The sequence below is a fragment of the Hesperophylax consimilis genome, chromosome 4, assembly GCF_061612785.1.
Source record: "Hesperophylax consimilis isolate HC1 chromosome 4, BYU_Hcon_1.0, whole genome shotgun sequence".
Lineage (NCBI taxonomy): Eukaryota > Metazoa > Arthropoda > Insecta > Trichoptera > Limnephilidae > Hesperophylax > Hesperophylax consimilis.
The window spans coordinates 16826805-17115162 of NC_142839.1; positions in this window are offsets into that span (position 1 = coordinate 16826805).

Sequence of the window (288358 nt, forward strand, 5' to 3'; positions counted from 1 at the left end):
ATTTCGTAGTTATTTATTAATAAAAAGAATACCGAACATTACTACAGTGGTGACTCCGACGAACACACGTAACATCGCCTTCATCATCAACAAAATAAACCGAAAATAGAAAATATGCAGTAGCCCAAACAAGGTGCAAACGCGGCTGACAAAATAAACAAAGTGGCGGTGAGGATCCCGCCGTTCTGCCCAGATGACTGTTGTTCTGCATGGCAGAGGGGAGTTTTAAAGCATCAGGCATCATCGCAGACCAGACCAGATTTGGCTACATCCTGGGAGCCTTGGAGCCAAGATACGCTGCCGAGGTACGAGAGATCATACTCAAACCGCCCGCGCAACCGGTGCTTATCTCTTGCTGAAGACTGAATTGACCCGCCTGTTAAGTTCAACTTAGGAACAGAAGACGCGCCGGCTCCTGGGGAGAACTGACTTTTCGAATTTCCTTACTTGTCTTTCGGACTTCGGAACGCCGCACAAACATTCCAACGTTTTATCGATGAAGTTTTAAAAGGACTAGAATTCTACTATGCTTATATTTACCACATACTTATTGCATTTCCTTCGGAAGAAGAACATCTGCAGTACCTAAAAATCCTTTTCTGCCGCTTACAGGATTATGGAGTAGTTGTCAACGCTGCAAAATGTAACTTTGGAGAATCAAGTGTCAAATTCCTTGAATAATCGGTTTCCAGCGAAGGTACGCGATCGCTACCCGACAAAGAAGAGGCAATGTGACAATACACACGACCTGACCTGAGACGTTTCTTGGGTATATTGAACTTCTACAGACGGTTCATGCCTAAAGCCGCAGAGTCTCAAGCGCCCCTCGACGAATTTCTAAAATGAAATGCCAAGGACAAGACACCAGTGCCCTGGACAATTGAAACAATCAAGGTTTTCGAAGAATGCCGAGAAACTTTGGCGCGAGCAACACTACTGGCACACCGAAGAGCAATGCCCAAATAGCCATCATAAGTGATGCCTCCGATACCACCGCCGGGACAGCACTGCAACAGCTAGTTAATGGCCAATGGGAGCCCTTAGCATTCTTTTCGAAAAAACTGAGCCCAGCAGAGAGAAAGTACGGAACGTATGACCGAGAACTACTCGCTATTTATCTAACGGTCAAGTACTTCCGCCATATGGTTGAAGCAAGGACATTCACGATATACACAGACCACAAACCAATCACGTATGTTTTCGCGCAAAACGCAGAAAAATGCAGTCCACGGCAGTTCCGACACCTTGTAATATTTCGCCTTTTCTCCAATTCTTTTATTTGTTTAAAACAATATAAAATTTTCTTCTCTCTTGGCTATGACCGATATTTAATTTTTTTTTTCTAAGGCTTTGCATATGTGTTCGCAGGGTTGGAAAATTCCTCCCCTACAACACATAAGCCTCCATGAAAATTGGACCCCTTTCTTTGATATCTACAGAAAGCTACTTAAAGCTCTCTTGTACTATATATCTTTATAGACATATGTACTTAACTAATTAATACGTTATTTACGAACTTGAACGCAAATATTTCCGTATTTATATTGTAATTAAATTCCATCAAACGTTGTGTAATTTTTTTGATTTATGATATAGGATTTTAATTACCTTCATTTTTGTGGTAACCCCCTTGGTTCTGATCGAGGTGTTGAGTTTCACAATTTAATTGGTCTTTCCATTGCAAACCTAGACTTAAATGACTTCCCTGAATGAGCTAACTTTCCTAATGTAATTATTCTGATTCCCTGCACCCTAACAAAATCGTAGTTAAACGCTGATAAAAGATATTATACATGTTTATTTGGACAGGTAATTTGATATAACTCAAATGGTTAATTGTTAGTAAATTTGATTTTGGTAAACTCTTGTGTCAGTTTGGCGCCACTCCTTTATGATTCTGCTGCTATAAGGTACATGTAAAGATTGATTTAGTAGGTTAATGTAATTAGTTAATTGCATATTTGACGAACTCGGAATAGCCCATTTGCTGGCATAATTTGGCTCCAAATCCTCCTGCAAGTAAACGAGATGATCGTGAGTCAACAAGAAATTTGCACAATCCTTTGACACGGCTCTTTGATTGATACCTAAGTTATCGCGTCCCAAAAAGCCTTCCACGTCATCATGTACTGCCTTCAAGTCTCCCCTCGAGTCCCGATACCCCCAAATTCCGACTCCTCCTTGGACTACAATTTACTTAGGGCGAACCGGTTTCGTCCTATATACAATCATATACTCACGGTTGGTGTGGACTTACGGGTCGTGAATCCTCATTCCACGTTTAAAAGAAAATGCGAGAGTGGTCTATAAGACCTAAAATGCAAGCTGTATGCAGGTCCGCATTCTCCAGTAAACAGTACATACGAATAAATATATGTATACATACAGTTTGGGAAAGGTTTATAACTCGCAATACGAGGCTATCTACCTCGCATTCCGAGCTCGGATCTCGCACGAAGAGTTCTGCGAAACTCTAGGATTGGTAACCGAATATATACGTAAGAATAAGGTTATACTAATAAATACTAGTAGAATAAGATCTTATTTGATAGTTTGTTTTGGAGAGCTATCGAACTCCAGGCTTTTGTTTGTTTGATTTTGACGTTTTTATTTAAGAGAATCGCCATCTCTATTTGATTTGGTTAATGGTCTTGTTATAGGAGCGACCACTGCCTCCTATTGATGAACTGTATTTGTTTTAAATTTTTCCTCCAGGGTTCAACATTAATTTTTGTTCATCCTATCCCGTGATTTTCCAATTGTTTCAAGTAGTTGGTTGCCACATTAGAGAGTACTCGACTCTCAAATGTCTCAGGCAACTGATGGGGTTCTGTATGAGCACCCAATCAATAATATTCAAATGTTTCGTATAATTATTCGATATAATCCTTACTAACCCGTGATTTTTCAATTGTCGATTGTGATTGATAGGTATTTGTAAGCACGCATCTTCCAGCTGTTTCAAGTAACTAATAAAAACTGTGCGATTATCTAATCAATGGTATTTAAATGTTTCATGTAATTTTTTGATATAAATCTGGCTAACCCGTGATTTTTCAATTGTCGTTTGTGATTGATAAGTATTTGAGAACACGCATCTTCCAGCTGTTTCGGGTAATTAATAAAATCCTTTGTGACTAACTAATTATGGCCAAGGTCGTTTTCAAACTATGCGGTTGACCCAATTCTCCAGTGATCCCTTGTTTTATCAACAAATTGAACAGGGTAAACATCTCATCTGACCCACTAACCCAGATGTGAGATTGTTTATTTTAAAATATCTCGCGCTCTCCTTGTGATTCAGTTATGATACCGTTTACTGTGCATAGATAATTTAAATATTTTTAATTCCTTTATTGAAGTTAAACTATTTTTCATTTTCCGAATTTAGTAAATTTACTAGGTTAAATGAAGAATAAATATAAATATATATTTAAGTACACATATCTCTATTGTCAAAATATGTTAAATAAGAGTACATATATTAATAAATAAATATAAAATATATGATTCTACATAGTCTGGAATATTAATAAATACATATTTTCTTTTTTTTTTTTTTTTTTTTTTTTTTTTTTTTTTTTTTTTTTTTTTAATATATACAATAATATTATTATTGGGTTTATAAAAACAGTTTATTTTTAAACAAGTTCTGCTGTGTAATTATTATTACGCGTGACAGCTGTTTCGCCCTCTGAAGGCATTATCAAACTGTGGGTAGCCCACTTACAGACGATAAATTTATATTATTTCTAGGTAGGTATTTTAATTTCATTTACTGATTTCTTAATTGATTTCTAAGTCAAAAATTATTAATGGTTATTACCCCAGCAAAGTTTCCCCAATTAGTGTAATGTTTAAATTTGACTGAATGTCTTTATGTTAGTTATTCCCAAACGATGACTCATAGGGTTATTTTAATAGCATAATTAAGTACTTCATAGTGCACTCATATTTGCATTAGGTTTGAAGATATCTAGTAGGGGTGAACGAATTATATTTGTTTGTTCATTAATTAGAATAGCTTTTGGATTATTAGAGTTTTTGTTAATTTCTAACTGCTCTAAAAGATTCAGTTTACGGCCTTTATTTTGTATGTGTAACGGAGTTGGTTTATTATTATCATTAAGTGAGTGATTTTCATCTAGGAGATGTTTGGCAAATTGAGATTGTATTTTATTATTATTTTTAAAAGATCTTATATGTTCTTTAAACCTAGTGTTAAAGGACCGGCCCGTTTGTCCAACATAAACAGCGTTGCATTCGTCACACTGGAGTTTATAAATGCCACTATTTTGTAATTTGAGTACCTTACTTTTTGAGTTTTTAAGAGATGATCCTAAGTTGTTATTTGTGCGGAAGGCAATATCTAAACCACACTTTTTGAGGACTTTGGCAATTTTATTAGATGTCTGTCCGATGAATTCTAAACACCCGAATTTATTATTCGTCTTATTATTAGTCGTTGGGTAAATTAATTTAAGGTTATTTTTGTGTTTGTTATTATTAATTATTTTTTCAATGTCTCTACCCTTGAAGCCATTATTTTTAGCAATAGTTAGGATTGTATTTTTTTCCTTCTCGTATGCTTTCTTGTCAAGTGGGATATTAGTAAGCCTATGTACCATTGAGTGGTAGGCAGATAATTTATGTGACCATGGGTGTAAAGATTTATAATTAATGGTCGTATCTGTAAACGTAGGCTTACGGAAAATTTCAAACGTATGTTTATTATTTTCTCTACCGATAGTTAGGTCTAAAAAATTAATTTTATTATTACACTCTCTTTCAACCGTAAAGCAGATTTTACGGTTGATGGAGTTAGCAAATGTGACAAAAAGATCTAATTGTCTGTTGGTACCTTTCCAACAGACCAAAATGTCGTCAACATAACGAACATAGTATATTATGTGTTTGCTAAAGATTGAATTTAAAATTTGTTTTTCAATGTAATCCATGAATATTTCTGCAAGAAGTGGACTGAGGGGCGATCCCATTGGTAATCCGTCGTTTTGTTGATAGAATTTATCATTAAACTCAAAGTAGTTAGTTTCAACACAAATTTTAAATAGATCGAATAAGTCTTTTTTAGTAACTGGGTTTATATTAGATTCGTCTAAAATATCTTCAATGATTTTAAGGCATTCTTGAATAGGGATATTGCTAAAGAGACTGACCACGTCTAAAGATATGAACTGGCAATTGTGCGGTAGATTAATGTTTTTTATTTTATTTACAAGTTCGAGAGAATTTTTAACGCTATGTTTTGGGTAGAATTTAGTATGTTGTTTGAAAAGAAAGTTAAGTTTTTTGGCGATTAAAATTAAAACATCGGAAAATAGTGCAAAACCTTTGGTTTAACCAAGAGTGTTTGAAGTTAAACGTGATCCCCAAGTACGTGCATATTTCTACCAAAAGCAAATCCTCGGCAGCCATAAAAACTGTGCATCGAGCGCAGAGGATATGGTTGAAGGAGGAGACTAAGGAATGTTGTCGGAAAAGGGACACAATACTTCACTACATCAAGGTATTGCATTCGGAATTAACTTTTAAACTGCATCCATGGGAATTTGATACCCTGGATTACGATACTCGTGAACACATCGGCGGAATTATATCTGATAAATTCAAAACTCAGGAAAATAAACTTAAAAAACTTGTCGAATCTAAAAATAAAAATGTAAAAGTCAATGAATATCAAAGTAATACAAACACGGAGTTTTATATAAAAACTATTAACCTATCAGGTGAAACTTTTGAAGAAGATGAAATAAATTTACTAGATAAAGGCTTCAAATATAAAATAAATTCAGATATCACTAAAAAACAAATTGAATGTTTGGCAATCGACACAGAAATTTCTCTGTCTAAAATAAAAAATAACGGCTTACCTAAACAAATAACGGCGGATATATTGAGAAAAACTTTGAAATCAACCAGTAAAAATAAAAATAAATTCAATATAAAAGAAACGGAAATTTTAAATGATATTAAAGCCAAAATTAAAAATAGCGACCTCACAATTACTAAAGCGGATAAGGGAAATTCCGTCGTTATATTAAACAAAATTGATTACTTAAATAAAGTAGAAGCATTCCTAAAACCAGAAGACTTTGAAATCTTAAAAAAGGACCCAACGGACAAAATTTCAGTAAACGTGCGCAACCTAATAAATAATTGCCAATCAATATTCCCAAATAAATTCGCTAGAAGAAGTGCAATGGTGATGAATCCAAGGGCTCCTGCATTATACGGACAACCTAAAATTCACAAGGATAATATCCCCATACGTCCCGTGGTTTCTTTTATAAACGCCCCAACGACAATACTCGCCAAAAAACTTAACTTTCTTTTCAAACAACATACTAAATTCTACCCAAAACATAGCGTTAAAAATTCTCTCGAACTTGTAAATAAAATAAAAAACATTAATCTACCGCACAATTGCCAGTTCATATCTTTAGACGTGGTCAGTCTCTTTAGCAATATCCCTATTCAAGAATGCCTTAAAATCATTGAAGATATTTTAGACGAATCTAATATAAACCCAGTTACTAAAAAAGACTTATTCGATCTATTTAAAATTTGTGTTGAAACTAACTACTTTGAGTTTAATGATAAATTCTATCAACAAAACGACGGATTACCAATGGGATCGCCCCTCAGTCCACTTCTTGCAGAAATATTCATGGATTACATTGAAAAACAAATTTTAAATTCAATCTTTAGCAAACACATAATATACTATGTTCGTTATGTTGACGACATTTTGGTCTGTTGGAAAGGTACCAACAGACAATTAGATCTTTTTGTCACATTTGCTAACTCCATCAACCGTAAAATCTGCTTTACGGTTGAAAGAGAGTGTAATAATAAAATTAATTTTTTAGACCTAACTATCGGTAGAGAAAATAATAAACATACGTTTGAAATTTTCCGTAAGCCTACGTTTACAGATACGACCATTAATTATAAATCTTTACACCCATGGTCACATAAATTATCTGCCTACCACTCAATGGTACATAGGCTTACTAATATCCCACTTGACAAGAAAGCATACGAGAAGGAAAAAAATACAATCCTAACTATTGCTAAAAATAATGGCTTCAAGGGTAGAGACATTGAAAAAATAATTAATAATAACAAACACAAAAATAACCTTAAATTAATTTACCCAACGACTAATAATAAGACGAATAATAAATTCGGGTGTTTAGAATTCATCGGACAGACATCTAATAAAATTGCCAAAGTCCTCAAAAAGTGTGGTTTAGATATTGCCTTCCGCACAAATAACAACTTAGGATCATCTCTTAAAAACTCAAAAAGTAAGGTACTCAAATTACAAAATAGTGGCATTTATAAACTCCAGTGTGACGAATGCAACGCTGTTTATGTTGGACAAACGGGCCGGTCCTTTAACACTAGGTTTAAAGAACATATAAGATCTTTTAAAAATAATAATAAAATACAATCTCAATTTGCCAAACATCTCCTAGATGAAAATCACTCACTTAATGATAATAATAAACCAACTCCGTTACACATACAAAATAAAGGCCGTAAACTGAATCTTTTAGAGCAGTTAGAAATTAACAAAAACTCTAATAATCCAAAAGCTATTCTAATTAATGAACAAACAAATATAATTCGTTCACCCCTACTAGATATCTTCAAACCTAATGCAAATATGAGTGCACTATGAAGTACTTAATTATGCTATTAAAATAACCCTATGAGTCATCGTTTGGGAATAACTAACATAAAGACATTCAGTCAAATTTAAACATTACACTAATTGGGGAAACTTTGCTGGGGTAATAACCATTAATAATTTTTGACTTAGAAATCAATTAAGAAATCAGTAAATGAAATTAAAATACCTACCTAGAAATAATATAAATTTATCGTCTGTAAGTGGGCTACCCACAGTTTGATAATGCCTTCAGAGGGCGAAACAGCTGTCACGCGTAATAATAATTACACAGCAGAACTTGTTTAAAAATAAACTGTTTTTATAAACCCAATAATAATATTATTGTATATATAAAAAATAAAAAAATAAAATGGAGTTCTACAAATTAAACTTAATAACAATAAACATATTTTCTTTTTCAATAATATAGATATGTCCTCGGGTAGGTATTAAAAATCGCTACCATTTCGATGCTTCGATTAATAAATAAAATACATATATATAATTACATTACTCATATATATTCTTTATATACAATATTTTACTTTACTTTTATATAGATAAATACACAATATATATATATATATATATATATATCAATGTGAAATTCCTTTTTGTTGTTTTTACTTTAATATTCAATTGGCATACTTCCACTTCACAGCCCTTCTGTGTCTCCTGGGACCTGAAAATTATTTATAAAAGGAAAACTCACCCCAATCAAGGTATTTCCGGTTGGGTGTACACAACAACCTTGATGAAGAAAAACTACCTAATTAATTGTATTTTTCAACTAATTTCAAAATAAATCTTTTCGACTATTTATTCCTATATAATATTTTATTCTCGCTTGAATCATATAAATTAGCTGATATTTAATTTTTCTTCCGAACGAAATCCTAATCCAGAAAACCCGTTGATTTAATAACACCTTTCTAGTTTAGGCTTTTGAATGATAGCTGTTTCAAATTCTTTTTCGAAATGATAGACTGATGATTAAAATTCCGGTTAAAACGACAAACACTTTTAACACTGTCGCTATACGCACGATGGATTTTAATTGAACAATTTATTAATTCTAAATTTCTTTTTATATAAATTGATAAGAAAATTTATTCCGAATTGTGCAAACTTTTAATTAACTCGACTCTTAATAAATTAAATTTTTTCTCTTACTATTAATTTTAGAACAAAGGTTTAAACGTTTATTATTATCGAATCCTTTTTTTGTTTTTGTGTTTCTTTTAACCTAAGATGAAGTATTTACTATTAATAATTTTAAACAAAATTATAATCTATTTTTAAATATCAATTCACGAGCACATCCACTTTAATTTAACGATAATAAACTCTTAAATTTAATTTGAATGTTTTCACTTTGAATGAAATAATTATTTTTAAATTTTAATTAAATTCTTAATTCCGTAATCACTTTCTGCACTTCACTTAACACTTTTAAGCACTGAGTTTAAATTATATTTATTTTCACTGTTTAACCAAATTAAACTGATTTAACAAAACTTCACTGGTGGGGTTTTCAAAGGAATTTAGAAACTGAATTTAAGACTTTTTACAAAACTTTCTAAGTCCAGGGACTTGTTCAGAATTTAACACTTAGATTATTTCACTAGAATTTTACCAATAGACGTAGTACTGCCACGTAACAACTTTTCAAATCCTCGGCGCGACTGTCTGAAAACTGGTCTGTACCGTCATTTTATACCCTTCTCAGATTCCAAAAGACGTATCTGAATTTCCTCTGATGATCGATTCCATCTTTTACCAACTCGCAAATCCGAACATCCCTCCCATAAATATCGATTGTGCTTCCATAAGATGTTCTGCTTTCCGGCTCTAGGCGGTGGTCAGTTTCCATCTCACAAATCTAAATCGATAGGGTCCGAATCGGGTAAGTCTGTGTTAATCGCCCAAGCTCCCTTTGTCCTCTGCTCATACAAAATGTAGTTAAAATCTCATGATTTTGCGTTCCTTTTTTTCTCAATTCGCGATAGGTCCGTCCTCAATAACATATATGCAGATCTCAATTTTTTGCATCTCGTGCAAAAATTGTTTAAATCCATGTCGAAATCTTTACTACGCATTTTTGAATTTCGATTTGTTTAAATTCTACTTAATTTTATTGTCGCTTATATGAGCTTTTCCATTTCCACCCGTACTTTCCATCTTTATGTCGCAGATTTGAGTTTTTCCTTATCTTTTGGATTTTCTTTTATCCGCGACGTCTTCTTGCACAATTTTCTTCTTTATTTTTTTTTTATTTCTCATAACTCTATAACTAATTATTTTCCAAGTCGTATTTATTTATTTCACGGATAAATTTGAATTGTATCACTTTTCTCCACTTGGATTATTCTTTATCTCCGTTCTTTACCCTTCCTTTTATCTTCCTCTCACTTTTCCCGATGTGTGTGGTCTCCAGGAAAATTTCATACTTCATTTATTATTAATTAATATATAGTTTTCCACACTTCTATGGAAGATATACCTAATTTGACTCTGGGATATCTGTCACTTTTATTGCCTGATCCAATCTCCGCCCATTCTCCATCCCTCACTTACAAGATTTTACATAAATTATACGTCTGGACATATGTTTACGCCTCAGATTTTATGTACTATGGTCGTAAATTTTATTTAATTTCAAACCTATTAATTTTAATCTCTTTTGCCTAATCTAAATATTCCATAAGGTCCACGTTAAAGTTAATCGTCTCTCCAATCGTTTATTACCTTAACGTAAATAAAAATCATGTTCAAATTTCGATTGTTTATCCTTCAAAATATACATGAGACCGCCAACCTTTTATCTTGTTTCGATCCCTCTGTAATATTGTGTAACTCTAATATATATCTAACCTAATAATTATGTAAAATGTCTACTTTTCCTGAATCTAATCTATCGCTATATGTTTAGTTTTACTGTCTTCTTCTGATACTCAGTTTTCATGTCCCTAGGACCTTTGTAACAGCTAAAATCTCTGTATTATCCTTCCATTCGATCGCCGCACTTTTCTAAAATGTGTATTTTTTTTTGCGAGATTTTTCATTCAAAATTGATTTACCAATATGTCCGTTTCATCTTAAATTGATAACGATTAATTTCCATTGTTTCCAACACTCACTCCTCTCTTTAGTACGATTTTTATCGAACATGACACCCTCCTTCTATCATAAATAATTGCACTACAGTTGAAATTCCGCCAGTAACTTTCCTTCGCTTTTCCCGTCCTTTTTTTATACTATCACGTTTATAATTTTTTTCATTGCATTTTTGTGTGTGCGCTTTACAACTTGTAAAACTTCCAAGCACCCGATTTCAATGGTTCGATACCCCATAAATGTCTCAGTTATTGTAAACATTCCCAGGAGTTTGTCACCTTGAAAGTCGATGTTGACCCTAAAGTGCGTTCACCTCTAATTTCTGTGAGAATCGAAATGTCGTTAATTATCTTTTTTATTGCCCGATCCAAAGTTTATTCCTTTGTCTGTAGTAGATGCACGCCTCTCCCTTCACTGATTGGTTATTCAAAATTTTTATAGCTCTTTGTTCAGATCTATTGGTTGACAAAATTCAATATTTATTTTTAGGCCTAGGAAAGGGGAAGTACCAGTCGTCCTAGACGATTTTACGACCTCTCTGCTTTCGTCCCGGAATCTTTTTTTTATTTTATTTTTTTTTGTTTTTTTTTTTATTTATTATTATTTTTTTTTTTTTTCTTGATTTAATTCCAACTATTACAGGTGTCTACTGCAAGCAAGCTGGATCAATTCTTTCTCCGCCAGATGTCGTTAGCATGTCCGTTTTCATAAATAATTTGCATATTTTCTTGCAGCTATGGTTTATCTGTTTTTTCTTTCACTGTGATTTAAAACCTTTCATCACAACCTAGACTTTATAGGCCAGTTCACAACGGATATACAACATGTATCCGGCAAGGACAACATAGTTGCTGACGCATTATCCAGAATTGACGACATCGAGACAACTATAAACCTTGCCGAGTTGGTAAAAGATCAAGAAACCGACCAAGAGATGAAAAATTATCTTCAGAAAGGATCGTATCTACAACTTAAAAAGGTCATACTACCTGACATGAACACATCTATATACTGTGACGTGTCAACTGGGAAATCAAGACCATTTATTACGACAAAATTCCAAAGAGCCGCTTTTGACACGATACATCACCTTTCTCACCCGGGAATAAAAGCCACTACCAAACTGATAACACAGCGATATGTCTGGCCTTTCATTAAAGCAGATTGTAAGAGATGGGCAAGAAGCTGTCTACCATGTCAGCTTCACAAAGTAACGCGACACGTAAATGCTCCACATGGCAATTTCAAACTAAATTCGGCAAGATTCGAACACGTCCATATCGATATCATTATTTTGCCAATGTCAGAAGGACATAGGTATTGCTTGACTTGCGTGGACTGATTCACAAGATGGCTTTCCCTATCAAAGGTCAAGAGGCGGAAACGGTCGTCCGCACATTTTACGAGGGGTGGATTACCCGTTTTGGCGCACCAATCCGTATAACTACCGACCAAGGAAAACAATTTGAATCTTAATTATTCAAACAACTCCACCACTTGGCAGGAACGAAACAAATCCACACGACGGCCTATCACCCTTTGGCAAACGGCATGGTTGAGAGGCTACACCGCCAGCTCAAGGCAGCGATCAAATGACATAAAATCGACCACTAGACGGAGGTGCTTCCCACCGTTTAAATAGGAATTAGGGCAGCCCGCAGAGACGACCTTGGTGCCACTTCGGCCGAAATAGTGTACGGCGAGCCACTCCGTTTACCTGGAGAATTGGCACGGCCAGCAACCTATGATTACACCAACAACTTCCTCAAGGAACTACGGCAGCATTTAAATAATTTTAGTCCGGTTGAAGGTACCCGACACGGCAAAAGGAAATACTTCATCTCGAAAGACCTTCCAAAAGCTACCTACGTTTTTTTGAGGGACGACTCTGTCAAAAGCCCGCTACAGCAACCCTACAGTGGCCCTTACCAGGTCGTCCGCCGGAATGAACGGACGTTCACCATTCTACGTAAAAGAAAGGAGGTAACTGTGAGCATTGACCGCCTCAAACCTGCCTACATTGCCCAAGAAACCAAAGGAACTACGACGAAAACACGACCAACCCTTTTATGTCTAACACCAACCCGGATCGCGCTCACTATTGACAAACAATTCGTTATTGTGCCGCTGTATAAAAAGGGCCCTAAACAACAAATCTCAAACTATAGGCCAATATCATTATTAAATTTTTTTCTAAAATATTTGAAAGAGCCATGTACAATCGCATTTATAATTTCCTCGAAAAATTCGAGATAATTTGTCCACAAAAATTTGGATTTCGTAAAGGTCGTTCAACAACACAGGCAGTCTTAAACATCATAAACAAAATTTTGGATAGTATTAAGTAATAATATTAGTAAAAAACCATAGGTATTTTTTTCAACCTATCAAAAGCATTTGATAATGTTGACCATAAGCTTTTTTCTAATTAAACTTGAACACATTGGTATAAGGGGCTTAGCCTTAAAATGGTTTGAATCGTACCTAAACAATCGTAAGCAAATAGTTCAAATTTCAAATATTGACGAAAAATGATGCAACACATGGTAGAATCACAATGGAGAACCATAAACAAGAGCGTGCCACAAGGAAGCATTCTTGGGCCTCTCCTCTTCCTCGTGTACATAAACGAACTTCCAATAATTGCTGGCACAGAATGTTCAATATTTGCTGATGACACTGCTCTGTATTTGAATGTACTGGAGACGTTGACGAGTTTAATAAATATGTTAACGAGGCTTAAACTTTAATCAATAGCAAACTGGCTTTTATCACAAAATCTTTCGCTTAACACAAACAAAACTGAACTTCTAAAATTTTGTCCAGTACAAGCTTCGCCTTTAAACATAAATGTTAACTTTAATAACAATCATATAAAACCTTCCTAAACTTTTTCACGGCTGGGAATACAACTAGATGCAAATATAAACTGGAAAGAACATGTATCTAAAATTGTAGCAAAAATCAGTAGCTTTTCTTTTGTTCTAGGCACCCTTAAAAATATCTTAAACATCGATTCAGTAATCACCGGATACTATGGATACGTATACTCAATGATAAAATACGGAGTAGTTTTTCGGGGAAACTCAGTAAACGCCAAAGATGTTTTTGTCATCCAAAAGAGGTGCCTACGAAAAATTACAAACTCTGATCACCAATTTTTAAAAATCTCAAACTTCTGACAGTGACATAGGTATATAAAATGTAGCTGTGCCTGTTAGTTCGATAATCTACATCAATCCCACAAAAAAACTCAACACATAAATACGCTACAAGGTTCATAGAAAACTTATTAATCCCAAAAGCAAACAAAACTATATTTCACAAAAGACCACACTACATGGCCATTAAAGTATATAAAAACCTTCCACGTAGCATCAAACAAATAACCGACATACTTAAATTTAAATCATCACTAAAAACATTTATTCTAACCAAATCTCACTACACCTTAAATGAATACCTTACATAAATTAAATACCTATGTTTTTTTATTTATTGTTTACATACATTTGTTAACATGTAATTGTTGGGTTATGTAATATAATTTGTATTTGTTGGGTTAGCTGGAAGAAATGGGATGTAACCTTTAATCTATACCCCTTGTATTCTGTATTTATGTGCAATAAATATTTTTTTAGTTCAGAATTTTTTAATTTATAATGTGTTATGTACTCACACAAGGGTATTTTTCTTTTATGCTTTTCTACGTTTTAGTCGATTTGAATCAATTGACGCAAATTGACGATTCGACAATTTAGATTCTTCATAAACAAAATTGAATTCCGGTTTAGAAAAACCATAATTACGTATAGTAACCATTCGTAAACCCGATTAAAACGGGTCAGTTGAACAAGAAAGACAGTGTAAAATTAAATAAATAAATACGCAAACAGTCGGTTGTAATCAATTTCGATGAACAATAACTTCCCTGAAACGAACCCAAACATTAAAATCCTTAGCTGAAACGATTATTGGTTTGTTTATATTTCAACGTTGTGGATTTGGATACACAAAAAACTGTCGAGTTTAAAAACGAGTCCAAGCACAGTTGTTACAAATGTTTTCAGAACTAAGCTCTCTCCAAAAATGTTTCAATTGTTCAGGTGGTCATACATTCAAATGAATATTTCAGTCCTGTATGTAATAAAAAATAAATATTTTACTTACTCTCGAAAAGCCCATTTATTGGAAAAGCTTTATTTTTAAAAGTCAGATCGAGTACAACGTTTGCTTTAAAGACAAAATTTTTGTTTTTACTGTAAAATATTTTCTTTACCTAATGGTAGTTGTGAAAATTACAATTTCATTATAGGAACTAATAACTTGCTTTAAAACAGGATTTAACATTAACTCCAAACATATATTAACATAAAAAATAGTTGATGCTTAAAGTGTAAGTAACAACCGATCCGGGATCAATTGATTTGAGTTTTCTCCGCACACTTTCTTGGTACCATTGAAGTGATTATTACAATAATATGTAAGTTGAAAATTCTTTTAAAAGAAGTAGGTAAGCAAAAAGTATAGATATTGATTTCCATACTTCTGTTTTGTTTTTCATACTATCAGTTTTGAATTAGCGGTTAAGCAGAACAAAAAGAGGAAAAAGGTTTCCTTTTGCTAAAGCATGAATGATTTGGATTTGTATATATATCTCAATTCTACCGCCTACCCATCTTGGCATTTTTAGGATTTCTTGGCACACTAGAAAAAGCACAAACATACACAAAAAATAATTTTAGAGTCAACGCTAAGACACAGGTAAACAAGCCTCTCCCGCTGTGTAAGCAATGTGTAATTTTCAACGTACTCTATACGGCTGACATATATAGTCTGTATAAAGTTTATTGGTTAGTTTTTTTAAATATATAAATAGATGTTTACGAATTATTTAAATTTTAAAGTGTGTTTAAAAGTTAAGAAATTTTAATGTTATAAATAAAAGACATATTTTGAAATGCATTCATGTTATATGAAACGTTTGTAATAATTAATTTATTTTTTTAATAACAAACTCATCAGGGTGAGAGCGAATACCGAAATTAAATATCGAGCAGGCTTTAAATTAAAGTCAATACCATTTTAGTGTTAAATATCTTCTATTGCATTATTTATATGAAAATTAGTTTTTAAATTACAATTTTAAAAGAAAATTAAAATATATGCAATAAAATTTTATAACTCTCTTTTAGAAAATCACCCAAACATAGCTCAACCAACTTCTAGTGGGAATTTATATTTTGCTACTTTGAACATAAAACGAGCTAGAAATAACGTTTTTTTTTAAACATTGTGCAATCATGAAAATGGTTACTTCCGAATTAGAATTATCTTTTCATGATCTTAATGTGTGCAGGGTAGAAATGGTTTGAGTTTATCCCCAGCGGAAAGTAAGGCGGTGATTCTTACGAAAAAAAGAAGCCTACTAAATTCAGAGGTTAAATACGTTAATCATCCTATTAAGATTAATTAATTTTGTTAGATTTTTTTGGGCTAGAAATAATATCCTGCTAGTTTTTGGTAGTTCGAGCACGGTGATGATTTGATGATCCAAACATTTAAAAAAAAAACACAGAATTTTATTTAAATTAAGCTATCGGAGCTTCAGGTGTTGACATAAATTTTTTTTAACGTGTCAATGAATAATAAATACCCAATCAATCAATGGATTGATTGGGTATTTATTATTGATCTCAATGGAGAATGAGTTTAATTTATCTAAAACACAAATAAATGTCAAATACGCACGAGGGTTCTTCAAGAAGAGCTTAAAGCTCCAGTAAATGTTCTCGTAGTGTCCAAACTTCTTACTTAAATAATTATTTATGCTCTTATGTCTTTTGTCAAATAGACTGTATTAAAATAATTCATGATTCTGCCCATTTTAATGTGAGAGGAATAATTATTGCCTGCTTAATGCAAAGTTTTACACATATTCAGATGTTGGCATAAGAAATTCATTCTGCAAAATACAATGAGTGTCGAAAGATACGAAAAAATACAAGAATCGAATTTTTTGCTTGGATACAACCTGAAGACAAATAGCTATGTGGCAGCTTTGCAGAAGCACCTTTTTACAAAACCAGTATTTTTTGTCATGTATTAAAATAAAAATAAAATATTAAAATCACAAAAAACACAAAGAAAATACGGGTAACACTCAGGAGAGCAGTATTTCATAATACTTGTAATAAGACTAATAAAGGTACACACAAACTCACTCTTCCCTTTAATTTGAAAAACAACAACTAATTTTATTTCGGTACCATCGGTAAGGTAATTAACAAAATATTATTATTTTCATTTTGTTTATTTATTTTATTTTAAATGAACATTAACAGTAATTATTAATAAAACTAACAGTAAACATACATTTTACATAGTTTAATTATAATACGATTATTAAATGTAGCATTTGAAAGATATGTATATCAGGTGACAAGGTATTTAATAGTAGAATCATTTTTCCGAGCGGCATTTCAGTTATTGCATTTAAGTTAATTCTGCATCTCGAAACAACAAAACCTGTGTCAAAGTGCTCTTATAAAATTGTCTCGGGAACGTAAATTTTTTTTTTGTGTTAACACAGGAATACAGATATGTCCGATCAGCAGATTATTTGCTGATCTCAGCAATGCAGCTTTATTTGCATTGGTTATTAATACCTTGATACGCTGATTGATATAACCAGGAATAAAACCCGAAGTCTCTAAGATATTATTATTTCAGAAACTTACTTATGGTTTACTTAGGTTAAGTCATACTACTCGGCTTCATTTACAAATATGACAGCAACAATAAGTGTTTCATTATTTAAACACAGGGAATTTGAAAATACGCTGTTAGTTGAAAAATTGTGATAACCTAAAATTAACAGACATGAAATTGCGCCAGAGCTTATCGTTGGAGACTTTTGACAATGAACTGCGTCACAATAACACATTTGGTTTGTGACGTAAATATAATATTTTTCGTAACAATTTGACCTAATATAATCTTTTTATATTAAGTATTAAACTACCTTATTTTACTGAAAAGGTGGGTAGGAGAGCAACTCAACTCGATTGTGTTGATTCTCTTCTATCAAGAACTCTACAAAGTTTTGACAATTCGTAATTGAAACTATAAGCCAGCTATCTGTAAACAAAAGCTGGGTTTACCGCAATACAAAAAACAACATGTTTTCAATCAAAAGGATCGTCAAACCTTTAATGCGCAAAGGAATAAAGACCGGTGTAGAATTATACGCTGGCCTAAGGTATTTAATATAAGCAAAACCCAGGATATAAAATGGTTTATAGTGATCATACAAATAAAGTTTAAGGGTTGAAAGTTAAAACAGAGTAAAGGTTCATGTTTAGGTTTAGCTAGGCAACCATGTTTTATGGACAAAGTCGCGACGCGGAAAGTTTCGTCAGCCACCCAGAGGGAACGTGCTCTACGCATCTCTTTATGACTTCCGCTACAACTATTATCCTAAGCCTCTTCACAATACGGAAAACTATGACTAGAAGAAATTCAAGGAAAAGGGATTCGTTACACAGCCGAGAAAAACCATATTTCATTTGCCAAAGAATTATTTCCAATTATCTCAGATTATAAATTATTTTCTCACGAAAATTTCGTTTTGAATATTAAAATTAACGCTAGTGATTTTAACAAGTAAAACAAAGATTTTTTTGTAAAAATGTGAAAGACAAATAAAATTTATATTGTTTTGTTAAAAACTCTTTTCATTTTGGGATAAAACGATTCAAAAAGTTCTGGATCCTTTTATAAAATATTTTCGTCACACTTTCAATATCTTAACAGAACTAGTCCAACAATTTGCTGTGTCAGAAATTTTGCCGAATGTGCTTTTTTACTTTGATGGAATAAATAATAGAACAAAAGAGTATCACGTGATATACGAGTATGACAATTGGTATTTTACCATACGAGTAGTAGGTTTCTAAGTCTGTATATCTCAGAGACATAAAATCTTTTTTTAAACTTATTTTTACATAGCCTGATTCTCTAGATTGTATATGTATTTCGTTTAATTAAACCTTTCATAAAATATAATTTTAAAGAATCTACGAAGGATTGAAATTCCTGTTGAAATAATAGAATTAAAATATTTCGTAGCGCTGAAGGGAAAACAAATAATACGTCCCAGCTATCTTTCTTTAGAAAAGTTTCCGAGTTTACATAGAACATATTGAATTAAACAGGATTCAAAAGTAACCAAAACGGACAACTCGCTACATTGGTATCTAGGCAACTTTGTTCCTGTGTTTTTATATGCAATATGTATTTAAAGTTTTCGAGATAATGCTTGTGTTCCGTTTGCAAAATAAACTTCAGACTCGTGGAAGATTTACGACAAACGGAGTGATATTGTTTTTGCAAAATAAATAAAGAACAATTTACTTTCAGTTACGGGTTTCTACTTCAATAAAACAATTACTCGTATAATGGTGGGATGTGGATTGGGAATCAAGAACAATGCTCAGTAATAAGAATTCGTGAGCTTTTTATCCGGCAATACTTTTTTACTAGTAACTTGAGTTGAATAGCATTCTGAATGTTTCTCTAAAGAAAAATTTCTTACCACAATAACTACACATTATTTTCGCAACATAAACTAACCCTCCATTTTGAAGCAAATAACAAAAAAATAGAGCCCGGTTTTGAAAGTGACATATTAATGCTAATGTTATTATTATTTGGGCTATCGCATCCAGAATACTTATTTACGATGTTTGGCTATTCAATGCACTGCCGTATACTTCCAGGAATAATAGGTCCGCAACATATTGAGGGAGGTTTTCTAGAGAAACCTAACAGTGATTCACAACCTATTAAATCACTTTTATTGTATGAACCGCCGAAACTCAAGCCGCTGAGGGAAAAACACAAATGAAAATATCTTTCTTGAGGAAATCCTAGTGACGGCGGCGCAAGCAGTTTGGTCTATTCGGCTGCCGGTTGGGGCCAAATGAACAAAATATTTTATAATGGCCCTTATGGCTGCTTTTTATTCTTTGCTCACTCCGAGTGCAATTCGTGTCTGCGTTTGAAACAATTAAGAAAATGGTTGGCGGTATTTACTCAGGCGCCATTTGCCGTTTCCATTAGTGTTTCGTTCTATGCCGAGTGCCATTCCACGGCTGCTATCCGAGATGAAACTCTGAATCAAATTTTCCATTCGTTTAAATAGTTATGATTTAGCGAGCATATTTCCAATGTAATTAAATGCTAGAATAATAAGAAAAGACTTTAAATATTTGTCCCGTATATGCCTGTTGCCAAAGGAAAATTGAAGTGAGTTAATAACACAATCACTTCACCCCCATTACTTTACTTGTTATGTTTTGCCAATTTTATGTCAGAGCTCATTGCGAAAACTTTCTTGCTTAGGTACCTACACATTATTGTATTTCCTTAAGACCTAGCTACTTATTTATTCTCTTTTACCATTTCACAAACGAAAAAGGTTTTGGTATTTCTTGAAATGTCTCTATGTCTATAGTAATAACATAATCTCTGTACAGTAATTGAGTTCTGTGATTTTGACGACTTTCAAAAGGGAAGTTATATAACATATATCCTTTGGCGTGTATTTTAATCTTACTTTTTAATAGCTTTTATATATTTTAGTTGCTTTTTTTTATTTTTTTATTATGGTTTATATATTTTTTTATCGTTTTATTACATTACGACATATATTCAACTACCATGTTATGGACATGAGTCTATTATGGTAGTCGAGAGAATACAAATAAATTTTAATACGTAAAATGTACGTAAAAATTAAAATACAATTGAAAAAAAGCCAGTTTTTATTGATAATGATATAACCGTTCAATGGTAAAACCACATTATTTAACCCTTAATTTTTGAACGCTACATGAATCTTGGTTTACTCACCTATGATTTCAGGCGTCTTAGTACCTTTCTCCAGTGACGTTACGAACTTGGAATAGTGAGGACGCGTGGAAAAGAACGCGTGTGCGTGTAGTTACAGTAACAGCTATACATAGTAGCCAATGACAACTTTCTTTAGAATTTTCGATATGTGTGCATGAAACAGCTTTTTTTATTCATCAAAGCCAAAGAGATAACTGTCCGGCGTGGAAGATAATCTCAGTGTCGCCCAGATGTAAGACCACCATTCAATATTGAAACTTTGCTTGAAATGGCGTTGGCCGTGTTCCAGATCTGGTGTCTAAAACGTGATCTGGTGGTCTGGATTATGGTGACCAGATCTGCATAGCCAGGTACCTCCCACCTTATTCTTCTCCATCTCTTTTCACTCCCACCTTCCTCTTACCTACATCTTTCCCCTCACAACAAACCCCAATTAGGAATGCCGTAGACTCACTGGTTCCAGACACATATATATATATATATATATATATATATATATATTTATATATATATATATTCCTTTTTTAAAAGATGCCTAAAAGCTATCTCGTCTTCAATATCTGAAAGGTTTGGCTGAACAACTCAACGAGTTCAATATTAAAACGCGATTATACAAAACAAAACTGTCCCGTCAATTTCGCTCAATTATATGAGAGATAACAAAAGTAGCCATTCCTGGGGAAGCGATCGATGTTCGCGATGAGAAATTCCAAGACATCTTAGGAAATAATGCCATTCGTGAAAATTAAGACAGTTTACATTTTTGTCATTTGAAGCCAGTACTTTTGAGTTGTTCGGAAAGGAAACGATGAACTAACAATGATCTGGAATAACCTTTGCAGATTTCGTTTTTTTTATATGAAGATATGTTAGAGAACCTCCACTATTATAATTTCTTGATAGAAATACCTTCGCTTCATCAGCTTGTTGCGCAGTAAGTAGCTCGTCGCACGTTGTCAAGTAGCGTGTGGTCGGTTCAGTTGTTCAAGTGGCTGTAGAAGGTGATGCAACTTCCAGTTGAGAATCAGAGACGGCATGCCGAGTTTTAGAAAATGATCGCGTTTGTAGGGTGCTTTCCTTATGAGTTGTAAATATTGAATAACGTAATTTTTTTGTTAGCGGTTAATATATAGTACATCTGCAGGTGATCGTGTGGTGACTTCATCGTCAGCTTGCAAAAACATGTTGTTTTTTTTCAATGACGTTGTTCATTTTAGGTGGCAACAATCTTACTTTGGTTGTAAATAATTGTCAATTCACCTCTCATTGTATCGCTTAGTAATAGTTGTTTGGGTGCATTTCATATATCTCGAGCATTCTTTAACTTTGTCAATATTATGATTTTGTTTTGGAAAAATGAGTCATCGAACTCGCAGGTGTTCACCGTAGCCCGACGACCAGTGATTAGCAGCAAGGTTTTATCTATCCTAGCATTTTAAATTGTGCATTTTATAGAATGTATAACATCAGGCTTTCACGTTCGATATACTTTCGAATGAAAAAATCTGTTTTTTTATATTTGTTTTTATAAAGAAAAATAAATATTAAAAGTTGTCCACAGGACTCCATCTGGTAAACTGTGTTAATCTCACTCCAGTGGAATAAACAAGGGTTAATATTATGCTTCGTTTCTGCGTTATATTACTAAAAAATGTTAAGGATAGAGCAAATTTTGTTTCTGTCTTAATAATTTATAGATACGTTTTCTTATTTCCAACCTGATAATTTTGTTGGTTTAATCTTTGAGATGTATCCCATACCTAAGAATACTCAAGGAACGGATAATTCCTACTGCATTGACTACTTATGCGAACTTATTATATAATGAGCCTAAATAGATTATCTTTGTAAAGCGAATAAAAGGAAAAGAACTGAAAGAACAAAGAGAATTGTAGTAAGGAAAATACTTGTAATAAAATGGCAATAATATTTTACTTCTTTGTATTGGTGGGTACAAAAATTTTATCGCCAATATTTTGAGTGACAGCTTAGATGATTAAAAAAGCAGGAAGTTGATTCTCATAGTTTGTCACTTATAAAAATCGTGCCGATTCATCAAAATTTAATGCCGTAATTTTGCTGAAATAATGAACTTTCTAGTTCATAAAAATAGGAAACTGACTGTTCCGGCAAACTGCTGAGCAAGTAAGTGCCTTAGAAAACTGAAACCGTAATATTAAGGCTCCATTTATTAAAAGTAATGGATTTTAAAATACCTCAATGATTAAATTTCAAATAAAATGCTATCAGAGCTTTAATATTTAGAGTGGTTTTCAAACATTTATAATGTGTAATTTATAAATTATGTTTTAAATATCTGTAAAATTTAACAAATTATATTTTTTACTAAGGTATATATTGTTTTTAAATTGCCTGAACCATTTTGATAATAATTATAATTTGCCAACACAATAATTTGCTTTAATGGTCTTGTAACCTTGGAAAGGTTCTCTTGTTTTCAATTTAAATAGGGGCTTCATATTCTCAGTACATATTATGTTTTTTAGGTTAATTAATTAATTAAACAACTTTTGAAATACAATGTAAAAGTGTTTGTTTATTGAAATTTAACTGGAATATTTTGTCAGAAGTAATGGGATGGAATTTTATGCCAGGACAAAGAAAAAAAAAATATACGAGTAAAAAACATAGATATTTTTTAATGTAATGTCAAAGAGATTTTTCCACAAAATGCTGAAACTATGTACAGGAGTAAAATAATAATACTATCTTTGGATTCTTATGTTTGGGGATAATAACGTGGGATCTGGAAAAGAAATAAACATGGCCGTCGCAGTAAGCTTAATCCTCAGACAAAACTAGCTTTTCACTGAAGAATCAACCAATACTTATGTCATATTACAGTATATTATTTTCTAAAAAAAACGTTAAGCCTCTCTAAACCTCGGCATACAGTCTGTTTTAAGCGGATGTTAGGCTTATTATTATTTTTACTGTACGTGTTTATGTTTAGTAATATTATTATTTTTTAAGCATATGTTCATGAACTAGTTCTGCTATGTAATTATCAATAAAAATATAAAGCATTTGATTTTAATTACTAGACATCGTATCGATATAATATCGAAGTACATAATATAAATAGATCTTTTGTAAACGGCTTCACCAAGGTATTGTGATGAACTTGCCCTGGGATACATTTTTTTTCGTTTATTGTAGGAATTAATTAATTCTGGTTTCTCCAATCAAAACGTGGTCAAGGGTGACATCTAGTTAAAAATGCTGAGAACTACAGGGAACCGGGGCGTGTCGTTTTTTTTTTAATCTATACCAAAAGTTAAGATGCAGCCAATCAGAGAAGCCTAATTAAAGTTCGAAATAAACAGGCTACACCTACCTTATTGATTAATTATCGTGAGAAGGAATTTTTCAGTTGATCTCACGAAATACTGACTTACCAGATGTTGACGTTAAAGTTATTTTAAAAACAAGTGCTTGAATTTATGATGATAGCAAAAAAATAGGAACATGCACTGCATCGTCAGAGACTTCCGTGATGGTACTTTGAATTCTCAGACTTATTCCAGTGCAGTAACAATGAATTTGGCAGGTTGGGGCGGGTAGAAAAAAACCCTAACAAGATCAATAAGAAATAATTCAACTCCGTTAAGCAATGCTACTAAGTGACTTTCTAAGTAGGAAATATGCCGTTAAATATAGTTACGTAATTTTTGTAAGGATTTAGACGAATTATAATTGTGACTGGTGAGGTAAATCACATTTTAACAGGACGAGTTTGGGTGTTGCTTAATTAAATTAAAATCCTGCAAGAAGAATTAAAAATAAAACTATTACATCATAATAATTTACTACATCCTAGACAGTGTTGATAATTGTAAGCCGAGCTAAAATGCTGGTGGGCCGACACGCCACTGGACTGAGAGGAGTCGGGTTTCATTCCTTGGCAAAGAATTTGACAGGTTATTTAAGAAGCAACAATTTATTGGTTTTGAAACGACCGAAATTAATGTGACGGATTCTAGTGCTTATAATCTATGTGATCGTTTTAGAGCGATTCTGTCCTAAAAGTTTCAGATTTCGAATAACATAAATTAGATATCGCATATGGCGAAAGGCGGAGTTGATTTGGGGGAGGAGACGAGGGGGTGGGGGAGATAGTCTAGATTTGGTAGCGAAAGAGGACGTTTGGGGGAGTCTTGATTTGAAAGCGCGGGGAGACGGTCAAATAGAATCAAGATAGTCGGGTTTTTTTAAGCGTTGGGAAACGGTAAAAAAAAGTCAAGATAGTCAGGGTTTGAAAGCGTTGGAAGACAGGCAAAGAGATTCAGATAGTGAAGATCAGAAGGAATTCAAATTCAGTCGAGCATAGCCAGGATCGGTCAGCGTTGTAATATAGTCAAGGCGATTAAAAGCTAGGAGACGCGTTAACAAAGAAGTTATGATTTTATGACACGAACGCGGCTAAAATCATTTAGTGTAGAAAATGTGAATTTTCTAACAGCATGGGTATTTTACTGCATGTGACTGTGATTGTTTCTTGTAATTATTTGGAATACACTAAGATGACAAATTGGTAAGTCCTATTATAAACTAATTATTAACCCTTACTTCTTGTGAATTTCTTAGAGAAGTAAATGCGTTCCAATAAATAGAATAATACAATTGTATTTTGAAGTAAGGGTATTTAACTTGAATATTATAGTTAATTATGTTAAAATCTTGAACGGAAGTGAACGTGACAAAGAGTCCGGACCCTTTAGCAAAAGAGGTCATAAATTATAAGACATTTCAAAACAAAAAAAAGGACGACCAGTGGCTACTCTAAAAACAAGTTTAGATTATTGAACAATAGGCATTATTTACGAGTTATGTATCTTTCGTAATTTAACATGATTTAAAATAATTCTCCAGTAGTTATATTTAGCGTCAAAAATTTATAAAATATAAACCATTGTATTTATGCGATGTTTTTATAATCCGGCGAACGGTTATTAGTCGAAACAATCAGATACCTATAGGCGGAATAGTAACGGATAGAACGGTTAATTATATGCTTCAATACCTGTTATTTAACAATAAGTTATCGTATTCTCCTTGGACATTCAATAAATTTGGTATTACCAAAGTATTCGCGGAATTAACACAGCGGATTGAAGGTAGCCGCCGAGAAAACACATCTGTCTAGCTTCCCTATTCTGTCAAGTGAGATTTTCATTCACATAAGTTTGGTTTGGGACGAAGTGTACGAATTTTCCGTAGGCTGTCCTATCATATCAAATCGACAAAAGCGAAGGAATCGAAATTGGTAATTGGTTTGCCTAATAGAGACTTTTTTTGTGTTAGCAAAATCGGAACCCTGAATACCGAGGTAGCGCCTATTCCAGTAGAGCAGCGCCGGCCTTTCCCGTGCTCTTGATGTGGTTGAGTTATTTCCGTAAAAGCATCGGTTTCTGTCAAAGGTGTTGGAGTACCAGCCTAAGATGGTTACCCTGGATAGACCCCTGTTTAGAGTATTTTCAGCTGGTGAGAGGACGCTTTCACGGAGTTCCAATCGAAGGGAGCGAAGATTACCAATGGGCTTTCCTACTTGAGTTAGCTTGGTAAACGAAGGAACAAAGCGGATAATGGCTATGCTATCCTTTTCTGACGTATGGGGGAGATTTTTTCGTTGACAGAGCGAAGAAATCGTGACAAATATGAAGTTGTTTTGACGATTTCTGACATCCTTCCTGTCACATCCAATAATTATTTACCCCGCTAAAGGAGGAGAAGTCATCTAGAATTAGGTTGGGAATTGACTCTGACTGAAACCGTTTGAGGTGACGGAGATCGGATGATTTCAGATTCACGACCTGATGATTCTAGTATCCCTGATCCTTAGCGCTGGAAGTCGAGGATATCATTTTCTACCATTCTTTGATATTTGAAGCAGACGGAAGGTAACAAACGATATAGCGAGTGACCATGACTTTAAAGTGGAGTAAGATCTCCCGTCCCGGAAACATTCGTTATGTCGGATGGATGCCCTCATTCAAATTAAATATTGATATGACTATTTTGAGTGTGGACGAAAGACTTGAAGTATGTTCTGTATTGCACATATGATAAACATGTGTCATTACCTCTACTGGAACGAGAAGCTGTATAGGCTGGAGCCAGGAGCTATTTGGAGTAACGTGACTGCAGAGGCAAAGGCGAACAAACTGGAGCTGAATTCAACTTATTCTTGCTAGCGTAAACCAGAGGGGTGTTCACGGGACTCCCGAACTCCTGACGTTGCTGATGCAAACCACTTCAGTATATGTTTATGTTTGAGGTTAGTAGAGTGGACTCCTAACTTTCGGCATGCTGGCGGAGCTTAACTCATCATCGATTTGGGGGAGGTTGACGCGACCTAAACCTCGCGCCACCCACGTAACCTCAAGTGGTTCCTGACATCAGGCTATCATGCCACCGGACCGGAGCAGCTCCTTGTACCTAACGGTATAAGATGACTCTTCATCAATCATCATTTACCAACAAGGACCCACATATCAGAATTCAAAGGAATCCTACCTTCATCACCCTCCGGTAGGAGGCAAAACATGTCATTATTTCATCTGTCGCTGAGCGATATTCAATTAATTTCTGGAGGTGTTGGGATTGGACCATCAATTTGGCTGCTCTCGAGCTGGTCACGTTGATGGATGGAATTTGGACGGAGACCAATCGAAAGCAACACATGTTTTGTCTCTAGCCATCCGTAAAAATACCTACTCGTAGAAATAACTCACAAAACTAACAATCCATAGCCAAATCATGAACCTAGAATCTTGTGCATGTTGAATTGAATTTGTCTATAGAGAATTTCATGTACTTGCATTTAATTGTTCCATTGTATTAGCACATCATCGACTGCAGCAACCTGAAACGTTTGGGCGAGCAAACAAGGTAGGAAAAGGTAGTTAAAATCAGGGTAGTCGGTCATTGTCTTATTTTCAAACCATACAGAATGTAACACGCCTCATCTAAAAAGAACCAAAGTTACCACAACCAATTAAAAGGATCCTTCAATGAATTAATCACTGTCGAAACAAAAAATTGACACAACGTGACATATTAATTCGATAAAATTGAAGGGTTGATGTAAGCTAGTGGACCTGATGGAATACCTGCCCTGGTATTGCAGAGGTGTGCTGCGGAAATAGTTCCAGTTTTGACAAAGCTCTTCAAAATGTCCCTGAAGTGTGGCACTGTGCCATCTGGTTGGAAAAAAGCGGTAATTCACCCTATTCCCAAGAAAGGTGACCGCTCCAACCCGGCCAACTACCGCCCCATAGCGATCACATCAGTTCTGTCCAAAGTGATGGAACGTGTGATCAACGACAAACTGCTCACATACCTCGAGAAGAACAAAATTATCAACGACCGTCAATACGGATTCCGGCGGAACCGCTCGTGCGGTGATCTTCTCGCGTATGTGACGCATGTTTGGGGGCGGTGCCTGGAACGTCACGGTGAGACCCAAACGGTCGCACTAGACATATCCAAGGCCTTTGACCGGGTCTGGCACCGAGGACTTGTCAACAAATTGCATTCTTACGGACTTCCCGCATCCCTGTGTACGTGGATTGCTGACTTTTTAAGGGATAGGTCAATTCAGGCGGTTGCTGACGGTTTCACCTCTTCCTCGCACTCCATAAATGCTGGCGTCCCACAGGGATCGGTTCTGTCTCCGACTTTGTTTTTGTTGCACATCAATGACCTTTTGACATGTGCACCGATTCATTTTTACGCGGATGACAGTACAGTTCATGATAGTTTTTTGTTTGACAAGCCCCCAAAGGGCACACAAACTCCAACGGCTCGGAGGGCTTTGAAACAGAGAATGGACGGTTATCTCGAGAGTATTTCCTCCTGGGGTAAAAATAATCTCGTCGAATTTAATGTTTCAAAGACCCAATCCTGTCTGATTACGTCTAAAAGGGATCCAAATGATAATCTAGTCTCCTTCAACGGAAGCAATCTTCCGAACAGGCCTTCCATTGATATGCTTGGTGTAACTATAAGTGACCAGCTCAGGTACGGGGGCTCCATCGAAGCCAGAGTAAAGTTGGCCTCTCAGAAGCTGGGCGTACTGTACAGGGCCCGCAGATACTTTAATAGTACACAACTGCTCACCCTGTACAAATCGCAAGTGCGCCCTACTGTCGAATTTGGCAGCCATCTCTGGTCTGGAGCCCCAAAATACCTGAAAAAAACCCTTGACTCTGTGCAGAAACGGGCGGTCCGTTTGATAGATTCCCCAATCTTAACAAACGGACTGCAATCTTTAGAGCACAGGCGTCAGGTAGGTATGCTGTCCTTGTTCTATCGGTATTACAATGGAAGATGCTCTGAGGAACTAGCGTCATTGATCCCTTCGGCACCGGTGCGTAGTCGGGATACACGCCAAACGCGCGCCCAACATTTGTACACAGTTGACACTTGTCACATGAGAACGGGTCGCTTCTACGATTCGTTCTTAAGTTTAACAGCTCGGCTGTGGAACGAACTGCCGGCCTCTGTGTTTCCTCCCTCCTACAACATGGGACTCTTCAAGACCCATGTTCACTCCTTCCTCTCCAAAAAAAGACCCTCCACACAGCATCCCCAAAGATGACATAGGCCCCGAGGGAAATTATTTTCTTCTGGGCCTCCTGTGTGGAGTAAATATAAAAAAAAAAAAAAAAAAAAACCTCGAGAAGTTGCAAATCAGACGGGAGAAATCATTACTTTTCACGAAGTGAAAAGGTGGAATCAGCAATTCGTTTTGCGCGGGAGAGGGGTAGTTACCAAAATACATACCCGAGTAAAACATTGAATTCTTTTCAGTGGCTGCCGTGGCCGGGAACCTACAGAAGAAATATACTGTTAGATAAATATAGTAGAGAAACGTTAAAAACATTACAGTATGATAAAGCCTTTGGTAGGCAAAATAGCTGTCGCGCGTAAAATAATTACACAGCAGAACTTGTTTACAAATACACTTCTTTTTTATAAATTAAATAATAATAAACCTAAAACTAAAATGGATTATATTTGTTAAACTTGTTATATTTGTCATAGCAACAATGACTCCAGACACCAATCCAAAAAATACTTATAGTGTATTTAACAAATATTATTATAACCCCTTTCATTTCTGATTTGTGAAACTGTCAAATAAGTTTTATTGGATTAAAAAAAAAAACAAAAATTTTCCGAATAAGTTTTAGTTAGCCGTTCAAAAACAAAATTTAAACAGATCATTCGTTTTTGTTCAATGTTGACGTCGTTATCATTTACAAAGGAAATTTTCTCAGGAGTGAGAAAATTCTAAGTTGAAAGACACTCCAAGGAAATACGTAATGTGACAGCTGTTGAATTTTTTACTCTTCTGAACTCATCTCACAAAAAAGAAAAGAAAATGTATTTTGTTGGGGAAATATTTTGAACAACTTTTATTCGTACCTAAGTCATCGAGCGAGTAATAAAATGATAATCCAAATTGTTATACTTATATTTAAAAATAATCAAAAGGTTGGGTACACTTAATTTTGTAATAGGAAATGGCATAAGATGAAAAGAAAAAATATATATAATTTTATGTATCGTATCCTTTAACACATAACAATATGCAACAATTTAATAGAATCATTACCAGCACAAACTAGGTATTTTGATTATCCTGTTGATGACATTGTGACATAAAATTGGTCACGAGAGGAGATATTTCAAGTCAATTCCCGTCGCTATGAGAGGTTATTCGAAAGCTTTGTTAGGTTGCCTGTGGTAAATATCACCTCTATCATCTTTGTTGAATCTGAAGTGTCTAGTTACATATTTTCTCACCATTACTAATAAAAAAATCCCTCCACAACAGTTACACGATGCTTCTGCTACACATTGTACAAAAACTGTGCAATAAATATTTTAAAGAATTACTAATAAAAGACATTCCATTTTGACAGACTGGCGCATGCGTAGACTGGTGAATTTTCTAGGCAATATGAGTAATATGACAGTCTTGATTTGTAGTTTGAGATGTGTGATTCAAAGCATGTTTTCGTTCATAATTTCGAGTCTGATGACCAAATTCACGATTGTATTAGCATAATGTTCAGAAGGAGCCAGAAACTGATTTTTATGAGTTACAGATTGTTTTTAAGAAAAAATTAAAAATACGCTTTTTACATACATATTTCATCTCACTACAAAGCGTATGTTAGATATTTAAAAAAAAATTAGTAAATCTTAAAAATAAGTTTTTAGCTCCTCCTGAACAATTACATTTCTCTCACATTGGAGGTACTTTCGCATTAACGACGATATTTAACAATATTTTTTGCAAGCTTTAATCTATTAATAATGTAATTTTATGAATTTAGTTGCAAGTTATCGGAAAAAACTTGGTTATTTCGGACATTATTTAATATATTTTTTTTAATTGATCCTTACCGCGTGAATTTTATAAGAATTTCTTGAACGTGATGTTTGTTAATAACATATATGCCTTATGTATGTGCAGTTAAATAAAATACCAAGAAATCAACGTTTATATTGTGCGAAAATAAAACTAAAATTTTAGATATTTTTGGTTTTTATAACGAAGTAAAAAGTGAACTAACAGTTTTCTTGTAAATTTCCTTAAAATAATTATGAGATATTCATATCTCCGTTACTGTGCAAAATCTACTCAAAATAAGGTCTGTGTTTTTTAAAATTTTAAACTCTGATAAATTTTTTATGCAACAGAAAATCTACCTCATTTGGATGAATTAGCAATGTATATATCTCTTCGTGAACTATTTTGGGTCAGTTTCTATTTAAAGTTTCAATTAGTAATGTTTTCACATACACAGCCATTTATTTGGTAAATTTTTGGTTATTGGGTAAATTTTTCAACACGTTTCTTAAAACGCTATATATTGTGAAAAAAATCACCATTGCCTTTTACGTTATGATATTAATATATAAATGCGTGTCAGGAATTCACTGTATAAATAAAAAAATGTAATACCGCATAAGAGTCCCAACTGTTTGGAGCCAGTGGGACTATGGTATGCCCAATTAAGGTTTGTCGTGAGACTGGAGGGAAATGGAAAGAGAAGGAGTTGGGAAAGAGGAATATTGAGAAGTAGCTAACTATTCAGATTTGGTTAGTACATACGATTAAAGCCATTTCAAACAACTTTTCGATTTTCAATGGTAATCTTTCACCAGGAAGAGATTTAAATTTTCAACGACTATTTAGCCAATGGATTATGTACAAAGTAAATATCAGTAATTCTAATATCGGAATCTGACTTGTTCATCAGAAAATAGTATTTTATTGGATTTGCCTTGGAGAAGATCGTTGGATAAAACAATAATATTGCATCTTTCAGGACCACCAGTTCTATCACGACATAAAAGTAAACAATAAAAATGTTAACCTGTTTTAACTAAAATGAACAACTTAGCGATTATAACGTTTTAACTTCGTGAGAAACACAAGGTGGCGGTTATTATGCGAATGCGTGTTTGAATTCAATCCACTGATGCAGAACCTTTCAACCTTTTACAACCTGTTTTCTGAGGCATTAAAAGCCGCGGTTAATAAAATAAATTAAAATTATTAACGCACCCCACAGTATTCTAGGCCCACCAAGAGAGTTATCGCATCGCCCTTGATACACCCTATGATCACACTTTTACGAAATAAATTTCTGAATTTTATTTGACATTTACAAAAATTCAAATGAGTCCAATTTACATGAAAAATTATGCACGACCTTTTTACGGCACCTTCATTAACCCTTTTCCTGAAATCGTATAATGTGTCACCCGACGAAAAGCAAAGCCTTAATAATTTCACGAAATCGGGGTAAATACTTAAAACGTAAGATGTTCCATCATAGTTCAAGTTTTAAAATTTAATAAAATTGAAGAATTTATGATTTAATATGATAAATATGAAAATTATATTTTTATCGCAAATTATATTTCAATATAATACGAGTATATATTTGACATTAAGTATGATTATAAGGAGAACTTAATATTAGATTAATGTTTGTACAATATAATAATATTGTGGGAATCATTTAAAAAATACCAATAATACACATTATTAGCTAATTTTCAACTTGCGTCTTTGTTGAACTAGTACCATTATGATTTTATGCAAATTGAATAATATCTGTACAGATTTTTTTTTACCCTCAAACCGGAACCGAGAGATTGATTTATGTGAATACCGCAAAAGAGTCCCAACTACTCAAAACCATCTGGAGCCAGTGAAGCTATGGCATCCCCAATTGGTGTATGTTGTAAGACTGACGGTTGTGAGGAGGGGAAAGATGTGATGAAAATAAAGGTGGGGGAGTACTTGGATATTCAGATCTGGTTACGAAACACGGCTAAAGCCATTTCAAGCAACGTTTCAATTCTGAATGGTGGTCTTACACCAGGACGATAATGAGAGTATCTTCCACTCTGAAACGTGCCGCAAGTGTACTATATATTATTTTCAATTAATAAATTCTGAAATAACACAAATTAATCAAATTAAATTTACTTGCGCACGCCGGGATTTGAACCCGCCACCTTTGGCTTGGAGGAGACCTAACCTAGGACAGAGACGACCATTGGTATTGTTATGGTAACGTGACACGCATGCGCCCGTTATATTATTGGGTATTACTATAAGCACGCTGTAATTTCTGGTTGAATACACAGATGGCATATTTGATGTGATTTTTCGTTAGCTCTTGTGTCAAGAAGGTGAGGTTTATTAGGATGTTTGACATTTTTGAATATATCTATCGATGTGTTGACAGGTAGATTATTACAAGAAAAATACAGAAAAGGCCGTAAAAATGTGTGATTTGTTTGAGTTACTATATGCTGTGTGTTGTGTTAATGATGGAAATAGTGTAAATTTTTATTATACCAGCTATTGTGTCGAGAATAAGCGGTTTATTAGGATTTCTTGCTTTTATATTTTTGGAAAATGTCATTATACAATAGACATGCTGGAGAAAAAATGCTTGAAAATTTTGATGTTGAATTGATAAGACGTATTGTAGTAATGTTGTTAATAACTCATCATTCGATTTTCTAAATTTAGCTCTTGTGTCAAGAATATGAGGTTTAGCAGTGTGGTTGACTTTTCTAAATATTACTGTTGTATTAAATTGAATCAAACAATAATTATTTTATTATAAAATTCTATATTTTTGTGTTAGTTTGAATAAAAATAGTATCTGTTATGGTAATGCTATTAATTATTGAAAACTTATCACTATGCACGTATATTATAATGTGTATCTGCGACACAAGCAACATTTTCCGCTTACTGAGGTGCTAGTAGAAAATTTCCATTATTGTCAGTATTTGGTTTTGAAATGACAGTATGCATAGTTCTTACTGGAATGTTATTTGTTCAGTTCCTACCTATCTCCAACGACCACCTTGCTGGAAAAGGGATTTGAAATATAGAACAATGACAAGAATACTTGTTAAATTTAGAAGTGCATTTGTTTGGAAAAGACAGAAGAAGTTGTTCTGGAAGTACTGGAAGCAAGTTGATTATAGTTATCGTGTACATAATCTTTTTACAGAAGAAAGTATTGAAAGTGCAGAAGGGTACGTGTACATTTTCGAATCTAAACGCAAGCCGAGCCCCGAATTGCGGGAAAGGAAAGAAGCAACTTCTAGCGGCGTTTCGCGCCATTTGCTGTTGCTTCATTCCTTTCTCATAAGTTGAGGATTAGTTCGGCAGTTCTGCTCGCGTATCTATACGTAGCATAGTCAAGTTAAATAATTAATTCATTGTATTGTGGCTACATTACCTCTAGTTTTTGCGGTGGAAATAAATTTCTGATAAATTATATTGTGTCGTGTGCTGCTTGGTGGTAAGTGATTGATCTCATTTTTTTCCTTTCATACCTTGTTTCATCTCTACATATATGATCATCCAATTCTAACAAACATCATTTATTTAATTTAGTTTTTAAATTAGTTTACAGTTCATTATTGATGTACATACCTACATCTGAAGCTGTAATTCGAAAGCAGTTTCGGATGCAACAGTCAGGTTATTCGTAACCCTGGAATATTTTTCACTCTTCAAAAGAATTTAAAAAACATCATTATCTATGCTTCATTTTCCGATATATATATATTTCAGTTTATAAAGCTACACTAGATCACCCCCACACTAAGGGACTAGCGCATTTCCCAAGTTTTAGTCTAAAATTTCGTGGAAGTGGGCTTAATAAGCGATTTCGTGTAAGGTCGGGTTTAATGTTATATCTTTTGATCTGCAAAAGATACAGAAAACTTTGCTCTTATTTATTTGTGGATTTTATGTCTCTAAAATTTTATTACTTACGACTTATTTATGAGCTAAAAATTGAATTAAAATTACACCTTATAGAATAAAATACCTGTTTATATCGTAATCAAGTTTATTTTGTGGAACTTCATTGTATGCTTGTTTTTTTATAAATTAAATTATTTTTTCAATATATTTTTTTAAAACAGTTTATTTATCTGTAAGTTATGCTGTGCATTTATTATTTCACGTGACAGCTGGTTCGCCTTCTGTTTGATAATGCATTAAGAAGGCCATATCGTTTGGAGTTGTGACGTGCAATAATAATTATACAGCAGAACTTGTTACTAAATTAACTGTTTATATAAAATTGAATTATAACTATTAAATTTTCTAAAAAAACCAAAAAAATAACAACGAGAACCAAAAAAATAAATACCTGAATTCTTAAGGATTGTATTCGATGATTTTGTTTTAATAGGTTTAAAATTATTATTTTCGTATTTTTTCAATAAATCTTTCTAATGTTATATGATCCTTTAATGACATTATTTTTACAGCCTAAAAGTATCATAATATGGAAAGAAAGTAAAATTAATCTCTGTTGGGGTCAACAAGTGACAGGTCTTCTGACGAAGGCTTCAATGAACTGAATTAACAATACGAAAAAAATCTTAAATTTGTCCATGTTTATCTTTAATTCTTGGAAAAAATAATGTTATCAACAAAAAACCGCAGCTAGTGTATTAGGGAATTTTCCATACACTCAATTTGCAGTTGATGAACGTTAAACACAATTTTAAAATATTAACTTTTAGAATTCATAATATCGCACCGCAATCAAAATTTAATTGCGTAAAAATATCAATAAAAAATACATAAAATCTTTATTTAACTCATAAAACTGATTACACGTGAAAATATTTAAAAAATGTGTAAATTCATCATTAAGTATAAATGGAAGATCGTCATTGTTTTATAAATTAATCGTTTTAGATTTATAAATACAGTCAAATAATATATTTATTTAATTAGGTACTTTTGGAATGAATTTGAATTTTTAGAATGTGTTAAATATATGATTGGTCGAAAGAATAAATCAGAGTAGAAAATATTAAAAAAAAAACTTAAAAAGACCAAAGAAAAAATATTTCCGCGAATTCTCAAACAATAAATAATACAGTTTATTTTACGATCGTGGTAGCGAAATTGTACGCTCCTGCCGACTGTGTACTAGGTACTAAGTACTAGGTACTACCGGATAGGAAATCATTAAGCAGGCCTTGTTTAACTCCCGCCCGCCATTGGTGCGGCTTTTCCACTTCACGGGTGTCAAGAAAAATTTCAACGTTTACACAATGGCGTTTTGTTGCGAGTGTTTTTTTATTCTTTTATTTCGGACGCTATTTATTCGGTGATTTCCCGGGGACTGGTTGCGGCGGGTGCTGGCGCACGTCCCCTTTGTGACCATACACCCTACAGCCTACACCCGTACAGAATACAGAGTCCATACCATATATCCTACACACTTCCCCGTATAGCATACCGACTCTATACCATACAATAAATAAAGCATTCAGTTGAGGACAGAATTAATAATGGCCGCTCCACGTGTGAGTGGGTTTTTGCATCAATTCTGGATTTTTAAATTACCACGAAGAATGGAAATTTGTGTTTATTTTTTTAACATTTTCTTTCATCTATTGGAGGTTAGGTGTGGAATATTATAGCTGTGTGATGTACGGAAATGTTTTAGTGGCTTTGCGTTATTTGGCAAGATATGCATAAAAGGATTCACAGGAAAACATTTTATTTTTATGTAAATTATTTCACCCTGATAAAAATTCTGAAAGAATGTCTAATTCAGTTTTTTTCTTATTTTTAATGCCTCGGGATGAAGTATATAATTGGAATGTTGTTTTTGTGGTGCCTTTGTCTATGTCGGTGTATATTTCATTTTATGTGGTGGGTTACTGTTTACATCACATTTTTTAAATGTGACTATGCATTTAAATCCGTTGAAAAATATATTTTCTACTGCGGATTCCATAACTAATAACTGACAACTGATGATAAGTACGAAATCTAGAGGTAAAAAAAAAATATTATCATGCCCATCAAAACGCAAGTGTTAAATATTCAACATTTCATGGGAAGAGAGGCAAGCACTAACATACGTTATATTAATTTGTCTTGCATAATAAAATTATTTAAATGTTCTTCAATATTGAATTTTAATCCAACAGATTATTTTGATTCTCGAAAAATATTTATTTTTAAAACGGATGCATTTATTTTTTTCAGTACAATCTAAAAACATCTATACATTTAAAAAATGTTTTGACTGTCGTGAAATGTTGACGGTTTAGGGCAGGCAAAATTTAGATAAATTAGCATATCATTTTTTACACTAAAATATTAAAGAAGGGGAATTAACTAAAATTTAAATCAAAGTTAGTTTTTTATATAAGGCAAGGTTTTATGCATAGCACAAAGAATAAGCTATAATTAGTCGCCTGAAATATCAATACAGCATTTATTTTTACTCGGGAGATATTCTCAACTTGTAATTCAGGCGACTAATTACTGCTTATAATAATTTGTTATTCAAAGTCATTTGTTGTTCGTTTACCATATTTATTAAAATTGTGAAAAAAGAGATACATAAACTTTAATAAACATAAAGATTGGTAACTGTTTGTTCACTGAATATTGTAGTCCGTTATACATAATTTGAAAGTATGTATAATTATAGAACTTATATATATAAAATTTTACATCAAGTATTTAACATATAAGTTAACTCCCGTTTGAGCATACTTATTAAAATAAACATTTACCATAATCAAGAATTAAAAGTGCAACAGATAAGAACATATGGGTAACTGGTATTAATTTAGAATTTTTTTGGTTTGTTCATTTGCTTTTGTTTTGTTTTGCTTTTTTTTCATTTTTTCAATATTGATTTAGATTTTAATTTTGATGATTTTGTTTTTTTTTTGTTGTTGTTAATAAATTGTTTTTTTTGTCGTTTGTATGGAATTTTTGTATTCAGTAGAATTTTTCCTGATAAAACATAATAATGTAAAGCTAATACAATTACGTAAATACAACCTTTGCAACCCAGATTTTGTTTTTGATTCGGGGAGATCACTCTCCTTTCTCCCTAATTGATGAAACCAAGAAGTGGTTTATTTACAAAAAACCTGTTTTCCTTTTTCCAAGCATCGGGTATGAGGTTGTATAGTTTTGGCCCTAAGAATAACAAGGGTTTTTGAGCGAAGGATGTTTTGGTTGTGAGTGATACAATTGGATTTCTTCGTGAGTGTTGGGTGAGAGTAATCCAGTTATATAACTACTCGTAACAACATGTACCCACTCGCATATTGCCTACTAACACTGTTTGCCTGAACATTGAGTCTAGAGTCGTTTTCATAAAAAGTAGCTTCCTCTATAAATAAGAAAATTGAGTCTTTTCGTGTACGGTGAAGGAGGAAACCAGAATTATAAGGTTGCTTGAAATGGGTTTCGTCGTGTTTAGTGAACAGATCTTAAAAGTCAGGTACTTTCTCAACTTTCCGCACTATCTTCAGCTACAACATACCCCAATTAGGGATGCTATAGTCCTACAGGCTATACGCGGTTGAGAGAAATTGTGCGGTACTCAAGTAAAAAAAAAATAAAAGTACTCGACAGGATTGAATTATTTTTCTCTCACTTCACCTAATATTGCCAACATATTAATATTTTATAAAAAACAAAAAGCCAAACGCGTATTCGAACGCTTGAAGAAACAAAATGGGAGTAAAAAGTAAAAATAATTATAGATTCACGAAAACAGATTATACATCTAGAAAATTCGATTTAAATCCTTTACAAATAAATAATTAATCAGTGAATCAGGATGAAGCGTATCATATTAATAATATCGACAGATCGCCAGACAAAGGCAATGAAATCAAAAGCCCGAAGTTCCACATTCGCATGGCACAAGCCGATGAACCATTTGCAGCAATAAACGAACGAGTCCCCGAGAAGCAATTCAATCTTCGGGAGATGTGAACCAGACGCAGAATCCAGTGACTTGGGAGACTATATTCCCCCCTAAAGCTCAACAATCAATCATGCTAGATTCAGATATCCGTGGAATAAAATGGAATAAAGTGGAATGCTGCTTCAATGTGGTTGGAAGGCCGCGCTGGGGAATCCAGCCGAGGTACTTTACTTTTATGTATTGGGCACAGTTTTGTACTCTATCTAAATCATCGATTTTCTTAAAAGCTTTCTTGTATAATCACAATTTGATATCTTAGGTACCGTATTCTCAAAATTAATCACTTAATGATTAATTAACAAAATGGGCAAACTATATGAAACCAATATTTTTATTATTATTTTTGAAACAAACAGTACCTTATTTAAATCAGTGGAAAATAAGATAGAACATTAAACGTATATTGGTTCAGAGCTCTTGAGGTGATTTTCCACAAAAATTGCAGAATAAAAATTATCCAAGTATTATTATTAGGAAGGTGATTTTCACCTTCTGAATTGAAAATATAACATTGAAGAATTCGATTTTATAATATTTTTTAAGCGAATTTATTAAAACATTCCGATTTTTGACAATAGTAACACTATTCATGATCATGCGCCATGTTCATTTATCCAATTCTTTACAAAGTTCTTTAAATTTATTATTAGTTGATAATTCACAAATCGTGAAAAATAATAGTTCATACTGACTAAAGGATCTTTTTGTTTTTGATTGAAAGTATGAAAGTTCAGATGTTTGAATGTGATATAGCAAAAGTTGGCTCAATAAAAATATACGAGCAATCATTGGATGTGAAAAACATTGAACTTCGATGGTTCTATCTCTTTGCCAAGACTATATCAAATAACATAAAATAAAACTGTTCTTGAAAATTTCAAAAATAGTGAAATTAAAGCAAAATTTCTTTGTCAGAAATAACTTGTATTGTACATAGATCTTTTCATACAGAAATGGTGTAATATTTTTGTAAACTAAATTGGAAATATAATATATGCGGGTCTTTACGAAACATCTAGAAAAAATGCCCACAACAAATTATTATTTATGGAATTCAATATCTGAAAAAAATATATTTATGTCTATTTGTCAATATTTCGAAAGTTTCATTAAGGGCGTAAATAGCAATAATAACAATGCTGTTGAACTTTTATGACTGACTTTTCTCTACATTATTCATTGATGTTATTCATAACTTAGACAGCGTTTATTTTAAATCGCTGATTAGTTATTCGGCATGGAAAGTTGTGAAAATGGGGTGCAAATTATTATAACATAACTTTTCTCGACGAGTACCAATCTAATGAAACATGATTTTTTTATTAATATCATGCTTCAAAGTTTTTTTAATATTTAATCACTTAACTTATGAATAGACAGATTTATAAAAATAAGATATAAATAAGGATCAGGATTAAGGATTACCTTTGACAAATAGAAATCAATCATTCCTATCGTGCATAAAATTCTCTGAAAACATTGAAGATCGTTAAAAGGTTTAATTACATATGAAAAAAATAATAAATTTACTCAGGAGAGATTGTTTATTTTTCAAAATTACGCATTATAAACCTTAAACTTCTTATCAGAATACTAACGAGTTAGTTTCAATTTGCCACAGCTGGATTTATAGAAAGTGCGTTTGATATTTGCGAGGTTGCCAATCAGATATTCTACTTTGAAAATCCGTGAAAAGTGAAAACGATATCATATTTGTACAGCATAATTACATGTGTTTTAAATTTATCATCCGATAATAACTTAAACATTGATTAATTACGATACAGTAATGTTCCGAGAAAGAGGCCCTTAATTTACCCACAAAGATTACATTATCAAACAAATTCAAATTTTGTTCTTGAAATGTAATAAGATCTATGAGACTTTTGTACATAAATATTAATTTGTTCATCGACTTGCTGGCGTAGGAATGGATAGATATAATGTGGAACGAACATCTTCTCGTAACTTGTAAAATGTACCATCATTTTATTACAATACATTAATACACTTTATGAATTGCATACGAGAGAACGGAGAAAAATCAGCATTGCTAATTTAGTAAGAATTTCTTTTTAATTATTGGTAATCTAGTTAAAAACGGGATTGCCGGCCTGAACAAATAACTGACTGAACTAACTGGTTTCTTGATAAACTTTTAGTAAATTACGAATATGTTATCACCATGTCGCAACACGTATTCATAAACATCCGAAAATTATTAATATATTTCGTCGTTTATTAAGGCAAATGCACGTGTTCTGATATCGGAAACCAATAGTTTTAATCGGATTACCAATAATTTGAAGAGATTCTTAATAAATTAGCAATATTTGTTTTTCCGTGTATAGCTACACAATTAAAAGCAAAAAGTATATAAGTTTAAGTTGATTTAGTCAACTTTATACCTAATTCTGGTGGAGAAGTTAAAAATGTCAAATCTCCAGATGAGATAGCTCGAAAAATGTAATACAATATAAAATAATACAAATAATAAATATTTATAACAACAATGAAACATAACGCTGTTTAATTTGATTTCACCCGCCTTACAACGCTGCCAACCGGGTGGTAACATACTCGTAGGTACCTTGCCTTTACACTGTACAGATTGGGGCACTCTTGTGAGGTATCACATAAAATATTAAAAATAAATTTTACTGAACATTTAAAAAAAAGGTTTTAATGATTAATTGCAATGTTAAAATAATCCAAAATACTAAACGAGAATCGTAAAATTTGTTCATTAACGTTGGTATTAAGCACATGATATCTTATCATAAAGACAAAATAATGTTTTTCCATTGAAAATATTTATCTGACGTTTGAATTGTTTGAAGAAGTCTATTTTGCATATAAGGTTTCAAACTTCTTTTCATTTTGTAACATATTATTATCTTTGGCCTAGTTAGGTAAAAAATATAATACGGAAGGAATATTTTACATTATTTTTTTAGAAATGATTATTAGTCTGAAACAAACATATACATTTTAAAAAAAGCTTCCGAGAAAAAATACATGCCGCTGACAGGAATTGAACCCGCAGCCTTCTGATTTCCGGTCAGGCACTTAACCTTTATGCTCTGCTATTATGGCTTAAAAAATAGTATGTTATCCTTCGTACTATAAATAAACATTAGTTTATCATTAAAAATGAGAATATTTTATATTCTTATTTACATAGTGTAACATGCCTACAGTATCTCACAGGCAGGGAATAATAAATAACTTAGAAATTTTAATATTAGCTGCTTGAAATGACTATGTTATATACCTATCATACTGAAGTTTCCTCTTTTTCTCCCAATTCTTTCTCAGACTAGCAACATTAGCTATTTGGGATTGCCATTATTCCAGCATCTCTGCTATCACGCTAAAGAAAACTCAAATAATATGAGCATTTTATCCAAACAATTCAAATGGGACAGTGCAAACTCGACTGATGGTTTATTTCAAGCAAACAATTTAAAGCCATAAAATGCACATCGGAATTAAGTTACTAAACTGCACCCAACAATTTATTTACTAAGCTAAATGCACGCCTGGATTAACTGAACCGGACTGAACATAAAATGCGCTAGTATTGTCGACGGCGTTAAATGCATATCTGATTTATCATTATTTTCCATAGTTTCAGAATGGTTATGGAACTTTAGAAAAGCTTGGACGGTGTGAAATTTCACAGTGCTCTAACTTTGTGAAAGCGCGTATTCTACATGGAAAGTATTACATTTAGCCACGCTGTAGAAACCCTCTCGTGCTGTGGAAATATTATATTACTCGAACATCGGGATTTCAGTGAACATGGACTTACGCGCATGAGTACTAGGGATTTGTAAAGTTATTTGTGTTTGGAATTTTCTTGTAGAGGCTTGCGGCAACCGCAATTATACAAGAGGGCACAAGCCTATAGAACTGAGCTATATTTAAATTATTGATGTAATTTAAATGAGAGTGATTTTTATTTGAACACATTACAGATCTTGTGTTCATATAAGATTATAGCCGGGGAGGTTTTTAAATTTAAATATATCGTATAAAATACGTAAAATTGTAAAAAATTAGAGAACGTAATAGGTCGAAGACTAAAAGAATTCCCGTTCAATAGAAGGTTTACTACGGCTAGACAAAATAACAATGGAGCACTTTCAAGACTGACGATTTTCGGTGTTTTCATCCACAATTAATAATATTATAAGATTAGGGCAAGGTTAACAAGTAATAAGAGGCCATATGCTTTAATTAAAAATTAATCAACATTGTAAATTTGCAATATTTGTTAGCTGGAAATCTAATCAACTTTGAAGATGCTGCGCGTGGGGTCTTTTTAACTATAGTGCGCAGGGGCATTTGATCCCAAAATCCATGGTGTAGCCTGGAGGAATGACGGTGGTGGACAAATGTTTGCAATGTCACACAACTGGGCTCCACTGCCGAGGGGATCAAAGACGCGAATTTCATATTGAAATACCGTTAAAACAATCACAGCTTTCTCAGGTGTCTAGTCTCTAGCGATATATGAAAATATACCTCTTCGTTTAGACTAGTAGAATAGTTTATATAGAATAATAGTAAAAATACATTCGCAATTCAATGCAAACAAACATGTATGCAGATGAATCACGAAACATAAATATATTATTTGTTAACTTACGTACCTTTGTACTGTACCCTGTACCCTTATATAGATCGTATGAAATAACATAATGTACTCTGTTATTACCTTCTAATTTTCTTAATGTTAACCCTCTGTCTGCTGTACACTTACTGATGATCTTACTTCTATCAATATGTTTTATTTCTTATCACTCTGTTAATTGTTGCGAGTATATGAATACTCTAGAAAAGAATAATAATAAAAAAGGAATCATAACCAGGTCCATTAATCCATTCGATTCCTTATTACATTTTGTATTTCAACGGTGAAGTTTTTTTACGATACACAGTTTTACTTGGCATTTGAAGGTGGGTTTATGTATCGAAGATACATCCACTTGTTTTATTTTTATTCCTGGAACGTGAACAGGCTTAAGTCTGCCAAGAAAGAAGAAGGCAAGCCCATATCCACTTACGATGCAATTCTTAAAAATGAAATTTCAATGCTTCAGTTAAGAATTTAAAATGAAATTTCTAAGTGATGTGGTATATTATTTAATATTTAATTGCGACGGTTTTTTCCAAGTTAATAGATACTCAATTTTAGCAAGCCATTTTGGATGTATTTCTGTTTTATACATTAGAAAGTTAATAGATACTCAAGTTTAGCAAGCCATTTTGGATGTATTTCTGTTTTATACATTAGAAAGTTCGAAGTCATACGAGAATACAAATTATTTCATGATATACTCATACATGTTTGGAGGATGGTAATGAGACGAATAAAATATGTTGGTAATTCGATCAAAACGGGATTGCAGGCCTTAACGAATGTATTACCAGGTTTCTCGATAAACTTTTTAGTCAATTACGAATATATTATCATGACGTTGGAACACTTTATACCTCGCTTCTTAAAAAAACTATTTTTTCCCCTTTTTTAATTAAAATTACTGATAACGAAAAAAAATAAAAGCAAACACTAATTTCATCATACAAATGTATTATAAATGTTTATGTTACCTTCCTTTTTGTTGTCTCATGTAAAAATAATTAATGAAAAATTCGCAAGGCTTCACAATTTTTTCTCAAATTGAGGACGGAAACTTTGGTTTCATAGAGATGTACATTATTATTCTTCCGTGGTAAACATTAAGATTTGAATATAAAGCGCGGTGTTTTATTTTTATTACACCGTTTATAAATGATTTAAAACCATGTTACTAAGGGAGACATAACTATTTCTATGAAACAAAAGCGAACAAATAGGGCTAATAATAAAATGTTTCAACATTTCGGTAAGTAGATAAAAACCTACCCACTTCGAAAGCATTTTTCATATTAAATAACCACTTTTTTGTTCCTATATCATCATCCCTTTTATTCAATAACGTTTACTAATAAATTAATGTGAAAATTGATAAACAACTGTGAATATGAAAACCTTACCATAAAATGTAGAAACTGACATTAAGTAGTTCATGGAAAAATACACATGAATTCCATTAGCCTTTTCGACACTTCCCTCTGCTGGAGTTGCAATTAACATTGCGGTTACCGTTTTCAAGGGAGTTTCCAAAACAAATATTTTTTTGATCAGTCAAAGGGGTAAAGTAAAGTTGAGAAATCATTTGTGACTACAATTATTTTTTTGGGCCATTCCGTTGATGTTCAACTATTTCTTGATGTTTGCTCGCATTTTCATTCTACGCATGCCTCTCGGATTGTGGCAGCAGCTGTTGACTCAATACTGCTTTACAATACTTAACTATAGCGACAACCTTCAGACTGGCCGTATTATGCTAATACTTTTTTCTTTCTTTATTCATTATATAAATTTATGTACATAGTTTTTTAAAAGGATTTCTGACAATCATACTAATAATCATAGGCAAATACCTTAATTATGGTAGTCGGATTTGTAATTATTTTTATACTAGATACATATCAATATTTCATTTCTAGTATCGTTTCAAGTTTTATCGGCAAAAGACCGCTACTTTTGTGTGTTTAGTGTTAAAAAACCAACCCGTATAGAAAAAAGTTTATTTTAATGTATTATTAACTGAGGATTGAACCTTCCTCCCCAGGGACAGTAACTAAACTTTAAAAAATTTATATTGCTTTTACTGAGGATTAAATCTTGTTACCCAGGGACAACCTAAGCCGCGCTAACAACTGAGCCTAATCTCGATTGGGTAGAACCGTTATTTATTTCTTATATTGACTGCTAAAATGTCATCCAGTTTCGGTGAAATGCGTAGATGTCTACATGTTTAGGCGTGATTGTTACCAAAAGTTGATAAATTGCATTGTCATCGACCACGTGAAATTCTAATAGATGTACTTAAAACTATATTGTTTAACAATTATTTAACAACAAATATAAAATTATTTATACCACCTGTTCAAAAAACTATTACAGAAACACGCCAAACCAAAGATACCTTTGGAAAATGTGCCGCTACCGTTAAACATTGTCACTATCGTATAATACCTTGCAAGCGCGATAAATAAATTTTCACAAAAAGATAACATTCAGCAACAATTAGTAAATAGGTCATTATAACTATTTATTTCACAAACTGTATACCTTAAAGTCTTCACTAATGACTGTCAGATAATCAGACACAAAGAGAAATGCAATATGTGTTTTTACCTGTCAGTTACACTTTTTTATACTTCATTCGAGTATGTCAGATTAAAAATATATTTTACATGACCCCTTGACATGATATTTTATAAAAATTGCGCTGGTCAAAATAGTCATATCGTAATTAATCAATTTAACCCTTCAGGCTTTTTTGTTCGCTTTTTGGAAAAACTCATATGATCTCATAGAATCATTGTATCTCTTTTACTGTCATGGTGAGAAATATGTTTGAAACGTTGTTGGAAAGAAAAAATACCCCACTTTAAATTGAAATCTAGTAGTTAATAACAGAATAATTAAATTGTACACCTTTATGAAACGAAATGATCCAAACGCAATTTGAAAAAAAAATTAAGCTTCGCGGATTATTTTCTTATTTAATTATATTTAAATGAAACAACAAAAAAGTGAAGTGACAGTAACGTTTTTAATATAATTGTTTATTTAATTGTTTCGTTATCAGTAATTAAAGTTACCGAAAACGTAAGTTGAGCCATTTTAATTTTATTTTGTTTTCGTTACCTTTCAAGAGCAGTGTTTAGTTTTCGTATATGTTCCGATATATTTTACTTATTTTAGAATGTATTGCAAAGCGGATATACTCCGTCCTTATGTAAAAGTATGGCCTTTAAAATTTCTTACAATCAATTGAACATGTAAGTTTAGTAAGACCTATGTAAAAACCGGAATAAAAATAAATTATCTATTATAGATAATAGTAAAAAAAATGCGCAAAACGATAAACAAAAAGATTTAGACAGCCTTATAGGCAGAAAGTTTAAGAAGCAATCCTTGGTATTTATTTATTTAATAGTTGTAAACATCCAATAAACACATCTGGTATCATAAAAATTACTAGGATATAAATAGATAAAATAATAATAATAAATGATATAAAAATTATAGGATTGCTAGGAGGCTAGGTTTAGAAAAAGGCAAAACTCATATGATGAAATTGAACTAACTCTAAACCTCTCTCCTTTGGAAGTCCGTCGGGAAAGAAATGACCTCATTTGCTTCTTCAAAATTATAAATGGTATTATTGATTCACCTACTCTACTGCAACTCATTCCCTTCAATATCCCCTCGCAAAGACTCAGAAATAATGAACTGCTCTTCCTCAACCATCATTCGACAAATTATGGATATTATTCACCATTGTCCAGAATGTGTAACTGGTCAACTCAAGTCAAAACCTTAACTTTTTTGGGATAAGTCTAAATGATTTTTGCCAGTCGCTAAACAAGTGACGGAATATTATAAAGTGTCCTGTGGTCCTGACCCACGGCGTATTCTTGACTTGATTCGACTTGTCACTTTATTTTCTTATATTATATCTACCATATGTCTTTGCTTTCATGTACCTTTGTCTACTTCTATATTTTTCATTTTACTTTATTCGTGTTGTTATTTTATAATTTGGACGATATCCGTTAATAAATAAATAAATACATAGAATTCACCCAACGGTTAATTGAATTTATTAGTTCTCATTAATATTCATTTTTGTGGTTTTGTTTGCACACGAACCACGTGCAAAACCGATTAAAATACTATTTGCCTAGTGATGAGAGCAAAATTACTAAAGTAAATTGGAAAGCTTTCATACCGAATTAGTTCTTTTGTATCGGTTGAACGGCGTTTTGTCAGATTTTCGAGAATTTTTGATTTCAATTATTTTTTGCTGGGTAAAAGCATTGGAAATTACTGCACCTATATATATTTTCACGCGCTTCTGTTAAATCTGGTAAATTAATTTTAAAAAGTTTAATATTTTCCATATCTGTTGAGGGAACTGATTTATTATGAGAAAAAAAACATTTGTTTTCTTAATTTTTCTGTTTTATAAGAAATACAATTATTTCTAGATTACGAATAAATGGATTAAGTATTACATTACTTGAGTTATTAAAAAAATATAATAAACAATATTAAGTCATCTTTGTGGGTACACATACACAAACAGCAGATAAGAATCGACAGACTTATCAGGAAATAGCACAAGTGGGTAAAAGATGTCAGGGACCATCCTGGAAGACATTATAATAATTCCTCTCTCTGGTCACCTTTGTAATAAAATTGAAAGAATACAGCACACTTTTTTTTTTTTTTTGTTATTTGTTTTTGGGGTGTTATGCCGTGTTGCGCTAACTCCTTCTTTAGCCAACGTTTCGGACAGCATTGCAGTGTCCATCATCAGGGCATATGTGTTATTTTAATAGAAGGAGTTAGACGTTAAACGGCCGGTATAGTCCAGTGGTAACGCATTGGACTGCCATTCCGAAGGTCGCGGGTTCGAACCCGGCGTGCGCAAATAAATTTTATTTGATTAATTTGTGTTATTTCACAATTAATTAATTAAAATAATATATATTATATTTGCGGCACGTTCCAGAGTGGAAGATACTACCAGTATCGCCCTGGTGTAAGACCACCATTCAGAATGGAAACGTTGCTCCAAATGGCTTTAGCCGTGTTTAGTGACTAGATCTGAATAGCCAGGTACTTCCCCACCTTCCTCTTTCCCTTCCCCACTTACCTTCAGCCTCACAACATCCCCCAATTGGGGATGCCATAGTCTCACTGGCTCCAGACGGGAGCAGTTGGGACTCTTGTGAGGTATTCACTATATAAAAAAAAAAGCCCAACACGGCATAACACCCCAAAAACAAATAACAAAAATACTTTTGGCCGTGAAAACCTTAAATCATATTTAATACAGCACACATTTTTAATGCTAAAAATTATGTAGAATTAATACTTTATAACAAAATATATGCGTGAACTAATAATTCATTTTTAACCCGTGCACTACTCAATAAAGCAGATATCCACCGTAAGCATTTTTAAGATTTTTCGTTTATCGTTTAAACATTTGACATGACTGTGTGGGACTTTCTAAAATTACATATTTATGCGTCAGCCGTGGTTAAAATGTAATAAGAAAAGCGTGAACGCATAATATAAGAAACCAAATTTAAAATAAATTTACTTTATGACTAAGATTATTTGTGATAGTTTCCTTTGATTAATTTTTATTTTTCTCACTAATTATTCACTAAATAAATTTAGAAAAACAAATTTTTGCTCTTAAATCCAATTTGTCCAATTCAAACTCGGCTTACCAAGCATTGACATAAATACAAAGACGAGTTATGTTCATACTAATCAAATAAAAAATATAGCATATTCCATTTTCTAGATGCAAAGCGAAATAACGAAAATAATAACCAAGCAATAACTAATACGTGAATAGACGAAATCTACATATAACAGCCTGCCTACATGCAACGCCTTATAAAAGGAAAGCCATTCAAAGAATTTGTGTGTGCGGGTGAAACAGCTATATTATTATGAACGCCCGCCGTTCTTTGCGGCGGCTCACTGACAGGCGAGCATGAAACAAAAAAATCATATGAATAATTGTATTTATTGAAATGTTAAGTTAATTTTGAGCATATACGAATGGTAAAGATTTGGCTTTTGCTCGAGTTTATTATCAATTATTTGTACACCGCTCAAAAGAACAGGAAGGCATGTTTTTCACGAAAAGAGCCCAGAGTGACGTGTTTGTAGCAACTGGTGACTGCTTGTCTAAACAACAAACTTATGTGCAATACTAAATACTGTAAATCTCAAGTATGTCCACTGGACCTAGTTCAGTGAAATCATGCGCGTTGTATATTAGTAACCTATCCTCTCTAAGTGGATAAGCATTTTCTTGCATAATGTTGTAGAATGGATACTAAGAATATATATTTAATTTGTTTGGCTCGTATTTCTCTCTTAAGAGGAATATGAAAGCCAAAAGTTTTTTTTTTCTTATCCCTTCCATAATAATAATAAGCACGCAACTCGTATCGCGCAGATTATTTGCTTTGTCTGCGCGAGGCAAGGAATTGTAAAATAATAGAGTTGCCGTGTAATAGGTAGGAAGCGCACGGAAGGATCTTCTTCCGTTGATGCTTCCGCACGCTTACTAAAACCCTTTTCAACTGGTGGACGCATACTACCGGAGTTTTTCTGACAACAGCAGTCCTAAAAGCACTGGATTTCAGCAGCCAAAAATTCACCAACCTTAGGGATTACTGATTAATATAATTTCACAGAATTGTTTTTTAAAAGCTGTAATTAAATTTTTTTTGTAGATATGTTTTTATGCATTTATAATCATAAAAAATAACAAAAGCATTATTAACACGTAATATATATACGAGGATATACTATACACAAGCACAAGGTTTAAATTAAATGAAATGGATTTTGTTTTAAACAGCTATATTTTAAAATAATAGATTATTATGTTTTAAACAGCTATCTTTGAAAATAATACATATATTTACAGAGATTTTCTACATAGTTGTCACTACACTAACTAACTTAAATATTATCAACATGTTATCTGAAAATAAATCCTACTTTTGTAGTACGACTCCATAAACTGAAGATTAAGTCAACGCTTTTCCATTTAGTGATGTTTTATTTGTAAAAATGTACGTATTTTACTATTTTTTTTTCCAAAACAAACAACCACATCTGCGGAGCGACAAGTGGAAGGATGTGTTACCCATTTTACGCGTTTATATACAGTTTCCTTTTGATAAAATATTCTTCCACACAAAAGAGAAGAAGTTGAAGAGCTCGTTAAAATTCTTTAAATACATATACATATAGTTTGTAAGTTGGAACCCTTACAAAGAGATTGTTATAAAGTATTTGTATAAAATTATCGGGCAGCAATGCATATCTCGCCATTCAAATAGAATCGGCGTAAGAGGTATAACTACCCTTCCCGCCGGAAGTGTTAGTAATAATAATACAAACATTCCCGAATTACAAATAACCCGATTTTTGAAAATCTCCTACTACCATTACAAGTAGTATTTTGAGATTTAAAAAATCAAACTATGAAAAACAAAAGAAGTTTTTTTTCGCTATAATACATCTGTTTGTATTAATAATTGTGTTTAAATTTTTTTTTACTTAGGACTAAACCTTCTTCCTCCGGGGACTGGAGCCAACCGCGCTGACAACTGAGCCAAATCCCAATTTGGAAGGACCGACATTTATTGCTTATTTTAACTGTTGTAATGTCATACAATGTCAGATAAATGCGTATATGTCTACGTGTGCTTATTGCCACTAAAATGCATTATCATCGATAACGAGTCAAACTGCCGAGTTTCAGCTCGATTGGATGTCGGGTAGTGTTTTAGTGTTCACTTCATTCATTCGTTCATTCAAGAAAACGAAAGTTAATTTCAAATAGCTCTTTTTAAAAAGTATAATATTTTGGTCACTAAAAATAAAAAAAAAAACAGAAAAAAACACAAGCTTACCTTCACGGTTTCAGAACTAAAAATGCTACCAGCCAAAGTTATGTCAATAGGGAAAAAACCGTTAAAATAACTGGCACAGATCTGACGTCTGTTCGTTGCCACTCTCCGCGGGCTTCTGTAGAAATACAATAATTCAATACAATGTTTCAGTCAATTGAATTGAATTTTTGTTATTTATAACCTATATCGATTCTGAGTAAGGATTAATCTAAATAATGATTTCATTTATAGCTTCACCTTAAGATATACATAGTAGGAATAAATGATTTATGATTCACAAAACTAATCTACCAAATTAACATTAAACAATACTAAACATGTCATTATCACCAAGTATTATGATTTAGATAGGCTACACATTACGCTATACGCATCATGGAATGGTTTATTTAAGCACATATGAGAATAATAAAGGAACAATGGTAATGTAAGGCGAGCAAAATGCTGAAATAGGCCAAGCAACGAAAATATAGGGCACTTATCGCGTGGTCTGTCACAAGATTTGAAATTTAGTCATGTGATCTTCATGAAAATGCTAGTTGAACTTCCGGACACTTATAAAAACCCTATGTAAATAAATAATCTTGAAAATGTGAGAGTCGGGGAAATTTTAATTATATTTATTTAAGTAGGCTTGTGGATTTTTTTCGATGATTGAAGCGATCTATTTTTATTACATTTATTTACAAAGTTTTAAAAGAAAATCTATGTACCTACATTTCATAAAGTACTTTAAAATAAAATTGACTTGAAAAATAATTAAGTTAGTAGACGGCCTGAGGTCGCAGGTTCAAATCCAGGCGTGCGCAAGTAAATTTTATTTGATTAATTTGTGTTGTTTCACAATTTACTCAATTATAATAATATTTACCACATTTGTGACACGTTACAGGGTGGAAGATACTGTCAGTATAGTACTGGTGAAAGTCCACCATTCAGAATTGAAACGTTGCTTGAAATGGCTTTGGCCGTGTTTGGTGACTAGATCTGCATATCCAGGAACTTCATCACCTTTTTTTTCCCCATATCCTTCAATTCCCATTACTAACATACCCCAATTGGGGATGCCATAGTCTCACTGGCTCCAGAGGTTGGGAACAGTTGTGGTATTATTATGAGTTGCCCATATCTTCCATAACTCAATCATCTCCATGACCACAAATTGTAAAGTATTCAACACCACATCTATCACGCGCGATACACACAAAACCGTTTAAAAATCATGCGTAGGGCACGTCCAAACGAAAGTATTGCCTTATATAGTGCTATCGACAAGACATCAAGAACGGACGGTAGCGGACCGAATTCTAGAAGAGAAAATAACAAGGGGAACTGCAAAAGGGACATGGGAAGCAACGAAGCGACCGGGCACTTATGTTCCAGGGTTCAACAAAATAGCTGGGTATTGCGGAAGTCCACGGTCTAGCGCCACGCTATTACCAAACGCTACTTATGCCAGGTTGCCCGAATCCGAGATTTCATGGGTTGATTAACTCTAGACGACCAGGCATTAACCCGCTACAAATACCCTGCAACAGCAGCCCACGTAAGCTACATATCGTCCATTTAAAAAAATAAACATAGTTCCGAGCATTTAAATTCGAGTCATCCTATTCAAGCAATGTTTTAAGAATTAGAGTAAATTCAAGTATGTTCCAAAATGGCGGCAGAACGCGTTCGGGAGAGATGAGTGTGTTAAAAAGACGATTATTGCAAAAAAATGTAAAGTACAAATCCCCCTTTTTCATACGCATTATAGGTTTCACTTAAAAATATATATATGAATCGATACGTTATTCCGTGAAATACTCCCTATTGTCTATTATGAGTGCCTTGTCTTTTTAATGTTTTCTTTGATTTGGTCGAGCTTGCAGTATTTACTCAACTGTTGTTTGCATCTGTGCCAGATTCTTTTGATCTCTGATTTTTGAACGATTCGTATTTTCCCCTGCTAATGAAGTATTGACAAAATGATTTACAATTCCTCGCTTCTATCCACTTGGTCTCAGCCCCATTTTCTTATACATTGAATTATTATTTCTTGGAAAGAATCCGGTCCCGTCTAACCAACAGAATGATAATAATATATGAATCCGGAAGTAATTGGCTTTTAAGAACTTCAGTGATAGTTCTTTAAGCAGGCATATTGAATAGTAGTGACATAAGTAGACATTGGAGTGCTTGCGTAACTTCCAATAAAATATTGATACTTTAGATGGTAAGTAGGGAATTAACAGTGACTTTATTGAAGTCGGGAACATTTCGGGAACTGAATTACATGGCACAAATACTTCAGGCGGGTCATATCCAATAATACTAGACAAATATGTATGCATGTGAATGGAGTTAGTAGTGTCGACTATATATATATAGATATTGACATCTTTGTTTCTCTTTGATTATGTTATATTAATTCACATGATAGTGAATATATGTAAAGTAAATTTTATTTCATGGTCCTCCTCACTAGGTTGACCTCTGCTTTTTTCATTCAGCCAGATTTTTGTTTTTGATTTGTAATCTTTCGTTTTTTTTAATAATTATGACTAATTAATCACTGTTTCTTTTAATATCTTTTCTGTAGATACTCATTTGTCTATTCTTGTTTGTTATTTTAATTTAATATTTTTCATTACATTTCATTTTCATTAATTTTGAAATATGTCGATCCTTTTTGATTTAGTTGTGGTCAGAGATGTGCAAAATGGGTACCCAAAACCATTTGAAATGAAAAATGGAAATGGGTCAAAACTTTTCCATTTGAAAATTCAAAATGCAAAATGGTTTTTAGAAAAGCATTTCAAATGCAAAATGCAAAATACCTATTTTCAAAATGCATTGAAAATGCAAAATGGTTTCTCAGATCAAACCATTAAAATAATTATAGAATTTTTAAACAATTTTGTCATTTAATAATGGACATCAATGTAGAACAAACATATTACATGATGGTAAATCCAAAAACACCACGACTACACATTATGAAACCACAAAAAATTTGCGCGGGACTAATGTTGCCAACGTAAAAACATAGAAACTGCTATCTAACATTTAATATTACAGCGTCACACAGTGGGCTGAAAATCGCCTTTCATAGTTAATTTTCAAGGGTATTTTTTTGTCTAGAAATGGATTCTGCTGATCATTACTATGCTTTAAAATTTCGTACGAAGCAATTGCGTGTACAAATGAAGGAGTTATCATTTTTTTAAGAAAAAATTGTATGGCACTGACATTAAAAATGAGGCTTTCTCTGGAATCACAAGGTTGGCCATTCTATCCTTACACACAGATATACTACTATGTATTTGTATTTTTTGACATACTTCGTATTGTGGCGCAACTTGCGATTTTTTTTTTAAATCCTCAAATTTGAAAAAAAAAAAATTTTATGTTGATAATTCATTTTAATGCTTAAATGCTTTACATATTAGTATGCTTTGTCTAGTTTACAATATTTTATTTACACTGCAAGCCTACTTAACATTGATGTATTTAGTCTATGCTACTTAAGCATTTTCAGCTCACTGTGCGTCATGGCCCCATGTTCAGTATTTGAATCAGTATTTTTTGTAATGGTATCACTCAATTGCCAGGGCTCCTACCAGGGAGCAACTTGACAAATGTAAATTATCTCTCATAGCGAGGTTGAGGACCGACTGATATTTGGAGCTTATGAAAAAAATATGAATGGAGATAGTAGGAAGAATGTTGCAAAAAAGCATTTAAAATGGAAAATGCATTGAGAAAAGCATTTAAAATGCAAAATGCAAAATGGTTTTTAGAAAAGCATTTAAAATGCAAAATGGAAAATACCCATTTTGCATTTTGCATTTCCATTTGAAATGGATTTATTTGAAATAAAGCACATCTCTGGTAGTGGTCTATACAAAGTTAAATATTTTATATAAATTTAAATGACGCCACAAAGTTATTTTGCAATTATAGAAGATATTTAATAAATAAATTAAACTATGTATCCTTGTTTAACGATATATTTATGTTTTATAAACGCCGATCGGTTTTGGAACAACCGTTCCTTCCTCAGGGAAAATTAAATACTAACATATTTTATTAGATTATATACTAAAAAACAATGCGCATATTACTTGAAGTGGGGTTATGGAAGTTATTAAGAGTTAGTGAAGAGTGGGTCGGGAGAGAGGGAGGAGTAGATGAGTAGAATGGTAAAAGGGAACATGTCATGGAACTGTAAGATAATATTTTTTTTCATTGATAATGGACTCATTATTATGAAGGGATTTATTTATTTCTAAAGCTTCTAAGTAATCTAATCGTTTCCTTTATTAATAATATGAAGAGTATTTATATCTGTATTTTTTTAAACTATTATCATTAGCGAAATAATTATTAAGACACCTTAAGTGTTTTTTGATTCTATTATCGAACTAACGATTTGCTTTCTCGTTTTAAAATGAGGAACAGTCACAATAACATTTTAGTGTATGTATATCGGAGTAAGTCAATTTACGGTTATTATTTTTAAAAAAGTTACCGGTATTATTTCTTGTATAAAAAACTGGTTTAATATTAGAAGAGAAATTTTCGCAAAATATTACTTATCATTTATTATATAATATTTTACGCCACTCTTCATCGTTATTATTATTAGAATTGCATATGTAAAAAATAAATATTTTTTTTTAAACTTTTTTTTTATTTATTTAAGATGTTATCAATTTAATTTGGCCCACATCCGTGATTTACAGCAAATTAATTATGGAAATTTTAGAAAGGAATTTATTATTGAGAATTAGGATATTTACTAGGTCTTGTGGAATGTTTCTGTGAGAAGGGGTGATTGGAGGTCTTATAGGAATCCGGTCGGCGTTTATAAATATCAAGTCGTTTTATCAAATTTAGATTGTTTTATAGCTACTTTCAAAACTATTAAATTTAAACAGTTCATTTGAATACAATTATTAAGTTTAGTACATTATATTATGGGGCAATTATTAAAGCAAAAAATTGCTTCTAAGTGATATAGTTTAGATATGATGATGACAGATATCTTACCAATTAAAATCAATAATACGAAATATAAATATAAATATAATACGAAAGTATAGATTTGAAAAGGACATTCTTTTAAAACAGCAAAAAATATAAATTCACTCTAATAAAAAAACGTTTTTTTTGTTGTAAAGTAAGCATAGCGATTTGTTACACATGAGAAGCAGTTTGCAAAATATAAATCATTGGATAATCCTAATAGCCTCTATTCTATTCTGTCATATCGTAAAACCACATAGCGACGTTTCGCAAATGACGTTTCTAAAGGAAACGGTGGATTTATTAAATGTTTGTGTTGAATATTTCTTGATGTGTGTATATGATTTGTATATACCTACGAGTTAGCGTTGTAGATTCCTTAAACTTTAATGTATTACCCACCTACCTACAATATACATCAAAATGTCAACTCATTTCTACTTTTTACAATTAAGAGGCGGATTCAAAGTCATTGATTATACCTCCACGAACTTAAAAAAATACCCATTGTTCACCATTGGAAGGTATTTCACTAGGAAAACATTTATATTACTTCCCTGATTTTTTTTTATTTTTCCCTGAAATTTGTATGAACTTTTGAACGAATAAAATTTAAATTGACCTACTGGGGATACCACAATAAAAATGCGCCATGTTCTCGACCTCATGGTGGTGTGGAAATGAGTTAGCAAAATTATTATAATTATGTAATGAATAACCAGAAAAAATTACAAAGTTGGGAATTTTATCATTTTTTAGAAAAATATTCACATTTCCGCCACTGCAACTCGTTACCTATTAGACTTACAAAAAAAACTTTCTACAAAAAATGTAGGTAATTTAGTTGTCTTTAAGTTTGCGTTGAACAATTTGGTTGTAAAAACGACCACTTCACAATTATTTTGAAAAAAACAAATGTTGCACCTTCAATCCAAGATGGCGGGTCGAGCTCGACCCCCCCAAGGTCGAAAACTTTTTTTTTTCTTTAGAGTCCCAATCTTAACAACATATGTGAAAATTGCTACTACCTTACCTTTTGCAAGGTGGAGCCCTTTTTTATCCCCCACTGACTGGACTATTAATTAAAGCATCTGAAACATTTCTAGGCCACCAAATTTTCAAACAAAAAACACACGATTTTGCATTACTACGTATGGAATCGCCTTACAGAGTAATATGCTAAAAAAACAATTAATTTATTTTCACGTAGTGTGGATTGATTGGTTCGAATTTGACATATCTTAATCATTCCTTCCGAAATCTACATTCCAACTGTATGAGTGAGCTGATAATAAAACACTTTTAAATATATCAAATCAAATAAATAACCAATATTACAAAAGTAAGCAAAATATGTTTAAAATATAAAAATTTCATACTCTCACTTCTGTTTGTTTGACATATCTCGTGTCTATCTTAAGGTAAGAGACGACAAAAAAATAAGTTTGGCCCTCGACCTTGTTCTTGCACTTACTCCTAGAAGTCTAAATGTCTGATTGTAAATAATAATAAAACATCACAAAATTTTCATTGTTGTGACAATTTGGGTAGTTTAAGTAATTACACTAACTCGTTTTAATTTTTCTTGTCAATTGGAATCTAAACTTAAAGCTTAAATTTTTCCAAAGCATATTTATTGGTATTCATGATTTAAACCGATTCGTACAAAAGATTATTCGAAAATAATGTTTTCACTGATAGGTTCTCCTGAGAAAGCGGTATTTTATGAATTTGTTATAATGCTAAAAAATATTCTTTCTCACTTTAAAAAAATGTGTAAATTTTTCAAAGATTACTAAAATACTAACTAAAAATACTTTGTAAAAGCCCTCGAGGCATTACAACAACCGATAAATTACAGAATAAGAAACAAAAAAATCAATGTCTCACTGATATTTAATGCATTTTTAAACTAAAAGAACCATACGATCTGGAGTATCCTAGTTTCTCTCGCTCTTGACTTTCCCAACATATTTGACCGGGAATGTCACTAAGGACTTGTCAGCAAGTTCCTTTTTAAGGATTTATGGCATCACATCGTTGCGTACCTTCGTGGATTCCTAACATTCAATGAAAAACTGCTGGCTTCCGAAAGGGATCGGTTCTCCCTTCAGAAGAATATGTTGTGCACTTCAATGACTTTTTGTTATTTGCACTAATACCAACACATTTCTACACGGGTGAAAGTACATCATGTACGGTCCACTCTTTTCTTAACGGTTGGTGATTAAAGAATAACTCTTTATTTTATGTACCAACCAAATTAATACATATACACCTTATTATGTCCTGGTCTAAACTGCTAATATATATTTTTTAAATAAGGTAGAAAACCACAATCGTTCATATAAAAATTTTGAATATGAGATTGAGATGAAATTTTTTTATCAAGGTTAATAATCTAACGGGAAAGAATTGGAAAAAACATGCATTGCAGTATTTTAGAATAATCGAATACCGAATTTATAATCTTAAGTAGTTATTTAAATTAGTAAGAATATTCAAATTTCGTTTATCTCTTAGCGTGTGAATTCAATTGTCTAAGTAATTGAAAATGCTTTGTGTCTTCAATTGGAATGAGAAGTTTGTGATTTTATGAATCGCAATCGTAGTATTTTGCTGTAAATTTTATCGTGGGTAAACCATGAAATTCCAGTTGATCGCAATCGTTCAGAAAATACAAGTTAATCTAAGAAATCTTTTAATATAACAAACTTGGTGCATTTGAAATCCGTAGAACGTTTATATTATATGGGATGGGATAAAATATTTGCAATAAATAGTTGATTTGCGGAATACTCCGCATTCACCGTGTATTAATTGTTCTTTGATACACCTTCACAGTATTATGATTTCACTGTGAGAACTATTTTTCAATCAAATCACAAGTTAACTAACTAGAAGAAATATGTACTGCTAATGTTACGGGTAACCTGACAATATTTTGGGAATGGTAGTTTTACCTTTTACACCGGTTCTAGTCGCGGAAAAGGAATTGCTGTCCGATTTTTTATTTTCATATTTTATATCAATTTCTTTGTAAGGGTCTCAAATATATCTATATGTTTTTAAAAATGTTCAGCAAGTTTTCCACATCTTCAAATTCTTGTATTTTTTGTGGAAGAATATTTTATAAAAATGAAACTATTTTTACACCATAGAATAAGTATTTTCCTTACACTTATCGCACCGTAGATTCAGAAAATTTTTGTATTTGTTTGTATTATAATAAAATAAGTACATTTCAAAAAATAAAATATCACTAAATGGCCCAACACTGACTTCAACTTCAGTTTTATAGAGTCATGTTACAAAAGTAAGCTTTAATTTCGGACAATGGTTATATAGTTGAAGTGTGTTAAGTAACCGACCAGTCAAAGTTTATCTAAGGTATCCTGCATTTGTACCTGGACATTTAATTGCTAAGTGTGCTACCTTTGAATTCGTGTGAGTTCTTAGATGAGTGTCCTCGCTTTGTCAGTCTGTTTGTAAATTCGTAGAGGCTAAGATATTTATCGTACATCCCATATTCTGTTTAAGATAGTGCAGAGGCTAGAGTCATAAATGATTTTAATGCAGTTGTTTGGGGTGACTCGTGACTCTCGAGAGTGGGTAGTTAATGTGTTACTCGCGGCGGGAATATCGTATGTGGTAAGAATGAGCTGAGCATGTAGTACAGCAAGAGTTTGTGTTATAGAGGAAGTGGGATATATCACTAGATGAAAAGTACGAAGGTCTGGATCTCAAGTTATGGGCTCTCGATCATTTTTTTTGAGTTTTCATGGTGAGTCATTTGCATTTTACTTCCATTTTCAATTCTGATTATTTTAGTGTCTTCTCATTTTAAGCATTTTTATTCATTGATAAACGACCGTGTATCTGAAAAACTTTCCAATTGAAACATCAAATTGAAACTGACGTAAAACAGCTTATGGAAAAATACAAGAAATAAACATTGCTTATCCAGACAAAAAGGGATGTTTATCTGTTGTATACACTGCTAACATATGGTTAAACCGGGAATCGAACCTGGTTATTAAATTGGCTAAGCTCAGATAAAATGGTAGAGCAGGCGACTCGTGTACTATCAGGGGCGGGCAGCTTCTTTGGTCATCAGGCTCGTCCATCGGTTAGGAGGTCAAAGGGTAGGTTTATCACATAATAATAACACATGGGTAGTAAGGCACAAGGTATATTAAATGTCTCGAGAAATACAGGTTGACATAGATCTCCCTACTAACTCTCTCTACTAATTTATGACGACCGGATCAAGCGTGGATTCTACATGAATTTACGAGAATTGAACACAAGAAAAGGGGATAGGTTGAAAGCTTACGATTCGTCTTGAGGAGTGGTATGGGGCATCATGTTGAGCCAGACGTTCCCGCGCTCACAGGCGGCGGGACAGTTGAGGCAGAGATATGCACTCGGGGTTTTACACGGAACGGGACTCCATTGAGTTAGCTCGAGCCGTAATAGTAAACATGATTGTAAGTCGATTAGCGAAATGCCTCTAGTTTGGAAACTGTTACGAGATCGCGTTCGTTATTGCGTAATTTATGCAAGTCATTGGCGGGTAGATCGTTTCCGCGAGCGACCATGCGGTCAAGGCCGAGGTCAGAGCTGGACTGTCGGAGCGCGGCGAGGCGATTAGCTTGTGGCCGCGGCGCTGCGTGTGGTCTGTGCCGGTCACGTATTTTGACCATCTGGTGGCGTGTTTGACACGCGCGGTGAGGGGAAGTTGGGGCAACCATGCCCTATTTAACAATAGGGAGACTGTATTACGTAACACATTCCCCCTCCGCCAGTAAAAGGCGACGTGGTAATGAAGCTTTAGGCGCTAAAAATCCTCTTCATCTTGTCGTGAGGTGAGTAGAGAGAGAAAAAAAGTTGATTTACAAAAAAACAAAGAAGACTGTCGGAGCGCGGCGAGGCGATTAGCTTGTGGCCGCGGCGCTGCGTGTGGTCTGTGCCGGTCACGTATTTTGACCATCTGGCGGCGTGTTCGACACGCGCGGTGAGGGGAAGTTGGGGCAACCATGCCCTATTTAACAATAGGGAGACTGTATTACGTAACACATTCCCCCTCCGCCAGTAAAAGGCGACGTGGTAATGAAGCTTTAGGCGCTAAAAATCCTCTTCATCTTGTCGTGAGGTGAGTAGAGAGAGAAAAAAAGTTGATTTACAAAAAAACAAAGAAGAAAGAGTACATGGTTATGCAATGATGAAAAGACAACATACAAGGTTATGCAGTGATGAAAAGACAAACATACAAGGTTATGCAGTGATGAAAAGACAAACATACAAGGTTATGCAGTGATGAAAAGACAAACATACAAGGTTATGCAGTGATGAAAAGACAACAACCTGACTCTAAAATTTCATTGGTCTGTAAGCTAAGTTTGAAGAGCGTAGTGTTCGTTGAGTACCAAGTAGACGTAATTTCACTGAAGTTATTTAAGTTACACTTTCACTGTAACTTGACCCATTTGAGATTGCACTCAAGTATCACTAGGGCCATAGAAATTGAACTGTGCTTCTTGGTTGTGGTTGAGAGATGGTGATGCTGAGGGCCGGAAGTGTCCGGGTTCTGATGTTGTACCAGCGTGAATTCCATTATGCTGATGTGGTGGGGCAGTGGTTGTCAAGGTGAAATGAAGTTGGTAAAGACATGGAGTAATACCAGTAAGTTGATTGATGATTGATGCGTGTGATGGCTATTATGTTGAGTTTGCGCATCGGCAAGTGGTTGATTTGTACAATGGCCCGTAGTTGATTGTACGACGGCAAGTAGTTGATCTGTACAAATGGCAAGTAGTTGATTTGTACAAACGGTAGGTAGTTGATTGCACAATGGCAAGTGGTTGATTGCACAACGGCAAATGGTTGATTTGTACAAACGGCAGGTAGTTGATTGCAGGAACATAACTAACCTTGAGCTGGCATGCTCTGAGGTTGGTTCTTTTGAATGTGGTTTGAATGATGAGACAACTTGATTTGCTACTGCACGCACGACTCACACCTAATTTGGGTGCGGTCGGGTGTTTTTTGGTACGCAGAGATTGGAGAGAAGTGAGTGATGGAAGTGAAGGCGGCAAAGAAGTGAAGCTCAGCTTGCAGGTGATGAGGAGGGCTGCTGGTCTTCTTTTTAATCCGGGGACAGGTTATTATTATAATCAAAATTCTTGAAGTTTACCTACCTGGTAGACCAATGATGAAAAAACGTTTGGAGAGAAACAAATTGTGTTCAAGAGAAAAGACAAAAAGACAAAAAACGTTGTTGGTTAGAGAGGAGAGAGTAGAGAGAGATCTATTATGCTGACTATACCATGAGTATCCCGAGATTGGGGAGACAAAAAACTATCACGACTGGCGTGAGGTTACCTATTTGATTTACAAGGTATAGGTAGGTGGTTGTACCGTAGTAACACCAAGTTTCTGAAAGAAGTTGGCCTTCCATGGCCGGTGTTAGCGCTTGAGCGATAACAACTTACGACTTTCAAAATTACAAGAAATGTGTTGATTACCTAGGAATGGGGTGAAGAGGAAGTTTTTGAAGCAGATTTCATGGATAACGATTGTCTTAAAGACAGACGATACGCTATGTGCGTAGGGTACACCTTCCAGATTCATGAAATTAACCTCAAGAATAATGAGGGATGAGGAAAAAATGGCGTTGAGCGAGAAGGTCTGCTGGTGATGGAGCTGATTCTCCGTTCGATCTTTTTCAGAGAACGAAATGTGGTCAACCAGCAGATTTCTTAGCTCTTTACAAATATACATGAGTTTGATGGAAGGGTGAAGGATGGAGGGTTTGAGCAGCGAAAATTGATAGTGACTGAGCTAATTCTCAATTCGATCTCCATGTGAGGACGAAATATATCAACCAGCAAATTTCCTAACTCTTTACACATATACATGAATTTGATGAAAAGGTGAAGGAGAATACACAGTAATAACAATCTAATTTTTCACGTGTATTTGGTGAAAGATTAGGGGTCGTTTTTAATCTTTTACAGTTTGTGAGAACATGACAGACCCTTGCTCAAGCTTCACAAACCTGGGAGTTTTTCTTATTCGTCTCCCAGACAACGAGTTAGGTGGTTTTGTGTCACTGTCTCAATTAACTCCCACGACACGATACCTCATAACCAACAGTGAAGCTGATGGCTAGTCCATGGTCAATGGATAGTGGATGGTTCTTGGGTCCGCTTGACAAGAAGTCCACAGGTATCAGTTAGCGTAAAAAAATTGCTGAATGCACAGCTTCATGTTTGTTTGAAGAGAACAAAAAAATTCTCGCTACAGTGAAGGACATTTCCCTCAGTGTCATGAGTAATACAAAAGGGTCCCAATTAAGGGCGACAAGTCAGGGTAAAATGATCTACGTCTGGTAGAACAAGTACATAGTGTCAACTTATTTAAAGAAAACAACAACAAGATATTGTATCGTTCGCACGAATCATGGTAAATATTATAACGTTTCCACGTCTCATGTAGAAATTGAACGAATTACGAAAGAACCCTAGTATTGAAAGGACGTTACAACATAGATATTTATAACCAATTATGGAACAAATTATCTCTTTGGCCACAGTGTATGTGAGCCAGTAAAAAAGTAATTATAACGAACTTCTCGTATCACGGTAGATATTATAACATTCTCATGTATAGCGTTAGATTTTATAACGATCCCTCGTCTCATGGTGGATATTGTAACATTCTCATGTATCATGAAAATAACATATCAACGTTCAATAATAAAAAAGTACCATTTCAATACCGGAAAAAAAGATACATACACAATGTCAAAAACAATCAAGTAGTGGCTATTGGTATTATCAAAAAGACGATGGCATAACCTTTGGTTGGGTTTATGCGTTTAGTTGGCAATAATACAAGACATATGCCTAAAGATGTCTTACGCGAGACACACAGTATAGCAGAAGAGACCTATTTGGTTTTACTAACTCTTTGCTTACAAAATGTTGTGATGGCATAACCTTTGGTTGGGTTTATGCTTTAAGTTGGCAATAATACAAGACATATGCCTAAAGATGTCTTACGCGAGACACACAGTATAGCAGAAGAGACCTATTTGGTTTTACTAACTCTTTGCTTACAAAATGTTGTGATGGCATAACCTTTGGTTGGGTTTATGCTTTAAGTTGGCAATAATACAAAACATATGCCTATAAGGATGTCTTAGACAAGACATACATATAGCAAAAGAGACCTACTCGGTTTTACTTACTCTTTGCTTATAAAAAGGTTTGTAGTGGTTTATTTAAGACCTTTTAGGGTTTTACTTACTTAAAATGACCAAACAAAAAAACGGGGAACACACTTGGTGTTGCCAAAATTGCCACAAACACGAATGTTGTGAACTTTATGATACAAATTGATACAAGTGGCACCTAGAGACAGGATGACTTAATATAAGTGACCTGGCTCGGTGTATTTGACAAGGCAAATTAATGCTAATTAAGTCAAAATATAGTACATAATATAACAAATTGGGGTCAGAAAGTTGAGATCTTAAGATTTTACATAATCAATGTGACCGAAAGGTGTTATTGTTATTGATGAGGAGGACAAAACGGCGTTTGTTCTCCTTTACAACAACCTTTTTCAGAATTGATGTGTCAATATCAAATTCTGAAAAAAACAACAAATTAGAGCAAATGGGAATATTGAGCGCCATTCAATTTTTTAGACAAAACTGAAAAACTTTAAACAAAGGTAATTGTAACTTTTATTTGTTACACCTATGAAAACTTGAATCAAATGACGATACCAAACTGGAATTTACACACGCATTATGATTACAAGTTACAGGGGTAGAAAAATTCACCTCAATTGGGTGTATGTTGCAAAGGGTCATTGTTATATGTACGATGGAACCCATTGGAACAAATGTGACGAACAAATGTGAAAGAACAATGTGAAAAACAATGTGAAAAAACAATGTGAATAACAGAGAACATGAGAGAGTTAAAAAAACATTTACATACAATGTTGTACGTGACTTTTGTGGTAGTTATGACAAAAAATAGTTATGTATTTAGTGTCGTAAGTGTCAGAATGGTGACGACTGACAACTGATGTCCAGGGTCATGACTCCGGGAGCATCATTGGTACGGCCAACGGAGTCACGAGTTAAGACGCACACAGTTTCGTCGCGCGTATTTTGTTAACGAATAATAATAATAAATATGTCTAATAAGCAAAGCATCGCAGTACTGGATGATTGCTACACGCAACTATCGTCAATGAAAACTAAAAATCTCGAACAGGAGCGAATAATTCGGCAATTATCGAATGAAATAATCACTCAAAATAATATCATTTCGCGGCTCGTTACGAGTATTGAAGTCTTTCGGAGTACCTACAGTGCGAATGACAAGGTGATTACAACGCGATCGAAAACAAAAATCAACCAAAATTCAAACTCAGGTGAGAATATTGATACCATCTCTCTCACACCTGCAGTCAGCCAGCCTCGTTTGGCAAACAGCAGTGAACCAGTTACCGTTTCCCCTGCGCCCGCCCCCGCCTCCGAGTCGGTTACACCGGCTGAGAGCAGCGGCGTTAACGTCAAGCAAACCCCCCGCACCGAGCCGCCCTCCTGCCCATTGTTATCATACAGTGCCGCCTTACGCAATAAAAACAAAATTTTAGTCGTAGGAACCAATGACTCGAGTAAGATTAAAGTAATACCCAAACAAAAATTTATTATCGTTTCACGCTTAGATCCCGACACGACGACGGAGGAAGTCATTTCCCATGTCAAAACGAATACAGCTCTCAGCTGTAATGCTGAAAAGTTTATGGCGTTTTCTAAAGAATACTCATCCTTTAAAATAGGAGTCGACGAGCAGAACATAGATTTACTACTAAAAGAAGAACTATGGCCCCGAGGAGTGGTTGTCCGTCATTTTAGATATTATAATAAACGCATTTCAGGTCAAGAAAACGCGAAAAAGCCGACCGAATCAAAATGACTGCTACTATACCAGAACGTGCGAGGACTTAGATCTAAGATGAATCAATTTCTAGAAAATGTTCTTAACCAAGAACATAAATTCATCGTGATTACGGAGTCTTGGCTAAACGATTCGATATTTAACGCGCAAATTTTCGACAGCAGATACACAGTTTTCCGAAAAGACAGAAGCACTCAACAAACACGAGGTGGTGGACTACTGCTCGCCTTACTAAACGAAGAAAACATGCGAGCCGAACGACTTTCCCATCTGGAAACGGGAGACGAAAATTTATGGGTCAAAGTCACAATTCAAGGCTTATGTTTATTTATTTGTTCTGTTTATATCCCACCCAGTTCAAAAACGCATATTTACACGACTTTTTTCGAAACTTTAATTAGTAACTTAACTTACCTTGTTGATAAAAAAAATCTTAGTGATTGGTGATTTTAACATTAATTCTTCACAAAATCCACGTGCAGTGAACACTGAGCTTTTATATGTTATGGAACTTTTTCAATTGAAGCAGTTTAATACAGTACTTAACTCATGTAATCGTACTTTGGATCTAGTATTAAGTAACTTTAGTATGTTTACAAAAAAATCCGATTTCTGTCTTGTTCAAGAAGATAATTATCACCCGACACTTGTGTCAGAAATTAGTCTTGATCATGACAGACCGTTGAAAAGTCGTTGTTTACATTCAGAAAATAACTTTCGTGGTTGGAATTTCCGCAAAGGAGACTTTGAGAAGCTGTACAGCCAATTGCGTGACCACAATTGGCTGGCTATCTTGGAGATCTCCGATGTTGACGAAGCAGTTAAGTACTTCTACGATACCCCATACGCGTATTTTGACAAATGTTTTCTAAGAAAAAAAGCGCCGCGAAATGAAAACTATCCTAGATGGTTTTCGCGTGAGATTATCGGGGACATAAAGACGAAGCTTGTATACCATCGACGGTGGAAACGATCAGGTTTGGATAGTGAACACGAGTTATTCAAATCCTATCGTACAAAAATTAAACATAGCATTTCAATAGCACACAAAAAATATATTGTGGAGGTAGAGAATAATGTTAAACACGATCCAAAGTCGTTTTGGAAATATGTTTCTGACAAAAAAAATGACAGAGGCCTCTTAAATCATATTATTCTGAATGATTGTACTTACAAAGGAACTGACGTACCGGAAGCTTTCGCAAAATATTTCCAATCTGTCTATAATCCAGAAAAAGCTGATTTTGATTCTTACGTACCAGGACAGATTGGATTGACAAAAGCTCAAAACATATCTATAGAAAACGTTAATAACATGGATTTCAGTTTAGCAATAAGAAAATTGAAACCAAAAACATCATTTGGCCCTGATTTCATTCCACCCTTCGTCATTAAGGGTTGTTCTGAACCACTGTCTAATCCACTTCTACATATATTTAATCTTACGATTAAAAACGGAATTTTTCCTAAACTGTGGAAGCTGTCAAAAGTTACCCCTCTACATAAAGATGGTGACAAGTGTCAGGCAACCAATTACCGTCCTATAGCAATTCTTTCCGCACCTGCCAAGTTATTCGAAATAATTATTCATAAATATGTATATGCCAAGGTTGAACCATTCTTGATCGAACAACAACACGGATTTCGACGTGGCCGATCAACCACTACAAACTTGATGGCATATACTGATTACGTGGCGAGAGCGCTCGATAATAATGAGCAAGTTGACACGTCATACCATGACTTTGCGAAAGCTTTCGATAAGGTTGATCACTTAGTGCTCTTAAGTAGGCTTGAAGAAATTGGTTTTTCAGAAAACTTAATTAAACTCTTTGCTAACTATTTAAAAGAAAGGGAACAATTCGTTTCCTATGGTGGTTTTAACTCTAACGCGTATCCTACAAACTCTGGTGTGCCGCAGGGTTCCAATTTAGGACCCTTATTGTTTCTAATTTTTATAAATAATATTCGGGGAAAAATCAAATTCGTCCGTTTTTTACTTTTTGCAGATGATATTAAACTGTTCTTAACTCTTAAACCCTACCACTCTGGGAATGTAATTATTCCTACCACGGGGTACTGAAGTACCCCGCGCAAAAAAATTGAATAAAATAAAATTCTTTGATATTTTTTTAAATATTATTTTATTATGACAAAGTAATAAGAAAAAACATTAAAATTTATTAATAAAAAGTAATAGACATTTTTGTCGTTACATTAAGGACAGATTTTTGTATTGATGGTCACCACAAATATGGCGGCGACAAGTGTTACAGACAGATCGAGATTTTCTGTCCTTTGTGCGCGGAAAAAAGCAGCAGCGACCAGGTTTGGGATTATCAGGAACCGGCCTATGATCTTCACTATGAATATTCAAGACTGCACGTATAGTTTCTCTGATATCCCGGGGTAAACTTGGTCATTGTAATTTTGCTCTCATATGCGGCTTTATGAGTGCCATTGACAAACTCTTAATAAATTCAAGCCGGTTGGTTATTTTCTCTTTATAAATGTTAGTTGACAGCTTGAATAAGACCCAAGAGTTGACATCAACGGCATTTAGCAACCCGTAGAAGAGACACATGGGCCACCTTTTGGTCTTCCTGGACGAAGAGTACTTCTTACAAAGTTGGTCAAACACATCCACCCCGCATTTGGTTTTATTATAGAAATGTATTATTTCTGGAAGGTACACTTCATTATCCTTATCAGGGCTGTCATGCATGGTGGACAGCATGGTTACAACTTTCTTCGTAGGTGACTTCAGAGGACAAAACCACAAAAGTGTGATGTGCATCTCTCTCTATTTTTATTGTCATGAAAACAGGAGGAATTTGTCGATTATTCTTCTTTACAGTTCCAACTAATGTTATATCTTTTTCCAATAACTTCATGGCTGTGGGTATAGACGTGAACCAATTGTCACATGTCAGGTTTCTGTTAAGACGTTACCAGGTGGGTGCAACAAAATATTGCGGCGAGGCATTTTTGAGCGAGAAGACTTAACACCAGTCCACTTACGTCGATTATTATGACTTTTTCAGTACAGAACTAATAGAGAATCTAGCACACGAACCAAGCGCCTACCTAAATACTCTTCATCTCCTTTCACACTATCTTGATCACCGTCTTCGTGAGATGCGACTTCAGAATGGTCCCGGAAATCCTCGATTTCACACTAACACTATTCCTACCACGGGGTACTGGGGTACCCCGGAACACCTGTGGACGCGACTGCACTTGCCGGGCGGTCACGGCTTACTGATAAACTTACGCGCCAACTATCGAGAGTAGATTAGCTAGAGCAATTTTTGCAACAGTGCAATATTGTTAAAATTGTTGATATTTTAAACACCAGTGGGGTACTCCAGTACCCCAGGTAGGGTTTAAGAGTTAAGAATAAGATCATTAGAAGACTGTAAAAAGCTCCAGGAAGATATAAATGCAATTATTGACTGGAGTATTGACAGCAAACTCGGTTTCAACTTCCAAAAATGCTCAGTTATGTGTTTTACGAGGTCACAAAAGATCGTATATTTTAATTACAAAATGAAAGATACATCACTAAAGCATACGGTGACTTATAAGGACTTAGGAATTGTGTATGACGCTCGCTTAACATTTCACGCTCACATTGAAAAGATCTGTAAATCAGCTACAAGAATGTTAGGTTTTGTCATACACAATTCAAAGGAACTGACAAACCTTGCAGTCATTAGGCTGCTTTACTTTAGCTTAGTGCGTAGCATTCTCGAGAGTGGATCTCAGGTATGGGGGCCAGAGGACACTGTCTATGTACTAATGGTCGAGAAAATTCAAAAGAAATTTTTACGATACCTCTATATGAGAGAGTTTGGTTTTTACCCATGGCTGTTTCCAACAGCATTTATCTCGGGAATGCTGAATATCTGCAGCCTTAGTTCCAGACGGGACGTCGCATTATTGATGATGGCTTACAAGCTTCTGAATGGTTTAGTATCAATTCCAGACATTCTGTCAAAAATAGGACTTTATGTCCCGGATAATTTCACGAGAGGCCGCCAACACAGGCTTTTAATTCTTCCCAGGTCCAGAACTAACTTACCAATGGTGATGCCCCTGGGAAGACTCACTAGGTTAATTAACTCCCTTCCAGCTAACTTGGATATTTTCCATATGTCCTACAACGACTTTAAGCGCGAAATATTGTATTTGTTTTAACTGTATACTTATGTATAATTTTTTTTCCATATTTTGTTTACCGCTTTTGCATATGTTTTAACTGTATACTTATGTATAAAATTTTCTTCAATAATTTGTTTACCGCTTTTGCAATGTATTGGTTTTTGTACTGTTTTTGCAAATAAATAAAATAAATAAAAAAAATAAATAAATCAATCGTTTTGGAGGTGGAAAAAGTCTCTTGACTGGAATGATCAGTTCCAGAGAAGAATATGTACAAAATATGAGTACAATTTATATACATTACACGGTGAGGTGTGACAAAGAAACAAAAATAACAAAAGGTTTATACAAAAGAGCATAGTAGTACATGTATGGGTGAGAAATGATTAAAAGCCACAGTTGACACTTCTGTGTTTTTAGAAAAAATGAGAAGGTTACCTTGCAGAGGTCGAAATGCGAGTTTTTATATGAAACTAACGCGATAAGACATGCTGTTTGTCTGTACGAGGGCCAAATCTCGTGGGACAAAGGTAGAGCCAAAAGTTTGTTAGCTATGTGTGTGTGACCTAGTGAAGGTGATGTCCAATGTGTCCACGCTTCCTAGTTTGACAATATCTTTCACGTGGTAGTTACCGATGTGTTTACCAGAGGCGTCTGATAGGGTATACACTACATCTGAGATTTTTCTCAGCACTTTTGCTTTAACAAAGCGAGGAGCCAGTTTTGCAGAGAAGTACAAAGCACCTTGTGAGAGTGTGTTGTTGCGTCTCCAAACTGTGTCGTTTTCCTTAAAGGTAACATGTTTCCTGCGTAGATTGTGTCTGTTTGTGTCAGCAATTGTTGTGCTGCCGGGTTGAAATTGCAGTCTCCTAATATATTTCCTGTTGTAGAATGTTGCGTACTTAATCAGGACGTTTTTGGTTTTGTTGAAAGGAGAAATATTCCTGTCTTTTAATTCCTTTTCTAAACTTTGAGTACTTTGAGAGCAGATGTTGGCTATTATGCCTAAGGTGTTGTTTCGAGGATTCATTTTGTGGAAGTTGATTTAGACTTTGTGAGAAGAAAAAGAATTGTCTGAGTGTGTGGCTGGTTGTTTTTCAAAAAAAAATACCAGGGGTTTGCTTGTGATGGTTGGTGGAGAATTTTGTGAAATTTTTCAAAGTCCCAGTATGGAAAAAAATGGTCAGCGGTTTCCTTGTGTTTTTGATGGAAAAGTCCCTGAGATTGTGCGTTTTTGAAAAATTTCCGAAAAATTTCCAAAGTTCCAATTATGGGAAAAAAAATGGCCAGCGGTTTCCTTGTGTTTTTGATGGAAAAGTCCCTGAGATTGTGCGTTTTGAAAAAAAATTTCCGAAAAATTTCAAAGTCCTTGATGAGTGAAGAAAATTTTTGAAAAAAAAATTTCCAAGTCTTTGATTTGTGAAAACAAAACGGCCAGGGGTTTCCTTGCAATTTTAGTGGAAAAGTCCCTGAGATTGTGCGTTTTGAAAAAAATTTCCGAAAAATTTCAAAGTCCTAGATGAGTGAAGAAAATTTTTGAAAAAAATTTCCAAGTCTTTGATTTGTGAAAACAAAACGGCCAGGGGTTTCCTTGCAATTTTAGTGGAAAAGTCCCTGAGATTGTGCGTTTTGAAAAAAATTTCCGAAAAAAATTCAAAGTCCTAGTGAAGAAAATTTTTGAAAAAAATTTCTTCCGAAAAAAACAAAAATTCAAAGTGCAGATGTCGAGAGAGTATTGTTTGTTTTTTCAACAATTATTGGAGGGTTTGTTTGTGATTCGTGACAAATTGTCTGAATTTAAGCAGAACCAGTGTTTGGTTATTTACTCGTAAAATTCCCTTTCCCTTGGACAATCGACAGGCCATTGCGGAGAAGCGCCGAGTGTCCGGGTTTACGTCAATCGCGAATCTCAATTATATGTAAAGGGTAAGTCGGCTTTCAAGACTTTTCTTTCAAAAAGGATACTCTACCCACCCTTATTACATATAAAGCGGAATTATCAAATGACAGAAGGGCGTTAGTTTTCCTTGTCTATGTATTTTGCAGAAAGATGCTGGCTTATGGCTCCACTAACAAGGAATTTATTTTGTATCATGAACAAGATTTGAAACTGTTGAATTGTATTTTTATTGTGGCTCATTCTCTCTAATAGTTGCACTTGGAAAGTAAACCATTGTGGTTTTGGATCACTATGTGATGTTTGAGATGTCCGAAAAGAAGTAAACGTCGATTGCGCACTTTGTGATAGAATACCGGTACTTAAAATTTGTCGAGTGACGATTCGTAAAACTTGTAATTTAACACCGAATGGCTTTAATGTGACACAGTTGTTTTAGATTTGACGCTATGGTTTGTAGAACAGCTATGATTTATTGGAAGAAAACATTGTTATTCAAAGGTTAATACAAAACAAGGCATGAAAACAGAGTGAAGGAGTACAAGATTATTTCCAATTTGACCTCCCGATGGACGATTAATTACCAAAAAAAACCCACGTTGCGCCAGTGCTAACATATGGTTAAACCGGGAATCGAACCTGGATATTAAATTGGCTAAGCTCAGATAAAATGGCAGAGCAGGCGACTCGTGTACTATCAGGGGCGGGCAGCTTCTTTGGTCATCAGGCTCGTCCATCGGTTAGAAGGTCAAAGGGTAGGTTTATCACGTAATAATAACACATGGGTAGTAAGGCACAAGGTATATTAAATGTCTCGAGAAATACAGGTTGACATAGATCTCCCTACTAACTCTCTCTACTAATTTATGACGACCGGATCAAGCGTGGATTCTACATGAATTTACGAGAATTGAACACAAGAAAAGGGGATAGGTTGAAAGCTTACGATTCGTCTTGAGGAGTGGTATGGGGCATCATGTTGAGCCAGACGTTCCCGCGCTCACAGGCGGCGGGACAGTTGAGGCAGAGATATGCACTCGGGGTTTTACACGGTAACGGGACTCCATTGAGTTAGCTCGAGCCGTAATAGTAAACATGATTGTAAGTCGATTAGCGAAATGCCTCTAGTTTGGAAACTGTTACGAGATCGCGTTCGTTATTGCGTAATTTATGCAAGTCATTGGCGGGTAGATCGTTTCCGCGAGCGACCATGCGGTCAAGGCCGAGGTCGGAGCTGGACTGTCGGAGCGCGGCGAGGCGATTAGCTTGTGGCCGCGGCGCTGCGTGTGGTCTGTGCCGGTCACGTATTTTGACCATCTGGCGGCGTGTTCGACACGCGCGGTGAGGGGAAGTTGGGGCAACCATGCCCTATTTAACAATAGGGAGACTGTATTACGTAACAACACTTGAAATAATAATAATTTTTCTTTGAATTTTGGGATTTTTTAAGGTATTTTAAATTTTATATTTATTTTTTTCATTTAGAAGATGTCGTGAAAACAAAACACATTTTGTAAACTAGATGAAGTTTTCTTTTAGATTCTTTGGTAAGCGTAGGCAATAAAATGCATTCAATGGGTACAAGTTCGTTCAGTTGTTTTTGTTATAGAATTTTTAACCAAAAACCAATATTAAGTGTACCCTTTACATTTATTTACATTAACGAAGTAAAATTTTAGATTTCAATAAGTACTGTGCCTGTGTCTACCCTGTGTTATGTTCACCTTTGAGTGCCGTTTTTAGATCTTAGAGTAACAATATATTGTTAGCTCGGGACACACTGGACCTTTTTTGTTTAGTCTTTCAAAATAAATCACCTGACAATAGAACTGTTATCTCGTTGTTCTTTCGGTTCATCTGGTTACGTTTGTGTGATTTTGTCAACTTCCAACTATTTGAAAATATTTTAAATATTAAAAAAATCAAACATAACTCAACAACGGAAAGAGGTAAAATTAAATTGCAAAGTAAAACAAATTGTTATTAATTGTAACGCGTGCATGCACCTATTACTTTCCAAGGAAATCGGTTCAAGAAAACACGGGATAATTTAGAAAGAAACGAGAACCTCTTTATAGTCCCACTTTGACACGCGCACACGTGCAAGTTTATAGTAAGATACAAAAATACTTATAATTATTAACTGTGATTATTATTTTGGAAACCCCTTTGAATAAGTAACTAGAGAATTCAAATTAATATTACCTTATATTAAAACTTCACACTCCTACTTCTATCACGTTCGGTAGGCTATACAATATCCATCAATACCGGTGAAATGCATGGAATTGCAATGGTTCATGGTGAAATGGCCAAGTGGACCAATTAGCGTATTAAGCCATCTGTCAGCAGCGGGTCGGGTAGCTGGGGAGCTCGGGGCAAGCTCTTTCATAAAATTTCCGAAGCACGTATTTTAAATCTGCACTCTTCTACTAGGCTCTCCCCTACCCTCTTTTTACAACGGCTTGACCCAATTAGGTGAAAGCTAAATGCTATGCGTTAGTGGAGCGGTACTCTCATTATAAGGTAACGAGAAATATTTAATAGAACCTTTTCATCTCACTACTACTACTACAACTAGCATTCATTTCTGGCATTGCTCGAGTTAGAGTAATGAATTTCTAGTAAGCTGCAGTTAATTATAATGCGTTCACATAAGCTTTTTCTTAGAATGTATCTTGTTGCAATACGTTTATTGTGTTGCTGTTGACGGGTCGTGGCCTAACCATAGTTTGAAAATGGCCTTTAACGTCAAAATAAATGTTGCGATAGTGAACACTAGAATAATTGCAGAACTTAATAATAACATTATTAAATTTGATTCACATTATTACACTTAAAAAAAACGAAAAAGGATATGTACATGATGAAACATTTTACAAATATTTATGTAAAACAAAAATAAATGGTAAACGAATTAACCATTTCCATTTGACGGTATAAATTATTGAGCTGTTTCACCATAAGCTGTAGTGAGTATCGGCAAAAATACCAAATAACCAACGTCCCACCAATATATAAAAAAAAACTATAAATTTGAAAAGAAATATAGATGGCCAAAACGTGGTTGCTACATACCTAGGTACTAATATGTTATTTCACGCCAACAGGACCAGAGGAGGCTCGAGATTTTTGCATGTGATAGAGTGATATGTTTGAAAAATTCGACATTATTGTTGTTTTTTAGACCAAAACGATTTTATTTAGAAATTCTGATTTTTTGGATTAAAATTTTAGTTTGACGAAATTGCAATTTCATATAACAACATCCATAATGGAACTTTTTAATATTACCACTCTAGTACAACCAAAAGTCATGAACCATAGAAAATTACTGCAAAGGTTTTCTCAAGATATTAAGCTTAAAATAAGTGTCAATAATATGAAGGTAATTTCGTCATTTGCTACTTACAAACTGGCCGCACAATGCACGTGCACCACTCTCTAACAACGAAGTAAGTTAATAAAAACAACACTGATGAGAACGCCCGAATTCGCTATTTTAGTAACAGTTGATTTCATGCTTATTTTATCCATTTGACTGCATAATTGTTTCTTTGTCAGTTAGGAGCGGTTCACTTGCGTTGTGCGGTCCTATCGTGAAAGTATAAAAATCCAATTATACGACAGAACATGTTTTTTTAATTATATTTTTTACAGCTAACGAACTCAAGTACGTTAGTGAGTATTTACAATTATAAAGGCAGGATTAAGTCGCCTTTGTGAAAAACTCTCACTTTTTAATTAAATACACAATTCAAAATTATCTTTGTGCAGACTGTATTATGTAAAAACACACAAATAATATCATTTTATGTACATAGTAAAAGAACACCGTATATGTATATTGGAACTTTGAGAAAGAAACCTTTTCCGTATGAGTGGGGAGATAGTATTATTATACCACACGATTCTGTCCCAGGATATCCAGTTTACCTTAATATTCCTGATATTCTTAAATCACCAAAGTCAATTACCCATTTATGCTTTCCTTTTCTTCTCGTTCTTAATAGCCCTATTTCAACTGCATTCGTTCTTTCATCTTTCATTTATCCTCTGTCAGATTCATGCCTCACTGCTATAGGTAGGTCATGGTTGCCATCACTACCTATTCCATTAAGAATCGCTAACCTGCATTCATAGCTCTTTGATATTTATTTTTAATTAGTGACTACAGCACTTATTTTTCCATTAAATTAATTACCTGCATTAACCTTTCTGACAGTGTTCACGTCGAACCGTCTTTGCGGTCGGCAATATAATTTTATGGAACTTCATTTCTAATTTTTCTTATTTTTTGTTTATTTTCATATTGTAATAGCAAATAAGTGCTGTAATCATCTTTATTCTCGTAAAAATACTATTTAAATGTATACACTTGGCAACCTGTCCATTTTTGAATACGAAAATCATACATTTTGGCCCCTTTTTCACGAAATCTGTCAAAAAGCGTCACTAATAACTGAAAATATTATGTTCCAAAATTTTTTTGGAACAATTTTTTTGTTCGAATTTCAAATTATTTTTAAGATTTCTTTGAATAATATTGTATTAAACGAGAATTTCTGTACACAGGGGAGGCAAACCGGCTAATATCCTGAGATTGCTTTTCCACAACTAGTTTCGCTTAAATTTTTACTCGATGGCAAACAAGTTATTATGTAAATTTATAAGATAATTTTTATAATTACCGATTTTAAAATCGATTGAAGAAAAAAAGAAAAGTTTTTTTCAGTTTTCGGGCTTCTTCTGAAATATATTCAATGCATTGAGCGAAGTTTAGATTTTTTTCGGGTTTATGGGTCAATAAGATCCGTGAAACATCATGCTCAAGGTTTTTTAAAGCATAAGGCAAAGAGATCCATCTTTCGTTTTTTTGTAGGAAGATAAATGGAAACAAAATGTAATTAAAATTGTTGCTGAAAAACGTTTCTATGAAATGAATAAAAGCTATTATGAAACGGAAAAAAGTCATGACATTTCAATACTTAGTAAGTTTTTGTAAGCGGTTTTGTAATAATAAATAATAATCTGTTTCGCATAGAGGATTATTTGCCTAGATTTTATAGTTGGTTGAATAAATTCATCTTTGCCTTCAGGCCTAACAGTTATTACTGTGCATTTTTTTCTAATTTGATGCATTTCAATTATTAAGGGTGGCAGAAAATCTAGGAAATTCAATATAGTACCCTTTTTTACTACCTTTATTACAACAATATGCCGTAGGTTGACACAACGTCATTGACGTCAAATTTGGTGGAGATTTCGCCTCACATTCCTGCCACATAATATATTACGAAAATTCCCTTTAAAGATATCTCTAACACCAGGTACTTTTATCTATTCTATGTTATTTGCATCATACCAATATTCCTATAAAGACGTCATCATCCATTGCCATTATTACCATGCAAATGAGCAGATATTCGTCAAACCAATCGCAATGCCGTGAATCACCGGGTTAGTAGTATAAACAGTTATTTTTTTTCTTTTTATCAGTTATCCTAATTTTCAGATAGATGTATTGATTAAAATATTATATTAAAAGGCTTTATTTTAAACGGTTGCCTCCACACCGTATGCATATACCTGTGGGGGTCTCTATAACGTACTCACAAAGTATTTTCATGGAATAATATATTTTTATTTTTTATTTTAAATACATAAACGGCTATACTGCCTTTTATAAATAAACATATAACAGAGTACAAAAGTAAAAAAAAATAATATCATTACATAATAATAGTTTTAAACTTAAAAATAACATACAATTATTTTGTGTATCACAACCAAAAATAACAAAAAAAGAACAATGAGAAATATCATCATTTCATTTCAACATGTCCATATTGCGTATATAAAGTTACATTCTGGAAAAATAATTTTTGAGTGCATGTTTATATTGCGCTAATTTTAAGAAATAAATGTCGCCGATGTAAGCATGTTCATTTCCCAAAATGTGTAATCGACTGATTGGTGAGTAATAATGTGATAATGTGTGTGTGTTATTATAGTAGAACGGTAGAGTCAGTCTATTGTTAGCGCGACCAGGGCAATGAAATCGTATTAGCTCTATTAAATCAGGGGTATCCAGGACCGAGTGAATTATTTTATATAATATTAATAGATCACAGATTTTTCTGCGATTTGATAAATTTACGAGATTAGTCCAGTTTAATAACAAATTATAGTCCACGGATTCTCTTGGAATACATAATTTAAAATTAATATACCTAAGGAATCTATGCTGGACTTTTTCAATCGCTTTAATCTGGATATTGTAATGTGGAGCCCAAATCGTAGAGTTATATTCCAAAATGCTTCTCACTAGTGTTATGTATAAAATGCGAATAGTATCAATGTTACAAAATTGTTTGGTTATTCTAATAATAAATCCTAAAATCTTCATAGCTCTATTAATAATATTAGTTATATGGCTAATAAATGTAAATTTTGAGTTAAAAATAATACCTAGATCATTTGTTGTTTCTACTGAGTTTAATATAATTTTGTCAAGATTGTATTCATAAATTGAAATATATGAAAAATATATGTACTTTATAGAGTTTGTCGCCGTTGACGATCTTGGGTTACCAACACAGACATACTAATATTCATATGTCTATGGTTACCAACCATGTACAATTTATTTGCTTAATATGTCATAACATTGGATCATACTGATTCTGGTAATGATACATAACATAACAGCGGGAATCGCCTCGTCGTAGAAAAGGATGCGAAAAATACTGGCTAAAACCACATGAACTACCTAGTCGTTCCGTTACAAAAATTAAAGACAAGTTCTCGTTATTTTGTTGCAGGTTTCGTGCAATTTACCTTTGAAGATACAAGAGACATGAGAAATTTCGTAATAATTAATTTGTAGATGACGTTTGCCATGTTATTATGAAACGATAAACCTTTCTTCAACCATTATTTTTCTTGAAGTTCTTTGGACTCAACGAAAAGATTATTCTTTGGAGATTGGACCATTTTTTTCAAAGCCACATTGTTGAATTTTTAGCAAATTCGAAGCAATGTTTCATTCTGAAAAACGCTCATTTAGCTGTAAAATATAATAAAATAAAAATATATTTCCTAGATCTTCATTTAACCATATATTTTTTTTGAATATTTCACTGAATAAAGTAGCTATCCTGAGGAAAAAAACATCGGATGGACGTAAGCAAATTTTGTAAATATAATAATAAGTTAGAAGGTACAATTTGCAAAACCCTAATTTGATAAAAAAAACATTGAGTTATTACGAATATAGTGTTAGTCCGCGCATGGAAAGATTATTGGATTTTTTGCTGGCTAATAATGTTTCCTCAACAGATACGGTTGTCTTTATGCCCAGGTTCTGCATTTATTTAAATGTGGATTATACCGTTCTAATTGCTATTTTATGTTCTTATATTTTTTTTTAATAACATACTAATAAACTATTTCGTATAAATGACGTAATAAGCTAAGAATAGTGGCATTGTCTTTAAAAAAAAATGTACACATGTCGCGTCGTAACTAAAATCTCGCTGTTCGGGGAGTTTTTCTACTTCACCCTTTTAATAAATCATTATTAATAAGGGTTTTTTCTGATTCACAGTTTATAATTATTATTTATGTAATTTCGAAAGAAATCAATTACCCGGTGTTGTTTGTGACTGAAAAAAAAAAAAAAAATTCTATCATTTGTGTATCCTACTCCTTTCTTCTTTCACAATTAAAACCTGTTTGCAGTAAGTAAACGTGATTATGTTATAAAAAGTTTCTAGGAATATAAAAAAAAGTAATGTTTAAAATTTTTTTTATAAATATCATTCAACGAAAACCTAATAAATTACTAACCCGCACGAAGAAAATTTATTAAAAAAACTGGTGAAAGACATTAGTCTTTCTCGGGCGCTTCCGACTTCCCACCATTCACAACTGCATATCACAATGCTACTGTTAAAAACAACATGGACTTTAATTCTTCTGCGTATCTCATTTCAGTGATACAGATATATTGCTTTAGGTATTCTTCCACCCTCTAAACACTCCTGGTACTAATAACAACAAACTTTGAAATTTTCAACGCTATCTGTCGACTACTTTTCGAGTTTTGCGAGCAATAACATACGCAGCCTGAATTTTTATATATTGAGATATCAAATGTAAACTTCAGAGGTCACGTTGTACGTACCAATAAAATATAAATATGTGTCAAAATGATGTCAAATGTTCTCATTGTAATAATTTATACGTTTTATTTACTATTTTTACGGGACGTAATACACAAAAATGGACCATTGGTATAATTTATTTATGTGTCGGTGATCCACGACAGGCGTTAGACCATTTAAGTGAAATATATACATTTGGCATTCAGACCCATTTTCACATAAATGCCCCTCATAAACAAAACGTAAAAAATGTTCGTCCGATATGGTGTTGTCACTCATATAGTTGAACATTTACGCTGCGGCCTGAAATACATAACATTCTTGCTGAAATATATCTTCTCATTTTATTATCCCGTAAACGTGTCACAAGATACAAAGAACCATTTCCAGATGTCACCATTTTCCCTTCGCTCTTTTTTCTGAGAGATCCAGAAAAATGCAAATGGGATTTTTCATTTTATCTTCTGACATTTGATATAAAATCCAACTCGCACTTACTTGCGCTTGAATGAAATCTTATTTACGAACGTCCGTGATTAGCCTGATTCTATTTTTTTAATGCAAATAATATTCGTCTCTAATTTTACTTCGACCCTTTGAATAATATAATCCGTTTTGAGGGTAAAAGTGGGAAGCATCTGAAATGTTGAGAAAACGAATGGAGAACGTTCTCATGTAAAGCTAATATCCGTGGCCCTGCGTATTTTTCTTTCAATTTCTTGAATTAAAAAAAATGGAATGAATTGAAAATTTTAGATTTAAAGCACGACAAGAACTTTTAATGAAATAACTGATAGATTAAAAATGTAAAAAATTAACTATTTCACATACAGCGCCAAAAACGTGATTTTAAATAACTACCGTTTCCAAACTTATAAATTTTTTTGCCAAGACCAACCCTGGAGATACAGGTCGGTGCATTAGAGATTTAATACACCAACATTTGTGAAATAGCTGTTCTGGCAATAAATTTTTTACACCTTTGTTGCATCATGATGAATGACAAATACAAGATTACCTACCAGAAAATCCATGCTTATATTGATGGGAGACATAGTTGGAAAAAAAACATCCACTTCTGGCATAGAAACCTACGAGAATAAGACGAATGCAATTCTGTGGTGCAGAAAATAGTTCGGAATGTCGCCTGCAGGCTGAAGATTCTTCTGAAAATAGTCAACCATCGATAGGAAAAGGCTTCAGAAGAAGTATATAATTATTATCGTTATCACGATATACCTATTATGTTTGAACAATTTCTTATGAATTATTCATGATGGATTAGAGGATTCTTGGTAAAGGAATACACAAGTAAAACACGATCTTAGTGTTCCTACAAAATGTGGGTTAATATCAAGTCCTCGTATGTTGTAACTAGTTCAGAAGGATTACACTGTCCAAGCAGATGGTAAGGACTGCTTACTAAAGCGGCAGATCGAGTGTGTTTAAGCCGGCCTTAGAGATCAACTAGTAGACTTTGGTTCAATTTACGAACTGTTTGCTTAAGAGATTTCTCTCAGCGATTGTGATTTCTTGATTTATTATGCAAGTTCGATGATGCGGGGGTTTGTTATCATAGGATTAGTATTTGATTACAGGCTTCATATCTTTTAAACTTAATATTCAAATAAATTAATGCATTTTTATCATAACAAATATTACATAAGTCATTTTTGACGCACAGGTTAACTAACTAAACAATCATTATGCCATTTTACCGCATGGAGCAAGTCACAGGGTCCTTTAAATTTAATCCATCTTTCATTCACATTTAAAGCGATCATATATGGAGTCACGCGATCGCATTCTTACTCTTGACAAGATCCTAATCAAGTTGTTGATACATGATGCTTTTTTAAATCAAGTTTTTCATCGTGCGATGTCTTATAATGGAAGTTGCCACGCGACTTCACCAAAAATCAAACTTTTGATCGTGCAATGTCTTGTTATGGAAGTTGCAACACGACTTCACCAAAAATCAAACTTTTGATCGTGCAATGTCTTGTTATGGAAGTTGCAACACGACTTCACCAAAAATCAAACTTTTGATCGTGCAATGTCTTGTTATGGAAGTTGCAACACGACTCTACAAAAAAATCAAACTTTTGATCGTGCAATGTCTTGTTATGGAAGTTGCAACAGGACTTCACCAAAAATCAAGTTTTTGATAGTGTGATGTCTTATTATGGAAGTCACCACACGACTTCACCCAAAATCAAACTTTCGATCAAGCGATGTCTTATTATGGAAGTCACCACAAGACTTCATCCAAATTCAAACTTTCAATCAAGCGATGTCTTATTATGGAAGTTGCCACACGACTTCACCCAAAATTAAACTTTTGATCGTGCGATATCTTATAATCGTAGTTGCCACACTACTTCACCAACAAAAAAAAGAACAAATCTTTTAGAACTTTACAAAAATTGAAAAATATGGTGCTTACAAGTTGACAAAGTTTCGTGTTTTAGCCTGTTTAATGAATATTTTAATTAAGTTACATTACCAAATAACTATCACGTCCTTTATCCGGGTACGCACATTAAACATATATACCACCACACAATCCTGTAGCTTGCACTACTTACTTCAAAAACATTCATGGATTGTCTACTACGTATTTTTTTGTTCTTGGTCTTTGGACATGACCCGACTCAAGTTTTTGTTTTACTTGGTCATTTTGTGTCTTAGTTTCACATCTCCTGGTATGGTGGATATAACGTTTTGAGCTGATAATAATGTATTTATTTACTAACACCCTTTTTAGGAGTTTTTACATATGAATACATACTAAAATTTATACAATATTGATATCAAGTTATAAATTGATAATCGAAGATGACCATTTAGTCTGATTAATTATTTTACTCCATCAGTAATCTTGGCAGTGAGAAACACAAATAGTAGTTAGTCCCAGAATTTTTGAACTAAAATAATTCCCGGTTTCTAGTATTAAGTAGTGGAATCCAAAAGCTTATCAATTCAAGCAATACTTGACTATCAAATGCATTGTTTAGAATTTTACATGGAAATACTAAGTCAGTGAAAATCCTTCTGTCCGATAATTAAAACATATTTTTCATATCATCATCAATTGCGGTAAATTTGAAATTCAAGACCGAAAAATGTATGCAAACAAACAATTTTTTCATTTTATAATGAAGATTACAAAAACTAACACACAATTAGGTATTTTTGTCACAACTTCTAGGTCATTTTACACACTTATGCTGTGTATAACACAGGAGATTACAAGTTGACAGGTTCAAAGGTACCCCACTGCACTTCCACTTGGCCACTAACTTAATCCAATTGTCTCTCGGGAATATGTTTCCAACGTGATATAGGTAATTTGATACGGTGGCTGTTTTGAGATGCTACACAACGGAGATTATAAACCCCGGACTTTATACCTCCGGTAGGGCATAAACATAAAAATTTATTATTTTTCTTTACAAAGTACGGCCGCCCTGTAAGGTCACGAGAACTGGAAAAGTTAAAAAGATTTTTGTACACATTTTTTTATCTAGCAAAACACGGATGATCAATTGGTGGTTTATCTCGCTTAGTTCAAAATTCAGTTTTTCAATCAACAATCATAACATTTACTTAATAAATTGACAGGCAATGTACTATGTTCTGGTGACGTTACGTTCTGATTTTTGTTATCAAGGTATCAAACTAAAACTTGGTAAAACATTAATTTTTATTTATAATTTTTCATAAATTAATGTCGATTTTAATCTAATTATTAATATTATTAATATCCTTAATAAAGAAAAAGCATTTTAAATTGCGATGAATTCTTTTTATCCAAAAGTAATCACGTAAATTTCAAATGACAGTCGCTATGCGCATTCGGGTGTTTTCAATTGTGACAGGGAGCCGGAACTGTGGAGTGAAGACAGTTGAAATCTACGACGCACGGTGTGTTGAAAAGGATCTTTGGGGCAATATCAAGTTGAATATTAAATTGAAATCTTGTTACATAATATAATATATCTAGTATTATTTTAGTACATTACCTTTAATTTTAAATTATGGAATAAAATGTAGGAAAAATACTGTAAAATAAATTTAATTCGTGTCCCAAGTAAAGAACTAATGTACAGCAACCATCTTTCATCGCTCGAGACCATGTAATTTTGACTTGTAATTATTATGTTTGACCTGTAGCCGAATAGCCGTATATAAAATACCGTGGCCGTACCATTTGAATCCAGCTTCAATTAGAGGCGCTTTCAAACTACGGTAAGGAAGGATAATAAGTGAGATGTTGTATAAAAAGTTGGATAAAAAACCCACTATTATTTGTAATACATAATCTAAATCAAAAATGCTAATAAATCTAAGTATTATAAAAATAGTTTTACCATTAGGAAAATGCTACATAGTTCTACATATAATGCAGTTATTTCAACCATTAGGAAAATGCTAAATATATCCACATATAATATAGTTAGTATTACCATTAGGAAAATAGTTAGTTCAACAATTAGGCAAATGCTAGATATATCAACATATTATATACTACCATTAGGAAAATTCTAGATAGATCTACATATTATATAGTTATATCATGAGGAATGTGTAGTTGGCTCTACCATTAGGAAAATGCTAGAAATATTTGCATATTATATAGTTAGTTATACCATTAAAAAATGTTCATTTTATTACCATAAATGTCTAAAGAAAAAATCTAAAAGTATCTTCACAAAAGCAAAGAAAATTCCCAAAAAATCACAGTCCTAGATGTGACCGTATCCTTTTCTGATTTTTCTGTTTCAAATTTTCGTTTAGAAATCGCTAATATTGTCTTCAATAATTAAATATTACAATTTGAGGTTTTACTCAATAAAGTTATTCCGAAAAATAAATGGTATTATTGGTTGGGGAGGAACATATAATAAAATTTTGAACCCACTTAAAGTAGTTCAAAGATTGATTATCAAAGTAATTTTGAAAAAACCGTCAAAATTTTCTACCGAAATTCTTTTTACAAATTTCAAAGTACCTACAGTAGACAAAATGTATCAAAAATATTCAATACTTCAAATTTACAAAGAAATACAGTCAAATACTCATAACTTGCAATTCAATACATCAGCAAGATAGAAGAAAACTATTAAAATCCCAAAATTTAACACTAAGCTCATTCAAAATACCTATCTTTATCTAGGCATAATTTATTTTAATAACCTTCCATTAAATTTAAAAAATATCGAAAACATTCAGGAATTTCACCTTTAATTAAAAAATTACCTTAAACTATTATAAGTCCAAAATACGTTCACTACTTACATCTAGAAGTAATATTGTTTAAATCTTGTGTTGTTTCTTAATAATTTATTTACCTTAATACTAACATGTACATAATGAAACTAGAATTCCCTCACCAAACACAAGAACATTGTCTCCTTATGGTGAGGAAAGGCTACTTTAATTTCTATTTTTTTATATCTTGTTAATATCTTGTATTTATCTATGTAAAAATTTATTTTTTTTCAAATATAAAATAAAAAAAAATAAAAATAAATGTGTGCCGGTGCTTATTATTTACAGTCTTTACTTGTGCCGGCAAACACGTCTCGTACAGCATTCAAATAAAAGTTTTTTATACTTACATAAATGTCATAATTAAAAAGTAATAATAAATTCATCACCATTTATTATATTTATTGGTTTAAAGGTAGAAACGTACTTATTTATCTACTTTTCCTATTTTTAAATTAATTCATTTTTATTATATTATCTTTACCTTGGTGAAGAAACCAATGATTTCGAAACATGTCGATCGTTTTTAATTAAATAGTGGTATATGCAGTATTTTATTATCATATAATATAGTGACACTCTATTCGAATATCTTTATTTATGTCTTATATTACATATAAATCGAACTTCATCTGTTGGTGAGATAATTTAAAAGATTTAAATTCCGTTCAGTCATCTCATTATTTCGAGAAATAATATACCTTCATTGGTTGCAATGTTTTCATCAAACGATCTCATTTGAGTAAATTTATTGAAGAAATTTAATTATATATATAATATAAATAAAACATTCACCAATATTATTGTTTTGTTGAAAAAGAGATTGGGAAAAGATCTTATTAACATTGTTTTCCGTGAGTTCATTTTAATAAAATGTATGTTTTTCCTACACCTCATCCATAATAATCTTCATATAACAAATCAAGCAAAAGCCATAATAAAAACTAGGTCCTCAACAAATAAAACACTGAAAATTCCGATAACACACACCACACACAGACAAAGGCACTTTCAATACTACGCAACCAAACTTTTTAACAGTATGCCCATTACTTTGAAACAATTATTGACTACAAACACATCTACAAACTTTCTCAAAAAACATATCGTAGCCTGGATAAAAAATCAAAATATTCACTTTATTCAAAAGATTATAATTCCAAACCAAACATAACCAAAATATATTAGTTAAATTAAATATTATACACGTTCTTCAAGAATTATCCACAAATACATACACTCACATATAAAAGTGTGTTTTCATGTTTAAATATTGGTCTGTGAAAAAAAAAAAAATAATAACTTTCTACCACAACACATAAATACCTGTCACCCTTAATCACAAACACGTTTAACACCTCAGCACAGGTTCTCCTAGTAAGGTGCTCACGTTACATATAATATCACACACACACAGTTTTACCTAAATCAACCTATTTTCTTCATTTTTTATACCTTTTTTCTGTACTTTTTTCTCTGTGCTGCAATATAAACCACTGTAATAATTTGTAAAACGTGTATTCAAGAATAGACATAAATAAATAAAAAAATATATATATTGGCGTACGATACGATTATATTACAATAACCAGAAGCACTCAACCTGTCTGGTGCGATTGCTAGGGGTATTGTTAGGACTTGGAACATTAAAAATTTTTTAGTTTAAGTTGTTAAAGCTTCCTCTTTGCTTTGGCTTTAGCTTTATTAAAAAAAAATTAATTACTTTTACTCAAACTTTATTTTTATTTGTACACTTTTTTTTAAAAAATTGTTATAAAAATATTATAATGTGTAAACATAAAACATAAGCAATTAATGGGAACCCAGTAAAGCGATTCTTGAGCACACTTATGACCCTTTGGTAAATACACTTTTAGATTTTATACATTTCAGGGATCCTGTATACAATCAATCAATATGACATCAAAGCCTTTTTTTCATGGTCTCAATAAAATATTTGTAAACCAATATATATTTCAGAGATTGCAAATATTGAAAAAATGAGAATGGTAACAAAAAAATATACTATTACAACAAGAATATTAAAAACAAGTATCTAGTAGTAATGAAAAAAATGTAGAAGAAGGTACAAATTGAAGATTTAAAGCAATACTAAAGGCAACGATATCAAATAAATACGCAAGGGGTGACATTTTTGTGTTATATTACCTTAGTACGATAAGAAATAGAGCAAATTAGAAATATAAAAAAAGGTTCGACCCATCAATGGCTGAGTTGGCATCACGTTTGGGTCCCATCCAGGCGTAGTGTGTTCAATTCCTCGGCATCAAAACAACATTTTCCGCTTATTGTGGTAGTATTGTCAGGTTATTCGTAACCCGGGAAACTGTGTTTTTTAAACAACTAATATATATGTATATATAAAGGTAATGAGGGCAGTTTTACTATGTCGTGACATGCGTCAAAATGTAGTTGCTAAACTGTCAGTAGCGATGTTTTAAAAATTTCAATACAGCATTGTTACGAGGAAGCCACAAGTCAGAAAAGTATATATTCTTAGTATACTTTATATCGCCTAAAATATAGGTAATAAGATTAAAAGTCGCTTGGCAAATGGAATTTGAGAACACTCGATTTCAAGGGTGAATGCGGTTTTTTTTAATTTGGTTTGTAGGAAAAACGTTAATCAAGTGAAACTGTCTTATATAATCATAGCCATAGAATTGTATTTTTATGTTGTTTCTTATATGCGTGCATATATTTATATAGAAAAAATACATTTTACTGTAATTTATGTTTGCATTTTTAATTAAATAATTAAGAATTTTGTTTAAATTCCACTGAAAGGAAATTATTGGAAAAGCTTCAATTTATCCAAAGCTTGCTTTATGGTATTCGTAATAAAACTGATTCGCAGTAAAGATTAATCGATAATCGTGATTTAGAATTAAGGTTCGCCTTAATCAGTTGAGTCACTATTGATTGGCGCATTCTGAAAGGCAGAAATGAACATCCAAACATGTTCTTAGACAATATCTACATCGCAGGTTCTTTTAAACCATAGTTTTAACTTCTCAAGTTATTTCATATACAGAATATAATGAAAATATTTTCTTTCCATAGAATTTTCTGAATAATATATGTTAAATCGAATGTACGTCACCAAATGCTGATTTGCTTTGTGTTAATAAAAAAAGATTTTTTTTTACTATCACGGCAAACAATATTACAGTCAAGTCTGTACTATCTTGCACAAGAAACTGAAACCAGTTGTGCTTAGGTATGTCGCTTTTACAAAAAAACCTTTTCGTAGGCGTAGTGCATACATGGACGTATTTATTCTCAAAAATTTTCAATCTGTGCCAAATTTAGTGTCAAATAAAAACATAAACATAATTTTACCGGTGCATCTTCATCGTAACAAAATATAGGGGTAGAACGGAGCTCTCAGTAATAGGAATGTATGTCCGTAAACGTCCCATTACATTATATATAGATATCTAACATTACAAAATATTTTAGTTACATTATAATGGTCAATAAGGGGTGAGGACATCGAATCCAATAAGAATTTTAATTAGATCCCGAACGGACTAACATATTCTAAAGCCATATAGACGTGTCTGTTTCGTCCGACAATGGACTGGAAATGGACATGAAGGGCTTTGACAGATCGGATTACAGATCACGATGGATCAAATTTTAAATGAATTATGTGAGGCACCTACATTCGACCTCTGTATACTCAACATCCCTATAAATGTTTTACGGCTTTGTTGTGCGTTTCCTTTTATATCCGTCAACTACAATGCTCACCATAAACAGTGGTTTTATTGCACCCGAAATGTTGAGGAGTGTTTTGCGGTTGAGGGAATAAGAGAGGAAAGGGGAAAGTTTGAGCTGTCTATTGGTTCAGATCTAGTCACTTAAACACAATAGTTTTGTGAGGTTATTTTACAAAAAAAAAACATTTACATATCTTCTGTTTCCGGTTCAAGATGGTGGCCATTTTAATGGTTCAATAATAATGATTTTGCCAAATGTGAAATCGTATTTTTTATTTGGATTTCCTTAATCGCATGTTTTCAATATTGTGGTACCCTACCTGCTTAAAGAAAGTATTAAAAAGACTAATTGATAATTAGTAATTGAAATGGTGAAGTTCCATCGGAATCATGTATAGGAACTTTCCGAAATGTGGATTAAATTCGGTAATTCTTTGTAATATGTGGTACGACATTAATTTAAAACCTAAAGTTTTGTGATCTTATCAAATATGTTTTGAAATTACCTAGACATAATACGTTTAAAAGAGATTTTTGAGCAATGCAAACACTGAATACAAATAAAAACTCAAGAAATGAAAAGATGCAAAATATAATAATTTAGAGTTGGATGAAAGTTTTTTTTTTCTATTTCACGTTCGACAGGCACAAGGCGCCATTCTTTTTTATTAATTCTTTCATGATATATAAAACTCCAACTATTGAGTAATATAAGATATAAGCAATCAAGTTTCCCAAGTTGTGTATGTAGTTGTCTCTTTTGATATTTTCTTTATGCGCACATTACTGTAGGTTAAATAATTGTATGCAGCTAAATTTAGAAGCATCTTTACCATGTCCAAACGTGTCAAAAGTTAAATTAGGTAGCTGCATCGATGAATGAAGAGTGATATTTGCTAATAAAAAAAATATCCTTGTAAATGATTGACACATTATTAGCAATACCACTGTAATTACTTAAAAAAATTAAATCCTTATCGAAAATTAAAAAAAGGTTATTATAATCTAAATAACATTCATTCACAACATTCGAAACTACTGAAAAAATCGTTACAACTACTGCCACTATTAAAAATAATAAACACACAACTGACTAACCATCACGCCGTCACCCCGCAGGAGTAGGCAGAGAGGACAAATTGCCAAACTGCTCGGTCTTGGCACACACTCCTTCCTTCATTCACCTTCATACAATAAATATCATCAATACTCTTCTGTTATTCTGACTCTTGACGTAACCCGACTCAAGTATATGGTTCACTTGATCGTACCATATCTTCCTCGGGCGTCGCCGACTTATATTCTTTTCTTTGTTCATTCGCTCTACATGCCCAAACCATCTAAGCGTCCCTATCTTAATCTTACTCATTACTCTTACAAGAACACAATATTATCTCATCTCATCCTCTCCCCTCATCCTATTCGGTTCTCCTTCGCCTCCGCCCTGCCTCTCCTCGCACAATGTCTGGAGTCACTTCTCCCAACTTTGTCTAAAAGTGGACACTAAAAGTCTAATGCTAATATAACAAGGAATTCCAGTTAAAAACCATAATTTTCATTATCAATGTTCTCCTTCTAACTTAAATGCAAGTATGTTTTTCCAGTTGTCGATTGTTATAGTTAAAATAATTGTACAAGTTGCATTTTTCAAAGCCTGCTAAAACGATCGAAATCTGACGGGGTATGCGTGACCTCATACGTACCTTGGTTTTGTCGGTTAACAGTAAGGTCAATCTCACTCGGGTCGGTATGAAAACAAAAGAAGTTTTTTTTATTTTGCAAGATTTCTAAACCGGAATTTTTAAAACCGCAGTAGCGACCCATATGCGAATATACGCAGTGCAACATGACACAACACAAGGCACGCGGTCGGCAACCCATGTGGTTGTTTGTGGCAAAACCCGCCGACCTATGACAGGGCGTTTGGGTATCTTACGATTTTAGTCGGTTTTAAATGACGATTTATTAATTCTACGTGTAATTATACATACCAAATCTTAAATATTCTGAATCAGCATTTTGTTTACCTACAATCTACATGAATATATGTTTTTAAGCCCTAATATTTTTCACTAGACTTCCTTATTATTGTTTTGTTTATAACACAGTAGCTAAAAGTTTATTGTTTCGTCTAAAACATGGGAATTTGTCGGGAATATTTAAACTTACAAAATTTTGTTTTATTTTTCATTCTAAAAATAATATAGGTATTTACCTTTTATTTGAGAAGCAAATAACGTGAAACAAACAAGAAATGGAAACATCTCGTTTTCAATATCAAGAATATTGAGTTCCAATATTCATCTTTATTATGTCTTATTTATTTTCCTTTGTGAAGAATAATAAGAAGGTACAGTCGTTATAATATAAACTCTGGAAATCTGTTGTCTGTTAAACATAGGAGCTGATAATGCAAAATAGTGTCTAGAAATATGGGCGGGGGTGCACGTCAAATGATTCTCGGTAATCGATTTTTTTTTTTTTTTAAAACAATAATTTTTTTTACGACAAATTTTCTCATAAACTATTATAATAAACATTAATATAAAATGGAAACATTATTGTTTACTTCCTAACTAACATAAGATAATTTTAATTTTGATTACTAATCTTAAGAGCATACAGTATTGTTTTTTTTAAATATATTCATTATATTTACTGTTGTCAAACTATCGGTAAAGAGATTGTAAGTGTGCACACCCTCATGGCCCATGTTTCCTTTCCCACTTTCAGTCTTTACTGAATTTGTGTGCAGTTTATTATTTTGTCTTGTGAAGTGTTCATGTGCTTGTGATGTTTTCATAAACGTTACGTTCATGCGTTTAAATCCATTTTATCTAGAATTAAATTAAAAAATTCTAAAATAAGCATTAATATTTTTCGATTATTTAATTAATGCTTTATTTGTAACTCAAACAGAAAGCATTTCATTTATAAAATTTGAAAATAAACATTTCAATTTTGTATCTACAATATCTTCCCATGGTTAAAAAATCGTATTTTGAATACCTACTCTTAAATTTAAAAAATGTCAACAAAATATTTACTTCGAGATTGGAACAAAACACTGGATTTTCCTTAAGAAAATGGTTATAAAAATTGTGAAATGGCAATGGAGTCGCACAAAGTTAACATAATTTTAAAAGTCCCGGGAATTGAATCACGGGTCTTTATTTGAAAACAAGTGCAACATTATTATTTCAAGAGCATTTTGTTATCCTTTGGATCAAACAAAATATTTTAATGTAAGAACTTGCATTTGCAACAAAGCATTTGGAAATAAAAATATAATGCTTAGAGAGAGAGAACTTTTACTTAAAGTGCTACGATCGCACGTGATTTGGATTCTTGTAAATATTTATTACATATTTTATATATTTTTCGGTTTTTTTTTTAAAGATGAAATGTAAAACGATAAAACACATCAAATTATCATCGTCTCAATAACATACGTCGACTTCCTTTTCCATTTTTTTTTATTATTACTAAAAGTTGTTTTAACAAACAGACAGTGAACGGTTTTACAATGCTCAATGACTATAATAAGCTCATTGTAGAAATAAAGATGAAAGTTGTTCAAGGAAAAAGTGGTGCAACTTGACAACAGATTTTGTTGTACTAGACTCTGGCTATTTACGACCTTTTTGCTACTTCATACAATACAATTTCTGCTGTATATATAACGTATGTAGTTGATGGGAATTATTTATTGCGTCAAAAAATTATTGTTGAATTTATTGGCTGCCTTTTGAAAACGGTTGGAATATATTAAAATGATACTAAATCATATAAAATTTTACTATGCTGTTTGCTGTTTGTTGTCTGTTGTTTCGTGTCGATTATATATTTTACGTTTATGGGGAAACTAGTACCCTGGTCGTAAAGTCACATAGGCCTGGACTGCTGGTTGTCCCATGATTTATACGGGCAATGAAAATAAAAGTGTCGTTTTAGTGGTTCATCCGTGGCTTCTTTTTTATATCGCCAAAACAGTGGAATGTGTGTGACAATTCTAGCATCAACGATATATTGCCAGACCTTCTCTATATGCCGGTACTAAATATTACGGACCGCCTTGGCACTTGTATGCTAAACTAGTTAAATTAACTTGGGTCTATTTATGTGTGATGTCACTAACTAACTAAACCTAACTAACCATTACATTGTTCCTCACCGGGATGGGCAAGGGAATACTATATCTATCTATTGGCATATATATCTATGTACATATACGGATATGTATCCAACGTATCATTCAAGTCGTACTACTTGCAGTGGAGTGCATCGCACTATGGTAAAATGTTTGTTTAATTATTAATTTGTTAAGAGACGTACCTAACTTACTTTAACTAGTTATTCCTGAAGTTATTTAGATATAGTAACCTATGGCAATATACAGGGTCGTAAGAGACTTACCCGACTTACTTTAAACAGTGATTCCTGATATTATTTAGATATAGAAACCTATGGCAATATACAGGGTATTAAGAAACGTACCCGACTTACTTTAACCAGTGATTACTGAGTTTATTTAGAAATATACCAATTACAAAAAATTGTAAATTCACTATGGAGTAAAAACTGCTAGGTATACTCAAAACAATGATATGTCTATAATAAGGGTCCTGGGTTCGAGTCCTAGATGTGACCGTATCCTTTTCTGATTTTTCTGTTTCAGATTTTCGTTTAGAAATCGCTAATATTGTCTTCAATAATTTAATAATATGTCTACTTGTAACATTGGCTAAAGGGATAGGAAAAGGTAGAAGCCTTTTACCCCAAAAATTCATCATAATTATTGCTCTTTTGGGTTTCAATAACCCAATGTATATTTTGTATTTGTGGCTACCAGGTCCCTAGTTAAGAATATAACCTCTTTGTAAAGTAAAGCGTACTATATACATATAACAATAATTGCAGGAGTTGTGAAGTTGAAAGAAGTTTTAAAAAATATTTGCCACAGGATCATCGCCAATGAAAAAGAAAATCAGAGACAATCAGAAATTTAACATTCGAATGAACGCCGTATAGCTTCATAATCATTATTCAGATTTAGATCTGTCAAAGATTTAGATTTTTATACATTTTAAATATAGAATTATTATTATTAATTATTAAAATTAAATATTCATACATACATTACCGCTTGCCTGATATGATTTTATACTAATCAGTTTCATTTTTAAAATTAAAAGTTGATTAAACTATATCTAAATATCTTTACGTCTGATATGACGCATTATAATAATATATATATTATCCTTCAAATCCCGCAAGCATCCATATGCAATTAGTATGTTTAATTATTAACTATTGACTGTCAACTCAAATGGACTTATCACATAGAAAAAACTGTCAATAAACTGAGGCACCTAATTTACATATTCAAACGCATGAGCAATATCGTTAACATAAGAACTATGAGGCTTGTTTATGATGCATTGGTACTTTCATCCATTTCCTACGGAATAATCGCCTGGGGAGGAACATTCAATAACCATGTGAAACCTCTAGAAATTATTCAGAAGTCTATCATTAAGATAATGCACCAGAAGACCAAGACATATCCCACCGATAAATTGTTTAAGGAAACTGACATAATGGAACTAAGGCAGATCTACTGTGTCCAATGTCTTAAATTTGTTTACACTCGTCCTTATAATTTCTGTAAAAATCCAAATCGTTCTAGCCAGAGACACAACATATGCATGTACACAGTGCCTCACTGCAAAACTAGGCTAGCCCAAAGACACATTAACTATATTGGCCCAAAATTGTTTAATTCCTTGCCGAGTTCCATCAAGATGTGCCAAAACCTAAACTCGTATAAAATAAATGTCAAAAACTGGGTAAAAAGTATCTGGAAGTGAGAGAATTTTTTCTATAAGTTATACGAATATGATACCTATATATGATAATATGTTACCATCTAAATTAAAAAAAAAAAAAAAATTTAACTTCTTTTAAACTGTTTTTTTTTTATTAAAATAACCAAATGTACTATATGATTTTTTTTTCTTTCTTCATATCACTTTTTTCATTAAAACCATAGATAATATATCCACCACTGTTTTGATTTTCACCTTATAATGCCCACGCACAGGCTTCGCCTTTGTGGGATTTTTTTGTTACTCTTTATATTTTGTATAATTATATATATACCTGTATGTATCAAAAAAATTGACAATAAATAAATAAAATAAAAAAATATAATGAACGTGAATCAGATGCTGGTTACCTATTTTGCTGGGAGACTCTGATAATAGATAAAGCTTAATAATTATAAAATAGATCGACAGTAAGTTTTGGTGACGATATCTTATTCCAGTGTTTTTGAAGCTGAAATCTAAACAGAGATTCACTGTGACGGCTACTATCCTATGTAAGTATATATTATTCAGTTTATGACTCCTCCCACCTTCTCAATTCTTGCAAAGTCTCAACTTTACTTATCCCTAAATACTTACCCCTCCAAGAACATGGATGAAGCACTACTAAGTCGAGTGTTCCCCAATATGGTGCAGTAGACGTCGTTGTATTGCACTTTAAGTGATTCCACTGCTCCTCTCTTTCTGAAGTTTCCCCAGAACATGCACGTATAACAAAGGCATGGTCCTGCACTGAAAAGTGCGTTGTAAACTTTATTTCTCTCACGTGTGTCGTTTATGAGAAAATAATAGGTCGCAACGAATATAATATCTGCAGTATGCCTATAGCAGAGTACTAAATGAAGAGGATCGTTTTGACATTTGGACCACATGGCCGAAATCTTTCACTCGATAAAATCAGCATTACTTTGATGTTAGGGAAGTATACTTTTTTTTTCACCAAATATCCGGGAGAATGTTCTGTCGTCAGTGCCCGTATCTTATCACCATTATTTTCGTAAGTACCGGTGTCATTGTATCAATATTTTACATTTGCCTACACAATTAAGCCGCATTGTTCGTTTAAAAAAAACAATAAATCGTTTAAAAAAACGCACAGACAATCTAGTAAAATACATCTTAAAGTGGTCTAAAATGCATGTTCCCTGTGTCTATTATCGAGGGAAAATACAAAATATTAAAATTTGTACACGAATAAAAAGAACTGTGATACAATAATATGCACAGCGGAGTTAAAATTCAAAGCAAAGATAAAGTAGATGACAAATAAGCTATTGTTGGAGTTTTCTCATTAAAACTTTGTCCCTCTTTTGTACAATGTTTGAGAGACGTAAACAAGCATTGATCCGGTATACTAACCAAACTAAACCGCACAACCTTGAGAAGATTGTACATAGACATTATAACGAAATATGATTTTTGATTATCAAGTTTTTGCGCATGTGTTCGATTGTTGTGTTATCAAAGAATAATATTTGCTTAAAATTTACAATTTTAAATGTATGCATAAAATTTGCTTTTTGCTCGATTGAACGGAAGAGAACCAAAAATTAATGCCTAAAGCTTTTACAAACATTGCTTTAAATGGGAATGAAGTCACTTTATGATTTCAGTGGGGTTAGCAACGTACTTATTACTTAGCAGTTTGATAAAAAAATTTAGTGGAAAAGTTAACCTTTACAACATCAATGAAGCGTTCAAATAATTTATTTTATTTACAAGGCGTTAGTATGAGAGTTAGTTTCAGTTAGTATAGATTCTTTGTTGTGTTTATATTTTGAAACTTTCGTGAATATCAATTTATGTTCTAACTAACTCCGAGAAAAGAAACTCGAATAAAAATAATTTTTCGAAAATAAGTTAAAGTTCTATCAGATAATAAGGGAGTTAAAAGTGCCGTTAAGTATTGATTTTGTCTTGTTAGCGAAGAATTCTCACATCACACAGCATAAATTGTACCAATTTGTACACAAGTACCTACAGAAAGTAAAAAAATTTCCTTTGGAAAATGGAACTGTGCATTTTATTTTATTCCTTTACAGTTGATTTCATGTGTTCTTGTTCATACATTAATCCTCTGCACTGTTCATTGAATAATCTTCATCCACCCCTCTTTCAAGTGATTGTAGCTTCTATACAATTTGTGGTACAAGCTTAGCTAATTTGGAACACGATCCTCATTACTTTCATGTTGCTTAATTGAACTACATTGTTAAGAGCGAAATTCCGCACGCTGCGCAAAACAGCTGTCTTTGATGCAAAGTTTGGATAGTTCTATCTTTCTTATCACAAAATAAAAATAGATTTTAAATAAATTGTAAGTATTCTCCTCGGGAGATGAAAATAAGTTACAGTACCTCTAAAAATGGCTCATAGATCAATAATATTCTGTGATTATAAATATAGTAGAAATATAAAAATATTATTCGTATCAACATCAACGACGTCCAAGCCCTCTAATATTTTAAAAGGCACACAATATTCTCTAAATAAATGAAAACAGTATTTTAATGTAAATAAAGATTCACGATTAATTTACTGACATTTGGTGAGTGATTTTCGAGCCGAACGGACGTCAGTTTTTTCACCAACGGTTAGTCGTTTCGTTATCATCACATGTTGTTTTTTTTACAACATCCACCAAGTCGCCGAATGAAAGCCTTACAACCAGCGGTGTAAAATATTATAGAGTTCGCTTTCATCGGAATCATGTTTTGCACGATACGTTTTTTTACGTCCTTTCATACTTTTTCGGTATGCAAAATAGGACGTGTTCTATTTTTGATCTTCCGAATTTTATTCAGTTTGGGCCCAATATTTGATAGGTATCATTTTTTTACGTATTATGTGGAAATTTAGTTTGATTATTTCAGAATACATAATAATAATAATGTTAAGATTTATGATTTGGGTTAACAAGACTTGGTTTTGTAGTACTGATTTGAACGTGTGTTTCTGTTCGATACTAAGATTTCGCGTAATTTTTTGATTTTTTAAAGGTGTCACTATTTTTATTAGCATAGTTTATTATTTCCTCTTTGATGGCAACTACATGTGCAAATCTGTATAAAATCGTAGGAATTAAAATGATGCTGGTGTAAAGTAATGATTTTCCCCAGGGATTGGTATGGAAATAAGTCTGAATGTCGGTATGGAATAAAATTTACTGAAAGTGTCACATTTAACCCCGTTATACATTTTTAAGTCAAGTACTTTTTACATTCAGATTATTTTGGATAGCCACACGTGTTTGGTGTGAGCGGGTAGGGGTAGCGAACTATATAGCTTCGTCTCATTTTGCCTCACTAATGAAAAAATTAAGATATGCATGCTGACTGTATAGTGCTGTGAATTTTCGTCAAATAACAAGCACAAATCGAGTTGCATAAAATTAATAATATTTGCAATATTAATGATTTAATTTTTTGCACTTACACGATAATGATAAAATAATTTTCACAAAATAAAGCCTTAGTTATATGATAACGCTATATTATACACGCATAATTTGGGCGTGACATCTGCGTATTATGTGTTGAGATGACTATAATCTATGCTATAATCTTCCTCAACAGAGGGGGTCAGATCAATTGGTGGACTGCCGCGGAATATCATTTCTTTGTATGGGATCTGTCACTTTGACAGATGACAGCCGCGTAATAGAGGCGCTCCATGAATTGTTGCATAACTTTCAAATAAAGCTTCGCTAGCAGATCACGGCGCACATCATATTTTTAGGTGTGACATGTATGTATAGGATTGTATGACGAGCAATATGAATTTATGTAATACACTTTGAATTTATAGCGTAATCTGTCACCCCTTAAAAGTATTTTAGGTTATCAATTTGGTAAGGTGCATTTGAGATAATTTCAAGTTACAGTTGAAAATATCTATATCTCGTAAGGCATATAAAGTATGGTTAATCAGATTTGGTGTTGTATTCGGGGCAACGAAAAATCTTTTCTTAGAGATATGATGAATCAAGAATACAGTTCACAATTTTGAATAAAAAGGAGACCTCAGAGCTATCAGCTGATGATCGCTAAAACGATACTTGCGGTTGTTTATAAACTTATTATCAATCTTTTCAATACCATCCATGTATGTAAACGATTTTGAGGATTCCAAATGACTAAGGCAAACTCGAGATGTGACCTTACATATGACATACATAGCAGAATTAGCAACTGGAGCTTATTTGGCCACGTTTTGGCCTAGGTGCAAAACCCACGAGCTTTAGCTTAATGTGATCAATTTGAAGAGATATAAAAAAAAAAAAACAGATTTTTAAAATTAACTGCGATGTTCCCTGAGCTAACTGTTTTACACAGTAAATGGTTTCTCCATTGTTCAATAAATGTCTCCCATATTTATACAGTACTCTAATAAAAACAAAAAAAATCAGTTCGAGATGTTGTTTTCATGTCGTTTCGTCGTAGGGCTAAAAATTCCCGTGAATGTTTATTTCACACCAATTCTATTAAATATTGTATTTCAATGTATTTGTTATTGAATTCTTTGCTAATGTAAAGGTTTTTAAAGTCCTAAAACTAAAAGCGAGACGTGAAAGTGAATTTCAATTTTCACCACAATTTGGTAATGGTTTTGAATGCCGAAATAGGTTCGGCTAGGTTTTTATATATAACTAGCTAGCCCTGTGGCTTAGTTTGTCTGTGCAGATAAAGAAACAATAGCGCGTGTTGCTTTTACGTCCAACAGAATTTTGAGTTTTTCAAAAAATATGTTTTCACCTCTCACCTGTGATATCTATATAATATAGAGTACAATATAATACAGTATATAAAAACACACGCGTCTTCGAATGCAACGTTGCGTTGTGTCAAAATTTCAAAGTAATCTGTGAAGAACTTAAGGAAATTTATGATTTTGAATAAATGAACATTTACATTTTTACGTAATTGTAAAAAGCATTCACTTTGTGGCTCATCATAATTTATAATAAAAACACATAAATTTGTTTTTGACCACGATAGTTTTATTTTCACTCTACCGGTTTCGGAAGATCCCTTCCTTCGTCAGGAGAATATTTAAAACTGATCTACTATACAAAATATTGACACATAAATACAAAAATGTTAAAATGTTTCTGGATTTAACACTAACTTCAATAAATAATACAATTAAATTTAACATCTATCGTAAACCGACATTCACGGATATAACTATACATAACACGTCAAACCACCCGATATCACACAAACATTCTGCCTATCATTCAATGGTACACCGCTTAGTAAAAATCCCACTATCAGCTGTTAATTTCGTAATTGAACTGTCAAAAATAAAACAAATTGCTCTAAATAATGGTTACTCGACACACTTAATTGATAAAATCCTGAATAAGAAACATAAACTCATTTCGACGAATACATTTTTATTTGGTACACCTGAAACTAATAATAAAATCATAAATCCCTTTCAATGGCGTAAAATCTTATACATTTCCAATTTTTCTTCACTTAGTACAGCCAACTATGTTGCAATGATTTTCCATCGTTCTACATAGGTAAGACAACTAGAATTATAAATATTAGAATCACGGAACATTTAAGATGTTTAAATAACAATAATTTTTCGGAGTTTGCCAATCATCTCATTTTCATCGATCATACTTTTAGTAAAGATACGGGGGTTAAAGTTCTACATAGGTAAGACAACTAGAAATATAAATATTAGAATCACGGAACATTTAAGATGTTTAAATAACAATAATTTTTCGGAGTTTGCCAATCATCTCATTTCCATCGATCATACTTTTAGTAAAGATACGGGGGTTAAAGTTCTACATAGGTAAGACAACTAGAAATATAAATATTAGAATCACGGAACATTTAAGATGTTTAAATAACAATAATTTTTCGGAGTTTGCCAATCATCTCATTTCCACCGATCATACTTTTAGTAAAGATACAGGGGTTAAAATTCTTCACCGTAGTAATAAAGGCAAAAAATTAGATAATTTAGAAGCACTTGAAATCAGAAAATCCCTCAATAATAACTCCAGTATAATAAATAACCAAATTAATCTGTCTTATAGTCCTATTCTTGACATATTTCCAGTTAACCGCTCTGTTTTTCCTGGAATTCCCGTAATTACCCCTTCCACTTTGTCCACATCTCCCACAAACACTTAACATTTTTGTATTTATGTGTCAATATTATGTGTAGTAGATCAGTTTTAAATATTCTCCTGACGAAAGAAGGGATCTTCCGAAACCGGTAGAGTAATAATAAAACTATCGTGGTCAAAAACATTTTATATTTTTTAAACTTCCGATTTAGTTGTCCGGGTTAAGTCTTCCCCAAAGGAAAAACTTAACCCTTCCACTCACTTTTCCACAAATGATCAGCTAGTCAATCAACACTATGTAAGTGCATTATATAAGTAAAATAAATACAAAACAATACAAGAACAACAACACGTCAAATCACCAGATATCAAATGGGAAAAAAAATTCACCGTCTCCAGATATTTTCATATCAGAGGGTTCGGCTCGGTAGAACTTCTAACAGGGCCTATAAATCCTACTGATCCCTCAACATAAATATTTAAAAAATCTTTTGTTATCCTACATGTATTCAAAATGACCGACTTTTGCATCTTTATATATAAATTTTTTGATAGATCTAATACGCCTAAATTTTTAATTAGAGAGCTAGGTATAATGCCAGTAGCCGAAATAACGAATGGTAATATTTTTATAGTCTGAGAATGCCAAATTATTTTTATTTCATTTCCTAAATCTGTGTATTTTCTTATTTTTTCACTAACAGGTTTTTGAATATTACAGGAATTTGGAATAGCAACATCAATGATATAAGTTATTTTTTTAATTTTGTCATGTAAAACTATATCGGGTCTATTATGACTAATCGCTCGGTCTGTTAGTATAGTTTTATCATAATATATTTTATAAAATTCGTTTTCTAAAAATGAATTTGGTTCGTATTCATAATATGGTACTACATTACGGCAGTCAATCAAGTTATGTTTAATTACCAAATTTTGGTGAATTATTTTTAAAACTTGATTGTGCCTAAATGTATACTCGGACGGTGCTAATATAGAACATCCCGATATAATATGTTCTATAGTTTCCGGAAAAGCCAAACATTTTCTACACAAATCATCAATTTGATTTGTATCTTTGATTATATGCTTTCTATAATTTTTAGTATTAATGACTCTATCCTGAATTGCAAGCATAAATCCTTCTATTTCTGCGCTCAACTCTCCAATACTCAACCATTTGTTTGACTTAATTTTGTCAACATACGTTTGGTTGAGATAATTGAAGTGTTTTGCGTGTAAAATTTTATTTGACCAGGAATCTAATAATTCCTGATTGGGATTTATAAAAATGTTGGCATTCTCATCGTATAAATTTAAAGGTGTAATATTTCTATCTGCCTTGCAAATTATTTCGTGCATTTCTGAGCTATGAGCTTTCCTATGGAAAAAAGTTCTTAGCATTTCTACCTGATTATGTTTCAAAGAAGTTATTTTGACTATACCTCTACCTCCTAAATTTCTAGGTAAATTAACTCGTTCTATAGCTGAATTTGGATGATGGCAATTAAACTTTGTTAGCGTAGTTCTAATTAATCTTTCTAAGTTATCTAAATCTGTATTAGACCATTTAATTATGCCAAATGAGTACGTTAATAGAGGTATTGCCCAAGTATTTATTGCTTTTACTAAATTTTTAGCAGATAGATTGCATTTTAAAATTTTCCTTATCCTAGTTTGAAATTTAATCCTAATATCATTTTTAATACTACTATGGTCTAATCTATTTGATTGTGGGTATCCTAAATACTTATAAACCTCATCCCTTTTCATACTAGTAATTTGGAAATTTCTAAATATACTCTCGTCCCCATCTACAATTTTGCCTTTCTCTATATGGATCGTTCTACATTTATCTAAACCAAATGTCATTTTGATATCATCTGAAAAGTTTTTAACTACCTCGATCATTTTCGCTAAATTTTGTTCAGAATTCGAAAATAATTTTATATCATCCATAAATAATAAATGCGAAATTGTACTACTCTCCCTTGTATTACCCTTAACTTTTATTCCAAACTTGCTTTTAATTAACATTTTAGATAGAGGATTCAATGCTAAGCAAAACCAAAGAGGACTCAATGAGTCTCCTTGAAAAATCCCTCTTTTAATTGAAATGCCCGGTATTACTATTTTATGTGTTTTTATTATAAATTTACATTTTTATTTATACCTATAGAATGTTTAGTCTAGGCTATTTTATAGCTGCCTCTTTAATAAAATCTAAGGTACTAACCTAACCACCACAGCTATTATCAAACAGCTTTGAATCCCGAAGGAGCTGCTATGAACTACTAAAAACTCTAATTGTTAACTGCTGTAATGTTGTCTAATTTCAGAGAAATGCATAGTGTGTATGCGTGATTGCCACCAAAACAATGCATTGGTCATCGGGAAATGGGCAATTTCCACTTCCAAGATTGCAATTCATTCATTCATTCATTCAAGAAAACAAATCGAAATTTAAATAGATGGATTTAAAAGTAAACAATTTATGAGAATAAAGCACAGCAAACCAACAAAAACATCTTTTTCTTTAAGGATCAATTTAGTAATCACAGCTACCTACATAGTTTCAGATATAACCGAGAGCATTATTCAGAGCAAACATCAACTGACAATATAACTGGATTGCATACAGAAAATAATAATGTAATAGAACAAAAATGCAAGCAGTAGATGTTAGATGTATATTGTAATACATAAACATAATATTCATCCAAGATATATGTTTAATAACTAGTGACCTATGAATTTATAAATAAAATATACTCAATTGTTTGCCATCATTTTTCGTTTTTTTTTACCTGAAAAATATAATATTCTGAAAGCTCTGTCGAAATGTCGGAAACGAATTAGTTCCAAAATATTGTTTCAGTAATGCGTTTAAAGTTGTGTTGTTACATGCAAGTTATATTTTTAAATAATATTATACCAAAAAGTTAGCAAAAAAAAAAAAAAATAAAAACTAGTTTGGTTCTGATTTTGCAAAAAGGGTAAAAAACATTTGCTTTATACGTGTGAGTTAATGGTTCAGTCTTTTCCGTTTGATAATGTTAGTTGAACCTATTAACCCAAGAAACGTCTATTGTCCGACTGTTTTATATTGATGATAACCGGATTTGCGACGACCATAAACAAATATATTTTATAGGGTCTAGGCCCTATCAGCCTAATCTAATCCCCACGAATTAAGTTGGACCTCACTTTTCTCGTATAATACAAAGGCCAAAAAAGCTTTTTATTATTTTTATGCGAGCAATTTTTAAGAAAGCCCCCTAACTTTTCACTGCGTGCCTGGAAAGTGAAGTGGCAATCCGAAAATCTGGGGCTAAACTAAGCCAAGGGAGCGATTAGGTCCAACGAGTCAGGAATAAAATAGACAAAAAAACAAACATTGTTGTCACCTCGTTTACTCCTTCCAAGATACTGCCAACTGATACAAATACGGCGACATTAAACGTCTGACAAAGGCCTAAAAGATAAAATAAAAGCTCGATAGCGCGAGCGCACTTTGTTGTGAAGAGTTTCAGGACACAACAAAAAGTTTAGCTCAATCTTTAAGGTAAGGACATAATGCTGCGCATACAAGTGAGAAAAAAGCGCTAACCGGACCACGAATTATAAAAAAAGGAACGAAGCAACCGCAGGCGGCGTTTTGAGCCGTAGGCATTAAGACGCCTGGACAACTTATCCATACATTTTCTATAAAAAACAAATGCTTTAGAAACACGCTTCCAATACCAATCTCCGCATTTTAGATCAGGATGGCACGTGTGAAAGTAAAATGGCGGTTGTGTCAGTTTCACCCGAAATAAAAATCCCATTTCTTTTAATTATGCTCTTAGCGAATTTGTGAATAGTGTTAAAACTGAAATTACTTTTTGACCGCCAAATCGAATTCATTGTTGCAAAAGCTTCCGAAGTACTTGACTTTGTACTCAGAACCTGCAAAGATAAAAAAAATGAAAATGCTGTAATATGCGTATTTACGCAGTTTTTTTGGAGTGCACCTTTCAAATCAAAAATCCTAGGTACATATCACATATAGAGTGGATCGAGAAAGTCTAATATCGTTTTCTACGATACCTTTATTTTCAGGGCTATCGTTCTCACCTGAGTCATGAGAAGTCAGTTTTTCAGAGAAATAAAGTTGTAGATATTCCGCAGACGTACAATTTTAACAAAAAATATCTACATAAGAATGCCCGGAACAACTTTAAAGAATTCAATTGAGAGTGCCCATTACACAAACTAGACAAAAACACACATTAAACATCTCTTAATGCAACACCATCCCAAAACAAAGCACAGTCATTCACCGCACTTCGTGAATTTTAAGCTCTCCATGCAATAATTTGGACTTATTTAACACATCACCTCACATTTTCAAATCTAAAATCAATAAATTATATTCACACGATACATATTACTCAATGCAGACTAGATTCATCCCCTTTCCCACCCTCCCACTGTCCCATTACCATATGCCAATATAAATCTTTTCTCTTTTGTAAAATTAAGAGACAACAGTGAAAATCTATTGTTGGTTGAATAAAATTGTACATTTTGTAGTATTCATTATAAAATATTATAACTTTTGGTTTTCGAAAATAAAATAAGAATTAGTTAATTGCATAAGACACGTCGGTCTGGGAACGTAATATTGTATACGTTGCGTGTGTGGGCCCGGTGTAACTTTATTTTAGCGTGTCTGGTGTTTGTGATGGATAACGCAATAATCAATCTATTAAACGTACAAAGGACTTTAAATATTATTCAGACAATCGCCATTAAGTTTGATGTATTAGTATTCTTTTGTGTAAAAATATTAACCAGTTAAAAATGGCACTGACAAATGTTGATGTTTTTTCAGCATAGAAGATGAAACAACGTACGTCAGGATGCGACTATTATGTTAAGTGTTCAAGTCCGTCGGCAGTAAATTAAAAACATGTAAATAATGTGAAAATAAAGGCCTCTCTCTGTTAAATTGATATTTCACTTAGGGATTAAGGAAAGCTATTGAATCTTGGAGCGGTTCCCCAGACTGTGTCGAGTTAGCTAGGAGAGAGCGGCCGCCAACCGCGCCTGTCGGGCCTACATCATTCCTCCAACTCATTATTCATCGGGGATTGTAGGTCCATAGGAATCTGATTACTGACTACACTATTGATCTTCTTATTCGTGTAATCTCCCTGCTGGAGTACCAGGCTTCACGCTTGTCAGCGTCTGACTTACACTAATTTGGGGAGCTTTCAACGTATCAGCACGCGTATTCATGCGATACGCGCTATTTGCGCATTCTTGCGTAAGGCGCCAAACCTGACTCACTACGTTTAAAAATCATTTCCATTAACTTCTTGTTTACTGAATATTAGTACCAAAACATTTTTTTCATTTACCTACTTAATTATAATCAATAATGGAAAAATCCGATCTGATTTAATGAACTCAAATTTGCTTTGAATTTCAGTTATATTTTTACAATTAGAACTGACGTGTGAAGAATTCAAACGAGCGATAAAGTTGGTACCTACTTATCAAACACACTTATAAAATAATATTTTAACAGAAAATTATATTAATTATCGATTTCGAAATTGGAATTATAATGTCCCGTAATTTTTCACGGGACTGCGAAAGTAAAAATGCTATTTTCGGTTGTATCTGTGACTCTGGTTCAATTAACTCTAGAACTCGGATTTGCTTTGAATTTAAGTGCCATTTTAAAAATTGGAATTTTTTTTTATCCAAGCATCTTTAAATCATATAGCTCATAAAAAACAGAAAATTATTGTGTGTAAGTGATTTTTCCGGTTCTGCGCTATAATACCAACTAAATATTGACGTATTTTGATATCATATTAATCCAAATTCAAAACCATAAAATACCTCTATTTTCATGGCAGTGAGCATAATCAAACACTGTGGCTTCATTTTAATATTTGTACACTTTTGTCTATCCATTTCCTATTCAATGGCTTGTAAAATAAACTGGGCCGCAAACCAATCAATTTTTTTCAGCTTCGATTTTTGGCTTGCTTAGTATATATTTGCTGAACTATGTTTATTTTGCTCAGTTGTTGCATTGGCTGAACATAGGAGTGTTTGGATTGCCATACCAAAATAACTACTGTACTTTTTAATGGAATATTTGTTTCAAAGTTTACCTCTAAAACACTAATTTTATTAAAATATTGAATGGTTTAGTAGTAAAAGCAAAAATATAATGTGGTGTTGTTTTAAATTTTATTTTTTTATGTTTCTTTATTCATTGAATAGTTTGTTACATGCATTGAGGATTTTTCGACCACCATGCTAGGCGTGTTATGGTGGTCGATTTTATATACATTAACATAAAGAATGTGAGAGAATATAAAATAATATATTATTAAAGAATATTTAAGAACATAAAATAATGTTAATGACTATATAGCAATATAAGGAAGTATGGAAGAATACAGTAGAATTAACAGTGCTCTTTTCTTAAGATTGCACGGAAAGGTTATTAACATTTAAGAAAAATAAGAAATAAATATTTTTCACGTCATGAAACACGATACCTAACTATTTTTAAAAATTCAAACAGCTTTAGTAAAAAAGATCACTTCAAAACCGTTAAACTGTGTTTTTATTACACCTTGTATAAATACTATACAATTTTAGATTCGAGTTGCTACCAATAATAAATATTTTTCAGTGGGCTCCGAAAGAACTGGCAACGACGCATTTCAGCAGACTGAAATAAGAAATTCCCGAACTGAAAAATGTGATTATTTCAGACGTAGTATCTTTTAATTGACTGTTACCGCGTGAATTTGACAAGAATTGTATTAGAGTCATGTTTTTTTAATAAAATAAATGTTTTATGTATGTGAATGTAAATATAAATCGTAAAATCAACATTTATATTGCGCTGACAGTAAATTGGGTTTTCAAAATTTCGTATTCCATACAAATTTTCGACATTTGATTTTTTAACAAGTTTGTTTTTTTTCACGTTTAAAATAAAATCACCTATTTAATGTTTGAAATTAAAATACTCCAACTTATTGATACCAAAGTATATTCAAAACACAAAAATCTAAGCGGTTTATCTGGTTTTTAAAAAATGGTATTTAATTTCACGACATTTTTAAAAAGTAGAAATATATAGCACATTTAAAATACCTTTGAAATATTCCGAAATTCGATGAGAAATTTAATGTTAATACCACAGACGAACAACCTTCTTTGGCTGTGTAAACACTGTATATGTTACAGCCAAAGTAATAAATCCGGATATTATATATATACTATCCAGCCAATATTTATCACGTCTACCCAATTTAGACAAAGTGATAATTGAAACAGAATTAATCACATTAACTAGCAATTTTATATAATATCTTCGAAGACTTGGATAAAATAATAAAACAAGTAGGTAATATAATAAAATTATGTTTCAATTTGCATTAAATTAATAAAGTAAATTTATACTAGGTTGGGTTATTATAGTTTAGGTTAGGTTAGGATAGGTTAGGTTAGGTTGGGTTATTATAGGTTAGGTTAGGAAAGGGGGTAACAAGAAAGTTGGACCGTATTTATTACTTTTGCTAACTTTGACCCGATATTATGAATAATATCCGGATAAAGTGATCAATATATCACATTGTATAAACAATTTTGTTATTATATATAATGAGCAGTCATTATGTATAAAAGCTATTTAATCACTATGACTGTAATATATACATCTTTCCGTGAACTATTTTCTGTCAGTTTTTACATAAGTAATGTTTTCAGATACACAGTCGTTTATCAATTGAATAAATTTTCATTATTGAAGACAATATTAGCAATTCTCAAACGAAAATATGAAAAAAAAAATTCGGGCGCATATGGGACTTGAACCCGGGACCTTCGCATTCCTGAAGCGCTGCTCTATCAACTGCGCTTATCCGTCCAACAAAAAAAATTATCAACATTAACTTCATTTTCTTAACGCATATTGTATTCAAATTTGAAGTTTTACTTATTAATTTGTTTATTAGTAAGGCTGTTAGTCTTTAATAGAATTTACATATTTGTAAGCAGTTTACAGGTAAATAAAAAGATGATAAGTGAAAATCTGTGAAACGAGCCATACCAATATATTTTAATATATTTCCTTTACTATTTTCATGCATATTATGTGTATTACTATTAAAAAAACATATTTTACACCGTCTAATCAATATATGAATATTATTCGCTGAAACGAAAATGTTCTTGGGCGAAAATTTACATTTTAAGATGAAACTCTTTAGCAAAAAAGCACTTTTTCTAATACAATCATTTTCATTAGACCTTCTAGGATTTCTATAACATGTCAACTTACATTATTAGAACGTATTTTTTTAATTATATTATTTATAAAATACGTGGTTTTTAATTGACATTTATCAAGACATTAATACATTTTATCCCATACTAGGCATAAACTGCCTGTTTCATGGTGTCCAATTCACTGTAGTTGTTTTGAATAAAATGTATTCATTTTTGTAAGATTTATAGCATTACTGATTTACCTATTTCAAACTCTACACAACAATAACCAACCATAGTGTAAGGTAAATGTTTTTTCTTAGAAGCACAAAATCTGAAATACACCCATTTAGTTAGGGGGTAAAAACACAAACATTATGAATAAATGTAGTTTTTAATCAACGTTTTAACTGTTCATAAAAACGCCTTTGTTCAAAATTACAAAGGTAAAATATATTTATTTTTTTATTAAAACACAAATAACTTTGTTTACATCACTTTATTTCGATACAAAATCTCAACATGTTTCATGAACCAAGTTCACTTCATCAGGAGCACAAGTATACTAAAGTTATAATTAAAATTAGGTCTAGAAAGAAGAGGTAGAAGGAGCGGGGAGGGGTAAGGGTAAGGGCGGGGGGGGGGGTTATTCAAAGTAGGAATTAAAATGTCACTAGACCGGAATGACCGGGTAATTGGGAAAATATTTAAAATGGGGTTTATAAAATTTTTTTGTTTATTAATAATATCTGCTTTCATATTCACATGAGAAAAGGGATCTATTTTATTACCTATTATTGTTAAATTTAAATCTAAGAAATTTAAACTCTTATCTTTACCTATTTCTAATGTAAATTGAATATTTTTATGTATTTTATTTAAAAAGTTTAAGAACATGTTCAATTGTCTTTCTGTTCCTAACCAAATGCAAAAAATGTCGTCCACATATCTAAGATATATGATACACATTGTGAGGGACGCTGGTGTGAGGGGGCGCAATTCCCCACGGGGCCCGTCGTAGAAAGGGTGCCTTGGAACAAATCGGCGTTAGCTCAGGTGGTAGAGATTGAGTTCCATGACATCAGGGATTAGGTCAGCCAATTGGGCTTTTACACGAGGGACTGAAGGCCGAACAACCACTCCATATTTGTCAAAGGAAACGCAATGAATGGGATATGAAAGTATATTCACAAAGCACATTTATATAACAGAATACACACATGAAAAGAGTAATAAACATCCTAACATTTCTAGCTTTTCGTTGGGTCAATCTCTATCGGTATTTTAGGTACTGGCTGGCAAGCTTGTAGGTGAGCATGATTCAACATAAAAGGCACATACAGGGGAATTATAGTTATCAGCTTACATGGGTTTTGCAGGATGAATCTCGTACTTGTTGAACCACAATTAGCGGTCATCGGCTGTACTGTACGCGCTATTGCGCGCACGGTTCTTCATCGTGATTTGGCACAGAATTGATATAGGTTTTATAAAGTACTTGTGCGAGAAAACAGTCGTTAATTTAGGCGCGCTTATGTTTGCGTCTCTGTTGGCGGTAACGCTCACATGTTATCAAGGCCGAGGCCAGATTGCGAGTGGGGGCGGCCGTTGGTGATTGCCCGCGTGTGTCGTTGTGCAGTTTACCAACCTCACGGTGCACGCATGCGCACCGCGAACAATGGTTACAACTGATAGGTACTAATTTGAATTTGCGGGAGTTTTGAACGTGTCAATTCGTTACGTGACACATCCCCGCCCGCCCGAGAAAAAGCGACGTGGCAATGAAGCAACAGGCTTAAAGAATCCTCTTTTACTTAAAACATGCCACTGGCTTCTCAGAGAGATGGCTTGCGAGAGAGAGAGATTGAGAGAGATTGACTGGGTGTGCTAGCTAATTGATGACAAACATAGAACACATAGTGACACAATAAGACAGTGCATAGTAACATATGACATGACAAGACAAGACAAAACATAGTAACATATGACATGACAAGACAAGACAAAACATAGTAACATATGACATGACAAGACAAGACAAAACATAGTAACATATGACATGACAAGACAAGACAAAACATAGTAACATATGACATGACAAGACAAGACAAAACACAGTAACATATGACATGGCAAGACAAGACAAAACACAGTAACATGTGACATGACATTATGGAAAAAAAGACTCTAAGTTTATCATTGGTCCGGGAAGCTTAAGATTTGCGCAGCGTAGTTTGTTGTGTTTGCGTAGTGGTCGGAGTTTGCTTTGCACTTGTTATTTTCACTAACACATGACCCATTGAGATTACACTCAAATGAACACTAGGGTCTGAGAAAAGAACACGGAGTGGAACTTGTTGTTGCGGAGGGGTTCTACTATCACAGAGGTCAAAAATAGGTGCTTCAAGTTTGTAGAAATGCCAGAGTGGATCCATGCTGGCAGTAAGCAAGGTTGTATTGGTTATTAAAGCGTGCAGGGCTGCGAATAACATGGGTTGGTGCTAAGTGGAGATCGGTGGTGAGTATGCACAAACGGCATTTGGTGAGTCTGCACGAACGGCGACTGGTTGGTCTGCGTGTTTTAGTATTTGCAGGACAGTGCTTGTGTCAGTGCTTGATGGAGCAAAAGACAGCAGTTGATTGGCAGGAACGGACAACTAACCTGGAGCTGACATGCTCGGAGGTTGTTGTTTGGAAAGTGTCATTATATTGTGAGACGACTTTGTTCGCAACTGCACAAACGGCTCACACTTAATTGAGTTGGGTGTGGTCGGGTGCTTTTTGTATGACGAGGCTGAAGAGAGGGGACCTCCGTGACGGTAGTGAAGGCGGCAATGAAGAGGGCTCATCTGGTGGTGAGGGAGGCTGCTGGGCTTCTTTTTAGTCCAGGGGTAAATTATTATTAGAACAAAATTCTTGAAGTTTACCTGCCTGGTAGACCAATGATGAAATAAAGGTTGGAGAGAAACAAATGTGCCTTGGAGAGAAGAAAGAGATTTGCTTGCCAGAAACCAGAGAGAGAGAAAGATAGAGATGTTCCTAACTAATTGAGATTTTACAAATGTGAAAAAAAAATATGTTTTCGTATCAAGAGGTGACTCTGTATAGTCCATTCAGTGCAATAGTACTGAATACAAATCCACTGATACAAGAACATGTTTGTGCAATGTGACAGAAAATAACTTTTTTGAAAACAATTGACCTTTCATGGTCAATGTTATCGCTGAAGCGGTAACAACGTAAGGTTTTCAAAGAAGAGAACATAGTGAATATATTTCATTGAAGGGTGAAAGGATGATGGGAGAAGGGGTGAGAAAAAAAGGATTCGTGGATGAGGTTTGTCCTATTTGACAGACGATAAGCCAATGCTTATCTTACTATTTCCAAATCCGCGAATAATTTTCTACAATATGTACATGGTGAAAGTGATGACGAAAAGAAACGGTTGAGTATAGAAATCTGCTGAAAACAGGCTAGAGTCCAGATTCGATCTTCAGGAGAGAGCGAAATATATTTGACAGCAGGTTTCCTGACTCATTACATTTACAAGAAAGTGTGATGAAACATAACATACAACATTATACAATTCTAGTCTTTCATGTTTATTGGATGAAAGACTAGGGGTCGATTTAATCTTCTACAAATTTGTGAGAAAATGACAGACCCTTGTTCAAATTTCACAAACCTGGGAGTTTTCTTATTTGTTTCCCAGCCGACGAGTTAGGTGTTTTTGTGTCATGTCCCGATTGACCTCCTACGACACGATACCTCATAATCGAAAGTGAAGCCGATGATTAGTCCATGGTCAATGGATAGTAGATAGTTCTTGGGTTTAGTTACAAGAAGTCCACAGGCATCAATTCGACCAAAATTTGCTGAATGCACAGCTTCAATGTTATTTTTTAAATTTCTCTTTCAAGAGGGAAATTTCCTGCTGTTTGGCAAGTTTAACAAAGGTGTCAAATGTTTTTAATGACAAGACATATCCGGGTAAAATGATCTACGTCAGGTAGTTCAAGTATAAACAGGTGGCAATCTTATTTAAGAAAAACCAATTGATATTATATCGTTCACACGAATCACGGTAAGTATTATGACGTCTTCACGTATCATGTAAAAATTGAACGATTTGAAAAAAGACGAGCCCAGTATTGAAAGGGTGTAAGACGGTAGGTATTTATAACAAAACATTGAGACAAATTACCTATTCGCTGCGTTGGCGAAAAAATAAGTGATTATGACGAACTTCTCGTATAGCATTGGATTTTATAACGTTCGCACGTATCATGGTGGATTTTATAACGATCTCTCGTATCATGGTGGAAGACAAGTTTACGTTCAAGTTGATGAAGAAGTTTCCATTTCAATACAAACGGAATATACACAAAATACACAATAAACATATACGGTGATGTCGATAGTTATTGGTACTAGCATAATACAAAAAGTAACATGACAAGCAGATACAATTGTACAAGACATGTGATGTGATAGTAGTATTACTTACACAGTGCACAAATATAGCGAAAGAGACCTATTGGTTTTACTTACTCTTTGCTTACAATATACTGTGATGACACAACCCTAAGTTGAGTTTACACGGTATGTGATGACACAAACATAAGTTGAGTTTACACGTTGTGTGATGACACTAACTTATGCTGAGTTTACACGGATGGTTGGCAATAATACAAGACATATGTCAACAAGGATGTTTTATACAAGACAAAAAAGTTGTGAATATAGCGAAAGAGACCTATTTGGTTTTACTTACTCTTTGCTTACAATAGAAAGGTTTGTAGTGGTTTATTTAAGACCTGATTGGGTTTTACCTACTTAAAATGACCACACAAAATGAGCAAGGAAACACACTTGGTGTTACCACAATTGCCACAAACACGAATGTTGTGAACTATACATGTTATACATTTTTATATACAAAAGGGGCACCTTGAGACACAGGATAACTTAATATGAGTGACCTGGCTTGGTGTATTTCAACAAAGCAAATTAATGTCATTCAAGACAAAATAAAGTGCGACAATATAACAGGTTTAGGTCAGTAAGTTGAGATCCTATGATTTTACATACTCAATGTGACCGAAAGGTGTTATGCATGGTACAATGTTATTGATGAGGAAGACAAATTGCAATTTGTCTTTCTTTACAACAACTATTTTCAGAAATGACGTGTTAATATCAAATTCTGAAAAAAGACAAGAGCAAATGGGATAGTTGAGCGCCATTCAATTTTGGTAAAACTGAAAAAACTTTAACATGGTAATTGTAACTTGTATTTGTTACACCTGTGTAACTTGAATCAAATGACGATACCGAACTGGAATTACACACGCATTTTGATTACAAATTACAGGGGTTGAACATTCACCTCAATTGGGTGCATGTTGCAAAGGGTCATTGTTTTATATACGATGAAACCCATTAGAACAAATATGAAGGACAATTGCGAGAACATGGGCAAAAAGAAACAATAATATAAAATGATATGACAAGAGAACTTGGTGTGTTGGGAACAGGGAATGGAGAACATTTTTGAGCATCGCGCGTGCCAAAAAATACAAACCGACATTGAGGAGGTGTCTCTTTTCTGAAATGATCAGTTTCAAAAAAGGTGTATACATGAGAAAAGGTGAAATGTGAGAAAAGAATAGGAACAAAAGTTTATATACAATGAAATAGTGTGCCGAGGTCAAGGTTACAATTGACACTTATTGTACCTTGTCGTGTAAGATTTACTTACGACAAACCATAATGGATGATTAATTTATGAAAATCAAGAACATTATGGTCAAAAGGCTAATGATTTCGACAAAAAACGAATAGCACTTTGGTAGACGGCTTGTGAAATCAATAGTACAAGTCATAAATAGTTGTTTATGCAAAGTTTGTAGTGTATGACAGTGGTTGTTTCTGCCAATGAGGTACAAACGTAGGGACAGGAGTGATGGTTTCTATTGTTTCCATTTTTCCAGCCTTGACAATGTCCTTTATGTGGTAGTTGCCTATGTGTTTACCAGAAATGTCGGACAGGGTGTACACCAAATCTGAGATTTTTCTCAGTACTTTAGCCTTGATAAAGCGGGGTGCCAATTTGGCAGAGAAGTACATGGCACCTTGTGACAATGTGTTATTTCTTCTCCAGACAATATTTTCTCTATTAAAAGTGACATGTTTCCTGCGTAAGTTGTATCTGTCCGCACTTTTTTGGTGGGCCAGTAATAAAGCGTCTGTTACTTCGCTGTAGATAGCAGAGAGTTCTTCTAAACGGTGGGCATATGTTTCTACAGGGTCTTCAGATGAGGGGACCGATGATGGAAAATCAATATTCCGATGTAGAGAGCCGTGAACAATTTGTTCCATGCCGTGTTTGAGGAAGAATGGGGTGTAACCGGTTGTAAGATTTACCGTGTTGTTCATAGCTGCTTGAATTTTTTCCAAGTTTTTACACCAAGTGCGTTGGTCTTTATCAACTAGGATAGCCAGGGCAGTGTTGATGTTTTGGTTATAACGCTCTACAGTGTTGTTCTGTGGTGTGTAGAGAGTGTTATAAAAGATGTCCTTAATGCCGTATTTGGACAGGAACTCCTTAAATTCAGTTGCGATGAACTGTTTTCCGTTATCCACAATAATTGTACGGGGGGTTCCGTAAGGTATAAATATGTGTTTTTCCAAAAGGCTTACGACTGCAGATGCGGTGGCTCTTTTTAAAGGAAAAATCCAACAATATTTGGTGAAAATGTCCACTACACTGAGTATATGCATGTGTCCAGCATAACTTCTGGGGAAAGGTCCAATAAGATCCATTGACAGAGATTGCAGTGGTCTATCGGCGCGTTTGGGTTTACCCATAAGACCAGCAGGGGGTGCGGTGCTGTGTTTATAAGCTTTGCAAGTGTCGCATTTAGAAATATAATTTAGCACTTGTTTGAAAAGACCAGGCCAATAATATTTCAAGGATATTTTCTTATATGTCTTGAAGGTTCCGGGGTGTATGGATTCCGGGGCACTGTGGTTGTTGAATATTATTTGTTCTCTTTCTTCAGGAGGAACAACCAGTTTCCAAGCATGGTCTTCGAGGATAGACAAAGGAGGTTTGCAATTACGGTACAATTGTCCTTCTTTTATGATGAAATTGGGAAACTGTTGAGGAGAGTTAATGCAACCGTTGAATATCTTTAGATACCAGGTGTCCTTAGTAGAAGAGATGGGGGCAGTTGGTTCGGTGTTTAGGAGAGCAAGCTCGATTCTTGAGAGTGCGTCAGGTACAATGTTGTCGGCGCCTTTGCGGTGTATGACATCGAAAGTGTATTGAGACAAACGTGATGACCAACGAGCGAGTCTACCGGATGGATTGTTCAAGGAGATTAGCCATTTTAGGCTACTGTGGTCAGTAATTACAGTGAATTTGCTACCGTCTATGTATCCTCGAAAGTGGTGAATAGAATCCATTACTGCCAGTAATTCTTTTTCCGTTATTCCGTAGTTCTTTTCGTGTTTGTTTAAGCTACGGGAAAAGTAAGCTACAGGGTGTTCGCCATCGGAAAATTCCTGTGTTAGTACTCCGCCGATTCCAACATTAGAAGCGTCTGTAGGGAGCGTGAAAGGAAGCGTAAAATCAGGACAATTCAGCACGGGTGCTGTTTGTAGAGCAGATTTCAAAGTGATGAAGGCTTTTTCGGTTTCAGGGGACCATAGGAAATTACTGATGCCTTTGCGTGTACCAGTGATTTTGTTGAGGGGTGCTGCGATGTTGTAGAAGTCTTTGATGAACCTTCTATAATAACCGGCAAGTCCTAGAAAACCTTTGACTTCTTTTGCGTTTTTGGGTCTGGGGAAATTTGCCATGGCTTCGACTTTAGCTGGGTCTGTTCTCAGACCTTTTTCGTCGACAATAAAGCCTAAATAACGCAAGCGAGACTTGCAGAATTCTGATTTCTTCAAATTGATGGTAAGACCGGCGAGTTTGAGTTGTTGGAAGACTTTTTCCAGCATTTCAATGTGTTTTTCGAAAGTGTCAGTTATGATGATGAGGTCGTCTAGGTAACAAAATAAGTTGTTATCCGATTCTGGGCCGAATAGTTTGTCCATTAACCTTTGTAGTTCGGCAGGGCTGTTTTTGAGGCCGAATGGTAACCTTTTAAAGTGGAACATACCTCTACCTGGTATGACGAATGCAGTTTTTTCACAAGATGCAGCGTCTAATGGTATTTGCCAAAAAGCTTTGCTTAGATCAATTGAAGATATAAACTTGGCGTTTCGTAGTTTGTCGAGGATGGCGTGAACAAATGGAAGTGGATAGGCGTCGGCCTCAGTGCAAGCATTAAGTCTTCTACTGTCGATGCAGAATCGTGCAGAGCCGTCCTTTTTTGACACAAGTAGAGTATGGTTTGTCCAGGCGCTTCTGCTACGCCTAAACTCAACATTTCGTCTAACTCTTTTTCCAATTGTTTAAGTTTCTGGGGAGCTAGGTTATAGTACCTTTGTTTGATGGGTGGCCCAGTGGTTTTGATGTGGTATTCGACCAGGTTAGTTAGTCCTAAGCCGCATTTTTCGAAAGATATTGATTCGAATTTGCTGATCATTTCTTTTAATTTTTGTGATTGAGCAGAACTTAGATTTTCGTAAGGTATTACTGTACGAATCTCACTGACTTGTGTGGAGTGAGAGGTGTTGTTGCAAGTGTTAAATACCTGGGGGGCGACATTAAAGGCCTTCCAGAAGTCTACACCGAGGATGAAGTTCTGGGATATCGAAGGAATTACTAAGAAGTTGATCGTGATTGTTTTGTTTCCGCAACTGTCAGGTAGTGCTAGAGAACCTGTGACAGTTTGAGCTGTGTTGTCTGCGGTTGTAACGTGTGTAGAATGCATTTTGATTCTAAATCCGCAATTGACGAAAGGTATGTGTGCATTATTGCCGAGGCAACTAATAGATGCGCCACTATCCATAAGTCCCGAAAAGGTGACATTATTGACGGAGAATTGAGCGTAGGGTCTTCCGTCTTGAGCTTCTTTGCAACTAACAGTTGAAAGATGTAAGGCCTGGTTGAAGTATTTTACGTGTCTCAACCACTCTATCCATTCCTTAGGCCTTGGAGTGAAATGGATTCCCGAGAGGTTGGGTATTAGTTTTTTTGTTTCTTGTTTACCCAATTTGGAGGGGGTTTCGAAAAGTCCGGTGGAGGTTTGACAACTTTATTGGGAGCGTGTAATCTCTCGTGGTTGTGTCTCGATTTTTTGAAAATTTCTCGTAGATTGTCGCGAGGTGGAGAGCGGTTTTGGGAAGAATGTCTCTTAGGTGCTCTGGTGTCCCGGGGTTCTTGGAGGTTAGCTTGCCTAAAACAAGTAGTTTGAGAATGACCGGTTTTTTTGCAGAATGAGCAGATTTTTCTTTCATTATATTCCGGTTTGATACCAGAGGATCTGCTTGGTTTGATGATTTCGTTTGCATCGTTAGAGTCCTCTCTTCTGTTTTGGTATGTTTCCAATAGAAGGCAAACGTCGTTAAGTTGGTTAATGCTGAGGATTTTTTGTGATGTAATGATGTTCTCATATTTATGGAGGAGACCATCAATTATAACCGGCAAAAGTTCGTCGTCCGAAACAGGTGAAGAGAGCCTGGCGTTTGTGAATTCAGCTCTTTGTATGAAGTTGGCAACTGATTCGTTCGAAAGTTGCTTGATTGCAAACAGCGACAGTTTTATTTTGTGCTGTGCTTCCTTTTTTCCAAAATTGTTGATGAGGGCTGATTTTAGTTTGGGCCAAGAATCTGGCCTTTTTTTGTGTAATTTGTGCCACGAGAGTAATTCGGGAGCAATGAGGTCGATAAAGTTGCGATGTAGGATTTCTATGGGAATTCCTCTGACTTGGGCAGTTTCTTCTATTCTGTCAATAAAATTTTCCACATCGGAGCGACCGTTGAACTTAATTTTCCAGGAAGTTAGGTCGTAACTTTTATTTTGTGGAATGACTGGTGTTGGTATGTTTTTAGACTCAGGTGGTACTGGTGTAATTATTTTTGCTTCCACTGGTTCGGGGCAATTGAAACGTAAATTCCTGATGTATTTCTTGTTGAAGTACAAGGCGTAATTTATGAGTGACTTCTTTGATTTGTTAGTTGGCGACAGGTCCCTTTTACGAAGAGCTTGGAGTAATATTTCTCTTTTTGATTGGAAAATGTTGGTGATTACACCAAATGTAATTCCTGTAGGTGCAGTGGGTGGATCCATTTTGATGGTTTGCTTGATGTTTGTTAAGAAAGAAGACGATTGTGTTCCGGAATTTTTGAAGTGTTTTGAATTTTTGAAAATTTGGCCAGGACTTTGCTTTGTAAAACTGTGTTTTTTAGTTTCACTAATCACTTTCACTTGTTGAGAAAAAAAATTGGCCAGGACTTTGCTTTGTAATTGAGAATTTTGAAGAAAAGGAATGAATTTAATTTCACTTTTTCACGTCACTTGCTGTAAGGATAACACTTGTCGAAGGCACTTGGAGGGTTAACACTCGTCGAAGGCACTTGGAGGGTTATCACTTGTATTTGCACACTAGAGGAAAAAGCAGTTGTACCTATAATTTATTAGGAATAAATGTGTAATTAGTGTTGAGACAAACCCGTGCTTTTATTTAAACTCGTTGGAGGAAGGTGATTTGTCTGTAGGTAATGTTTACTATGCGAGGGACATTACGATCCTGAAGTGAGCTTGGAAAAAAATAAACAAACACGAATTCGTGATGTTTATGCTTGCTGAGAAACAAAAACAACTCTGTTGTATTTGTTTGTGGTTGTCGTGTCTGTTTTCGTGACGCGGCAAGGTGTGAACACGAAGGACCGCCATTTTGTGAAGCGAGTTTTGCGAGCGCGCCAAAAAAAACGGTTTTTTGGGACAGTTTGTGGACATTTGCTGAGAAGGAAATCACATGTTGTTACAAGAATAATGTACATAGAGAGGATTTCAATTGACGAACATGAGGTAGTCTGTTGTTGGCTTGAAGGGATGACAAAAAAAAAATTGCCCCATGTTAGGCGACAGTGTGAGGGACGCCGGTGTGAGGGGGCGCAATTCCCCACGGGGCCCGTCGTAGAAAGGGTGCCTTGGAACAAATCGGCGTTAGCTCAGGTGGTAGAGATTGAGTTCCATGACATCAGGGATTAGGTCAGCCAATTTTTTTCGGCTTTTACACGAGGGACTGAAGGCCGAACAACCACTCCATATTCGTCAAAGGAAACGCAATGAATGGGATATGAAAGTATATTCACAAAGCACATTTATATAACAGAATACACACATGAAAAGAGTAATAAACATCCTAACATTTCTAGCTTTTCGTTGGGTCAATCTCTATCGGTATTTTAGGTACTGGCTGGCAAGCTTGTAGGTGAGCATGATTCAACATAAAAGGCACATACAGGGGAATTATAGTTATCAGCTTACATGGGTTTTGCAGGATGAATCTCGTACTTGTTGAACCACAATAAGCGGTCATCGGCTGTACTGTACGCGCTATTGCGCGCACGGTTCTTCATCGTGATTTGGCACAGAATTGATATAGGTTTTATAAAGTACTTGTGCGAGAAAACAGTCGTTAATTTAGGCGCGCTTATGTTTGCGTCTCTGTTGGCGGTAACGCTCACATGTTATCAAGGCCGAGGCCAGATTGCGAGTGGGGGCGGCCGTTGGTGATTGCCCGCGTGTGTCGTTGTGCAGTTTACCAACCTCACGGTGCACGCATGCGCACCGCGAACAATGGTTACAACTGATAGGTACTAATTTGAATTCGCGGGAGTTTTGAACGTGTCAATTCGTTACGTGACAACATCTAAGATATGTGGACGACATAGGTAATAAAATAGTTTTCAATATTTTCCGTAAAGATACGTACACTGATATTGTCATACATAATTCATCAAATCATCCCTTTTCTCAAAAAGTCGCAGCTTTCCATTATATGCTTAATAGATTAATTTCGATTCCTTTGTCGGATCCTAATTATATCTCAAAATTAAATATCATAAAACAAATAGCATCTAATAACGGTTATCCTAATAAATTGATAGATGAAATACTAAATAAAAAATTAAACATAAATTCTTTAAACATTATATTTATCCTATAAATAAAGATACAAACAAACAATGGCGTAGAATTCTATTTGTAGATAATGATACTTCCAAAATTATAAATAAAAACATCCCCTTCACTATTCAACCGGCGTTTTATACGAATAACAAATTAAAAAAATATATTCTTAATAATAAAGATATTGATAGTCAAACTAAAAAATCAGGTGTTTATAAACTCAACTGTAATGATTGTAATTCCTTTTATATAGGAAAAACTAATAGAAACTTTGAGATCAGAATTAAAGAACATCTTAGGGCTTTAAAGGGAAACTGTGAATCAGAATTTGCGGATCATTTATTAAATAACGACCATACTTTCGATATTAATTCAGGTTTTAAAATACTACATTCTGGTTACAAGGTATCTCAAATCAATAATTTTGAAATCTTGGAAATAAGAAAACACGTGAATATGAAAGCAGATATTATTAATAAACAAAAAAATTTTATAAACCCCATTTTAAATATTTTCCCAATTACCCGGTCTTTCCCGTCTAATGACATTTTAATTCCTACTTTACACCCTTACCCCTCCCCGCTCCTTCTACCTCATCTTTCTAGACCTAATTTTAATTATAACTTTAGTATACTTGTGCTCCTGATGAAGTGAACTTGGTTCATGAAACATGTTGAGATTTTGTATCAAAATAAAGTGATGTAAACAAAGTTATTTGTGTTTTAATAAAAAATAAATAATGCCATCACAAAGTGAAAAGCAGTTAGAAGAAGTTTTCTTCGAAAAATTAGTAAAATATATTTTTACAACATGTATTTGTTCTCTTCTTTCTTAGGATTATGAAGCTAAAAAATGATTACTTAAGTACAATTTAACATGATCATATAAAGGTAATAGACGAATGTGATAAATAGGTAAGTAATCATACTGGAAAGAGATAAATGCAACATTTATGGATTAGTTGGCTTAGCTGCTTTCAAAATGAATTTTTATGTCATTTTTAGATCACATAAATTCAATACCAGTTTTCTGGTTGAATAAAAGTTTTTTTATGTAGACTAATAACATTCATGAAAATCAATGTTTCAAGTGAATATTATGGAGCACAAGTGAATATTATTAATCACTTAGGATTATATATGCATGTCTTATATATGCATTTACAATATTATTTAATTAAAACCAATCCTCAAAATATTAATATGGAAACATATGAATCTGCTTACCCATATTTTTAGGTTTTATAAATATGGCATGTTATTACAAGCGATCGCTCAAAACATTTTTGCAAACTTGGCACAAATGCCAAATATCGCTCAACTGGATAAATAACTGATATTAAAACAAAAACTTATCACACCAATGTACATAACTACTCTAGACATATTTTATTATTACAGAAATTCCTTTTTACAACGACAAAAGTACATAAATAATGTGTGTTTTTAAAATGATAAGATGATGACAAAATTCAAAAAGTTGGAAACGTAAAACGTAGGTTGTAACACAATCAGACCAATTTAATCGTAAATCTTCTTTCACAAACAGATTTTTTTCATATTTCGACATTATGTAATATTATTTTATTTGACGTTCTGTGAACTGTTCACAGGATTTTTTGCTTGAAATGAAAATTTTATTATTTGATTTATCATAAAACTTCTTGTGTTTTTTTTGCTTTTCGCCTACACTTTTATGTCAATGGCGTACAGTCTGTAACGAATTCCTAATTCATCTGTTCTTGACTTGTATTGGTTGGAAAATGGAATATCTAAAAATGACTTTGAAAATATTTTTTTGTATTAAATAATAATAACTAAACACAAGAAAAAAAGTAAATAGAAAAACTGATATTTCAAAATAATTTTCCGCTAAGTAGATACATAATTTATGAGTATAATTTATTAAATATTGTTATATATGTATGTAAAAGCCTTAATAGGCGTAAATAAATAAGAGTGATTCCTACATAGTACCACTTTTATTATATGATAAAGGATACTTTAATATTTTAAAGGGATAATTATTAAAAGTGGGATTTGAATATGAGTGAAACATTATCATGTATTTTATATAACATCCACAAATCCACCTCTTTTACTCTAAAATCATAAAAAAATATCTACATAATATATTCGAGAGGGTACCCAAAAGAAACCGGACTGATGTTGCGGAAGGATTAGTTTTTGTCGTACCGTGTTTCGGTATAACTATGTACACCTACCTTTCCTTGTCAATATGCTAGGCACTGCGCTGGAGATATACATAGTATATATTTTTAAGATTTCATTTACTCAATTTATAAAACAAAATGTTTGACGTATGATGAAAATCTGGTGTATAATTATTATTATTCTGAAGTCATTATCACACTAATAATCACGCAATCGAGTGTCCAACATTTATAAGTAAACTGTTGTTATGAAAAGAATTTGTTATTAAATAATCTTTTTTTACAATATTCAATAATTTATTTATTGAAGTGAAACTTCTTTACGCGCGTTATGCATTTTCGAAGACCGGAGTAAAACCGACTCATGACCGTCACGAAAAACCGTGATCATTTCGCTATAGGAGCCTAGCTAATATTATATATCTAGTTTAGGTCACTCTCCAAACTCAGCTTCGCGGTCTAGAGGCAGAGCGCCCGACTGTCGTCGTGAAGAACCGAGGTTCGATCCCCGCTTTAACTTTTTCTTTTTGTGATTTTTTTAAAAAGAGGAAAAGTGATAAAATGCTCTCGTGCTGCGACTTTGTCAGGCATACATATAAGAAGATATCTACATGATTTGTAATAATGTAGTAAAAAATCACATAAATTTGTTAATTTTAACCGAGAGTCTCCCGAAATGTCTAAATCCATTTATTGAGACTCTAGACCGGCAGGTGTTTAATCGAGTAATTGGCTAAAAGTAACGGTCGGTACCTATATGATATTTTGGTCGAAATATAGCTTACAAATCGAGCCGGTAGAGTCGCTCGGTATTTTGATTAATTATTTTTATTTTGAATCATTAAAATTACTAATCAAGGCCGATAACGCGACTAATTACCCTCGCAGACGTGCGTGACAAGTTTTTTTAGTAAAAAACACAGCCAGTAAGTGAGTTTTTCAAAATTTAGAAATGTTTTTCAAATTCAGACTCCATACGGGTATGAGACTGTTAAAACACGATAGATCTTTTCCAAAACGAACAAATATACGGAAATATATTGAAAAACGACAGATATGACTTCACACTGCCGATATATCTTCGATTCGGCCCTATATAAAGCGTTAACGAGACGTTATGTGATATTATTCATTTGCCGTGTTTGAAAACGAAAATTTGCGCGGAACAAGTAAATTGAGGAGTACACGTTGTATACGCGGTTCTCGTCGCGCGAGATACCTCTCCTCGCGGTCTAGAGGCAGAGCGTTCGACACTCGTTATGCAGGACCCGAGTTCGAATCCCATATTTTTATAACTTTTTTTTTTTATCACATGCTACTTATAAATATGTCAATATTAGGAATCTAGTTAAACGTTCATTTGTTAACAACACGCCTATAAATAAATTTATGCTTTTTAAAACTATAATGTACAGCATTCTGAATAATAATAATATGAAATGAAAAGAGAGAGAGAAGAATACTTGTGGGTTCAAGAACCGTCAGCCAGCCTAAAATAATATTTTAATACGGAAACACTGTTTCACGGATGGCAACCCAAAAACAGAGCTCGCTGCCAATTCATTACCGACCAAACATTCCTGTTTCTCCGATCTACCTTGGCGGTCGACATTTCTTGATTCCTACTAAATCCTTCTGATATTCAAATCGTGTAATAGTGTAACGTGTTTGCAATAAACTTAAATTATCAACTACATCTTTTCACTTTATCACAACCTACACTATACACATTTATTGGCCGTTATAAAGGTAAGTATAACACCACTAGCCAAATTGGTGACCCCGACTATAACACTAGCCAAAAAAGTTTCACTTCCGTCGTGCGTAGGCTTGCCACACACTGTATTTTTTTCATATTATTTAATAAATAATAAAAAAACTTAAGAAATGGAGTTCTACAAATTAAACTTAATAACAATAAACAAAATATTTGTGTCTTAATTTAGGACGGGTTGTTTCGGAGAATTTGAACAATTCATCAAATTTCAACGTTCATTTTCATGTTCTGTGAAAGATTTTTTCAAGTTCTGTTTTTATTTCAGTTTTGTCAAGTAACTAGCCTACAATGATATAATAACAGAACTTGAATAAATTGTTCACAGAACCCGAAAATGAACGTTGAAATTTGATGAATTGTTCAAATTCTCCGAAACAACCCGTCCTTAATCTTGTATTTCGGATTTTTTCTAATATCTTTCTATTTCTGGAATCTTTGCTATATTTACGTGATATTATTTGTATACCCTGCTGAAGGCTAAATAATATAGTACCTATCTTATGGCAATACCAAAATTGGGAGTATACGCACGCCCCTGATATTTATAAAGAGCGCGAAATCCAAGTAGCATTAAAGAATTAGTTTATTCATTCCGGAAAGAGCTTTTCTATTGAGTATGTACCTATCATCGTAAGCAAAAAGCGTTTTTTTATTTATCGAAATGCGAATCTGAGAATAACGCAACAGTCGGCAGAGAAGGAAAAATGAAACTTTTTTTCTATGAAAAGAGAAAACTCAATACGATGGATCAATAAGTTTTGCAAATTGCCTGTGAGGTTATATTTATAAGGAAGAATAAAATATGCCACTAGCTAATACACAGTTATTGCGAATAATAAAAAAATGACCTGGTTCGCGTAGTATACACATCTCCGCCTGTCTCCGACCCAATTGTTCAAGTTTAGCTCAACTCTCTGAAGGCAATTTCCGTATCGTGTTATTTATAATACATTCTTTATATTACTTAGTTCACTTCGCAAGAAACACAATTCTTTATTATCTCGGTACAAGCTTTATGGATACAGCGCCCGACGAACAACAAAGATAAACTCAACATTCTGATATCTATTCTAAATATGTAGCGTTATTTTAACAGTATGTTGTTCAACACAAGAGCCACTAATAAATAAGAATGTAAACTAATAAAGTAATTTGAAAGCTTTTTACCATCGATAAAACTACCCACTTAATAAAAACTTTTACATACAACTCATTGCCCATTATAATAAAGTGTTTTGCTCTCTAACATGGTTTTATTATTTTATTTTTTTTAACGGAGGAAGCATTATTTATTTCATAAACCTACGTGGCAAAGGTAGTGTTAAGCTCTATGGCTCCTGAGCCAAGGTTTGTAGCAGAAATGTGACTACCGCACAAGAGTCCCAACTGTTCCCAACCGTTTAGAGCCAGTGGGGTATGTTGTGAGGCTGAAAGTAGTGAAATATAGTATCAAAGGAGGTGGGGAAGAGGAATGTGAGGAAGTACCTGGCTATTCAGATCTGATAACCAAATACAACTGAAGCCGATTCAAACAATGTTTCAATTCTGAATGGTCTTTCGCCAGGGTGATACTGAAAGAATCTACCACTCTGGAATGTGCCGCAAATGGACTATTTTTATATTTCTTTGAAATTAATACATTGTGCAACAACAAAAAATAATCAAATAAAATTTACTTGCGGACACCGCTATTTCACCTTCCAGATTGCTAATCAAGAACCTTACTCCTCGACCATGGAGGGCATCATATTAAAAAAATTTATTATTTAATTAATTGCAATTTTTGGTTTTCATGTTATTCATTTTACTATTGTATTTAAAATGCGATTTCACTCTCATAGTTGTTGAAGCTCAGAACCAAATTGTTAGGTGGTCAAATTGTTAGTTACACTAGAGTTTTTAAAACACATGTTCTACTTAATATTAAGAGATTTTTTCTAAACATTTCGCTATGTACTATTTGTTTAAAATACATTTATTTAAATTGTATATGTTTAATTGTAAAAGAAATACCTAATATATATATGAAAAAGTATGATTTCCCATAACGTATTTTAAAATTTTATACATCTTCAAATTGAAAATGATGTAATTTGCGCACGTGTAACTAATAATTTTGCCACCCACATTACCTTAAATTCAACAGCCATTAAGCGAGAATGCAGATAATGTACATTTTCTATGGTTTTATCATCTATCAAGTTTAAATACTCTTGACGTTTTTTTTTTTTTTTTTTTTTTTTTTTTTTTTTTTTTTTTTTTTTTTTTTTTTTTTTTTTTTATATATACAATAATATTATTATTGGGTTTATAAAAACAGTTTATTTTTAAACAAGTTCTGCTGTGTAATTATTATTACGCGTGACAGCTGTTTCGCCCTCTGAAGGCATTATCAAACTGTGGGTAGCCCACTTACAGACGATAAATTTATATTATTTCTAGGTAGGTATTTTAATTTCATTTACTGATTTCTTAATTGATTTCTAAGTAAAATATCAAAAATTATTAATGGTTATTACCCCAGCAAAGTTTCCCCAATTAGTGTAATGTTTAAATTTGACTGAATGTCTTTATGTTAGTTATTCCCAAACGATGACTCATAGGGTTATTTTAATAGCATAATTAAGTACTTCATAGTGCACTCATATTTGCATTAGGTTTGAAGATATCTAGTAGGGGTGAACGAATTATATTTGTTTGTTCATTAATTAGAATAGCTTTTGGATTATTAGAGTTTTTGTTAATTTCTAACTGCTCTAAAAGATTCAGTTTACGGCCTTTATTTTGTATGTGTAACGGAGTTGGTTTATTATTATCATTAAGTGAGTGATTTTCATCTAGGAGATGTTTGGCAAATTGAGATTGTATTTTATTATTATTTTTAAAAGATCTTATATGTTCTTTAAACCTAGTGTTAAAGGACCGGCCCGTTTGTCCAACATAAACAGCGTTGCATTCGTCACACTGGAGTTTATAAATGCCACTATTTTGTAATTTAATGTATTTTGTAAACTCAAAAAGTAAGGTACTCAAATTACAAAATAGTGGCATTTATAAACTCCAGTGTGACGAATGCAACGCTGTTTATGTTGGACAAACGGGCCGGTCCTTTAACACTAGGTTTAAAGAACATATAAGATCTTTTAAAAATAATAATAAAATACAATCTCAATTTGCCAAACATCTCCTAGATGAAAATCACTCACTTAATGATAATAATAAACCAACTCCGTTACACATACAAAATAAAGGCCGTAAACTGAATCTTTTAGAGCAGTTAGAAATTAACAAAAACTCTAATAATCCAAAAGCTATTCTAATTAATGAACAAACAAATATAATTCGTTCACCCCTACTAGATATCTTCAAACCTAATGCAAATATGAGTGCACTATGAAGTACTTAATTATGCTATTAAAATAACCCTATGAGTCATCGTTTGGGAATAACTAACATAAAGACATTCAGTCAAATTTAAACATTACACTAATTGGGGAAACTTTGCTGGGGTAATAACCATTAATAATTTTTGATATTTTACTTAGAAATCAATTAAGAAATCAGTAAATGAAATTAAAATACCTACCTAGAAATAATATAAATTTATCGTCTGTAAGTGGGCTACCCACAGTTTGATAATGCCTTCAGAGGGCGAAACAGCTGTCACGCGTAATAATAATTACACAGCAGAACTTGTTTAAAAATAAACTGTTTTTATAAACCCAATAATAATATTATTGTATATATAAAAAATAAAAAAATAAAATGGAGTTCTACAAATTAAACTTAATAACAATAAATTAATAAACTCTTGACGTTGTTCTTTTTATTGTTCCTTTTATTGTATATTAAAATGTATGTATTTTATGGAATGTATGGGATTGCACAAAACTCCCCACATTCCAGACTAAAAAAATAAAAACACCAAAGCAAATTTAATTATTTCTCACTTATTTTCCTTCTATTCCTTCTAATAGTAAATAATCTGCCTTTGCTTGTATCGCACTGAATATTAAGTCCTTACATTTAAACTTTTATATATGAATGTGTGGGATTGCACTCACCTCCCCATTCTGGAATAAACAATTATTATTATTATTATATTCAGAGAATTTAACCCAAGTTTAACACATTATAATCATAATTATGTTATTTGTGTATGTAAAAAACGTCTTAAAGTCCTCTTCCTGGCGGGAGACCAACATACGAAATCAGAACGTTGCGTCACGTCGTATGAATTTCTGTTAGCTTACCAACCTCCCTCTACATTATCACCTTCCCTTACATTCCCACTGGCTTCGGAAGATCGGTACTTTTGCGAGAAATTCTCACAAAAAACTATTTAATTATCTAGCTCAAAATAGCCATGTAATTTTGACATTTCTCATTCATTTCAAATTCGAGTATCTGCGCTATACGAGTATAACAAAAAGCTTCGACCACCAGCAATATACCTATACGCATATTAATTAAGTATTATTCTAGTATATTTACATAAAGTTACGTATATTTTATACCTTCCTGGAAATTTTAATCACATTTCAAAGAATTTGAGAAGTAACAAATCCAAATCACGCTTTCACGGGATCGATCCTTCACAACGGTGTATTTTTAACCAAAACTTTTGAGGCACAAGTTAAATTTGATTTCTCCTCAAGATAAGAGAAAAAATCCTTTCCATTTTGAAATAATATTCAGGCAATCCAAATTTATTGTTGAAATTCCTTATTCTTTTTGTAGAAAATTTGAGGATTGTATTGCTAAGAATGTAGTGGAAGGTGAAGTAATGAAGCAATTTGACCCATCAACAAAAAATCTACACAGTAAGCTTTTTTTATTTTTATAGTGAATACCTCACAAGAGTCCCAACTGCTCCCGTCTGGAGCCAGTGAGACTATGGCATCCTCGATTTGGGGATGTTGTGAGGCTGAAGGTAATTGGGGAAGGGAAAGAGGAAGGTGGGGAAGTACCTGGCTATTCAGATCTAGTCACTAAACACGGCTAAAGCCATTTGGAGCAACGTTTCAATTCTGAATGGTGGTCTTACACCAGGGCGATACTGGTAGTATCTTCCACTCTGGAACGTGCCGCAAATATACTATATATTATTTTAATTAATTAATTGTGAAATAACACAAATTAATCAAATAAAATTTATTTGCGCACGCCGGGTTCGAACCCGAGACCTTCGGAATGGCAGTCCAATGCGTTACCACTGGACTATGACGGCCGGCATAGTCCAGTGGTAACGCATAGCTACTCGTAAGATTCAAGACTCTGCTACTCGTAAGATTTAAGACTCAAGCTACTCGTAGATAAGTGCTTAGTTTGTAGAATTAACAAGTAATGAACCTGCTTTGACCCATCAACAAAGAGTCTACAAACTAAGCTAGATCAGTGCTTAGTTTGTAGAATTAACAAGTAATGAACCTGCTTTGACCCATCAACAAAGAGTCTACAAACTAAGCTAGATCAGTGCTTAGTTTGTAGAATTAACAAGTAATGAACCTGCTTTGACGCATCAACTAAACTTCTACAAACTAATCTAGATCAGTGCTTAGTTTGTAGAATTAACAAGTAGTGAAACCACTTTGACCCATGAAAAAAAAATCTACTAAGCAAGATATACAACGGTCAGTGGCTGAGTTGGCATCGCGGTGGTCCCACCCAGGCGTCGTGTGCTCAATCCTCGACTGGCTAAGTACTCCATCACAACACAAGCAACATTTTACGCTTACTGTGATGGTAATAGGAGATTTCCAAATATGATCCGGATATTTATAACCCGGGAATGTTTGTTTCAAATATTTAAGGCTTACCTAATAAATTATTATGAACTTTTCAATTACTGGGAGTATATTATGTGATTTTACAAAATTAAAGTTTTCTCAAATATATAGGTAGAGTTAAAAAAGGGTTAAAAAAATCACAAGAAAAAAACAATCCAAATCGGGGAAAACTATAATTCAACACTGTTTTGTTTGAAAGTGAAAATATTAAAGTGTAGAATTTTTTTAGTTTTATTGTATTATTATTATTATTTTTATTCATATTACTCATTATGTTCCAGTGAGGTCTTTATGCAAAAAACGATCAATCTGAATGTATTATTTATTTGATGACTTCAAAGTGATGCAAGGTTTCATAAGTCATTTTACATTTACGAGGATTTTAATAAATTATACATTTACAAACTTTAAAAGAGGAATAAAAAAGAAACACCAAAGTTTCTAAAACGGATATTTATTTTGTCTTATTAATTGGCAGAACTCGACGCTTTCTTCCTTCCTCGAAGCATAATATTTGTGATTTTATGGCAAGTTCATACCTTTTCGAGTGTTTTTTTTCTCATGCTTGGGAAGTAAATAAATTTGAAACTTTTAAGCGTTTTGGATTTTTTCTTACCTCCACGGATCCTTCGGAAAAATTCGAAACTTATTATCCACGATTCTCAAACGAACGCTTTTGAATATAAAATGTAAGGTATTATTCGTTTATCATAGAAAAAAATTAAGTCAGGGACATAAAATTGTTTGGTGAAATTACTCTTAGAAGTGGCATTATTGTTTTATCGGAATTCAAGTATGAGAGACGTAATCTAATGTTATTATGTATCGATTAATGTGTATTATTAATCTTTCCAAAATACACAATTCTGGATGTCTTGACAAAGCAAGATAACATAACATAATAACAGAGGTAATTGACATTATGGAAATTGTGTGGCCGATTGAATGTAGAAAATTCAGAAAAAGCTGCTTGAGCTCACAGAATCTTCAGCTCTGCTTTATAATAATAATAATAATAATGATTTATTGTCTTCTTTTCTTAGTAACATATAGAGATAATGAGATCCTCACTGGAATCTCCCGTGCTGAGGATTTCATTTACATATTAAAATTTAATTAAATAAATTAATATTCCAACAAAGCAACATATGAATTTCATTATAAACATATATATCATGTAATATAATGTTTTTTTTTAAATAATTTTAAAATAAGTAAGATAGTGTTTTTTTTGTATAGTTCAGTTTAGTAGATACGGTTTTAGTCTGTGTTTGATATCAGTATATTTTCTATTTCAGATCTCCCTATATTAAGTATCCAGCTTTTTATTTGAGATTTAAATGTTATAAAGTTTAGGTTTTTGAGTGTGAGTGGTATTTTACTGTAGAGTTTAATACTATGATATAAGAAGCTTTTTTGCCCAAAAGTTGTGTTAGTAGTTATTTGCTGGATAAGTTTTTGACCATGAGAACTAGTGTTTCTATTGTACGTGTTTGTTGTTATTTCTTGGGATAGCGGAGAAGAGCTTAATTTTCTAATTCGATTTGTACCATACAATAATAAATATATTATTTTATACATATATTACGTATATGTATACATTTTTGTTTATGTTATATCAAACAAATAATGTTTTAAGACCCGAATTACGCTGTGAATTTAACATTTTAGAATTTACACTTATCGCCTATTAAAAGCATTTGCTTGTGGAGGGAAAGGGAGTTTAGGTACCTACATTAAATAATGATCATAATCATAATTGTATTATGATATGGTAAATGCTTTATTATGTTTAATAGAAACAAATACATGCATATTATGGTAAATGTGGGATAGAGAGATATATTTATATTTAGTAAAAGTTGGAAACTAAAACAATGAAATTAAACGATATAGGTACATATTTTATGTATTCAGAAGAAAAAAAAGGAAGACAGGAATAACAGAATATTTCATGATGAATTTAAGTGTAAATAATGGAAATAGTTTTTTTTTGTTAGTTTAATGTTCCTAAAAATATTTGTTGACAGAGTTTAATATTAGGAGTTTATCATTGATGCATCTGATTATTTTGATATAATATAGAATATTCAAGGAACGGCTGGTAAATTCTAAATTGTCATACAAATTCATGCCTGTTGAGAGATGTTGTTATTAAAAACACTTGTGTTTTAATACATTGATTTATTGCGTTTTAATTCAGATGAATTGTTTAATTCAGAAGTAGTTGCTGCGTGGGTGATGCCATTTGCGCTCGGACGCATTCTCCAACTACACCCTGGCGCAAATGGCATCACCCGCGCAGCAACTGTCTCAACCGGTACATCCACGGTGACGAGAGCTGCCAACCGTCTTTGTGTCTTTCCTATCGACGAACATTCTGAGCATTATTAATAACATTCATCCAGTGACATTCAACCAGTGAAATTCATCCAGTGACATTCATCCAGTGACATCCACCACAGTGACATTCTTTCCAGTGACATTCGAACCTATGTAAACGTGATCAATTTCCATTCTGTTTTGTTAACAAACTTTTTTTGTCAAGGCCGGGACTATGTTGAGTGTTGTGTTGTCTGATTCAATATTTCACTTCATGTTTACTTATTTACATTTCAAAATTAGCTTCATTTTTCTAATCTCGATGTGTAGAATCCTTAGAATTAAATTCGCGTATGTGTGTCACCTTTCTTTTCATCTTTTCTATGTATTGTAATTAGATATATTCTGAATGACAAATATTTTATCAGGACGGTAGCATGCTATCACTTTTTTAACAGTTTCATTTTTCTTCGTGTAGTAAACAAATGTAATAAATACATTTAAAAAATATTCGATCGATACGTGTTACAGTATTCTTTTATTACCCAAAGACCCGGAAAAAATCAACATTCATAAAGTTTTTAGGTTGTCATTCGAAACAAAAAGTAAAACAATTCGATTACTTAAGTTAGAAACTAAGTTGTTTTAATTCTTGCTTTCTATAAATTCTTTTAAAAAAAATTTAACTTAGGCTTCCCTATTTTTTATTACTTATATTTCAATGAATTTAACAATAAATAGGTAAGTAGGTACGAAGAATCTTCGGTAGCGAACCTATATTATGTACCTTGAAAATTTAATTTTTCTGGGTATTTTTTTATTTGTTTTTACGCCCAGCCGGGATTTTAGAGAATTAACGTTAAACTGATAAACTAAATAAGAAACAATATTGGTAAAACTTGTAACAGAAACATAAAATAATGTATAAATAAGAACAATGCTACATATTAAATAAATCACTAAAAGTACATTACCAACGCTCCTATAATTCATAGGATTCAACAAAGTGCTGGTAAAGATGACACTTCATTCTATAAATGGTGTCAGTATATATAGCAATAGTACCCCCAAACTTTTTGCCAGATAATGCATCGTATTGGTTAGTGTGTGTGTTTTGATAGTTAGTTGTGTACATTTGCAGAAGAATGTTACATTTTGTCTTGTGTTTCTAGTCGGCATATGGAATTTAATATTGGAAACGATGGCAGGGCTGTCAATTAGGTAATTAATGACTCATCAGCAACTGACATAATTAATCTATTCAATTGGAATTTTGAGATTAAAATTGACGTACCTAAGAAATTTGTGCTGCACTCTTTCCATATTGTTAGAGTGAACTTTGTAGAAAGGGGACTAATAAGGTGAATCATATTCCATTTGACTTCTAACTAATGAACTTTTGAGGGTTCTCATACAATCTAAGGACTTAAAATCAGTTAAAGTTCTGCAAAGGGTGCCAAGCACCTTTAACTCATTATTAGTTATATCGTTAATTTGTGCAATAAAATTATGTCAAGTTTTTGTCGAATATTGCACCCAAGTCACAAATTTGGGACACTTGTAATTATTTATTGTATATTCATGTAAGATATTATTATGGGTTTCGGACAATCGTATTGCTTGACATGTTTTAATGTTAACAAATAAAGCTTTTTTTTCACACTATTGATGAAGTTGATCCAAGTTAGTCTGTAAAATTTTACTATCGTACACATTTTTATATATCTTCTTCCACATATAAAAATATATAAGTATATAAAATACATATATAAGTACTTCAACAATGTCATTGATGAATAATTAGAAAAATATTTGGCGGAGATCTAGATATACTCGTAATTTAGTGTCTGTAAAGGATTTTAGGCGGAAGACCATTATTTATTTATTTATTTTATTTGGTACAGTATTTTTTACATTTTAAATAATAATAATAATAATACACCCTTCCTTTTGCGAAATATGGCATCCCCAATTTTTGGGATATGTTGTCAAATTTAGCGAAGCGGGGAGTGGAAGGAAGTGGAAAGAAGAAATTTGGGAATCACCTTTTTATAAAACAAAATGTTGGCACCGAATTTTATCTTTTTAGGAAACATGGAAGAGTGTGTATACATGTGATTATCGGCTTGCAACGTTCAAGCAGGAAACTGAGGATCCAACTTCACATAGAAAACCCAAAAAATATATTTTCCTTTTAAAAGTTTTTTTTTTCAAAAAATTTTTTGTTAAAAAAGTATTAACGTTAAAAAACTATTGGAACTGGATCTACCTAACTAAAGTTTTTGTTTTTCAATATATTTAATAATTACTAGAATTTTACGTAGCCGCTCTTTTCATGTACACTGAAACCTAAACATTTTGTTTTTTCTTTCCAGGTAGAAACTGTTCACTGTTCAACTGAAGAAATAAAGAAAATATTAAAAAAAACTTTGAATGTAGCAACAAGTGAATCATGACATTATAGATGACTATAAATGTTTAATCTCAAAGTGAAAAAGTTATGATTTTGACATCGATATTGGTAGAATATTATTGGGTTAGTGATTGTGGAAAGATTTCGTGACACCATGGGGCACTCTCCGGATCTCAGTCTCCTGGCCGCTAGCCTTGTTAGACTTATTATTGGTAAGTTTGATTATTTATTATTCTCTATTTCTTTTCTTTTTGTACGCAAAACTTCTACTTCTTTTCTCAATTTATTTTGGAAATTGCAAATTGGTGCTGGACACTCTGAAATTGGAATTCAGATTGAAGTTACAACAGGTTCATCTTTCCGAGACCGGAAGTTTTAGGACAACAACAGTGTGACGTTGCATCACCAATTGGGGTAAGTCGTAAGGCTCGTCAGTTGTGAGAAGTGAGAGTAGATGGTAAAAGAGAAGGTGGAAAGGTACTCGACTATTCAGGTATGTGGAACAAATACTGCTGCAGCCATTTCAAGCAACGTTAAGATTCTGATTGTTATGTTCTACCAGGAAAATACTGAGAATATCTTCAACCACACCAAGATCCATAGTTTTGGTACAAAATAAAAATAAAAATGTGTCAGTCTAACAGTTTGAAATCCGAAAGTCTTTTGAAGTAGAAAATTGACAGGATTTGCCAATTTCTTATTTTTTATATAAAAAAAAAAAAAAAAAAACACGTGGGCTCAATACAACGAATAATAATAAGCTGATATTGAGAAAATCCAATGAATGGTTACATGTTCAAAACTCTTTTTGAATAACTCTATAAAAAAAAATACCGCAGATGAAAAATAAGAAAGTGCAGAGCAGTAATGTTTAGAGTGTCGCTTGGAATCAATATAAAGTTTTGGTGAAAAAATTCAAATTAACGGAATTCTAATAAAAGTTCGTGATATGATATTATTGAAAATTATCAAACCCTATCAGAAAAATGTTTAAAAAGTAAAATATCGGTCTCTAGATACGTACGTGTATTGTTATTATTAAATTTAAAAAAATATATATATTTTCATCCCATATTATACATATCCATATTATCCATATCCATATCATACGTCCATATGAAATTACGTGATTCTAAAATTTCATATGGACGCTCCGGTTCGTCCATATCCGAGGCCATATTATTTACATATTGGAAAAATGCATTTTCTTTTTTATTCTATTCTGTTGTCGCTGTCTATCGTCTAGCCAATATTTTTCCCTTAATCTAGGGAACCGAGAATTTAATCGCCGTTCAATGTTCAATATCGAAAGATACATCGTAATTTCTTCAAGACACAATTATCAATTATTTACATCACTTTATTGAATAACCAACTCCTCAGCCGTAGGTCACCCCAAGTGATGATTTAGCAGGGGTGCCCGGGTTTATGGGGTAAGGTGTATTCAGGATGCACTTGTCTAACAGCTGCGTGGCGTGCCAGATCGGGAGAGCCTGGTTTGGGCAGACCCTTTGACCTCTGCAACTGGTCTCATATTAATAAGTCAGTCACTCCTGGAGACACTGATCCCTAGAATCCTACCCCCCCTCATATCTTTAACTTCCTCTACTTCCTCTCCTTAAAAAGACCTCCACAAAGTATCCCCAAAGATGACATACGCCCTTAAGGTAATTATTTTTTTTAGGGGTTATTTCTCTATGGGGGTTATTGTAAAAAGTTCGTAAGTATGAGAACTTTTTATCAAGCATAACTTTGAAGGATCTTTAAGCAAGTTATCTGGTAATTTGTAGGCCTTGTTCAGATTACTGTTATCATTCATAGCCAATATTTTAAGAAAAAATAAACTGTTTTAGAAAAATGTTCGTTGTTAAAATATGTTGGTCGAAAAATTCAAGCAAATAATACAGCAAAACACAAATATATATGTATTATAAAGATGCCAAGTGTTTCGCTAAGTTTGGTAACTTAGCAAACATGAGCTCCAGGGTTCTTTGGAGGTGACGTTCCTCAAGGTCACCGACTCCTTGACGGATGGGATCCGTAGAAACTGGTTGAGGGAGAAATTTTGACATCTTCAAAAGGACTATGTCGACCAATCGTCTAGCGCCACAGTGGGACGACAGATTCACTAGATAATCGGTAAACAAGATTCACGGACAACCATCACTACTGGACACATTTATCCACTAATTCCTACTCACACTTCATACCTTTTTTCTTCTCAGAATTTCCTCGCTTTTCTTTCTTTAAAAATACCCTCCACAAAGCATCCCCAAAGATGTCTAGGCTCTGAGGGAAATTACTTTCCTCGGGGCCTCCTGTGTGGAACTAATGTAAAATTGGAGGCCTAATTTTCTACATGTGATAAAGTTAATAATAACGAGGATACCTGTGGATATGTAATGTGACACCCTATTAAAATCCCAACTACGTTGATACTGTAGAACTATTGCTTCCCTATTGTAAATCAATTTTTTTATAAACTATTTATAAATGACCAAAAAGCACGCGTCGTTCATGGTATGTATAACTTAAAGTAAACTCTTTTATATCCGTGGCTAAAAGCAATTTCTAATACGAGTTATTAAAATAACTGCTGCACCCGATATAACGTTGTCATAAAAATAAACGACATGCACTAAAAACTCTTGCGTCATTTTTAATTTATAAAATTATTGTTTTCAAGTCATATTGACCCCGAGGCAAATTTACGTATTCCATGGCTCATTTTATAATACTACTTCTAGATACATTTTATTACAATCCGACAACTTAAAACTCTTCACACATTACATTTAAGCGTTTATTAACGCCGAAAGCCGAAAAAACGGACGGTTTATTTTTTCTTTTAATTAATCAGGATAAATATGAATAATTACAAAAATAGAGGAATAGTTTTACACTTTGTAAGTATTTACAGATGAGAGAGAATAGGCTTCTGCTTCGCCTTGTAATAAAATTTAAATGTATTTATAAATCTCCTATGATACGAGTAAATATCCATATAACCATCAAAAGTTTACGAACTTTTCATCCCAAAAGGTTGAACCTTACCGATCGGTAAGCACTAAAGTAAATAAATATTGGTAGACCGTAATTGATTTCTTGGGGAAAAACTACCTTATTTTGTGGAACTGAAAATTTACCCTGTTAGTTAAAGAGAAGCGAATATAAAATATTGAAAGTGTTTTCAAAACGTAAATTGCGGATCATTATTCATTCAAGGTGGTTTTTAATAAACGCAAAAGATGACAAGAATCGGATTGGTGGATTGATTTTAAAAATAAATTTCATTGCTCATATATCGAATAGTATTCAAACGTAGGTATAGTAAATGATATCATTTTGGTATGATGTGAGCACGTTTATGACTTTCTAATATTAAAAAACATCATTTTTATCATTTTCACTACTTTAATGAATTTAGGCCGACGTTCATACTATAGTTGGTAAGGTTGGTCATGATAGTTGCCTTCCATGCAGTTGATCATGGTTCAATTTTCAGCTTTGGCAATTAAAAAATAAATTTAACGTAGGTCGAAGACTGTGGAATATTAGTGAACGTATATCTCTGAGGAATGTACGACGCAAACGAAATTATAAAAGGCCTGTACGCGTGAAAATGCGAGTCGTTTAAATTTCCAATATCGCGGTTGAGCAAACATTTACGAAGGTTATTATTTACTTTTCAACATGTTAGTGTTTTAACCAACCTCCATGAATTTTTATAGATTGGAATCATCTTTATAAATCGATAGTTTAGTCTTTAAGGAGATCCCAAAATCTTATCAGAACGTCTAGAAAATTGATGCCCAAACGCAACGCTTGGAAGTAACCCCCCCTGAGGTAAATTTATGGGTAAAATGCATTCAACTATATGAAATGCGATGACAAAATTTACCGGAATAATATTTTTTTTACGTTAATTAATTAAAATTACACTTACATGATGGAAAGTATAAATACCAACAAAAATTGAAATTCTAAAAATCATTAACAATTGAGGAAGATTTTCCAAATCTGGTCAAATTATTTTCTAGGTAATACTGTTGGAATCAGTCAGTCAGGAGTGAGGTTACAAGCCCCACAAAGATCAACCATTGATTTTTTTGCATAGGTTACAACCAGTGGCGTAGCTAGGTAACCAAGGGCCCTGGGGCAAATTAAAAAATTGGGCCCCACTGCTATGTAAACTGATTAGGTTTTATCAAATAAAAATATGAAATATACAAACACTTTAAAAATGCTAAGCTACTTAAGCTCTTTTTCGTGCACTGCAGACTGCAGGGCAGGTAATAAAAATATTAAACAGTAACAACATAAATTACAATTAATACTTGGTGTAGGTTTGGCTAATAAAGCGAAATAGAGAAGATTCAAGGGTTTATTATATAAAGGTCGGGCCTATCAACTGACTAAATAACAATTATATTTACATTTTTTTCCTAGCTTTAGTTTTCGCAAAAGTATCAATGAATTCGTTTAAATCCAGGCTTGATGCGGTTTTGTTTTCAATTGCTATTAGCGATAAATGTCGGCGACGAGTTTGGCCCATCTTATTTCTTAAATATTTTTTTATTATTTTTAATTTGCTAAATGATAGGAATCGTAAAGAATAATAACATTGCTGTAAATACTTCCGTTAAGTCGCATTCTAGCACTCCATATTTACTCATTATTTCCTTACATAATTGGTGAACAGTCCATGCTTGAGTTAGTTGAGGTAAAACTGGATGGTAAATATTAATAAATTGAAGTGAAAAACTAGGGCCTATTATATCTGAATATTTTCTTTGGAATTCGTCACACTTTTGTAATAAAGTTGCTTCATCAACATGTAATAAAAATGTTGGTGTTAGAAAATCGAATATATAACAGACTGCACTCATACCAATAAAACGTGTATCTAATTGAGATATTACTGTGTCTAGTACATTATTGAAAATCTCAATTTTAAATATTTTTTCTCGGTTTGGAAATCGGTGATCAGCAGCTAATTCATCAAATTGTTTTTTTAACTTTTCTTTTCCTTTTTTCTTGAAAATGGGTATCAATACCATATTTTTTGCAGTTTCACTGGCTTTGCACTTGAATAATTCGAAATCTTTTCTATAAATTTTCAACTTTGCTTTGGTCTCTGCTAAAATTTTACTCGCCTCGCCCAAATTGATGTCGCATTTTTGTAAAGTTTTGGATGCATAATTGATGTCGTTCAATACACTGTGCATGAATTCGTAAAGCAACACGAACTCGAAATTTAGCATTTTTGTTTTAATACTCTCTGCTTCACTACGCTCATCTTTATTAGGACTCTTTAGAACTATTTCTGATAATGCTTTAATAATAGCAAAATAACGAAGTTTTATTGCAGATATCGTATTCACCCTACTGGACCATCTAGTCGGATTTAGTTTTTTTAGAGTGGTGTCCGATTCGCCAGTGAATTTTGACAATAGATCCCAACGTTTGATTGCGTTTAATGCTGTTTCCTGAATTTAGCTGAATTTAGGGGAATTCCCTAGGCATAACTTTTGAATTTCTCTCAACTGAGTTGTCATGATTAAAGTGGGGTTGCAAGTTGCAACCTGTCATATTTATTTTGAAAATGGGAGAAATTTCCAAAAGTTCAGTTCGATGGAGATTTCTGGTAAGGATTCGAGGGCCCCCTGAGCTTGAGGGCCCCGGAGCACTGCCCCCCGTAGCCCCTAGGTAGCTACGCCGCTGGTTACAACCAAGACTAGATTTTCAACGACATGACAAACGAAATTTTTGCGTTAGATTCATGCGATTTCCATCTTCTGCAGTATGGCCTTCTTCATGTTCCTTCTGCGATTCTTCGATTTCAATATTGACTGATTCGGAAAAGATAATAAAATAGTACGGACAATGTGTTACATCTGGTATCCCCACTTATGATCATACTTCTTCAAGAAGTACTGAAACAAGAGCTTTGCTGAGGCAACACACAAATAAAGGGCAGTGCCACTCTTGAACCTAAGGTGACACGAATATTTCTAATTCCGTTGCCAAGAAGGACAACACCACCCATACCCTCATTATAATTTAGCATCGGTGCCGGGCAAACGTTTTCTTTTTCGTGTTTCCCCTAAAACTTGGCTTACTGGTTCCTTTCAATCATAGTTCGAGGCCACTATTACCTCGGTTATACTTTCAACGGCTTACGAGTATTTTGTTTTCCATGTTTACCACTGCATCTAATTCACCAGTCATTACAAGGACGGAGAGAGTTACATAGTGGTGATGAAAGCCACACCAAAAAAAAACTATATTTATAAAAAATGTAACCTTTCGAAAAATGCTCTCGTGTCTTCAACTTGCTCGAAGCTTCAAGATAAAGGAATCTAACTAGTTTACAAATTAGTACTAAGCTTGGTACCAGAAGCTCATATTTTCCTATCCCCGAGGATCATCAAATGAAGGGATGTGAATAAATTCTACACTACAAATCACGCGAGGAATTCTACATATTCCATCATCGACAATACAACGGATGATTTCTGATCTAATTCAGCATAATGTAGGTATCACGTGCGTCGGGATAAATATCCTTCGGCGGAAGCAAAACACCAAATCTCGTTGCCGATTTTTATTTGCATATTCCTAATGAACATTTTGCAAGAATATCGACCGAAATTGATCACCTCTGGCTTGTCGATGGAAAGTTTGTGAGCAAAATTATCGAATTTAAGATATTTTTTGTTGAAAATATTAAACACTGGATGAACCTACAGAGGTCAATATGCTCTTCATCCAACTTTTCGTTGACGTTTCGTGGAGAATTCACAACAGCAGCACGCACATTGTCAACATATTTTTCAGATCACTCCAATTCTGTCATTACTTTATCGTGGTTCAACAGTTTTATAATAAAATGACAAATTACAGACGGAGAAGTAGGTATTTTCGACATTTGATAACTGTGTGAAAACCGCAGACAAACTACCAATTTGAATAAAAATGACTCACAATAACATATCACAACCACTTTGTTTGAGAGTAGGTACTACGCTACGCTAGCTAATATCATACAGAAACTTTTGTCACAGCTAACCTCCAAACGTTGCGCGCAAGCATCACCTACTTTAAGTGACACCTGGCGGACCTATTTTGTGCATGTACCTAGTACCATTTTAAAACAGTTTTGCCGACCATTTGGTCTTTGCTAACTTTATGTTATTTATATTTAAAAGAAAATCGGTTTATTTTCAGAGTTTTCACAAATAATTTATTAAAAATAGAATAATTAATAAAATTAATCCCATCACGTTATTTATTGATAGCTAAAATATCAATCTTGAAATGCTGCGTACATAAACATCTTAGCCGGGTTCAGTTTTCTTCATGGTGAAAAAAATCGTAATTTTCATTTATTTGAAAGATGCCTTTGTACATCGTCATTGACATAATGGGTTATAGGGTTAAATCTATGTAATTCACGCGTAAAACACGTTGCAATAGATAAATTTATGCTTGACCTAGTATTGTAAAGAAAAACTTCAAATAATATGTATGCATCGAGGAAACGCAAAAAATAGGCAAATAAAGCTTTGGTGAAAAATTCTTTTATATACATTAAAATTTTTGTTAACATTACATATTATTATAATGATATACTTTATCAAAACCTTCGATTTCTTAACATTATCTGTTTTGTGTTGGGTTATTCTCATCTTTCGTTTTCCGTTATTAAAATTTTGAAAATGCCTCATCTTTACAATAATAATTTTAATAGTTTATGAATTATTCATGTAACGAGGCTCATTCGGAAATGTATTCCAAACACGGGCGCCTCGGGCGCTTGGAGTAGAGGGGGGTACCTGTGTGAAAATAAAGAGCGCAAAATCGGGCGTTACTTTGTGCTTAAATAAAAAGGATTCGCCCTAGTTTTATCTATTCGGGCCTTTTCCGACACTTCTTTTATAAGCGAGATACCCAAATTGTGGCGCGCGTGTCTAAAGATTTGCTAATTTGAATACACGGCAGTCAGCGGGATGAATAATATGGTGGAGGCTGCGGCTAATTTTTACAATTTTCATGTTATGTTTTCGCGGAAAATGAAAACTTTGTGGTGTAACACTGTACATAGAATACGGAAACTTTGCTTTGACATCACCATTTATTATTTTGTATGGTTTTTTGAATGCAGCTCTGACGAAGTTTTGGTGTAGTGAAGAGAAACCAGGTGTTCATGTAAAATATTAACGATTAATTTACGAACTTAGTGTATTTCATTTAATTAACTAATTATCTAATCATTACGCCATTTTTCTGCAACGGAATTCATTTGGAAGGCATGAAAACACCGATAAATACGATTTCTTGTAACATATTTACTTCTTGATTCCGTGTGCTATTTCGACATGACCCTACATAATTATTATGTCGTTCACTTGAATATGTTATGCCTGCTAGTGGCATCACCGAATTATTCCACCCACTTCCTATCCATATACACATTGTTTAACATCCTTCCTTCGTCTATTCGCCGAACACATCCACATCTAAGAATTTCTTCTCAAAAAAATCTTTTTAGCTGTAGCACTAATTATACTGTATCACATTGTATGGTACCAATGATGTTATGATATATATAGACGCGCCGTAGAAATCTCGAGTGGCAAACTAAAAATACGTCAGTTGGAGTGCTTTCGAGCTCGTACCAAACTGTCACATGTCGCGTAAGGTTGTGTGCTCTCTCTAAATTGCCTTTTCAAAATTTCCAAAATGTCGTCGAGAAAACCAAGGAATAACAATAACATTATGCTTGCGGTAAAATAACATACAAATCAGATTCCGTTTCAGCATCGAGAAACATAAGATAATAGTTATGACTATATTGACTTTGAACCAATAAACATCCTTTTTAGTGACAAAAAGTACATGCAAACTATTAGTATTGTTTTGCTTTTTCGTAGACGTCTAACGTTTTAATGTCAATTTATAGAGAGATACGCCAGTGTTGACAGCGAATATAAATTTATTGCGGTATCTCCATCAGTCTAGATCGCCTTTCTATCCGGTAGGTATAGTAAAATTATTGATTTCACTGTGCTGGATAGCAGGTAGGATTAACGACTCAATCAGTGAGTAAAAAGTATCGAAACTGAGACTTTTCGACATGACAGTTGGCGCTCGGCTATTCGCGCAAGAATTTTGCCCCGTTTGTCAATTCGACGTTTACATTTTGAGTATACGCGAGGCTTACGTTTTTATAGTGGATTTTTTGAACAGGCGAGGAGTGTCAACATGATCGAATCCCACATTCCTTCACTTCATAACGAGATAAAATAAACCAATGTACAAATACAAATCTTGAATGAAAATGTAGTGGCGAATTGGGTTTATCTAAGAGGGTTTCATTTAATCGTATTATCTAATTAGAAAAAATCGTGCTACCAAATCGCAAGGTCAAAACTTCCACGTGAACACCACGACATTGAGTCGTGAAAATGTGATATTGTAATATATGTTACACTAAGATGATATTTTGGAATGCTTATGTTGGTCAAAAATCAAGAGTAAAATCTTAAATACAAAAAAAAATTGAAAAAGGTTTAATCATAATAACCTTAATAAAAGCAATGCAAAATTAAGTTAAGTTTTGGTTATCTATTTTTATGTTTCTGTTATTAAAATGTCAAATATGTTAGGTATTTTTTAATAAAAATCTGATCAGTACCAAAATCATTATAAGGTCCGAAAAATTATCTGTAACTTTTTTGTACTCATTATGAAAGATGTTCAATGGTTGTAAGTTCTAAATTTTCAAGGTAATCAATACACCATATTAAATCGGATGGAAAATTGCATTGCTATAAAAAAATCTTTTTCATAATGATAATGTGGCTTATGTTTTTTTTCACAAAGCTTGCGAATTAGTTTCGCAGTATATCATCCTAGGGCAGACGGAACGGCCTACGAGATACATTAATATTTGTAATGTGCTTCGCATTTTCGCTACTTCGGGCGATGATGGTGCTAAGTACCACTCATTGTAAATTGTGTTAACTACCCACACTATATGAAGTGGTGTGTTTTTTAGGTTCAATGGTGACGGCCAAGAAAACGGTGTTGTGCTGTGTGGTGTTTTATTACGCCTTACTGGGGCATTCTCGTGGGACTAGAAAACATTCAAATACCTACATATTCTCTTACATAGCCGGAATAAAATCACATTAGCCTTGTGCCAATATTAACAACATCCCTTAGGCTTTTTGGTATTTTTGCCCATTTTACAAAGTTTTTTTGATGTGTGATGTTTTACGTACATCTTATTTTTTAATGTTTCGTAAAAACAAATACTTTTTTAGAGACATAATTATTTATTTCAGTTGGATGGATTTAAAATGATTATTACTTTTTATAAAAAAAAACACATTTTTATTACAAACGTGGAAACAGTTGACAGTGACATAATTCGACATTTCGAAAACATGATCTTTTTGATAACCGAATTAGAAAAACAATTATGGTAACTTCACTTTAAATCTCGTTCATACTATAAAAAAATATTATTTAATAATTATGAAATATTCGCTTTGAATATTTTAAAGATTTTATTCATGACATCCACAAAAAGGAGTTAACTTTAATAAACAAAATAATTAATTCATTATTTTAGACGTTGAGCTCCAAGAAACCGGTAGTAATTTTTTTTTATATGAAATCGAACAAGAGTCTCAACTGCTCCCAACTGTATAGAGCCAGTGAAATAATGGCATCCCCAAATTGGGGTGTGTAATGAAGCTGAAGGTAGTGTGGAGAGGAAGGAGATCACCAAACATAGCCAAAGCCATTTCAAGCAATGTTTCAATTATGAATGGTGGTCGAACCAGGGCAAAGAGAATTTCCTACTCTGGAACGTGCCACAAATATACAATACATTATTTTAAATGTTTTGGTTGTGAAAGAACACAAAGCAGTCAAATAAAATTTTTGCGCACGTCGGGATGAAGGTACTGTTTTGTACTGCATGACAGCTGTTTCGCCCTCTGAATTAATTATCAAACTTTCCAAGATAGTTCACACAAATCGCAAGTGCATGACAGATGTTTCGCCCTCTAAAAGCATCATCAAACTCTCTTTCACAGTTTTATAATGCCTTCACAAATCGCTCTGAAGGCATTATTTTTTTTGTAAATTATAAAATTATATTCCTATTGAATTCATAAAAGAAAGCCCGTGTTTATCACTTTCATACATAATATGACAAATAATACAATACTAGAAGTGCCTTCCATACAAACTTAAATGGAAATAAATGTTCATGACCGCTCACAGTTCCGTCTCACTTACACTCGCCCGAAATCGTAGATCTCCATCCCATTTGAATTTCGATAACACAGTTTTATAAGGAAATATAGGCCCGAATCGGGCAAATATTCAGATCACAAAACGCGCCCATGTGGCACTTCCCATGTAATTCTATATTATATGCCTTTATAAGATTTTTATCCTCTTTAGAAGTTATTATTTGTAACAGTGTTTTTTGAAACGGGGCGGCCAAAAGATTTGTTCATTCACCGTTCAGAGCTCTTTGGTGGTTAAAAAAGTTGGTTGGTGGAAAAAGGTTCAAGTAATAAAGTTTCGGTATTCTAGACTCCAAGATCGACAGCTTCGAGCATCTTTTGTAACGCATTTATATACAGCTGGGACCATTCCCGAAAAGTTCAGTTTCATCTGCCACAAATGGAGATGAATCGAGATAATTCATCGTAAGGGGGGGACCTTTTTGAGTATCAGATTCCTTAACATATAGTTCCACATGGTCATGTCCTATGAATGAGACTAAATCACAGTTAACGGTAGAAGTATTAGGCTAACATGATGCCTTTTTAGAAACACAATACCGCAATGATTCGCGCTTATAAAATGTGCAAATTCGTAAGGACGTTTTAATTAATTTTTTTGTATATTTTTATTTAGTTATATTTTTTTAAAATTAACTAACAACATGTTACAATGTCATTGAATCAAGTTTTACACTTCATCTAAAACTTATTCTTTATGGCATTTAGGCATAAACCACGAAAAGCAGCAAGGTTTTTAGCTTCTTTAAGCCTAAGTATACCCAATTTCTACCGATTTATAACAAGTTTCTCGTTAACTCTTTAAGTTCTAAACAAAAAGTTATTTTTTAAGATAATATCTAAAAATTTATTATGCAGAAACGTCAATTATATGAAGTTCCCTCGATAAAAAAAATATCAAAATAATCTCCGAAAATTATTTAAAACAACGTTTTGTTCTGTTATTTAATATGTTATAAACATATAAAAATTCACAGTGTATTTTGAAATGCAACTAAAGGATTTGTTAGGAGATTTTTGCTCTATTTCAAATGAGTCATGTTTTATTAAATATTTTCATCATTTTGGCTTAATTATTATTGTTTTTTTTAACACTAGCGCGCTCCCTATAACATTCGTATTTACATATCTCCCTTTAAAATCATCTTTGAACGTTTACTACGGAACATTGACATCCGTCGGTAGTTAATTGAATATCTTGAAACCTTTAAAATAGAGATTATTTTGAGTTCCCGACAAATTTGTTTTCGTAAGTATAAAATCTCTACAGCTTATCGTGGGGTAGTCATGTATTTTGAAAATAAAATTTACATTCTTAAACATGTATTTAGGGAGCACCCTATTTTGAAGCTTAAATACGAATATTGAAGTATTGTAATTTATACGCCGTATCACAATAAACATACATAGTTTTTTCTTCATATTAACTATCATAGAATATCTACTCTAACTCAAAACTTCCCACATGCCTCTATGTTAAATAATTTGTATTTTTTTATCTTTGTTTGATTGCACATGAAAAGAGACACTAGAGAAGTAATTTAAATGAGATGCTACTATTCTTTTATAAACTATTTTACATTTTATTTATTTCTTATTCTTCTTTACAAAATAACCTTTCTGCCATTTTCTTAGCTTAAAATTCAAAGTTAGAGTTAAATTTGAGTTGATTGTCTGTTATAATATTTTGAGCGGCATTACCTATCCAATTCCAGTGTGCGTTTTGATAAAATTATTTAATTAATAAACTTAGATGACGCGTGGAATTTATGCATTATTTTGATATATTCAGCAAACAACATACAGAATATTAGTAAACACAGTAACTTACAGCTTAAGAGAAAGGAACTTTGGTTGTTAAAGTCCTATGTAAGTCCTATGTACACACGGCATACGAAACAGATATCTTATGAGTATCTCTACCTACAATAGGTTTCTGTTTGAAATAGCCTTAGATTTGTTTAGTGACTGGATCTGAAGATCTCGGCATTTCCCAAAAATCATATTTCCCTTTTCATTTAATTGTATTATTTCAAATTTTGTGTTTGTCGATAGCTCTAGTTGGTGGTAAACTTTGTTAGCAGTTGGATACATACATCCGACGGCTAGTTAAATTTACACATTTTCATACGTTTTTCTTTAATATTATCATTGATTATAAATTTTGATATTGGAAGATTGTTTAATTTAATGTCACCTGTTAATTTTTTATTATAATTAAATTAAAAATAATTGCGAAAAAAGGTTTCTTTTTAACGAAACTGTCCAACGAGAAATTATTTCTCGTGTTTCGATTGGGGAGTGGCGTCATTGTGGTTTATTAAATAGTTTCAAACAAAAAATGATGAAATTTTAATAACAGAATATGATGTTAACTATTCTGTACAAAACATAGTAGAAATATTATATACTTCGGTGAAAGAGATAATACAAATATCAGCACCAAACAGAAAAATAATTAAAAAACCTTAAATAAATAACATAATACAAATATCATTAAAATAAGAAAGATAATTGAATACTTAAAAAAATATATATAACTTAAATAATAATAATATAAAAGTTATTAAACGTAGAAAATAAAAATAAATGTACCTATTAGGTAGGTAATAATAAATGGTAGGTACAGTGTTTTTTTTAAGTGTTGAATTTCAAAAACGTTTATGTAACCTGTATTTTTTACTCTTATTCCCAATGTTACGTATATTTTTTCAAAGCAATATTTCAAATGAGATGTACTGAATTGTACGTAAAAAACCATCGCGCGTTTAAATGAAATAAATATCACAAAGTGTTCGTGTACTTTGAATAAAACAATACGATTTGGTACTAAAAAAGCGTTTTGTATTGCGTACATGCGAGTAGCTAAGCTAACCTTAACTTTGCTGACGAAACACAAAATATTCGATGGTATATTTCATTGATGGACGAGGATTTTAAACTTTCACGACAGAAAACAGTACTTATTTAGTTTTTTCCTGAAATCATCATAAATTTTCCAACAGTATTATGGGAAAATGGTCTCCATAGAACCAACTGACAGTTTATGAAGTAATGCGCTACAAAAGAAGCAGCAAAGCATACCCTACTTTGCGCATTGCACCCTGGTACATTTCAATTCAAAACACGAACTTTTTGTTTGTACTCACAAGACATGAAGGTAAATCACAACGTATATTATAATTTTCACAGTCAATAAATTGTTACAAACCCCATGCAACAGATGGGATGTACATTTATTAATATATTTCTTTCTTGCACAGTGATAACTATGTAATGTTAAGTTTCAGTGAGGTTTTAGTCGTGGGCTACAAAACCAAAGCAAAAATTATAAATAAATTTAATTACATCTTTTCAATACTGCTAAATGATTTCCAAAGAACTAACTGCTTTAGCTGTGAACACAGCTTTATTGGGAACTGTTGAGAAAAAAAACAACCAAAATTCATCAACAAGGTTGTGTAAGAAAAAATTTTTTTTTTAATCTATTAACCCAAAAATAATGTTTGAGGTTTGTGCAACCACTCCAATGCTTCAAAGTTTTATTTTCTAACGGTCTTAAATAAAAAACGTGGTGAAAAATTTATTGAACTTATAAACGACCGTGTACCCATGTAAAAAAACTTACTAATTTAAACAAAAAATTATATACTTTTATAAATTTGATATAATAATTATTTCTAGTCAAATTTCTGAATTTTTTCAAGTTATTTTAAATGTTCCATATTTTCATTTATTTTGCTTTAGATGTCGTAAAAATAAATACCATTTAGAAACTAGATAAAATTACGTTTTAGTTTTTTGCATTTGAAATATACTTTCATATTTAAAAAATGCAATATTTTAATTTCAAACATGAGAAAACTTGTAAAATAGCTTGTCATAAATATTTTTGATCAAAATGTAGAAAAATTCACAAAATTAAAAATTAAAAATAAAAATTAGTCCTATTTTAAGTATTTTCAAGATAATTGTCAATTAACTTTCACATTTATCCGTTCACATAATTAAAAATTATAATAATAATTCCCAGAGAATAACCAAAAAAATCATACTTTTGGCACAATACAAACGTTGATTTTTTGAAAAACATTACATTTGTGGAGTTTTATTAAATTCACGCGGCAAAAATCAATTAAAAAATAACCATTCTTTTCCGGTAGAATGAAAACTGTCCAATGTGAAATGTCCACAATGTGAAATTATTAATCTATTAAAACTGATGAAAAATAACACAAATAATAGTAAATATATTGAATTTTAATTTTTGTAAATTGGTTATAAGAAACGAAATTATTAACGAAAACATGTTTTAAATCTCAAAATCACAACAAAAGCTGTCATTTCCGATGAAATCAGACATCAGGTAAATGGGCGAGTTTGCCAAAGTGTTATCTTGTCAGATCTTACGCAGCCAGTTTAAAATATTTTACAGGAATTTTGTACAAAAAATATATATTCTTGATGAAAATGTTAAGACAGCGAACGGTTCTCTTATGTTATATCTTATTGGTAGTCGAATGTTTAACTGCAAACAACAAGTAACCTTAAAAAGCATTGAACGCCGACGTTAAAGTGCCGGAATAATATGTTTTGGAAATGTAAACAATTGTTCAACCATGGAATCGATGAAATTTCTGGAGACAACTTTGATTTACGGGTAAATTTTCCGTGTCATATGGTCAACTATTTTATTGTTTGCTGAAAACACATGTGGAAGAAATACAAAATACATTTATTATAGAATCTTAATTTAATTCTAATAATCTGTATTTTTTAAATCATACACCGGCAACTAGCAGGAACCAGGGAACATGGAATCATGGGACTAAGTACCTACTGTCATGTTTTTTTTAAATATTTTTTTTTAAACTGTAGTGTTCCAAAATAAATAAGCATTTTAATAGTCTGAAGACGTCCACAGCAGAGCGAAACTTTCATATGCTTTGAAAATAAATTAATGGAATTGAATTAAGGTAGCTATTGAAAAGATTATTACTTTTAAAAAATCGCTTAGTAACACACCTATTAATCTAAAAACTTTTACTTAGGTATAATAATAATAATATTTGGTTGATTTGTGTAGCGCCGTTTTTGTGCAAAATCACTTCAAGGGCGCTATCTACATATTATTACGAAATACACGAATCACTTAGCACAAGCTGTGTTATTCAAATATTAATAATCTAAATTATAATATTTCATTCCTCTAAACCAATTACGAGCGAATCATCCAGATGTAATTTAATCAAAAATAAATTACGTAATTGAAAATCTGAGGTGCTTTACATAATTCGCCAATTTTGTTTTCCATTCCACTTCACATTGCTATTCAAAAACTTATTATATATATTTATCAAATAGAAGATTTACTAAAAGTATCAACTACTTAAAGTTGTTTTTACCTATAGATAACGCGTTTCTGGACATATCAATTTTTAAAATCATCAATACATAAATCGATCACATTGCATAACTTGATAATAAGGTGATTTCAAAGATGTTGTGAAGCTTTTTTGCTTCCATAATAAAAGTAATATGTACACATTAGGGATTTTGACAGTTTTGCACTCATGTATTGTGGGTTCATCCCCTGGAAGCCAAAAAAATTAATATATTTAGGGATCTGGTAAGGAGACAGACCAGATCCCTAAATATATTAATTTTTTTGGCTTCCAGGGGATGAACCCACAATACATGAGTGCAAAACTGTCGAAATCCCTAATGTGTACATATTACTTTTATTATGGAAGCAAAAAAGCTTCACAACATCTTTGAAATCACCTTATTATCAAGTTATGCAATGTGATCGATTTATGAAAGAGGTTGTTGAAGGTCACAGTGTTTTTATTGAGTCAGGATGCAGCATGGGACATGACTTCAGGACCATTGGCGATGACACCGGATGCAAGCGGTGAAGTGGTCTAGGCGGTAGTTGGCGACGGCGCGTTGAGACCGGACTCGTGGATGTGTCAGGAACCGGTGAATACCATGAGTCTTCCGGGTGCTCCAGTGCTGAAAAAGTAGCCGATGTGCAGACCGGCGAGGATGCCGCGGGGTCTAGGCGCGTTGATGTAGCGCTGGCCAGGGATGCTGAAGACAGGGCGCTGTGATGATCCCGTGGGAGTCCATAGATAAACCGTGCAGATTCGGGTGTACGGAGGGCCTGTGCGTGGCGGAGGCACGCAGGTTGGTCACTCGTGAGACTGCAAATTGTTGACGTAGTAATGACTGACTGACTCGCTGCGTCGGGCCTATTTGTAAAGCAAAGCCTACGGCGGCAGTAGCTTTGAGAGACCGCTGTTAAACTGCCGGCTACTCGCTGGATCTCAATGTTTCGGTAGCGCTAAAATTATACCTAGGCAGTTGCCTAGAACCTTCTGGCGGATGCGCGTAATATACCTAGTCAAACTCGCAATTGTACTGACGTAGGTAGTTCGTTCAGCGGCAAGTAGGTGCTCGTAGACAGTAAGTAGTTTGTATTATTTACGTGATGCAATTAATTGTGCCTTGCAAAATGTTTCGTATGTTCGCGGCCCATGCATTTTATACTGGCTGTCTATTTGGAACATTCTAGGAGCGTCAATCGCTATATATATATACTACATATATACACTACCCTATACTATAATAACCCACATATATATACTACCCTATACTATAATAACCCACTACCACCACATATGTATATATATATAGATATATATATATATATATATATATATATACCACCATGGTGGTAGTGGGAGAGTGCCAGGTTATTATTAATGTAGCAATGCTTTTCTTGCCTTTCGAAAATAAAAATGAAAGAAATATTTTAGAAATAAAAAATAAAAATGCTGCTGGGGAAGCAGAAATACCGTCAGCAAGTCTAAAGTTCTTCAGCTGATTGGGGAAAGGTTTTAAAAACTATTGATTCAATTGAAGTATTGATCTACTTAATGAAAGATTCTCTGAGGAAATAGATATTGATCCCTTCGGCACAGGTGTATAGACAGGAAACACGCCAAACGTGCACCAACATGTGTACACGGATGACATTTCTCATATGAGAACGGGTCGTTTCCACTACTGATTTGAGTTCAATAACTCAAGACTAAATGACTCTCTGTTTCCTCCCTTTTTCAATATGGGTCTCTTCAAAATACATCTTCACTCCTTTCTCTCCCCAAAAAGATCCCCTACATAGAATCACAGATGTGATGGAAAAAAAAGTTTCACGAATAAATTAAACGGAAAAATGTATGTAACTTTTATCCTCCTGACTTCATTGCTGAATTTCATAAAAGCATTATTTAATTAAAGAGATCTTGTCTTCATACATTTAAATTTACTGACTTATTGCTTTTCGCTCCCGGCAATCCTCCCCCCCCCCAACCTTATCCAGGTCAGCTTGCCGCCAGCGCTCAATTAATGAAGCGATGTCTTGATTTGCCTAAACGTTTGATACCAGTCGGCCTGACTTCGTAAACCATCTTGAGAGAGTTGTCCTCCCCCGCAGGGAATACATGCTAGTCGATTGGCTATTAGGGTTTGTTTATTAGGGGCTGATAGTTGATTGTTATGAAATGTATTTCTTGGTTGGTTCTATCTTCAAGTTTTATTGCAGTTCTTTTACAATAATAGTAATAATATTTTGATGAAAATCACATAACAGGCGCTGTGTAAAAAAATAATGTATTTATAAATTGCAATATCTTAATAATAACTATAGAATAGACAAACTATTATAAAAACTTATGTGTAACATATTGCGTCCACCGGTTCATCGATCACAAGACAAATATATACACCATAGTACGTCAAAAGTAGTGCTTACGATTTCGTATTTTAGTACTAAATTGTCACGAATCGTGTAAGTTGTTTGCAGCCTCTAAGTAAATTGCCTTAAAAAGTGCCAAATGCCCACTTGTGTGATGATAAAGTGTTTGCATTAAAAAACACTAGAAAAATCTTTGTAATTACATTTACTTCATTAATAGGTACATGCGAATTATTTATTACTATATAATATTTAATAATTTCAATTATTTTTCCAAGAATTTTAGTGCCATTGGGGAAATGAGATAGCGAACGTAGCAGCACATAAGTATAAGAAAGAAAACCTAGGACAGTACGCTGTATCATACAGCGTTCCGTAGTCGCTTAGTAACTTAGTACGTCTAGTGTAAGCGAGAAAGCGTATCTCAGTCACACCCGCGATGTAGAATGTAGTATTACACTCTACTTTTGTACACGAAAACACCGCCCGCTCCTATCGTTTACTTCGTTCATGCTTACATATTTTTTGAAAGTATATCTTTGTCATACATGGACAACGTTTGAATTAAGAATTTACTGGAAATATAAGCGTTTCTTACTTGCCACATTTTATCGTAATTTTGTGATAAAATAAAAAGTCTAGATCTATTATAACGTCATTGGCGATGAACCCTTTTTAAAAAGTTATAAAAAGTCACTGGACACGCTTAACACGAATATGTCAAAAAAGAAAATAAAAAGAACTTGGCTTAACTGTCAAAACACATGAAACTTACGAGTACATTGAAAAAAAAAACTTTAATGTATCTTTTACCATACCCCGTCGAAAATAGTTGTATTTTATCGTAATTATGTTTCATCGAAGTGTAATTTCAAAAAAGAAACAATTCCTATTAAACGTGTCCATCTACTCTAAAAGTTACTAAAAATAACAAGATTTTTTGACTTGTCCATATTTATTTATTAATTTTTCCCTGCTCTTATTTACGGGCTTTGTAGTTGTGTTGACGAATTATTAGCTTCGCTCAGATAATTACAATCACGTGATAGGACCACGTACGTAATTCATTTTCCTGCGAATACACTATTTCTCCACCAGGCTCTGAATCCGGAAGCATGTCATTTCTGAGGCACTACAGTTATCTAGGTACCTACTTAGCCGATCAAACATCCTACGGACTAAACAAGAAGACATAGACTGGTATGCTGCTGCTGTTTTAGAGTCATTGTGTCGACTGTGTACCATATGGGACTGCTAGCTTGACAATGGTATTGTTTACACAATGCAGCTCCGTTTTCATGTAGAACTTGGATTTCACGAACGTCGTGGTTGCTGCCACTGATCGCAGTCCTTTATGGTCTGTTTTAATCTCCATGAATATTTTGTAGCAATTTGCTCACGGTTATCCAGAGGCGTGCTTACATCTTAAGGCTTCCTAGAATCGTTCAAAGATGGTTTGAAAGGGTGATACGTAAATACGAATATTAAAGGGAGCGCGCCAATATTAAAAAAAACGATAATAATTAAACGAAAATGTTGAAAATATTTAATACTCGTTTAAAATAGAGCAAAAGTCTCTCAATTAATGCTTAAGTTGGATTTAAATATACAAATGTGAATTTTTTCATACCTATTACATATTAAATAACAGAACAAATCGTGTTTTTAATAATTTGCGGATCATAATTTGAGATTTTTTTCTATCGAGGGAATTTAATAAAATTACGGCTTAAAAATATGAAGATATTATCTTTGAAAATAACTTAATTTTTTTTTGTAACTTAAAACCTTAAGGTGTTAAAAAGAAATATGTTATAAATCAGTAGAAATATGGAATGCTGGGACTTAAATATTGACTTGACTTACCTGTTAAGAAATTATTCAATACGAATCAAATACTAAAATATTTTTTTATATATTTTATAAGCCGATAGTTTTTGATGGGACATTATGTAGGATAATTTAAACTAAAATAAGAGCATATTGCAAAAAGGTAATGTTTTAATTTTAAGTTTTTATTCCTTGGCGAATCATTACTATTTGCCTTTTTGATACTGCCCGAATGTATGTAACTTTATAGAACGCTCATAAATAACCTTCCTAAGTATGAAGAAGTATATACGTAATTTTGTTTAAGATTAAAAGGGGCTCAGTAGGGGCTTTAACTTAAATGCAGTGGCTGCTGCGGCTTTTGAATGTGATAGAGTGCTAAGTTTTAAAAAATCTATAGTATTGATGTGATTTAGTCCAAAACGATTTTTTATTATGTTTTGAAAATGTTCAGGAAATTTCAGTTTGACCATGAGCATTTGAGGATTTGCTGAAAATTTTCATATAAAAAACCAAATTTTCAAAAAAAACAATTTTCAATCAAAAAAACGTTTTCTACTACAACAACATCAATAACGCTATTTTTTTGTAATATTAGCACTCTAATACACCCAAAAGTCACGATCCGTTACAGCTCGAATGAATACCAAATGTTATATACTTAACCTAATTTCCGATATTTTTATTGTATTACAAAAGGGGATCTGTAAAATTATCGTGCTCTTTTAGTACCTAAAGAATAAGCACTAAAGAATATTATTTATCTCGAAATAATGCGTAAACTGCTATTTATATTTATGCTTAACTGTTAATTCAATTTAACACATTGATTAACCCTTTTAAAACAGATTTCCTCCTGAGAATTGTGAACGAAAAAAAAATTCTATTGATTGCAAAACAAATCACCCCGTATTTTGCGTGTCGCTAGTGAAGGATATTCCTCATGGGGTTTATTTTGTATGCTAGGTTGCAACCTTAATTCCAGCAAAAATACTGTAAATACAATGACAGATCCTGTTTGCTTGGAATGGAAATTAAATAATATTTTGTGTGATAGGTTTTTTTTCCTTACTAAATAAAAGTAATCATTGAGACGTGAAAATAATAAAAATCTAAATTAGTCTCCAAAAAATATTATACACAAAAAAACTTCAAATAATTGTTTTAGTGTTATCAAGCTAAAAATGTGGAAGTAAAAGTGCGGTACTGAAAGGGTTAATCTATCATCGTAATTATTATACATATTTATCGTTTGAAAATGTACCATTTAATGACATAAAATGTTTTCAATAGGTACCTGCTGAAAAACTAAATACGTATTTTAGCAGGTTTGAATGTGAATAAATAAAAATAAGAATCTCTCCTAACATTAAATTTGAAACATGGAAAATGTACGGTGTTTCTTGCTCCGCTTGTTTTATTTAAATACGTTTGTACAATTTTTCATTGTCAAGAGTCGGATATTCTACTGCTCAAACGTCCGCTGCTCCTAATAAAACAAAAAGCTATACAAATTCCCGGTGGCTGCCTCTCTTAGCAGGAACTAGTCCATATTTCACTTTAGTATCTCTCCACATCGGATTTATCGGGCTTATCCTTATCTCGTTTCTTCTAAATGGCCAAATTTTTCCTTTCTCCGTCTCCCGTTCACGATTAGTGAGCGGATTAATGAATTTGGGAGGATTTTTTCCCAATCCTCAAATCAATTGGTCATCTCAGAGATAAGAGTAATTTATCAAATTAATTAGGTATCTTAGCTTTAAGCACAACGTTTTATAGCTGTTATGTGACAATTTAACAACTAGGCTACCTATTTCTAGAAATGCCTTCCATTTATTGATAACCCCACTAAAAAATACAAAGAAGTTTATACGCATAACAAAAGCCAATCCTTCCCAAATATCCTGACAATTGCAGCGCTTATGGCGACAGATGTAAAAAGTCATCTACTTCGAATCCATACATTTCTTGATAAGTTTCTTAATATTTATGCATGTTTGTCCGAATTTTTTTTCAGAGATAATATCTCCAAAAAAATAAAATAATCTATATAATATTAATATTTTTGTTTGAACAAGATCGGCGATTGTTTTGCCTGTCAGCGCCTAGGTATTTAAATATAAAAATATGAAATTTCCAGCATCGGGTTTTAAATGCAAGGACCGTCCCCTTGACTGCCGAATAGTGACTGATCTAACCCTTTATCTATAGCGATATTCTACACACCCGCCATGTTCCACCGTGCATAGTTTTGTCTATGGTTACGCAATTGATAACCTTATTCCTTTGTCTGATAGAAAGTGTAATCCACATTTTTTCATTGAAAACAAATTTTTAAACAAAACAACTCAGTTACTCAGTGATCGACTTTTTCCGCTTATTACAGAACTTATGATCACAGTAAATCATCATGAATTACAACATAATTTTAACTTCATTAAATATTCTTCAAAATAAAGGTACTTATTGAGAATATAAGATTATTTAAAAAATTACACTTATAAGTAGGCCTACCTAAACATGCAAAGCTTAACTTTGTTAAAAAACGTAAAACATTGAATGTACTAACCATGCTCCATATTCCTTATTTAATAATTAAACAAAGACTACCTTATAGGTACTTGAATCTGAATTCAATTATTTCAATAAGTCATGTATAGTTATAAATATTTTCCCTTAGTTAAGAATTTCATTCGTTACTTATTGTTCCCCAGTCTCAGTTACCGCAATATTTTTGGTTTGAGAGAAATAATATAAAGCTTCGTGACCTTATTCAAAACAGGGAATTATGGTAAACCGCTGTCGTGTTGCAACTGCTCTCACGGCTTTGCTAGTAATTCAAATGTGCACGCACGTGTGCGCTTTGTAAAGCCGATACCAAAGTTAAGAGTCAAACCAGTACGGTGTTTTTAATGTCACCCAAATTACAAGGAAGTATGTGAATTAACTGATATGATACTTATTTCTAGTGGACGAATACTTTATTCCGCAAATTTATCAATTTATTTATATGTCGCCCTGATGGGTTTTTACGCGATGTATATTTTACAAGATTTAGTGCGTAATACAGTGAACGGGAGTTTTAAATATTTATGTAACAAAAAAAATAAGAAAAATTTTTACTTAAAAGATAAAATTCCAAGGAATAAGGTTACGGTTTTTCGTTGGTAATTTAAGAAGTTTTCCCTTATCAGCCTGAAACCATTAGGTTTACTTTGTTGACTAACTTTATTTGTCACGAAACTTATAACGTCGAGGCCATAACAGAGTTATCTTTCATAATTTTCAAATCCATTATAATCAAAATTAATAAGTGAATTCAAAGTGCACATTATGTTCATTTCAGTCGGAACTTTATTAATTGAACTCCTTTCGTCAAGGAATTTCGCGACTTCTATAGTTAAATTTTATTTTAATCGATTCTTAATAATACCTACTATTAATTAACTATTATAGCGAACTAAGGTATAATTTTTTTATTTAAATTTATTTATAAAATACATTGTATTTAATTGAAATTTAAAAAGCATTCATACATTGAATCACCATACAATGCCTGTTTCATGGTGACCATTGATTGCTTTATTGTTATTTGTGTAAAGTTTAAACAATATAATGTTAAATTTAGGGCCTTACTAATAAACGTATTTTAATCCCAACACAGTGATAACCAATAGTCAATGTAGGATAAATTATTGTTTCTCAGCTATAATAAAATAAAAATTATGAATGAAGATGGTTTTGATTTCTTCATAAAAACCCCTTTGTTCAAAATTATTAATCCTCTATGAGAAAAATATTATCCACTAAAAAATTTAAAAATGTATTTCTCCTCCTTCTTTCTTTGGATTACAATGCTGAAAAATATTTTGTTTAAGTACTGAGTAAATGTAAAATAATAATAATTTAAAAAGATAATAGGTGAATGTGATAAATAAATAATTTAAAAAAAAACAATATGAGTTGAGATGCTGGTAAGAGATAAATGCAAAAAGTATGTGAAAACAAAATAAACAATTTTAATGAAATATACAAAAATGAGATTGAACCGAAGCATTAGCATTTTTTTTCCATGTTTTATATAGTTTTGAAATAAATGTATCAAGTTTTGCAAGTAAACCTTGAATGAAAATATAACAACAAATGTTGTAGTTAGTCAGGAATATTTGTATGAATAAAAGAGATGTTAACTGCTTATATGGTGAAAATATTGAATGGTGAAGTATGAAATTACATATTTTCGCAATAGCTGGTTTTTTTTTCTAATTTTTCATTTTTGAATTTTGTTGAACTTTGCGATGTGGCGGCATATCTAGAAAAAAACATGTGGATAGGCTGTATGTTGTGATTGAAAATAGTTGGAATCAGTTTCTATTGGAAACATATTTTAAATTGAATTGTGTTGTAAAAATGCTTATTTCAAAGTCGGAAAGTTGGCAGTAACCTGTCTTTACCAGATATTAGTATTAACCAACCCAAATCATACCTATTCAGTTTAAGAACGAATTTGTCAAACGAAGTAAGAGATTAAGAGCGTGTCGGAAGTTAGGTTTAAAATGGTTTAAATACTTATGTAGGCTCCAAACTTTATCAAAGAGAACTATACTTTAAGTAAGTATGTAAGATCGTCGTACGCCGCAAGTTTTACAAACTCCGAACATATTTATTCAAAGTTCAAACAACATTAACAAGAAAGTTAGTTATAAAGTACATGTAAATCACTCACTCGTTCTTACGTATTTTTAATGCAAAGCAAAATAATGTGTACCTCACCGTACGGTTTTTAACGAAGTATCTTTTACCTATTATCAGATAATAAAAAACTTTTTTTTTACTTTATGGTTCCGATTTCGTGTCATCAGTTTTCTAGCACCTGACGAACGTACGTGACTTAGAACAGGCATTAAACTTTGAACCGAACACATCATTGTTCAATTAAATATGTTCAAATACAAAATGGTTCAGAGGTGTTTTGTTTGGTTATGTTGTTCTGGTAATCTGAGCTCATATGCCAGACAACAATGCTAGGATTTAACTGGAGCAACCCGGAACACTTTCGGTAAATCCATCTGCCTTCAGTTTCTCTTTATCGCTTCAATCGTTTTTTAATTCATCTAAAAATAATGCGTGATATTTAAAAAAAAACTGTATATTTGTGTAGTCGAATCAATGGTGCAAAGTGATGAAAGCAAAACAAATTATTCGTGGTAGAGAGATTCAGATAAAATACGATTTTCTAAATCCCAGACGGGAGCGCTCCTATCCGGGTGCGGCTGGTACACCGGGGGCACTGATTTGTTAGGAATTGGAACCCGTACTCTGAAGATGGGAAGGAGGTTGGAGTATAATCGTACGGTATCAAATTTTTCAGTATAAGGGTAGATAATCTACCAGTCACGGAAAAGCTATGCTATAACATTAGCACGTTAGCTCCATACTCCAGAAGCTCAAAGCATCCAGCCTGCGTTATTCAGCTCTTCCCTGAGTGTTATTCTATTTTAAAGTTGCGGTTAAAATATTTTTGGTCACCAACAATAAATTTTAACTTATGCGTTGGGAGTATTCCACTGTCACACGAAATGTCACATGAAAAGGTGTTTTCCGGTTACCGTAGTTTGTTCCAAACTGTTGCTCTTTGTTCCATTTTTGAAATATGTGCCCAAACAAATAAAATTTAAACAAGATGATAAATTTCAAAGCTGCAATGCAAATTCTTAACCTAAAACAAATTTGAATAAAAATAAGTTTCAAAAATACAACTTTAGGTTGTGGGTCTGTATGTTTGTGTAACTGGGGTTCAATAAACTTGATTATATAAATACTAGGTACAAACCGTAATCGTATTTTATGTTAAAGCTGTTCACGTTATATCTGGGATAAAATCTTTATGTGGTATCAATATTACTTTCTGATAAACATTTCTAACTTAACTATAGGCTTATGTTAGTAATAGTAACATTTTTTCCGGTAAACTCTACCTAGGAAGACTAATGCTTACTTGTGTAGCTAACAATGGAAAATTATGCAGAATTTTTCATAAACTGAAGTTTTCCTTTCACGCCATCTGTTAGTTTTAATTATACACATTTTTTTTTATTCACGGTATTTTATTTATTATTAGGTACATAAATTATTTTCATGAACCTACATCGAAAACGATGACTGTGCAACTAGGAAATTATCGGTTTATGACAATATTGTTACCTTGTAACTAGACAGCTGGGTCGCTAGTTCAAATCCCGGCATGCACAAGTGAATTCCCGGCTTAGGACAGTCATCTTGATAATCTTAATTACCTGGTACTTTGTTAGGACAGTCCAACGGATCATCTTAGTTACCTGGTAACTAGTTAACTGGAGGTAGTACTCTCCTTCCCCCATCCCCATCTCCTTCCCACTATTTTCCATTCCTCAATTGGGGATACCATAGTCTCACTGGCTCCAGACGTTTGGGAGCTGTTGGGACTTTTTTGCGGTGTTGACATAAAAAAACGTAACAATAATTTATGTCTGCTATTATCAGTTTTTGTTAAAAAATCATTTTCGGAAATCAAAAAACCTACGTAAAAATTAATTATAATAGTAGTTATGCAAAGCAGTGTCGGCCGGTGACTATTCTACAGATGTGGGGATCCTGCTAGGTCCATTATTTTAATTATGAGCTTGTTGTTATCGTAAAATGATGTTAAGATTTTATCAAAAACTACGTAAAACATTGTACACTAATGAGGACGTGTTTTTGTAAACTTATAATTTCCAGAAGAGTTGAGGGAAATGTCTTTTTACACATTGTATAAAATTATTATAAAACATAAATGAAACAGGATTCCTGATAAGTACATTCTCCGATGTATATATCATGTTTCTATCCAGAATAACCAATTTGGCTTCAAGAGTGCCTCGTCAAGCGATATGGCCACTTACGGAGATAAACAAATAATAGACCACTGTAAAAAAAAGAAAAACCACAGTTTATGGGTGTTTTCTTCACCTAAGCAAAGCATTTGATCGTGTTTCCACCACGTATCATGGGAAAAACTAAAAACAAATGAGATTTCCCAACAGCAGTTTGTTATCGACATGCTGGCTATTTGGTACGGACCACAAAAAACTACTTTCAATGGGCAAAATCTTCTTCAAGACCCTTATTCCTTAAAAGCAAAATCAGGCAAGGGAGTAACATATCTCCCCTTCTATTTAATGTTTACATATACGATCTGCTACAAGAGCTCAACGATTCACGAAGTTGTTACAGTTTCTGCACAATTTAGTAACAGTATTCACTACGTAAATGATATGGTGTTGCTGGAATCTTATATTAAAGCGTTGAGACGACTTGTACAAATATTCAAAGACTACGCAACCTCATATCAAACAATTTCTTATACAATACCAAAAAGTCGGTCATCGTCATTTTCAAACGTAACAAGGAGCCACTAAATGTTTCAACAATCTTTCTAGAAGGAAATGAACTGCTTGTGGCCATACAAGTTGTGACCTTAAATATAAATATCCTTACAGTAAATATGAAGGTTATAAAAGATATAGAAAGGTAAAAGACATTAACAGTAAGGGGGCCGGAATGTTATCAAGGCGGTTCTACCATAGCCATATATACGTCTGAACTGTGGACACAATATCCAGAAGTGCAATGGAACAAGCTGAGGATGTGCTACATCAACGCATACAGGAAACGCATAAGGCAATAGAAGCTGAGGCAGGACAAGAAAATCAACAAACGTAATCATCGTGGGTGTTTCCGAGTGGCTCAGCTATCCACTTAATGAGCGATGGATGCATACGATGCGGCGACCTACCTGATAGACGGTCATTTAATTCTAACTTCAATTTTATTTAATTTACCTTATTAATAAAATGCTTTTATTTGATGTTATCATTAGGTACTAACCGAATATGTTTTTTTAGTGTTTTTATTTTTTAGTTTTATTTGTAACTCTTTTTTTTATTTTTTCTCTTTTAATAGTTGTATATGTGTACATTACGTAATATGGCAGACTGGGTTGCACTATCTTTCTAGTTTTGCTGGATTAAAAACTTAAATAAACAAATGAAAGAGATATTACATCACAACCCCCTTAAAAAGCCACACCAGCTACCAGCTCCTCAGAATACGTCGGATTCCACTCAAAGTTTAGTCCATGATGCTCCTTTTGAAGTTGAACTACAGTTTACATAAACAATATAGGGTAGAAATTTTTGCAACGAAGAGTCTCACTCTAAATCTGAACTAATCACAATTTATTCTTATTTTACTATACTATTTACGGTATTTCATCATCCGTTTAATAGCTTTTCCATGGGATGAGGCAAAATTTTTGATTTCCAATATACGATTTATTTATTTATAAAGTCCTATTTTACTTTTCGGTACTTGAACCTACGAATTACATATGCATCGGATAATTTTGCCCAGTTTTCTACGTATTGGAAGAAGTTATTTGTTTTTTATTAATATACGTAATACGGATAAGCTAACAAGAGGATGATGAAATTCCCTTTTTTATGACAATATAATTGCTCTCTGCAAGAATTTTTTATGCATTTCAAAAATGGATTTGTAAAGGCTTTAAAAATATTCCTATATAAAAAAATGTATAGATTTTCGAAACTATATGTATGTACCTTTGAAAACTTCCGTAGCACAAAAACACCAGTCGCCACTGGTTTCAGTCATTCTGGCTTACTGAAACAATACATTTTGATATTTAGATTCCTGTTAAAGTTATACAAAGGGAATAATTTCATTATCTTCTTAAAGTTGGCCCCAATCAATGAAAGTTGGAACCATCCTGTGTACTCGGCTCCATCCCTAGCTTTCAAGAACAATATTAATTATGGACTCACTTTTAGCCCGTTCCTTCTCTAGACTTTTTTGTCCTCATTTTTCCGTCAACTTTCCCATCGCAATCTTTCGCAAGAAATTGTACCTGCAATGACGTATTTTCTACCCCTATAGAATTTACTAATAAAATATAAGAAACTTTTTTTCTATGAAATAAATATCATGATTTTCCGAAAATCATATCCACAAAATCGAAAACCTCTCACCTGCTCACACCTACTAACCAAGAACCAAATTATTTTACAAATAGAATATTAAATTGAGCCATCAACTCAGATGTAGTACCTGCAAAGCAAGAATTTGGGAAATGTCGTATCGGTAAATTATTAACATAAAGTCAACACACATGCTTTACGCATACGACGACAAAAAACTATCAAAGGGCCTCATTATAATGGTGAATACCTTCAACAACTCGACACACAACTTCCTCTATATTGGGGAGTCACAAAACTAGCATTATTATTATGTTTGTGAACAGTTTGCTTCCTGAAAGTCTTTCAGGCGAATAAATAATAATGTGTGTGTCTTCTGAACTTCTCGGGGCATCTGCCTTCCAACTTCTCGAGCAGACCCCTTCAGACTCTTTCTTGAACAATTCAAGGGTCGTTCTGTCCTCTTCGATGACCTACATGCTCGTACTTACAAATAACACGATGAATTATAGTGTCATGCAGTGGCGAGCGGTCGAACCTAGTATTTTCTATTTATTAAAGTAAGACAACAGTTCCGGGTTACGAATAACTTGATAATAAAATTTCCTACTACAATCACAGTAAGCGGAAAGTATTGCTTAATGAAGGACTTGGCTGGCCGAGGAATTGAAATCACGACGTTTGGGTGGGACCCAGACGCGACGCCAACTCACCCATTGAAATTAAGAACATAAGAACGTGTGCTGCGTTAAAATAGACCAAGGTACGTATTATTCAAATTGTATAGTAGAACAGTATGATAACATTATGATATAGTAAAATACTTAGATGGTAGGTCACTTGGGATTACCATTGTTTATTCGAAAAATTAAAATACAGTTTTGCACAAAGACATTTTTTTACATTAATCCCACACTGAAGAAAATATTTTCCATCAGGGCTCTGGGATGCTTTGTGGGTTTTTTTTCTTAAATAAAATAAAGATAGGAAGTTCTAGGAAGGAAACAGGTATGAGGGCTAAGTAAGAATCTAGGTATCAGTGTGTCCAGGAGTAACGGACAAATGACCTATCTCCCTCGCTGCCGCAAGGCGATTGGTAAAGAGAAACCAGTTGGAGAGGTTAAAGAGTCTCCCCAAACCAGCCTCTCCCGATCTGGCACACCACGCACTTTGTGGACAGATGCATCCTGAACACACCTCACCCAATGAACCCGGGAACCCCTGTTTAATAGCCAAACGTAGCGAACCATTTGAGTTGAACTATGGTAGAGATGTTGTTTATCTAATAATTGGCAACCGTACCCAAAACCCGCCTTCCAAATTGAATAGAACAGAACAGACATAATATTGTAAACGCATTGGCTATACTTTCAAATACGTAAAGCATCCCAAGATTTATGTATTTTAAGATAGATACTCGTACATTTTTCTCACTAAATAGAGTCATGCGCATCCATAAATACTTATAGAACGCACGCCACTGGTGTACTTTGAATAAATATGAAACAGGATTGTATAAAACAAATTCTCCATAATAACCAACCATCCAAGGTTTACACTTTTAATAAATAACATTTAAGCTAGGTGCTTCCTTCTAGTTGTTGTTTTTTATATATAATTATTTTTGCCATGAAAGTAATGATTACATTCCAATAAATATTATCCCTTCTTACGTGCCTTGGTGGTTGAAGTCAAGGTTTCATAGGTTGTTTTCACTGGATATATATGTGCGCACGGTAAGTAATTTCATCTAAAAAATAAGATTTTTTTATTTATCTATGACCATAAAACGTTTTTGTATTGCAAAACGTCTGAGTAAACTTTAACCCGCCAACCGGACTTACATCTTTGGTGACGCCGGTCCTACGCACCGGGTTTTTCAACCTAAGATTTTACTAATAAGCAATAAATAATAATAATAATAATATTTGGATGATTTGTATAGCGCCGTTTTTGTGCAAATCACCTTAAGGCGCTGCACAAATATATAATACATTTCCACAATGATCGATGTTATTACTAACTATATATGGATATTACATACAGTACAATACTTACCTGGTGGGTCACTTGAGATTGACACTTAATTAACATAAACCAATTGTTTTTTAGCAAAATCTAGATGCAGAATTTAGGACGTAATTGGAAAATTGGATATAACTGGACTTTCTCTCAAGAATTGTATATTTAATTTAAGGGTATGACAGCTTAAAAAGGTAAGTTTTTAGTTTAGACCTGAATTCTGTTAGACATGTGATGATCTTAGTTCCGGAGGTAGTTTATTCCAAGCCTTCAGCCCAGATACTCCGAAAGCGCGATCACCATACTTAGTATTTGGCTTGCGCTTAGGTTCAATCAGTCTGCTGATATTGCTGATCTAAGAGATGACTGCCTCAGACCAGTGTTTCTCGGGACGCATAGTTCAGAGATGTAGGGTGGGGCCATTTAATCGATGGATTTAAACACCATCCAGCACAATTTAAGACATATTTTTTTACACAATAGAACAAAATTATATCATAAATCACACCTCGTTTATTAATCTCTACACTTATATACTTAGAACACTATAAATTAAAAAAAAAGTTTTTTAATGCTTAATTTAAAATAGCAAAACTCTTAGCAATCATAATTTTTCATTGCTAAATTAGCCTTTTTCAGTTTTATGACACTAGGAACTACAAAAAACAAACAAAAAGTTATCCTTCCAACTTACTATACTTTACTTCAGACTTATCCTCAAGAGCAAAGCAGCTAGTACATGTCGGCACTACATGCTTTAGAAACACATATTTGCAGCAATGGTAGAAAATATGTCTTATATTTCGGCTTAATAATAATCACAATAATCATGCAATCAAAATAATCCAAGAAAAATACAGTGTGTGGCAAGCCTACTCCCGACGGAAGTGAAACTTTTAGTATTCTTCTCTCTCTCTTTTCATTTCATTCTCTCTTTTTTTCTGTCTATTGACATATTTATAAGTAGCATGTGATAAAAAAAATTAAAAGTTATAAAAATATGGGATTCGAACCCGGGTCCTGCATAACGAGTGTCGAACGCTCTGCCTCTAGACCGCGGTTATTACGTATTCGACCAAAATATCATATAGTCAAAATATCTAAAAGTCGCAGCACGAGAGCATTTTATCACTTAAAAAAAATATTATTAAAAAAATCACAAAAAGAAAAAAAAAATATTTAAAGCGGGGATCGAACCTCGGTTCTTCACGACGACAATCGGGCGCTTTGCCTCTAGACCGCGAAGCTGAGTTTGGAGAGCGACCGAAAGTAGGTATATAATATTGGCTAGGCTCCTATAGCGAAATGATCACGGTTTTTGATGACGGTCATGAGTTGGTTTTACTCGGGTCCTCGAAATTGCATAACGCGCGTAAAGAAGTTTCACTTCAATAAATACATAAACTTGTAAAAAAGTTAAAAATTCAAATATTAAACTATGACTATTTGACTGTGACCCCAGTCTCACGCACCGGGTTGGCGCCAAAACTCCATGACGTGCGTCCGCGTCGCCGGCGCGGGCGGTGAGGGACGCCCATTGAGGAAAGTACACGAAATCACAACTCAATTTGATGGCGGGTTAAAAAGTTATTCGACTTTTTAGAATCACTCGGCATTACAGACATTTACGTCACTAATGGCGGGTTATGGAAAGTACGGGGTGGCGCGCGGAATTTGTTTTTTCTTTTGAATAGAAATATAATAGGGTTTATTTTTCAAAACCTCACTTTTTACGTTTCACACAAAATGGTAAAATTTGACATTAGGTTTATTTTTTTTTTTTTTTTTTTTATATTTACTCCACACAGGAGGCCCTGAAGAAAATAATTTCCCTCGGGGCCTATGTCATCTTTGGGGATGCTGTGTGGAGGGTCTTTTTTTGGAGAGGAAGGAGTGAACATGGGTCTTGAAGAGTCCCATGTTGTAGGAGGGAGGAAACACAGAGGCCGGCAGTTCGTTCCACAGCCGAGCTGTTGAACTTAAGAACGAATCGTAGAAGCGACCCGTTCTCATGTGACAAATGTCAACCGTGTACAAATGTTGGGCACGCGTTTGGCGTGTATCCCGACTACGCACCGGTGCCGAAGAGATCAATGACGCTAGTTCCTCAGAGCATCTTCCATTGTAATACCGATAGAACAAGGACAGCATACCTACCTGACGCCTGTGCTCTAAAGATTGCAGTCCGTTTGTTAAGATTGGGGAATCTATCAAACGGACCGCCCGTTTCTGCACAGAGTCAAGGGTTTTTTTCAGGTATTTTGGGGCTCCAGACCAGAGATGGCTGCCAAATTCGACAGTAAGGCGCACTTGCGTTTTGTACAGGGTGAGCAGTTGTGTACTATTAAAGTATCTGCGGGCCCTGTACAGTACGCCCAGCTTCTGAGAGGCCAACTTTACTCTGGCTTCGATGGAGCCCCCGTACCTGAGCTGGTCACTTATAGTTACACCAAGCATATCAATGGAAGGCCTGTTCGGAAGATTGCTTCCGTTGAAGGAGACTAGATTATCATTTGGATCCCTTTTAGACGTAATCAGACAGGATTGGGTCTTTGAAACATTAAATTCGACGAGATTATTTTTACCCCAGGAGGAAATACTCTCGAGATAACCGTCCATTCTCTGCTTCAAAGCCCTCCGAGCCGTTGGAGTTTGTGTGCCCTTTGGGGGCTTGTCAAACAAAAAGCTATCATGAACTGTACTGTCATCCGCGAACTGTACTGTTATGGTTTTGAAAAGGGCAAGAATGGGTAAAAATGGTTCACACACTGAAGAAGCCTTTTTAGGACGTTTTCGTGCACTCTTTCAAGCATGGCGACGGGTATATTGGCAATTTGAGCCCCAATATTGTAGGATGTCCAGGGTCTGAGGCCGAATGTTGTAATCAAGGGACTTCAGGTAACCCCACAGGGAGGCTATTTAAGGAGAGCTCGCATATCAGTTGATGGCCTCCCTCAGGGAGAAGAGCCGCCCGGGGAAGGTTTCTATGAAAAAGTTCATTGAAACCCTCGCTGTGTAAGGTGTGGTGCCATCTTGTTAAAACAACAAATCCTCTAGTTCCATAAAATCAATCAAATAACGATCATTCTCTTCAAAATATTTAGAGTTGATATTCTTGATATGGCACACTGTTATAAATTATAACACTATTACCTGATTGCCGGCGGATATTTTACTGACGCTCAATCTCAGGGATCGCTAGTTCAGGCCATATCTCAAGGAACCATCAAAATGAAAACATTTTATACAGTCATACTGATATACCATTTATTTGGCTACAAAATTATGCATAATATAACGAAAGTATCTTAAATCTATTGCACAGAACAATTGGATGCCGGAAGTTACTGGCTCTGTTTTATTACGTTTATTAAAGGTACCATATATTTAAATCACTTACTGCTATGAACCGATGTGGGACGTTTGGGTTGATTTTCTGGTTTGACCCTCCAGAGATTAGAGTAAATCAGTTTTCGGCCTTGCCGCTATCACTCCCCCAACTGAACTGAAGTGAAGGGTTCCCGCAATTGAAATGCAGTCTCACCGCTCCGTGTGTTCCCGCTTCTCTTCTCGTCCGTCTCTCTCCCACTTATTTCCCTCTCGTACGTAGTTAATCATTTCTTTAATGGGCATGATTTTTGCGTTAGCGTATACTGCTTTTTATCGTCGTTCACCATATAAGATGATCCTTTTGACCAAGGCATGTTTTACACTATATTGCTGCGTGATTGATATTTCAGTGTGTCTTTTATGATTTGTAGTCGTAGGGATGCTTGATTAATAAAGGATGTAGGCAACTCATAACAACACCATACAGTGACCTTGTCCAAATCGCTCTTAGTGAAGGGTCTTTGACGAAGTTTCCTGGAATTTGCTTCACTCCACTGTCGCATATTCGTGAACTGCGAACCATGGAAGTCTCGCAGCAGAGCGACAATCGAGCGCATATGTGAAAAGTCGGACTCTACCGAAAAAGTGCTCTATTTCACCGACCACTAGATGTTTACGACAGAAAACTATGGAGACAAAATAACCTCTTATAACTTATTGAGTAAAACCTCAAATTATAATATTTAAATATTGAAGACAATATTAGTGATTTTTAAACGCAAATCTGAAACAGAAAAATCAGAAAAGGAAACGGTCACATCTGGGACTCGAACCCAGGACCCTTGTCTTTCCGGGACAATGCTCTACCAACTGCGCTAATGGGACCCTATCCTCATCGGTCACTTTTAACTGTATCATACTTCGAATAAGAACTACCAACGTTGTCTTCATTTTTTCACCGCACATTTTATTGGCAACTATCTTTATGTATGATCGCAAGATTCAACCCGAACTAAATGCAATCCTAGACAGCGTCTTATAGATAAACCTATCTTATTGTTTTTATTTTTAATGTGCGACATCTATTGACTTTTTCTGCAAGTCTAGAAAATGAATTATTATTTTTCGGAATAACTTATTGAGTAAAACCTCAAATTATAATATTTAAATATTGAAGACAATATTAGTGATTTTTAAACGCAAATCTGAAACAGAAAAATCAGAAAAGGAAACGGTCACATCTGGGACTCGAACCCAGGACCCTTGGTATACGATTTTTTGAATAAATAAACGACGATGTGTTTGTATTTCATTCAAATATATTAGTTTGATCCAAGTTGTGGACGAATATGTTTATCAACTGAAAATGTTTTTTCTAAATTTGTAACTAAGCAGTGTACACATGAAATAATTAAACCAACCAATGTTGGTTCATCGCGCGTGTTTGCAAAATATTGACTTTACTCGTTCGTACATTAATTTTCAAGGAAAACTATTAAAAATAGACATTTACTAGAAAAAAACCTTTTAATAGCAACATACATCGAGATAAGACAAACCCGTACCTCACTTCAGATCTCATTAAGTAGAAGGCATCTATATCCATAGCATAGTTTTCGACGCATTAAATTTGAGTTGGGAGATTTCCGGTTCGATTCCAGAGTAACATATGAAAATTTTACTTGATTTATTGGCTCTGCCAGTCCTATTCTTTACATCATTTTAGATGTCCCATTTGGTCGTAAAAATCGGTTCTCAAGTATTTTCTATCTAAATTTATAATTTATCGCGTTGTTTACGTTTGATCAGTGAAAACGAAAATAATGTAGAATTCCCGAATTCCGGAGACAGATCTACGCGGTCTGCAGTCATCCTTTGTTAGACCTAAATAGCATTGCTAGCACATTGGACGAGAAGTATACTATTTATCGTACGCTAGTGGAAGCATGTATCATTTCAAAGTTTTTACTGAATAGGCATTTGCCTCAAAATTGTTCAACATCAGAGATATATTTTTTATTGAATTTACATGAAAAATTGTCGTAATGTGTTTAAACTAGCCCACATATGTAATATTGTTTTGTAAAAATTTAAAAAAAGAATAGTATTTTGTTCAATGAAATGTTTTAAAATTTAATAAATTTTTTAACTGTATTTTCAAACTCCACCGCACTTAACTAAACAAGCGTCATAGTATCATACTTTTGTTCGTTAGATGTTAACTATGCATATAACGGTGAACTTCCAAAATATAAAATATGCAGCAGGCAGCAGGACAGCGGCGAACTATGTAACGAAGTAATGTTTGAGCGGGAAACAAATTACCTTGTTAAAAACTATCAAAATGTTTGTCAAAAGAATCCAGTTTAAAAAATTTTTTCAACGAATATACACTCAAGTCGATTGATATCTACATAAATGCAGCCTTAAAACTTCCCAGAGAAGCGCAAGCAAGCATAATTTGTAGGATTTCACGCAAAACTGGCGGCTATTAATAACGCATAGAAGTTTCCGGTTCTCATTTTATGTTTTCCAAATACCCGAGGTTGATGGCTCGCATAGAGGATTGCCCAGTATAAGCAGAACGGGAATGTGCATTTTTAATGAAAGGATTTATTACGGGTTGAATATTTAAACCAAGAGCATTCTTATGAAAAGCACCGCTTAGGGCGTAAATCCACCCTTTGTTCTCTTTTTAATGTATTAAAGGAAACGTTGCTTACATTTTTAAGTAAATTAAATGTTTTACAAGAGTGGTTGATATTAATAATTATTTTTTTTTGATATTAACTTTTGAAAATTTAAATAATAAATTATTTTGAATCGTGCTTCAAACTGCTATCAGTTTTAAGTTGCTCTCATAAGCATAAGAAACCATAGAATTGCCGAAAAGGGTGAGGGAAACAAACTTTGTTGCGCGGAGCGGGGAAGTGGCGTAGGTGTAACCATTTCAATTACTGGTTCAAAAATTAATCTGGCAGCTTACAGACAATTCGCATTCTACTATCACTATTAAGATTTCGAGAATAAAATTTGCTTACGAATTACTAGTCCATTTTACAATATGGCGCGAATTGCTGGCAGCAGTAAAAATTGTTATGGCAAATACTAAATCCCGCGAAATAGTTCGGCTTGTTTTCCAAATCGATTATTTTGTAACGATATTTTGTTAGAACACTTTTACAAATCAGTTATAATTTTCTTACCGAAATAAAAAAAACACGTGTGTGCTGAGTGCACGTCCATAATAATGGTTTATTTATTTTTCGTGTACATTTTTTTTATAATATGTAAAATTTGTTATTTTTTTTAACAGTCCTACCCATATCAAATGAGAAATCCATTATCGTGTTTGAGGTGGGGAGCAGTGTCATTACAGTTTTACGAGTAGTTCAAGTGCATAATGTAATGTAATAATAATGTTACGTGACATAAATTATGCTATTAGAGAATTTCAGGGAAAGTTATTCCTCACAATATTTTTAGATCTATGGGGGGGAGGGTATAGCTACTAGGGAAATTTCTCTAGACATTTTACATCACTATCAAGAATGATGTCGTCGTTTATTCAAGATATGCTGGAACTCTCCATGTGCCAAAATGACTGTCACATAGTTTGCCTCCAGCTGAAATGATACTCAGATGTTGTGTTATGGCATGTCTACTGTTTCTTGTGTCTGTGGATGTTCTGTATTTTATGTAATTAAAGACGGGTTATGCAAAACTGTTTTGAGTGCATGAGTGCAGCGAGAGGAAATGACGAGAGAAATGAGTTAGTTGTAATATTACATCAACGATAGGATTTTCTAAGGTGCCACATATCTTGTTGTAAACTGCTGCTTGCACACATTTTTGTGTTTATCTCTTTCACTTAAATTTTGAATTTTTGTACCTATCTTTGTATTATTATTTTGTCTTATTCTAATTATTTTATGCGATATATTTTTGTTTCTTAATTATTCTACTACTCAATAAGGTGATCTCCAGGAGCTTTCAAAGGTATAAATAACTACCTTGAATCTTCCCTCCTGGCCACAATCAAAACCAATATCAATCACTGTCTGCTAAGAAACCCTGAAACTTTCCATATTCATTTCTAAATAACCATTCTAAACTCCTCCCAATTTCTTATGCGAATGTGTCGACCATAATAACATCTAATGGATTCTAGAAAAATTATGAACATGTTTAGCGATATCCCCCAGAACTCAAATTTCCCAAATCTCTTGTTTTTACTTTTTCACGTGACCGAAAATTTATGGTATCTTTTTTTTTGTTATTTCACATGATTACTTTCTGTTTTTTTCTTGTTTTACATCATTATTGGACGGTTAGTATCTATTTTTCGTTTAATTTGTTATGTTAAATTTTTGTCTATTGTGTATATTATAAATAAAATAAAATAGATAATTTAAATAAGTATACCCATTATTGACAGATCAAAGCCCCACAAGCTCCGGGATGTTGAAATAGGAAGTTCTTTAAAAAGAGTTAGCGATGCAGAGTATGCATTTTTCTTTCTCTTTAATTATAACGAAAAAAATTATTTTATTAATTACGTGTGAAACAGCTTATGCAAAAAAATGTAATAGTATTTTTAATCTTTAATGTAAACAGGCATATTTATTTGAGTAAAACCTTTCATTTATATAATAAACCTTTTATTAATTACGTGTGATAAAAGTTATGAAAAATTTAGAGTATTTTTCAATCCCTCATATGAGCAGGTATAATTATTTGAGTGAAACCTTTCATGTATATAACAAACCTGATGACAGCATTTCAGGTCAAAAGTGCACATTTTCATTAGTTTTGCGCAGAGTAAAAACCATCTGTCGTATATTTTTTTTATTATTTGACCGTCCTCTACAAACACTACCAAAAATAAATAGACGAATGACTCAAAAGGGTATTTACAAAAAGATTGTCCCCGCGGTACTCAAACTGTTAGTAGATTAACAAAAACATCGTTCAGGAAGTAAGTAATTAAACTGTGAATAGATTTACACAAATAAGTGGTCTATCTTATGTTACTAACGCTGTCAGCGGATTTGCACCAACATTGATGAACCAGCGATTCTGGAATAACAACAATATGTTATGTACAAAGAAGAGTAATATATATTTATATACTATAGGATGAGCTGCTTATTGATATTACGTAGGTGTCAAAGACTGCGATGAGTTGGGCTGGTGATGGTTACCCCAGTGGAAGCGATCCTAAGGCAGACCAAGGAAGAGGTCGACTATATGGAAAAGGATTGGAGAAGGATGGAAGGAGATTTGCTAGGAACCAGTTTGCTAATTCAGTAGAGAATATTACAAATGCGCCGAGAAAATGATGTAAATTGAATAGTTCTCGGTGGTGTGATTGGATTCCATTTATTTTGTCAGTGCACAGAGAAAAATGAGTAATGGCAATTTATTTATAAGAATCTCTTCAAATTATTGGTAATCCGCTTAAAAACGGGATTGCAGGGCCTTAACGGATGACTAAATAGGTTCCTGATAAACTTTTAGTATAACACTAATATATTATCACGAGTATTCTTCAAGTATAACGAATAAAGTTATACATGAAGAACATCTTTAAAAAATTGTATCCAGAGAAACGAAGAAACCGTCTAATTAACCAACTATTTATCAATATCCGGAATGGAAGGTTTCAATCATCCGGATAGAAAAAAAATCATCTGGATTAGTGAATTGTCGCCTTGTTGACGATGACGTCTACCGGTCTTTCCGAAAACCGCAATTCTGATGGTGTCTCAGTGTTTCAAATTTTTGGGTGCATTCTCATCATTTTTATTGAACCGTTACTTCTGACGGAATGTTCACGTATCAAAATTAACATGAGTACGTATTTAATTTATTTTATATCGTCGAAGAGTTCAAACTTCTCAATGCAAGTGGAACTTATCCTCTCCGTATGCAGAATACTGAAATTCAACAGTGTGATTAAGAAGTGTACGACTGTTTAAATATGGTCACTAAATTAAGCCAAAGTAATTTAAAGCAACTGCAATGTTTCGATTCTGAATATTGCTGGTCGCCAAAACAAAAGAATTTACTGACGCGAAACGAGGTACTAATTATACTAGCGACTAATAATATTGCATAAATTTTGTCAAAAAACACAGATAATTTATTGCATTGTTCAATATCTAATCTCAAATCAAGGATCCTGGTGTGCCATTAAGGTTGTCATAGAATTAAAAAAGATACAACTGTAATGCAACCGCATTCATAATGAATACCAGCATGCATGTTCTCGGTAATAACATGGTATTAGCAACATCCTCACAATACGGTTCATTAGGTATTCTCCTTTGTCAAGAGCGAAAATGTCCACACAAACATGGCTTAAATACTGCAAATATCGTTTGCTACAAAATTATGTCGTTACGCAAACGCTTGACACTATCAATTAAGAGTTGTTATTTGTGTACTTATTTATGGCAGTATCGTGTGGATAATTTAGTTTACGTAGATAAGTTCAATCAGGCGCATGTTTCGAATTTCAAGCGTGCGATTATACGAGTAGTCTTATGCTGCCTTATTACAATATTGTAATTTATTCATTAGTTTCCCGAGCATCTCTCTAAGGTGAATATTATTGACATCGACGAAGGCGCACGTATAAAATCCTCCTTTGAGTGCAGGCAAGCCTTGCAGGCGAGTTCCTGTCTGGAAGCTGAACTATGCTAAGGGGTTAGGGGGTGAATTTACGGTACAGCCTTAATATGGCGTGAATATACGTCTCATAAAATAGTTTATAGCCTGTGAAGGCCCCGAGCTGAAATGTCAATGAAAATATTTCATTTTGCCAATTTGGATTTATGGCAGACATTTTTATTCGTTAGTTTTTATTGCTTCATATTTTCTATGTGTTAAAATCGTCAATCTTCAAACTCTAAGCTAAAGCCTACCACTTGAATACTCAACTTGAATCCAATAAGCACAGCCTAAACGTTCTTTCGCCAATTCTGTGAATATCACTTTTGGGCAATAAAGTTTTGGTTTTCAAATTAAATTTACATAGATTTTTTTAAAAAGAAATATAAATATTCCCAGGTTACGAATAACCTCACAATATTTTAAAGTCTGTATATATATTCAGTAATCCAACGAAAACTGAAAAGAATAAGACCACCAAATATTTTCATACTGTTTTTAGAAGAACCCTTCCTTTGTCAGTATAAAAGTTAAACTAGCAACATATATTCTTATATACTTGTTCAACTTTCTGTATTTAACTTTTGTCCTAGCCTAAGAAGGGTTCTTTTGAAACTGGTGGACAGTTAACATAAATTTTGCGGTTAAAACAATGCATTGTCAATAATTTTGTCTCATTCTGGAATACCACAGCTTAACCAATTTATAAGAAAATCTAAAAAGGTATTTTGTTAATTTCTTGCGATACAAAAGAAAAACGATAGTCATAAGGGCTTATGAATACTTTTATTTGGCATGACATTTGTAGGATAAACATGAATATTTACAAGAGTTTAATTTTTCATTCTGGTTTGTTCTAATGTAGGTATAAAAAAATATATAATACAAGTATTATGTACTGGCGTTTTATTATAATGAATCACCGTTTATTTTCTAAATTTACTTCTAAAAAACCCTAGAACCTATTACAGAAATATTTAAGAACATTTTAATCGCCTTTTTACAAGTACATAGCTCTAGTCAAGACTTTCAATCCGACTAGAATACACAAAGGTCATATTTTAATATTCCGGAAGATAGGTTGAATCTCTTCTCATCTTTCGAAGATGTGCACTTTTACATTCAAAGAAAGTCAGCCGCACAATGCGGGAGTCGGGAATCGAGCAACGTCAGCTACAGAATCTCATGAAATATGGTCTCAATGGAAAGCTTCAGTTGCATCTCTATTTAGCGAGAGCATTACAAATGGGAATATATTATATTGATTGCGAAACTGCCTGTTTCAATTCTTCGCACGGAACTTAACTTATCAATGAAATAAATCTGATTTATTTATGATTTTGGTTATGAGAGTTAAAATATTGCATTGAATATTTCTATAAAACGTTACCCCTCTCAGTGCTAGCTCAGTAAGAGTTTTAAGATTGCGTGGCAACCACATTCGAGCCACAATCCCCATTTATAATAACCAAGTGACATGCAACCCCGACGCCTTTGAAAAATGCATTTTTAATAGGGTAAAGAAAGCACATTTAAAATAGATTTTTCAGAACATATTTAATGCGATGATTGAAGCTCTATCTTGGTTACAAGCATCATAATTTGCGAGAGGTTTTTTTAAGGCAAGTCTACAATACCTTTCTTGCGGGTATCAACTTAATTTTAAGCGTTTATCGTAACTTGACAAATTGGTTTTTAAATAACTTGGTTTGATTCGAACGACTGTTATTATGGAAATGTAGAGTATGTGCTCAAATTCCGTTGACAAGATACTCAATTTATTCATTCAACAATAACAAGTGACACAGTGATCACGTTTTTTTTTTGTTTAGATATACTAATCACATTACTACATTCGAAGTTTGTATTATCTTTTGTGTTAGACAAGCACTTATCTACTTCTTTTCTGCATAAACAACTCGGTAACAGTGTTGTTACCTCGCCTTCCAATATATAATAATAATCATTTCATTTTCAACTTGCAAGATGAGTGCCACCGATGCACTATCATATATAAAAATGGCAAGGAAGAAATCAGTGTAATACATAGTACTATTACGGAACCAGCACCAAAGCTTACTAAATATCAAATGGCTTAATTACTCACTAAACTTTCCAACCTCCCTGGCTCTATGTTGGATGTTGGTGTCAAAGCTGAGATCCTTGAGGGAGAGGTTAAGTCTTATGAACCAATTATTTCTTCTAAATTGATAGAATCAAACTCACCACAAGAATCTAAAAATGTATCAATGTGCGAAGCTGCTTATGAGCCAGAGGAGATGAAAAAAGATCGAAAAACAACATTATATGAAACCTTCCTGAAAGCCCGGCCTGTTCCCGAATCGACAAAATTACTGATGATACAACGAGAATCTCGACTACACTAGCAACTCTCAACCCATCTATTACATAAGCCAAACATTACAATCTTCTATCTGGGGATCGATAAAACGGATAAACCCATATCTCTAAAAGTAATTCTTGACAATCCCACTCAAACTATAGACATATTGAGTTATAAATGTAATAAAAATTTATTCAGATCAAACTTCAGCTCAAAAAAATCATTTCACCAATCTACAATTAACCCTGGATCAAAGAACTCGAGACGGTGAATCGGGACTCGTAATCAAATATAAAAGCAATAAACTTGTATTTTTTAAAACTAATCCAACAAAACTAAATATAAAAAAATAGTTACTACCAGAATATTTGAAGCTGCCGTACCAAACTAAATAAGCTCAGATCATCGCTTCCAATCCATTCATCACTTCCCATAACACATAACGCTACGATAGAAGCACCACTACCAGCACCAAATCAAGAGAAGGGGTGAAATAATATATGTTATCAAATCTATTATATAAAGATGAACTTGGGAAATACTATTCTTGGATGTGTTTATATTCCACCCGGATCAGTTACACAAATATGCGAAAACCACATAGAAGATGTTAAGGCCCTCAATCTGAAATATCCAGAAGCTAGAATGCTGACAATCGGTGACTACAATATTCCAATTGTAGACTGGATTACCCACACTTACCCTCCCACACATAGAATCCAACAATGGTCGGCAAATTATAAATATGTCTAATTTCCCAGGTCTTAGTCAAATTAATAATGTATTTAATTCTAATCACCACAACTTGACCTCGAATTAAGTAGCGATTTTTCAGTAAAATTATGTAAATCAATAGGCCCCTTTCTTCTCATAGATCCACAATTCACCCTTTAACATCACCATTATGATTAATTACCTCAACACACACTCTAACAATGTTCCAACTCATTTATTTTTTTCCGAAGCAGAATATTTGCTACTTGAAAAGTGCAGATGTTCTTTTCTAGACAAATTTTTTTTTTACCATAATCTTGAATATTTCTAATCCATCATCAAAACGGCTTTTGAAAAATACGTACCCTCAACTCACCTCAAACCAACAAAATTCCCCAAATGGTTTAATATTGACTTAAAACACTTTTGTTTTCCTCAAAAATGTTTACGAAGAGGATATACCAAATGATCAAATTCCACCCTTTCATCCAACGGAATCGGTCCGCATTCCTGTTTTTCATACATGTAAACGTTCCTGATGTTATTCGCGAAATAAAATTACTTGTCATAAAGAAAAAACCGGACTCTGTTAAAATTCATCCTGATTTTCTAATTAAATCTGTATAAATACTATCCAAGACACTGTTTCAAATATTTAATCAATCGCTGAATTCTAGCTGCTTCCAAAACTATTATCTAACGACTGTATTTTCATTATGTCACAACTTACCGACCCATTTACATGCTCTCTACAATCCCCAAATTGTTTGAAAAACTTATAATTGATGGAATCTCTATACATATTAATAACATCGTTATACCTAATCAACATAACTTTATGCCGGGCAGATCCACTGTAACAAATCTCTCTGTATACGAATAATTTATATCACATTCACTTGAAAATAAAACCCCAGTTGACTCAACGCATTTTGACTTCGTAAATAAATTCCATAAAGTAAACCGTAATTTTTTTTCAAATAAACTCAAAATACAGGGAAAATTAATGGATTTGGTAAAGAGCTACATAACAAATAAAATTCTTTAAGTCACACATAATTCCAAATTGTCATACAAATGCATGGCTCCAAGCGGTATACCTCAAGGATCACAGTTAGAACCAATACTTTTTTTAAGATATCGTTACTGTATTTGATAATAATATTAAAAGTTCGCTCTTCACTTATCTAAAACGCTTTAAAATTATAAATTTAAAAAAAAAATAACTATATTGGCAGAAACTTAATAAACTTTATCAAAAAGTCGGCAAAGTTAACATAATTAGATTTTATACGATATCAACCTTCCAATAATCAATATAAAATTAACATTATTTTGCTCACCTTAATCAATGAAATAAATGATCTTGGCATTATTTTAGATTGTAAATTTAATTTTGTTTATCACATCAAAACAGTAACAAACAAAGGATTAAAAATGATTGTCTTCATTCTTCATTCTATGGCCGAGACTTTAAAAACATATTATTCTTTAGTTTGAAGTCAAGTCGAATTTAATTATTCTATCTGGTCCCTTCACTTTAAAATCCACTTCGCTTCCATTGAAAAAATTCAGCATAAATTTCTAAGGACGGGTTGTTTCGGAGGATTTGAACAATTCATCAAATTTCAATGTTGATTTCCGGGTTCTGTGAAAGTCCTATTCAAGTTCTGTTATTATATCAGCATAGGGTAGTTGCTTGACAGAACTAAAATAAAAACAGAACTTGAAAAAATCTTTCACAGAACCTGAAAATTAACTTTGAAATTTGAAGAATTGTTCAAAATCTCCGAAACAACACGTCCTAAGAAATATTGACCATGAACTCGGTCTACCAATAGAAACCATAAATTACAACAACTTTATGAAAGAATTAAAATTATAAAATATGTTTCCGATTTGACTTTTATTTGTAAATTATGAATGGAATTGATTCTAATCACCTTCAACATAACAACTGGAACTACTCTATCGGAAATTATTTTTAATTTCAACAATAATAATCAGGAGTGGGTCATTTAGATACTACCTGTGTACCTAGATTGCTTGCATTTGGCTACTTGTATATGTATTGAACTGCACGGAATATAGTTACAAGAAGGCTATAATAACATCTCAGTAAGAATTACAATGAAAGCTAGCATAATATTTTTATTCTGCATGGGTTCAAGAAAATTTTACTTTCGATTAATGTTCCAATGTGTACATATTATTATATTTGTGAAGTTATATTAAATTTAAAAAAAATGATTTTATTGAAACTTCAATAAAATTAAAAAGAAATATATAATTTTCTGATGAGATTGCAGCTTCCGGCGACTCCCTAAAAAGCGCTTGGTTTCTCACTAAATATGCTGGAAACCCGTGTTCACACAGGTTCAAACGACTCGACAGTTCGATGGTTACTGCTTTGAAATGGTTATGAACATTTATTTTAGATTCAGGGTTATAAGTAACGTACCATCTAAGGCGACTACATACATTGCAGGTGAAATCGGACTCCTGTGAATAGTTATGCATTGCTAGTATTAGAGAAGAACGTGTTTTGCTATGGTTAGCATGCCTAGTAGGTATCAATCACATGTTTAATGCCAGCTTTTATTTGTTACTGAATACTTCTTTTTGCAAAATACATTAGTAACATTTATCCTGGCTAGTACTTACAGAATATCAGCATATACTTACATTTTTTTCGTAGATATGTTTGTTTTGTTTCATGCACAATATAAATGTTAAATAATGAGACATGCATCGAAAATTTTAAAATTAAATTTAATTATGTAAGTTAGGTGGTTAAAAAAACTGAATGAAAAATAACACAATAAATGCCTTGTGGGCTGTTCCATGTTCCAAATATTTGTCTAATCGAGAAATCGTACAAAACTGTGAAAACAAAAATCAAATAAGATGGATATCTATGATATCAGGCATGTGTAAGTGAGACGGGGCGCTGGGATATTGGATTAACTGGAACATTTGCTTCCATTCAAATTTGTATGGTTATTTGGAAGGTTCTTATTGTGTTATTCTACCGTACCAACTAACTTTATGTGTGTGTATAATTTATATGAATAATGAAATGTTAATATAAATGGGTAAATATTATACACCAGTGGCGTGAATTGCTTTTTGACAAGATCAAGCAACGGTTTTAGTCTTATCAAGATAGCTGCCAAAAAATTAGGAACTAAAAATAATTTTAAAAAATTTACTGAATTCGATATAAACCCCAAAATACCCCTTTCACATTGAGGTTATCCAAAATCGCTTTCAAACGTCATGGCGAGTCACATATCAACTATCATACGGTCACTTGTTATTTGTTGAAACTGGTTTAACTTTTTCAATCATTTCTGAACGATACGTTACACGCCATGTTATTATGCTTAAAAAATTCTGTAGTTTATAGTCGAGCCATCGAATTTCTGTATACTCTATGTACAGCAACTGTGGTCAACGTGCGCATAGTCAAAAATTTACTTATAGTTTCGCCATACAAGAGCTTTCGGTGACAGGATTATACTCACAAATGGCAAAGGTAACAAAACCCTAAGAAATTTAGAAAAACCACTGGTAGAGCGGATTCCGTTATATTTAAGTGCTCCTATCCCCTTTACTACAGCTAAAAATACAAACCATAAAAGTGCAAATTTGACAACTTGAATTAAGCAAAAAAAAACCACTAGAAACTTAATTCGCAACTATACTTATAGGTTCATATCTTAACATTTAAAAATTGATCCTTTAACATGAAATTTTGGGTTATATTATTATATTATTAGAATAACCGTTATTAAATGTTATTTGTCTTATGAATATATTGTTCTATGGTAATATGCAAATTTTTTTTCAGGTCTTAAAATACTTCACTCAGGATTAAAGCATCGCAAATAAATAATTTAGAAATTTTAGAAATTAGAAAACATGTCAATATTAAATCAGATATAATAAATAAGCAAAAAAAATTATAAATTATAATGAAAAATGCCATTGCAATGTTGAAATAAACTTCCAGAAGAAATCTTATTATTAAACGCTTGATGTTCAAGTAATTTTGCATATTTAAATATACGCGCCAGTCATATGGTTCGTTCTTACACCGCCAGAGGTGCGCTCTGTCGGCCATATATTGCCGCGGTGCGTATCGGGTACCGGCCATATTGAATTAACGCGTGCTTTTTTCGTCAAACGTCAAACGTAATCACGTAATTGTGGATAATTTTCACTGTAATGTAATTAATCCAATGGATTATGAACTTTCCAAGACATATTTTCTTCGATATTATCCAAAAATTGTATGAGCAGAAACGATATTCTTGAAGAAATATCGTATTACATGTAGCGATTCTATTTCAGTATGAAATCGTGTCTTAATTTTTAATGTCTTATTTAAACACAATTTGAATTTGACTAATCACAGGGCCTTCATCGTCCAGACGCAAGCGTATTAATACTATCAGATTTGAATTTGACCAATCACAGGGCCTACATCGTCCAGACGCAAGCGTATTAATACTATCAGATAATATAAGATGTAGTGCCTTTGTTGGTTCCTATTGATCTCTTTAGTTTTATTTTTGATAGATTATTATATTTCTTATACGTGTCTAAAAATTATTCAATATTTCAGTGTGATGACCTTTTAAATTTAGATTTAACGAAAACGAAAGCTTTTAAATCACACATAATAATCGTGCAAGTGGCACGTAGTACAAATTGCAGATACTATACGGCCGCGTCCATCACTTTAAAGCCTTAAATACAACATAACCTCAAGCCACACCGCAAGCCCACACCCAAGCCACACCGCAACGGTGCCTAGTTCCATGACTTTCAGACACATGAAAAAATTATCTCATTTTCACAAAAAATTATGTAAATTTTTCATAGCCGCAAAGTCTACGTCTGAATATTTTCATAAAAAGTTTTTTTTACATTTTTATTTAACGCAAAAGAATCTTTTTTCGACGGAGACATAGATACAAATATATTAGTCAGTAATAATCACAATGTAACCTCAAAGAAGGAATAAAATACGAAATAAAATAATCCATCACGCTATATAATATTTAGTTATACATGCTACACGTACAGTAGTTAATATTCTATTTCTCGATAATACCAACAATGCATATATTGAGAAGTATAAAGAAATTAATTCCTTAGAAAGTATTCACGATTAATTTGTGCATCTTTTTTTTCAAATAAAGGTTCGTCTAAGAACTTAAAAAATCTACACTATAAAAGACCAAATTCTACAAAATAAATCGTACATTTTATTTCGTCAGATTTTTAAAAGAGATAGTTTTAAGACAGATCAATTGGAAAGTACTCATGCTTTTCAGTACAAAGCTACGCATGAGCTAGATGCACATTACTTTATAAAAATACTGTCAAAGAGTAGGCACGCTTTAAGTATCCGCGTGAGGAAACATTAAGGGTAAAATTGCCTTTTATGTATCCGAGTCACAAAGCTTTTCCCTCTCACTTGTATAATGGAGGATTGTATGAAATTTTTGTCGAATTCCATTCTCTGTCTGTGTTATTTGTATATCTTCAGGAATGTAGTTCAATTACAGGAGTAATCAACCCGGTTCGTGATGATCTGGCTTGTAGTCACACAGACCATCAGGGAAATTAATTTCCTATGAAAAAAAAAATTGGTTGATTATTAAATGCACTCTGCAGGAGAAGTAACAACTTATAATCCAGCCACCAATTACATAAAAACAGAAGACTCACCAGAAATATCACTCGCAATTGAGTTTAGCTCCTTAATCTTCAAATTCGGCAGCGGACTGGTGATCGGCACAATAATATTTACAATCGCAGTATGAAATTATAATCTGTCACCACCAGCTCTCAAGAGAGTGGAATTTAGAATAGTAAAAGAATCAACACATTGTAATTCTAAAGTACTGTCACATTTTTGTGAGAAAAAATATATTAATCATTTTAGTCTTACATGGACCTCTTTTGACAAACGATATAATTCGGATGAATCCATCTGATTAATGCAAAGATGACTGTAATTCATTATCACTCACCTGCAGAGCAAAATCTATACAAAACTGACCAGAGATGTCTCTTCTGTCCATTATTTTTAATTTTTAATTTTAAAATTTTATTCAAACTAATTTTAAGTCGACTGCTTCTCCACCGGTAATTTCACATTACCGGAGCACAATTCTGTTCAATTTTTTTTACAAGTTTGAAGTTAACAGAGAATAAATCTGCATGCATCATTTTGATCAATATTTTTTATAAATTTTTTAAAAATATTAAAAATTATTGCTGATATTTAAAGATTGAGCGATTGAAGAATCTAACATAATCTGATAGTATAAATACTCCAGCGCACAGTGGGCCAGCACTCAAGGGAGGGCGGTTATAGCATGTTGACGTTGTGATAAACATTGAAATCATATGCTATTGTATTTTAAAATGCGTTTTGTTAATAAATACTTAATGAAAACAATTAGTATTGTTAACTATATATACATATATGGCTTTATTAATTATTTAAAACTATAAAATGTGTGTAAAATTGATTGTGGTTGATTTTATAAAGAGTTTATATATTTTGAATGGTTGGTGAATGCTAATAATATAATTATGTGCATATTTTAGGACTTTTTATTTAAATCTATTACATAAATTTCAAATTGTTTGGTACTAGCATTATTATCTGTTTTCAATGACTTGTTAAAATTTCGATTTATTTTACTAATTACTATTGGGAATAACCCATATTATTAGTATATTGTGTTATTCCCTTAATAATTTACATTGTTGCTTAATGTTATTTTCCAGGTATTAATTTATATTAATAATGAATGTGATATTTGCCAATACCGTAGAGATACTTATTGTCTAATTTCTCAAGTAATGGTTTATTGATATTTTTGGAATTATTCAGTACGTAAACTAATAACTAATTACTCAAATAATTTTCAAATACTATGAATGGAGTGTATATTCCAATTGTATAGGAATTTATGGTAATAGAGATGTTTAATTTGGTAATGATAAAATAATTGATAAAATTAAGAGATTTTGTTTTAAATTCTAATCGTTTATTTTAAATTCTAAACTATATGTACATATGATTTTTACGTAGAAAACGTCGTAAACCGGCGCGCGGCGCTTGAATGACGCGTCCATAAACCGATTACCAACCATACGTATGTTTTTTCGTAGACCGTAACTTCTACGACGGTTTACAAACGGCGTAGATGACCCATAATTAAGAACAGAGCATGAATGTGCAGTAAAAAAAAAGTATCTCATAAACTGCTAATTCTAAAGAACATTTTTCATTAAATAACACTAGTGGAATCGTGTGGTAAAGTAGTTAAAAGTTTATGGAAACACAAATACAAATTTAAATATAAACAAGAAATTTATACGCACGTAGCAGGCGTACAATTCAAAAGCCTATCTATTCATAAATTTAAAAAATTATAAAAATAATTTAACATACCTTCAACTTGAAATTCCATTGTAAAACAACACTCACAAATAAAAAATTACAGCAAATTAGCAACGGTAAACACGGTGACTAATAAGGGCTCTGATAATAGTAATTTAGCACTTCCAGCAATCAGATCACTTTCGAAGCCGAAATACTAATAAAATCTTTGGCAAACCGGGATTGTATTTATACATGCAGTTAGTTTGATAATTAGGCAAGACTTACGTAAAATAAAAACCTTATAATGAGGTCATCAATATTTTATGGCTATGACCTACCGAGGGACCACTGTGCAGCGTCTGGATGATGTAGGCCCTCTGATTGGTCAAATTTAAATTGTGTTTAAATAAGACTTTAAAGATTAAGACACGATTTCATACTGAAATAGAATCGCCACATGTAATACGATATTTCTTCAAAAATATCGTTTCTGCTTATACAATTTTTGGATAATATCGAAGAAAATATGTTTTAGAAAGTTCAAGATCCATTGGATTAATTAGATTACAGTGAAAATTATCCACAATTTCGTGATTACGTTTGACGTTTGACGAAAAAAGCACGCGTTCATTCAACATGGCCGATACGCACCGCGCCAATAGATGATAGCCGAGAGAGCGCTCCTCTGGCGGTGAAAGAACGAACCAAGGGGCTGGCGCGAATATTTAAATATGCATAATAAAAAGATTTCTTCTGGAAGTTTATTTAAACTTTGCAATGGCATCTATAATATTATTATGCGATCGTCTGGACGGTCTGGGCCCTCTGATTGGTCGAATTCAAATAATTTGTTTTGGTTAAATTCCGCTAACTTGAAAATTAAGACCCAATTTCATACTAAAATAGGATCACCAGATTTCTTCAAAAACATCGTTTCTGCTCATATAATTTTTGGATAATTATTTACGTGAAACTACCGTTTTAATACGCATTTACAAATAAAACAAACATTTGATTCAACTTAATGACAATAAACAACAACTCTTTGCATGTACGATTTTGAAAAATATTGATATTTAATATTATTTACGTAAATAATAATTTCGCATTATTTTGAAAGAACACCGATCTGATATACGCGAAAGTATAGGCACTGCCAACCCAATAAAATAACATGAAAGACAATCGGAAGATAGAAACGCTTCGTTGATTGTAAAATTAGCCAACAAATCTCTAATCTGACATGTACTTAAATGTATAATAAAAAAATCATTTTGCCAGGTATAAATATTTATATAATATATATTAAGGTATTATTCGGAAACGCTGGACAAGGATAATACGAAATATTTTTAAGTAAAACCTTCGGATTAACCTTAATTAATATAGAAGTAATCTGAATGCATTCGGGAATTTTTGAATTTTAGCATTTTAATTTTTAATTACGTAAAATTAAAATTTGCTTTCGTTGTATTGGATGACAGCCGGAATAATTTCTATTGATGACATTTTCTTTTTTTGGTATTCCTGATATGAGTGTCTAGAATTTTTACCATAATTTACTCTATGCAAATATTATTTTGGTATTTTGGTTTCTTTTACAAGTAAGGAAATATTTCAAAAAAAGGTTATTATAGGTTAGGATAAGTTAGGTTGGGCTATGCTAGGTTAGGTTAGATGAGGTTGGATTAGTATAGTTCAAGTTAGTTTATAGGTAAGGTTAGATTAAGTTGGATTATTATAGGTTAGGATAAGTCAGGTTATGTTAGGTTAGGTAACGTTAGTTTGGGTTATTATGGGTTAGGTTAGGTTGGGTTATTATAGGTTAGGTTGGATTTGTATAGGTTAGGTTAGGTTAGGTTAGGCTAGATTGGATTATTATAGGTTAGGTTAGGATATAGGTTAGGTTAGGTTGGATTATTATAGGTGAGGTAAGCTTAGGTCAGGTTAGATTATTATAGGTTAGGATAGGATATAGGTTAGGTTGGATTATTTTAGGTTAGGTTAGGACATAGGTTAGGTTGGATTATTATAGGTTAGGCTGGATTATTATAGGTTAGGTTAGGTTATTATAGGTGAGGTTAAATAAAATAATAGTCAAATAAATCATTTGTGCTAAGTAGGCACTATTTTGCCGGAATATTGTATAACATTATTTTTTTTTTAATTTACGTTTTTCAATTGTCTCTAGCCGCTCATTTCAGGAATACCGACAAAAGAAAATGTTATCAACAGAAATTATTCAGACTGTCATCCCATACAGCGAAAGCGAATTTTCATTTTACGTAATTAAAAATTAAAAAGCTAAAATTAAAATTTTCCCAAATGCTGTTCGATTCCTTTTATAGTAATTAAGGTAAATCAGAAGGTATTATTTAAAAATATTTTCTATTTTCCGTGTCCAGCGATTCCGAATATTTACCTTTATTAATTTACCTTTAGCCATTTAGGCAATTATTCTGGAAAGTTAAAGTTTTACCCGAACAACTGTCATTCTTATTATGCCTAAACGCCTTCCTGTTCCGTGTTTTAACAATATATACTCACCCTCTCTCTGTGAATGACCTAATATCTACCTATTAAATGTAACTGTTGTTAGTATCACTTAAACTGGGCGAAGCCCAACTAAGTGCCGCCCGCAGGGCCTAGCAGAAAAAAACCCGCGGAGCGGGTTTTTAACTGCTAGTAAAAATGTGAATGCAATAAGCATTTATTAAAATTTGTATTATTTATTAAGTTTCAAAATTTTAATAATTTTATCGAAATGAAACAAGATGTCCAATCACACAACTTGGAGGGGTTTGCGCGGACGATCCTTATATCATAATACATGAGGTTATTTTTACAAATCTAACTTTCTTTGCAAAAGTTGATTACTGCAACTGCAACCCTTTATAAATCTAAAGCACTTCCGACGATTGAATTTGGGAGCAACCGCTGGGCTGGAGCCCCCTAATACTTTTTGCCCTTGTTTAGTAATAATAACAATATATCTGTACTGTAAAAAAAATTAAGTATAATTAAATGTTATTTGTGCACAATGTACATTTATACATGGTTCACACTTACAAATTAGTATGAAAATAAAATTAACAATAGAAAGTGATAATAAATAATATGTATAATGTAATAACTTGAAATACACAGTTATAATTTGAGGTTTCTCATAACCTGCCTCATTAGGCTAGTCATTTCACAAATAATTAATACACGTCATATATTATGAATATAACTACAATTATTTTTATTTTTATATATTTTTTTATTTTTTTTTATTGATACATTATTTTATAGTATTTCATATCTTAATTCAGTAATGTTGGCCTCACTGGGTTATTTACCCGTGCTGAGGCCCCCATTTTAAAATATACGAATTTATACATTTAAACAAAAAACAACATTAAAATAAAGATAAATTTAAACTAAAAATAAAGATTAGAAATTAAAATTTAATTTTCACACTAAAATAAAAATATGAAAAGAGAATGGAAATCGGCATTTATAATGATTTATGTGTTTGTGCGTGTTGCGTGTTTTATATATTTTTTGTGTTGCGTGTATATGTTTTATTCTTTTATGTTATAGAATTTTGGAAATATTGTCTTTTTTGTTCTTTAATCCATTTTTTTATTTTGTGTTTGAATTTATTTTTATTTTCCTCAATTTTTGTTTCAAGTGGAAGACTGTTGAATGCTTTAATAGCGTGGTATTTATGGTGTCTTTGTCCAAAGGTAGTGTTTACCGTTGGAGTTTTTATGTTTTTTTATACGCTTTTCTGACCGGTCTATTAGTGATATTTTGTGTTAGTTGGGGTTTGTTTTTTTGGTCGAAAATGTAGTTTAGTAGAGTTTTAACATATAATTGGCGTATATCAAGTATGTATATAATAATAGTTTTGTTAAATCAATAATTTGGATGAGTTCACCGGTAAAATGTTGAAGAGACCCGTGTTGTGGGAGGAAGAAACACCGAGGCCGGCTAAGTACTCCACAACGGAGCTGTTGAACTCAGAAAGAGTCGTTAAAACGACCCGTTCTTATTTGACAAATATGTCAACTGTTTACAAAAGGTCGGGTGCGCGTCTGGCGTGTTTCCTGACTATGCATCGGTGCCAAAGAGATCAATGAGGCTATTTCCCCGAAGCGTCTTATATTGATGATACCGGATATTACCGGTAGAAAAAGGACAGCATTACAACTTTCTAAAGATTGCAATCCGTTTGTTAAGATCCTCTGGTCTGGAAACCTAAAATACCTCATAAAACTACTTGATTATGTGAAAAAGAGGACGGTCCGTCTGATTGATAATCCGTTGTTAACGGACCGATTGCCATTTGTAATGTACATGTGCAGTACAAGAACTCTGATTCGGTTGTACAGGTATTTTGATGTAGTCTGCCCGAAGGAGCTAGCTGCATTGATCCCCTGTACACCGGTGAACATTTGCAAAGCTCGACGGACACTCGTTCATAGTTGATCTCGGATTTATGCAAACGGGACGTTTCTGCATACCGTTCTTTTGCAAGTCGGCTTGCATTTGGAAAAATTATATGATTAATTTTGGCCTCTTCAAGACCTGCATCAATCAATTCCTTCCAACCGTAACACGCCTCACAACGCTGCCGACAATAATAGTACCCGTATAATATTGTGGCGATATAATCCCCTCTTTTTATGCCGTACGGACAAGGTATAAAAAGAGGGGATACAAATATATATATATATATATATATATATATATATATAGATACCGTACACACTCTTGCGAAGTGTGACATAAAATATTTTAAAAATCCAACAATTCGAAATGCGTTCCTGGAAAACAGGTTTCAATATTTATTTCCCAAAGGATATGAATATATTATTATAACTAAATTAACGTATTTTCCGTACAGACATGCAACAAACAAAATTTTCTTAAAATTATGCATGAAAACGAAGAACATACCAGCAAGAAAATTGATATAGATCACTAAGGTTAACTATCACCGAAGCATAGTTCACTATTCTACAATTAGCGGATTTCCTTCCAGCCCGGATCGAAGGTGTGCTTGTTACTTTTTTTATTGTTTACCGATAGGTAAATCTTTCTAATTAGAGAGAAAGCCTGGCGGTCTTTCGAACCTTCCTAATGACTCAACTAGCGGCTAACGGCTTTTCTAATGACGGAAGTTTGGCCCTAACGTTCTGACAAACCTTCCCGGTGACGCTGTTACAGAATTTACATCTGCTTTGCTTTAACATTTTCAGACCCAAATACATGCTTTATGAGTTAGATATTTTGAACGGCTATTTGGCTTAGTTTTCGGATGAAAGTTACATAAAAAAATCAACCACAATATAGAGTTGTTAATATTATATTTAATGATTTATCCAGTTTTTTTTTTCAAACATAAAAATTCTTCCACAGTCTAACTATAGGTATCAACCAAAAACTAATAAAAATTGTCGAAGAAAGCAAACACTTTTTGGCTTGACATTATACTAAATGAAACAAACACTTAGTTTTAAACCACTTTATTTCGAGTTATATTAGTCGACCGGTTTCGATTGGACTCAATCTTCATCAGGACAATTAAATTATAATTTATTATTATATTTTATTGTCCTGATGAAGATTGAGTCCAATCGAAACCGGTCGACTAATATAACTCGAAATAAAGTGGTTTAAAACTAAGTGTTTGTTTCATTTTGTATAGTAAAAATTGTTTTCTGTTCAATTTGAAAATAGTATTTTTATTATATTTTCACTCGCTCCATTTAAGTTCAATCGAAAGGTATTCATATGTATGTCTAATTGAAATCGGTATTGTCCCCGAATGGCAAAAAATAGGTTTAATCTTTTGGAACACGATAAAAGATGTCGATTATGGAGGTGAGGAAATTCTTTACCCGAAGTCCCACATAATTCAAGCTACAGTAAGCACAATATTTTCAGGCGATATTTATTTATTTCACGCCTATTAAGTCTTTTACATACATATACAAATATGAAAAAAAATTCGAAATTGTACACGCGAATAGTACAGGAAACGACTGTTTAAAAAAATTTCACAAAAATAAATAGAAAGACAAAATATCACTGAACTTGATCCACACAGTATGCTGGCACAAAAAATAAAAAATATTTATTTTTCCTATGTCGACAAAATTATTATGTGTTAGTCAAATTTAATACCTTTATTAAAATATTACACTACCTGATGACAAAAACTTCAATAAGGTATGCTTATATATTGATGTACTAAATATATCAACAACATTGTAGATTTGTTTTGTAGCTGTTGAATCCGTCGCATAGGAGTGTAGTATTGGGACATTGATGTAGAATTGCTACAATAATAATAATATTATGTACTTATTTGTTGTAATAGCATCCAAATGTAATATCCTTTAACTCGCTTAGTGGGTGTTTTTTTTACGTCTGTCTTTCGCAACTAAGTACTTGGATTAAAATATAAAATGTAAATAGTTGATATTTCAGTTGAACTATAGGTACCTACTTTTATTTTTCGTGATATATATTTAGATAATCATTCCACATGGGCAGGAATTTTACAAACCTTTTTTAAAAATGGTATAATATATTGCATTATTTTTGGAGAGGATTTTTAATATGTTAAGAGGTAAATCTTTCATAATAATACGAGAATATTACTAAGCCGATGTTATCTATTTTGTAAACTTTTTTAAAAAATTGTATGTTATGAGCAAAATTTTTAATTTGATTAAATGTTCTTGAAAATCTTGTGGAAATTATTTTACTAAGCAATTCAATTTTATATGCGAAAGCAACTCAATTTCGCACAAGATAAAAACGGATTAAGTTTTAATAGAAAATTAGACTTCTGATCTATTTTCCGCGAAATATATACAGAAACACAAGTAGCAAACCTTTAGTAATTTCCTGCCTTAACATTAATGCACACCAAGCCCTTGAAAGCGAATAATTTCGTTTAAATATTTAACTGAAATGAAAACACCAAGCCTCGGTAAAACGACGAAAGGAAAATAAACGCCCCAGAGAATGGAAGAAGTACTCACGTTCACAATGTTGGTCACAAACACCTTAAAGTAAAATAAAAACATTTTACCGACGTAGGCTTTGTTATTATGACTCGAGGCGACGTCTCTTCCTTAGGAGCCGTAATTGGCGGCGTTCTTGGGAAAAGAACGTCTCAGTCCCGTTCTCGTTAGGAGTGACATGACAGGGAAACACAATATGAAAGGAGCATGAGACAATAAGGACGCGAGCATTAGTGTGAAGAGTGTCCTAACACCGCCCGGCCGCTCCTTCACCGCCACCGGTGGGAATCTCCGGGAAATTCTTTCCCTCGTCTTTTCCTATTTGTGAGAACATCGTACAAATATAATATATTATATTTGTGACACCCCACTTCTTAAACCTTTTCGACTTTCACATCTCCCCTCTCCTGACGAACCTTTCTCCTACCACTTGCACTGATGAACTACTTAGCTTTAAGACAAGAGCAAAGAAGGGGCGGGGACGAGGGACGGGGTGTGTCTACATGTAAGAGCCTTTTGGTTGCGAGATTTACTAACAACAATAATTAGTGCGAATTGTTCCGAGTTTTTATCTTCGTTCCTTTGTATCTGAGAAACAAATAACGTCAGCATTATATCTGTGCAAAAAATATTATTTCCTCTGGAGGGAGCATTACATTTTAAAAAGTTAATTCAGTTCTCACGTATAAGAAATAAAATAATAAACCTTCATATATAATTTGAAGAAATAGGGGGATTAAAAAGCTTTCACAAGATTCCAAACTTCATTTTTGTTAGCATGCCTCGAAGCATTCATATTGTGCTGCATATCTGTAATATATATTAATGAATATTTTTGATTTTGGAAAACATTACATGTCATCGGATGGGTACTATTTTTGTATGTCATGTACCGTGTACGTGTGTATTTTATCGACTTGTTCTCATTAGTTTAGTTGTTCATGTAGGTACTAGGTACCTGCATGTTTTTGTGTTTCTTTTTTTTTGTGATGCGTATAACATTTTAAATGAAGCGATATTATCGTATAGTAACGTAAATAAATATATAGAATATGATTTAAAACCCCTAATAATGTTTGAATGTCATATATTTTATACCTCCGCAGCTTTCATTTTGTTTTCTATTTTATGGTTCATTAGGGCGTACAGAAACATGTATTCATATTTGGGATAAATCACCGAAATCTAGCCAACCCTAATTATGTTATGGCATATTATAGGCACCCATATGGTTAAGTAATTTTGATAAACGAAGCAGAGCATTGAACCCAAAATAACACCGCGTGGTTTTGAAATACGGCATTTTCCAATAAATAAACAATTCCGAAATATACTTTAGAATATTTTATTACTGCTTTTGAAGTAAATGTATGCAGTGGGAAAACAAACTGAAAAACCCAACCCACTTGAACCTGGAGATTTCAAATGTAAATAAACACTTTAAGGAAGGTTTACCTAAACAATAAGAAACACAAAGTAAGCGCTTTTTTGCAGCTTGTAGATTCGCTAGATCAGAAGTGTTAAATTAATGCACTATATTGGAGGGTGTTTCCTTTATACATTCTTGACTATGCACATATTGTATAGTAATTAATTGTTATAGAAATTACTTATTCAATTTGGGAGACGGGTATAGGTACCGCGGGTCCGGTAACCATTTATTAGATAACCAACACCCACCCCAGTGGTTCGCTACGTTTGGTCATTTAGCAGGGTTCATCGGGTGAGGTTTGTCTAGGTCTTGGCGGCGGATCAGTTTTCCCACCTATTCGGGAGAGACTTGTTAAAGGAGACCTTTTGACGTCTCCAGCCGTACATCGGGGAGGGATGGATTTATACGTCTGTCACTCATGGACACATATCCCCCAGATTTCGACCCTCCCCTCAGATCTTTTTCCTTCCCTGAACTTTAAATCGTTCGTTTCCCTAAAAGACCCTCCACACAGCATTGAGATTGGTAAATGAATTATAACTTTGTTTTTGAAATATGGATGATGTTGCCCATCTTTACAATCATGAAATTATTTTTGAAATAAATTAAGAATCATCAAATGGGTTTTATGTTTTCTTGTACGTATCTACCCAGTCACCAAAGTTTATTCGCTTTTGCTGCTCCATAATATCAGATTTCCACTTGTTAGAAGTAATAGTATTGTGTTCGGGAGTTATTAGGGGAAAAATAGTATTCATTGCAAAGATTTTTATAGGTAACCTTGGAATAAATGTGCTTAACGTGGGCTCCAACATTTGAATCAAACTCAAGGGGGGGAATGTTGGGAGTCGCCCGTCGCATGTCGTACTCCGTGGGAAGGTCTGTAGGTACTTTGTTTCAAGATATCCCCGCAAAGGTTCCTGCGGTTAAAGCGAAAGGTTAACAGGGCTGTCTTATTACATTCCTCGCTCACAACGTGTGACGGAGATACCAACCGTATTTATTTGTTATCCCGTGTCGCAAACTGTCTAATGTGTCTAAGGCGTGTTACTTTTCTGCCACCCACTACTACATCCAAGCTATTGCACCATCACGTATTAGTAATGAAAATAGACGTTGCGTACTCCTAAATCAAATCAACCGAATTACTTGCTTTCTTCAATTCGAAAACTAGAAAATAATATCAAAGAAACACCAAAAAAAATTAAACGCGCCACTATCAAAATGATTTGATCATCTTCAGAGTATTGGATTTTTGGGGACCTGTGGTTTTAGTTATCTTTGAAAGTGCTTTGGGATGGAAGGGCCATTTTATGAAAAATAATGGGTGTGTGTTCTATCTTGTTAAAGAACGGAGGAAAAGGTAAAGCCGGCAAGTTGCAAAAACGCATATCCTCAGGAAAAATATATATATTACAACGGTATAAAGTAGGGCACACATTTGATAAATCTCCTGAATCTTAGAGCTAATAGGGTGTTTTCAAAAAAAATATTATTCAGGTATTTTTGTTTTATTTTTATATTGAAGAATAAATTGTCTATAACAATTTAAAATATGCCATTTTCGATTTGCTGCTAAAACGACGTGTGAGTTTTTATTTGTGATTTCGGTGGTGTTGACGACATACCGACAGACATTGGTGACAGACATTGGCGTTTTCTATGTCATAATGACGTTATAGTAAGTTGGAACCGTTTGGAAATGTGCGTTTTTAGATCGTTTTTAAAAACAGTAATTATTTGTGAAAATGTTCCTTTTTTTTAAATAACTTAATGAGTAAAACCTCAAATTATAACATTTTGATTAGACCGGTCAGTAACAGAGTTGGCATCGCGTTTCGGTCACACACAGGCGTCGCATGTTCAATTCCTCGGCTGGTTAAGTCCTCCATCACAACACAAATAATATTTTTCACTTGCTGTGGTGGTAGTAGGAGATTTCAAAATATTATTAGGTTGTTTGTAACCCGGGAATCTGCCTTTAAAAAGATATTGAAGACAATAAAATTGAAAATTTGAAACAGATTTAAAAAAATATTATTTTTGTCAATATTAGCCTGCAAATTTTCATTAAATAAAGGGGAACCGATGTATTCAACAGATTTCTAAGTTCTGAATCGAGTCAATAGGTTAATAGAGATGTTTTACAGATATGTTTTTGTTTCGAAGGTACACCAAACGAAAACAAATGGCAACTAAAGATAAAAGTAGCACGAAAGGGAATAATAACGAAGGTATAAAAGATTATGTAGATCTGGGGGATCTTTCACTCTAATTCTACTGATTCTTGCAATAATTTTAAAATGCCTAATGTTTTATGGATGAGGCTTATTTTTCTTGAACAATTTGAGCCTATCTAGCTTAGATAGGTACCAGTTTACCTGCCGCAGTTTATGCAAATAAGTTTGGAGAATTTTTAAGTAGTTTGAAATTACTTCTTTAATATTTGAGCGCCTTTTTTCGGCTGTCTATCCGTCAAATAATTCTAGAACTTAGCCTTCTTTTTTATTCGGATTTGTTTTAGGAAAAAGCTAAAGATTTATTTTAATTTGAAATTTCAATTTTTAAGTACCATTATAATGTTGGTTTTGGGTAAGTAGGTTCCATTACAATTGGTTCCAATTTAACAATTATCGATCGTGTTTATTTTAATAAAAATGATTAAGAACATTTGGCATACAAAATCCCAACCAAGCATGAATTTTATATCGATATAATAATATTATCAATTATATTGCATTAACATGATTGATAATATCATCGATTATAATGTCTTGTTTTAATTATAAATTTTATATGTAATATCTGTTAATTTTATAAATATTTATTTATTTTTATTTTTTACTATAAATATACTACACGTAAATTGCACATGTGTAAGCCAACCATATTGGAAGTGTTGATTTTAATAATATTAAATAAATATTTATTATTGTTCTGGAATAAACAATATGGCGACTTGCTTCAAGACAAGATAAATTTTAATAAAAACTAAAAAAATGGTAATTATAGAAAAGAGGTTATGAACTAAATAAGTTTGTGAGCTATATCAACAGATTACCATTCTAATAGGTAAGAATAATCAATAATTTATTCATAAGGTTTAGTTTGAAGACTGCATTATTTACGCCGTACCAATGAATTTGAATAACCATGTTATCGATGCCTCCATCTCAAAGTGATCCCGAAACCTCTTGAAATAAAGAATGTATCGAAACATTAAAATTGCAGTAAGTCATCAAATATTAACAATGTGGCTATCCAATCTGTTGAGCACAAAGTGCTAAATTCATTTCTCGCGTAAATCCACCCTTTCGTCCGATGTTTTATTTTATTCGTCATAAATTTATGAAACCATTCATTACTAATTTATGGACTTTCATCCCAGTGTATCGCGTGGGATTGATTATAACAATTCGTACCTGAGATTTCTCCTGAGAATTATTTTTATCATCTTATATTTCTTAGACACTTTTTCCGATAATACAAGCCCATTAAACCCTGGTGTATAGTTGGAATTCGTACTGTTGTTGCTTTTATCAGGTCGGAAAAAGTTGCCAGATCCCCAAGAGAAATGATTTTGCGGCGACAGCGGCAGTCACAGTGCCACCGTCCGTTAGCATATGATTGCTATTACTAAATTGTTAGGGGACTATTTGTTTTGTGGCGTATTAATATGAGGAGATATAATTGCAATGTTTTTCTCTCCTGAAGATTTCATAACATCAAGGAATTTTCGAAAGGGCATGAATTCGGCAATATGGAAACATCTTCAGTTATTTAGCCTTAATGCCTAAAATAAGTTATGTATAAGTTTTAATTGTTTTTTTCTGTCCTTAAGTAAGACGAATACTTAATTTGTTCAAGTCACAGCTTTAATTTAATAAGATAATTGAGATAAAACCTTCTTGATAGAATTATGAAATAAAATCTGTTTTCAGTGGAGCTTAGTCACAATGTAGAACTTCCTGGGCTTGGCAATCTTCAGAAAGCCACGATGACTCACTGACAATAGCACGTATTTCTTCCGGTTCAACTCTTATTGAAATATTCAAAGGAGTAGAATTTTTCTCCGCGGTGCAATAACTTTTCTTTAATCCTTTTTTTGGTCAACCCGACGTCAGTGCTGGAGTTTTATTCGAACCATTCAACATCTTGTCACTAAATGGTATTATATTACGAAGCAAGAAAGTGCTTATTTGTTTGTTTCAGAAAGAATATTGAGTTTCCTTGAATTTTTTTAAAGAATCTTAGCTTTCATTTAAAACTGATTTATATTCTCATGTCTGATAAAAGCATAAACAGTTGGTTAATACATCATAATCCAACACAACCAAATGTGTTTAAGAATTATTTTTTGCTCTTGTTGATCGTGTTTGCTGAATTTATAAATAAATTATTTTCAATTTTCTGAAACTGTTCACTTTCAGAAAAGGGAGAAAATTATTTAAAGTTGTGAAATTTATGAATATCTAAAATTTTCAATACGAAATTAATTTTATATTCAATAATCCAGAAATCTAATTTTCACAGATTGCTCATATTTATAATGGCACTGACTATTCGGATGACGATTTTTATTTATTTGATGTATTAAGTTAAATTACATCATCGCGTGGGTTAAACATATTAATATTTTACGATTTTGTATGAACACTGTATATATATTACTATAATATGAACACTTTTTCAAATATTTAAAAATAATTTAAGTGTGTTCAATGATAAACTCAACATCAATGATTGTGGTTTTTTTGGTTGATTCCGATTTTTAAAGGAAAATCGGAAAGTAGGAATGTCTGCAACAATCATTGATGTTGAGTGTATCATTGAACACACTTAAATAAAGTGTGTTCAGTGATAAACTCAATGACAATGATTGTGGCAGACATTCCTACTTTCCGATTTTCCTTTTAAAAATGAAGCATATTTTCAATCGAATTGATGACATTGAAAATATTAGAGGACTCCGAAAAAATGAAGAATTAATAAACTTACCACACAATGCTTCAATAGCAGGAATCGATCAAAAAATCGAAGAGATTTAAAGTGGCTGATCAATACTAACGTTATAGTCTAATTCTAAGAGATATAGATAATCAAAGGCAAGAAGATTTCGACTACGCAGGTCAGATGGAAAAGGAATGTTTTTCTTTGCTTTCTGTGCTCTATCATATAGGTACCTGCGTGTGAGCTCTGGGCCAACTTCAGGAAGAGCAGCATTAAGCGACCTCAAGTGCAATATAACGCCATCTCAGAGTGTTGGCACCATAACATGGCAGCATTACAGAATAGATGGTATATAAAAGCGCTTTTCCCATTTTCTCGAAGGGGCGAATAGTTGACTTGTTGGCACTTTAAGGGGCGCAGGAGTGAGAGGCAGGATTTACACATCGAAGAGTGGCCTCATCAGGGAATCCCGTCTTCCAGATTCCAACATTAAATGAATTTTGGAATAGGATAAGCGCCTTTGAGGTGATTTTTCACGAAGACGGCGCTAAATAAATAAGCTAAATATTATTATTATTACGTTATAGACACCATCCACAATTGTCATTTTATTTAATTTTGCAATTGATGCCACATGACAATTGCTCGAAGTCAATTACTAGCTATTCTACTATTTATAATGGCTTCCAAAAATATTTGTGAGGCTGAAAAAAATTGTAAGAAGAAGAAGATGAGGAGGAGGATGGTTCGAAAATATATAGCTCCTCTAATTTTAACTACTCCTCAGAGCTGGTCACTAAACAAGGCATGTAGCCAGATCAAGCATATGAGATGTGCGTAATCACACTAAAAACAAATATATATTTTTTTAAATTTATTTTATTTAGAAAACAAACAGTCGTACATTTAAGCACAAAAAGTAATTATTAAGTTCTAGAGTCTAGACACCATAAAGTTCCATTATGTTTAGTTATTGATTTAGTATTTGTACAAACACAATATATTTATAAATGACAAAGAAATATAAATAAACATTATAAGGAATTACAAAATTTTATAAAACAAGTAAAGACATTTAGTAGTAAAACAATGTTGGCATGATTATACTAAAAACAATAAAATAAATTACTAGTATTGTTTCACAAAATAAAAAAATTATGTTATCAGTTTAGTGAGCTGCATTTTATATGTTTTCAAGTTACAGTTTTTTTATTATTTCTACATCTCGTAAGATTGTGAGTTTTACAGATACGTCCAATTAAAGAGTTTTGCGCATATTTGGCTTTACAGTGTAGTGTTCTAAATAAGTCGTTTGATCTGGTGTTGTGTTCAGGGCAACGAAATGCAATCTTTTCTAGCAGATATGATGAATCAACAAGATTGTTCACGATTTTGTATAAGAATAGGGCATCAGAAATTTTTCTACATCTACATAAAATATTATATACTATATACATTTATAAAAATATCGGTAGGGTCAAACCGATGATCACTAAAGCGATACGATAGGTGTTTGATAAATTTGGATTGGATATTTTCAATAGATCTTTTCATCACCCATCCATTGGCATTAATGTTACAAATTTACGAGTATGTTTGAAATTAAGGATTCCAAATGAACTCATATTGTCAATTGACTGAGCGTAGCGAAATTTTCTTTTGACTCAACCATTTGGCATGTTATCTATCTGTAAATTTGTTTGCTTTCTTTCCAATTGGTAGATGCGCGTTGTCAAATCGTTTTAATCAATATAAAGTATCTACCAGCCGTAAGAAAGTTTGTAATGATGGTGATATTTATGTGGAAAAATTATATAATTTCTAATTTGAAATATAAAAAACGTATTTATGGCTTATAATTAAGTAGGAAGGTATTAAGTATTAAGTACGTTCTCATGATTTTGGAGGAATTTTAGTTTTGATAAATAAAATAAGAGAAAACTAGTGTCGTACTTTATTGAAAGAAAGCAAGTCGTTCACAGAACTATTAGTAACATTTAAGTAAGGGTACCAGCGGATCTCTTAACAAAATTTAAAAAAAACGTGTTTCTAACGAAAACTGATTTTATACGGTATTCGGTATAACATTAAATAGTTGAATTCTTTCGAAACCCAAGGGTAGCTATTCCGTTTGTAAACCGAATTCCACTTTAAAAATCCATATGAAGCGTTTAAATTCTATTTTATTGAAGTAGCTAACAAGAGGGAGGATGGGTATACCAAAGTAGCTACCATCGCGTGATAAGCGCCAGCATAGGACTTTGATGTTGATTTATTTTATAATTAATTCTCTAACACTTTTCTTTATCCCTGAATAATGTCCGCCATTCAGAAATTAAACGTTTCAAGATCAAAATAGCAATGTTCCATAACGTTCTCTTTTATTTATTTTTCCCCCTAACGCAATTAATTTGATAACACAACAATTCAAAAATATTGTTTACTAGCGCAGAAAAAAATCGGGATCGTCGTTCATTATAGAGGCGCTATTGCCATTTAATATTTCGTTAAAGGGTGTTCCACTATTATTAAGTAAGTATCTGGATGCGTTGGAAATCAAATTGAACGTATTAGAGGTAAAAAATGGAACAATTTTTTCGCCTCGTGTCTTATCTAAATATAATACATCAAAAGGGATAGTCCATATTCTCAGGAAATCAGTTAGAATTTTTAAAATGGCAATTAACATATAGGTAGGTACTTTATCGCTTGTCTGAATTCTAAAAACAAACTTTACCGAATTTAAGTTCAAAGTTCTACAGAACCAGAGTTACAGATAGAAACACAACCGAAATTAATATGTTAATTATCATAGTTGAATTAGAAGTAGAATTTAAAAATTCTAACAAGACAATTTTTTTTTTTGTTTCCCACCTGTTGTTGTACTTAATCCATAATTTAGATGTGCTGTGATATCAAAATTGTTCAAGTAAAAAACCTTTTTTTATTAAGAAAAAAAAATTGTTTCGCAATAAACATTAATATATATCATTTTTTGTAGAAGTTTTCAACAAAACAAATTACATGTGGTCGTATAGGTCATGCACGTATTATCAGAAAGAAATAAACCTTAAAGTCAGCCTAGAGATTCGGCTCTCCATTTTTTTTTCACTACTGAGGTTTTCACGTCCAAATTTACTTAAAATATTAACGTAAATTTGCAGGCATCTTTCCTTCTGCGAAAAACTTATTCTCAAAATAATAGTAAAAATACAAATAATTTTCACTTGAAAAACAGAACGTACTTTCGGGTACTCCCATTAGTCAGCGAACGAATAAGTCACCAATTAAGTATAAATTTTTCTCGCCGACCATATGGTAATACCCCAAAGGTGTATTTTTAGCGTCTAGCTAGTACCTACATAAGAAAACACTGTGCGTCGTTTGTAGATATCCTTATCGTGATTGAATACTTTCTGATTTAATGAAATATTCTTAATAGTATATTATCATACAAATACTTTATACTATAGACATTCTTCCTATCGTATGAGCAAACTTTATAATAACTGTACAGCAACAATAATGTATCCCAATAACGCAAAAACCTATTTTGGCGTATATAAATAAGAGATTATTTACCAATTCAGATACCGATTTATTTAAAAAAAGTCACATTGAAATTTACTGTAAACAAGAATTCAAAATATAGGTATGATAAATATGTGAATATTGTATAAAAATCTACAAAAAAATCGGTGGAACATAAACGGAATCCACATTAATAAAGCAGATCATTTTTTTGTACACAAATTATAAAGACAGGACAGTTGAAAAAACCTTTCAAATGTCAAGATAATTTAAAATATGAGATTAAGATCAGATCTGATAATCCCACCCCCTCTACATAATGCGTTTATTATCGAGATGATGCCAGCAGTGTTTTTATGGTGTCAATCCATCAACCCTTCAGAGAGTCAATGATTCACCCCCTGGGTGCCACCTCACCCCGCCCTGTGGGTATCGTTGAATGACCTTAGCGGTGACTCTCTGGTCGTCTTTTGTCCATTGCACGAAAAATCGTAGACATTTTGTATTTAATCATTTCTGTGTACATATTTTTAAACTAAAAATGAGCATATTGCACTTTTTGATTCCCTTTACTACCTTCTTACAACGCTGTATAAATATCTCGCGGTGAGCGGAATTGAAACATTCATGACGTGTTACCACGGCGTAGAAATGGATAAGCCGAAAGGCCGTTGTATCGGTTTACCAACCATATCGATGCTTGACCAGCGCATAACGGTATTCGTCATACAATTTATTTATTTTATTTTTTTTTTTTTTTTAAAAGAAAGACAAACATTCCCAGGTTACGAATAACCCAACAATGTTTGAAAATCTCCTACTACCACCACAGAAAGCCGAAAATGTTGCTTGTGTTGTGATGGAGGACTTAGCCAGCCGAGGAATCGAACACGCGACGCTCGGGTGAGACCCAAGCGCTATGCCCACTCAACCACTGACCGGTGTTAATTATTCCTCCACGGTGTTAGGTATTTATAGATAAATAAGATAATATAATAAGATAATCTTAATATAAATATAGTTAAGTTTGGATAGAATGATAATACAATGTAATTTATTTGTTTTGTAAGTTTTTAGATAGTTATAAAAAACTACATTTTTATATCTAGTATACACCTTTACTAACTACTAACAACTTATTTCTATTATTATTCTATATAACAACTTATTTCTATTTAGGCACACTTTACACTTCATCTAAAACTTATTCTTTTTAGTATTTAGGCATAACCCACGATAAGATGCAAGGCTTTTAGCTTCTTTAACATCTGTCAGTAGCTCATAATAAATTTGTGGTAATCAAATCTCCGCATATTGTTAGCAGTGAGGAGAACCAGAACGGAGAACGGTGGTCGAGAGGTAATACTCGACTCGCAATCCGGATTCGAATCCCGGCATGCACTAGTAAATTTTATTTAAAAAAATATTAGGTACATTTGCGGGACATTCTCGAGTGAAAGATACTATCAATATCTGTCTTACCCTGGTGTAAGACCACCATTCAAAATTGAAGCGAAAATTGAATTGAAGCTTTCAAATGCTTTTGCCATGTTTGGTGACCAGATCTGAAAAGCCAGGAACTTCACTACTTTTCTTTTCTTCATCTCCTATTCCTCCTTACTACTTTCATCCTCACAATATACCCCAAGTGGCGATGCCATAGTCTCACTGGCTTCAGGCAGCTGGGAACAGTCGAGACTCTTGTGCGGTATTAACAAAAAAAACCTTTTTTGGTGTGGGTTCCTTGGTCCGATACTTTCCAATAAGTTCTGCAAACGTTAAGAATTTTGTTTGTGTTACGAACTTGGTCGCTAATATTTATTTCATTTAATCATGAAAATAATTAAGATGATTTGCACAATAGCTGCGACAAGCCCACCTTACTCATCGCCTGTTATTGCCCGGCATTTTACATTAGACGTTAATTTTGAGCCGAAAAGATCACAAACCCAAATCAAGTGAAAAATTATGCCTACAGTCATAATTATCATGATGTTTATCATTTTAAATAATTGACCTATGGTGATTGTTACCAAAAAAGAAATTCATAACTCTGCCGCAGTCTCTATGAAAGAAAATTGATTTACACTACTGAATGATGCTATCTTTTATGCGAGGCCGATTTTTATAAACATACGTAATAAACCAAAAAAAAGTCTATTCTTTAAAAAACCTTTTACCTGTAGGTACCCAAAATGATTTTATACCACCAATCGGATGATTTTTCATATATTTCATTCGACGTTTCGCGCTCTTTAAAAATTAGGCTTTATCTGACATGACAATATTATGCGACATAGTCAACTCTAAAGTAGCACACTTTACAGCCATGTATCACTTAACGTTGTCGAGTCAGATTGAACCTTGTTTTTCCAAAGGAAAGATTTGTTAAAGTACCTGACGTTATAGGATACACCTTAAGAGGGGGATATATACTTAATTCTAGAGAAAAAATAAAATTTTCAAGACTTTTTAAATATTTTATTCCAGATTGACCTACACAAAATAGTCAGAAAATGCGCGAATAAAATTTATGCGATATCGATTTATTATTTTTCTACCGTGAAAACTGTTTTTTTTCCGACCAAAAATTTAAATTTCAAATTCATTTAGGCGATACAGTTCAAAACATGGTAATTTTATCAAGTATCGGGGGAAGCTACCCCGGTTATGCTTACGTTCCATGACTTGGCAAAAATACAAAACCAAAAGAATCAGGCAAAAGCGTGAATTGCTTCAATCCCGTCTCAATTCAGCTGCAAAATAATGAAATTCGTAAATATATCCATTTCAATGCGATCTTCTTTCGGGGGGAGGGGGGGGGGTGAAATTCGTTTATCTGAATTAAACGAATTATGCTGGTAATTTTATATGAAAATGAAATTAGTGATCCAGGAGATAATAAATTGGTTGAAATATATTTTTCGTCGTGGTTTGAAATGCATTTATTTCATGGTAACTTAGATATTATTATTGCATTGATATATTTAAAAAAATATTTTTTTTCCACTAGGTATTTAATTTTTTACCGTTTTCGATTTCAGCCATCATGGTCATCTTCAGACTGAAAAACTGAACAGGAAGACTGAAAGTTTTAGTAGACTGTATCCGGTAACCGTAATTTTTTTTTTAAATATAAAGATAGATTTCAATTGTTAATAATGTTATGATAGTGAAATTCCACCACGAATTTTCAGTATCAAAGATAGAAATATTATTATTGCATTAGGTAATATTTATTTATTTTGCAAAAACTGTTAAAAAATTATTACATTTCAAAGGCGATTAAAATATTACAATAAAATAATTAACGTAGATAATGTACGAAAAAAAGTGTACATATGACAATAGATAGGTACCTACACATAATTAAAAGTCAAAGGGTACATTGTGCTCAAAGTTGTGGTTGAACACGTGGAACAGTTAATTCAACTATGGAAAAAAAACCTAGTAAGCCTTCCCAGGGGTATCAGCATTGCTGGGATAGTTCTGCAACTGGGAAGTATCAGAAGCTTGTGTTGGTGACCTCGCATGAAATAATCCGGGACATAGAATCCTATTGTAGCCAGGTATCGTTGCCGTAGAGATTTAATCATTGCAATCCCTAGTTGTCATCGAGAGGTAGCAACACTGAAACAACGTCGATGATGACAGCCTCAATTCTCCGCGAATTTCTCCGACACGGATCTTGGAACTTGGAAACGAACCCACAAACTCCAAATAGTCAAATACATAACCCACTAATAAAAAGAGGTCAGCATATTTCCACCGTGATGGGGTTTACTCTGCAAACTATCATCATTATGATAAAAAAACAGTGCTAAATAAAGTTTAGCCTAGCGGTCTACTGGGACATTTACACTATAATGTTGGGTAAACTGGGACATTTTTATCAACATTACCGGTGATATAAAAAAGAATGGAGCTTCATAATGTAGTAGTTAGTTCCCCTTTATTCTAAACAATATTTATTTTAGGTTTTTACGACATTCGAACCGAGTATGTCTATTCTATTGTGTTTGCAATCATTTTATCAACTCTCAATATCACGACCTTAACACATGATTAATGTACATACAAATCTACATAAATGACAATTCGCATGCCTTTTAATTCAGTAACATTTTGTTATCTTTCGTTCCGTTTTATTGAAGTATTTAGCTAGTTTCGAAGACGATTGTAGCATACATTACTTATTGTATTATAACAAAATACCATAAGTAAAGAACAAACCAAAAACATAAAAACAATACTAAAGTGAATTACTGACTGAGCAGAGCGACGTCCTGTTTTAAATCTAACGTTTGGCATTTCGCCTGACTGTAAATTTATTTGTACGTTTGGGATTTTGTACAAAAGGATTATAAACAATGTTTTTAAAAAATATTTCTTTAATTAGATTGGTTTACAATTGGTAAGAAAAATAAAATAAATTCAAACTGAAATCATCAGAAATAAAATCATTAAAAACTGATAATGTAAGTTTTGAAAAACGAATTTGTACAGTTAAAAATGTTGATATCATTGATTATATTCGTTAGCTAAGGTACGCGAAGAATTGGCGATTTTGCTATTTAGTATGTTTGAGAATGATGACTGATGACATTGAAATAGGTCCTTATATGTGTCGAGTAGGTAGATACTCTCAAATTAACCAGACTCAGAAGTTCGCATCAGTCGAGCACTTAATGATAGAACGTCCAAACCCTTGTCCTGCCGGAAGGAGCTTCCGGAAGGACAATTCGACGAGTGTGCGTCCTGCCAGCAGTACGCAATTTTTTGCGGTTTTTGTATGAATATAAGAGGCTGTCCTTCTAGCAGTACTCGACTTTTATGCATGTTAAAAATAGGCAGAGGTGACAAACTTTCTGTATTTTATTTAATAAAATTAGATATGGGCGCTTATTAACATAACAGGGTAGAAAATAAACAAGAAAATGAAAAAAAAAACGAAAGTGAAAATTGTATTTATTTTGAGAAAATTAAAAAAAGGTATAATAAAATAAGACATGGGCGCTTATTAATATAACAGGGTAGAAAATAAACAAGAAAATGAAGAAAAAAAAACGTAAGTGAAAATTGTATTTACTTTGAGAAAATTAAAAAAAGGATTATGCTGGAATTCCATTCGCGATATGGTAGGTGAAGCAGTTTCTTCCTGTCTGTGGAGAGCATAAAACACATCGCGGACCACATGTCTTGCAAAAAAAGCTCGCCTTCTGCTGTTTTTTGTTGACTCTGGAGCAAACTATACATTTGCGTTGAACTCTCTTTCTGTCATCTGATTTTGACAGGGCCTCAAGAATGTGTTCTCCGCTGTGAGCGATGTTCTCGTGTGGTGGCGGCTCATTCTCTTGTAGGTTATCATCGTCATTAATAGTTAGAGCTAATACCAGGTTGGTAGTAAACCACCTGTGAGACACCTGATCATGTTCGGAGCGAAAGAAATTATTAAAAACCAAATACGCATTCGTTTCTATAATGCCCAGAACTGAGGCATATATTCTATGTTCCCATTTTTGTGTGCCCCAAGCTTTCTCCAATGCCAATCCATCCTGCCTAATGTGATTGTGAATATCGATAGCCGCAGCCCCGTCAAAATATTGCTGGACTAATTTAGGCCGATCGACTTCTCGGTAAAATAAATTTCCTTCATCGTCCCACCTTCTTTTGCGTGATGGCAGGCCAGGCAGTGTCGTTTCGCAAGTGGCTACAAATGTATGAATCTTTTTGTCTCTCCAGGCACAGGCAGTGAGCTGCACAGAGTCTTTTTCTGCTGTACTCACAACAGATGCCCCCTTATGCGTAGGACACTGAGCTGCCATCTCAGACACAGGATAGAAACTATGTGCTGTCTTTACCAGTCCAATAAAATACAATCCAACTTTGAATAACTCCACAGCTGTTTTGACTGAAGCAAACCAAGAGTCACCAACTATAACTCTGCCAGAACCATACCATGGCTCTGTCAATCTCAAAGTAGTTGCAGTTCCTGCGCCAAATTCTCTTTGCCATTTCTTCGTACTCATTGCTTCTTTGCCCTCATTAATTTCCATTCTGATCATAATGTTTGTGTCACTATCACACGCTGTTTTTACTTCACAACCGACTCCTTTTGGTTTTCTTTTAATCTTCATAACTGCTGGCATTCCGTTTTTGAAGTACGCACCCCTTCCATACCAGGCGAACATGGATTCATCTACAGTTATTTTTGACCCAGGATGGATGGTATCTTTTAGTTTATCATTCACCATCGTTACTAATGTTCTAGTGTTACGCCATTTATCAGAAAAATCAAGGTCTGAGGATTGTGTGAAGCGCAATGCCATGAGAATGATCTCAAATCTTTGGCGGCTCATACCAAATCTTTGTCCAAAATTTGCAGGGGGATATATTCCATCAGAGGTGGTATTCCAATAGGATCGTCGATCTGGAAGTTCTTGAAGAGTCATAGCATATAATATGCCAAAAACAGTTAATAATTCCTTCTCGTTCAACAGTTTTTGTCTTGCTGGAAACGAATAGTTGGTGCAATGGACTATGTAACTAAGCTTCTCTCTCGGAAATATCATGAAAAATGCATCCTTGATACTTCGTGCGGGCCCCAATGGTACTAGCAAGGTAGCTTTGAAATAGCCTTGTTGTCGTTGATCGACACGTATTGCTTCATGAAAAGTCCAGGTAACACCCTTTGCAACTGTTGTATTTCGAGCAGAATTTACGTTGCTTGTACTTGAATTCGGATGTACTGAAATACTTGTCTCGTCATCTTCGCTCGAAGAAGAAGAACCCGATTCAGACGATGCTGAAAAAAAATCCATTATTAGTGATCAACAGACGCAAAGGGGTGTAGGTACTCAATATATTTAAACTTAAAATTATTTTCCAAATAAATATAAGCAATAATTATTAGCCAGAAACACCCATACAAATTGAAAAAATCTTCCGAGAAGAAATAATAACCGCCGACGCGTCGCGACGGTACTCACACCCTCCTGATTTCCGGTCAGGTGATCGATCCATTGAGCTACGCCGGCCTATCTCCTGTCCCGTCAAATTATTCAATATGTATTAGAAATATTTCGTTCAACAACTATTGCTTATTTTATTATTTCACCTAAGAACAACATACTTTATTATAGTAGGGAAGGCAATTTTACTTGCTAAATTCCCCACTAGATAGCGTCGCGACAAATTATGTCTACATTTTATTGGTGAATACTTAGAATTGTCAAATATTATTATTTTTCGTCGTCGGCAGTTATTATATCTTCTCGGAAGATTTTTTCAATTTGTATGGGTGTTTCTGGCTAATAATTATTGCTTATAATAATTTGTAATCCTTTGTGATATGCATAAAAACCTTGTCTTATAAACATTAATAAAGTTTATCAGTTAAAAAATAATAAAAATATTTTTAATACACACACACCCAGGCACAGACACACAGGCAAGCACGCGCCCACACACACAGACACGCAAATACATACGCATACATACCCATACAAGTCAAACTTAGCAAAGTTAATTTATGTTGTGCCTGTCAAAAAAAAATTGTCAATCACGTAAATAATGGAAACGAACAAGCAACCTCCAAGTACTATTTTTTCTATGGGAATATACTAGGCTTACTATAAACGTAAGCCTATGAATAAAATAAGAAAGTTTGTACTTACAATGTTCTTCATTTGTATTTGCTTCCACTAAATTGTCATTTTCGGTTTCAGCAATTAGAACTCCAACGGGCACGGTTGATATTTTTTTGTCAATTTCCCAATATACCCTTGCATAATTGTTTTCTAACTTTTTTACAGTGCCCCAACAATAACTAATGTCGTAATTATCACCAAAATGTTTGCGACTCCATGTGTTTAGGCCATCATTTTCGTCGAAATACGTGGCTTTGACGCGAACGCGGACCCCACGTCTTATACTCGCCGCCATTTTGGCCAGACTGATCGCAGAAATACGATTCAAAAACTCGCTGAATCAGAAAGAGACGCACTATGCAATGCAGTTAACGGCATCCTGCTAGCAGGCCTACAAAGCCGCATATAAACAAAAAACTTACGTCCTACCGGTAGTACGTAAAGTCCTGCTGGCAGGACGCTGGACGTTCTATCATTAATTTTGCAAACAAACGTGGGTCGCTTATCCTACGCCGATCCTCAAGTGTATATTTTTAAGGTATGTGATAAAAAAATGTAGTTAATATGTTATGAGGAGATATTTATTTGAATTAATACTCTTGAAAGTAAATATAACTTTGTGCTTATCCATTGTATACAAATGAAACAATGTTACTTTTTTTGAACAACAACATTTTTTAATAAACGCCGAATGGTTTCGGAATAACCGTTTCTTAACAATATGTAGTAACTTAACATTATAAAACAATGGTGAACATAATATACTACTTAAAATGGGATAGTTATGAAAAAATTCTTCATATTAAACAATAAAGGGAAGCGATTAGATAACCAAGAAGCCTTAGAAATAAAGAAATCCCTTAATAATAATCCATCATCAATGGACAAAAATATTATATTACAGTTCCATCTTAGATATGTTCCCTTTCACCGTACGCTCCATCTCTTCCCCCTCCCACTCTTCACTTATCCCTAGTCACGCCCACAATCCCACTTCAATTAATATATTATGTCCATCCATTGTATTGTAATGTTAAGTCAGTATATATGTTACCCTGAGGAAGGATCGGTTGTTCCAAAACCGGTCGGTGTTTATTAGAAAATAAATATGTAATAGCGGTTTAAATATATAAAAACTTTCGCTGAATTCTTTCAACATTTTGTAATGTGAATTATATGGTGAGGTGAGAAATATAATTATATGGTGAGGTGAGTGAGCTAATTGGCTATGATATAACGAGACAAAGAAAAAATTTCATGACAAGAAATGAATTCAAGTTTTTAATGGTTCTCAACAAAAATCCTAATGTTTTCATACTTATATTTGTAATGTGTTTATGTGATGTACTTAAGTTTTTGTTTTTCTTTTTTTCAACTTCAAGGTCTCTAATTTTAATTAATATCTCCCGTTGTATTTGGTCCGTCGCATAATTTAGAAGTAATGGAGATTTGTTTCGACAGAAAGTAGAAAGTAGCTAGAAATCCAAATATTATCCAATTATTTTACTCTGTTGACTGTTGACACTTGTGCGAATAATCCTAACGGTTTTTGTCATAATGCAGATACGAATTTATACGTACCTAGGAGAAAAAACCATGATATTTCGTATTTATCAAATACAACAACTTACTCCGGGTTTCGATACCATAATTTTCGTAGGGTTTGTGCAAATATTATTACTGTATATTTCATACATGCTGTATCGAACATCATAACATTAAGTTTTTGCCACCCACTGTGTCAATAACTTAAAGTAAACACCTGCAAGTTTGATGACCCCCTTTTTCCAAATCGTAATATTTACCAGTTGAAAAATTCATCAATCTGTTATCAGGCGGCAAAAAAAACTAAAACAGTTCGATTACCCTATTTTCTAAAACGAAATTAAAATATTTCTATTTTTGAGACCGATAATTCGTGGTGGAATTCCATTATAATATATTATAATAAAACAAATAAAAAACTTTATTCCACTTAATTTTATTTTGACCGTAACCGGTTTCAGCTCGTCAAAGCCATCTTCAGACTGGTTAACGCCAAGTTAACGCCAAGTTACCAAGTTACCAAGTGAACTGCCCAGCATATTACGTTGGTCAAACAGGGAGATCTTTCAAAACCCGAATTAAAGAACATTTTACAAATTGGGTAAATAATAAAGGCGAATTGTCAAATGTAGCATCAAATTTATTAGAAAACAAACACTCGTTTGATAAAGACAGAGATGTTAAAGTCCTCCATACTTGCAATAAAGGCCACAAGCTTGATAGATTAGAATCTTTAGAAATTACTCGCTTAATTAATAAAATAGACCCTAACTTTGTAATGAATAAACAATTAGAATCATTTGCCAAGTCTCCGCTCTTGTATCCATTGTAATTTTCATAATAATTTCTACATTAAAATATGTAGTTAGGTTAGACCATCCCTACTTCAATGTAAACATGTACCCCTTCAATAAATAACTTTGTAATTAATAAGCTATTAGTATCAGTTGCTAAGTCCCTACTTTCTTAATTCTTATAATAATTTCTCAAATGTAAACATGTATCATTTCAAAAATCAAATATAATCCCATCATAAATAATGATTTGACAATAAAATTAGGTCATTAATAATGCATATTACCTGTGAGGTTTTTTCCCTAATAAATATTGAAATGAGCTACAAACCCAAGGTAATTAGCTTACTGGAATTACCAAATATTTAGAAATTCCATAATCTTAAACGACTTAGTAACAAATAAAATTGATTAAAACCCTATAAACTACCCCTCTCCCCCCTCCCCCATATGTTGTGTATATAAACCGTAGACTAAGAATTCTTTGTACCAGTCTGAAGATGGCTTTGACGAGCTGAAACCGGTTACGGTCAAAATAAAATTAAGTGGAATAAAGTTTTTTATTTGAAATTAAAATATTGACAAAGCCAGTCGCTTGGCGAAATATTATTCGCACCTAAAAACACCTGCGTCTGGAACGGTAAACAAGTTGTGGCGATGATATTGACGTCACAAGAAAGCTTGTAAGATAAATTATAAATAGCAAAAACCAACACAATATGGGGCATTCAAGTTTCAAAATTACCACGAGTGGACGGAACACCTCCAGTAAAAACGTGATCTGTTAATTATAATTTAAAATTATAAATTCCTGAGTGTCAACTGAAATCTGTAGTCGCTTCTGTTCCTCCATCATGGAACAATCATTAAAAGATTACAACTATGTGCAACGAGCTGTTTACGGCCGGCACTGAACTTCCCACTGCCGCTGATCACCTAGAGGCTGGCCAATCCCTGCTGCATTGATGCTGACAACCTAAAGGCCGACAAATACCTGCTGGCTACCGGCTGAACTGCCCACTGCCGCTTATCACCTAGAGGCTAGCCAATCCCTGTTGCATAGATGCTGACAACCTAGAAGCCGGCCAATTCTTCCTGGCTACCGACTGAATTAGCCATTGATACTGACAACCTAGAGGCCGGCCGATTCTTCCTGGCTACCAACTGAAATAGCCATTGATGGTGAAAACCTAGAAGCTGGCCGATTCCTGCTGGCTACCGATTGAACTGGCCACTGCTGCAGCAGTCGCCTAAGCCATTTGCTGTATCGTATGGCGCGATGATGCACAATGTGCTCTAATCTGAAATTATCGCTGAAATAATTCCGAATGTCTCAGTTTTCTATCTGTGTATTAAAACCCAGTTGTATTGAAATAAACATAATTATTTCTTGTGAATTGGGTGTAAAAAATAGGAAGTACCTATAAGCTACACTTTTTTGTACGTTCTGTATACCAGTACAATTCTTGTAATTCAAATGTGAATTTTGATATGAATCGTCTGGTTGATGATGGTTTGGATAGAACACCTCACGGTGTTTTGCTTAAATCATTACCCAGGCTGATGTGTACCAGTGCTTATTATTTACAGTCTTTTTTGTGCAGGCAAACACGTCCCGTACACATGTTTTTATGCTTTGGGGAAAATATTCAGGAATATTATGTATATAAGTTTTTTAATATCAATTAAAATGATTTTTTATTTATCGTATATTTATTCAATTTTGTAATGATGACGAAAAAAATAATGAGATATGCGGAAATAACAAAATCAAAGAAATTAACACATGTCTAAGTTAAGACCCAGAATCAATATTATTTTTAAATTAACATTTAAATATATTTTTTTAATGTGTTTTAAGAACTAAGATACACGCTACTATTAGGCATAATTTTATATTTTTGAATTGGTATACTATCTATTTGAAAAGGAATCAGCTTTTTGGCGACCGCATGCATTGATCATTACACTCAAAGTAAAATAAATTAAAAAAATTGCTTTGTTTTAAACCATTTCAGTGATTTATATAGGTCGACTGGTTTCAGTTGCAAACAATCTTCTTCAGAACAATGGAAATCATTTACAAAATCATTGACCTCTCAAAAGCATTTGATAATGTTGACCATAAGCTTTTTTCTAATTAAACTTGAACACATTGGTATAAGGGGCTTAGCCTTAAAATAGTTTGAATCGTACCTAAACAATCGTAAGAAGAAAGTTTAAATTTCAAATATTGACGAAAAAATTATGCAACACATGGTATAATCACAATGGAGAACCATAAACAAGGGCGTGCCTCAAGGAACATTCTTGGGCCTCTCTTCTTCCTTGTGTACATAAACGAACTTCCAATAATTGCTGGCACAGAATGTTAAATGTTTGCTGATGACACTGCTCTGTTATTTGAATGTACTGAAGACGTTGACGAGTTTAATAAACATGACTTGTCAATCAATAGCAAACTGGCTGTTATCACAAAATCTGTCGCTTAACACAAACAAAACAGAACTTCTAAAATTTTGTCCAGTACAAGCTACACCTATAAACATAAATGTTAACTTTAATAACAATCATATCGAACCTTCCCAAACTTGTTGACTGCTGGGAATACAACTAGATGCAAATATAAACTGGAAAGAATATGTATCTAAAGTTGTAGCAAAAATCAGTAGCTTTTCTTTTGTTCTAAGCACCCTTAAAAATATCTTAAACATCGAGTCATTAATCACCGCATACTATGGATACGTATACTCAATGATAAAATACGGAATAGTTTTTTGGGGAAACTCAGTAAACGCCAAAGATGTTTTTTATCATCCAAAAGCGGTGCCTACGAAAAATTACAAACTCTGATCACCGGGATTCATGTAGACCAATTTTTAAAAATCTCAAACTTCTGACAGTGACGGACATATATAAAATGGAGTTATGCCTGTTAGTTCGATCATCTCCAGAAAAGTTCCCACAAAAAAACTCAACACATAAACACGCTACAAGGTTCACAGAAAACTTATTAATCTCAAAAGCAAACAAAACTATATTTCAAAAAGGACATGGTTATTAAAGTATATAACAACCTTCCACGTAGCATCAAACAAATAACTGACCTACTTAAATTTAAATCATCACTAAAAACATTTATTTTCAACAAATGTCACTACACCTTAAATGAACACCTTAAATAAATTAAATACCCCTGTTTTTTAATAATTATTTACATACATTTGTTAACATGTAATTGTTGGGTTATGTAATATAATTTGTATTTGTTGGGTTAGCTAGAGGAAATAGGATGTAACCTATTACCCTTTGTACTCTGCATTTTTGTGCAGTAAATATTTTTTTAAATTTGAACATTGAATATAAATTTATAGGTTATATTTAAATAATTTAAAATAAATAATCGTTTATATAATGTAAAGCCAGAAAGTGTTTATTTAAATTTATTTTCGGTGGATCATTAAAATGAATACATAATTTTTAGTCCTTAATTTTATTTTGCCCAGTCGCTTCCCTGTAAAAGTGCTTTAAAGTAATAATAATCAGTATGTTTCTTCTATTATACAATACTTTATGTATGTACATGGTTTACAATCTATCGCAACCCACCTGTCCACACAGTCGACCGTATACACGCAAAGGGCACAAACAATGCTGTTTAAATTTTGACCAGACTAAAAAATAAAGTTTTTTTCTTACCATTTGACGGCGTTTTCATTTGAAATAAAAAATCAAACAATTTGAGATTTCTTTTGCATCGCATTTGGTTTTGCAGTCATCCCACGTTTAACAGGTATCTTCCCTTTCAACGAGATCGAAAATGGTTAAATAAACGTACTTCATCGCTCTTGAGGTGTAGTAAGAATGTTTTTAAAATCAAACGTAATACTTGCGACTTCACCATTAGATTTTTATTTTATTTATTTATTTATTTGTTAAGACATACACAGTACAATAAGATACAGTTAGAAATTTTTTAGTTATTACATAGTTGTAGTACCTATTACGTATGTCCATAAAATGTCATTACGTAATTTCGCCTGAGATTGTTATAAAAGGAAGGAAGTGTGTGGATAGATAATAATAAATGAATTGAAAATAAGAATTATAATAAGCTCACGAATTGTAATTGACTGTTAATACATAGGAGTTTTGAAAAATGATGTGAAAATATTTTTGAAATTTGTCATGCTAAGAAATTTAATAAGTTAGTTTTGTATGTTAGAAAGGAATCATGAAAGATGTCTAAATGTAGTAATTTTTCGTAATGGGTGTATGTTGTGATTGCGCGAGTAATTACTGAGTTGTTTGCTGCATTGGTATTGTTGGCTTCAATATGAAATAGTGTAGTGTGCCTGGTACGCCTCGTTGGAACATTTAAACCAATGACGGATAGTAATTCGGGACTATCTATTTTATTATTTAGCAGATTATGTAGAAACAACAGGTCTGACAATGTGCGTCTTTTTTGTAAAGTCAACATATTATTTGTAGTATTGTTGTATTTCTTGAGTAAATGTTTCGAAAATTTATTCTGTATACTTTCTACTAAGTCTATGTATACCTTATATTGAGGATTCCATATTGTGGAAGCATACTCCAGTGGACTTCTGACCAATGAACAAAACAAAATTTTCAGAGTCTTAGCACTTTTGAAAACTTTGCATATTCTTAATAAGAAACCTAGCATTCTGTAGGATTTAGAAATAATGTGTTCAATGTGCTTGTCAAAAATTAATTTGCTATCTAAGTAAACACCTAGATCTTTACACGTAGACATAGGTTGTAAAGGTTTGTTATTCAAGTTGTATGGATAGATGATTTTGTTTTTATTTCTAGTAAATGTAATCGAGTGACACTTAGATATGTTTAAGGACAATAAATTTGATTCACAATATACGCACAAATTATCAAGATCGCTTTGCAATTCCATACAATCGGATAAACAACGTATAGCTTTATAAATTTTCATGTCATCCGCGTATAAAACAAAGTAACTATTTTTAAAGCATACGGAAATGTCATTTATATAAATATTAAATAAGAGTGGTCCAAGATGCGATCCCTGGGGCACACCTGAGATGATTTCCGTTAAGCAAGATGCAAAACCATTGACAACCGTGATTTGGTGCCGATTATTGACGTATGATGCGATCCATCTATAGAGGTCACCGTGAATTCCTAGACCTAATAACTTTTGTAAAAGAATATAATGATTAACACGGTCAAATGCTTTAGAATAATCCGTATAAATGGCATCTACCTGGCATCGCATATCCATTTGAGCATGAAGAAAATTTGTAAAAAATGCAAGATTTGAAGTTGTTGAGCGATTTTTCATGAAGCCGTGTTGATTATTTAAGAGTGAGGGTGAGATAGTAGAATATAATTGATCGTAAACAATTTTTTCCAATACTTTACTTAGTATCGGTAATTTGGATATAGGTCGATAGTTCGAGACATCATTTTTACTGCCATTTTTATATATTGGGGTAATCAGGGCTGTTTTCCATTTGTCGGGAAATGTTCCTTCGGATAGCGATAGTTTGAAAATAACAAAAATGGGGGGTGTCAATTGTTTACTACAATAATTTATGAAGATCCCTGGAAGTTGATCATCCCCTGGTCCCTTTTTGATATCAATGGACTTAAGGTATTTGAATGTGATGTCTTCATTGATCTCGATTGAGTTGATTATGCTATTTGAATTAGAGCAAAGACTGGCATTGCTTGTATGTGCAGGTTGAGCATTCGAAAATACAGATCCAAAATACTCAGAAAATAAGTTGGCTACTCCTCTACTGTCATTAGCAGTTTTTTCACCGTAAATCATATGATCAGGGATGGCAGGAGATTTTCTTTGAGAATTGACGTAGGACCAAATTTTTTTAACATTGTGCTGTATACCGGATTCTATTGTAGAAATGTAGGTTTTGTAAGCTGCTGAAGCGACTGTTTTTTGCCTTTTGCGAAGCAATGAAAATGAGAGATAATCAAGGGGGTTCCGATGGCGCTTCCATTTTCTAAAGAATTTTAATTTTTCGTTTGTTATTTTTATTAAGGCTGCCGTGTACCATAGTGGGTATTTTCCAGATTTCACAACTTTCTTAGGAATAAACGCTTCGATAATCTGTTCAATTATAACATAAAACGAATTTAACGCTGTATTTACATCCAGTGCATTTATAACGGTTGACCAGTCGGTTTCTTTCAGTCTCTCATTGATCTCTGCATAATCTGCTTTATGGAATAATTTTATTGTTCGAGGAGTTGAGAGGGTTGCAATAGTGGATGGAAATTCTAGTTCTACAATCAATGATTTATGATGAGCATCTTCTTTAACTAATGGGTGGTCGGCAAGCGACACATTAACTGAAGTGTTACAGAAGACGAGGTCCAAAATTCGACCGTATTTGTTAGGTAAATGGTTAAATTGGGTTAAATTTGCAAAAGATAAGCAGTTAAGTAACGCGAGTGCGCATTGATCTCTATTACTTGGCATTTGTTGATTATTCCATTCGATATTGGGCATGTTATAGTCGCCAATGATTAAAAACTTGTCATTGGGAAAACGGATTGTTAAGTCAGAAATAGTATTGGTATGACTAGTAAATAATGCTAATCTTTCTGATGATGTTAATTTTGGACCGACGCTAGGTAAATACACGCAGCACATATGAATATTATAACAATGACGATTCGATTTTGATGTATTGACAGTTATCCAGATATCCTCAGCGTCTGATTTCCAAGAGCGAGGGGTAACAAAAAATTCTTTTTTAATTCCTATGAGTACGCCTCCGCCAGTTGATTTGCTAGTACGGTGTATATCCCTATCATTTCTGTAAACAGAATAGCGATTATCGAATAATTCCTCATCTCGGATACTATCAACCAACCAACTTTCGGTAATGAAGATCAAGTCATAATTATTGAGCAGTATATTTTGATGAAATTCCAGTGTTTTCGAGCGCAAACCTCTTGAATTTTGATAAAAAATTATTAATGAATCATGCATTGAGAATTTTCGGTAATTACATTATTATGTTCGGTTTCTGTAGAATATATTTTAAGAATATTATATTCTAGAGTTATGTTATTAGTCATGAGTCCACTGGGCTTAGCAAAGCACAACATACTATTATTATCAATTAAAGTGAGTGAGTATATAGAATGTAGTAGTGAGCAGTTAGTGTAATTATTAGCATGTGGGGTTAATGTAAAAAGGGTGATGTTGAAAAAATTATGAAAAAAAATACGAAAAAAATAGTAGTTATGAGAGGATAGGTGGTTTAACATTGCAATGGTAGTTAGATAAGGTTTTTTAGCTGTAATTCGCATGAGACGTGTATGGGTGGTGATGTTTCGTTTTTCCGTAGGTAGATTTTTGCACTTCTTATCCATAAAAACTGATAGTTGTTTTCGTTTTTAAAGGCTTTAGCGCACCTCAATGTAGATTTATTCTTCCGCGTGAGATGGTCGTTGACGAAGATCCTCTGGTCAGCTCCAACCATCCCGATGGCCTTGGTAGTGATTCCTTTTCAGATGATTAACTTCATTTCTTGTTTATCAGAGACCTTTAGTATCGATCAACACTCTTATTATGCATGTGTATTTCGTGAATCTTTACACTGTTCGATTGAAGAATTGGCCAAATTGGTAAGATGGGATCATGCTGATCTTTTTCCTAGATTTAAATTTTCATTTACTAAAGTCTGACATTTTTCTACATGAAAATATCTTGGTCAAACCACTCATTTCAATTGAAATACACAAACGACAAACATTCAAGTCATTGTCCAATACAGTTTATTGGATTTGATTTTTTGGTGATTCTCATAAAATGTGATGTTGCAGAATAGATTCTATGTGAACACACTTTTTAATGTCATCAGTATAAGTGTTATGGCTCTTAGGTGATTTTGATGTTTCATTTTAATGCGTATTAAAACATAACAATTGTTCGCTTACAGATAATGTACCAAGGAACATATCAATGATATCTTGGTCCACCTCATCATTGTGATTTATAGGTAGCAGTTATTTCATTGTAAAAATCTGCCCGGATACCGTATCCCGTTTCTTGCGTTTAATCGTCAAAGTTACCATGAACTGCCATTGGTAGTTTCGATTAAATAAACCCATAAATAAAAATAAATAAATAAAATTCTTTGTTCGTCGCTTATCTCAGTGCTCCGCAACCTTTTCTCACCTACGACACACCAAATTTCTTCCTAGAATTCCGCGGCACACCGAAAGCTAAAATATATAGGTATTAAATTGATACATAAATTTCACAATAATTTCTTGTTTTTTATTTGAAAAGTATACATACATACATATAACTATAACATATTTATTTTTACACAATCTTAATAATTAATACAATATAATGAGCGATTAATTGTTAAATTAACCTGCGCTTGTTTCAATGAACACAAAAGTTTTATATTCGGCTTGATTTTTGACAGCGCAACCCGAAGTTCTTGGTCAAGACCTTTTAAGCATGACCACTTATCATTTTTAATTAATACAACCGTTGAAAAAATTTCCTCAAATAAATATGTCGTTGAAAATGGAATGCTTTGACGGAAATGCTAGGATATTCTTTTTTAACGTAAATCCAGAAAACATCTAATGGATCTTCGGAGAAGTGAAGTTTTAATGTCATGCCATTATTTAAATCTGTAAATTCCTCACGAATTTGTAGAGGCAGTGCTTCTGTAGAATTAATTGCATTGGTTGCAAAAGGATTTCGAATCCAATCGTATTGTTTCGTATTAACGGAATAAAAATACCGACCAAATTTCTGCTGAAGCATACTTAAATGTTGTTGGGCCAGATCCACAGTTAATTGTTTGTTTTCAATTGTACCATGGTTGGTCCTTTGGTACATTTCCAAACATCCTTTTTGCAACTCTTTCTGCAATAGTTCGTTATTAAGTTCATTCAAATGCTCGAATATATCAGACACGTATGCAAGTTTGGCTATCCAGTAATTATCATCGAGTAGCTGATATAGTTCGGTCATATTTTGATTTAAAAGAAACTCACGCACCTCAAACAATCTAGCCAAAACTTTGCCTCGGGATAGCCAACGAATTTCAGTATAAAACAATAAGGATTCATATTCGGCTCCCATTTCTGCACAGAATATTCCAAAGATTCGCGAGTTTAGGGATGTTGATTTAATTATGTTTGCGATTTTAATGCATTCATTCATCGTGCTCAAAAGTTCCTCTGGTAAATTTTTCACCATCAATGCTTCGCGATGTATGCAGTAGTGTGTAAATTGTAACGTTGGATTTTTTTGTTTTACACAAGAAACAAAACCCTTTTTACTACCCGTCATTGCCGCAGCGCCATCCGTGCAAACAGCAATGCAATTGCTCCATTTAATATTATATATTTTGAAGTAAACATCGGTTACTTGAAAAATTTCTTCACCCGGTAGTTCGTTTTGAACCTCATTACAAAATAAATAATGTTCTTTGATAAAGTCCTCGTCAACGAAACGTACAATAGCTATCAACTGTGCTTTATTTTTAATATCGGTTGTTTCTTCGATCTGAAGCGCAAATTTTTCAGCTAATAACAGTTTTCTAATTAGTGTTCCTAATATATTGTGAATACCTACGTCTTTTAACAGTATTGACAGACAATCAAAAATAGACAATATTATGAAAAATATTTTGTGATTGTGTATTAAATACGTAAAGATATATTGTAAAATGTCAAATACATAGAATTGCACACCGGTTGCGGAGCACTGGGCTTATCTTATTAGAACACTTCATAAAAGAGCAATTAAAACACCTGTTCCCACTTTTACTTTTCAATGTAGTTGGTGTAATTTGAAATAAAAAGGTGGTTTACTTGTCACCGATGTTGATAAATTTCCAGTAAGAACAAGGGGATATTGTTTTAATAATAAGTCAGAAGATGCTGAGTTAGAGGATAGGTATCCAAAAACCAAGAAAAAATTGCCGCAATAAAATTTCAAGTGATTTGATATTCGGCAATAGCTAAAGTGTGACATATTCGTCATCATCGGTGCAATTTTCCTTTTTATCCGATACTGAATTTTCTGAAAAATGGTAAGTAACAACTGTAAATAAATGGTAGGTAATAACTGTTAATAAACGGTAGATAACAGCTGTTAATAAATAATAATTATTATTATTATATTATTATGTGATAAATTTGGATTGTTGAAAATGTGTAAGCAAATAGTGATTAAGTTTTTTTTAAATTCATATTTCGTTTTATTGACAAAACTTTATTAAGAAGGACTTAAGCTCTAATATCATTCAAAATGTTTTCATAACAACGGATTATTATATCAGTGGTTTACCCGAATGATACTAAAGATGGCAATGTGACATAATCAGCGGTATTATCATAGGATAATAGTTCAAGAAGAGCATTTTTTATTCCAAATTGATACCGAGCGGTGATGTATACATAGAAATGTAAGCACAAACATACAGTAATGTAACAGTACAGGATTATCGTACCTACCCGCCTGAAGAAAGATCTACTACTGTTCACAGATCTTCTGGTTAATAGGTACATTATTACAAAATATATTTTAAATGATAATGGTATAATAGTGGTGAACCAATCGGTTAGTTGAGAGCTGAGAACTCAGTATTCGGCACACTTACAATACAGTACGTAGACTACACCTGCGGTAGACCGCGAACTACTTGTAGTGGAGGAATCTATAGGTTTGTTTTGGAGTGGCTACTACGTTTTCGTTAGACGTTTTCCTAATTATTGTCATTGACAAGATATCATAACCTCTAGGATAGTGTAAATTCTGACCAAAAATATTATTTTTTTATATAACATATTTATTTATTTATTGAAGCCTCGCAGGCTTATTACATCTAGTTATCTTAGTAAGTTATGTAAAGGAGTAGATAAATATCATAATTTAGAATATAACAAAATAAGAGTATGTATTTATACTTGAGTGATTTTCGGCATATTATGCCGAATTTGAAAAGCGTGATGAGTGATCGCACGCCATAATATGCCCTTTTTGACTCGCAATTCTTACATTTACGATTTTTTTATAAATCCTAAATAAATTGGAAAAATGGTAAACTATAGGTGAATTCATTTTGCTATACATCATTTTAATCAGTGTGTTTGTCTTCTTATTAAAATCCAGAGGTATGATTTTTTTTAAATTTCAAATAAATTTTCAACTCGAACGCCAATCACTCAACTCATATTCCACTTATTTATGCGAGCACTCAAATGGTTAGGAAGTATGCAAGTATAGCGTAATGATTAGGTTTTACACATAGTAACATTATCATAGTAATTTGTAGGTATAAAAAAATATAATATATGTACGAAGCGTAGTTGTAGCTCAATGTTTTTTTAAAATTATTTTGAAATTGTCAAACATGAACAGATTGCTGTAAAGCATGTTCATAATACAGAACACCTGTATTACGTCCAGTTGGGTGTGTTACAGAACATAACATAATAAATACAAAAATAAAAAGGTGTAAATTAAAAAAAACTTTTGCAATCTATTAAACATTTATTTATACTGTTCTTTTAGTTGGGACACAATATTGTAAGGGTACATATCAATTTAACAATATTACTACCGAGTCTGTGCAACCGTTTACGTTAGAGAGTTTCTGCAAAACAATACAAAAAGCAGCTTCAGAAATCGAACGAAAGGAGAATTGTTTGAAGAATTGTATACTTTTTTTCAAATGTTTCTAGCCGTCACCCTTTAAGGTTGTTCTAGACCATCATTTAAAATTATGGAGAGAGGGAAAATTTATATATTAATTTTATTTAAATGGTAAAATTTCAAAATTATATAGAAGATGGTAGTCAAATTCAGACTAAGAAGAGATTAGATGTTGAATGGAGGGGAGGTAATTTTAGGTAAGGCTTGATAGAAGAGAGGATATCTGTTAAGAGAAATAATCTGTAATCTAAAGTTCTCACTTCTAGACCACAGAATGCATAATCTAAGGAGTCAAGCAAGTGAATTTTAAAAATATGAGATTGAACGGAACAATGTCAAATCCTCATTCGAATAAGTGAGGAAATTTATTTCTTGAAGAAATTGTTGAAATCACCGTTTTGACGTCATAGTCATTTGTATTGAGACAGAACAGGCTCTCTTGGGTTGACTAGCAATGTGCCAATACAATATACACTTAAATAATATAATTACCATGTCAATATGAAAACAAAATTCCCAAACAACACCGAACCAGAAAAAACAAGCAGAAAATATGTGACAAATTGAAAAAATTGATGTAATACTTAAATATTAAAAAAAAAGCGGATCGATAGATCACTGCGGCTTTTAAAATTGCAGTTACAGATAAGTGATAGCTTGGTGCTGAAGATGAAATAAATTCAATTCCGACATATATTTTCGGCGCCAATTCTCAATTGACGTATATGGACTGCGGGTGTTAGGGCACATCATTCAGAATTAAATTCGCAAAAATGCTCCCGGAACGGAAGACAGCCATCTATGGGAGTAATATTATAGTGGCGCCAGGAATAACACTTCCATTAGACTGTTCCTTGATATAATTCCATTATGTCGGGGCCCCCACAATGGTGATTGTGTGATAAAGCCCGAACACGCCTGCGGAACCGCGTAATGGCAGACGGCGTACTTGCCTTTATAATTTCCTCACACCGAATATGGTTTTATCAGCGGCGAATTCCACAGTATTTTCTTAATGATGTGTCGGATTTTTCCCTACCGTTTTATGGGATTTTCTACAAATTGAAGGGGCGGGTCATGTTGTAAATATTTATACATCGTAATGACAAGTAGGACTTTTTATGCATAACGTGAATTTTCTGTCAAAAATATTTCGCAGAATTTGTAACAGCGCGCTTTTGGAACAGCTTCCAGAATTCATGGATTTTAGAAATTACTTCATGGACCACTTTCCCCATTCATCGAATTTCAAATACTTTCAGACATTTGACATATATTATAGTTTTTTCACTTTAAAATGCAACTATGATTATTTCGCAGAAACCAAAGCGCTTGACATCGAATTACTTCTAACAAAACCTTTCTCTATCGCAAAATAGATGGGTGATTTATTTATTTATTAGGTACATCTATGTTTTTTTTATTTTTTTTTTTTTTTATTTAGTAGCTATATTATACATTTTTTTTACATTTTTATAAGAATATATATATAAAAAATAGATGTTGATTATATTCATAGTCCTCCTCACTAGGAGATCCTGTGCTGAGGGGGACTAGGTTTTGGATAAGTTATTCAGCGACTTCTATGGTATGACTCCATGTTTTGGGTAAGGGTTTCCAGAAACTTCTACGACGATGTTTTAAATATGCTAGTCAGTTCTTTTTCCGGTAATTCCTTAAGCCAAGATTTAATGTTCTTAATGCAGTTGTTTTTTGTTTTGATTTGTTTGATACTAAGTGGGAGTTTGTTATATACCTTTACTGCTAAAAATTCAGAGCTTCTTTGTCCAAAGGTAGAGTTACACTTTGGTATAGTTAGTATCTCTGTTTGTTTGGCTCTGGTATTATGAGTATGTGAGGTGTTTTCCTGAGAATTATTTTTGAGGTGTTGTACCAAAATGTTTTTGGCATGGATTTTCTGTATGCTTGGAACGTCAAATTGTTTAAAAATTTCTGTTGTTGATGTCCTTATGGGAACCTTTAGTATGGTCTTTATGATGCAATTCTGAGTTACCTTCAGCTGTTTTATATGTTTTGATACTGCTGAGCCCCATCCTATTATTCCATATTCCAATTTGGAGTGGCATAAAGCATAGTAAACTCTCTTTAAATCCCTAGCTGACAAAATGTTCCGTAATTTTTTGAAGAAGTAGATGAGTTTAGTTAACTTTTTTGAAGTTCGATCAATGTGTGAATCCCAGTGTAGTTTATCGTCAATTTCAATACCAAGATATTTTATGCTTTTGGTTTGAGTTATAATCGAGCAGGAACATTGAGGAAATTTTTTTTGACATTCATGTAGTTTGAGTATATGCTCATTCATTGGTTGTCCTCTTTTGTTTTTGGAGAAAATTAAATATTTGGTTTTATTCACATTTAATGTAAGGGAGTTTGCTTTAAGCCAGTTTTGAAGAACAGTTAGGCCATGTTCAGCCTCCTTATATGTGTTTGTCCAATCTTGTTCATGGAATAAAATTACAGAGTCATCTGCAAAGCTCATTATGTTTCCTTTGATGGGAAGATTCATAAGGTCATTTATGTAAATTAGAAATAGTATAGGTCCTAATACGCTTCCCTGGGGGACACCGTACTTAATTGGTAGAGTTTTGCTCCTTCTTTTACCAATTTGTACAAATTGTTCTCTTCCCGTTAAGTAACTTCTAAGTAGGTTTAGGGTTCTTTCGGTTATTCCATTTTTTTTAGTTTTAAATACAGTATTTCGTGGTCAATGGTATCGAAAGCTTTTTGAAGATCAATGAAAACTGCTAGGCATTTTTTGCCTTCATCCAATTTTCTAATAATTGTATTTGTTACATTAGCTATAGCGTCACCAGTACCCAGGTTTTCCCTAAAACCATACTGCGTAGATGATAATATTTTATTAGAATCCAAAAATGTAAGCATTTGTTTTTTTATAACTTTTTCTAATATTTTTGATAGTGTAGTTAAAATACTAATTGGTCGATAGTTTGATACATCATTTTTGGGACCGTTTTTATATATTGGAATGATCGTAGCAATTTTAAGACAAGCAGGAAAAATACCATTTGATATTGACAGATTTATAAGATACGTCAGTGGGTGGATTAACTCATTTTGTAGATATTTAATTGATTTGCTTGATATCAGTTCATTTCCCGATGAAGTATTTATATTTAGGGAGGCTATAATATTTCTTATTTCATCACTTGTTATCTTGACAATATTGAGGCTGTTTTCTTGATTTACATCGTCAATCCTCACTGTATTTTCGATAGTACTAATTGAATTTTGTTTAATTTTATTTGCTAAGTTTGAGCCTATATTGCAAAAATAGTTGTTTATAAAGTCAAGAAGTTTGTCCGGGTGTTCTGTAAAAGATGTGGGAATCTCATCAATGTTTAATTCCTTAATGCTATTGTCATTATGTGAGGCTTTAGCATTAGTTATTTCATTTATGATCTGCCAGAGTTTACGTGAATCATTATTACATTCATCAATCTTGTTTTTATAGAATGTTTCTTTAGCATAACGTATTACATTTTTACATGTATTACGATATCTTTTGTAGAATCGAAGTGTTAGGATATCATAAGGGTTGTTTTTGACTTTTTTGTGCAGTTCATCTCTTTTTCTGATTGAGTTTATAATATTCTGACTAATCCAAGGTTTAATGTGTAAATTTTTATGAGATAACTTTTTTTCTATGGTTTTGGTGTTTGATAGGATAATGTTCTGTAAAACTTCTATAAAATAACTCCAAACAGTATCAGTATCATCTTTTTCCAGAAGGCTTGTCCAGTCATTCACTGTTAACTCGCATTTGACGTTTTCCCAATTTGTTTCAGACTTCGTAAGTAAGTAATGTAAGTAAGGTAACCACATATTTTTACTGTCCCTGTCTCAGTAGCGATATCTTGTGTCAAGACAGGCTAGTTTACACATATTTTATATTAACAATAGTAACATCATCAATTTCATAATGGAGACAACTAGTTGGACACACAAAAAGGCAGATCTGGAGATATCAAATAAAAACTGATGCAAAGTTGTGCAAGGTGAGAATTTGTTCCACAGTGAACCAGTAAATGAGGAATTACCAGCAACCCTTTAAAATTTATAATGTACGGAAACACATTTTTATAAAACGCTGTATTAAATCCATACAACAGTAACATGTAACAATAAAATCCACTGAAAGATTTATTTGTAGAAAACCCATTGTTACAAAAAATAGACCCCCAATCCTTTCATTATTTAACGAAAATAACTTAACAATTTCGATCAAATCTAAATCAAGCACTTTGGCGTGACGTTGTGACACTTAGATTTTCATCGAAGTAAGAACACACGTGCATAATATATAGTGACATTCCTCTTAATGTTTACCTTCAGAACATTCAGAACCGAGGGTTGAGAATCGAATTCCCCCGACACAGGTTTACATGTCAAGCAGGTGAGGCGGCCCGACCCGCCCGCTAACTTTGGAAAGCTTGTGCAAAGATATTAAAGTGTATAAACATAACATCTTCAGAGTCTTTTGCTTATAAAATCTGACATATAGGCACCAAAATACGAACTTACTTCTAAAAATTTCCTGTAAAAAAAAAAATCCGGGTGATTTACCTCCGAGGGCAACCCAAAAATTCTGGGGAAATTCGAGCAATGATTAATTGAATACCTACTCATCCGTGATGAGTTGTTATGTGAGGAAGGATCCACAGAAGTGGAAAGAAACAGCAAGAATAAATACCTACATGATGAATAATGATCGGAATAATCTCCCTCGCCCATATTAATGGCGTATGAATATGGATAAAATGTTAAGTACTCAATAAACGATTACCATCGTGCTGATGTTTTAAATAATAATATCGTATAGTCGTGTTGATGGTTCACCACACAAGTTATTTTTTTTACATATTATTAAAAAAAGGGGCGCATAGCAGTACCCACTGAATAGATAATATACACTAGAAATACCTTCCATATATAGACTTGAATGGATATCGCTGTTCCGATTGATCGATATTAAAATTTCATAATTATGATGAAACTAATTTCTGTATTTAAAATTAATGAGTGGTCAGACGTGCCCACACTGCATTTGTTGTGTTTTTTTCATTTTATGGCAGTACTTAATGTTGAAACATATTTGGGATTTTATTAATAGGCAAAATGGAGATAACAATATTATATAGTTCAGACAGAAGAACGCTTTCGTGAACGTTTGTGGAAAGTTTAATAACTTACAAATAGCATTCACGTCGTTTCCACGCAGGGGTAGTCATAGGTAGACTGCCACACAGTTCTGCATAGGCCCAATATACTTGCTTCATTTACGTGCATGCATCGTTTGTTTTAGTTGAACAATGACCTGCGTAGATATTTTGAACAAAAATACTCTACCTATTTGAAAAAGATGTGTGTTTGCCTACAGTTTTTATTGGGCATCAACAGGTGTGCCTGGTGCAGATAAATCAGATTTTGTTAATTTTTAAAAGTACAAAAGTGTTGAAACTCAGAGTAAAAATTTTAATGTTAAAAGAAGTTTAAATTAATATAACACGCTGTATTCAAATCACTATATTTAATAAAAAGTGTCCATTTATTTCAAAACCGAAGGTTTCTTCATCAGGATATAAAGTATACTGAAAATTAAAATATAAAACAAGACTTATAAACTTAGACACAGATATGACGATAAGTGGGGGAGAATGTAATCAATTAGGTACTTACTATCGTAAAAATTAAATATACATAATAAATAAAATTGTTATTGAATGTATGTAACAAAAAAAATGAATTAATACAAAAATTATAAATATCAGAATCAAGGAGCAAGTAAGATATCTTAAGGCCTTTGATTTTGAAACATGTTGATAAGTTTTATTAAAAAATGCTGGTGTAAACAAAGTTCGTTATTTTCATTTATTTTAAAATGATGGTACAAAGTGAATTTGTATTTTTTGAAGAATTAATTAGAAGATGATATATGTTGAGTGTTTTTGAAACGTCAGAACAGATATTAAAATAAAATTTAATATAAAAGGAAAATCTAAAAATATAAGATAATATTAAAGAATATATTTTAAAACATGCCATAAAGGTGGGCCTGAGCGTAGGCACGTGAAGAGGGTATGAAGTATGGACGTAATTATTAACGAATTCAGTATTTCAAGAACTTCATTCAGTAGGTAATTTGAGGTTATCCAATGAATAGGTTTATTACCCACACAATGTTCTTAATTTATCCTCGTCGATTTGCCGTTTTAAAAACAAATATTAATGTACGAGTATTTATCAATATTCCTAACGATAGCTGAAAATTAATCTGCGTGAATCTCATCAAACTTTAAAATCAACATCAATTAACTAGCAGCACATTATTGCTATTATATTTAAAAAAAAATACATGCTTTTGTTACACTGCACCCGAATCACGATGCGCATTTCACTTGGCTATGAACACCATATGGTTAAACGCAGCGTTCGTTATAATCTAGTGTGTAAATAGATGGCGTTAATTAAATCATGTTATTAAAATACGCTTTTTGCAAGTTATGCTTAACAATATTAAAACGAATCATTTACATTTAATTATTAGATAGTACAATATTGAATAAGCATGCCTTTCTTGAAATAATTGTAATTTTATACGGACAAAACTATTTATTCATATTTATATTGCCTATGTACGGGCGCAAACAAATAATTCGCCTTAATATTTTAAAGCCTAACTTGCGAAACGTGTATTTAAGTGAAATAATTAAATTAGCGCCATCTATGAAAGAGCAAATTATGAATTCTTTTAAGTTCACCCTTAACAATGATTTGTGAAACTCTAGTCATAATATTGTTGTATAACGCTTTTTAATTGAGCAAAGAGATGTTTCTACTTGTTTTGTCGTTTTAATTTTGTAATGAAATTCACCCGTTGTAAGTTTACTTTAGTGCCCTATTAATTCTAATATATTTCGTTAATGTTTTAATGAATGACGTTTTATTTTTCCGCGTGCTTCTCTAAATGTTCTGTCGGGCGTAGCGCACATCTATCTAGAACAGATATTCTCAAACTTATGTTTTACTCGTTCTTCAGTTCTACGTAAATATTCGAACCAAATAACACTTTTGAACTAAAATAGGTTGTAAATGTTTCCGACCATATTTATGTTTTAATAAAACACAATATGAGACACATAAATTAACAAATATACTATGTTTTATATTATGTTATTTAAAAATACAATATATAACGCTACAACTGCCCGGATCCAGTGGTACTAAGACATTCTCTGCTAAGAAGGGAAGAAGCTGCTGAAGAGGAAAGGCGGGAGGTACATGGCTTTTCAGATCTAGTTACTCTACATGACTTACGTCATATCAAGCAATGTTTGGATTTGAATAGTGGTATTTAAACGCGGCGATACTATCGATATCGAAGTTTCCAAAAATTTAGATTATGCTAATTGAAAATTTAGATTATAAAATTTCAGTGCCTTCAAAAATTATAATTTACTATTTGTAATTTTCTTGGTTCATTTTGAATGAGGTATTATTATACGTATTTAATTGAAAATATACCAAGCTGTAAACTAATAATCATATGATTGTACCTGCATGAATAGGCAGATAGATTAATTTTGAAAAAAAAGAATAATAATTTTATTTAATCACAATTTTAAAAGCTTTTGCTGAAAAATAATTGATATAAATAAATATATACGTTCTAAGATGCATACGTACTAGATTACTTCATTTGTAACGATATCCGAATGAAACATTCATTAATAATTTATTATTTTTGTACATATAAATTGTTTCTTAAAATACGAATATCAATAATAGATTTCCACAGTTGAAAATTTGCAAATTATTTGAAAGTAAAACATATGGAATAACAACATTTCAAATACTTATTTTTTCAGAAACTCGTTTCTGAAAAATTAAAACTGTTGTACTGGGGTGCAGTCGGGTGCAATTCGCGGTATATGAATTATTGTAAAAAAATGTATTCTTTCATTTGAACACAAAATTCACCTGGAGACTACTGGGATACGTATAGATTTTTTTAAAATTATAAAGATAAACACCGCTTTCCGTTATAAAATTGAATTTTTAATTTAATAACCAAATTTTAGTAAAAAGATTGTCCTTAAATAGCAGGTACAAACCCATTGTAAAAATATCCACAACAAAACCGGTCGGTGGCGTGGTGTGTTCAATTCCTCGGCTGGCTAAGTCCTCTATCACAACACAAGCAACATTTTCAGCTTACTGTGGTGGTAGTAGAAGATTTTTGAAATATTGTCAGGTTTTTTATTTTTTTTTTTTATAGTGAATACCTCACAAGAGTCCCAACTGCTCCCGTCTGGAGCCAGTGAGACTATGGCATCCCCAATTGGGGGATGTTGTGAGGCTGATGGTAAGTGGGGAAGGGAAAGAGGAAGGTGGGGAAGTACCTGGCTATTCAGATCTAGTCACTAAACACGGCTAAAGCCATTTGGAGTAACGTTTCAATTCTGAATGGTGGTCTTACACCAGGGCGATACTGGTAGTATCTTCCACTCTGGAACGTGCCGCAAATATACTATTTATTATTTTAATTAATTAATTGTGAAATAACACAAATTAATCAAATAAAATTTATTTGCGCACGCCGGGTTCGAACCCGCGACCTTCGGAATGGCAGTCCAATGCGTTACCACTGGACTATGCCGGCCGTCAATGGATGGATGGTCGACTATGGATGGTCCGATGCTCTGTAGGATACTCGCTTGCACAGCGCGGGTGTAAACTGTGCACCCTAAAGTTTAAGTTTAGACTTACGGAATTCAATACTTCGTTTGTGTGAAAAGGTTATTCATAACCCCGGAATGTTTGTCTTTCTTTTAAGAAAAAAAAACAAAATAAAACCTTTTCCACAGTACTGCACACAGAAAGATATTATATTGTTGGATGAAATATTAAAATCTAACTAAAAAGTAGTCTAGAATTGGAATATCTCATTACCTCAATTTTGGAGACTCGGCGTTCCTCGTGGGTTAATTGTGGACAAATTACGTAATAGTTAGAATTTTTCCATCTAAATATCCCTTAACGTGTTCCAATAATAGATTTGTTAATATTGTGTATGGCTTTTGTCGATCTGGCCTGTTCTACACGGTCTTCTGTGGCGCCGTTGGAGAGGACCGCAGAAATTGCGCGTGCACAGGGCCGGCACTGGATATTTATTTAAACTTCCCTTATGAAGCTTCGTTACAAGAAACCCAGTAAGTGATAAAAAAATAATATTATTTATCTCATCTAGTATTTTTTAATTTTTTATTGTTGATACATTATTTTACAATATTTCATATTTTAATTCAGTAATGTTGGCCTCACTGGGTTGTTTACCCGTGCTGAGGCCCCCATTTTATAATATAAGAATTTATTCATTTAAAAAAAAAGAAAAACAACATTAAAATAAAGATAAATTTAAACTAAAAATAAAAATTAAAATATAATTATCACACTAAAATAAAAATATTAAAAGAGAATGTAAATCGGCATTTATAATGATTTATGTGTTTGTGCGTGTTGCGTGTTTTATATATTTTTTTTTGTGTTGCGTGTATATGTTTTATTCTTTTATGTTATAGAATTTTGGTAATCTTGTCTTTTTGTTCTTTAATCCATTTTTTTTATTTTGTGTTTTAATTTATTTTTATTTTCCTCAATTTTTGTTTCAAGTGGAAGACTGTTGAATACTTTAATAGCGTGGTATTTATGGTGTCTTTGTCCAAAGGTAGTGTTTACCGTCGGAGTTTTTATGTTTTCTTTGTACGCTTGTCTGACCGGTCTATTAGTGATATTTTGTATTTGTTGGGGTTTGTTTTTTTGGTCGAAAATGTAGTTTAGTAGTGTTTTAACATATAATTGGCGTATATCAAGTACGTCACAGCTTTAAAATATTTGGTCTGTGTCGGTTAGTTTATGTTTTTTGAGTATTACCTTTAATATCGTTTTCTGTGCGATTTCTATTTGAGTGATAGCTGCGTTTGTTGCTCATCCCCAAACAATTATTCCATATTCTATTATAGATTGGCATAGTGCAAAATATATTGTTTTCAATTGTTTTATTTTATACATGTTTCTTTTATTTATGAAAATATGTATTGTTCTGAGGAGCCTATTTGTGATTTGTTTGATGTGATGTGTCCATCTAAGATTATGGTCAATTCCGATTCCTAGATACTTTATTTGTTCTGGATTTTCTAAAGGGGGGAAATTGCAGATGTTGGTGTTTATGCATTCGTGTATTTTTATGGTGTTTGTATTGTTTTTTGGCTGTCCTGTGTTAGTTATGCTGTACGTTGTGAATTTTGTTTTCGATATGTTTAGTGTAAGTGTATTTGAGTCCAACCATTTTTTCACTTGCGTGATTCCTAGATTCGCTATGTTATATACCTTATTCCAATCCTTAGATTTAAATAGTAAAATTATTTAAATAGTATTCTGATAATTCATTGCTTTCGTATGCAAATACGGTATAAGATTTCTAACCTGGACCAAGTGGTAGACGGAGAACCGAGAAAAACTTGTGTTTAAAGAGATTGATGAAACATATCTTTTACAGATTCTAAACAGCACCAAATCAAAAGAGAGTCCAGATGGAATAAGCTTTACAGTTTTAAGGGATGCAATGCCAGTGATAGGACCTCATCTACTGAACATAATAAATGAATCGTTAAGAAGTGGAAAATTTCCAAACACATGGAAAACATCTATTGTGATCCCGATTCCGAAAGTTGTTAATACCAGAAAATGCGAAGAATTTAGACCTATAAATATGTTACCAAAATACGAACAGGTACTAGAAATTGTAATAAAGAAACAACTCGTTGAGTATTTGGAAAAACATCATATATTATGTGACGAACAATCATGATTCCGTAATAATAACTCTTGTGAAGCTGCAATAAACATTGTGATTAATACATGGAAGAAAGAAACAGATAATAAAAAAATCACCATTGCAACATTTTTAGATTTTAAAAGAGCATTTGAAACGATAGAAAGGAAAAAACTTTTGGAAAAATTAGAAGATATAGGTCTTTCTGAAGTAGCTCTAAATCTTTTCAAAGAATATCTCCATGAAAGAAAACAGGTAACAAAAGTGGAAAGCTCAGAATCAGAACCGATAGAAAACAACCTCGGTGTTCCACAAGGGTCGGTATTAGGCCCAATTCTATTCATTATTTACATTAATGATATAATTAAAACCATAAAACATTGCAAAATTAGATTATTTGCAGACGATACATTAATCTATATTTCATGTGAAGAATACATAGATGCAATCAATAAATTAAATGAAGACCTACAAAATATAGCGAAATGGCTGAAATTAAACAAATTAAAACTGAATGTCAACAAAACAAAATATATGGAAATAGGCAACAAAACACATAACACAGAGTTAAAATTGACAATTAATGGCGAAAAAATTGAAAAAGTAAATGAAATTAAGTACCTGGGTGTGATACTAGATTCAAAACTAACTTTCGCAGCAAATTTTGAATATGTGCTAAAAAAGGTATCTAAAAAAGTCAATTTTCTTAGAAGATTAAGAAATAAACTAAATGGAAACACTACAGAGCTGATTTATAAAACTATAGTTGCTCCACATTTAGATTATTGCTCTACTGTGTTGTATTTGGCCAATGAAGGAAACTTGAACAAGCTAGATGTTATACAGAATAGAGCTATGAGATGTATACTAGGAAAAGGAAAATACGCAAGCATAGATCAAATGAGAGAACAGCTAAATTGGATTTCTATAAAAAAGAGACTATTATTTAATGTGTTAATTTTTGTACATAAAATCATGAACAACCAAATGCCAAAATATTTTAAGGATGAAATTGTTTTTAATAGAGATGTTCATAATTACGAAACCAGAAATGTAAATAGGATTAGATTGCCACATATGAAAAAAACAAAATCACAGAACTGCCTAATGTACAAAGGACTAAAAATGTATGATGAAATGCCTGAAAGTCTGAAGAATGAAGGAAGAATGAATGTATTTAAAAAGAAATGTTATATTTATTGTAAAAATATGTAAAATTACAAAATGAAATATGATCTTGTTTATATTAGTTTATATTCAAATGTATAAACTAACTCAATAAATAATAAAAAAAAAAAAAAAAAGAAAAGTGACTATTGCTAGTTAAATGTGAATCACTTCAAATTATCAGTAATCCAAAAACGACTTCATAAAAATCATAATATATTTGCGTTTAGTCATTATATATTATCAAAGCAAACGTAGATGAGTGGTTAGGATCTTATTAAAAGTTTATCAGGAAACGGCTCGAAATCCTATTATTAACCGGATTACGAAAAAGCTTAAGAGATTTTTAATGAATCAGTAATACTAATTTTTCTCCTTGTACTATGGGAGTGTTGTAAGGCTGGAGGTAGTGGGAAGGGTGAAGAAATAAGAAATACCTGGCTATCCAGATCTGTTTACCAAACACGGCTAATGCAATTTCTAAATGAAATATTCTGAACGGTGGTCTTTCAAACTATCTACCACTACCAAGGTTATATCAATTGACAGTTTTGAAAACTTTGGGAACTGCGGCCCCCCAAATGCGAGCTCTCATTTCTGTAATTAATACTTGTTTATTTATATAACCAATCTTCCCTCAAACACGATTTTGCTTTTATGTCTACTCCCCATCACGCCGAATCTATCAAGTCTCCAGGACGCGTCTCGAACAAGTAAACATGCCGCGTGCCGCGTTTTATTACTATTTATTCGCGTTTCTTTGTCTTCAGGACAGCAATTATTTCATTCGACTAAATAATATAAAGTTCGCCAGTTTCTATAAATGAAAATATTAATTTAGGCACTCTTTGTTCTCAAGGTCGCCTTTTATTAGGTACGACTGACGCAGACCGTTCAAAAAAACTCGTTATATTATAATTGTAGGATTCGTGAAATTAAACTTTCAAAGTACTGTCAATTTTAGAGACGATCAGAAATAATTTACCTTTAAAATAAAAACTGTTGCAAATAATTTTCCTCATGGCCTACGTCATCTCTGAGGAAGCTGTGTGGAGGGTTTGATTGAGGATAGGAAGGGAGAAACACAGAGGAACAACTCATTCCACAGCCGAGCTCTAGAACTCAAAAGCGAGTCGTAGAAGCGATCCGTTCTCATGTGACCAACGTCAACAGTGTACATAATATGTTAGTACTATTAGCAATGCATAAAAAATAGCAATTTCTGTTCCATGAGGTCATCAATTTCCCTACGATCTTTTCTCATTACCCATTCAGAGCTGCTTTTGTTGAGGAAATTATTGATGAGTAATTGCTATGGCAGACTTCACAGATAGTGGCAGTTTGTAAGGCTCTGTATACGTGTGGTGTCTTTGAGCAAAGGTTGTCGTGTACTGCTAACAATAATAATAATTATAGTAACCGTAGCAAAATATCATACTGAAACCTTTAGCCAGCATTCCATCTACAATATGTTATTTGTTGTTAAAAAGAAAATTAGAATATGCATAGGCTCCGGAAACCATTTATTGGATAACCAACACTTCTACCATAGTTCACACCAAGTGGTTCGCTACGTTTGGTGATTTGGCAGGGGTGCCAGATCGGGAGAGCCTGGTTTGGGGGAGACCTTTTCATCTCTCCAATTGATCTCTCGACCCATCGCCTCGCGCCGCGGTGGAAGGAATGTATTTAAGATATATCTATCAAAAAATTAAACCATAAAAATACTCATTTCAAATACAATTATTAATTCATTAATTGAAATAAAATCATCTTTGTACCTACACTATTGCTAGTGAGAAATTTTTCCACAATATGTTAAATTCAGAGCCAGAGTTCTATAGTTCATTGAACTGGAGTAACAGGTAGAGTCACAACCAAAATTTAAACGCTCTTTGGTAAAGAATTTAATGTGTTATAAACAAACTACGTCTTTGGTATTATCATAATTTTGTATTATTCGACAAGCTTAACTGTGCGATTTTGTGCGAGTTTCAAAAATAAAATTTTGTTTAGGGAAACAATTTTGGAAAAATATGGTATAAACGATTGCGCGAAATGTTTTTTTTTTTTGACAGATGTGTGTGTTGAATGGATTTCGTATACATTTATAGCTCATAATTTTCAAATTTCATGACGCCAGACGCCATGTGATGGTTTTGCAGCTTTCTCAGACATATTAGAAAAAAAAAGTTTACTAAATTAAGATTTGAATCACAGTCCCATTGAACTATTGCATCCCGTTAAAATCAATCGTGAATAAATAAACATAATTTTAAAAAATCGTAGTGAATGATATAATATAAATATTATACCTACGCACAATTAATTGAAATCTCATTTGTTCAACTTTGTAAATGCCTAGTCACAGCTTCAATACGTCTGCGCGAGTTTAATTAAAACCATTTAAACAATTGAATTTAAAAAAAAATGCGGGAAAATGAAAACATCCACTCATTCCGTCTACTCAAATATCAATTAACAAAAACAAAATTAACGCTTCTCGCCTGTGAATATATTTCATGGACAACGCCCCCCCCCTCCCCACCCCAGTAAGATAAATGCGTTCCCCAACGCCGTGAGCGCTGGACAAAGTCAAAGCGCTTACGTTGAAAAAGTGTCCAAAAGCTAGAAAGTGACGTTTTTCATCACCTTAAAAGCCTCTGGCTCCGCGCGGTACCAGACAACATATTTGCAACTAACTTTCACAGCGGATCTGCCTGACGTGACTGCTCAATCATTGTCTGCATTCCATGTAACGGTTTGGAGAGTAATGGCTATGGTTTTATTTTAATTTTATGTTATACTGGTAGCTTTATGCCGATCCTAAGCTTTCACGTAACAATGTGTTAAGGGGCTGCTTTTGTATTCATTTTATTTCAATTACGAATACAGAATGTATTCTTAAATTTAATTTGAACAGGAAAGCATGTAAATGGTATACCGCGCAAACAGCTTGCACAAATATTAATTTGCGCAAAATAAATGTTCTCTAATTTGCAAAAGTAAGCAAATACGTTAATACAGCAAAACTATATAATGCGCAAATGGCTTGTATACATTTTTCAACTGATTGCGATTTTTACACAAACTTTATTTCGCATAAAAGTCGCTGTCGTATGGATGCCAAATAGTGTACCGTGTTTTGGGGATCTTTCGAATGTATAGCGGTACGGAAGAGCACTTTCAGTTGATTTACCTGTGAAAGAATATACCAACCTGTCATTCACGTGCTAACGATCCTACCTCAGTGATTGCAATCTGCAATCTGTGGAACTGTTTCGCATCTACAATTTTTTCAGGTATCTTGGTATACCAATCCAGTGGTGACTAAAATGGAATAGGGCGCCCTTGCGATTTATAATACAAGGCATCGTGTACTACTTCAATGAGGCTTGTTGAGAAGATTGCTTCCATTGAAGAAGAATAGAGAGTTGAATTCAACCGCTTTTGGTGCTTTACCAATATAGTTTGTAGGTAATTTAGTGCCGCCTGCATTAAAATATATATCTAATTAATTATTTTTTAAGTCAAATATAAACAGTTAAATATAATTCTTCTCAACTACCTACATTTTTCTCTCTTTCCACTCCTGGGAGTAATTTTAATCCTGTATGAGATATAGGTATACATCACTGAATAGACAATACACACTAAATATGCCTTCCACGTTTTTGAATGGTAACCGTTTTTTTCACTTACACTGCAAGTATTTATCTCCAACCTATTTGAAAGAAACAAATATTTATATTTCTGATGAAATGAATTTCTGCATTCAAAATTAAAGTCCCATCGGTTGTATTTTTGGATCACAAAATTTTCAAACTTTATTCTACGGGATACGATATGGTAGTCGTCGACTTGTTTTATTCTTTATTCTACGGGATACGATGTATGAGTTGTCGACTTGTAAAACCCGCTTTGAAATTTTTCGGATATCTGTAGATGTCACGAAAAACTGTTTGGAACACTTTGAATATACCTTTAATGCTAAGTATCAACATAAATTTTACATTATTTTTTTGATCTTAAGCGAAAAATATAAAAAAAATTATTTAGTTTAAGAACTTTTTGTTAATGTATCAGAACGAGCAGAAATTTTCAGAGCTAATTTTGAAGTCGACGACTCATTTTATAATTGGTATATTTAGTAATCCGTAAAAACTTGTGATTTTAACTGGTGTTTTTTTCCTACATTTTACAGAGCGTTAACACACACAGAACGCCATCGGTAAGCCCAGTCGCTTCCAACCATGGATTTAGAAAAGGCATTAGTTATTCCACTTATCTCACGAGTGCAGTAAAATATTATCAGGCTTAAGCTACAATTGTAGGTTCTAGAATATTTCCAGAATGCTTTCATCGCATGGCTTATAATCGTATAATCCCCAATTCGTATCTGCATGTAATCGGTTTGCACTCCCAATGTTAACCTCCTTTCCCGTATTCAATTCGATTTCAATTTAAAGCGTCAATTCTATGCAAACCTAATTTTTTTTTTTAAATATTCTGACAAGGATGATCACATTTGTTTTCAGAGGTTATGCTTACCATTACCGTGAACTCGAAAAAGAAACCTCATGTTTCTAGAGATTAATAAAAACTACCTAATAATTTTGCAACTCATAAACTGACAACCATAAATAACTCACGATGATGACAACCCTTAGATTTGGTTCCGGAGATATCTTTTGTTGTTTCATAGAATTTGACCAATTCATCAAATTTCAACATTCATTTTTGGGTTCAGTGAACGTCCTATTCAAGTTCTGTTACTTGAAATAAATGAAATTAAACAAAACTTGAAAAGAACTATCACAGAACTTGAAATTTAAATTAAAATTTGAAGAATTTTTTAAATTCTCTGGAAAACAATCCGTCCTTAACGTATAAAATAATATTACCATTCGACATTGCCTGTAATAATACAAATATTAGTTACATAGATATTATTGAAAATAAATAAGCTCGCAACAGTTCATATTTCTTGAATATTATGTGTTCAAGGTTTATTTGTGTATTTATTTCAACTTTTTTTTTTTTTTTTTTTTTTTTTTTTTTAATATTTACTCCACACAGGAGGCCCTGAAGAAAATAATTTCCCTCGGGGCCTATGTCATCTTTGGGGATGCTGTGTGGAGGGTCTTTTTTTGGAGAGGAAGGAGTGAACATGGGTCTTGAAGAGTCCCATGTTGTAGGAGGGAGGAAATACAGAGGCCGGCAGTTCATTCCACAGCCGAGCTGTTGAACTTAAGAACGAATCGTAGAAGCGACCCGTTCTCATGTGACAAGTGTCAACTGTGTACAAATGTTGGGCGCGCGTTTGGCGTGTATCCCGACTACGCACCGGTGCCGAAGGGATCAATGACGCTAGTTCCTCAGAGCATCTTCCATTGTAATACCGATAGAACAAGGACAGCATACCTACCTGACGCCTGTGCTCTAAAGATTGCAGTCCGTTTGTTAAGATTGGGGAATCTATCAAACGGACCGCCCGTTGAACCTAAACACTTATAGTACTTATTAAAAGTATAGAGGAGGATGACAAAAAACAGACCAATTAATAATGTTCACAGAATTGTTGATTTTGAAATAAGAAACTTAGAATCAATTTAATGGATGTAAACTAAGTTTGTAAATACTTTAAACATTTCGCAATGTTCTCTGGAAGTTATTATAGTATTTCTAAAAATATATTTTACACAGAAAGTTAAACAGCTCACGAGGGCTATGAGAAAATATTGAAATAATCGAATTTAATGAAACGTACTCTAGTTAGTGACGTATTTGATTCTGAACTCGAATTAATTTAACTAGTCATGTCTTTGAAGGGACACTCATGTTTCAATTATATCATGTTCTGAAGCATGAATTTAAAAAATTTTTAAAATTATTGCTCTCAACAATTGTTCTTTTTTTAAAATAATAATTGTAAAATTATAAGTTTCTAGAAGTTTGCAGGTAGTAAGCAATATGTTTTATTTTTTATACAAATCAAAGATAGTCATAAATCTACAATTAGAAGCGCTAATGCGTAATTATATCTTGTAGAAACTTGTTCCACTAATAGAACGTAAGAAGCGGTGCGTGTAGACCGGATTCGGTAGTTTTAGTTAGAGCGTTGTGACAGTTGTAGGTCAGTTAGAGATAAAAAGGGGAACCTATTTTTTTTTGCTCCATGTGTCATCTAAATGATAGTATATAGTATATTTTATAGATAGCATATTTTCAATATTTGCAAAGAACACTACATATTAAACAGGGGCAAAGTATATTTTCCGAATGATTTTGGATAACAAATTAATGTTCAACTTTTGAATGTAGGAACCTATGTACATATGAGCGACTACGTAAATATGCCGTAGGTACTATGTAAATACGCAGCGGTTAGCTAATATTTGTTTACGGTAATTAAAATAAACACTGTTTATAATAACAGCACTGTTACAATTACTAAAAGGAAATTTTCTAATTTTGGACAAAAGTACGGTATATAAACAAAATGTATTTATGCTAAATACCGATTTACCACTCGCCTCGTAAACAATATTATTTTTTATCAGATTTCGTTTCCGAAACTCTTAACAAATATGTAGGTGTAATTTATAAACATCAAATGTATTATTGCGAAATAAGATATTATATATATTATGTGGTATCAATGTGTGTCGAATATAATTTTAGCAATTTTTTATATTTTATTCTTTTAGACAGGTACCCCGCAGATTTTGACTCATACCAATGCGAAGAGATATTATTTGACCTTTTTGGTTTTAAATATGATTTCATGGAAAGTAAAGGTGTATACGAAGTTTAAAAAAACAACGGCAATTTCGTTATTTAAATATTAATTTTAATTAAATGTCGGACCTTGCGATTTTGTCCAATAGATCCAGAAAAAAAATTGTACGTTGGTTCTTGTAATCCCAGGCGATATTACTAAAATATTTTACTGACGTGCGTAATAGGTGCTTTAACTATGTTTAATTTAATACACCTCATCACTTGTATTATTTTGTACTTTGTAAGTAAAATAAACAAATTGAAATATAAGAAATCCTAATACTCCACTAAGGTCAATTAATACTTTAGACGAGTCGAGTAGACAAGTCAATTAATACTAAATCGTGTTCCACGGGATATTTTAATAATCTTTGAAAAAAAAAAACAAATCAGTTTTTCATAGACAGCAAGCAGTCTAATTAAAAAAATATATGTTATAAAAATCGTAACGCTCGTGTTCGGAAAATATCTGAGATTCTTTAGCTACATGCCTCGTAACAGTCAGTGGTTATTAATTTGGAAACGTGTTCCAATCGTCACTTTAAAGATTACCAAATAAACGACTGTAAAATTCGAAATTAATGTAATTTAAAGCTGACCGAGGGCGGAGAGAAAAAAATAAAGGTATGTTCATACGAATATTTTGTTAATTTCACGAAAACGAGAAATTAATGATGTTTTTTTTTTATTTGGGCAATAAGAAAAAAATGCCAAACTTTTTAGTAAGGTTTTTTTATGAATAATCACTTCCAAAGGTTTGCTGTACGAATATGATGTACATCGTCTTAAAAAAATAAAGGTTCCCTATAAATCAGTAATATATGAGTCTATTAAACACACAAATGACCAAATTTTTGTCAAATTTGTAAATCGCTCAGTGATGAAGATTGTTTGTTTTGGAGTAAAATTGCTGAAATATTATTTGTATTAGACAGGCTACAAATTCATTAATCTAGAGCACTTGATATAGTTTTTCATGGCATTCAAATAAGGGACATTTTGAAGTACCTTTTGGTACCTAAATCAAATTTACAATAGCTGACAAAGGCACTTTTAGCATTCACCCCCAGAATTAAATGTGTAAAAAAATTGTCATGCTTTAATTGGAAAATTACAAACACTTGTCTACCACTAAAATAATTTGATCCCAAAAAGTTTAATTAATTTCTTTTTTATGTGTTGTTGGGGCTGTAAAAAACAGTAATATTAATAAGCTATGTTTGAAGTTAACAGATCTGAGCCAGGATCATAAAAGGAAGTACCCAAATTGAAAAAAAAAATGTTTTTCAGGAAAGTACAAAAATCTGAAAATAAATTTACTATTCCACGTAATATTTAAAATAGTATATTAAAGTATAAGTGGATAAACAGGTCTTTAAAACACGCGCGATTTTTCGAGCACGACGGCGTAGCCGAGTGCTCGAAATAAAGAAAGTGTTTTAAAGACCAGTTATCCACGAATAATTTACGCTATTTTTTTTATTGGTACACTTTGAAAACATAAATATTGATATTATTATTAAAAATTTGGAAATAAGAACTATTAATGAATTCGTGATGTGACATCACAATATCTTGTTGTCATGGAAATGAAAAACACAAACATTAATTTGCAATCTGTCATGTCAGATTTATAGTTAAAAGTTGACATTTAGACTTCACATTTTGTTGATTTGTTGATGTTGCCATGGTAACTTTAAAAAACGCGCGTTCCATAAAGTGCGATTTAAACACGCTAGAGCGTACTTTAAATGAGTAAAACAGGGCACCAATAAAAAAAAATATTGTATGTCGATGTATCGTTTGTATTGAAAGGTTACATAGCTAGTGAAGCTAGTACTTTTGGTAGATTCTTAAATAACACACTTTTTTAAAACGCATGATGCTAATGAAAAAGTGTTCTATCTTTTCAAAAGGGATTGAAGGATAAAGGAACTTTCGCAGCAAAATATATGTTAATATATTGCCTTTCTAAACACAAGAACATTCTCATATTTAGAGGTACCTAATTATTGATTCCACGACAGTTGATCCCCCGGTAGTTGCCCCCCCGACAGTTGACCCCCTCAGACAGTGGCTCACCGGACAGTTGAAGCCTCTGCCAGTTGATCCATCTGCCTGTTGATTCCTCGGAAAGTTGATCCCTTAAATGATTATTTCTTCTGTACGTCCTCATCGGTAAAATAAGTATGCTGAGAGATTATACGGCCGTATAACAAAAGTCGACGTACTTATATCTGCAGACGTCTTGAGTGGAAGTCCGCTATTCAATTTTTTTTATAAACAATAAAACCATGTCTCTGAAGGAGAATGCAGTCCGAATATACGGCCGAATAACAAAATATGACATACTTATACATGCAGTCTGTTAAGTTAAATATGTAATTATTACTTAAACATTAAAAAAAAACATTCTTTAGGTTTTATGCAGAGAGGGATATACAGCTGTATAGCCAAAGTCGATATACTTGTGTCTACAGGCGTCTTAAGTGGAAATCCGCTAGTCAAATATATTTAATAACGATAAAATGCATGGTAAGTTAGCGTATTTTCTTGAGTGCATATATAAGTATGTCATGTTTTGTTATTCGGCCGTATATCCTCACTGCGTACTCCTTCGGGGACACTTCATTGTTGTTATTAGAAATATTTGAATTGCGTTAGATAATAATTTAATATGAATATATAAGTATCTCCCTTGCGTACTTACTTTACCAATTAGGACGAGGAAATAAGAAATAACTATTTAGTGGATCATCTATCCGAGGGATCAACTGGTAGAGGAATCGCATGCCTGGGGGATCAACTGTCCGGGGATCAATTGTATTCTGACTGTTGTATTGCAGCAATAGATTTGACTGACCCCTGATTGTATCATAAATCAACAGTGTTGTAATCAAAAAAATACTTTCTAGCGGCAAAAACTTAAAAAGAATACATTTTTTTACGTTTTTTTGCCAACTATCACATGACAGCGGATGATCTTTGAACAGTATTGCCTATAAAAAATTGTGATGAGTCGTCGGAAATGCATTTAGGAGCTACAGGTCCTGTCAAAACCCGGCTCCTCACTATGCCACTACTTCTCCCCTACCTACAGCCTTGCTGTTTTCAAACCCGTAGTAGGCTGTTCATATTTTTTTACGGTTAATTTCTTTAAAACAGGGGTACTTAATACATACACGGATTAAATTTCACTCGAGAAATTTGTTAAATTTTCAGGGGTACTTTATTTAAGTACGAGTACGTTAGTACACAAAAAATTGGCGATTACAGAATTATTAAATACCAATTTGATTTTAAGATCAGTCGTTTCTTTCCCAAGCTTTCGGTGATTTCTCATTGAAATTACCAAAAGTAGTGTCTGTTTAACTAAGAAAAATATTTAATTAAATTTATTTATTTGTTTATACAGACTAAAACATAAAAAGGTTAAAAACATATAGTGTAAGTACATTGATATGTTTTGACATTTTTTATTATTTTATTCGTGATTCAAATTTCGAACCTCAATATCTCAGCTTCGTGCAAATTTCAGATAGAAACTTGTTGTCTCAAGAGAATGGAGTGACAATAATTTTTGATCAATTTTATGTAGCAATTCCTGAAATTGCGGGGGGTCGGTGTACGGTATGCGCATGCCGGGTGACAACTGAAGATAGAAAACCTATAAAAAAACCTCGGCTTTGGAAGTATTGAAGAATTCGTCCAAAAACTGGTGCAGGTACAAAAACTGGTATAACTGATATATAATTATAATAAGCAGTAGCATGGTCTGAAGATTTTATGAATAGAACAATGTCAAAACATTTTGAAAATAATAAGCCTCTTGAAAGCATGAAGAGACACAATTATTGTTATCTGTAGCGAATGTGAACTTATTAGCCATTATTAACAGCTATTCTCTATATCCTGTACGAAAAACACTCCGAGATTTGAATAACCTATTGTTCGTGGGGGATAATGACAACACCACGTGGCCTGGGCGGGTTTTGATATAATATATCAAAGTTATGAAGCAAGAATCTGTTTGATTGTCTGAAGCGGCAAAAAACTCTAGAACTTTCTACGCCAGACCTCAATAAGACTTTCCTCAGATTTCCAGCTAACATATAAATAATTATCTTCAAAACCTTTACTATGTAATATCTGTTTAATTGGTAAAATAAATATTTCGCCACGATAGAACTTATTCAAAAAAATTTCAAATCTTATGCGAAAGTTTTGAATAATAATAATTTTAAAAAAATTAAATGCATGTAAAAAGGGTGGCCAACACAAAGATAATTCAAGAATGCTGGTATTTTTCAACATATAAGAAAATGTTAAAAATTAATGTAAACACCTTTCTACGTTCGTACTTGTCCGCCATACCCAATTAAAATTCATCACCGTCGACATTCTCAACCTTTACAAGTAGCTTTCTAATCGATAGTCCTAGGCGGCTGCAATACATCGGTGCACCATACATTAGCGGACATTTCGGCAATTAAAATCACCTGTCGGCTGGGCAGGGCACGAGACCTTGAGGTTAGTTAGGGGCTCGTTTAGTATGCTTCCTACGCCCATGCATAATGACTGTTGGAAACCACCACAGACATGTATTTTGTCAGCCGGGGTTATGCAAATGTGAAGATTCAATGGTGCAGGATGATTTAAGTGTTTAGCCGAGAAAAAAACAAATGGAAAATTATTTTATACTCAAACATATTTTCTGTCAAAAGATTTACTTTTTGCATACAAACTTTAATCAACATAATGGAAAAACTTAATTGGAAAATTTATCTTTATAAAATGTCAATGAATTGTTGGGATATTTAATTAGACGTTGGAAACGAGAATTATCATCGTGGTATTAAATTAATTTTATATTATAACGGGTAGATATCGACAGGCCTTTTATACATGCCTACTCTATAAAGTTTCTCTGTTGCTTCGTCATAGTTTGACGAAAGCTCCAAGAATAAAATCATATTGTTTGAGTTTTTAGGACACTGAAATTAATTTTTTTAAATACATTTTGTTAAATCTGTCGTTTCTTTTCTTGTTATTTATTACAACTTATATAATAAGTAAGTGTAGCATTTTGTGCCAGTTTTAGATTTCTTTTATTTGGTATGGGAACTAAAATGTTTTCAGCATTCTCCACAATTCTTCGACCGTAATTCAAAACAATGCTTGTTTTCCTTGCAGAAACTTCAATTGGGCTGGCAAAGTTTGCTGTGTAAACTGACGAGAAAGACATTTTGCTAGCGGGATTTTGATAAGGTTCCAGACGTTTAGCATAAAACAACACTGGATGAAGGATCCCTGCTTACTCCGTAATTAATTATACGGTGGTTATACGTGTATTGTTATGCGTACTCCTTTAAGGGATTAGACAGGACAGCAAAAATACTTCACAACTCATATTGTCATCCCTTTTCATGAGTTTCCAATATCTATAGTATACTCCACCCTATGTATACATTGTACAATCATACTGGAACACGCAAAAAGCGCTAATTGATATTCAATGAATACACTGGCTGACTTTACACGGTGGATACGTTCCCCGGAACACTGAGTACAAAAATCGTTTTAAAAATATTAGTAATGTAGAAATCAAGTAAACAAAAAAAAAATATTATATTATGCGTATAGTAATTTTTTAGTCTTAACTTCAACAATATCAACCTGGTTTGAATGAAAAATTACACAAAATTTAACAATATATAGAAAGATAGTAAGAGTTACAAATTACAAAAATTTAAAATTACACTTCATCTCTTTCGTCACCTCTCAATTAAATTTTTAATATATTTTCTTCTATTTTATATTAGTATATATTTCATGAAAAATTTTCGCCGCTCTGTCTTGATTAGTGAGTATATTTTAAATAAAAAGGTAAGTAATTAAGTAATAGTCGTAATTAAATGATTAATTGCATTAAGTTATTGGTCATTCTGATTACAACATAATAAACTCTCATTAACAAACGTGGCAATAACCTATCACCACCCTTCAAATAGTTTGTTTTGTTAACAAAATAAGAATGTTCTTCCAGACTGATTTCATTATTCTCCAGTTGTTTTGATGCCCTCGGCTTTATTTTTCTGTTCTGACTGAAAAAATGAAGGTTAAACAAAACAGGTTTACTATTTTTTTTGTTTTAAAATGGTTTATTAGTCACCCTTGTTTTCATATTTATGATAAAATTGTGCAAATATATTCGCGTTTAATGTTTTTTTTTGTCAAATTTGATGTTAACTTTTCAATTTATACTTACAAGATAACAATGGTTTTTATTTTAAACTTTTTCTTTCTCGACTATTAATATTGTTGGATTGTACCCCGAATAAATAAAGTTTTGATGGCCTCCCTGTTCGAGGGTTAAGGCAGGCTAGAAACTAGCAAGGCATTGGTCGGGTTCAAATCCGCACGTGAATTTTATTTGATTAACTTGTGTTATTTCACAATTTGGAAATAACAAGATTGAAAGGTACTCTCAGTATCGTCCCGGTGCAAGACCACCTTTCAGAATTGAAACGTTGCTTGAAATGGCTTTAGCGGTGTTTGGTGACCAGATCTGAGTATCCAGGTACTTCCCTACCTTCTTCTTATAATCATAAATAATAATTAATAAATTATTTGTAAAGTAGCGTTTTCGTTAGAAAATTACCATCTCATCATCATGTATTCCTATGACTTGGACTTATTAGCTCAATTATTGATTGTGGCTTATAAGTTTAATAGTTAGTGACTTATACCCTATCTTCTTCCCCTCCCCTCATTAACTTCAGCCTCACAACATACCCCAATAAGGGATGCCATAGTCTCACTATGACTACTCTACTAGACAGTTGTGAGCAGTTGGGACTCTTGTGTGGTTTTGCATAAAAATATAAAAAGTGAAATTAACAAATTAATCGGTTGAACATATTAACATATTCTGTTTTTGTTTTTGCTTAACATATTAAAATAAGTTGTTTAACATAAATGCGTTTTTTGCTTAACTTATTAACATATTTTGTTTAACATTATTATTTTTTTGTCTAACATATAAATATATTTTGTTTAACATAATAGCATTTTTTGTTTTACCTTCTTACATTTTTTGTTCAACAAATAAACATTTTTGATTAAGACATGAACAATTGAAATGTTAACATATTTCTTTTAACGTAATATTAAAATATTTGTCAACCATCATTACAAGCGAGCTCAGTGCTCAGGCTAACATCATAAATTTAATAATCTTTGTGAAAAATGATATCTTTGTATTGCAAGATTTTATTGAAAACCACAGTAAAATCTCAGATCCAAGCCACCCAAGAACTGAAGGCGCAAGTCTACAGGAAGTAAGTATACTCCATATAAGGTACGTGGCAGACCTACGTAAATAATATACACAATATTGTGGATCAGATTATTAAAATAGCGGGGTCCTTCCTCAGAAAGCGTAGATCTCAATAAACAGCATCCGTTGCAGGCAGCTGCTGTGTGTGGAGCACGGTGTTGAAGCATATCCACTCGGCAGTTCCCCCGGGTATACCTGTGCTACACGAAAGGGTTGGCTGGATGACAAAAATCTCGAATATGTGAGAATACTAGATATTAATAAATCAGCAATACTCCTTTGTTTTTTTTCAATATTAAAAAATAACAACTACTCTCTCCAATCATACGAAGAAGAACAAATCTCGACTATATAAGAACACTAACAACTACTCTTTCTAATCATACAAAGAATGCTACAATAGTAATCAAATAAGATAATTAGTAGGCAAGATATAAAACGCAGTTCAATACGTATTAAAAAATTCTATGATATTTACCACAATAACTCGATAAACATTCACAGTAAAAACAGAAAATCGCATATTTTCAGCATACTTTACTATGATTTACACACTTTTTTTAGAGATAATAATAAAGTGTAAGTGTCTACAAGTGTTTTGACATAAAAACATAGATTAGTTAAATAATAAATATTCTAAAAGGATACACAAATCGGTAAAACTTTAACCCTTGATTCTAGAGAATGATTCCCATGTACATTACTGTGTTTTAATTACCACGGGAGTATTTATATGAAATCAGTCATGATTAAAATTTTATTGTAATGGAAAATACAAAGTATTAAGTTTAATATAAGTATGTTTTGCAGATTCGGTGTAAAATGCTAAATCAATAAGTAAAAGTTAAATTATTCGATTTTTTTAAAATAAAACAAACACTTTGTATTTAACCACGAATATTTATTAATATTTATAATTTATAAATATTCGTGGTTAAATACAAAGTGTTTGTTTTATTTTTAAAAATATAATGTCTGGCCACAAAGTAATTGCTTTTTATTAAAAAATAAATGATTTGAATTAATGACTGACCAGTTAAACAGATCAAACAAGCTGTTGTTAAAATAAATGTTTTATTATGACATATTTGTAATAAGCATTTACTTTGTGGCTCGTCATAATTTACAATAGAAGATATAAATTTGTTTTAGGCCACATAAAATTAAATTAAATATTATGATTTATATAAAAATGGTGTACCAAAGTGGTTTTGCATTTAGTATAGAAGAAATCAAACATTAATTTAACTGACAATTGTGTACTAGCCAACTGAATTGTTCATGTACACTCTACAAGTAGAGTTCGTATATATCCAGTGATATCTTATATATTTTTGGAATACAGATAAATCAGAAACTTAACGGATGAAAATTATCAACAATGCACCGAAAAACTAATCGTAGCTTGATGCTTGCTGTGCATCTTCCGGAAGACAACAAAAAACAAACTTTTTTTATTATCAATATAAAGTTGTTTTACAGGTGTTACCTGTGTCGAGACAGAATTATTGGATACATAAATTAGTATTTACATATTATTTGATACATGCATAACTATAACTAAAATATAAATTATGTGCTAATTATTTTCTTAACTTCGTAACTATTGTCCTCTATGTAATTATGTACTATTTGTTTCTGCAATAAAATAAAAATTAATATAAAATAAAATAAAAAGTGTAGGTTATCCTACAGGGATTATAATATTATAAATGTATATGGAAAAGTTAAGATAAAATAGTTAATTTAATAATAAATGGAAGTTAATATACACAGTATAACCTAAGATATAACCATAGACAAAAATAAAAATATAATATAATAGACAATAAACTAGAAATAAAATATGTATCGCATCTCTTTTCTTTTACTTTTGTACATTATATAATACAGTATTTACCTTTAACGGCGTATTGTCATGTTTCATATCTTATTAAATCATTGCTTACTTATCAATGTTATATCAAATTATGTATAATAATGAAATTTACTCTTAATAAAGAGGAAATTTCAATCTTCTGAATTGTTGTTTCGGCTTTAATTGCTGGTTAAAACTATTTTGTTTTACGTAACATTCCAAGTTTAAAATAGTTGACAACGCTCAACTACAGGGGGTCCAAAGGAAATAGTTCTCCCAAACGATAACATTGTATCTACATCTTATTTGCACAACCCGCTAGCCTATGACATCAAAATGTATGGGGAACCATAAGGCACTGTAAAATAATAAAGGGCTACTAAAGCCATAGACAAAATTAAATTAAATTAATTTGGTTCCATATAATAGATGTGCTAAAACTGCTAAAATTAAACTGCTTATTTTATTTATCGAAATTAAACAAACAATCGGTATCCAAATTATCGAAGATAAATATGTTATTAAAAATATTATAAAATAAATTTTAAAACTATATAACAGTCTTTGGTAATTTATAGGCATTCGATGGTAAATTGGTTAAAAAAAATACTTCGTCACGTTTATGTGATTTTTTAAATTTCCAATATTAATTTTCTTTAGTTTCATAAAGAAAAGGTAGTTTACATTTTTTTAGGTTATTTCGACAAAACCCTAGTGAAATTACTCAACCGTCAAATCTCCGAATTATGAAATATTTTACATCGAAATTTTAAAAAACAAATTAATTATATCATTTTACCCTTTTTAATTAGTTTTACGAGTCCAAAATATTAGTTTTTACCGTCTCATGTAAAGTTCATTGTGTGGCTTAAAGCTTTACCTATTTACTGTCAAATCAGTCGCTATTTTTATATCAAAGGAAAGTTGGTTTTCGAAATAGTAACGACATCTATGTACGAGTTCTGAAACACAATAAGGGTAGAAAGTAATGTTCGAAGTCAAATATTTTAATATCAAAAACATGTCGTTGAAATGGAAGATAGATTTTTATGTTTAAATAATATTATTTAATATTAATAATCACAGCACTAAATATAATAATATACGAAGATTTTGATAAAAATGGTAGCGAACTTTAATAAGAATTTTCCTCGGTTTTCATTCGGTTTGCGCCTTAGCTGTAACAATAGTTTGGCTGAAAGCACACAGATGGCCTGAGTTTCGGCTTTTGCAATACGGGAGGATCTGAACAGATAATTGTGATAAACTAAACATAATTCACAAAACAAAGAAAAATGAGATTAATTGAAATATACCTAAAAGGTGTCTGTCTTAGGAAACCGCTTACAATTATTTTTCCGTATCTTAAATTTTATCCAACACTGTTTCTGATTCTGAAACAATTATTGGTTTTCTATATAGTTTAGCAAATTTAAGTTTTTTCGTTTTTGGGATAGATTGCGCCGTCATTTGGATGATTCATTCAATAATTAAATGGTCTCGTAAACAATTCCAAAATTGTTTTGCTGTGTTTTTTTGTGCCGACGCGATATTTTAAAAAAGGAATGAACAAATAACTCCTATATGATAAATACATGTTTAATGAAAGAGAGAATATAAAAAATTCATGCAACCACTTTTTTCGTGTCAAGATATTATTTCTAATAATTTCAGATTGTTTTTATTATTATCTCAGTTTTTTAAAAATCTAATTGCAAAAATTGTTTATAGCGCTCATGTACAAAATAGTAAACATTTCAATGTACCCAATGTACAATTCCCATGGGCGCATAAAAAGAGTAATAGCAAAAAGATAAGGTGGTTTTATTCAATTCTTACTGAAAAGGGAAGGAAAGATGTTAAAAAATACATTTCTGATTTATTTGGGTAAATAAATCTACGTGATATGCGTTAATTCAGTAAATTGTGTGAGTTTAATTTTAATAGTGGAAACAGTTATATGCAAAACCCATGACCTGAATACTACGTTCATATATAACATAACTTTTTAGAGCTTTCCCATTTGAGTCTGCAGTCATCTGTATCTGGTTCCATGCGATAATTTCTCCTTCCTAAATAGCCAGTTTGGGTCGGGTTCTCGCCTTTCAGTTACAAAGTGCAGCGGTTGGTTTTAATTTGGAATTTAAAGCGGGTGAGATTCTGAACAAGAGTGGAGTGGAGAACGGAGAGAGTGTCCCGAAGTTTGCACATTCTTCCGGTGTTCAGATCGCGAATATAATATTATATATGTATGTGGAATTTATGGACTTTGGGCACGTATAGAAGGTGCTCATACACACATTGGGTTTAGAAAAGGTCGATCAACAGATACTAACCTACTGGTACTCACAGATTATGTTTCCAAATCTTTAGATAAGGGCTACCAAGTAGATTGCTCATATAATGATTTCTCGAAGTCATTTGATACCGTAAACCATGACATATTATTAAATAAATTGTCAACTATAGGTTTTTCTTTACGGTTTCTCATATTCTTTGCAAGCTATTTTACTGGAAGAAAGCAATTTGTATCTCATGGAATATTCATGTCAAAATTATTCCTTGTCCTCTCAGGCGTTCCACAGGGCTCTAATTTAGGACCGCTCCTCTTTCTAATTTTTATTAACGATATTACAGAAAATATTCTGCATTCCAGGTCACTTCTTTTTGCTGATGACCTAAAACTATTCTTGGAAATTAAAACTTTAGAAGACTGCATTCGACTCCAATCGGACATTAATAGAATTGTTGACTGGAGTAAACGGAATCGGATCGAATTCAATATTTCTAAATGTTTCATTCTTTCTTTCACAAGGGCACGTCATACTTGGTTTTACCGGTATACCATGAATGCCCGAAGTTTAAAACGTGTCTCCACTATGAAAGATCTTGGCATCATGTTTGATAGTAGGCTGACATTTCATGCTCATATCGAAATGACGTGTAGTGCTTCACTGAAAATGCTGGGCTTCGTCCTACGCACTGCGATGAATTTTAGAGACACCCGGGTTCTCCAAGTGCTATACATTGCGTTGGTTAGGAGTAGGCTTGAGAGTGGGTCGGTGGTTTGGAGCCCACATCCACATCAGGTGAAGTATTCCCTCATGTTGGAGAGAGTGCAGAAGAAATTTCTGAGATTCCTCTACCTGAGGGAGTATGGCTACTACCCGTGGCTCTATCCTACTGACTTTCTCTTGGGCATGCTCGGTATGAACCATCTACGGGTCAGAAGAGATGTGCATATTGTATCACACTTCTTCAAACTGATTCGTGGATGGTTAGTAAATCCGACTATCATGGAGAGTATTAGTCTCTATGTTCCTGATGGTTATCTCCGTCACCGACAGCATAGACTGTTTTATCTCCCGGCCTGCAGGACTAACTTGCCAATGGTCATGCCGGTGGGGAGAGCAGTCTTGCTGTTGAACAGAATTAATTCGGATATCGACATATTTAGCATCGGTGAAGCTGCCTTTAAAAGGCAAGCTCTATTGATGCTGGTATAGTTTATACACCGCTAACTATTATGTAATACCATTTTACAAATATACTTAAAAACGAAATAAAATGTAATTTTGTAATGTTTTTAAAGGAGTAAACAAATTGAATTGAATTGAATTGAATTGAAAATTGAAAAAATGTATGTTGTGTCTGCTTCATAATATTATTTACAAAACAGACTGTGTTCTCCCTTAAAATTAAATAACTACTCAATACAAACACTTCTTCCTCTTTCTCATCCCCTTCCTTCCTTCACTCACTTCTGCCTCACAGCACGCCTCAATAGGGGATGCTATACTTGCACTGGCTCCGACAATTTAGGACTCTATTGCGGAATTCTTATTTTTTTTTAAATAACTCAGAGCCGAAAAATACCACCCTTCGATGAAATACAAGGTTGATAAATCTGAACAGTAGTTCTATTTTTATAAATATTAATGTAAGCCCCAAATCTCCGAAATCGAACAGCATAATAACATCTTCAATCGATGAACTTTCTGAAACTGAAGGAAGTATTGTGGAAAGAAGGAACCGGGGAAGCGGAAAATTAGTACCTAAGTCTTGAATATTCGAATCCAAACTAAGCTCACGCTATTTTATCTAATGTTTTGATCTTGATTGGTGATTTCTTACTGGGGCGAGTATCTGTCAGTGTAAAACGAGTTGCAAGTACACATTTTTGAAGTGAAACTTCTTTACGCGCGTCATGCATTTTCGAGGACCGAAGTAAAACCGACTCATGACCGTCACGAAAACCGTGATCATTTCGCTACAGGAGCCTAGCTAATATTATATACCTAGTTTAGGTCACTCTCCAAACTCAGCTTCATGGTCTAGAGGCAGAGCGCCCGACTGCTGTCGTGAAGAACCGAGGTTCGATCCCCGCTTAAAAGCATTTTTTTTTTCTTTTTGTGATTTTTTTAATACGAGGAAAAGTGATAAAATGCTCTCGTGCTGCGACTTTGTCAGGCATAAATATAAGAAGATATCTACATGATTTGTAGTAAATAATGTAGTAAAAAATTACATAAATTTGTTAATTTTAACCGAGAGTCTCCCGAAATGTCTAAATCCATTTAGTGAGACTCTAGACCGGCAGGTATTCACTTGAGTAATTGGCTAGAAGTAACGGTCGGTACCTATATGATATTTTGGTCGAAATATAGCTTACAAAACGGGCTCGATTTGTACGGGCTGGTAAAGTCGCTCGGTATTTTGATTAATTATTTTTATTTTGAATCATTAAAATTACTAATCAAGGCCGATAACGCGACTAATTACCCTCGCAAACGTCCGTGACAAGTTTTTTTAGTAAAAAACACAGCCGTAAGTGAGTTTTTAAAAATTTAGAAATGTTTTTCAAATTCAGACTCCATACGGGTATGAGACTGTTAAAACACGATAGATCTTTTTCAAAACGGACAAATATACGGAAATATTTTGAAAAACGACAGATATGACTTCACACTGCCGATATATCTTCGATTAGACCCTATATAAAGCGTTAACGAGACGTATGTGATATTATTCATTTGCCGTGTTTGAAAACGAAAATTTGCGCGGGACAAGTCAATTGAGGAGTACACGTTTTAATCGCGGTTCTCGTCGCGCGAGATACCTCTCCTCGGGGTCTAGAGGCAGAGCGTTCGACACTCGCTATGCAGGACCCGGGTTCGAATCCCATATTTTTATAACTTTTAATTTTTTTTATCACATGCTACTTATAAATATGTCAATATTTGGAATCTAGTTAAACGTTCATTTGTTAACAACACGCCTAAAAATAAATTTATGCTTTTTAAAACTATAATGTACAGCATTCTGAATAATAATAATATGAAATGAAAAGAGAAAGAGAAGAATACTAAAAGTTTCACTTCCATCGTGCGTAGGCTTGCCACACACTGTATTTTTTTTGTTACGTATCATAATTTGAAGGCGCCAATAAAAATCTATTGCATTTTCTATTTTACTTCCCCAGTTTTTGGACGCGCACCCATTTACTGTTCTGCTATCAGGTCTATGACTATTAGATTAAGAAGAGGTTTTTTGGTGGTGAATAGTAAAACATTTATACAATAGTTATGTTGCTTACGCCCAGTTCAAATACTGGATACCGTTTTTTGTTGTATCATATCGAAGTTTATGACTTATATTTCATGAAAAACCGAACAAAACTCAAACACTAAAATTAAATCTTTTTATTCACAACGAAATTGTATGAATGTCTCAAATAATCTAATAAAATATTTCATTTGCATTTGTACGGTTCTGAAAATTCTCTAAAAAGCATTTGTTCATAAATTATTATTTAACAAAAATATAATATTTTTCTTGCTTTCAGTTTCACTTTGCGAATATTAAATTAAACTCGTCAGAATGGTTCCTGTCGGCCGACACTCGCTAGGAAAAAACACGCATTTATGTTTTCACAGTACCTACCTAGGTTTTCACTGGAAATATAGAATATGGTATCCATGTTTTGGAATGATTATAATAATTTGTAACGTTTTGTGCTACTAAATATTCAAGTTATACGGATACTAAATACATACACAAAATTGATGTTTTACCTTTTCGAAACGAAACTTTAAGGGATGATTTTATATTCAACTTTTGAACGCTTGGTTCCTAAACAAACTTAGAATTACATTAGAATCCACACCAAGGGCAATACTAAATCTGCTGATGAAAGGAAAACCTAATAGGTTTATTTGAAAGAGTGTATTATTTTATCTTAAACCAAAGAGCTGAAAAAGCTTCAGGCTGTGAGACTTATCTCAACTCAATCCAGGACAGACTCCGTTTAGTCTTATCCCTGATTTATCCCGAATCACAAACAAAAACCGTGTGATTGATCACGGTAATTTATAAATCACAAGGCTCTTTGAGATTTCACCTTGTTATATTATCTAGCGCTAGACACATAAGCCAGCATCCGAAATTCCAGAAACCACAAAGTGCGGCCTAAACCTCTAAAAGGTGTGTTCCACCCAAGTAGCACTACGCCAGGTGAGAGCAAATACATCGCTCCTTTCCTCATGGAAACATCTTGAAGGACGTTTGGGAGGCCTGGGGAGAGTATAAAGAATGTGTATATACGCTCGACTACTTTTACCAATTTCCCGCTATATGCACTCAATTTCCTAGAAACGAAAACGCTGGCACCGGTGACAAAAAAATGTCGGAAGCGAAACGCGACTGTGATAAAAATAAAAAGCTTCAGACTTTAGTAAAAGTTTCCCGTTGTATCGGCTGCGTGGGGCGGGCCACGGGTTTTCCCTGATCAAATATTTACAGGCTCGAAAACACACAAGGGTTGCTTGCACACATTTTTAGGCTTAGAAAATGAAGGGGTTAATATGATATTTGATGGTCTCGTCCTTTGGTAATTTATTCAAATCTCTCCTTTTTGCATTAATTTAAAATGAAGCAAATATTTTCAAATTATGCTACCTAAAGGGCTTTGACGTTTGCGAAAGGGTTTGGGCACATTGAAAAGTACAAATTTAGAATGTTTTGATCGTGGAAACACGTATATATTACGTTGTACCATTTTATTAATTGTCACTGTATTTTGTTAATACGGCTAATTCATTTTTTTATTTATTTTTTAAAATTTATCATAGCGACTTTTTAAACATTGGACATACAAAATATGATAGTGAATGTATGTATAGTAAATTGTATTTCTTTGTCCTCCTCACTAGGGTGACCTGTGCTGAGGCGGACTAAAGTTATTCATTTCTGTTTTATTAGTTTTCTATGTCGTTTTTAATGTTTTTTTCAAAGTTGTTTCATTTATCTCTTCCATCCAGATTTTTGTTCTTGATTTGTAATCATTACAAATTTTTATTCGCTTTTTATATGGGGGAAGGATGTTGTGAAGTTTTGTGAGAAAAAAAATGTAATTTCTTTGTCCGAATGTGTTTTTATGACCTGGAATATTTTGTATGTCAATGTGATTTGACCTAGTGTGAGGAATAAGCAGTACTTCGTGTAATGATCTTTTAGAATTTTCTTCGAATCCGTCGAATGATCTTTTCAAATGCAATATTATGTCGTAAAATAGGTATCAAAGAAAGTGTCGGCATGAACTTAAGAAAATCCATGGTTCTATTTGGCAGTAATAGTTTGAAACAATCTGCTGTTTTTTAATGTCATAATGTATATTCAGGGTTACCATTCAGAATATAATTAGATCATCCGAGCAATGCTGAAACTACCAACTACTGTTTATTACAACGTGATACAACTGGAATAAATTATTAAACATATTGAGTCACACTTTTTACCACCTCCTAAATAATTATTTTTGTGGCCTCTCTATCATTTTGTTGCACGTCCATTTGATCCGCCATAATTCATTCATGCTGTTGTCCCACAAAAAGAGTATTCAACAACATATTTTGAAGACTTCGCCTTATCAAATTCCAATGACAATATTGACCTTTGCGGTACCAAATATTTGTATGTATCTACGCTGGGGGTTGTATTTTGACTCATTAATAAGTGTACGGTATTTTTTCTCCTCTGTTGTATATTAACTTAACAACGAAGTTTGCAGCTGCTTGACGTGCAGCTTTGAGAATTTTTTGAAAATTTCCGCTCTATATTGAGCTTAAAGGAGCAAGGTGGATCAAGTCTTAGTAACCTTTCGTCGGCCATAATGTACCACCTCATGATGTCTCCGAAGTATTCTTGCGTTTGAGCAACCCCATCGGGAAAAGGTGACTCAGGAAAATCGGCGAGGTTTAAAAAATCACTTATTTTGAGTTAAATAACACTAAATATATTTCTGAAAATAGTTAAATTTTTTTAGTCTAATTATCTGATGTCTGAAATAGGTCATATTTACGTAGCATGCAAACCATTACAAAATTTATAATAGTACAATTAATATCATTACAACATTACAGATTAAAAAATAAATAATTTGTTAGGTTTTTGAGTTTAACAAAGTAGTATTAAAAACATATCCAAGAATAATATTAGATACGCACATCCGACACGATAAAATGTTTAAATGTTCATAAACAATGTCGGATGTTCACTGCACCCTGCACCTTGTCATCAGTAGACTCCAACAAAAAATGTCGAATGTGATACGGCGATATTTATTTTTCTGTTACTTAAACTCATTTTAACAAACCTAACAATAATTGAATTAATATGAACTAATAACTCTCATCACAAAGAAAAATAATTTATTTTCTGTAAATTTTGTCGGTTATGACAATCCGACATTGTTCGTATGAGGTCCGATGAAAAAAATATAATAGTTCTATAATAAACATGAATACTTTCCTGGTAAAACTTATTTTTTGTGATTATTCTGATTTAGTGAATAATATTAATTGTGATGTACATTTACTGTTTCATCCGACTATTAATGTATCTCGATGTGTTAGAGGCATGACCTGTTATATGTTTGCTTGCACTTTATGCCAACAAATTTTCACTTTTTTGGTAACAATTTACCAGATAAAGATAGATTTTTGACAAATTAATTTTCGGGACCGTTGAGATAGTAAGATAGAATAGAAATCAGATATCTTTGTGAAAACTTTCCTCAATTCCAGTTTTTTTCAGTTTAGAATCCCACGCAGACAAAAACTATTCCACACTCTTCACAGACTCCATCTCATACAGGATCCCACCGAGAGACCGTCTGGGTTCTCATTGCCTGGTCCGCCATCAATAGGTTAAGGAGCTCCCATAGCCGATGTGCTCACATGATGCACAGATGGGGCCTTAAAGAGTCAGCGATGTGTGAATGTGGTGCGGTGCAGACCACCGAACATGTGGTCGCCCGCTCCATTCATTCCCCGGTGGGATTGATGAGGTCCACATGGCGACGCCTGAGGCCATAGACTGGCTCGCAGACCTAGATGTCCCCCTCTGACCCCCCACCATCCGAAAGAAGAAGACTCTTCACTTATTTCATAAACATAACAGGAATTGCCACCAATAATGTTGTTCTAATTCATTGGCATTGCCATTTCCATTGCCGTAGTGATCTTATTTAGTATATTTACTCAGATAATAATATAATCGTAACTCCCATTCTAATATACAAGTATACAAACAACTTTTTCACTCATGTGTAAATTTCAATAAGAATTTTCTAAATCTACCATTTAACTATTAAGGTATCTCCTTTTTGTATATATTACTCCAGACAAAATTTCGGTGTAATTTACTTTGATAGTTTTAAAATTATCGAAAAAATTTACCCTCGAATTAATCTGGACAGTGACGATCAAATTTACTAATATCTTCCCTTTAATACGGTGCTTATCGATTTTATCCAGTGAACTTGCTTTTCTTGCTATATTAATGTTATGACCTCTTTTTTCCTTTCTAATTTAGACATGATAAAAATAAATTATAGTTTCATTTTTCGACAAAAACCGAATAATTTGATTAATTCTAAGATTTAAATATAAGAAATAAAATATTATGGTAATTATGTAGACGAACTCCATTTATTGAGTACTCCATTATTTAATGAACCTCATCTTAAAAAATTTTTAATATACATTATAATGAAAATATAATTTTTAAAAGTGCGTAATTAAAAATAATAACTATTCCATCCTTATAATAAATATTTCATTCCAGAAATATATAAACTTATTTCGACAGCTTTACACTGAAGCCAAGGCCACATCCAAAGCAAAAAATGGTATAAGTATATTTGGTTAGAATCTATTTAGTATTTTTTATTAGCTATAAATGACTAGAAAAAGTTATTATACTTCATAAGTAATTTTTAGTGTCGAGGTACTAACGTATTTGATGCTAATGTAAAATGAGCAAAGCCTCGCAAATTTTTACCAATTTATTTTTTACATAACTATAATTTTATTTATGCCTGAGCGTTACTGCAAATAAAATAATTATACCTAACTTTACAAGGGGATAATAATGAGTTATAAAATCATTTCCATTGAATCCATCAATCCCATATATATTTAACTAGCTACTTATCAAATATTGTAATTAGCTTTCTAGCTTTGTTTTTTTTAATTATTTTATTTGGCACCTTACAAGATTATGTGCAACCTTTTTTTTCATTTCAAAATATGTCGCCAATATCAACATATTCAATATCAAGTTCATAAGGGCAGTGCGCAGTGTCACAAATTAATGAATTTCCGCTATATTTTCAATACCGTACTTTTCACGCGAGAATAGAATATAAACGTCTTCATCTCCATCATCGGTTGTCCCACTCTTAGAGAGATCTGAATAAAAGCATTCTGTCAGTCTCCTGCCTTTCCCCTTATTTTTTCCCGTAGTATTGGCATCCACCTCAGCTTTATATATATGTCTCCCAACGATTCTTCACCTAGTAGACTTAAGCTTAGCCCTACGATGTATTCAAAAATAATTTATCGTTTATGAAAAGTGATTGAATATATCAATTTGAATTTAAATCGATTTGTTTAACGAAATCGTAAATTAAATTTATTGAAAGGCAATCTGAAAACATTCTCCCTAAATTTCGCCATACATAACTCGCTTAACCGCGAGTCATTAAAGTCGCCAAGTAGTAAAGCTTTCAGATTTTCAATTGCGCATCACTTCAGCGTGTAAGAAGCCTAGTCAGCCGTATGAAGTAATTAAAACCAAGTTTTCCTTCTTGTTGCTTGTCTTAAATAAGGAATGTCTTTAGTATTCTCCATCTTAATAAGAAACCTCAAAGTTAGGGTGAAAAAATAAATTTTGCTGAGGTTGATATATAATATGTTATTAAAATGGTTGTTCCACTTAGTGATTAATATTAGACAATAATTTAATTTCTGATTTTATAAGTACAGAAATAAACATTATTGCTTGGTTGAATAAATAAAAGGTAATTGCGGCATTTCAACAAATTGTGCAAGAAACTTTATAATTTTTTATTAACAATCCAAAAATAAATTTTACCGGGGAATTTGTCAGATAGTTTTGTGTCCACATTAAAATTTTTCTATTTATTCACATTTATCCATATTATATCTGTATAAAACATCTTTATTCCTCCTTTTAACTCACTTTTTGCATGACCGACTCGTATTACCAAATGAAAATCTCATTTCCGTACAGTCTATTTTTCTTCCATTGCCAGTTCCATGCATCAAAGCTACACGTTGAAGTGGATATCATTGTTTTCTGCTGGCGTCTTCTGACGCATATCTTATCTATATGAAATAATTATTAACAATATATTACATATACCCACATATAATGTATGGCAAAAAACATTAATTTTTATTCGTAAAATGATTTTACTTTCTGGCTCTCCATAATTACAACATGAACACATAAATTTTCTGAGGTTTAAAAGAAATTTATGTTTTTTTTTGTAAGAAAATTTTAATTCGTTTTACAATAAAACAGATGAAAATTGAATTTCCTTTTGGCACACTGTGAACAATATATTATTGTCTCTCTTCTCTTTTAACTAGTTTCTTTTTTTTTACCCTGCTTACAATTAATTTCGATAAACAATTAGTACTTTCACCTTTCTCTAAGTTTTCTCAATTGACAATTTTTTTCAGCTCAAAATTATGTAGGTAATTAAGTATTCTGATGTACCTATTTAAAAGTTACGTTTTTCAAAATGCCGTCTGGTTTCCCGACCGGCAACTGGTAATTTATTGTTTTTATGTTATAATAAATAAAAATATTGATTAATATTTATAAATAATGATATTTACATGTTCAATCAACAAATAAAAAAACAGTACTAACTGTTTGTTTCAGTATTTAAATGTGTGAAACAAAAAGTAGGGCCACTATAATGCTACTCAGGTGAGTTAGTGGTTTTATTTTGTTGCGTGAAAATTAATATTATATAAAATAATAAGTTAAAATGTTTTGCGTAAGTTTAAAAAATGCACATTTATTTATTTAAGGAATAAATAAACAGTCTTTATTTTAATATAATATACAAAAGAAGATGAAAAAACAGACCAATTATAAATGTTCACAGATAAGTTGATTTAGTAATAAATACTCAATGAATGTAAATTGAAATATAAAAAAGCAGAACAAAGTGAAAATTAAAAAAAAAAAAACGAACAAAGTACTTTACAAATATATTTTTTAAATTTACACCAAATTTGATAAAGCCTTATAAATTATATAATACATCATATAACAAAATATTTGTTTTTACCTATTTTAATTGATTTATTTTATCTTATATATGGACGTAAAACAGGCATGATGCTCTAACATTTTTATATGTGGATGATTTAAAACAAAGTAATAATAAATATAATTACCTATATATGAAAAAAAAAATAACAAGCAACAAATGTTTTAAAGGAAGAATACAAATATGTCCATCAAATATTATTGTCACCTGTACTGATGAGACACTAATAAATAAAGGGCTTCATCACAAATCACCTTGATATAATTAATGGTAAAAGTTTTTTATAGTGTTTAAATTGTGCATAAAAACGTATTTTTCATTATTACAGCAGTGTATAGTTTTATAATCTATTAATGTTCGGGGTACAGAAATATCCTGTATTTGTATGGTAAGATTTAATATTGAAAATGTTGTTCATCCGCCCTGAGAAATTCTTTTACGGTGGATTGATGTTAATTTAGGATAAAATATTTGGTGTATCAACGTATGCATGTATAATTTTATGTATAAACAATAAATCAGAAAGTCAAGTAGTGTTGTTTTCAATGCAAAATTCAGTCATTATATGTTCAAAATCGATCAGATATACCTTCGCGATAAACAATTACACGGGTTGATTTTCTTTGTCTGAATTCAATCCTATAATTGTTACCTATAATTGGGAAACTGAATAGTGGATACGTATTTCAGAATACTTAGCACAACAAAAAAAATAAAAATATATTTGGTTTGCACCATTCATGAAATGATAAGTCTTTTTGCAAATAGGTGCAATCTTCTAATGATATATTTGTTTGTATAACTTGAGGTCATCGGCAAACTACAAATATTTTGATGTTTTTATTCTTAGTACTACGTAGTTGATAAATATTCAAAACAGCAAGGGTCCAAGTGGCGAGCCCTGCGGTATTCCTGAAGCTACAGTAAGAAGATCCGCAGAGTACTCTCTTACCGGATAAAATGAAAAAGAGGTTTTGAAGTTGGGGCGGGCTAGAGGAAGAGAAGGATAAGACTAAAGCGCAAGTGAAATGAAAATAACTAATAAATAGTTAATAAAAAAACTAAACAATTCCATAAAATGATAGTAAATTTAATCATTTTAAAATAGGTTAACCAAATATTATTTAGCATCAGAAGGTCCTGCCACTGCCAGTTTAAATTCATTTCATTTAACTAAATCTGATTTCATTAAACCAAAGTTACACAAACAGTCAGACACATAAACGAAATAACTATTTTTGTTATGATTTTTAAAACTAGAATAGTGTCGATGGTCGTCTTTTTATAAAATAATACCCTTTTACATATAACCTTGTTTCTCTTGTAAATAATTCAATATGAGAAAAGAAATCAAAATCAAAGGTATCCTTTTTTTGCGAAATTTTTTTTTTTTTTCTGGTATGTGGTTTTGTATGTGTAAGAGTAAATAAATCTCGTTTTGGAAATTAAGAATACTTAATGAGGTCTGCTTACAACAAATACTCTTTTTTAACATCTGGCATATTTTTTTAAAAATAATTATAAATTTCACTTTGGTTTTCGGTAGTGAATGGTATTGAAAATTCAGCAGATAGACTCGATGACAATGACAATGCATTCTATCAACTTTTGGCGTAACACATTCCAGAGAAATGCGTATGTATCCGCATACATACGCATTTCTCTGGAATCGAATAACATTACAGCAGTACATGTACGAAATAAATGTCGGTACTTAACGCTCGGTATCTGGTAATGTCGGCGGCGCGTTTTACTCCATTGCCAGGGAAAGAAGATTTAATCCTCAGCCAAACCAAAATAAAAAAAAATAAAAACTTTTAAAATTGACATATCATAATAAAAAACAATGTTTTTTACGGATTAATTTTAATACATAGTCATTTGTTACAACATAACATTGTTAAAAATATGGCTAACATGGTTTCATCTTTGTTGGGTTTTGTTTACCGCAGATATCAATCTCTTTCCAGAAGTTTCCAGAAATTCACTGACACCCTCTGAACTTCCCATAACACAATTATTTCGTAACATTCCATGGTTAATACAACATGATATTATGTGAAGGGCATACGAACATGGTTGTCTAGGAATAGACAATCTAATAGCCTGTCAGAATTTTGATAACATGTCAATTGCAAAATTGTTGATTATGATATTATATTTATCAACTGACACCGTTAATTTATCTAATGTCGTGAACCGTTTTAGAATTTGAAATGAAATTTCATCTTTTAATGGAAGGCAATCTTATATCTCAATACATTTTGAAGAGTATTATTACCACTTGAGGGATGGTTAAATGACACGTTGTTAATGAGTTTTGTTGTTAAATAGTTGTTGATGAAAATTTTAAATAAATATCTTCCTATAAAACGCAAATCAATAAATTACTTTACTTAGTTGCGTTAATAATATTATGTGCTGTAAAAGATTTACAGGTATCTAATTACTTTCATCCTCTCATTGGGCAACTGAAACTAAACTGAAACTGGTTACCAATCGTGTTCCTCTCACGGCGCAACTCAAGTTTACGACTTAACAAATTATCTAATCTTATTTTACGATATAACCACAGAATGAAAAAGAACAATTCAGCTATCATCTGTCACTATCATTTTGCATAAAAAAATATCTGAAGCAACAAGTGATGATGAAAGCAGCATTATATTTTTTTCTTTTCTTGCATAATCAGGAAGCCTGTAGTCGTATACACGGGGATTTTTCAACCTTTTGAACAATTTTAATGTTTTCTTGCTGAGACATATCGTAATCTGACAGCTCTTAAGGCATGGACAAATCGAAAATTTCTTGAAAACTTAAAAATCTATTGTCAACTGGCAACTGAAACGCGCAGGCGATTAGCACAGCGAGTTGCGAGTCGTTGAAAACTGGTTTTGTTAAGTTGCGCCATTTGCGGACCGCTATTGAAATACACAGGATTTCCAACTTAAGTTGCAAACTGGTTATTTTTTCAGTTGCCCCGTGAGCGAATGGACTTGACAATATATATTTTTTAATCTTTTGTTCGGATCCGTCCTAGGATTCATTTGGGGCTTTTCGGGGCTATTCGGGCATCAGGGGTCGAAAGTTCAAAAGGTGTTAAGTAAATTGAGGTTTCTTTCAAAGAAAGTAGATCACAATTTTATAAATTATATGTTGAGTGGAAATAATAAAACACACAATTACAGAATAATCATGTTTCCCGTTTCGGGTCAGTCAAATTTAAAGGAATTGAATTGTATTGAAAAGCATATTTGTAGATAGTAATTTAAAAATAAAATTTTCATCGAAAATCAAAAATCTATTAAATGCATTACTATGCTCTTGTGTTTTTTCGTGATACATAATTTTATTTGAAACAAAGAAAATGCATTAAATCAATTACAATTTATTACACTGTTTAAAAAAATAAATATCATTGAGCCAGTGAAGATAGGCACCAATTGGGGTATGTTGTGAGGGTGGAGGTAGTGGGGAGGGGAAAGAGATGGGGGAGAGGAAGGTGAGAGCTAATACCATTTAAAGCCATGTTTCAATTCTGAATTGTGGTCTTACACCAGGGCAATACTGAGATTATCTTCCACTCTGAAAAAATAAAAATAAATAATTTTAAATCCAATACGATATCGTAAATCCACTTCCCATGTTCTTAATGCGAGATTAAAACCGATCAATCTGGAATGTTTATTTAATATACCAACTTTAATATTATTATTATCGACTGAGCGTAGAAAAGTCCTGATTTAACTCGACCGTTTTGTATTTCGTCTGTCTGTAAATTTATTTGTGCTTACGGTTTACTTTTCAAGATGGTGGGTCGTTTTAATGGTTTGGTTAAGATTCTTTCTATTCCGAAATCGTCGTTTATATTTGTACAGTCTTATTCGAATTTTTCAATATTATGGTAACTACCTGCTTGAAGAAAGTTTGAAAAAATAAATTTCATTGAGATAGTGACGCTTTTTTGAAACCATTGCATAATTTCCCAATATATAATTTTTTACGTTATTTTTTTAATGCGTGGTCTAAACTGTTCTCAGAATTACTATTATAAATGCTTCATAAGTTGGCACGAATACTGATTCTCAAAATAATATTAAGGGCCGCTCGAATAAGCCCGCCCTTGCAAACATAAATAATTTGATCAATTTCTGAGAGGGCTTGGAATTAGAGTACAGTTCAGTCATCCAAAGCAGGTGAAATAAATAAAAAAAAATAAAACGTTACAAAAAATCACATCATTTCAGGTTCACTAGACCTCTACACATTTGTCAAGAGCATGTACGTTACGGAAATTATTAAGGACAGCTATGGAAATTATTTTTATTTATTACAAGCTGTACCCCGCCACGCATTGCTGTGGCTCAGTCTGTCTATGCAGATGACATCTGGCACAGGTTACAACTATATAATAACACACGCGTATTCGAATTCAAGGTTGTGTCAAAATTTAAAGGCAATTGGTGAAGAACTTTCGTTGATTTAAGATTTTGAACCAACGAACATTTTAATTTACAAAGATAATACATAGACATTTTCTCCGCTTTAAATACATTTTACTTATTATGTACACACACATAAGCATATATATTAGATACGTATAACGCTACACTGATTGGACAAGGATCCAACTGACATGTGTTTCAAAAATGATCTTTGAATGCTTAACCATTTCTTTTGCTCATTTCTACAGCCAAAATAATTTTCAGAGCCGTCTGAGTTGTATCTCGGTAGATACCATGATGAAGTATTAATATCAAACTTCAAGGCTTTTATTTATTTTAAAAGGTTTCAAAATCACTTTGAACCCTTAGCGATTGCCATTTTCTTCACTTTGGTTGGATAGTGTTCTAACTTTGCCTTATTTTCAAGTGTAACTGGTAAACATGTAGCGAGAGAATAATCCAGATTGTCTCGCTAATTGTAAACGACACGACCTACCTATCTACTTGCGAGTGACTACCTACTCGCGACGTCTAGAGCTACCTACGACAATACGTTGCGAGTTCGTCTGGCACATTACGCCAACTCACTAGAAGGTTCTAGCCTATCGCCTATGCGTAATAGCAGTGCCAACGAAAGTTCCAGTAGGACCCAGACTGAGCAAGTGTCTCCGTTTTACCTGCGATCTCGCCTATCTGCTGTTGCCGTCGGCCGGTCTGTATAAATGGGCCCGACGCAGCGAGCAGTCAGTCAGTCATCAATCAGCCGTCAACAATTTGCAAGTCTCGCGAGTGATAACCCGCGCACCGCTCCTCTTCCTGCGCGTTAGGACAACATTTCCGGCTCCGCTCGGATTCAACCATGAACTCCATCGGGATATCATCATAGCGCCTTGGTTCCAGCGCATCTGACCAGCGCTACATCCGTGCACCTAGACCACGCAGCATCCTCCCTGGTCTACGCACCTTCCGTACAACCGCCTACAAGTTCCACTGTACCTTCGGTTTTCCTGTCAGAACTGGAGTACCTGAAGTTGAAGACCCACGTTCTTCGCCAGTTCCTGACCGTCAACGAGTCCGGTCACCAGCAGCGGCGTCGACTCACTGACACTGACCCGCGCTTGACCAGCACATTACCGCCTGCATCCGGAGTGTACAACATCTGTCCTACGTCATATCTCATCACGGCTACCTGACTCAATAAAACACCGTGACCTTCACCGAAATCTTTCATTTGGTACCTCCTAACCAGATCCCCAAAAACACATAAAATACAGCTTACTAAACCAATAACTTAGTTTTTTTTACTTTGTGAAATAACACTCTTAAGACATCTCCTATCTCAGAACAAGGTTTAGTGAAGTTAGAACCCTTTCCAACCAAGGTAACGGTAAGCGTGTGTGTTTTAATCATTCACATATTATATTACTTACAAAGGATCTCATTTTTGCTTTGTTATTTTCACGTGTTTTTAACTCTATTTTGTATCCATTGTTGTTTTAGACGCTCTTATGGGCTCTTCATTAAATATTTCATATTTTTCGTATTATTTTTGTTTATGTCTTATGCTTTAAGAAAGCTGACAGGCGTTAGTGATTCAAATAAATAAATAGATCTTGTATTTGTAGATTATATTTAACTCAACTCACTGAACATAATTCAGTTTTTATTAAATCCCCAGTTAAAATATGTTTTTTTTGTACCTAGCGATGATAATATTATTTCACGGTTAATGATTGTAGGTATTTACAAATATGAAAACATTAAAAATGGTTTTTTTTTAATTAATTTGAAACACACACACGTATCTGGTATATATTTGACTACTCAAAATCTTTGAATATTTTGCAATATAGAACTTCTCTCATAAAATGGGCCGCAAATTCTCAGTAATAATTTGGATTAGTTGAAATAAATTTTCACCGACAGAAGGAACAAAATAGAATATATTACAATAACATTAAATAAGGAATTTGATTATATAAGTTTTTTTAATTAAAAAGCGGTTATTCATAGTTATGCCAAATAAATCAATGTTTAGACTGAAACGTCTAAAAGCCCATGAAAACAATTTCACGGAAATTACTTTTGAAGATTGGTTTCAAGACAGTATTAAACCAATAGTATATTTGTTTATTCGAGGATCAAATATATAGTATTTACATTTGTATCGCTGTATCTTTGAATCTGATAAATCAATGACATCAAATAGGATAATCTCTCACAGCAGCTCCCCTTCTCCAATTTAGTACGCTTTCTCGCTACAAGTCCTCTCCTTAGCAGGACGTGGGTAGACTAGATCATAGAAGAACAGAAAAGAGCTAGCAAAAGCAAGAAAGAAGTAGATAAGAACAAGTCGAGAAAGCGCAGGTGAGAGAAAACAGGGGTGGAAAAGGGATCGAACACCCGAAAAGCTTCGCCAATCCATTGAACGTGACAATTATCCACATCACGGGTCGAGAACTTTTATAGGCCGTAGTGATTAATATATCGCTCAGCTGTATATGCATATTAATTCAAACCTTGCACAGGGTGATTTGTGCCTGGTGAACATAGTTTGTTAGCGCAATAGGGTAGATACTTGTTTATGTTCAGCATAAAAGATCATACGAATTAAGTATTATTTTTCAATAATTAGATAACATCCAATTGGTTTGGATTTCTTCGGTTTTAACTATTAACTATGAAACAATTTCTGGACGTTTCGTTTATGAAGAATTTTATTTTACGATCTACCTACGCTTTTTACTTATTTTTTAATTCCCCCCCTTCAAACCCTAACCCCAACTTCCCCCACCTAACAAAATCTAATTATTTCTGTACTTGTATAATTTGTAAGTGAGTTTTAAAAGGGCACATGAATAACACAAACATGTCGAAACCTATAGCGAAGTATAAAAATATAATTAACAAGTTAAATAAAATGTTGAAAGAGTTCCGCTCAAATTTCTTAGTTATGTAAATTTTAAGCTCAAAATTTCAATTTAATTTTTTAATTTTGTCAGTTCGTGAAATCAATTGCATCTAATAACATTGTCTGACAGGAAAATTATGTCAGATCTGGTTGTGTTACACAGAGTCATTAACAACTTAATTGACAGCCCTGACTAATATTGGCTACAAATAATTAAACATATTAATTTTAACTGTCTCTGCGTCCCGGTGAAATCTGGTTTAACCAATTCAAATCGGCTTCCAAAAATCGGAAAATTTTAGAACCATTTTAAAAATTAAAACACATTGTAAGAAGGATTCAGAAAAGCGATAATATAGATAACTACCAATAATATAATATTGTAACAGAAAACAATTTTTATTTGCTTTTACGGGTCTGAAATCGGCAAAACAGAATAAATTATCAAAGTGCGCAAAGTTTATTGTCGAAGACGGATATTTCGGGGAGTCTTTCTAATAGGAACATTCGAGTTTATAGACGAAGCCACTGCAAATGAGGGTCATCTACGGAAGGGGCATCGACAACATTACGTTAAAAAAATGTGTTCAGGAGAGCAGTTTATATCTCCAAAAAATAATACTTCTCGTTTCTCACCTTTTGAGAATTTGTTATTTTAAGCTTGTTTTGAATTTCCTGTACATTTTCCACGTCTCCTTACTTAAATCTCCTTACTATGTCTCCTAGCTATTTTTTTTCCTCACGTACCTAGTTACCCCGTAAAATGTATAAGGTAGACTATAGTGATATGATAACCAAAACCATTTTTAATAGATATTTAGCTTTTACATAATCTGAAAATTTTATTCTAGAAATTTTATTGAGTTAGTTGTAATTTCATTTCAGTTTGACATTGAAATATTACCAAAGTCTCATAACATAAAATAAAATAAAAAACATACACGTAACACCCAAAAACTATCTAAAACACACATCACTCACAAACACACAAGATTATATTTTAAATGTATTATTTTATCTTTAAATGTATTATGTAGATTATATTTTGATATAATAAAATGAAGGCCTCAGCACGGGTAAGCCCCCCATTGAGGTTATCATTACTGGATAACTCTGAAATGTAAAAAATATTCTACCAGAATAAAAAAATGTTTTCTTTGATTTTGGATCTAAATACCTATATATTTTTTAGTAGTGAAATTAACATTTTTTATGCATTTTATGTGAATGCCTTTCCAGAAAAGGTACCAATTGGGATCAGTAGAAGTGTGGGTTTTGTGAAACGTAAAACATGGTAGAGGAAACGTGATAAAAAGGGCGAGGAAATTCACCTCTTTTCAAATCTTCTCACTAAAGAGCTTAACGTCGAGCAACGTATCAATTCTGATAGGTCGTCTTGTAAGAGGACACTACTGAAAGTATCTTCTTATCTGCGAATATCACATGTCTATTTTCTTTGAAGGGATAACCCAACTAGGGATGTGGATAATGTATCATCATCAGACACAGCAGTCAATAATTTGACACGAGACAGATGATATTCAAAATATCTATGTGAGATCGATGTTAGGTAATACGTAGGAACATCTCTCACAAAACCTTTCATTTTACAATCATGTTGTAGGTAAAACATGGTCGTAAAGGTTGAAGGGTCTCCAGTGATAGTAATTAAATCCTGGTCATGACATGTACGAGAAACCTTTGCTACAGATATAAGCTAAGTTTAGTACCTAGGACAGGTATAAGGGTTTACAACACTTTAACCGATTCTGAAAGGTCTTAATATGTGTGGGTTGATTAACTTGCCACTTGGGGTGAAACTTAAAATAAATAATTTTCGAAAATTCAAACATTCCTATTTTATGTTTATAGCTGAACTCCCACGGCGGAGCCATTTGGCTAAATACATTTGGACATGTACAAAATATGGAGACCAACACGACCGAGCCGAGCCGCGCCGAGTCAGGCCAGTTCATCGGTCACCATCGACTGAAGAACTCGAATTTATGAACTAAAATCGTTTATGGATACATAAGACATTTTATGTTATTTTCATTTATATTCAGTACGGTTTATTTAAAATTAATTGTTAGAAAAAAATAAATGATTAATTGTTTTTTTCTCCAAATACTCAAAAAAAGTTTACTTCATATATAAAGATAAATAATAACATATACCAAAGGCTTAGTTAAGATTCAAATAAATAATACAGACAGGTATATAAAAATAGGTAAAGGTATGTTTTTCTATCATCCAACAAAGTCAAGTCGTTTTGAAGAGGCCGTACTAACAACTCCTGGTCTGAAATCATACTAAAGAGATTTTGACTCGGGGATCGCACGCACAGTAGAGACGGCGATCCATTGGCTCGGAGATTTGCCACATGCGGCCCAGTCGAGCCACGGCGTTTTGGCTTGGCTCGTTGATTTTAAACTCGCTGAATATCGATACACGTTAAGTTTTGGCTGGGCTTGGGACCATTTGTGTGTCCAGCTTAGTGAAGCAATTAATTCTATTTTTGGAATGCTGCCTTTTAGCCATGTGACCTAAAGTTGCAAGTACAGTACTTTCAGCCATTTACAATGATTGCTCTTGATATTATCTACCATTAGGAATAATTACGAAAAATCAATAACCAAAAATAAGTTCTTCGTCCGTGTGTTACAAGTAAGTTTTTCTGCTCTTTACGAATAAATTACATATACTACTTCCGCCTCCAACACTTAACAGTTAGTAACATCTCTCAAATTGTCTTTTTCTATGCAATGTTACTTTATCTTTTGGTTAAAAAAGGTTCCAAAATTTAGTAGACGGATTTCATGAATTTTGTGGTTTACACTACCTTGAGACATAAAATACGTAATTTATATTATATACTCGTAGTAAAACTATGAATCGTCTTTTAACCGAGGAGGGAAGAGGTACAAGGGTATGTCATGCTGTTGGTATCCAGACGTTTGGCTTATATACGTTATTGAAGAAGGCGTTGGTTTCATTTGCTCAGAAAATATCAATCGAGTACAAAAAAATCCTTCCTCCAGATACCCGTTAACAACTGTTTCCATCGATTCCTCTCATGAGAAATTATACAACTACGCGACGTTTAAGTCTCGGTTGGAACCCCTCACTGGATACGTACTTCGGATTGAAGAGGGGAAGTGAGTATAATAATGCAAGGCTTCAGAAGATTAATTTGAGCGGATGGTATTTTTTCCTCCAAGAGTCAATATGCAACCAGGCATCTGTGGAGATAATATTTACGGCCGTCGATTATTAATGAGAGCTGCGCAATAGCATGTTCGTTCATCTTTCAATTTTGTTCTTTCTGAAAGTGACAGTTTTTTCCTTCATTTCTTCGTCCTTTCAATTCCGATTTGTTTTATTTCACTTAACTTCGTAAAGATGGTTTTTTTCACTTTATTTTCCTCATCTTTGTTAAAATTACTATCTAATTTCTTATTCAATAAACTTAAAAATAACTTTGTGGCACCATTTTAATTACGCGATGATAAATATCCTTGGTTTAATAACTATGTTATTCAATATATACATAGATGTTTCAGAACCAACGGTTCCTTCATCAGGATTCAAAGTACCTATACTGAAAATTATAAGTAACTTGTGAGAAAATGTATTCAAGTAAGTATTAATGGATAAAAATATATTGTATGAAATCAATTAATTTATTTTATAATTATTGTTGTATTTATGTAACAAAATTCTGACAAAATCAAAGGGCAACCAAGGCGCTTAAATAACTATTGAATGTAGGTATTACTGCAAAAATAAATCAAGGAGATGACAATTTTAAGATAAATATTTTGTTTTTAAAAATATTTAGCTTGCCGATAACATTATTTCAGATTTATCTAGTTGTAACCCATCAATCTAATAATTCTTCTTTTAAATTATCTTTTACAAATTTAAAATTCGTTTTAAAATGCACAATCTCGGTGTCACCAACGCTGATCGTAATTTTAGCATAGCGGTACACTTTATGTTAAACCATCTATTAGTATGGATTAAGCTCGGCCGGGAGTTTGATAAAAAATAAACAATGTTGGTTAGTACATTCCATGATGTTAAATATACCTACTACAATATAGTTTTCAGCTTTCAATATTTTTTGTTAATTAAAAAAAGTTGTTAAACATAAATTGAGTCTTCCGAGTTTATGTTCAATCATACAGTAGCCAAGAATAAAATTAACTAATTTCAACGTACTCTACTTATCAGATGTATCAGAAATAAAATAATTTTAATTATGTCAGTGCTTGAGAATGTTAAAGATTTATGTGAACAATTAAAAAATGTATATCGCACAGACACGGAGGTTTTTCTCAACTAGATTCAAAGAACATATAAGATTTTATAATAACAAAAGCACTTTTTCAAAATTAAAATTAAATCAAGTCCCCCTTGACAACAATGAACTACACCCTTACATACAGAAAGAAAGGGCTTTAGATTAAATTTATTAGAAATTATTAAAAGAACCAATGACCCTAATATAACATTAATTAAAAAAAGTAAGAAAAAATACATATTTCCGCTACTAAGAATGTTCACAATACATAAACAATATAACATATTTAAATAAATTAAAAGCAGCCACATTAATGTGGGGAAAACTGTCTTAAAAATACCCCCACATAATATAAAATCTGTTGTCACAATTATTTTATCAGTAAATCGGTTTAACCAGTAATAAATAATTTTAAATTGGGAGGGGGTAAAATAGAATCATATAAATAAGTCGTCTAAACGTAGTTATAACCGGTTTAAAAATGGCTTTGAAAACCAATACAGGTGTATCAATAACAAAAACCAAAAAATACTTGCAGAACTTAATAATTATATTATTTAATTTGATTTTAATTAAATTACAATTTTAATTAAATTAAATTATATTTAATGGAGTTCTACGAATTAAACACAAAAACAATAAATAAATTAAAAAATAATCCAACATTATTTTCCTTCAATAATTTGAAATGTGACTAAATACCAAAAGTGGTAGAATTTAATATATTTCTACGGTTTCTACCGATTAGGATTTATTTCTAGGAAAAGTTTTATTGAAATATACATTATGTTTGTTAAATCCCAATGAATAATGTTGTACAATATTTGGTTAACATCCTTGTACATTTATTTTTAATTGATATTTCAGAGCTGTTACACCGCATTATTATGTTTATTAACATAGGTAAATATGTATTCCCTTATGAAAAAAATTCATAAAATAATATTTAGCCTTCGGGTTTCAAATATTCATTTCTCGTTTTTTTTGTAAAATCTACACAAGACTCACAGACTACTCACAACATCAGCCAGTGGGAACATGGCATCCCCAATTATTGTATATTGTGACGCTAAAGGGAGTCGAAATTGGAAGGTGATGGGCAGAGGAAGGTGAGGAATTACCATTCAAATCAGGTCAACAAACACGAAAAATGTCATTTCGAATGAAGTTTCGATTCTATATGGTGGTCTTTAGTATAAACTAGTCTGGAACGTGCCGCAAATATATATACATATTTTTTTTGATACAATTAATTTTGAATAAAAATAAATTAATTTTTTAAATTATTTTATATTTAATATAATACCGCTTCTGGATTCGTAGTCGAGGATCTTAACAACTCAATCAAGGAGGTTGTTTTTAGTACGATGTTCGGACATTACACAAAGTAGTAATAGTTGTCCAGAAATCGTCCTTATTATTTGCAGCTTTTGTAGCATTATTTAGGAACTAATTGTCTGAATATTGATTTCTATATATTAATTATATTTTCAGCAGCATTATTTCTTAGAACATATCTTTAAATATTACATTAAAGAAACGTACTTTTACCATTCTGCATTGTAACACTGGGTGCCTTCTAGATATTACTGAAAATAATCAAAAGATTTGCTCGGATAAATTCTTCATAAAAGTTGTTTAAATATTCGCATCTTTGAGACCACTGTCCGTAGATATATTTGTACAAAGTGCATAACTTTGACAATACTACTTATTACAAAGAGTTTTGTACAAGTGCACCACTTCAACTATACAAAAAGTTCCACCACAAGCTCAATTGTTTAAAATATTTTTGTTTTACAAACGTAATAAATTAGTTTTTGATAAAAATATCTGTCTATACAGTTTAAATACAGAAAAACTATGTCGCCACCCGATTGGTCAGCATTGTGAGGCGGGATAAGGTAGGGACAGAAAGGAAGGGATTTAGAAAGGTAGGAAGGGATTTATTAATGTGGGTCTTGAAGGGGCCCGAATTATATGAAGGAAGAAACAGATGCCTGTATCTAGTTCCGTATACCGACTTACATAAAAACGATTCGAAGAAACGACTCATTCTCATGAAGCCAACATCAACATTGAACGGGTGTCGTGTCTGTCGAGTTTCACTTACGTGCCCTGGTGCCCCGGGGATCAATGCTGCTAGCTTCTAAAAGCAGACTCCATTAAAATAGACGTAGAACAGATTCATCATGCCTAAATTGCGTCTGTGTATGTATTAACAACGGATTGTTAATCAGACGGACCGCCCTCCTTTACACGGAATCAAGTCGGTTTATCGAATATTATTGAGCTCCAGCCCAAAGATGGCTCCCACGTTCAATTACTGGGCGTACTTGAGATTTGTACAGGGTAGTTTATTGACTCCAGATTTAAAAAAAAATTAGGAATACTACCACGAAAATTCTGTCATGTTTGTTTCCATTAAATAATTCCAAAAATATATATTTATTCATCACACAAATAATAGAAATCAATTCTAAGATTGATTATTATGAGGAACCAAAATTATCATTGTCGTGAATTATTATTTGTGGAAATTCGCTCCTTTGAATGATGTTTTACCCCAAAGCAGAATCAATCAAATCTTTTTTTAACTATACATAATTATGTTCATTCCGGAGTCCGGATTCCGAATGATATCGGATAATTATTGTATTTGTACGAACATTTTTGAGTCCATGGGAATCACAAGTAGAATTTTTTCGACGATACGGTTGTACCACCCCAGCTAAGAGCACTCCTGTCTTGGTGCGACCGGAATACCAGGGGGTACTGATTTGTTAGGACTTGGAACATGTATTCTGGGGAAAGGAAGGAGGTTTGAGTTTAATCGACCGGTATTCATGGTAACCTAAAAAGCCAATTTTGAAATTTAGAATGGGAAGAAGTACGAGAATTGATTTGACCGTTATTTATTGTTGTCTTCTTCTTCTTGTCGCTTCTTACATTTCCTTGCCTCGTTTTGGCATATTTTGGTTTCTCTTTCCCCTTCTTGCTTCTTCTAGTTTCTGTTGAATCTTTATCCCTCTTCTTGGTTCGCATTGGATCTTCTTGCATATTTTTGCATCTTCTTGCCCCTTTTTCGATCGACTCTGCTTTTATGTTCTTACTTCTAACAGCTTTTACTTGTCTCTTCTAGTCTCTATTTGGATATCCTTGCCGCTTCTTACCTCTTACTGCCTCTTCTTGCCTCTTATTGCATCTCATGCCCCTTCTTGGCTAGTCTTGTCTCTTTTTGCCTCTTCTTGAATCTTCTTACCATTGCTTCTCGTTTCTTCTGGTCTCTTCATGGCTCTTATTTCAACTTTTCGTCCCTTCTTCACTAGTCTCGTATCTTTGTATCAGACGCAAGTCCTTTACATTGACTGTAAATATGGGGTGCTGAATCTTCTAGTCGGTGAGCTGCTTTATGTTCAGGGCCTTTTCCGGTTGCTGTGATGTCGTGTATCCAAGGAGAGAGCAGTAGGTAGTCCAAGGAAGCGCAAGGTCAGAAGTCAAAGGCGGTTGTAGTGGTTCCAGCGGGAGAAACAGTCCAGAGTGAAGCGGTCAGAGTAGATGTCGGAAGAGAGAGACTTGAGATCGCTTTACGCGCGGTATATATAGGACTAGCAGGAGCGTGCACACATCGGTGTGCGCGCGTCTGAACCGCCCCGCGTAAACGAGGTGCAGTTTTGTGCAGCTTCGTGTGTTTTCATATGACTTTAATAGTCAATATTAAAATTATTTATTCAATAGTACTCTTTACGCCGCTTCATCTCATGAACACTGTTTTTCCCTAGCATTTTTAATGTTTTTATAATAAATTGTACAATATGAATCAGTGGGTCCTCAGACCGACATTGGTGTGAGAAAATCCTTATAACTACTTAATATTAATGTTTACATATTTCAATATTACTTTTGGACATAGACGCAAATCCAGCCTTTTAACCTGTATATTTTTATTTAGCATTATTGCGGCGAGACTCACGCAAATCTTACATTAATTTGCGCAATTATATATGAAAAGAGAAATATTTCTAGGTTTATCGTGCTTTGCGGTGATTGGCTTGCCGTCGCCGTTCTATGTTTGGCCGAGCTTTGCCTGGGCAAAGGAGAGGGGATGATACGTAAATACTGGGTCTACGGCTTGCGATGTGCCCAGTGCTCTCCAGCCGGGGAGGGGATACCACGTAAATACTGTGTCCGGGCGCGCGTTGTGCTCAGTACTCGCCGGCCGGGTAAATACTAGCTTTCTTATCCTCACATGGTCAGAAAGCTGCTTTGTGGCCTTTGGGTAGCATTCCGTAATTCGTTCGATACAATCTTCTTGGCTCTTTTTGAATCATCTTACTTCTTACCACCGTTTCTCGTATTTTATAGTTTCTTCTGGTCACATCTTGGATCTTATTGCATCTTCTCGACTTTCTGGGCTCATCTTGTCTCTTCTTGTATCTTCTTAGTGACCTTTATGGTATTCCTACCATTTCTAGCTGACTTATTCTTCTTGCTTCTTTTTTGCCTATTCCTGGCTCTTATAATATCCGTGAAATATCTAAGTAAAACAAAACGAAAAACTTACAAAGAGATTAAAATATCTCATCTATTCACAAATTTCATGTACGAACAAAGGACACTCCTTTGAAATGTAATGAATGTAAACCGACTGCAATAAATTAGACACTTTTACTAAAGACACTTTTACTAAACTGATTTGAAGATTTAAGATATCACTGCGAAAAAAAATTGAGTGGTAGGTATGATTAATCTACTTATTAACGAAATGCTCTCTTCTGATTTTCTTTCTTGTTATGATAAGTTATCACTTCAACGTTTTGTTTTCAATCTATCCCATCAAAATCATATCTACCTAATTCCCATGTCATTATTGTATTTTTTTGAAGGACTATGATAACCTAACTGATTATCTAGAGAAAATTAAAGAAGTCGTAGCAGAAAAAGACGCCGTACTTTTTATCATGGAAACCTACGTGATAGAAAGGAGTTTGCGATGAGATGTTACGCGTTGTCTGCAGGGTGAAGATTGAACTAATAAATATTAAAGTTTTAAATTTGTTTCCATATCAAAAAAGTAACTAATGTAAATTATGATCGCAAACATGCAAAGAGGAACGACTGCGCGCCTTTTTAACAAAAGACCTAAATTTGGATTTGACGCCAAAATACCCAACCAAACTGAATAATGATTGTTTTCCTCAAAATTTAAACAAAAAATATTCAATACCTAAAATATATTTGCAACATTTTTTTTAATCTTATAAATTAAAAATTCAGTTTTAATAATTTCAGGGGCAAATAATTGTGAGTTAATGACAATTTAATTTGCAAGTTTTTTGTAATGTAAGTTTTTTTATTTCTTTTATTTGTTCCTCATCATGTATCACGTCAAAATCATACCACTTATACCTATGGAAAGCCCTATGGGCGTAAAATGAAATGAAAATAAAAGAAAATTCAGTTGCTTAACAATAATTGCTCTACAAACTATAAAAATGTAATGAAATATAAAATAAAAAAAATATTAGAAAAAGCATTTTGATGGGTGAAAATTCATATAATTACAAACAACCGATTTACGTTAGAACACAAGTGTATCGTGTAAACATCAAAATTTCTACACAAAAATGCTATTTTCAGGAAGATTTATTTATTATTATATTTTACGTTTTTCGAAAACAGTGTGTAGGGCAAGATTATTTTTTTTAATATTTAGCTTATAAAAATATGCCAAATTTGCATCTTAAATCATGCATATCACCGAACAAGTCTTTAATGCCTTAAATATCATAAATAAATAAAATTGCACATATTCGTACTGGATATTTGCTATGCCTTTTGAAGTAAAAAAATAATTATTCAGTTTGGTTGTGTATTTTGGCTTCAAATCTAAATTAAAATTTTATTAACAGCCGTTCCTCTTTTTGCCAAAATATGACCTGTTCTGCCCAGAATTAGCTACAAATAAGTATTTCTTAACAAGATTAATCGTGGTCTTTTTAGAAGAAATTTTTTAAAATCTCGTCAAAGGAAAGAGAATTAATTTTAAAAGATTCTCATCATGAGGCAATTATCCGACAGCAATAAATAATACCTGCCGGACGAAGCTACGTTATTTTTAATATAAGGTTAATTGAATAATCCGAAAATAATAAATGAGGCACATATTGACATGAAACACGGTTTATCAAAAAAACAAACCTTACTTATTATTAATCATTTGAACAAGATCAAAGCTCTAGAGAACAAACGTGAACTTGTATAGCAAAAATAATACCTGAAAATTTGTGGAGGTAAAAATATTTAATCATTGAATCACCGAATCATTGAATGACCGGTCAGTGGATGAGTTGGCATCGTGTTTGGATCCCACCCAGACGTCACGTTCAATTCCTCGGCTGGTTAAATTCTCCAACATTTTCCACTTACTATAATGGTAGTAGAATTAGTAGTTATTCGTAACATCCGGGAATGTTTGTCTTTCCTTTTTAAAAATAAAACATAAAAATCACACCGTATTCTGATGATGTTTCCAGTGGACCTCGATGCTTTCCAGGTGTAGACGAAAGGATTCGGTTAAAGAAAACGATTTGGTTTTCGATTTTATATATTCACTTCAAACAATTATTTTCAACAAATTATTTTAAGCAATAATTGATCGTGCGAAATTGAAAATATCTCTTTTGTAAAAATAAATGCCACCGACGGAAATTGAACCCGCATCTTCTGACTGCCTACAATAATTTGTCACCCTTTGTGCCATGTGTAAAATCCTTCTCATATAAACTTTAGTTAATCCCTAAAAAAATAATTGATTTTCAACATAAAAGGCTTATTTGAGAAGTTTCCGCGATCAATTGATAACAAAAATATTTAGTCGACGAAAGCTTGCAACCATATATAACATAACACTAGAAATATAACACTAGACACGACATCATTGTGCCCAATATTCCGTTTTAACAACTAACTTGGAGACTTCGCAAAGTGCTTCCTATGATCGAAAGCTTGCAACCATATTTGATATCACTAGACACAACAGCATTGTGCGCAGTATTCCATCCTAACAACTAACGGGAAGACTTTGCAAGGTGCTTCCTCTGATCGAAAGCTTGCAACTATATGTATATAACATCACTAGACACAACAGCATTGTGCGCAATATTCCATCTTAACAACTAACTGGAAGACTTCGCAAGGTGCTTCCTCTGATCGAAAGAGGGCTGAATTAATAAAAATGCAATCAAGATTATTAGACCCATATTTTGAAAACCGGAATGATTTTTTTTTTCACCACGTTAAGATACTACTTTAACAAATTTAATACATTTTTTCTTTGATTTTCTGCACGGCTGATCTTGCACTCACTTCATATTGTTATACTGACTTTTAGTATATCTATCCACGAGTTCACTCGGTCGTAATCCTGGAACTTTACCACCGGGAATAATGAGAATACACTGTACTGTAAGAATAATCCTTTGCTATTTTTCCTATCTCGCCCTCTCGCATTCTTCTACTTCCCTATTACTATTACTATTGGACAGCCAGAACAGGTTTTGGCAGCCAGGACTATCATCATGCTATTTAGGCCGTTCAGAGATGTGACAAAAGATTATCAATTATTCTTCCATCATCCGTTGATGGAATAAAAAAAAACAAACATTCATCTCATTTATTCCATTTTTCATGAACTGGAACGATTGCCAAAAAACCAAAAGCTTACTATTAAAAACTACTACCTACATTTACGAGAGAACGAATATTATTTTGAAAGACTCGCCGGTGACATATGTTTGATAAAATTTCTGCTAATGTCGCGGGAGTCCGTGAAATGTACACATTTTCATGATTAATATACCTACATACAGTTTGAAATACATGGCCATGAGTTGATTCAGGGTTGAGTTTTTGAGCTTGGTTCACTCCTTCATTTGGGAATCTTATGCCCGGCGCCAGCACTGAAATTTAGGGTTTAATGTTTTTTTCTTGCATTCCTTTGACCCTTGCAACAAATAATAATTAATACGACGCATCAAATTTAACTAAATTTTATTTTGTATTTCTATTAATATTTTAATGTACAGTGTAAAGGCAGGGGAGCTATGGCATAACCCGGTTGGGCAGCGTTGTGAGGTGTGTAAATTATTATTATTCAATTTACAAAAAATAA